The 279,178-nt window shown below is 51.2% G+C and overlaps 3 protein-coding genes, 1 long non-coding RNA gene, 1 other non-coding gene and 2 pseudogenes across 6 annotated transcripts; 6 read left to right on the plus strand and 1 right to left on the minus strand.

The window, feature by feature from the left end:
• The first annotated feature begins 373 nt into the window (after positions 1-373).
• On the plus strand, positions 374-13,452 carry LOC128827343 (IgGFc-binding protein-like). Its single transcript, XM_054011200.1, has 4 exons — positions 374-438; positions 1,661-1,714; positions 13,045-13,358; positions 13,426-13,452. Exons 2-4 carry the CDS (start codon positions 1,663-1,665, stop codon positions 13,450-13,452), a joined length of 393 nt encoding a protein of 130 aa, XP_053867175.1. The 5' UTR covers positions 374-438; positions 1,661-1,662.
• LOC128826914 (IgGFc-binding protein-like) lies at positions 13,431-46,182 on the plus strand. Its single transcript, XM_054010468.1, has 19 exons — positions 13,431-14,268; positions 14,557-14,897; positions 15,700-16,273; positions 18,201-18,799; positions 22,936-23,503; positions 24,244-24,833; positions 25,347-25,920; positions 26,190-26,389; positions 27,005-27,146; positions 27,858-28,189; positions 29,842-30,415; positions 36,120-36,718; positions 37,549-38,113; positions 38,870-39,465; positions 39,991-40,561; positions 41,053-41,252; positions 43,620-44,000; positions 45,478-45,764; positions 45,993-46,182. The coding sequence occupies exons 1-19, from the start codon at positions 13,500-13,502 to the stop codon at positions 46,000-46,002; spliced, it is 8,472 nt and encodes a 2,823-aa protein (XP_053866443.1). The 5' UTR covers positions 13,431-13,499; the 3' UTR covers positions 46,003-46,182.
• Positions 46,183-55,529: 9,347 nt separating this feature from the next.
• LOC128826913 (IgGFc-binding protein-like) lies at positions 55,530-174,819 on the plus strand. Its single transcript, XM_054010466.1, has 41 exons — positions 55,530-55,578; positions 66,946-68,172; positions 68,433-68,773; positions 74,278-74,851; positions 76,574-77,172; positions 79,160-79,727; positions 80,475-81,064; positions 81,593-82,166; positions 82,436-82,635; positions 83,041-83,182; positions 83,816-84,147; positions 85,164-85,737; positions 86,886-87,484; positions 88,321-88,885; positions 89,740-90,335; positions 90,864-91,437; positions 91,707-91,906; positions 92,312-92,453; positions 93,087-93,418; positions 94,435-95,008; positions 96,157-96,755; positions 97,592-98,156; positions 99,011-99,606; positions 100,135-100,708; positions 100,978-101,177; positions 101,583-101,724; positions 102,356-102,687; positions 103,703-104,293; positions 105,745-106,059; positions 109,610-110,184; positions 115,396-115,403; positions 145,402-145,730; positions 147,627-148,200; positions 154,851-155,449; positions 159,841-160,405; positions 162,497-163,092; positions 163,245-163,815; positions 164,327-164,526; positions 167,194-167,574; positions 170,091-170,377; positions 174,400-174,819. Exons 1-41 carry the CDS (start codon positions 55,533-55,535, stop codon positions 174,419-174,421), a joined length of 17,970 nt encoding a protein of 5,989 aa, XP_053866441.1. The 5' UTR covers positions 55,530-55,532; the 3' UTR covers positions 174,422-174,819.
• A 33,949-nt stretch (positions 174,820-208,768) lies between these two features.
• On the plus strand, positions 208,769-208,938 carry LOC128827573 (U2 spliceosomal RNA; annotated as a pseudogene).
• Positions 208,939-233,834: 24,896 nt separating this feature from the next.
• On the plus strand, positions 233,835-234,028 carry LOC128827570 (U2 spliceosomal RNA). Its single transcript, XR_008442998.1, has one exon. It is a non-coding gene; the product is annotated as a U2 spliceosomal RNA (small nuclear RNA).
• Positions 233,993-234,166, minus strand: LOC128827581 (U2 spliceosomal RNA; annotated as a pseudogene).
• A 32,296-nt stretch (positions 234,167-266,462) lies between these two features.
• On the plus strand, positions 266,463-275,850 carry LOC128826936 (uncharacterized). 2 transcript variants are annotated; one of them, XR_008442907.1, is made up of 3 exons: positions 266,463-266,534; positions 268,856-268,937; positions 275,666-275,850. It is a non-coding gene; the product is annotated as an uncharacterized LOC128826936 (long non-coding RNA). The 2 variants fall into 2 exon arrangements; XR_008442906.1 differs by lacking the exon at positions 266,463-266,534 and adding an exon at positions 266,898-267,024.
• The last annotated feature ends 3,328 nt before the right edge of the window (positions 275,851-279,178 follow it).

Consider the following 279,178-nt stretch of genomic DNA (forward strand, 5'->3'; position numbering starts at 1 on the left):
TCATCTAGTCCAACCCCCTACCCAATCCCCAGACAGATTTTTGTCCCAGATCCCTAAACGGCCCCCTCAAGGATTGAACTCACAACCCTGGGTTTAGCAGGCCAATGCTCAAACCACTGAGCTATCCCTCCCCTCTAGCTTACAACACTCCTGCTAATACATCCCCAAATGATGTTTGCTGCTTTTTTTTGTGCAACTGTGTTACACTATTGACTCATATTTAATATATAATTAAATTAAATTGAATAAGGAATATATAATCATATATAATGTGTGAACAAATTTCTTTCATTCAGCAAGCTGTGATCTAATTTGGCACTTACTGCTTGCCCCCCCCGGATGGGTGTCACCGTAGAACACTGGCTGCTTCCCAAAGGTGTTCCCTGCTATATAACACCTGTGTGTACAGGCACTGGGCTAGCCAAGGGCATGGGGCAGGTGAGTACAATCTTCTCCTTTCCCTGTTGAGGTAAAGCTGCTTAGATCACAGAGCGATAGGAGCACTACAAATACCATAGCTAGATAGCTCCGGTGGGGATGGATAGATAGGTAGATAGGGGTGTGTAGATGGGGATGGATAGTGTGTTTGGGGATAGCTAGCTAGAGGGTGTCAAGTATCAGGGGATAGCCGTGTTAGTCTGTATCTACAAAAACAACAAGGAGTCTGTTGGCCCCTTAAAGACTAACAGATTTATTTGGGCATAAGCTTTCGTGGGTAGAAACCTCACTTCTACAGATGCATCTGAAGAAGTGATGTTTTTACCCATGAAAGCTTATGCCCAAATAAATCTGTTAGTCTTTAAGGTGCCACCAGACTCCTTGTTGTTTTAGCTAGAGGGGTGTGAATAGGGATAGATAGATAGATTAGATTAGATAGAGGGGTGTGTATGGGGATAGATAGATGGATGTGTATGAAAATAGATAGATGGAGAGATGTGACTCGGGATAGATCGAGGGGTGTATTTGGGGATAGAAAGATACACATTGTTTACAGGGTTGTTGTAGGCATGTTGCTCCCAGGATATTATTGTAGACAAGGTGGGTGAGGAAATATCTTTTATTGGACCAACTTCTGTTGGTGGAAGGGACAAGCTTTGGAGCTGCGCAGGTCTGTGCAGTTTGAAAGCTTGACTCACCCACAGAAGTTGGTCAAGTAAAGGATATTACCTCACCCAACATGTTTCTCTCAGACAGATAAATAGATACCTGCCATATGTGGTCCTCTGCTTTATGTGATTTTGGACGCAATACATCTAATGCTGCTTTGTTTCAAATTCTTCTCTTGTATTTATTCAGGAAGGGTTTGGGGTTTAGAGCAGGAAGAGCTGGGAGTCAGGATGCCTGGGTTCTGTCCCTAGCTCTAGGAGGGGAGTGGGGACTAGTGGTGAGAGCAGGAGGGGGCAGGGAGTCAGGAGTCCTGGGTTCTATCCCCAGCTGTGTCACTGACTCTGCAACTTTGTTCATGTGACTTCAACTCTCTGTGCCTGACATTCCTCATGGAGAGAATCATATTTACTTACCTTCCAGGTCGGCCATTCTGTCCCCATTTCCCAGCTCAGGGAGGGGATAAATTTGGCATCTGATCCCCCTTAGTGTCCTCAGACATTGATGGCCCTGCCTTCTTTCTGCATTAATCTGACACATTTCCCCTTTTTTCCAGCAATGGCAATGAAGGGGACGCTGCTGCTCTGTGCCTGGCTGGTACTTCTGTGCGGTGAGTAAGGATCAAAATATCAGGGCAAAGTTTTCAACCGTGGGTGTTTGAAGTTATGCACGTACGGGTGGGATACTTAAGCTGGTTAAGCTGTGGGGGCTGGTGCTCCTTAATCACTTAGACACTGTTGAACATTCCGCCCTAAGTGCCTAAATATGGATCTAAGGCGAGAGCTACTCAGTAATTTCCCCATTGAACGTTTTCTGTCAAAAATTGTGGCTTTGTGGAACATTCTGCGAAATTTCAATTTAATTGTTTCAGAAAAAAAACTGAAGCAAAGCAGCGAGTTAATTAGTTTTCCGAGAGAGCAGGAGAAATGTCTGCGTGGGATTGTAGGATGGGCTGTAGGCCTAGCAGCCTGGGGCTAACTTCCGGTTTCTGACTTACGTTCCTAAGGCTCATGTTCAGGGTTTCAGCCGGCCGCCATCAGTGGTCAGGAAGGGAATCCCTCCACATCCCCACCTCCTGCTCCTATGTATTCTGGGAGGGTTTTTTAATCTTGTTCCTCTGAAGCATCCGGGACGGCCACAACTGGAGATGGGACATTGGCCGGGGTGAGCCAGGGCTCTGAGGTGGCACCAAGTATTCTCTCTCTCAGGGGGTTGATGGCTGGTTCTTGCTCATATGGCTCAAGGTCGAACTGATCACCATCGATGGGGTAGGAAGGAATTTTCTCCCAGATCAGATTGGCAGGGACGTTGGAGGGTTTCTGCCTTCCTCTGCAGTGGGTGGTGCAGGTCACTTGCTGGGATTATCTGGGTATATTTAAGTTAGGGCTAACAAATGATTACAAAAATTAATTGCAATTAATCACGTGTTTAAATAAATTAAATGCGATTAATCGCAGTTTTAATCACACTGTTAAACAATAATAGAATACCAACTGAAATCTATTATAAATATTTTGGGATATTTTTCTACATTTTCAACTATATTGATTTCAATTACAGCACAGAATACAAGTGTACAATGCTCACTTTATATTCTTATTTTTAATTACAAATATTTACAATGTAAAAAGATAAACAAAAGAAATAGTATTTTTCAATTCACCTCACACAACTACTGTAGTTCGATCGCTTTATTGTGAAAGTGCAATTTACAAATGTAGATTTTTGTTGTTGCATAACTGCACTCAAAAACAAAACAATGTAAAACTTTAAGGCCTACAGATCCACTCAGTCTTACGTCTTGCTCAGCCAATTGCTAAGACAAACAAGTTTGTTTACATTTACGGCAGATTCAACAGTATGATTAAAACTGTGATTAATTGTGATTAATTTTTTTAATTGTGATTAATTTTTTTGAGGTATTGCGTGAGTTAACTGCGATTAATTGACAAACCTAATTTAATGTAATCATTTCCCTGCCATTGCAGGGGCCTCGGGCACTGGAGGTCCTCAGTCCCTCCTCTCATCTGCCTTGGCATGTAATAGTTTATTTTCCTGTGGGTTGTAATACTTTGGTCTCATTTCAGTTGATGAGTTTAGTGTGCAGGTTCTTGGTGGTTTTTGTGGCCTCTGATGTACAGGAGGCCAGGTAGGTAATTTGGTGCTCCCTTCTGGCCCTAAATTCTATGACTCTATTTCATAGATTCTAGGATTCACAGATTCTAGGACTGGAAGGGACCTCGAGAGGTCATCGAGTCCAGTCCCCAGCATGATTTAAACGATGTCAAAATGGAACATTTGCATGTTTTCAGAATGAAATGTTTTTGATTTTTCATTTCAAAACAGCTTTTCACCTTGAAATGTATTTTCTTGTCTATTATACTTTTTCACAAAATAAAAGCATTCAAAATCAAAATAAAGCATTTCAATTTTATCAAAATGTTTCGATTGACTCAAGATAAAATATCATTTTTGGGGAAAAAAATCAATGTTTCTTTCTGATTTGGGACAAAAAGAAATCTTGAAATCTCAGAATTTCCCATGGAATGAAATTTCCAAGTTTGGACCAGTTCTATTTAAGGGTCTAACTTTAGGCATGCAGATTTTACATTTTTGTCTCAACTCCTGATAAATTATTGCTGCTATTCATTAGGTGTATTACAGTAGAACCTAGGAGCCCCAATCATGGATCAGGACCCCTCTGTGCTAGGCACTGTACATTATTATTGCTATATACTAGGTCTATTATGGCAGCATCTCAGCACCCCAGTCATAGACCAGGACCCCAATGTGCCAGGTGCTGTACATTATTTTTGCTGTTTATTAGGTATACTACAGTTGCAGTTAAAGCTTTATAACAGTTAAAACACAAATTGTCAACATCCCATGTCAAAATATAGAAAATAAATAGCCTGAAATCTAACTCTAATAAGTTCTCAAGCAGCATTTTTCTTACATTGTCTATCTGTGCATTTTAGTTACTATCATGGATTTTTTTTTGTCAGTGTTTGCATGTATGGTGACATTTATCAATAAAAATATAATCCTCCCAAGCCTAACAATCGACTGGTTTTAACACACTGGTAGCCTAACTATTCCCATGTCTCTTGAACCCTGGGGCTTCTTATTTGAACATATTCTTGTTGAACTCAAGAGCTCACTGTTAGGAGCCTCTGGGTTTGGGATAGATAGTTAAAGTATGGGCATGTAGTACTCAATCATTCGGCACATGGACAGCATTGTGAGATAGACAGCCCGATAACTGCTATATAGAGGATTGAACCACTGGTCTTTAGAAGTGAGTGGAGATACAGCTATAGCTTGCACTGAAGCTCCTTAGCTCAGAGATCCCCCTAGACCACACTCACCAGTGGGTTACACAGGCCTAAGGCCTGTGCTGTGACTGACCCTGAGGTAACTGTGCCGTGTGTGTGTGTGTGTGTGTGTGTCCTTCCCACTATTTTGGTATCATGTGTAAACAATTTGCCTAGAATGATAGGGCCAGGTATCCTGCGTAAGGTTCTGCCCCTGGGAGAAAGTGCCAAACGGCAGAAGTGTGAGGAATCGTGGTTCTGTACCAGTGTGCGGAATTGGCTGGTACATGGTGGGGAAGGGGAAATTGATTATTTTCCCCTCTCCATGGGAAAAAATGACTCCCATTAGAGTGGCTAAACATCATGGCTAATTGAGGTCTCATGAGTAAGGCTAAGGTTTTGTCATGGATATTTTTAGTAAAACTCACGGCGAGCTCATGGGCAATAATGAAAAATTCATGGAAGCCCACGGCGACTGGGAGCTGAGGGGGTCCGCCTGCCTCCACAGACGGAAGGGCACCCTGCAACTCCCTGCTGGCACTGGCGGAAGTCACGGAGGTCTTTGGAAGTCATGGATGCCGTGACTTCTGTGACCTCTGTGACTAAATCGCAACCTTACTCATGAAAGAGTGTAGACTCAGCAAGTTAACCTACAGTTATTTATATTAAAGAATAGAAGGGGAAACACAACTTCTGAGACCACTGCTTCTTCTTATCCTCTTAGCGCTGGGATGGTGGAGAGTGAAATGGGTTAAGGGGTGACTTGATCACAGTCTCCAAGAGGAGTGGCCAAACTGCGGTGCACGAGTCATATGCAGCTCTTTTACAGTTAAAGTGATTCTCCATCACTGGCAATTTTTAAATCAAGATCAGATGTTTTTTCTAAAACGTCTGCTCTAGTTCAAAGAGGAATTATTGTGGGGAAGTGCTATGGCCTCTCTTATGCAAGAGGTCAGATTAGATGATCTCAGTGGTCCCTTCTGGCCTTAGAAATAATGAATATGAAAGTTAAAACAAAATAAATCAAAAAGATAAAGTCAAAATGAAATATTTTTACCATATTGAAATGACATAGTTCCACATTATCAAATCAAAACATTTCAAAATAGTCCCAAACTGAATTGTTTTGGAATTTCCATTTCACTGGAAATTAATTGGAATTAATTCCCCCCACCTCCCCACTCCACCCAAAAGGTCAGAATTTCCTGCAGAACAGAAATCCTGTTTTCTGATCAGCTGTATTGTCTGCAGTCAGGAGGACCTGTGACATCTTCAGTAACTCCAATCCCCAAAGTTCAAAAATCACGAGTCAGACTCTGACCTCACAAATGATGATATTAGCCCCAAAATCTTAGTGGGCATAATTGGGAAGGTGAATGGAAGGCTAAGCTGTAAATAGGGGCTTCTCAAACAGTATGCTGGAGTCAGGATGTCTGTGTTAGCTAAAATAATCAGTGACACCCTGATGCTAGGAACTATGGACAAAGTAAATCTGGAATGTGAAGACCAGGATCCATGTGAACAGCACATGGACAGAGCACACTGTCAGGGATTGGTTCCTGCAAAGTAACCGAGCCAGTCCAAACATGTGTGGTGCAATGGATAGCAAATGCAATGTAATATGTAAATGTATATAAAGGAAGAGGTTTGCTGTGTAACTTTGGTTCTTCTTCAGGTAGTGACCTCTATGAGTGCTCCACTGTAGGTGCAGTGGTACCTCCTGTGCCTGGGATCGGAGAGTAGCAGTGTCCACGGGGCCACACATGCACTCCGCGCTGTGAGCAGTGTCTATGTAGCGTTGTGCGCTCCAACCACCCTCAGTTCCTTCTCAACCACCTTTGGTCTGGGACTGAGTCCTGAGCAGAAATAAAAGTAGAATCGCAATCTGTGTTCTATAAACTAGACAGGATTTAAATCAAGCAGTGTCTCACCCTGATGGTGTAGTTCCGTTATACACAAGCTGGGATTCTCCTTTCCAGTCTGGCACCACCTCCCCAGTTCAGTCTTTGTTCTCCAGATGTGTTTCCAGGGGTTGAGTTGTGATGGGAGTGAGGACAAATGATGATGTCACTTCCCCTCTTTTATAGGTTCTTCCAGCTTGCTGGAAAGATCTTTTGCTATGACATGAGTCAAGCAGTGTACTTTGTCTATGTGCTCCTTCTGAGAAGTCTTCATTGTATATAGATCCTGTGATAGTCCTTGGTAGTGTGGATTCCCCTTAATGGGCCATCAGTGGTGTCTGGCTTCTCCATTGTACCTGAAAGGCTGGCTGTGGGTGTTTCCAACTTCACAACATATTTCAGTAACACACACACACACAGCAAAACTTCGTAACTTCACATACCATGAGAACATGTACAATCCAACAGGATATTAATGTTCAATAGATCAAGACTTTTAGAATGATGCCTCACAAGGCATACTTTGTACAAAACATATCATAATCATATCACTAGCGTAAATATGGGGGTACCAGGGTATTGCTTTGGGGTACAGAATGTCACATTTTCCCAAACTAACCATGGAGCAGAGGCAGACACAAAGATGATCTCCATCTTCATCAGTCTCTAGACTGCCTGATATGGAACAAGAAATGCTAGTGGAACAGGAGGAAGAGACTGAGGAAGAGGTGACAGCACCAACCCACTTCTCCTCATCTTCCCCTGATGAGGCCATCATGCCACCAGCTCCAACATCTGCAGACATTTTCAAGAACTGTTCGATAGGATAGTGGAGGAAGTCAGAGAGCAACAACACAAGTTGCCTGATATCCTGCAAGCCTCTACATCTGCCAAAATAGCACTGTCGGTCAATGAGACCTTGTTTGACCCCATCAAGGTAATCTGGCAGACCATAGTCTCAATATCATCCACCTGCAAGCAAGCGAACAAGAAATACTATGTCCCCACTAAAGACATGGCGTTTCTGTTCTCCCATCCTACTCCAGACTCCCTGGTGGTCAATGTGGTACAAGAGAAGAGGTGGCAACACCACTCTATAATATCCCCTTATGACAGGGACTGGAAAAGGCTCGACCTCTTAGGTTGGAAAGCCTACTCGCCAGCTATACTCCAGTTCCACATTGATAATTATGAGGCACTCCTGGCAAAATACAATCATATAAACTATTTGAAATGCCAAGACTTTTGTCAACACCCCCCAGAGGACAAAAGAGAACAGTTCCAGGCACTGATCACGGAGGGAGAACTCCTAGTCCGTACAGCACTGCAAGCCTCTTTGGACTCCACAGACACGGCTGTCCACTCAAGCATGGGGGGGAGGGGGAGCGGGGGTGTGGCTCCTCTCCCCTCTGTCAGGAGGCCGTTCAACAGTGGGAGTTCTATATAGCCCATTCCATTCACCCGGTGGCATCCTTCCTCCCCGGGGTCCAGAACATGCTGGCGGACCGCCTCAGCAGGTTCTTCTGCTTGCATGAGTGGCCGCTCCGGCCGGATGTCATCCACCTCATCTTCCAAAGGTGTGGGATTCCCCAGGTCAACCTCTTCACCTCCTGCAGCAACCGGAAATGCCCGGTGTTCTGCTCCTTCCAAGGTTGCTGCCGGGGCCCCCTCTCAGATGGGTTCCTGCTCCCATAGACGGTTCACCTGTTTTACGCCTTCCCTCCATTTCCCCTTGTGCACAAGGTCCTGCTCAAGATACGCAGGGACAGGGCGAGCGTGACTCTGGAGGCTCTGGCGTGGTCCAGGCAGCATTGGTACACCACGCTGTTGGAACTGTCCATGGACCCTCCTGTCCTGTTGCCTCTTCTTCCTGACCTGCTCACTCAGGATCACAGTCGCCTCTGTCATCCCGACCTGCAGTCTCTCCACCTCATGGCATGGATGCTGCATGGCTGAACCCTTCAGAGCGTCTGTGTTTGGAATCCATACAACAAGTGCTGCTGGGCAGCAGGAAGCCCTCCACTTGAGCCACGTATCTGGTGAAGTGGAAGTGGTTTTCGTGTTGGTGTGCCCAGCGCCGCACACCCTCTCTCCGGGCACTGGTGCCTCTCATTTTGGAGTACCTCCTGGACCTGAAGCTGCAAGGTCTGGCGGCGTCCTCTGTGAAGGTTCACCTTGCGGCCATCTCGGCCTTTCACCTGGGTGTGTCTGGCTGCTCTGTCTTTGCCAATCTGATGGTTGGTCATTTCCTCAAGGGCTTAGACCAGCTCTACCCTCAGGTCCGGCAGCTGGTCCCCATGTGGGACCTTAACCTGGTCCTTTCAAGACTCATGGGGCCTGTGACAGGGCAGCCCCACCCCACACTAACCCCAGCAGTGCCAGAGAAGTAGCTCTGTCGGCAGAAGTTTCGCCCCGCTCGTACTGGGCATGCTCCAAATGCTCAGGGAGTATAAAAAGAGGGAACTCAGTTCAGTCTGGGCGGGCGGCCGCAGGAGAAGCACCTATAGGGAGAGCTCTGGTAGAGGACCAGCCCGCACTCTTGAAGCTACCGGGAACGGAGGCCTCTCCAGGCCGGTGCGAAGCCCCACTGCGGGAGGAACCAGAGGAGGCAACCCACCCTGAGACTGGTGGAGAACCAGGGGACCCGTGGGAGACCTCAACGGCTGAGCTGGTAGGAAGCGACCCGGGGGGGAGTGACGGACTGGTATCTCGGCCCCGGTAAGCCTCAGCGTGTTTCGGTAGGACCCCACTGCTGAGTCAGTAACAAGGTCCTACTGTCCTGCGACGAGGGCTAATTCCCTGGACTCTGGCCACTAGGCCGTGCTGCCCTGTGACGAGGGCTAATTCCCTGGACTCTGGCCACTAGGCCGTGCTGCCCTGTGATGAGGGCTAATTCCCTGGATTCTGACCCCTAGGCTGTGCTGCCCTGTGATGAGGGCTAACTCTGTGGGGTCTGGCCACTAGGCCGTGCTGCCCTGTGACTCGGGGGTTAAACCCTCACATGGCCCCCGTTCGAGCCACTAGCCACATGCTACCTCCTATATCTCTCTTGGAAGACGGCTTTCCTTGTCGCTATCATGTCGGCGAGGCATGTCTCCGAGCTGAGGACCCTTACCTCAGAACCGCCTTACACGGTCTTCCATAAGTATAAGGTGCAGCTTCGACCTCACCCGGCCTTTCTTCTCAAGGTGGTGTCGGCCTTCCACACCAGCCGGGACATTTTCCTGCCAGTTTTTTACCCTAAACTGCATGCCGGTCCCTGGGAACAGTGGCTGCACTTCCTCCATGTCCGCAGGTCCCTTGCCTTCTACATCGAGCGCACAAAGCTGTTCAGGAAGTAGACCCAGCTTTTCGTTGCGGTGGCAGACCAGACGAAAGGCCTCCTGGTCTCCTCTCAATGGATCTCTTCATGGATTACGTCCTGCATCCGCCCTTGCTATGAGCTGGCCGGTGTACTGACCCCAGCTCTCACCGCTCACTCCACTAGTGCTCAGGCCTCGTCAGCGGCATTTCTGGCCCAGGTGCCGATCCAGGAGATCTGCAGAGCAGCGACTTGATCCTCAGTGCATACTTTCGCCTCACACTATGCCATTGTCTGGCACGCAGCGTTTCGTAGAGTGGTACTGCAGTCCACGTTACCAGAGCCCTTTAAATCCCCGCCACGGAAGCCGGTGCAGTCCAGCAGGGCGTACTGGCTCTTGCCGGTACGCCGTACCGGACCGCACCGGCTTACTTTCACCTCTGCATCCCCTACAACTTGAGTCTGATCAACTCAGCATAGTTTTGCCAAATAAAGGAACCTGAGTAATGAAATCCAGAATCAAACTGAGTGATTTGGATCCCAGAGAACTGGATGAAGTGTTCTCCCAGAACTGGACATGGTGTTCTGGATAAGCCAAGTAGAAAAGGTCTTGGAGGGAATCCCAAGAATGAGATTTTTTAAAATGAAGATGATAGTGTGTGTTTTGGACTGTCTTTTCATTTCTGAACCCCCACCCTCCCTGTGTGTGTGAGAGACACTGACAATGCTGCTGGCTCTCACAGATGTACAATGACATACGGGGTTTTGACCCTGCTGCAGAACCTCTTGCTAAAGGACCCGATAGAAAGCAAAGTGCTCAGATCTGTATAAAGTTTTGAAATGATCAGTTCAAAATGTTTCAGTTGATTCAAACTGAGAAAAATTTCAGAGTTTTGATTTGCAAAAATTTTCAGCATTCCACATTTCATTCCAATTTGGAATGGGAAAAAAATTAGAAATATTGAAAATTCTCAATGGGAATATCATTTCCTATCCAGTCTTTATCATCAAAGTGCTTTATAAAGCGGGTCATTATCATGATTCCCATTTTACACTTGTGGAAATTAAGGCACAGAAAGGGGAAGTGCTTTGCCTACAGTCACCCAGCAAGCCAAGGTCAGATCTGTGAACAGAAACCATGTCTTATGAATCCCAGTGCCCAATTTTAGCCACAATACTACACTGCCCCTAAGCACCATTCAAAGTTGCACAGGTGTCTTCAGACAGTTAATAGTCAAGCTGGCTTACAGTTTTTTAAATTAAAAGGATTCTTATTTAAAATGGCCTTTTTAAAATAACTTTTGCAAAACTGATGGGTTTCCCCACCTTGAAATTTTTTGTTTTTTTGAAAAATGTAAATAGAAACAATAAACAAAAATGTGGCCTGTTGGTTTTTCTATTTTTTTTTTCTTTTTTAATTTTTTTTCATCTTCCTTTTTAGCCTTCTTGTGCTCAGTCATGTCTATGCAGGGCTGGCTCCAGGGTTTTTGCCGCCCCAAGCGGCAAAAAAAAAAAAAAAAAGCCGCGATCCCGATCTGCAGCGGCAATTCGGCAGGAGGTCCTTCACTCCGAGCGGGAGTGAGGGACTGTCCGCCGAATTGCCGCCGAATAGCTGGACGTGCCACCCCTCTCCAGAGTAGCCGCCCCAAGCACCTGCTTGGCACCTGGTGCCTGGAGCCGGCCCTGTGTCTATGTTTGGTCTTCTTCTTCCTCTTCTTATCTATGGTAATTCATTCCTTTTTTATTTGGTTTTCTTCTTTGATTGAAATTCTTAATACTTTTTGTTCTTCTTTCTCAATTTTCTTCAAGTTGGATTTTTTCCATGCTCATTCTTCTTCCATCTTCTTTATTCTCAATCTTTTTCTTCAAGTTTGGATTTCTTCATGTTTCTTCTTCATACTGGTCCATCTCCTTCATGCTCAATCTTCTTCTGCTGTGTTCTTTTGTTCAATATTATTATTCAAGTCTGGATTTCTTCATGCTCATTCTTCTTCTGTCTTCATGCTCAGTTTTCTTCACTTTGGGATTTCTTTGTGTTCATGTAAACCACACACCTCCTGGGTGTGGTGTTCTGTCCCATCTAGTGGCACCGAGACCACTTAGAGAGAGAGAAAATTAGTCTGCTCTACAGCGTTAGCTAACAGCCAGTTGGCTTTTAGCTCATGCTGTAGAGCAGTGGTCCCCAGCACGGTGCCCGCGGGTGCCATGGTGCCTGCCAGGGCATTTATGTGTGCCCGCCTAGTGCCCAGCAGGGGAGAGAAGCCGCAGCCCCACACCTGCCAGGGACAGAGAACTCCGGGGCTGCAGGCTGCGGGCGCCGGTGTTCTCTGTCCCCAGCAGGCACGGGGCCCGCCTAGTGCCTGGCAGGAGAGAGAAGCCGCGCCCCATGCCTGCTGGGGACAGAGTACTCTGGGGCTGCGGGCGCCGGTGTTCTCTGCCCTTGCGGCTTCTCTCTGGCTTCTCTCTTCTCTCTGGATTCAAATATTATGTAATATTAAATATGATGTTTTTTGTATAATTTAATGTACAAATACAAAATAAGCCTTGAAAAATTGTTGGCACCCGTCACACTCTTCTGAAAACATGAATGTGCTTCTGGCCACAAAAAGGTTGGGGACCACTGCTGTAGAGGCTCATGCCCTAACCTCCAAAGGTCCCCAGTTCGACCCCCGCCCACCAATGTCTGTCAGCATTGCACTCACTTTTCATCTTGTTCTAGCTTCTTCTTGCTCAACCTTTTCTCTCATTAATGCTCAGTCATTCTTCTCCATCACTTTTGAGTTTCTTCATGTTTGGTTCTCATCTTCTTGGTTTTCTGGTCTTCCTCACATTTGGTCTTCCTTGTGTTTGTTGGCACTTCTTTGTAGTCTTCTTCTTTGTGTTCATATTCAGTGGTTCTGGTTTTTCAAATTCAGGCATCTCTGCAATGGTTGATTTGCTTTCTTCGTTTTTCACATTTAACCTTCTTCATATTTTTCTTCTACCTTTATTAGATCCTTGTATTTGCTCTTCTTCATGATAGATCTTCTTTTCCATGGTTTCAGAGTAGCAGCATCTGAAGAAGTGGGCTGTAGCCCCTGAAAGCTTATGCTCTAATAAATTTGTTAGTCTCTAAGGTGCCACAAGTACTCCTGTTCTTTTTGCTTCTTTTCCATGTTCTCCCTTTTCCAGGAGGAGAGTGATAGTCTAATGGTTAAAGCAGAAGCGTCTGGGAATCAGGACTTCTCATTTCTACTTTTAAATCTAGAAGGAAAGTGGGATTTAGGGTTGAACTAAGAGGACTCCAGAGTTCTATTCCCACTGACTAGTATCTCTTGCTTAGAGCAGTGAATCTGGAAGTTGGGACACTTGGGTTCTTTTCCCAGCTGTGATTTGGTGTGGAGTTTCTGATCTTCTTTCTTAACCCACAATCTGTTACTTTCAGGTCTTTGCAGAGCAAGTTTCCATGGGAAAGAATTCCTTACGGTCTTCATGCAAAACTATGTCCAAAATGTCAGAGCAGATTGCAAGCTGTTCATCACTGGTTACCATGCCTCCACTATGGTTACTGTGACGGTGAACAAGAGTACGTTCCGGAGAGTGACACTTGTTGGAGAAGGACAGACGGTGACCGTGCAGATCCCAGCCTCGGTAGAGATGTTTGGGAGCCAAATATTTGATAGCAGCATCCTGATTCAGGCTGACAAAGACATCTCTGTCCTGTCAGTTAACTCAAAACCCAATTCCATCGATACCACTGTAGTGTATCCCATTGAGAAGTTGGGTACTGTATATTACGTTGTAACTCCCCCTGGCAAACATGCAGGCAGCTACAAAGAGTTTGCTATCGTAGCAGGGCAAGTTCCCACTACAGTTGATATTTACTTGAAAGGGGGTGTAATGTTCAACCGGTGGATGTATGCTGCTGGGAGCAAACTCACTGTTACCCTCGCTCCCTACCAAGCCTTGCAACTGCAAAGCTCTGCGAATTTATCTGGCACCAAAATTGAGTCTCGGGAACATGTGGCCGTCTTGACTGGGCACAGCTGTGCTGAACAAAACACCTTTTGTGATCACGCTTTCGAGCAGCTCCTGCCCGTCTCCAGCTGGGGCAGCACATACATCGTCCCTCCTCTGTCCTTCCAGAACAAGTATGACATTGCGTACATCATCGCCTCCCAAAACACGCGCATTGACTATCAGTCAGGGCCCACACGAGCTTCCCGCAACATATTGGCCGGCCAGGTTGTTGAATTTGAAGTCCAAGTCTCTCACCCACTTTACATCTCTGCTAGTGCCGGCATCCAGGTTCTTCTCTACTTCACTGGTTCTAAAAATGGGAAATCCACATATGACCCGTTCCTCATCAACATCCCACCCGTCACGAACTACTGCCAGGCCTACCACATTGATGGGGTGAAGGATTTTGAGAACTATGTGCTGATCATAGTCAAGAGCTCAGAGTCCAGCAGGATCATCTCTGATCAGAGAGCCATAGGAAATGTCCAGTGGAGGCAGATCCCTGGCACGGAGTATTCTTGGGGAGAGTACAACTTCGGCACAAAGATTCGTACACTTTCCATACAGCACCCCACCTCTCCCTTTGGTCTGCTGAGCTTTGGAGGGAACAATCACGTTGGATATGGCTCAGCTGGCCTTTGTGCACGCAGTAAGTAATTTTTGTGTTTCTATAATTCCCAGGCAATAAGTAATTTTTGTGCGTGTTTAATATCCAGGCAACACTCCACCCCCCAAGAACTGCATAGGATGGGAAATGACAACAAATATACACAAAGAGGCTGTACACTGCTTGAGATCCAGTTCCTTTGTTACAAGGCCCCCTCACCCTGCACAGAGATACCTAGTGGCTGAAAAATGGAGTGCAAACAAACAAATCATCCTGCCAGTCCATGGCATACGTGAGTTCTTGTATAACTGGCTGGTTGAATCTTTCTAGGTAACCCGACCCTGTCCTGCAGCTCTGTTCAGTGCAGGAAGAAAGAGACGTGTCAGATTGTAGATGGCCGCCCGGAGTGTGTGGCTGAGTCAGAATCCACCTGCTGGGCTCAGGGAGACCCACATTATCACACCTTCGATGGGCGGAATTTCGACTTCATGGGCACCTGCACCTACACCATCGCCAAGACCTGTGGCTCAGACTCAACTCTCCCGTCGTTCAGTGTCAAGGCCAAGAACGACAACAGGGGCAACACGCGTGTTTCCTATGTTGGTTATGTGACGGTTGAAGTCTATAATGTCACTGTCTCAGTGGTCAGAGATGAGACTGGATTTGTGAGGGTAAGAGAGCAATGTGAATAGATACTGATACTTTGTTTTCTGCTTATGTTTTAAGGGTAGATTTGGTGATGCGAACATAAAATCGCATTTGCTAGAGGCAGCTGCTGGAAACTTTTACTACAGAGATTCACACTTCTACTTTAGATCTGAACAACAACTCACTGCTATTCCAGCCTCCCTTCCCCTTCATCTCTACTTCTCCTTCCCCACTTCCCCTTCATCTCTGCCAGTGCCCCTCAGTCCTGACCTACAGCCCCCTGCTACTCCGGCTCTGGGCTCTCCTCACACAAAGTGGTGCCAGTGCCTCTCAATCTCAACTCACAGTTCCCCAGAAACTCCAGCCCTGGGCTCCCCAAATACACACAGATGGGCTGGTGGTCATCAATCCAGCCCCCCCAGTCTCCTCCCCGCACACTATCCCAGCCCTAGGCTACCCCCACAGCCCCACATACATACAGCTTTACTATCCCAGCTCTGGGATCCCCTCCCTTTCACAATTCTGCTCATGTAACTCTCTACCTCTGACTTCAGCAGAGCGTGACATGCTACACGCTTTATATAGAAAAATCTGTGTCTGAGATTTCCAAGGATGACTTGGGTATGTAACTACATTGCAATTAATGGGAGTTGTGTGGCTAAATCCCCTAGCTAACCTTGCAAATCTCAACCTATTATTATTTATTATTTGTACTGCAGTGCCACATAGCAGCCTCAGTGCAGGGTCAGTAAGTCCTTCACTGTGCCAGATTCCTTTGGGTAATGCACCCAAAACAATGTCTGTTTCTTGTGGTTCCTTTCCCAGCTGAATGACCAGCGCTCCCGCTTCCCCATCTCCCTGCTCGAGGGGAAGCTGAAGGTGTATCAGAGTGGAGGTTCTGTGGTCATTCAGACTGACTTTTCCCTGAGGGTCTCCTATGACTGGAAGAGCTACCTGGTGGTGAAGATCTCCAGCAGCTTCTCGGAGAGCGTGTGCGGCCTGTGTGGCAACTACAACGGGAAACCTGGGGATGACTTTGCCACCCCCACGGGGGCACTAGCTGCCAGCCCCGTTGAGTTCGGGAAGAGCTGGAAGGTGGAGGATGGGGACAGGTTCTGCTGGGACGACTGCCACGGGGAATGCAAGAGCTGCTCCCCAGAGCTGGTCAACAGGTTCAAAGCTGAGCCCTTCTGCGGCTGGATCACCAAAGAGGGGAGTGGCCCCTTCAGCCGGTGCCACTCCGTGATCGACCCCAAAATCTACCTGGACAACTGCGTCTATGACTTGTGCATGAACGATGGCCGCAAGGAGATGCTGTGCTGGGCGCTGACAACCTACGCTGATGCCTGCCGGAGAGAGGGGGTGGCCATCTCCGAGTGGAGGATATCCACAGGGTGCTGTGAGTATACCCAGGGTGACAAAGAGATGCTGGCTCATGACCTTCTGGCAAGAGGTTTTAGTAGCAGAGTTTGAAGCCAATGGCAAAATGGGAACAGGTCCCCCAAGAGGTCTAAAGTGATTTGTAAAACTGAGTGTAAATATCATGGAGACGCTGAGATATCATGGATGTGGTAGGACTGCACAGATAGATGTTTAAGGGACTTTGGAACATCACAATGAGAATTGATCTCTCTCTATCAAACCTCAGTGGTCCCCAGTTGGCTTCTTTTGAATCTCTGTCTTCTTTTAATACTTGTGCTGTTTGCTAGGTACCTATAAACTATTTCCCTGGTGGAAATTGGCATCATTTCTTTGATTTCAGCAGAGGTTCTGGCCTCACCCTTGGCTGTTGGGGGAATTTGAAAAATGGCCAATGCAAATAACGTAAAGAAGTGGGGACTGAATAAGAAGGAAACAGTCAAAGGTGTGCCTGTGCGTAGCTTGGCTAACTGATGACTCAGGCCAGGCCTATGCCTGAAACATTTGCCAGTATAATAATGGCAGTTACGACTGTGATTCTTTGTGACATTTTTATACTGGCAAAAAAACCTAGTGTAGAAGCAATTACACTGGCAAACATAGGACTGGAAGGGACCTCTTGGATCATCGCGTTCAGTCCTTCCTATTGCAGCCATCCCATCACACAATCCCGTTCATAATTTTATCAAGCTCCATCTTCAAATTAGGTAGGTCCTTTACCCAACTGCTCCTATTGCAAATCTGTTCCAGAACTTCACTCTGCTCTGATGGTAAGAAACCTTCTAATTTCAAGTGTAAACTCTCATGGCCAGTTTAGCCTCCTTTGTTCTTGTGCCAATGTTGTCCTTTCGTTAAAATACCTTTTCTCCCTCGATGTATTTATGGAGAGCAATCACATCATAGGCACCGACTTCCTGAGTTCCCTGAGGGTTCTTGACCCCCCCTCTCCACCCCAGGCCCTGCCCCCACTCCACCCCTTCCCCCAAACCTCCACCCTGCCCTGCCTCTTTCTGCCCCTGTTTCTCCCCCTCCTCCACTGCACCTCCTGCATGCCGCTGAAGAGCTGATCACCGGCGGGCGGGAGGGACTGGGTGGAGGGGGAGGAGCTGATCGATGGGGCTGCCAGTGGGTGCTGAGCACCCACTATTTTTTTCCCCTGGAGCACCCATGGAGTCAGCACCTACTCCTCTCCTTTGCTAGGTTAAATAAGCGAAGCTCTTTTAGTCTACTCTCTTAAAATAGGCCCTCCCTTCCCCATATCATCCGACTAGCCCTTCGCTACACCTACCCTAGTCTGATTTGATCTTTCTTCAACATGGGTGAGCACAGCTGGACACAGGACCCAGCAAAGACCTTTTGCCATTATAGCTTAATTCATTTGGGGAAATGGTATGAGCGATAGCAGCATAAAAACTCTTTTGCTGGTATAAGCAGTATCCCGCCTAGGGGAGTTTGCTGGTCTAGGTATACTAGCATACCCTTTCTCCTGTAGACTAGGCATAAGCACTGGAGGAGACAACCCTCTCAGAGGATCTGAAGAGTGAGGAAGTGGGTAGGGGAAATGTTCAAGGACTCCCAGTGGGTATATCTAACAGTAATGGGACAAGATGGAGCAAAGGGGAAATGATTAAGTCTATCAGCCTACAGAATTATCTTCTCCAGTGGATGGGTGGGAGCCCCATTACTTCAGTCTTTTAAAGGTAAACGGGACAAAGCCATGGACTGAAGGTGATGGGGGCTGTAACATCTCTAGGTCTATGGGTCAGAGCTCACTGCAGGTTCAGGAGTATCATTAGGGGCTGCTATGATGCAGAATTTCCAGCTGGGCTCCTCAGACCTGTGCCAAACTGTTTAATGCTACAGGGAGCAATATTCCCAGTGACCTCAGTGTCCTGTTCGTTTGACAGCTCTGCCCTGCCCAGAGAACAGCCAGTATAAGGCTTGCGGCTCTGCATGTCCTGCCACCTGCAATGACCAAGCGGCCCCTAACAACTGCTCTTCGCCCTGCGTAGAGACCTGCCAGTGCAATGAGGGCTTCGTGCTGGATGCTGGAAAATGCATCCCCAAGGCTGGATGTGGGTGCAAGTTCCAGGGGCGTCTGTATGCTCCCGGAGAGCAATTCTGGGGAGACGGTGCCTGCACCAGACGGTGCCTCTGTGACCCCCAAACCAGGCAAGTGAGCTGCCAGGCCACGGGGTGCAGGACTGGGGAGCAGTGCCGGGTGGAGAATGGCATCCAGAACTGCTACCCCATCAGCTACGGAACCTGCTCAGCTTCGGGGGATCCTCACTACATCAGCTTTGACGGGAAGAAGTTTGACTTCCAGGGCACCTGCCTGTATCAGTTCGCCGGGATGTGCATCAAAAGCCAGGACCTGGAGGATTTCCAGGTCCTAGTTCAGAACGACCATCGGGGCAGCCAAGTTGTGTCCTTCACCAAAGTTGTGCAGGTCAAAGTCTATGAGGTCGACATTGTGATCAGCAGGGAAAACCCTGGCAGAGTCATGGTGAGTTTATCAAACCCTTCTGCCCTTTCCTGGTCAGTCGTCAGACCTGTCTTCCTTTGCCATGTTTAGCCACTGAAACTTTTTCTTTCTTTCCTGTGGTCAGTCATCCTTCTTTTCTTCTTTCCTGAGTTCGCTCATTTTACCTTTTCTTTTGCCCAGGACACTGTGATTAGATGTTTAATTCAACCACATTTTTAACACACACTGAAATTGCCAATGTATGTTTTGGACTTGAGGTGGCTAACGGTTTTCATATCAAAACGTTTTTGGTAAAAAGTGCAGGTTTGGCGAAACGAAAACACTTTGTGAGCTTGTGTCAGTTTCACCAAATTGTTTCAATTGGAAAGAACCCTAAAAAAAAAAATCCAAACCAATCAAATGTTGTATTTTGACATTTTAAAACATAAATTCAGTTCAAAATGACTTTTAATTTCAAATTTTCCTTTATGATAGTTTTAGAAATAAAATTAAACACAAGACCTGTTTGAAATTCAACCAAAACATTTTGTTTTGGGTCAAATGGAAAGTTTAGTCCCATCCCATCACCCTCCCTCCCTCCCCCCATTTGCTTTTTCATTCACTGAACATTTTGGAACCTTTCATTTTGGTTCAATGTGATTTTTGTTTTGTTTTGGTTTTTTGGTTTTTTGGTTTTTGTTTTTGGAATTGCCAGCAAACTGAAAAACCCGTTATTCTCCCAGCTAGAATTTGGCGTTGTTTGGAGCTGCATCCAGCTAGGACATGCCCACATCTGCCTCTCTCTCAGTTCTAGGGTTGCCAACTTTCTTATTTCTGAAAACTGGACCCTTTTCCCCATCTCTTCCCCCGAGGCGCCGTCCCCCATTTGCTCCTCTTTCCCGCCTCCCCCGATCACTCACTGCTCTCCCCCCTCAACTCCAGGGTGAGCAGCCCCAAAGGACTTGCAAACCCCACCTCCAGTGGGCTGCCTGGTAGTGCAGGTCAGAAGAGCGCTGTAGCCACCCAGGAGCAGCTCCCCTGAACTAGGGGGCAGCCCTCCTGCACGGCAGCCTCCCACCTCCCTCTGCGCTGCCTGCCCAGCAGCCCCCTTCCTTGCCCGCTCGAGCCCTTCCAATTGGGTTACCAACTTTCTAATTGCACAAAACTGAACACCCTTGCCCTGCCCCCTGTCCTGCTCCTTCCCTGAGCTCTGCCTCGTCTCTTCTCTGAGGCCCTGCCCCCACTCACTCCAGCCCCCCCCTCCATCACTTGCTCTCCCCTACGCTCACTCACTTTCACTGGGCTGGGGCAGGGGGTAGGGGTGTGGGAGGGGCTGAGGGCTCCAGTTGGGGGTGTGGGCTGTGGGGTGGGGCTGGTGATGAGGGGTTTGGAATGCGGGAGGGGACTCAGGGCTGGGGTAGGGCATTAGAGTGTGGGAGGGGGTGCGGACTCTGGGAGGGTGTTTGGGTGTGGGAGAGGGTTCCAACTTGGGGCAGGGGGTTGGTGTGCAGGGTCTGGGAGGGAGTTAGGGTGCAGGAGAGGGTTCTGACCTGGGGCAGGGGTTCGGGATGTGCTCTCCAGCCAGGTGGCACTTACCTTGGGTGGCTCCCGGTTGGTGGCTCAGCAAGGCTAAGGCAGGCTCGCTGCCTGCCCTGGCTCCGCGCTGCTCCTGCAGGTGGCCGGCATGTCCACTTTTTGACTGGATTTTCTGGTTGAAAATGGGACATTTGGCTAGGGTTACCATATTTGAACAATCAAAAAAGAGGACGGGAGGAGCCCCGCCCTAGCCCCGCCCCCGTCCTGTCCTAGCCCCGCCCCTGCCCCTTCCACTCCCTCCCACTTCCTGCCCCCTCAGAACTCCCAACCCTCCCCCCCACTCCTTGTCCCCTGACTGCCCCCCAGGACTCCACCCCCTCCCTAAGCCTCCCTGCCTCTTGTCCCCTGACTGCCCCCTCCTGAGACCTTCCCCACATCCTAACTGGCCCCCTAGGACCCTACCCCCTACCTGTCCCCTGACTGCCCCAACCCTTATCCACACCCCCACCCCCTGACAGCCCCTCCCCCAGAACTCCTGACCCATCTAAACCCCTCTGCTCCCTGTCCCCTGACTGCCCCCTCCTGGGACCCCTGCTCCTAACTGCCCTCCAGAACCCCACCCCCTACCTAAGCCTCCCTGTTCCTTATCCCCTAACTGCCCCTTCCTAAGACCCCTCTCCCTAACTGCCCCCCAGGACCCTACCTCCTACCTGTACCCTGACTGCCCAAAACCTTATCCACCCCCCCAGAAAGCCCCCCCCAAACTCCCGACCCCCCCCCGCTCCTTGTCCCCTGACTGCCCCCTCCTGGGACCCTGCCCCTAACTGCCCTCCAGAACCCCACCCCCTACCTAAGCCTCCCTGTGCCTTGTCCCCTAACTGCCCCCTCCTGAGACCCCCCCCACCTGTACCCTGACTGCCCAAAACCTTACACCACCAACCCCAAGACAGCACCCCGCGAACTCCTGACCCATCCAACCCTCCCCCTGCTCCCTGTCTCTTGACTACCCCCCCGAGAACCTCCCTGCCGCTTCTCTGGCCCCCGGCCCTCTTACTGTGCTGCGGGGGGCGCGCTTGGCAGCGGGGGAGGGGAGCAGGGTCAGAGCTCCAGACTGCCGGAGGCCCAATGCGAAGTGCCGGCCAGGGAGCTGCGAATGCAGGGAGGGGGAGGGAGGGAGCAAGAGGAGGGGAGTGGTCTCAAGTTGCAGGGGAGAGGAGGGGGAAGCGGAGGAGGGGCTCTGGCTGCCGGAGCCCCGAGCGAGTGGCACGATCCGGCCCGGCTACCCTGTAAGCTGCGCACGCTCTGTATGGGGGGGGAAATCCGGACATTGACAAATTCCCCCCGGACGCTATTTTTAACTCAAAAAAGCCGGACATGTCCGGGGGAATCCGGACGAATGGTAACCCTACATTTGGCAATCCTGTTCAGTTTGCCCAGCTCAGATGTAATTTCATGTAGATAATCAGCCGAACCTTACTTTTGGCATTGCTGCTATACAAATAAAGCCTTCTCCGTGTATGTCTGCATGGCAAGCGGAGCTGAGTGAAATGTGGACTGTGAACCACAGAGGAAGTTTAGATCTTTCCAAATTGTGTTTTCATCCCAAAATGGGGTAAAAAGTTGAAATGTCAAAATATTACATTTTAATATGTTCAAGTGAATGAAATATTTCAAGCAACTCAAACAGAAATGTTCTGATCCAGCTTGTTGGGCCACATTTCAAGATTAAATTGTATTTCCCTATTGCCTGATAGGAGCTGTGGTTCCTAACACCATTTTCTCCTGGGGGACTATATCACCCATAATACAACTAGAGTCATGTGATACCCATGATGCTCCAAGGAGCGGAAATCTATTACAGGGAGTTGTAGTCCTCTAGGGAGTCCAGCCCATAGGAGAGAATGAGGACTAGAACTACAACTCCCATAAGGCAATGTAAAATAGGGAAAAGAAGCTAATTTCTTTTTAATTGACTCAAAATGAAACATTCCAGTTCAGGTCGAATTGACCCAAAATGAATATTTCATTTGGGTTTTCTTGTCAGGAAAATAGATTTTTTTTTCAGGAAATCAAAATTTTCTGACTGCATTTTCTGCTGCAAAAATCATTCTGATGGAAAATTCTGACCAGCTTTTGCAAGTTATTTCTCCTCAGATTCATTACCTTCTTCCTTTTCTATGGTCATTTGTCAGCCTTTCTGTGTTTCTTCTCTTTTTGTGTTTAGTTGACATCACTTTCTTTCTTTGGCATTTTGTCATTGTACCCCTAGCTCTTATTCTTCTATCGACAGTCATCGGTGATTGTGCATTGCGCTTCATTTGGGAGGACGTTTGTATTGGCAATTTTAATCAGTCACCCTGCTGATAAAACGTTCCAAAATTTAAAATGTTTGGTTTTGGAATCAATAAAATTTCATTTTCAAAAACTACTTAATCTCCAAACTGAAACATAGTTAAAAAGAGTTTTTTAAAAAAGGAAAATAAAAAATGAGGAGAATGAAAATGAAATCAAAATTCACCATTTGGGTTTTGTTTTCAACCAGCTCTACCTGTAAAGTTCTTTAGAGGGGCAGGGTTCTGCAGGTTCAAAGTTGCTTGCTCAGTGTCAGACCATTCTCTCTGATCCTTTGGCATTGATCCCAGGTGAACAGTGTGCTGATCAACCTACCATATAGCACCAACAACAGCAAGATCTCCATATACCGGAGGGGGCAGGAAGCAGTGATCCAGACTGACTTTGGTCTCACCGTCGCCTTTGACTGGCAGGGCCGGATCACTGTCACTGCTCCAAGCACCTACGCTGGAGCCGTGTGCGGTCTCTGTGGGAACTTCAACGGGGACAAGGGAGATGAGTTGACCACGAGGGGCGGCACATTGGCCCCAAACCCAACGGCCTTTGGGCAGAGCTGGAAGGTGAAGGATATCCCCGGCTGTGTGGAGGTTGCCAAGGACGAGTGCTCAGATCTAGCAGCTGTTGAGAGACGCCAAAGAGGAATGAATGGGGAGTGTGGAATGCTCCTAGACAAGAACGGCCCCTTCCGAGAGTGTCACAGCAAAGTCGACCCCGAGGGCTACTTCCAAGACTGCGTGTACGACTATTGCTCATTCAAAGGCCAACAAGCTGTGACATGCCAGCTTATCGCCAGCTATGCCTCAGCCTGCCATGCTGCTGGGGTGACTATATATGCCTGGAGGACCAACTCCTTCTGCAGTAAGTGGAAGCAGCTTGGGACCATCTTCTGGGATGAAAGTTAATGTACAAGGGAAAGAAAACAGGGTCTTTGTTCAAGGGAAAGACAAGTTGGTTGGTGTTCAAGGAAGGGGATATGAGATGTTTCTGCCCTAGGGGTTGTGGACTCTGATCCAGCCCCAGGGTAGGGGGACTGGCCAGGTCAGGGTGGGCATGGGAGATGATATGGGGCTTTTCCCCTCTAGGGGGCACCAGCTCTGATCTGACCCCAAGACAGGGGACCTGACTGGCTCAGGGGCAGGGAATTGGAATTCAGGGCCTGTTGCCTAAGGGTGCGAATTCCAATCCAGGCCCTGCCTGGGGGCGAGAAGTTGACTCAGTGTGGGTTGTCCAGGGAATGGGATATGGGACCTGTATTTCATGAGCATGTGAATCTCATGCAGGTCCTTACTGTACAAATGAGCATGTCACAGAGCTCACGGTAATAACTGGAACTAAATACCCGAGTTGCCAGTGTCAGAAGGGGTCAAGAGCTGAAGGGGCCATGGAGACCGGACTCTCCTCTGACAAGGGGTCCAACAACAACATACTGGCAAGGCACAGTATGAAGGAAGCTTGCCTGGCAGCTTCCCATACCGCACCCAACAGACTCCATTCTCCAGGGCTGTCATCAGGCTCCCTTCTCCAGCCCTTACATCATAGTTCAGACTCCATCTAGTTTTCTTTTATGGGATGCTAACGTCTTGTTGTTTCAATGGCAGGTCTCTCCTGTGCCCAAAACAGCCACTACGAGGTCTGTGCGCGGGGCTGCCAGTCGACCTGCAGCAGCCTCTACGCCCCAGTTCAGTGCTCGTCCCAGTGCTGGGAAGGCTGCGTGTGTGATGAGGGCTTTGTGCTCAGCGGTGATGAGTGCGTCCCTATATCCCAGTGTGGATGTGTCTACCTGGGATTGTATTATAAGGCTGGGGAGACCTTCCACCCAACGTGCCAGGAGCAGTGTGTGTGCCAGGCCAGCGGAGACGTGGTGTGTAAGGGGTTGACCTGCCGCCCTTATGAGGAGTGCAAGCTGGTGAATGGCATCCGTAAATGCCAGCCTGTTGGATCCGCAACATGCTCCGCAGCCGGAGACCCCCACTACCTCTCCTTCGATGGGGTCGCCTTCGATTTCCAAGGCACCTGCACCTACATCCTGGCCAAGACCTGCACCAACACCGGGAACCTGACGTCCTTTGCCGTGAAGGTGGAGAATGTGCCCTGGGGCAATGGGAAGGTGTCTGTCACCAAGCTGGTGTCCGTGGAGGTCTACGGGCTCACGCTCACCCTGCTGCAGAACAAGAAGGGGCTTGTCATGGTAAGTCCTGCTCAAGATGATCCTATGGATTTGAAACCGGCCAAGGGGCAGCCCCAGTGATGTGGCAATGCAAGAGGCACTTGTCTCACAGGTCAGTCATTAGAATTAACTCTCTAGGAGACCCAAACTGAGATCAAAGACTGAGTGTGTGATCCTGACCTCATTGACACCAGTGTAAATCCACAGGCCTCACACTGAAAAAAGTGGACTATGGATTTTGAATGGTACAAGTGACACTAGAATCCAGTCCTCACCCCATTGCAGTGAGTGGATGATTGCAGATTAACCCCAGGGAACTGAGATCAGAATCCAGACCTGACCCTGTTACACTGAAAGAAGTGACTCTGGTTTTACCTTGGGATCAGTGAGATGAGAATCTGGCCCTAACTTAATTCAGTTCAGTGGAGTCACTACAGATTTAACCAGGTGTCCCTGGGACCCTATCTTGTGCCCATAACCCACCCCTACAGCATCCACTTCCCCGGATCACAGGGAATGCTCTGTCTCTTTCAGGTGGACGGGGTGTCCCACAACCTGCCTGTGGTCGTGGCTGATGGGCAGCTTCAAGCATATCAGCACGGCGGGAACGTGCTGGTGCAAACAGACTTCGGCCTTACCGTGAGCTATGACCTGGTTTACCACGCCAAAGTCACCATCCCAGGGAACTACCAGGGACAGACGTGCGGCCTGTGTGGGAACTACAACGGGCGTCGGGATGACGAGTTCCTGCTCCCCAATGGCAGGGCGGCCCCTAACGTGGTAGCGTTTGGTTCTGCCTGGAAAGTCCCGATCCCGGGGGCTGACTGTGAGGATGGATGCGCTGGGAACAACTGCCCGGTCTGTGAGGAGAGGAAGAAGGATGTCTTCAAACAGCGCAACTACTGCGGGCTGCTCACGGCCCCCGATGGCCCCTTCGCCGCCTGCCACAGCACAGTCAGCCCCACTGTGTATTTCAACAACTGCCTGTATGATCTGTGCCTGGGCAACGGGGACTCCCAGGTCCTGTGCCAGAGCATCCACAGCTACGTGACAGCCTGCCAGGATGCCGGGGCCCCCATCCAGCCCTGGAGGAGCACCTCCTTCTGCCGTAAGTGCCGTGATGCTGGTGTAGCACAAGGGCCTGTCCCACTTGCTCCCCTCCCTCTGGGGGGTGGGCACAGCGATTCTAGGTATCTCATTCCAGGCCTCCGGGCTTCTTCAGAGACTCCTTTGGGTGGGAACCAATAACTTCATGTTCTGTTATAAAGGTGACCTGGTCCTCTCGTCCCTGTTAGATTCTCCTCTCCTTCAGGTCTGTCCCTCTAAGCTGTGGGGTGAGATCTCTCCAGCCATCAATTACTTCTCTCTCTGCTTTAGCTCTGCGCTGCCCGGCCAACAGTCACTACAACGTGTGCGCCGACCTCTGCACCACCACCTGTGCCAGGATCACTGACGCCAGGAAGTGCCCAGACACCTGCGCCGAAGGCTGCCAGTGCGACGATGGCTTCCTCTTCGATGGCCAGGGCTGCGTGGCTCTGCAGAGCTGTGGGTGCTTCAACAAGGGGATATATTACAAGGTACCGCCCCCTGCTGGGGTATTAACTCCTATCCGTTCACTTCCTCCACGCCCTGCTCTCATCAGCCATGTTGTATCAGTCCGTTGTCACTTGCCAATGGCCAATACATAAATCTCTATAGAAAGGCAAACAACACTAATGGTGCTATTCTCTTTCCATGAACCCAGGCTCTGAAAGGGGAGTTTGGTCTAATGGATTAGAGCAGGGAGGCTGGGAATGATAACTAATAGCTTCTATCCCTTGCTCTGGGAGGAGAATAGGGTCTAGTGGTTTAGAGCAAAAGGGGACAGGGACCCAGGAGTCCTGGGTTCTATAGCCAGCTCTCAAGGAGAGTGGGGTCTCTGTCAAATCAAGTCAGGGATTTTATCATTGGCTTTTGGATCAGGGACTTGACAGTCAAAAGGTAAAGAAAAGAGCAAGGGGGGTGGGAGACAGGACTCCTGGGTTCTGTTCCTGGCTCTAGGAGAAGCGTGAGATCTGGTGAGTTAGGGAGGCTGGGAGACAAGAGATGTGATTTCTGTACCCATATATGGGCTACATAGAACTGAAAACCTCCTCACTGTAAAACTATATTTGTCTGGGTTACGTTGTATTATTTCTCCTTTGTTCAAACAGCCCAACAACACGGTCCTGAAGAACAAGTGCCAGCAAAGCTGCACCTGCATTCCTGCCCAAGGATTCACCTGCCAGGCCCACAGCTGTGCCAGCGAGGAAACCTGTGAGATCAGAGATGGAGTCATGCAATGTATCAACAAAGGTAAAAGAGAGTGAGTGAAAGAGGAAGAGAGGTGATTGTAGAACTGGACATTAGAGCAGACTCAATGGAGTCACAACAGCTGAGGGTCTGGCCCAGAATAGAGTTTCTATCCTTAGATCTAGGAGAGGAGTGGGGTCAAGTGGTTAGAGCAGGGGGGCTAGGAGCCAGTTCTCCTGGGTTTTATCCCTAGTTCTAGGAGCGGAATGGGATCTAATGAGTTTTATGGGTAGGACATGGAGGGCTGGGAGGCAGGACATGTGAAATCAAGTAATTGATTTTATCCTTGGCTTTTGGATCAGGGACTTGACAGTCAAGAAGTAAATAAAAGTCTCCTCTGTTCCTGCCTTTTAGGTCAAATGTTGAGGTTCTTACTCTACCTGTTTACTTAATCCCCACTCAGGCAGAGCTTCTATCCTGCATCTTAGCAGGAGGTTAGACTACATGACCCTTTCGGTCCCTTCTAACCATCTGATTCGATGATTCTACAGAAGCCAATGAAATTTCTTCCTCATCAATCACTGAGCAGAGACATATAGTCTAGGTCTCTCATCTGTAGCAAACTGTCTCTCACTGACTCCTCTCTGGTTGGCCCCTCTTCCGAATGACTTTGGTGGGCCAGTTGTTTCTGGACAATAACTGAGCCTATGTTGAACCGAGCTTGCCTGGCATCTAGCTCTCACTCATGGACTGCTGGGATTTCTCCCCTTTCAGATCCTTGCAAAGTCCTGAAGTGCCGGACCAAGGAGACATGCAAGATCGAGAACGGTCGTGCAACGTGTGTTCCCAGCTACACTGGAACCTGCTGGGGCTGGGGGGACCCGCACTATCACACCTTTGATGGGCTGAAATTTGACTTCCAGGGCACCTGCACCTACACCATTGCCAAGTACTGTGGGACCGATCCCACTCTGGTGCCCTTCACCATCAATGAGAAGAACGATAACAGGGGGGGCAACCAGGCTGTCTCCTACGTGCGTCTGACCAACATCTATGTCTACGGGTACATCATCTCCATCTACAAGAAGGAAGTTGGGAAAATCAGAGTGAGTACAAAATGCAAAAATGATTGGAGAGGTTACATTTCGAATAAAAACTTCTCCCCATCCACCCCCCCAAATATATCTATCTTTGAATCCATCTCCCCTTCCATCCTCGTACACATCGATCTATCCTCATACCTGTGCATCCATCCTCCCTTCCATCTCCATACAAAGCTCTTTATCTATCCATCCCCATACACATCTATCCATCACTCTGTCTATCCCCCACAGACATCTCTTTTTCTCTCCATCCATCCTATCCATCCTCATGCACATCTATCTATCTATCTATCTATCTATCTATCTATCTATCTTGTTGAAGACCAAGTATTTTTTGGAGAATTGCAAAATCTTCTTTGTTCCATTCATACAAAAAGGACCAATATTTTTGTTTGCTTTTCAAGAATTTCCACTGAATCATGTCATTCATTTTGAAATGGGTAATTCAAATTATATTTAGAATTTTCAGAATTGAAAACTTTTGGATTTTCATTGAAAAAAATCCGCTTTTTGTGGTCTCAAAGTGTCCATGAAAAGAAAAAAGATCCAAAATGCTAACATCACATAGGAATCTGAACAGCCAAAAATGTGCCGATTTTAAATTATGTGCTCCAGGCCCCTGGGTCCTACCAAGTCATCACGTCAATCTTGTCTCCATGAACCACATGGGCCACCTGGTCCCCTTGGGCCTCCCAGAATTCCTGTTCCACCAGTCTCCCTAGGCCACATTGTCCCTCCAAATCACACAGGCTAACTGGTTCCTTGGATTGAGCACATTGAAGGACAGTGATGACCAAATGCAATACAGGGCCATGGTGGTTGAACACCAGGAAGAACAAAGATGATGAGGACCAAACCTGGTACAGTGCAAAGATGACCAAAACCAACACAGAACAAGGATGAGGATGACCCAACCCAACAAAGGGTGATGAGAAATGACCACAAAGAAGAACAAGAACAATAATGACCAAACAGAAAGAAAAACAAAGATGATGATGACCAAACTCAATAATGGGCTGTGATGAACGTCCATAAAAAAGAACAGAGACTACAGTGATCATACTCAGTAAATGACAGGAACAACCAAAAACAAAAACAAGGATGACCACGGCTGAACACAATAAAGAGATACAGTGACTGAACACAAAGTAGAACATGACCACGCACAAAGAAGAAGAAGGATGCTGACAGTTTGTATTCAGAGAAAACCGATAATAAAGAAGCCAAGTTTTTCATTTAAAACATTTTGATCATCTCTCTCTCTCTTTTTCTCTCTGGTTTTGTACTGCCAGCCAACACCACAGTATCCAAGCATCATCTGCATAAAATATATATTGACAATAGTAAATGCTCTGCTGAAATCCATGGAGTTTTGAGTGGGTTTCAAGCTGTGAATGTCATTGTCATTACGGTGGGAAAGCTTTATGATATGGGAGGGTTTTCCAGCATTTCCTAAAGTTGGTCAGACTCTAGATTTATCTATACTGCACTGGGAATACATTCCACAGCCAGGTCCCTTGGACAGAGAACATTTTATCCCTGAGCTCTCAAGTGTTTAATTCTGGCCTTTCCAATCTGTATTGTCCCAGAAGAGCAACTTGTAAGAGGCGAGATTGAAAGAGAAATAATGATTGGTTCTTTCCTCCTATCTCTAGATCAATGACGTGATCACCAGCTTGCCAGTGACCCTTGAAGATGGTAAAATCAAGCTCTACCAGAGCGGTCTCAATGCTATCCTGCAGACAGACTTTGGTCTGCAGGTGTCATATGACTGGAATTGGCACCTGATCATCACCCTCCCCAGCAGCTATTATGGGGCCATGTGCGGCCTTTGTGGGGACTTTAACCAAAACCGTGGAGATGACATGACATCACCCAATGGCACCAGAGTCTCCTCCATTGTGGAATGGGCCAGGAGCTGGAAAGTCAAAGACCGGGACCCCTTCTGCTGGGATGATTGCAAAGGGAAATGCCCAACGTGCGATGAGAGCAAGCAGAAGATCTACGGGGGCGACGAATACTGTGGTTTGATCAGCAAAGCACCGGGAGGGCCCTTCAGAGAATGTCACCCCAAAGTGAGCCCAGAGGACATTTTCGACAGCTGCATCTACGACGTGTGTCTGAACGGGGGAGCCAAGAACATCCTGTGCCAGGCGCTGGAGGCCTACGCAGCCATCTGCAAGAAACAGGGCATCACCGTCTATGACTGGAGGACACCGTCCGGCTGTGGTGAGCTCTGTGCTTTGGTTTCTTTATTGACAAAAGCAGCAGTAAAACAAGCCAATCTACTTACTCTACCGCTTGAGGAGATGTTGAGGGGGGTTAGCATCAGGGAGATAAGTTTAGATACTGCACCTTGGCAACTAGGCTCTATGGTGATCTGTGCATTAGAAATCCCTGGAACTGACTAGATAAATTGACAATGGATGGACACATGGGTTTGGTAGATTAGATTAGAGAAAGAGAAAGACTCAGTATATTGTTGGGAGGAATAGATGGATTGCATGGATGGGGAGATTAAATGGATTTAATGGATGGATAGATGGATTTGATACACAGGGAGATTAAATCGATAGAGGTAAAGATTGGTAGATTAGACATTAGACAGATGGATGGATAAATTAAATGGATTAGGTCATAGATGAGACAGATATAGATACTCATGGGTGCACACATCAGATGTGTTGTGTAAACATCAGGTGTACACATTAGATGGAGGCATGGGAGAGAAAGAAAATGACTGACTGATCAGTAAGGAGAATTTCCATCCCATGGGAAATTCTGATGTTTTAATATTTCCATTTCTCCCCAAATGGGCCCAAAATGTCAAAATATTCATGTTCTGAAAAAAATTAAATTCAAAAATGTCCAAATGAAATATTTAGATAGAAACAAACATTATGATATTCCCAAATTGAATGTTTCAGATTGGGGTTCTGGAAGGAAACATTTTATTTCACATCAGCATTAATCTCTGCACCTGCCTGAGCAGCCACATGGGAACTGTAGTTCCGGACCCCTCGTTCTCCCATTCTCTCCTACGGGCATTGCTCCCTGACCATCTCCCATGATGCACCCTGGTCTCTCCCTGCCCCATTATGGACCACAAGAATTCTGCCATTTCTTCTTAAATTTCCCACAGAAAGTTTAAATGTTGAGAAAGCTGCATTGTCTGATGGAAAATATTTTTTTCAAGCTTTTTTCAGCCAGCACTATTAGATAATTGCATAAAATCATACAACTGGAAGGGACCTCGAGAGGTCATCTAGTCTGGTCCTCTGCACTCCAGGCAGGAATCAGCATGGACAAGCTGGCTGGGGCATGGTTAAGGAATCATTACTGAGCAGCTAAGTTCCCTGTAAGCTGCGCAGCCGCACGGCCGTGCAGCAGTCTAGCAAGGGCCGTGCAGGTGGGGAGAGGTGCCCCTCCCCCGGCCCGGCCCAGCCCCGCCGGTGCTGCCATGGCTGGGGAGAGGCGCCTCTGACTTGGCCCTGAGCTGCTGCAGCGAGAGAGGGCTGGTGGGAGTCCTCTCTCCCCACTGCAGCCCTGGAGCAGCCTGCACCCCAAACCCCTCATCCCCGGCCCCATCCCAGAGTCCTCACCCCCCACACCCCAACCCTCTGCCCCAGCCCTGAGACCCCTCCCACACTCCAAACCCCTCATCCCCGGCCCCATCCCAGAGTCCTCACCCCCCACACCCCAACCCTCTGCCCCAGCCCTGAGGCCCCTCCCGCACTCCAAACCCCTTATCCCCGGCCCCATCCCAGAGTCCTCACCCCCCCACAACCCAACCCTCTGCCCCAGCCCTGAGGCCCTTCCCACACCCCAAACCCCTCATCCCCGGCCCTGTCTCAAAGCCCTCACCCCCCCACACCCCAACCCTCTGCCCCAGCCCTGAGGCCCCTCCCGCACTCCAAACCCCTCATCCCCGGCCCCATCCCAGAGTCCTCACCCCCCCACAACCCAACCCTCTGCCCCAGCCCTGAGGCCCCTCCCGCACTCCAAACCCCTCATCCCCGGCCCCATCCCAGAGTCCTCACCCCCCCCAGAACCCAACCCTCTGCCCCAGCCCTGCGGCCCCTCCCGCACTCCAAACCCCTCATCCCTGGCCCCATCCCAGAGTCCTCACCCCCCCACAACCCAACCCTCTGTCCCAGCCCTGAGGCCCCTCCCACACTCCAAACCCCTCACCCCCGGCCCCACCCTAGAGCCCGCACCCCCCACACCCAACCCTCTGCCCCAGCCCTGAGGCCCCTCCCACACTCCAAACCCCTCATCCCCAGCCCCACCCTAGAGCCTGCATCCCCAGCCAGAGCCCTTATCCCCCCACAACCCAACCCTCTGCCCCAACCCTGAGGCCCCTCCCACACTCCAAACCCGTCATCCCCGGCCCCATCCCAGAGTCCTCACCCCCCCACAACCCAACCCTATGCCCCAGCCATGAGGCCCCTCCCGCACTCCAAACCCCTCATCCCCGGCCCCATCCCAGAGTCCTCACCCCCCACACCCCAACGCTCTGCCCCAGCCCTGAGGCCCCTCCCGCACTCCAAACCCCTTATCCCCGGCCCCATCCCAGAGTCCTCACCCCCCCACAACCCAACCCTCTGCCCCAGCCCTGAGGCCCTTCCCACACCCCAAACCCCTCATCCCCGGCCCTGTCTCAGAGCCCTCACCCCCCCACACCCCAACCCTCTGCCCCAGCCCTGAGGCCCCTCCCGCACTCCAAACCCCTCATCCCCGGCCCCATCCCAGAGTCCTCACCCCCCCACAACCCAACCCTCTGCCCCAGCCCTGAGGCCCCTCCCGCACTCCAAACCCCTCATCCCCGGCCCCATCCCAGAGTCCTCACCCCCCCCAGAACCCAACCCTCTGCCCCAGCCCTGAGGCCCCTCCCACACTCCAAACCCCTCACCCCCGACCCCACCCTAGAGCCCGCACCCCCCACACCCAACCCTCTGCCCCAGCCCTGAGGCCCCTCCCACACTCCAAACCCCTCATCCCCAGCCCCACCCTAGAGCCCGCATCCCCAGCCAGAGCCCTTATCCCCCCACAACCCAACCCTCTGCCCCAACCCTGAGGCCCCTCCCACACTCCAAACCCCTCAACCCCAGCCCCACCCTAGAGCCCGCACCCCCAGCCAGAGCCCTTTTCCCCCAACAACCCAACCCTCTGCCCCAGCCCTGAGGCTCCTCCCACACTCCAAACCCCTCGGGCCCACCCCGGCAACATGAATTTTGGTGTGTGCACCAATATGGAGGTGATTCATTCCACACATGGTGGGAAAAATGAGAGGGAACACTGCTGAGCAGGTGTGTTTCCAGAGGGATTGCTAATTACCATTTTATCAATGACCCAGATGCAGGAGGGTGCAAAAGGGGGGGCAACCAGGGGCATGGGCCCCCCAATAATTGGCAGGTGGCACAGAACTCCTTGGACCGCCCAGGGGCCCCAGCAGGAAGGGCGCGAGCTCCTCCACCCCCAGGGCTCTGGCAGGGTTGGCACGCGAGCTCCTCCAGTGCTGGAACCCTGACGGGAGCCGACAGTTCTTCTGTCCCTGGGACCCCGGCAGAGGCACAGAACTTGCCCCTCCAAAAATGCTGGAATCTAAATTCATGTGCACGCCCCTGCCCAGAAGAAAACATCAAATCATCACTGATCAAGTTTGCAGATGACACAAAAGTTGGGGGAGTGGTAAATAAAGAAGAGAACAGGTCACCGATTCAGAGCAATCTGGATTGCTTGGTAAACTCGGTGCAAACAAATTATGTGTTTTAATACAGCTAAAGGTAAATATGTAAATCTAGGAACAAGAAGTTTAGGCCAGACTTACAGGAGGGGGACTTGATCCTGGGAAGCACTGACTGTCGAAAAAATGTGGGGGTCATAGTGGATAATCAGCTGAACATGAGCTCCCAGTGTGATGCTGTGGCCAAAAGAACTAATGCAACCCTGGGATACATAAAGAAGGGAATCATGAGTAGGAGCAGAGAAGTAATTTTACCTCTAGATTTGGCATTGGTGTGATTGCTGCTGGATTCCTGTGTCCAGTTCTGGTGCCCACAGTTCAAGAAGGATGTTGATAAATTGGAGAGGGTCAGAGAAGAGCCACGAGAATGATTAAAGGATCAGAAAACCTGCTTTATAGTGATTAATCTTAGCAGTGGTTAAGGGCTGATTTGATCACAGTCTATAAGTATCTAAATGGGGAACTAATATTTAATAATGGGCACTTCAGTCTAGGAGATGACATTATAACACCCCCCGATAGCTGGAAGGTGAAGCTAGACAAATTCAGACGGGAAATAAGGAGTAAATTTTTAACAGTGAGAGTAATTGACTATTGGAACAACTTGATAAGGCGCATGGTGGATGCTCCATCACTGACAATTTTTAAATCAAGATTGGATTTTTTTTTAACAGATTTGCTGTAGGGTTTATTTTGGGGATATTCTCTGGCCTGTGGTATACAGGGCAAGATGATCACAATAGTGCCTTCTGGTATTAGACTCTGTAAATGTAGCCTACACTTAGAAGACCACAGTTCCAATCCCTGTTCTTCCAGCTGCATCCTGTGTGACTTTTGACAGGTCACTTCTTCTGTTTCCATGTGTACAATGGGGATAATAGCACTGCTCTCTCTCACAAGGAGGAGGAAGGGTAAATATATTACATATTGTGAGATGCTCAGATAGTATAGTAATGTGTGCTATATAATTACCTAAGATAGGCAAATAGTCTTTGAGGCAGTGGATTTCATGATTTATTGGATTATATGGATGGATTAGATCAGTGGTCCCCAATGCGGTGCCTGCAGGCGTCGTGGCGCGAACCGGGACGTCTACGTGAACCCGCGTACTGGCCAGCGGACGAGCATCCGCCGAAATGCCACCGACAAGCAGCGTCATCCAGAGGCGTTGCCGCCAAAATGCCACCAATCTTCGGCAACATTTTGGCGGCGACGCCTCTGGATGATGCTGCTTGTCGGCGGCATTTCGGGATGCTCGTCCGCTGCCACGGTCCTCCGTGGCGCGTCATCTGGTGCCCGCCAGACGAAAAAGGTTGGGGACCACTGGATTAGATAAATGGATTTTTTTTTAATGGACGGATTGAATGCTTTAGAGAAGTGTTCCTCAACCAATGAGTCACGACACACCCCTACCCTTCAGCAGAAGTCACCAAAGACAATTAAGGGGTCTTGGGAGGCATTGAGCATTTTATTACAATCAAACGTAAAGAAAATCTCACTCTCTCCTCTCGCTGTGCATCCTAACGCTTCAAGGTCAAGTATTCTCGGCCAACCTTTGGAAACACATCCACATTCCAGTTATGTAGCTGTATCATTGTATACATCAATATATTTTTTGCTCTTACCAGTAAATGTAAGGAGGTTGTGAAAATGAATGACTTCAAATAAGGGGTCGTCAATATTGTGTAAGAGGGATGTAACTGAGGAGCAGAAGAGAGGGATGGATTTGGTGGGTGGATTGGATGGAAGAGAGGGATTAATCAGAAAGAGATGGAAAGGTGAAACCCATCTGAAATACTACCTGGAAATACAGGATGTACTTAACCACTCGACTTCAATGGCACAGGTGCTGAGTCCTAGGCCATCTGGCATGGGTGGGGCTTCCAGATGAGGCCTTGACAAGTGAGGTCTTATCTGTTCTGGGTGCACTTTGCAGATCTTCTTGGATTTTCTATAAGAAGAGAGCATTTCCCTGCTCTCCCAGCTAGCAAACACCCTTGCCCAGTGGGGCTGTTCCCCGTGCAGTGCTCCAGAGGTGTCCTTAATGTGGCTGCTTGTACATCGGCCTGTGATATAGAGGATGCTGATTGCACATTACAATTTGTCTCTGCTCTTGCTGCATCTAAGCAGGTGTTTTTAGTTCATTTCCTGTGTTGTTAAATCTCCCCCTCTCTGACCCCCTCCCAGTCCTGCCCTGCCCTGAGAACAGCCACTACGAGGCCTGTGGGAACGCCTGCCCAGCCAGCTGCTCTGACCGAACTGCCCCCTCCTCCTGCCGGGAGCCCTGCGTGGAGACCTGCCAGTGTGACAACGGTTACATCCTCAGTGCTGGCCAGTGTGTCCCTGTGGGGAGCTGTGGCTGTGACTACAATGGCCGCTACTACCAACCCAACGAGGCGTTCTGGGCCGATGAGAACTGCCGCTCTCGGTGCAGGTGTGACCCCAGCCTGGGCATGGTGGTTTGCCAGGAGACCAGCTGCAAGGCCAGCGAGAGATGCGCCGTGATCAACGGGGTCCGTGACTGCCACGCAATCAGCTACTCCACCTGCACGGCCTCCGGGGACCCTCACTACACCACCTTCGATGGGAAAAAGTACGATTTCATGGGCACCTGCATCTACCAGCTGGCTGGGGTCTGCTCCAAGGACCCCACGCTCACCCCGTTCAACATCAAGGTGGAGAATAACAACCGCGGCAGCAAGGCCGTGTCCTACACCAAAACGGTGACCTTGGAGGTCTACGGCAGAAACATCACTATCAGCCAGCAATATCCCCGCAAGATCAAGGTAGGGACGGAGAGCCACAGGGCTACTCGGGGATCTGTGAGCAGGAACTCTTGCTCTTGATAAGTTGCCCCTGATTTCAGTCCCCACTGTAGAACCAAGTCATGCGTCCATTGTACACTGAGCTGGTGGGTGTATGGGAAGTAACTGAGTGCCCCTTTGTGAATATATAATGAATGATTTTCTCCTCCCCATAAGTGCAGTTATGCCATTGTAACTCCTCTGCACTCAAACAACTTACTCATTTAGCTGGGGATTGGGCACAATTGACTCCGATGGAGCTATGGCCGATTCATGCCACTTTGATATCTGGTCCCATTGACTCCAGGGGAATCAACAGCCGTAAAAGCTTCCTCTGCTAAGGTACTTGACCCTGACTTGTGTTGTGCTAAGGCCCTTTACACTGCTCTGCCAGCCAAAGTTGAAATAAATTGCACTTATACTGCCCAAGAGGTGTGAAAGGGACTTACTGTAACTGAGAATTCAGACCTTGACCATCCCTGACACATCTTTTCTACACGGATAGCATCTTTATGGACTGGATGAGGGATAGCTCAGGGTTGCGAGTTCAATCCTTGAGGGGGCCATTTAGGGATCTGGGGCAAAAATCTATCTGGGGATTGGTCCTGCTTTGAGCAGGGGGTTGGACTAGATGACCTCCTGAGGTCCCTTCCAACCCTGATATTCTATGATTCTATCCTTCTACGTTCTTTCAAGACTAGACCCCACACTCCTTGCAGAGCCAGGGATAGAACCCAGGTGTTCTGGATCCCCACTCTCTGCTTGCAGTGTTCATTCAAAATTAAGCCCCGGTCCTGTCACATCTGTTCCAGGTGGATGGAGTCTTCATGGACCTGCCATTCTACCATGAGGAGAAGCTACAGGCCTATGTCAGTGGATCCCACATCGCCATCAAGACCGCCTTCGACCTGAGGATGACCTTCGACGGGAGCAGCGTGGTCCGGGTCACTGTTCCCAACACCTACAGCAATGCCCTCTGCGGCCTCTGTGGCAACAACAACCAAACTGACAGTGACGACCTGACCATGAGGGACGGGAGCCGGGCAGCTAACGCCATCCAATTTGCAGAGAGCTGGAAGGTGGGGGAGGTCCCTGGATGCTTGCCCAGTTGCACCAAGGACTGCCCAGTCTGCAGTGAGGCTCAGAGACAACCCTACAAGGGAGATCGGTACTGCGGGATCATCACAAGAGGGGATGGGCCATTCAGAGAGTGCCATGAGGTCATCGACCCAGCCCCCTTCTTTAACGACTGCGTCTTTGATACCTGCCAGTACAAGGGTCACCGTGACGCTCTCTGCAGTGCAATCAGTGCCTACGTGACAGCCTGCCAGGCCAGGGGTATCCAGATAGGGCAGTGGAGATCGGCCTCATTCTGCAGTGAGTGTTGCTAATTGACTTAGCTTTATGTGTGCATAGTGTGCATGTGCAGTGCCCTCTACAGGGTGGGCTCAGAATGGCTCAGCCATGTGTCAATGGCCCTACAGAGCTATCATCTTGCAGTCGTTTTCCTCCAGTGTCACGGACAGTAAGGGTCACCTGCTTTAACTTTATTCTGTAGTAACGTAATGCTGTCTGCTTGCTGGCACCTTTCTCCCAGGTGTCGGAAATACATTACAAACACTAGTCACCCTTCCCATAAGAGAGCAGGAAAATAGAGGCAGAGAGAAATAAAGTGATTTGCTCAAAGTCACACGAGAAGCCAATGCCAGAACCCAGGAATCCTGACTCCCAGTCCCGTATCGCTACAATACACAGCAGCCCACTGCCAGAATTCGAAACACATTGGAACAGATCCCCTTGTCTGCAGCTCTTACCACTAGACCAAACATCCCTCCAAGAGTCAGAAAGAAAATCCAGAGTCCTGATTCCCAGCCCACTCTGCTTTAACCCTCTAGACCTGGATGCCCTTTCACATCTGGTATACAACCCAGGAGACCTGACTCCCAGCCTCCCTGCTCTAACCACTAGGCCCCACTCCCCTCCCAGAGTTAGGAATAGAATAGTGGCTCCCAACCCCACCAGAACAATCCTATTGTAAGTGATATGACTTGAGAAAGATTTTTGTCAACTTACCTTTGCATTTCTTCTTTCTCTCATCCCTATCTGCACGTTCTCTCTGATCTTCTCCTTCAGGCCCCACCTGCCCCCGTAACTTCCACTACGAGCTCTGTGGGAACGGCTGCCCTGCCACCTGCCACAGCCTCTCAGAGCCGGACGGCTGTGACGCCCCCTGTGCTGAAGGGTGTTTCTGCGATGCCGGGTTCCTCCTGAGCGGAGACCGGTGCGTCCCCATCGCGCAGTGCGGCTGTGTGCACCAGGGCAGGTACTACGGGAAGGGAGAGGAGTTCTACGCCAGCGCCTCCTGCCAGAAACGGTGCCGGTGCAAAGACAACGGGATCGTTGAGTGCCAGGAGGCCTCCTGTAGAGCCAATGAGCAGTGCAGGGTGGAGAATGGAATCCTAGGCTGCCACGCCACGGGCTGCGGCAAATGTGTTGTGTCTGGTGATCGTCACTATCTGACCTTTGATGGACGGGCCTTTGATTTCCAGGGCACTTGCACTTACAGTTTAGCCAGAGTCTGTAGCAGTGACACTGGTCTGGCAAACTTCTCCGTGGTGGTAGAAAATGAGAGCTACGGTAATGGCCGAGTGTCAGTGGCACGGATGGTGGTGGTCTCCGTTCATGGTTACACCATCACCATGGAGAGGGGAAGGAAGTGGAAAGTCACGGTAAGTCCCTGTTTGAGATTATTCTCATTGTAGCCTAGAACAGTGGCTCCCAGGCTTTCCAGACGACTGTACCCCTTTCAGGAGTCTGATTTGTCTTGCGTACCCCCAAGTTTCACTCACTGAAGAACTACTTGCTTGCAAACTCAGACATAAAAATACAAAAGTGTCATAGACACACTAGTACTGAAAAATCGCTTACTCTCCCATTTTTACCATAAAATTATAAAATAAATAATTTGGAATATAAATATCTTATGTACATTTCAGTGTATAGTATTTAGAGCAATATAAACAAGTTATTGTCTGTCTGAAATTTTAGTTTGTACTGACTTCACTAGTGTTTTTTATATAGGCTGTTGTAAAACTAGGCAAATATGTAGATGAGTTAATGTACCCCGTGGAAGACCTCTGCATACCCCTGGTTGAGAACCACTGGCCTAGAGTGACTAATATTGTGTGTTGTAACCAGGATACAGCTGCTGAGTCCCCACTACTGACAGGTGAATTTCCCTCTCATTGGCACAGGTGGACGGGGAGCTCTACACTCTCCCGCTGACTATGAACGACGGGAAACTTCATATCAACCAGGAGGGGAACAACATCATTGTCCAATCTCCCTCTGGCCTCAGAGTCCTTTACGACACCTCCTATTATATCCTAGTCTCCATCCCCAGCTCCTACAAGGGACACGTGTGCGGCTTGTGCGGCAACTTCAACGGAGACAAGAACGACGACTTCCTGCTGCCCAGTGGGAAGAGCGCCCAGAACGCGGATGAGTTCGGGGCCTCCTGGAAGGTGCCCGTTGATGGTGCCACGTGCACCGATGGCTGTGGGGAAAAATGCCCGGTCTGTGATGCAGCTAAAACAGCGCCATATCAGGTCGATAGCTCCTGTGGGTTGATCAAAGCGACATCAGGACCCTTTAAATACTGTCACTCGCTGGTCAGCCCTACCGAGTATTTCAACCATTGTCTCTATGACATGTGTGCTGCCAATGGAGCAAGAGAAATCCTCTGCCAGAGTGTCCAGGCCTACGCGGCCGCATGCCAGGCAGCTGGAGGCACAGTCGGTGCCTGGAGAACAGCCTCCTTCTGCCGTAAGTCTACAGAACAATCTACAGCCTGCTCTTATCTTCAGCTGTATTTGCAGCTAGTGAAGTGGTATCACAATCTCTCTGCTTGTCAGACACCTTTGCAAGGAGAGAGTAGCTGGTTGGGAGCATGCTGCAGGGGGTGGGATGGGTGAGACAGGCCTGGTCTACACTACACCTAAAAATTAGCTTGACCTAGCCACATCGCTCAGGGCTGTGAACATTTCACACCCTGTGTGACATAGCTAGGTCGACCTGACTCCACTGTAGACACAGCTGTGTTGATGGAAGAATTCTTCCATTGACCGAGCTATCGTATCTCAAAGAGGTAGAGTAACTACACGGATGGGAGAGCTCCGTCTGTTGATGTAGGAAGCATTTACACCAGGATGCTACAGCAGAATAGCTGCAGTGCTGTAGCTATGCCGCTGTAGCTGCTGTAGTGCAGACACAGCCTCAGGTTTTCATCCCTTTCTCATTCGCTTCTGTCTCTCCAGCTTTCACCTGCCCGGCCAACAGCCACTACGAGCTCTGCACTAGATCCTGCGATTTCACATGCGCTGGCTTGTTCTCCCCTGCCCAATGCACTGCGAAATGCTTTGAAGGCTGCCAGTGCGACGCCGGCTACACATTCAATGGGGAAACGTGCACGCCCGTGGAAGGATGCGGCTGCGTACGTGACGGACGCTACATCAAGGTGGGTGCTGGGATATGAGTTGTCTGTCATCCTTGATGCTGTCATTTGGCATCGGATGCCCTTGTAGGTGTGGGATTGTCCCAGCTTCCCACGGGGAGTTACAGTGACTGTGTGTCTGTGCCCTTCAGTACAGCGACACATAAAACCTACAGCTAGGTCCTGCCTTCAGTCACCCATGTGACTTCCGCTGCAGTCAGTGGCACTTGGTTAGATGAGCATCCAAACACCTGCCCTGTGTGATCCTTGCACGTGGAAATGAAACTATGCCATGTGCTAGGGATTCATCACAGGAAAACCATGGGATTGGATGGAAAATGGGATATGGAGCCTTTCCCCACTAGAGGGCGCCGGCTCTGATCTGGCCCAGCACGGGACACTGGCTGGCTTAGGGGGTTGGGAAAGGGACATATTGCCTTTCCCCTCTAGGAGGCTGCAGGTCTAATCCTGACCCCAGTTAGGGTAAGTGGCTGGCTTGGAGGATGGGGAATGGGACAGGTCCTTTCCCGTCTAGGAAGTTCATAAACTTATCATGCTCCCTCCATCTTCAACCCAGTCAGGAAGCACTTCACACAGCACACAGTCAACCTGTGGAAGTCATTGCCAGAGGATGTTGTGAAGGCCAAAACTATACCTGGGTTCAAAAAAGAATTAGATACATTCAAGCAGGATAGGACCATCAATGGCTATTTGCCAAGATTTTCAGGGCCCCAACCCCATGCTCCGGGTTATCTCTAACCCTCTGACTGCCAGAAGCTGGGAGTGGAGGACAGGGGATGGATCACACACTAATTGCCCTGTTCTGTTCATTCTCTCTCCAGCATCTGGCCCTGGTCACTGCCAGAGACAGGATATTGGGCTAGATGGACATTGGTCTGACCCACTATGGCCATTCTGATGTTCTCACTCGAGAAGGGGTAGGGACGGTTTTATGGCCTGCAGCATGCAGGGGGTCAGACTAGATGATCATAATGGTCCCTTCTGACCTTAAAGTCTATGAGTCTATGAGTCTATGAGTTCAGTGGTTCTTTTAACCCAGGTTGGCCGGCCCATCCAGGGGGTGGGGTGGGGTGGGAGTGGAGTGGGGGTGTGGTTGGACCCTGGGTGCTGTTTACACTCAGGTAACAGGCACTTTGCCATGAAGACACAGGCTAAATTACTGATCGCCCTCCGGTGCCACAGTTCACTGGGGAAGAATTCCAGTGTCATGGATTCACAGGGACTGGTCTATGCGACAGCATATAACTAGTCCCTTAGGGCAACCTCTTTAGTGTGCCGGGCCCCAAGGACCCACCAGCTCCACAGGGGCAGGCCCATGGCCCCGTGAGTCCACAACTGGCCGTTTGGGCACCAGTGATCCCTTGTCTCTCCATGGCTCCCTACAGCGAGTCCAGCCAAGCCAGACTCCTGTGGGAGTTTTGTTGTTACCTCTTCAGGGTGCAAAGCCCTTAGTGAGAATTTGCAGCGACACCAGGCGGCCTTTTCAAGGTAACAGCTTGTTAGTGCCCTGGCTACAGCATCTGAAAGGTCTTGGGTTAGCGCAGAGAAGCAAAGGTCACGGCAGAGTTCAGACTGGCTAACGCCCGGGCTCCCTTGAGCCATGCTGCCAGAGGAACCATGTCGCTTCCTCTCTTTGGCTCTGTCCTTTTGTCTCCATCCCAGGAGAGAGCCCCTGTGAGCTAAGCTCTTCACCCAGCCACCTGGCACCTTTCCCCTTCATTCTCCAGCTCAGGCCCTTTGCTCTGCTTCCTTGCAGCTAAATTCCTGTCTTTGGTAGTTGGTCAGTGCGGGTGAATGTCCCGGCCTTTGGGGTTTCCATTGTCTCTTCCAGACCCTCTGTTCACAAGCCTAGACTTTATTCCATTTGTTAATGACTCTGGCCTCCAACCAGGTGACTACATGAGTCCAACACCTCACCCCTTCCCTTTACACTCAGTGCACAGCAGTACAAAGCGCCGAGGTAAACTGAGGCGCACATAGACCTGATAAAATATTACCAAAATTCCCACATTTATTGCAGCAGAAAGCACCACAGGATATGCCCCCAGAAGCCCCAGTGGCACACACAATGGAGCTCAGCACCAGGAGGGACAGAGTAATTTATGTAGGGTTTGTGGTGTGACCACTCACACCTAGGCTAGGCTACCCCAGAGAAAGAAAGATCTCTCGAGATAACTCTGCAGTAGACATACCTTTTGGGGCAGGGACTGTCTCTCACTATTTATATGTACAGCACCCAGCGCAATGGGACCCTGACCTCGGCAGGCTACAGTAATGTAAATAATCAAAGGGAGCTTTGAGTTGATCCCATCCTGGGAATTTTCTCCTGCTGCTTTCCTGTAACAAAGTTATTTGGGAATTTCCCTGCAGGCCGGGGAGAGCATCATCTCCAGTGCTTGCTCCGAGAAGTGCACCTGCCAGGCCTCAGGCGGACTCGTCTGCGAGCCACACAGCTGCCCCGACAAAGAGATCTGTGCGCTCCAGGATGGGGTGCGTGGCTGCATGAAGCAGGAAGGCCGGTGCACACTATTCCCCGGAGCCCAGCTCACCTCCTTCGACGGCGCCTCTGGAGGAGATCTCCACAGTGGCGCTTACGAGCTGGCCTCTCTCTGCAACGACAGCGCCCCCTCCTGGTTCAGGGTGGTGGTGGACGTCAGGGCATGCGGCAACGGGGCAGTGATGGCTGGGACGACCGCCTACATTTTCTTCCAAGATGCTTTCATAGCTGTGAAAAGGAACAAGGAGACGTGGGTAAGAGGGGGCCACGGTAGAACAGCCTGAGTCGAAGGGGCAGGAAGTTCATTCAGCTGCCACCGAAATGATGAAAAGACTAGAAATTACAGTGATGTTCATCCTATTAACTGGGGCTGATCTGGGCATCTCAAAGATCAATTCATTCAGCCTCATGAACCCTCAGTGTTGACAGGATGTGGTGTACAGGCTGTGGGGGATGACCTGAGTTATGGATGAACAATTATTCAGTAGCAAAGACTGAATTAGAATCTAGGAATTCTGACTTCCCCCTGTTCTAACCCACTAAAGCCCACTCCCCTCCCAGAGCTGGGGATGCAATCCAGGAGTCCTGACTCCCAGCCTCCCTCACCCCTGCTGTGTTCCACCTCTAAGCTTGGAGGAGAGGCAGGGAACTGCTCTAGGAAGGGTCTCTGTAACCCAGTAGGTTCCCTGGGAGATTCCTCCTTTCACTGGGGCACCTCTCCATTGGGGGAAAGAACCCCCCTTCATGGAGGGACCTGTCCATTGGGGGAGCAAGATTGCCCCCTGGGGGCTGAGGGAGGAATCAGAGGCAGTATCATGTCACATTCAGAACTCAGTAACCTGAACAGCTGTTTGCAGTGTTGTTCTAGGCGTGTCGGTCCCAGGATATTAGAGAGACAAACTGGGTGAGGTGATACCTTGTATTGGACCAACGTCTGTTGGTGGGAGGAAGGAGCTTGCAAGCTGTACACGCCTGAAGAAGAGCTCTGTGTAGCTTGAACGCTTGTGCTGCTACCAACAGAAGTTGATCCCATAAAAGATATTACCTCACCCACCTTGTCTCTTTCTTGATTGGCTGCTGTCGTTTATGCAAATAAGTACGGGTATCATTCATCAAATATGTAAATTAGGGCATTAAAACTTTTGCATAAAATCTCTAGAGTTCTTTTCCCACTAAGAAACACTGTTGCTCACAGGTCAATAACATTGAAATCAGGAGGGACTTTAGCCAATCAAGTTGCCTATGCAAATCAGTGCACCTTCATTGGATATTGACAGAATTGGAAAAATTTGCTCTCCAGAGCACTGTTTATTGGTTGGCTTCTCAGTCAGTCATAGTGTTTTCTGCACCTCTCAGTGTAAGACTATTGCCTTTTATTGTGGCCCAGACTCTCTAGTCCCCATTGCCTTATAATGGGGTCCATAGTCACTAAACCCTTTGCTTCGTAATGTGGCCCATAGACTCTAGACCCCAGGCCCCATTGCCTTCTAATATGGCCCATAGATTCTAGACCCCATTGCTTTTTATTGTGACTCATAGACTCTAGATCCCATTACCTGGTATTGGGGCCCATGGACTCTAGATCCCACAGCCTTATGATGGGGCCTATACAGTCTAGATCCTGTTGCCATGTAATGTGGCCTATGGACTCGAGTCCACTCCTGGCCTATTTCTATTTCATTCACCTCCACATTCCCCAGCTCTCCACTGACCTATGTCTGTGTGTTCCAGGTAAACGGGCGCCTGGTGCAGCTGCCAGTGAATGTCTCCGGTGCTGTGTCTGTGAGCAGGTCTCAGGGCAGCGTGGCCGTGGTCCAAGGCTCGGGGATGCAGGTTCTGTTGAGCCCCAGTGGGGAGGTGACGGTGAGAGTCAGTGAGAGCCTGGCTAGCAAGCTGTGTGCGTCCTGCGGGAACTTCAATGGCGACGTCTCCGATGACCTGCAGTTGCCCAGCGGGAAGGTTGCAGGAAACATTGCTGAGGTCATCGATGCCTGGAAGGCCAGAGACTTCTCTGGATGGTGAGTGGCTCTGCAGATGCTGCCCTTTCCATGATCTTTCTATGATGGCCTATAGGTACCTCCAGGGTGGGGGAAAGAGTGGTTGAAATTCCCTGGCCTGTGCTGACTAGATGATCTGGTTCCTTCTGGCCTTAAAATCTATGAATCAATTGCAAAGGAATCTTACTGAGACATCTTCCCAGTCCTGAAGGAGGCTGACTAACTCCTCTCCTGTTTTTTGTCTTCTAGTGACGTCTAAACAAAATCCTGGCTGCTGAAGCATCTTCCCTCCCTGGAGTGAACCCCGCTGCCATCTTAGCTAGGAATTGTTCATAGGGCCATAGCTGTAGCCCTTGTGACATTCTGTGTCCTCTAGGGTCTTTAATGAGGAAAAAGACTTTGTTCTGATTGTCAATAAAAACAAATAAACCTGCAGACATGATTGTGAAGCAATAAACTCATTTTAGCAAACTTCATCCAGTGATTTTATTATAGCAGCCTGTTTCTTTCTCTCTGAAGGTAATTTCCTGACTCAGAGGAAGAGAACAAGACAGTCTTTTTGTTCGGTGTCTGTACAGCGCTGAGCACAATGGAGTAAAATTGCCATACAAATAGTTAACAATAATAATAGCAATAATAGTGCATCCTGCTACTAAAACTTGTTAGTAAGGATGAAGCTTTATCCCACGAGTTAGAAAAGTCTGTGTTTCTCGAATGGACGGTCCTGAGTTGTATTCCCCATGATAGCTTCTGTCTTTGTGTTACATAGGCCTTGGGGGGAAAAAGATAACAGATGTGCAGGAGTTAACAAGCTGGCTACATCATTGGGGGCAGAGTTGGAGAGGCTTCAGCAAAGAGCTACAAGGATGCCTGAAGAACAGGGCCAATAGAGCAAGACTTAAGGAGCTCAATCTTCATCAAAAAGAAGGCTAAGAGATTATTTTACCTCTTTATGTGGCACTGATGGAACCACAGCTGGAATACTGTCTCCAGTTCTGGTGTCTACAGTTCAAGAAGGATGTTGATAAATTGGAGAGATGTTCAGAAGAGAGATACGAGAATGAAAGGAATAGAAAACACGCTTTTATAATGAGAGACTCCAGCAGCTTTAGTAGAACTAAGGGTACGTCTACACTTACCGGAGGGTCCGGTGGCAGGCAATCGATTTTCTGGGATCGATCCTGGAAGTGCTCGCCGTTGACAACAGTACTCCAGCTCGGCGAGAGGAGTACGTGGCATCGACGGGGGAGCCTCCCTACCGCATCTGGACCTGCGGTAAGTTCGGACTAAGGTACTTCGAATTCAGCTACGTTATTAACGTAGCTGAATTTGCGTACCTTAATCCAAAGTGGGGAGTTAGTGGGGACCAGGCCAAAGAGAAGATTAAAGAGTGATTTGATTCCAGTCTATAAGTACCTACATGGGGAACAAATGTTGAATAATGGGCTCTTCGATCTAGCAGAGAAAGGTCCAACACTATCCAATACCAGGAAGTTGAAGCTAGATAATTTTATACTGGAAATAAGGTGTAAAGTTTTAACAGTGAGCGTAATTAGCCATTGGAACAATTTATCAAGGGTCACAGTAGATTTTCTGTCACTGGCAATTTTAAAATCAAGATTGGATGTTTTTCTAACAGATCAGCTCCAGGAATTATTTTGGGGAAGATCTCTGGGCTGTGTTATAGAGGAGGTCAGACTACATTGTCACAATGGTCCTTCAGGCCTTGGAATCTATGAATCTAAGAAATGTCTTGACTAGCAGCTGTAAACTAGAGCAGTGCAATTTATTTTTCATTTTTGCTGGAAATTATGAGAAATTAAAAAAAATGAGTTTCTTAACATTTTTTATTTTTTAAAAATGTATCTACATTTCAAGGATATTTTAAAATGAAAAGTCATTTTTAACCCAAAAAAATCAAAATGTTTCATTTAGAAATGGTGAACACAAAATGTTGAGATGTTGGGAGGTTTTTCTTTTTTCCCAACATGAACAATTCAGCGAAACCACGTGAATTTGCAAAACATGGCAGTGTCTCCAAATCTGAATTTTTCACTGAAAAAAGCTTTATCTGAAAAGTTTCACCCAGCTCTGTTTCAAGTAGGGTGTGGAGAATAGATGGCTTTTGGATCTAGCAGATCTATTAGAATAGCTGGAAATTAAAAGCCACAAAGCTCAAATGAACTATTAATGGCTGCTTCTTGAAGCAGCTAGGCCTGGAACCCACAAGGGAAAAGGCAATTCTTGATTTAGTTTTCAGTGGCACACAGGATCTGGTCCAAGTGGTGAATATAGCTGAACTGCTCAGTAATAGCAACCATAATATAACTAAATTTAACATCCTTGTGGGGAAAAAAATACCAAAGAATCCCACCACAGTAGCATTTAACTTCAAAAAGGAGAACTACACAAAAATGAGGAAGCTAGATAAATGGAAATTAAAAGGAGGGGTCCCAAGAGTGAAATGCCTGCAAGCTGCATGGAAATTTTGTTTTAAACTCCATAATGGAGGCTCAAAGTAAATGTATACCTCCAATAAAAAAAAAAGAGGACCAAAAAATGCCACCATGGCTAAACAACAGAGTGTTAAAGGCAAAAATACACCCTTTAAAAATTGGAAGTAAAATCCTACTGAGGAAAAATTGAAAGGAGCATAAACTCTGGCAAGTCAAGTGTAAAAGTATAATTAGACAGTCCAAAAAAAGAATTTGAAGAACAGCTAGCACACGACTCAAAAACTAACTGCAAAAAAAATGTGAAGTACATCAGAAGCAGAAAGTCTGCCAAACAATCAGTGGGGCCATTGAATGCTTGAGATACTAAAGGAGCATTCAAGGAAGACACGGCAGAGACGCTAAATGAATTCTTTGCGTCAGTCTCACTGCAGAGGATATGGGGAGGATTCCCACACCTGAGCCATTCTTTTTAGGTGAGAAATCTGAGAAAACGTCCCAGATGAGCTGTCACTAGAGGAGGTTTTGGAACAAATTGATAAATTAAACAGTCATAAGTTACCAAGACCAGATGGTATCACCCAAGAGTTCTGAAGGACTTCATATATGAAATTGCAGAACCAGTACCTGTGGTATGTAACCTATTGCTTAAATCAACCTTTGCACCAGATGACAGGAGGTTAGCTAATGTAATGCTGATTTTTAAAAGAGGCTCAAAGGTGTCACTTGCTGGAAGATTCTCTGCACCTTGAAGTCTTTAAATCATGATTTGACGACTTCAATGGCTCAGACACAGGTTTGATACAGGAGTGGGTGGGTGAGATTCTGTGGCCTGCATTGTGCAGGAGGTCAGACTTGATGATCATAATGGTCCCTTCTGACCTTCAAGTCTATGATTCTATGATCCTGGCAATTACAGGCCAGTAAGCCTAAATTCAGTACCAGGCAAATTGGTCAAAACTATAGCAAAGTGAAGCAAAGGGGGAAAAGTTGCCACTGGGGTGGAGGGCAGAGGTGGAGTGGCTGTCTGCTGATTTTGAGCAGTCAGATACCAGGACAATAAGAAGAGCTCAACATGGAGCTATTTGGCTAAGAGAGGCTTTGAAAGACCAGTTTAAGAGTGAGCACAGTAACGTGTGTTGCTGTAGTGCAGGGGTAGGCAACCTATGGCACGTGTGCCGAAGGCGGCACGCAAGCTGATTTTCAGTGGCACTCACACTGCCCGGGTCCTAGCCACCGGTCCGGGGGGCTCTACATTTTAATTTAATTTTAATGGAAGCTTCCAGGGCTTTGGAACTGTGTTCCGGCTCCGCTCCAGCTCCAGGCAAAAACCTGCAGCTCCACTGCTCCAGAGCTGCTCCACGCTCCAGCTCCGGGCTCCGCTCCAAAGCCCTGGAAGCTTCTTAACCATTTTAAAAACTTTATTTACTTTACATACAACAATAGTTTAGTTATATATTATAGACTTATAGAAAGAGACCTTCTAAAAACGTTAACATGTATTACTGGCACACGAAACCTTAAATTAAAGTGAATAAATGAAGACTCGGCACAGCACTTCTGAAAGGTTGTCGACCCCTGCTGTAGGTGTTCTAGCTGGCTTTGCTCTTTTTCACCCCGGCATGAACCTTGTAACGAGTGCTGCGTGTATAGCAATAATATAACATTGCAAACGCACCTATTGCTATTAGCTGTGAATGATGTCAGCCCGGCCAGCATATGCTGTGAACTTATAAAGATGAATTAAGTTTCCAAAAATAGACTTTTATTCCATACCCATGTAAACAGACACATTTATAATTGAATATAACGTAATAAATACAGGGAGAGGAACTTCTGAAGGGGAAAGAGAAGTCATTTCCATTTCACAACCCATACACCAACCGTGTCTTTCAAAAGTTGGTGTATGTGCATCTGTGATTGCCTGGACCCTTCCCCAGGGAGAGTGGGAGTGGGAGTGCCGCGGCCCTGGCCGCCACGTGGAATGTGTGGGGGAGGGTACAGGGAGGTCCTAGAATGCAGTTCTCCACAGACTCCAACGGGAGGTGGGCACAGGACTGTTGAACCTGATGCCATGGTCAGTACAGCCCTGTGGGGAGGGGACGAGTTGGGGAAATAAGGCAGGAATAGCTCATGGGCGTGAATATATGAGCAGAGGGTAAATGAACTGAATACAGGCCCTGTTTTCCACAGGTGGTGGTGATTTTAGCTGATATCTCACTCCTGAGGGTAATGGCGGCTGAAAGGGAACAGCTCCTGCAGGCATCCAGCTGCAGACCCGGGCCATATGCTGCTTGCCGGCGTGCTGCAATGGTGCCTGCTGAAGTAATTGCTGAGTGGTGTGGCAAAGTGTCATAGTGCAGTGTAAGAACTAAGGCAGCCCTGCCCAGAAACCTTTGGCAGAGGATTACAGACTACCTCCAGGAAAGTTTCCTCAAGTTCTCTATGAAAGATTCACGGGCTATCTTGGTGCACATAAACAAACTGTTCCACGAGGCCACCTCTGCCTAACTCTACAGAGGACTAAGAAGCAGATAGCAACTTTACCTCCATTGGTTGTTTCACTACATCTCCTAGCACAAGTAAAAAAGAGTAAATCAACAGATGTGTCCTACTATTTTGGGGTTTCCATCCCTGCATTTTCAAAACAAACTGCATACTTACCAGAGGGGTTCCTCCCCCTACATCAGGCTCGCCTGTGCAGGACTGTAGGGACTGGCTGGACTGAATAGGAGTCAAAAACAGGTCCTGGCCTTCCTGCACTGCTGGATACCCCGCTTGCCTGTCCCCCAAACTCTTCCTTCTATTCCACTTCCTCCTTCTCCTTCCCCTCACTGTTCACAGCAGGGGCCTGTGACTCATGCTCCCCCGAAGTATCTCCGGGGGTTTTGAGGGTGATGGTAGGCCTCTGCCAAGGATGGCATGCAGCTCTTTGTAAAAGAGGCAGGTCTGAGGCTCCACACCAGAGTGATTCTTAGCCTCCCTTGCCTTCTGGTACATCGGCCACAGCTCCTTGGCTTTCACGTGGCACTGCTGCCGGTCCCTGTTGGAACCCTTCTCCTCCATGCCCTGAACAATCTGCTCATAGATTTCAAGGGTTCTACAGCTGGATCAGAGCTGTGGCTACACAGCCTCCTCTCCCCACAGACCCCGGAGATTCAACACCTCCTAAGTAGGCCAGGCAGGAGCATGTCTGCAGCATGGAGCTGGCAGGGTTAGCTGGGCACTTGCTAAGTATGCTCAAGAGTTGCTACATGTGCTCTCCAAGCTGGGCAACCAGGAAATTAATCTCAAAAATTCTCAGGGCTTTAAAGGGGAGGGGCATGTACCTGTGTACCTGGTCGCTGGGCAGCAGAGTTCAAAACTGTGACCAGAGTGGTCAAGGTGGGGCATTGAGGGACATCTCCTGGAGGCCACTAAAGTCAATATAAGTAACACAGTGTCTACACTGACACTGGATTGACCTAACTATGTCAACCTGAACTCAATGCCTCTCATGGAGTTGGAGTTACTAAGTTGGCATAGTGGGTGAGTTACATCGGCTGGAGTGAAATTTTGGTGTAGACACTTACATGGTTAGGTCGATGTAAGCTGCCGGGCCATAGTTATAGTGACCTAACCCCCTCCCCCTGTGTAGACAGTGCTATGTCGGCGAGAGAGCTTCTCCCACCAACATAGCTACCGCTTCTCGGGGAGGTGGACTAACTGCGTCAACGGGAGAGCTCTGTGCGTTCATTTTCATTCAAGTGCTACAGCGGTGCAGCTGCATCAGAGCAGTGTTTTAAGTGTGGACTTGCTCTGAGTGGTCAAGTGAGGCATGGGGACCTTGGCATGAGCGGGTACCTGGTCTGCCAGCACCACACTGGTTAGTGGATGGATCATTAACCTCCAAGAGCAATCAGCTGGGGTAAGACGTGCTGGAGTGGACACAAACTGTGATTGTCTTCTATCTGACTGATCACAGCCTGGCTTGAGGGTGCACTGAGCTGCAGGGATCATGGGAGGGATGCTCTCCTGACAGAGCAGGTGTTCACCCCATGCCCCAGCGTGGCACCAAGGGGTGCTGTGCTGTAGGAAGTGAGATGGTGGCTTAGAAGGGAGCACATTCTAATGCCCCAGTTTGGGACTAGGGGATTCTGTGCTGCGGGGAACAAGGCAGGGAGCTCCGTAGGGGTCATGTTCCCCTCGGAGCCAGTGCTGACACCTCTGCCCCAGCAGTGCACATGAGTCATTGCTAGCACAAGCTCTCAGCTGACACATTCCCCTGTTACCTTGTAAAACCAGCCCAGCTGCCTTGTTAACATTCCCCTCTTGTTTGCTCAGCTAGCAGGCAGAAAGCTACTGGAAGGGCTTTCCAGGTGAGTTGCTCCATCACCTACAGCCTTTGCATGTGAAGAGCTGGCCACACCCCACTTTGTTTATGGCCCCAGTTAGCAATCGACTGCTTGGCATATGCGGGCTTTTACTGCTGCGGGGGCTGGGTTGGCCCACAGGCTCTGTAGACACAGCATCGGTACACAGAGATACTCTGGTTCTGATTTGAAAAGAAATGCCATATAACCCTTATAAAAAGTTAGAAAATGGGTTTGGTTCTGATCAGGCCCGGGTGCAAATCAGGAGTAACTCCACTGGGGTCCCTGGGGATGAGTCCCCTCTTGCTCACCCCGGTGCAAATCAGGAGTAACTCCGTTAACAGGAAAAGAACGAGAAGAATTTGTGGCACTTTAGAGACTAACAAATTTATTTGGGCATACGCTTTCGTGGGCTAAAAAGCACTTCTAGCCCATGAAAGCTTGTGCCCAGATAAATTTGTTAGTCTCTAAGGTGCCATAAGTATTCCTCATTCTTTTTGCTGATACAGACTAACACGGCTACCACTCTGAAACCTGTCTCCATTAACAGGAAAATTGAATAATTATGCAGAATAAATGCTTTGTCAAGCACTACAGAAATTGGCACAATAAATAGGTAGATAGATAGGTAGATAGATAGATAGATTAGATAGATAGGCCACATCTGGAGTATTGCATCCAGTTTTGGGCCCCCCACTACAGAAAGGATGTGGACAAATTGGAGAGAGTCCAGCGGAGGGCAACGAAAATGATTAGGGGGCTGGAGCACATGACTTATGAGGAGAGGCTGAGGGAACTGGGATTGTTTAGTTTGAAGAAGAGAGGAGAGGTGGGATTTGATAGCTGCTTTCAACTACCTGAAGGGGGGTTCCAAAGAGGATGGAGCTCGGCTGTTCTCAGTGGTGGCAAATGACAGAACAAGAAGCAAAGGTCTCAAGTTGCAGTGGGGGAGGTCTAGGTTGAATATTAGGAAAAACTATTCACTAGGAGGGTGGTAAAGCATTGGAATGGGTTACCTAGGGAGGTGGTGGAATCTCCATCCTTAGAGGCTTTTAAGGCCTGGCTTGACAATGCCCTGGCTGGGATGATTTAGTTGGTGTTGGTCCTGCTTTGAGCAGGGGGTTGGACTAGATGACCTCCTGAGGTCTCTTCTAACCCTAATCTTCTATGATTCTATAGCTAGATAAATGAGGTAATTGGAGATAGAGCAATAGATCTAGTTCTCACTCAGCACATCTTCCTCTTGGTTTAGGTCACAGGAAATAAGAATTACAAAATAAATCACTTATTGTGATCCTGCGATGCAAAAACAGGGCAATCTCGAGTAGGAGTAGAGAGGTTATTTTACCTCTGTATTTGGCACTGGTGCGACTGCTGCTGCACGCCTGTGTCCAGGTCTGGTGCCCACAATTCCAGAAGGATGTTGATTGGTGAGAGTTCAGAGAAGAGTCATGAGAACGGTTAAAGGATTAGAAACCTTGCCTTATAGTGACGGACCCAAGGAGATCACTCTATTTAGCTTAACAAAGACAGGGTTAAGGGGTGACTTGATTACAGTCTATGAGTATCTACAAGGGAAGCAAATATTTAGTAATGGCCTCTTCAGTCTAGCAGAGAAAGGTCTAACATGATCAAATGGCTGGAATTTGTAGCACAACATCACATGCATTCAACAGGTTTGAACAACATAGCCAAGGATGCAGGTGCCTCCTTGAGGTCTTCGGAAGGCTGCACTATTTACTTCCTTTGTTCACATTCCTAATGCCTTAACTCATGTTGGAGAATCACCATTAGATGTAGCAGTGAAGAGCCTATGGCACACAGCGGGGTAGCTGTTATTCTTTCCAGTACAAAGAGATGGGTGTGTATGGGGATAGATAAGTAAATATAGATCAGCATTATAGGCTTGTATAATGTGTGAACAAGTTTCTCATTCAGGCAGCTGGGATTAAAGCTGGCATTTACTGCTTGCCCCCACCCCACCCAGGGGTGTCACGGTGGAACATTGGCTGCATCTTCAAGGCGTTCCCTGCTATATAGCACCTGTGTGCTCAGGCACTGGGCTAGCCTGAGCTAGGTGCATGGGGCAGGTGAGCACAATCTTGTCCTTTCCCTATTGAGGGAAAACTGCTTAGATCACAGAGCGATAGGAACGATAAAAATGCCATAGCTAGATAGATGGGGTGGGATAGCTAGCTAGTTAGACAGAGGGGTGCAAACAGGGATGGATAGATAGACAATTTGTATGGGGATAGATAGATAGATAGATAGATAGATAGATAGATAGATATTGTTTACAGGGTTGTTGTAGGCATTTTGGTCCCAGGATATTAGAGAGACAAGGTGGGTCTTTTATTGGACCAACCTCTGTTGGCGGAAGGGACAAGCCCTACACAGAGCCCTTCTTCAGGCCGGTGTAGCTGGGAAGCTTGACTCTTTCACCCACAGAAGTTGTTCTAATAAAAGATATTAACTCACCCAACTTGTTTCTCTCAGATAGATAAATGGATCGTTACCTGCCATATGTGGTCCTCTGCTTTGTGTGAGAGCTGGATTTTGGACGCAATACATCTAATGTTTCTTTGTTTCCAATTCTTCTCTTATATTTATTCAGAAGGGGTGTGGGGTTTAGAGCAGGAATGGCTAGGAGTGAGGACTCTTGGGTTCTATCCCCAGCTTTGGGAGGGGAGTGAGGTCTGGTAGTGAGAGCAGGAGGGGGCAGGGAGTCAGGAGTCCTCGGTTCTATCCCCAGCTGTGTCACTAACTCTGCAACTTTGTTCATGTCACTTCAACTCTGTGCCTCACTTTTCTCATAGAGAAAATATTTACCTGCCTCCCAGGTAGGCCATTCTGTCCCCATTTCTCAGGTGAAGGAGGGGGGGAAATTTGGCAGCTGATCCCCCCCTAGTGTCCTCAGAGGCTGATGGCCCTGCCTTCTTTCTGCATTAATCTGACACATTTCCCCTTGTTTTCCAGCAATGGCAATGAAGGGGACGCTGCTGCTCTGTGCCTGGCTGGTGCTTCTGTGCGGTGAGTAAGGATCAAAATATCAGGGCAAAGTTTTCAACCCTGGATGTCTGAAGTTATGCATGTAGGGGTGGGATACTTAAGCTGGGGGGACTGGTGCTCCTTAATCACTTAGACACTGTTGAACATTCCGCCCTAAGTGCCTAAATACGGATCTAAGACGAGAGCTACTAGGGAATTTCCCCATTGAACGTTTTCTGTCAGAAAATGCAGCTTGGTGAAATTTTCTGCAGGAATGTGTCAATTTCAATATAATTGTTTCAGAAAAAATTGAAATGAAGCCGTGAGTTAATTCATTTTCAGAGAGAGCTGGAGAGATTTATGAGTGGGATTGTGCAACAGGGTTGTTCGTGATGATGGGGGGTAGGGGCAGGGGGGGCAGGTTTGTAGAAATTTTGGTGGTGCCCAGAACCCGGCTCCCCAAAAAACTCCGCCCCCCCACCTGCCTAAGGCTCTGGGAGGGAGTTCAGGTGTGGGGAGGAGGTCTGGGGTGCAGGCCCTGGGCTGGGGATTAGGGTGCAGGAGGCGTGCAGGATGCAGGCTCTGGGAGGGAGTTTGGGTGGGCCCAAAACCGGCCCCAGGACCGACCCTTGGGGCACTCCGTTTGATACCGGCTGCCAACTAGACATGGAGCCGTTGATCACTATCCCTTGAGCCCGATGATCTAGATAGCTTTCTATCTATCTTATAGTCCATTCATCCAGCCCATACTTCTTTAACTTGCCGGCAAGAATACTGTGGGAGACCATATCAAAAACTTTGCTAAAGTCAAGGAATAACACGTCCACTGCTCTCCCCTCATCCACAGACCCAGTTATCTCCTCAGGCAATTAGGTTAATCAGGCATGACTTGACCTTGGTGAATCCATGCTGACTGTTCCTGATCACTTTCCTCTTCTCTAAGTGCATCAGAATTGATTCCTTGAGGACCTGCTCCATGATTTTTTCATGAAGTGAAGCTGAGGTGAGGCTGACTGGCCTGTAGTTCCCCGGATCCTCCTTCTTTCCTTTTTAAAAAATGGGCACTACATTAGCCTTTTTCCAGTCATCTGGGCCCTTCCCCGGTTGCCATGAGTTTTCAAAGATAATGGCCAATGGCTCTGCAATCACATCCGCCAACTCCTTTAGCACCCTCGGATGCAGCGCATCTGGCCCCAGGGACTTGTGCTCGTCCAGCTTTTCTAAATAGTCTGAACCACTTCTTTCTCCACCGGGGCTGGTCACCTCCTCCCCATGCTGTGCTGCCCAGTGCAGCAGTCTGGGAGCTGACCTTGTTCGTGAAGACAGAGGCAAAAAAAGCATTGAGTACATTCACTTTTTCCACATCCTCGGTCACTAGGTTGCCTCCCCTATTCAATAGAGGCCCACACTTTCCTTGACCTTCTTCTTGTTGCTAACACACCCTGAAGAAACCCTTCTTGTTACTCTTAACATCTCTTGCTAGCTGCAACTCCAAGTGTGATTTGGCCTTCCTGATTTCACTCCTGCATGCCTGAGCAATATTTTTATACTCCTTCCTGGTCATTTATCCAATCTTCCACTTCTTGTAAGCTTCTTTTTTGTGTTTAAGTTCAGCAAGGATTTCACTGTTAAGCCAAGCTGGTCGCCTGCCATATTTACTAGTCTTTCTACACATCGGGATGGTTTGTTCCTGCAACCGCAATAAGGATTCTCTAAAATACAGCCAGCTCTCCTGGACCCCTTTCCCCCTCATGTTATTCTCCCAGGGGATCCTGCCCATCAGTTCCCTGAGGGAGTCAAAGTCTGCTTTTCTGAAGTCCAGGGTCCGTATTCTGCTGCTCTCCTTTCTTCCTTGTGTCAGGATCCTGAACTTGACCATCTCATGGTCACTGCCTCCCAGGTTCCCATCCACTTTTTCTTCCCCTGCTAATTCTTCCCTGTTTGTGAGAAGCAGGTCAAGAAGAGCCTGGCCCCAGCACTTGCACCAGGAAATTGTCCCCTACACTTTCCAAAAACTTCCTGGATTGTCTGTGCACCGCTGTATTGCTCTCCCAGCAGATATTGGGGTGATTGAAGTCCCCCATGAGAACCAGGGCCTGTGATCTAGTAACTTCTGTTAGTTGCCTGAAGAAAGCCTCGTCCACCTCATCCCCCTGGTCTGGTGGTCTATAGCAGACTCCCACCACGACATCACCTTTCTAAACTTAATCCAGAGACTCTCAGGTTTTTCTGCAGTTTCATACCAGAGCTCTGAGCAGTCATACTCCTCTCTTACATACAATGCAACTTCCCCACCTTTTCTGCCCTGCCTGTCCTTCCTGAACAGTTTATATCCATCCATGACAGTACTCCAGTCATGTGAGTTATCCCACCGAGTCTCTGTTATTCCAATCGTATCATAGTTCCCTGATTGTGCCAGGACTTCTAGTTCTCCCTGCTTGTTTCCCAGGCTTCTTGCATTTGTGTATAGGCACTTAAGATAACTCGCTGATCGTCCCGCTTTCTCAGTATGAGGCAGGAGTCCTCCCCTCTTGTGCTCTCCTGCTCGTGCTTCCTCCTGGTATCCCACTTCCCCACTTACCTCAGGGCTTTGGTCTCCTTCCCCTGGTGAGCCTAGTTTAAAGCCCTCCTCACTAGGTTAGCCAGCCTGCTTGCGAAGATGTGCTTCCCTCTCTTTGTTAGGTGGAGCCCATCTCTGCCTAGCACTCCTTCTTCTTGGAACACCATCCTATGGTCAAAGAATCCAAAGACTTCTCTCCACCACCTGCATAGCCATTCGTTGACTTCCATGATTTGACGATCTCGACCTGGGCCTTTTTCTTCCACACTACACTTTGGTCTCATTTTGGTTGTTGGGTTTGGTGTGAGGCTTCTTAATGGTTTTGGTATCCTGTGATGTTCAGGAGGCCAGCTAGTTAATTTGGTGTTCCTTTCTGGCCTTAAAGTCTATGACTCTATGATTTCGATGGTGTCAAAATGGAACAGTTGCACGTTTTCAGAATGAAATGTTTCTCGTTTTTCATTTCAAAACAGCTTTTCACTGTGAAATGTATTTTATTGTCTATTATAAAAGCATTCAAAATGAAAATGAAACATTTCAGTTTTATCAAAATGTTTCAGTTGACTCAAGATAAAATTTCATTTTCAGGGGGGGAAAAATCAATGTTTCTTTCTGATTTGGGACAAAAGGAAATCTTGAAATCTCAGAATTACCCATGGAATAAAATTTCCCAAGTTTGGACCAGTTCTATTTAGGGGTCTAACTTTAGGTATGCAGATTTGAAAATTTTGTCCCAACTCCTGATAAATTATTATTGATATTTATGAGGTGTTACGGTAGCACCTTGGTGCACCAGTCATAGACCATGACTCCACTGCACCAGATGCTGTACAAATAAAAGAGGAAAGAGATGGTCCCTACCCCAATGAGCTGACAGTCTGAGTATAAGAGAACAGAGGGGAACAGACAGACAGACAGGGGAAAAAAAGGAAACAGTTGTGGTCAGCATCATAGGGAGATAATATTAATATTTATTTTTAAGCATTTTTTGACTTTTATTTTCACAGTTGCGGGAAATCATGGGGGATGTCTAACATTGGGTGGGGGCTCAGACACTAATTATTAATGAGAGTAGAGGTTCAGATTCAAAGAATGAAAGCTGTATAATGGTTAAAACTCAAATTGTCTACCTCACACGTCAACTATACAAAGTAAATAGCATGCAATCAAACTCTAATAAAGTTTTCAAACAGCATTTTAATTCGTCATGCAGGAATGATTGTTTCTGTTGGTGTTGCGTGTATGGTGACAAGGACATTTACCAATAAAAGTATAACCCTTCCCAGCCTAACAAAAGACTGTGCTTTCAGCACACCAGTAACCTAACCATCTCCTGTCTCTTGAACCACTCAACGATCTGATTTGGACACATTCCTATTGAACTCAAGGAGTCTCTGGGTTTGGGCTCCTTGTAGCTAATGCATGAGCTGAAATCAGAGGCATTGAGCACTCAGCCATTTGGCATGTTGACATCATTGGGAGAGGGGGTTAACTGATAACTGAACAGATGTAAGGGAGGGCTGTTGTAGCCTTGTTGGTCCCAGGACATTAGCGAGATAAGGTAGGGGAGGTAATATCTTTTACTGGACCAACTTCTGCTGGCGGGAGAGACAAGCTTTTGAGTCACACACAGCTCTTCTTCAGGTCTAGGAAAGGTACTCCCAGCCTCACAGCTAAACGCAAGGTGGAACAGATTGTTTAGCATGTATTCAAGAGAGCATTCAAGGTAGAGTGGCTCATTAACACCTCTGCAGACATAGGACAAAAAGAGGGGGTTAGTGCAGGTGTTCTCAAGCTGGGGGTCAGGACCCCTCAGGGGGTCGTGAGGTTATTACATGGGGGGGGTTGCGAGCTGTCAGCCTCCATCCCAAACCCCGCTTCGCCTCCAGCATTTATAATGGTGTTAAATATATTTAAAAGTGTTTTTAATTTATAAAGGGGGTCGCACTCAGAGGCTGGCTGTGTGAGAGGGGTCACCAGTACAAAAGTTTGAGAACCACTGGGTTAGTGGGTTACAGATTGTTGGAATCCAGTGTCTCTGTTCAGGCTATGATTTTTAATGTCTAGCAGAGTTATGAATTTAAGCTCGCAGGCTTGTCTTTTGAATGCGTTGTGCAGGTTTCCTTTCAGGATGAGGACTGATAGGTCACATATAGAGTGATCGCTTTGTGAAAAGGGTTCACCCACAGAGAAGGTTGTTTTTGTCTTTTACCATTTTCCAGTGCGAGTTCATTCAAGAGTGTAGTGATTGTCTGGTTTCACCCACATAGTTGTTACTGGGGCATTTAGTGCACTGGATGGGGTACCCCACATGTTGAGACAGGCATGTGTAGAATCCATGGATCTTGAAAGGTGTGTTGTGGGGGGTGTTGATCATTGTGGCAGTGGAGATATGTCTGCGGGTTTTACATCAGTAGCAAAATAATAAATATTAATAATACAAGAGGGCTGGATAGAGCCACAGCCATTGTAGGCGTGAAAGGGGGTCAATTGATGAATTCCCCAGGGTGCCAGTTAGATTTTAAAGCTGATATCAAACAAACTACGTTTGCCGATCTATAACAGGATCCAATAGGATAAACCCTTTATACTGAGTCTAGGGCAGTGGTTTTCAAACTTTTTTTCTGGGGACCCAGTTGAAGAAAATTGTTGATGCCTGCGACCCAGCGGAGCTGGGGATGAGGCGTTTGGGGCGTGGGAGGGGCTCTGGGCTGGGGCAGAGGGTTGGTGTCAGGGCTGTGTGGTGGGGCCAGGAATGAGGGGTTCAGGGTGTGGGAGGGGGCTCTGGGCTGGGGGATTGGGGTGCGGGAGGGGATCAGGGCTCTGGGCTGGGGGTGCACGTTCTGGGCTGGGGCTAGGGATGAGGAGTTTGGGATGCAGGAAGGGGTTCCGGGTTTGGGGGGGCTCAGGGCTGGGGCAGAGGGTTGGGGTGTGGGAGGGGGTCAGGACTCTGGGCTGGGACTGGGGATGAGGGGTTTGGGGTGCAGGAAGGGGCTCCGGGTTTTGGGGGGGGGGGCTCAGGGCTAGGGCAGGGGATTGGGGCGCAGGGCTGGGAGGCGAACTTACCTCTGGCGGCTCCCGGTGAGTGGCACAGCCGGGATGCACCGCGGACCCACGGTTTGAAAAACACTGGTCTAGGAAGCATTAGTTTATTAGTTTAACGCTGAGTTCTTTTCAGGTCAACTTTTAACTTGAACAGTGTTCATCAAATCAAGATTTCTCAGATCAGGACAGTATTTCCCTAATTAGTTGATTATTCTTAACCAACCAACAATTTATTAATACACCCAGAGCCACATTAAGATATAATCGTTCACTACTCCAACGTAGACACAACCAATTGTACATATTACACACACGATACAGTCTTGCAGGCAATTATCACAGACTGGAGTTGCAGCTCAGCATTTATAGCAAGGAACAATGCAAATGACCAAGATTTCTGATTACATTTACTTATGATCAACAGTTCTCAATTCTTTAGAACCTAACAGCTTTATCACACTGCCCAGGGTCACCTTGTCTCCAAGGCACTTTGAAGAGGGTGATCACATCTCTGACTACATTGGTGCAAAAGGGACAAGTTTAGAATATTAAAAGCAATTTCTTAAAGCAATTCTCTCTTAGGGCAATTTGCTTGGACTTATAAATAAATTAAAAATCTAAAATATGGTTACTGAGGGCTCATGAGAGAGTGCAGACTCAGCAAGATAGCCCAGGGCTGCCCAGAGGATTCAGGGGGCCTGGGGAAAAGCAATTTCGGGGGCCCCTTCCATAAAAAAAAAGTTGTAATACTATAAAATACTATATTCTCGTGGGGGCCCCCGCGGGGCCCAGGGCATACAATCTATGAAATGAAATCTCACCACTACTTGTTAGCCTCTTAGCCCTGGGATGGGGGAATGTCCTTTCCACATGGCTGGTCTGGGTGTAGGTCGCACTTAGAACAATAGGGAAGTGGGGACCATGATGACAAAACAATAAAGAAATGAGGATTTCACAACCACAGCTATTGATAAGTGATTTCTTGACAGACAGGATGCTATTGTGACAGATTTTTGTTACCAATTTGCCTGAGGCGTTAGGTGATCAGGCTGAGCCCACAGGATTGTTTGGGGAGGAGATGACGAAACACACCAAGTGTCTAAGTTTTAAAGCTTTATTAATAAAATAATAAAATAACAGTGGAGAATGCTGGGGGGGATTTACCCACGTCACTTAGAGGAAGGAAGAAAGCGTTAGTGCCCCAAGCCCTAACCCATTTTTATACTCACACCCGCATTACACGAGGCTGGCCAAGCCTGGGTGTAACGTAAAAAGGGGGGGGGTGGTCTTTGCAGGTCTTTTAATTACTTGAGATTTTACACTGCCCACACCGACCGGCACCGGAACTTACAATGCTCACCCCCCTGGGCCAGAGGGAGAGACGCTAAGCCTTCCTCCGTATTACTTGGTCTTCTCTACCACCGAGGTCCATACACCAAATTTAAAACCCATCCCGGGCAGAGCGAGAAACTTTAAGGTTTTTTTTTTAATACTTAGTTATACTACAACTGAGGGTGTACATGAGAATTTCTAAGTCCTCCTTCCATTGCTACGACCGGGGGTAGACCCACCTGCACCCTTCCCCCGCCGACCAGGGTGGAGAGAGGAATGCTAAACCTCCCTCTGGTTCTCAGTCATGCTACGACTGAGGGTGGGGCTCACCTTTAATTATAAATTTTTTAACATGTAAAATCAACAGTGTCAGACAGAGCCAACATGAAATACCAAGGGCAAAACAGTTGGTGCGCTTCGCAGGGCTCCCCCCCTCCGCAATTCTCCACCAAAACTGTGATAGATTTCTGTTACCAATCTGCCTGAGGCATTAGGGGATCAGGCTGAGGCCACAGGATTGTTTGGGGAGGAGATGATGAAACACACCAAGTGTCTAAGTTTTAAAGCTTTATTAATAAAATAATAAAATAACGGTGGAGAGTGCTGGGGGGAGGGGGAGTTCCCCACGTCACTCAGAGGAAGGAAGAAAGCATTAGTGCCCCAAGCCCTAACTCACTTTCATACTCACACCCGCACTACCCGAGGCTGGCCAAGCCTGGGTGTAACGTAAGAAGAAGGGTGGATGGGAGTTCTTGTCCTGGGCCCAGGTTGTCCAGGGTCCACTGTGATCTCCGACTTGCTTTGGCTCTCGAGAGGGTTTTTAAGTCCTGGGTTCTTTTGGGGGTGTTTTTGTTCAGGGCCTTCTGTTCCTGGTGCTCTTTGTACCAGTCCAAACTGGCTTTCTGTGGCCTTCTCAGCTTTCCCCAAAACACACCGGTGGCCGTGAGACGGTTATTTTTCCCTTGTTGACCTTGTTGTTTTACCTTTTTTGCGGCCCCTGCCATTTGTTCAACCACTCCCTTTCTTACGGCTGGTCGGGGGGGGGTGGATTCCCCCCCTTCCTTCTTGGCAGGTAGCAGAGTGTGTTCAATAGCCTTGGGCTGGAGTCAGCTCCTTATCTTCGGGTGTAGCTGGAACATCAAGTTAACCCGTTCTTTTCTCCCCCTCTGGCCTTTCGTCGCCTGTAAAGAAACCTTTTGTTTCATTCCTAAATTCATACCTTTAACCCTTTAACCCCTCCCAAAACTCTTGTAACCGCGTTAGCAACATACAATGCTGATCTGCCTCCCCACGGGACCCCCTGAGGGAGGGGGCCTCTGGGTTTTGACACTATCAAACTAAGTTTTCTTTAGCCATCTTAAGATCTGTTTTTTTTTTACCTAGTGCTCGGCTGCTCTTTTAATCTGGCTGCAGACAAAGGCCTTAGACTTTCACTGCAGAAGGGCTTGCTAAAGAACCTGACTGAAAGCGAAGTGCTCAGATCGGTATAAAGTGCCACCAGACTGTGCTGAGCTCACAGATTCTCCCTGACCCCTCAAAATGCCCATTAACTAATGCTGTACCCCTCCTCTGGCCCCACATCTGCCACCCCACATCCCGTTTTGACAATTTCACAACAAAAAATCTGTTTCTTTCATTTCAAAATGACTTTTTGTTTTGCAATGTAAATTCATTTATTCTATAACGATGTAAAAAAGGAGATTAAAATTGGAACGAAGTGTTTTGAAATGATCAAATCAAAACATTTCAATTTCAAAACATTTCAAACTGAAATAAAAATTTTGCAAAAATTTTCAGTATTTCCACTTTTCATCCCAATCTGGAGTGGGAAAATTTTTAGAAATATTGAAAATTCTCATCGGTCAGGAATATCATTTCCTACCCAGGCTTTATCATCGGTAGATCTCAAAGTGCTGTACAAAGCAGGTCATTATCCCCATTTTACAGTTGGAGAAATTAAGGCACAGAAAGGGGAAGTTCTTTGCCTGCAGTCACCCAGCCAACCAGGGTCAGACCTGTGAACAGAACCCATGTCTTATGAAGCCCAGTGTCGGCTTTAGCCACTATAATACACTGCCCCTGAGCAGCAGTCAAAGCAGCACAGGTGTCTTCAGAAGGTTTAACAGTCAAGCTGGTTTCAGGTTTTTTAAATGAAAAGAATTCTCATTTAAATTGGCTTTTTTAAAAGCACTTTGGCGAAACGGAGGGATTTTTCCCACCTTGAAATTTTTTGGATTTTGAAAAATTTAAACAGAAACTGTAAACAACCTGTTGGTTTTTTTATTTTTTTTTTTTCTTTGATTTTTTTCATCTTATTTTTTTTAGCTTTCTTTGTGCTCAGTTCTCTCTCTGTTTGGTCTTCTCCAGTCATTCCTTTTTAATTAGATTTTCTTCTTTGGTTGGAATTCTTAATGCTTTTTTGTTCTTTCTCAATCTTCTTCAAGTTTGGATTTTTTCATACTCATTCTTCATCTTGTTCTGTCTTCATGCTCAGTCTTTTTCTCTCATGTTGTTTGTACTGAATATTCTTCTTCAAATTTGTATTTCTTCATGCTCATTCTTCTTTCGTCTTCGTCATACTCAGCATTATTCTTCAAGTTTGGATTTCTTCATGCTCGTTCTTCTTGTTCTGGCCTCTTCATGCTCAATCTTCTTCACATTTGGATTTCTTTACACTCGCTCTTCGTCTTGCTCTGGCTTCTTTTTGTTCAATCTTTTCTCTCACTCGTGCTCAGTCATTCTTCTCCATCATTTTCAAGTTTCAGTAACTCCTCAGTTACCGTCCTCCCGCATAACGCTGTTTCGAAGTTACGTCGCTGCTCCGTTAGGGAACATACTCGTTGAAAGTTGTCTAATGCTCCCTTATAACGTTGTTTGGCTGACTTTACAAGGGAGCATTGCACAAGTTCCTCTTCTCCGCCTCCCTCCCAGCACTTCTGCCAGCTGTTTGGCGGCACTTAGGATTTTCTGGGAGGGAGGGAGCGAGTGGGGAAGCTGCCCCCCCCCCCCCCCCCCCCCCCGGCAGGCAGGGCCATCCGGAATGCAGGGGCTTTAGGGGCTGCAGGGCCCTGGGCTAAGGGGGCCCCGAGGCCTGCGAGCACAGGCCAGAGGACTCAGGAGGAGCAGGGGCATCTCTCCGATCAGCTTTGAAGGGGAAAGCGCCACTTCTCTCCGGCCGCTGGCTGCGCGGCTGCCCCTCTTCCTCCTGAGTCCTCCGGCCCGTACTTGCAGGGCCACATTCTGAAAGGGCCTGTACAGCTGCAGGCCAGGGCCCCAGGGCCCCCTTAGCCCAGGGCCCTGCAGCCCCTAAAGCACCTGGGTTCCGGGGGCCCTGTCTGCCGGGGGCGTGGGGCAGCTCCCAGAATCGTGGGTCCCAGAATTGCAGCCATGGGGATGGTGCCATGCTGCGCAGAGCCACCTGCACACCCCCTGCACCAAATAGGAGCTGCCCCAGGTAAGTGCTCTGCACCCCCTGCGTGCCCCAGCCCTGAGCCTCCTCCCGCACCCCCACCCTGAGCACCCCCCCGCACCCTAACTCCCTGCCAGACCCCACAGCCCACCCTGAGTGCCCTCCCACACCCTAATTCCCTCCCAGACCCTACACACCACCCTGAGTGCCCTCCTGCACCCTAACTCCCTCCCAGACCCCACAGCCCACCCTGAACACCCTCCCACACCCTAATTCCCTCCCAGACCCTGCACCCCCAGCCCTGATCCCCAGGAGTAAGCTAGGGGCACCTCCCCACCACAGTACAGTACAGTACAGTATATAATGGCTTTTGTCTGCCCCCCAAAAATTTCCTTGGAACCTAACCCCCCGCATTTACATTCAATCTTACGAGAAAATTGGATTCGTTTAACATCATTTCACTTAAAGTTGCATTTTTCAGGAACATAACTACAATGTTAAGTGAGGAGTTATTGTTCTTCATGTTGGTTCTCATCTTCTTTGTTTTCTGTCTTCCTCACATTTGTCCCTGTGTTTGGTGGGACTTCTTTGTGTGTCATCTTTTTCTTTGTATTCATATTCAGTTGACCTTGTTTTTCAAGTTCAGGGTTCTCTGCGATGGTTGATTTGCTTTCTTCATGTCTGGTCTTTTTCACATTTAAGCTTCTTCTTCATACTTTATTTCCTACTGTTATTAAGTCATTCTTCCTCATATTTGGTCTTCTTTTGCATGTTCTCCCTTCTCCGGGGGACAGTGCCAGTCTAATGGTTAGAGCAGAGGGGTTTGGAAGTCAGGACTTCTGGTTTCTATTTTTAAGTCTGGAAGGAATGTGGGGTTTAGGGTTGAACTAAGAGGGCCTAGGAGTCAGGACTCCAGTGTTCTATTCCCACCTCTGGTAGGTGACTAGTATCTCTTGTTTAGTGCAGTGAATCTGGAAGTTGGGACACTTGGGTTCTTTTCCCAGCTGCGATTTGGTGTGGAGTTTCTGACCCTCTTTCTTAACCCACAATCTGTTACTTTCAGGTCTTTGCAGAGCAAGTTTCCGTGGGAAAGAATTCATTACGGTCTTCATGCAAAACTATGTCCAAAGTGTCAGAGCAGATTGCAAGCTGTTCATCACTGGTTACCATGCCTCCACTACGGTTACTGTGACGGTGAACAAGGGTAAAACGTTTCGGAGAGTGACGCCTGTTGGAGAAGGACAGACGGTGACCGTGCAGATCCCAGCCTCAGTAGAGATGTTTGGGAGCAAAATCTTTGATAGCACCATCCTGATTCAGGCTGACAAAGACATCTCTGTCCTGTCTGTTAACTCAAAGCCCAATTCCATTGCTACCACTGTAGTGTACCCCACTGAGAAGTTGGGTACTGTATATTACATTGTAACTCCACCTGGTTTACATTTAGGAAGCTACAAAGAGTTTGCTGTCGTAGCAGGGCAGGCTCCCACTACAGTTGATATTTACTTGAAAGGGGCTGTAATGTTCAAACGGTGGATCTATGCTGCTGGGCGCAAACTCACTGTTGCCCTCGCTCCCTACCAAGCCTTGCAACTGCAAAGCTTAGTTGATTTATCCGGTACCAAGATCGAGTCTCGGGAACCTGTGGCCGTCTTGACTGGGCACAGCTGTGCTGAAAAATACACCGTTTGTGATCACGCTGTCGAGCAGCTCCTGTCTGTCTCCAGCTGGGGCAGCACATACATCGTCCCTCCTCTGTCCTTCCAGAACAAGTATGACATTGCATACATCATCGCCTCCCAAAACACGCGCATTGACTATCAGTCAGGGCCCAGACGAGCTTCCCGCAACATATTGGCCGGGCGGGTTGTTGAATTTGAAGTCCGAGGCTCTCACCCACTTTACATCTCTGCTAGCACCGGCATCCAGGTTCTTCTCTTCTTCACTGGTGCTAAAAATGGGAAATCCACGTATGACCCGTTCTTCATCAACATCCCACCCGTCACGAACTACTGCCAGTCCTACCACATTGACGGGGTGAAGGATTTTGAGAACCATGTGCTGATCATAGTCAAGAGCTCAGAGTCCGGCAGGATCACCTCTGATCAGAGAGCCATAGGAAATGTCCAGTGGAGGCAGATCCCCGGCACGGAGTATTCTTGGGGAGAGTACAGCTTCGGCACAGGGATTAGTGCCCATTCCATAGAGCACCCGACCTCTCCCTTCGGTCTGCTGAGCTTTGGAGGGAACAATCATGGTGGATATGGCTCATCTGGCCTTTGTGCACAGAGTAAGTCAATTTTGGGTGTAAATAAAAGCCAGCCCCCCTCTCCCAATCCTCCATAGAATGGGATATGACACCAAATATACACAAAGAGAGTGCACCCAGCTTGAAATCAAGCTTCGTCTCCTTTGTTTATCGGCCCCCTCATCCTGCACTTGGACTGCTAGTGGCTGAAAAATGCACAGCAAACAAACAGATTGTTTCAATGCCTGCCAGTCCATGGCATACGTGAGTTCTTGTATAACTGGCCGGTTGAATCTTTGTAGGTAACTCGACCCTGTCCTGCAGCACTGTTCAGTGCAGGAAGAAAGAGACGTGTCAGATTGTAGATGGCCGCCCGGAGTGTGTGGCTGAGTCAGAATCCACCTGCTGGGCTCAGGGAGACCCACATTATCACACCTTCGATGGGCGGAATTTCGACTTCATGGGCACCTGCACCTATACCATCGCCAAGACCTGTGGCTCAGACTCAACTCTCCCGTCGTTCAGTGTCAAGGCCAAGAATGACAACAGGGGCAACACGCGTGTTTCCTATGTTGGTTATGTGACGGTTGAAGTCTATAATGTCACTGTCTCAGTGGTCAGATATGAGACTGGATTTGTGAGGGTAAGAGAGCAACATGAATAAATACTGATACTTTGTTTTCTGCTTATGTTTTAAGGGTAGATTTGGTGATGCGAACATAAAGTCACATATGGCAGCTGCTGGAAAGTTTTACTACAGAGTTTTACTTCAGATTTGAAACAACAGCTCGCTTGCTATTCCAGCCCTGGTCTTCCCCCCTTTCCCCTCAGCTCTGCCAGTGCCCCTTAATCCTAACCCACAGTCCCCTGCTGTTCCAGCCCTGGTCTTCCCCCCCCCCCCCACTTCCCCTCAGCTCTGCCAGTGCCCCTTAATCCTAACCCACAGTCTGTGACGAACTGGGACTGTTCTTACTGTGGTCTGTGAATGCTGACAGGGGAGTGGGGCTAGGATAGTCTGCCCGAAGGCGAATACCTGGGCGTGTAACATGAGAGCCCAGGTGACACCGTGGCCCGGGAAACTGAACAAAGGCTGTGGGAGGGGTCGCTGAAGGCAGAGTCTTGGAAGCTGGGTGGTGAGATGGTGGGGAGGCAGAGATTGCTCTGACCCCCCAAAGGGGGGTGGGCTGGGATGCCCTGGGACCCCAAGATGGACCTAACTGAGGGGGTCCCTGTTGTCTGTGCCTGCAAGACCTGTCTTGGACTGTATTCCTGTCAACCAAATAAACCTTCTGCTTTACTGGCTGGCTGAGAGTCATGGTGAATCGCAGGAAACCGGGGGTGCAGGGCCCTGAGTTCCCCAATACTCCGTGACCACTGGTGGCAGCGGCGGGATCTACTGCACCCCGTGGACGGCGCTTCCTGCAGTAAGTGACTGGGGAGCAGTAAAACGAAGGGGGATTGACGGGGACCAGGCGTGCTGAAGAGTGAGAGAGGGACGGTTATTACCCCTGGGAGTGTGTGACCAGCGAGAAGGACTTTTGCAGTAACAGGGTCCCCCGGGGGGATCGCAGCGAGTGGTCCCAGGGGCGGAGGAGTCTGCAGCTCGACCCTGGCAGAGAAGTGGTGACCTCGAGAAGGGCTGGCACACTAGGGGGCCCCCTGGGAACTGTGGGGAGCTGTGAGCACACAGGCCGGTGAGTGGTCAGCAGGAAGATGTATGCCAAGCGGCTTAAGAGCAACCTGGTGGAGCTGTGCAAGCAGAGGGGGCTGTGCATTGGGAGGCTCACCAAAGAACAGCTCATTGCCCGGCTGGAGGCGGAAGATCGCGCGAATTAACTGATCCCTGTGCCTCAGGGAAGCAGCCTGGCAAATGCAGCGCAGGCACCAGAGTCTGTCCCAGCTGGGAGTGGTCAGCCGGCTGCTGAGGGCTTCCCGAGACCCCTCCTTCCTATGCCTAGGGGAAGGGTGGGGAGGAACCCAGCAAATACCGAAGGCGCCGTGACCCCCCGGGCCAGCAGGGAATCCTCCCGGCGAAGCTCGCCGGCCAGCAGAGGATCCTCCCGGCGACGTTCGGTATCCGTGGAGCGGAATTGGCTGGAATGGGAGAAAGAGCTAAAACTGAGAGAGCTGGAGGATCGTGAACAACAGAGACAGCATGAACGGGAGGAGAAAGAGAGACAGAGACAGCATGAAGAGAGACAGCGTCAGCATGAACGGGAGGAGAAAGAGAGACAGAGACAGCATGAACTGGAACTGGCGAGACTGAGGGGCAGCGAACCCGCAGCTGCGGTGAGTGAGGGGGGGCCCAGGACTGCACGGAGCTTTGATAAGTGCATCCTGGCCCCACGCAAGGAGGGGGAGGACATGGATGACTTCCTGGAGGCCTTTGAGACGGCCTGCGAGCTGCACCGGGTTGATCCCGCGGACAGACTCCGGGTCCTTACCCCCTTACTGGACCCCAAAGCCGTGGCATTGTACCGCCAACTGGAAGAGGCAGAGAAAGGGGACTACGAACTATTCAAAAAGGCCCTGCTACGTGAGTTTGGGCTGACTCCTGAGATGTACCGGGAAAGGTTCCGGAGTCAGGATAAAACCCCTGAGATCTCCTATCTGCAACTAGCCGTCCGCATGGAAGGATACGCCAGCAAGTGGGCTGATGGGGCCCAGACGAAGGAGGACCTGGTCAAACTGCTGGTACTGGAGCAACTGTATGAGCGGTGCCCATCCGACCTGAGGCTGTGGTTGGTGGACAGAAAGCCAGAGAACCCGCGACATGCAGGCCGGCTGGCCGATGAGTTTGTAAAGAGCCGGTCAGGAGATAACAGGGAGGAGTCCCAAAGGAACAGTCCCACCACAACGCAGAGAGAGAGTCACCATGGGACCTCCCCGTGGGAAAATACAGAAAAACCCCATCAAAGGGGAACATCCGGCGTCAGGACCATCCGACCCACTCGGGGGGACCCATGGGACGTGGGCTGCTACCACTGTGGCCAAAAAGGCCACATACGGGCCCAGTGCCCCAGGCTCGGGGACAGACTGAGCAGACTGAACCCACAGAGGGTTGACTGGGTAGAGACCCAGCCCGGCGAGAGGCAGCATTCCCAGGGAAGGGGGGCTGGCAGAGTACCACCTGCTAAGGAGGGAGGAGAGCACCGGGCCAGCTCCTCTAGGGGGCTGGATGCTCCAGACTCAGGGTTTTTGGTTTATACGGTGGGCGCGGGGCTGTCCCTCCGGAGAGAGTACCTTGTTCCCCTGGAGGTGGATGGGAGGAAGGTCAATGGATACTGGGATACGGGCGCAGAGGTGACGCTGGCCCGGCCTGAGGTGGTGGCCCCAGATCAGGTGGTGCCCAACACCTACCTGACCCTGACGGGGGTGGGCAGAACACCAGTCAAAGTGCCCGTGGCAAGGGTACACCTGAAGTGGGGGGCCAAGGAGGGCCCCAAGGATGTGGGGGTACACCCGTATTTGCCCACTGAGGTATTGATGGGGGGGGGACCTGGAGAACTGGCCAAGCAACCCCCAAAGGGCACTGGTTGTGACCCGCAGTCAGAGCCGGCGAGGGGCACTGCGCCCTGGCCTTGGGGGGGGTGCCTTGCCTGAGGCGCAGGACCCTAACCCGGTGGGGAGGGAACGCCCAGGGACACGGCTCAGGGAGGCTGCAGCTTCAGACCCAGCGGGCGAGAAAGAGCAGGTGGCCATCCCTGTCCCAGCTGCTGAGTTCCAGGCCGAGTTGCAGAGAGATCCCTCCTTGCGGAAGATAAGGGACCTGGCCGACCTCAATGCGGTACAGACCATGGGACGAGGTGGCCGGAAAAGGTTCCTGTGGGAGAAGGGGTTCCTGTACCGAGAATGGGCTCCCCCAGGGAAAATGGAGTCGGGGGATCAGGAGGCAGCTGGTGGTACCCCAGAAGTATCGCCGCCAGCTGCTGTGCCGGGCCCATGACATTCCCCTCTCAGGGCACCAGGGAACCTGGCGTACCCAGCAGAGGCTGCTACGGAGCTTTTACTGGCCTGGGGTCTTTGTTACTGTCTGACAGTACTGCGGATCCTGTGACCCCTGTCAGACGGGGAGGAAGGCCTGGGACAAGGGGAAAACAGCTTTAGGACCCTTGCCCAGCATAAAGGATCCTTTCCGGAGGGTGGCCAAGGTTAAAAGGGCGGCTCTAAACCAAGAGAGCCCAAAGCACAGACCTCCAGACTGGAGCGCTGGGAGAAGACCACAGCCCAGTTGGAACCCCAGAGGTATGGGGGTGGGAAAAGGGCACAGGCCGCATAAACCTTCCCACATGCGAACTGCGAGTGCCATCAAGCACCCCCGACCTAAGGGGGGGCGTGAAACTGGAGGGGCCTGGTGTAATTCTCACCAAGGAATGGGAGGGATGCGGGGGCATCCATGGGAACGGGGGTAGGTTCGAACTTCCCCGGGTCACTGTCTAAAGTGACCCTGTTCAGTTCGGTCTCGAAGGGGGGAGATGTGACGAACTGGGACTGTTCTTACTGTGGTCTGTGAATGCTGACAGGGGAGTGGGGCTAGGATAGTCTGCCCGAAGGCGAATACCTGGGCGTGTAACATGAGAGCCCAGGTGACACCGTGGCCCGGGAAACTGAACAAAGGCTGTGGGAGGGGTCGCTGAAGGCAGAGTCTTGGAAGCTGGGTGGTGAGATGGTGGGGAGGCAGAGATTGCTCTGACCCCCCAAAGGGGGGTGGGCTGGGATGCCCTGGGACCCCAAGATGGACCTAACTGAGGGGGTCCCTGTTGTCTGTGCCTGCAAGACCTGTCTTGGACTGTATTCCTGTCATCCAAATAAACCTTCTGCTTTACTGGCTGGCTGAGAGTCATGGTGAATCGCAGGAAACCGGGGGTGCAGGGCCCTGAGTTCCCCAATACTCCGTGACACCCAGCCCTGGTCTCCCCCCCACTTCCCCTCAGCTCTGCCAGTGCCCCTTAATCCTAACCCACAGTCCTCTGCTGTTCCAGCCCTGGTCTCCCCGCCCACTTCCCCTCAGCGCTGCTAGTGCCCCTTAATCCTAACCCACAGTCCCCTGCTGTTCCAGCCCTGGTCTCCCCCCCCCCACACTTCCCCTCAGCTCTGCCAGTGCCCCTTAATCCTAACCCACAGTCCCCTGCTGTTCCAGCCCTGGTCTCCCCCCCACTTCCCCTCAGCTCTGCCAATGCCCCTTAATCCTAACCCACAGCCCCTGCTATTCCAGCCCTGGTCTTCCCCGTTTTCCCCTCACCTCTAACAGTGCCCCTTAATCCTAACCCACAGCCCCCGCTTTCCCATCACCTCTACCCATGCCCCGTAATCCTAACCCCCAACCCTGGTCTTCCCCGCTTTCCCCTCATCTCTACCAGTGCCCCTTAATCCTAACCCACAGCCCCCTGCTATTCCAGCCCTGGGCTCCCCCCTTTCCCCTCACCTCTGCCAATGCCCTTTAATCCTGACCTGGGATCACCTCACACCCAGATCTGCCAGTGCCCCTTAATCCTAACCCACAGCCCCCTGCTATTCCAGCCTTGGTCTTCCCCCCTTTCCCCTCACCTCTGCCAATGCCCCTTAATCCTAACTCAGAGCCCCCTGCTATTCCAGCCCTGGGCTCCCCCCTTTCCCCTCACCTCTGCCAATGCCCCTTAATCCTGACCTGGTATCACCTCACACCCAGCTCTGCCAGTGCCTCTCAATCTAAACTGACAGTCCCCCTGCAACTCCCCACATACACATAGATCTGCTGGTGACCATCAATCAAGACCCACAATCTCCCCCCAACTATCCCAGCCCTAGGCTACCCCCTCCAGTCCGCACATACACATAGCTCTACTATCCCAGCTCTGGAACCCCCCTCCCACCAAGTTGCTCATGTAATTCTCTACCTCTGTCTTCAGCAGAGCATGTCAAGCTAATGGTGGCTTTGTATAGAAAAATCTGTGGCTGAGATTTCCAAGGATGACTTGGGTATGTAACTACATTGCAATTAATGGGAGTTGTGTGGCTAAATCCCCTAGCTAACCTTGCAAATCTCAACCTATTATTATTTATTATTTGTACTGCAGTGCCACATAGCAGCCTCAGTCCCTCACTGTGCCAGATTCCTTTGGATAATGCACCCAAAACAATGACAGTTTCTTGTGGTTCAATTTCCAGGTGAATGACCAGCGCTCCCGCCTCCCCATCTCTGTGCTCGAGGGGAAGCTGAGGGTGTATCAGAGTGGGGGCTCTGTGGTCATCGAGACTGACTTCTCCCTGAGGGTCTCCTACAACTGGGGCAGCTCCCTGGTGGTGAAGATCTCCAGCAGCTTCTGGGAGCATGTGTGTGGCCTCTGTGGCAACTACAACGGGGATGCCAGGGATGACTTTGCCACCCCCACGGGGGCGCTGGCTGCCAACCCCGTGGAGTTCGGGAAGAGCTGGAAGGTGGAGGACGGGGACAGGTTCTGCTGGGACGACTGCCACGGGGAATGCAAGAGCTGCTCCCCAGAGCTGGTTGACAGGTACAAAGCTGAGCCCTTCTGCGGCTGGATCACCAAAGAGGCGGGTGGCCCTTTCAGCCGATGCCACTCCGTGATCGACCCCAAAATCTACCTGGACAACTGCGTCTATGATCTGTGCATGAACAATGGCCTCAAGGAGATGCTGTGCCAGGCACTGACGAGCTACGCCGATGCCTGCCGGAGAGAGGGGGTGGATATCTCTGACTGGAGGATGCCCACGGGGTGCTGTGAGTATACCCAGGGTGACAAAGAGATCATAGAATCATAGAAGATTAGGGTTGGGAAAGACCTCAGGCGGTCATCTAGTCCAACCCACTGCTCAAAGCTGGACCAACCCCAACTAAATCATCCCAGCCAGATGCTGGCTCATGAGCTAAAGGCAGCAGGTTTTAGTATCAGAGTTTGAAGTTAAGGTGAAATGGGAATGGGAACAGGTCCCCCAAGAGGCCTAAAGAGATTTGTAGAACTGAGTGTAAATATCATGGAGGTTCTGAGATATCATGGATGTGGTAGGACTGCACAGATAGATGTTTAAGTAATTTTGGAACATCACAATGAGAATTGATCTCTCTGTATCTCACCTCAGTGGTCCCCAGTTGGCTTCTGTTGAATAGCTCTGTCTTTTTTTAACACTTGTTAGGCACCTATAACTAACAATAATGAGACAATTCCTTCTCTGGTGGAACTCGGCATGACTTCTTTGATTTCAGCAGAGGTTCCAGCCTCAACCTTGGCTGTTGGGGGAATTTGAAAAATGGCCAATGCAAATAATTAAAGAGATGGGGGGACTGAATAAGAAGGAAACCATGTGCATAGCTTGGCTAACTGATGACTCAAGCCAGCCCTATGCTAGAAACATTTGCCAGCATAAGAATGGCAGTTAGGGCTGTGATTCCTCGTGACAGTTTTACCCCAGCAAACAACCCTAGTGTAGACACAATTATACTGGCAAACATAGGAACACAGGACTGGAAGGGACCTCCTGGGTCATTGCATCCAGTCCATCCAATTGCAGCCATCCCGTCACACAATCCCGTTCAGAATTTTATCAGTCTCCATCTTCAAATCAGTGAAGTTCTTTACCCAACTGCTCCTATTGCAAATCTGTTTCATGACTCATGGCCAGTTTAGCCTCCTTTGTTCTTGTGCCAATGTTTTCCTTTCGTTTAAACATCTCTTTTCCCTCCTTGGTGTTTCCCTCAATGTATTTATGGAGAGTAATCACATCCCCTTCTTCGCTAGGTTAAATAAGCGAAACTCTTTTAGTCTACTCTCTTAAAATAGCCCTCCCTTCCCCATATCATCCTACTAGCCCTTCGCTACACCTACCCTAGTCTGATTTGATCTTTCTTCAACATGGGTGACCACAGCTGGACAGAGGACCCAGCAAAGACCTTTTGCCATTATAGCTTAATTCATTTGGGGAAATGGTATGAGCGATAGCAGCATAAAAACTCTTTTGCTGGTATAAGCAGTATCCCGCCTAGGGGAGTTTGCTGGTCTAGGTATACTAGCATACCCTTTCTCCTGTAGACTAGGCATAAGCACTGGAGGAGACAACCCTCTCAGAGGATCTGAAGAGTGAGGAAGTGGGTAGGGGAAATGTTCAAGGTACTCCCAGTGGGTATATCTAACAGTAATGGGACAAGACGGAACAAAGGGGAAATGATGAAGTCTATCAGCCTACAGAATTATCTTCTGCAGTGGATGGGTGGGAGCCCCATTACTTCAGTCTTTTAAAGGTAAACGGGACAAAGCCATGGACTGAAGGTGATGGGGGCTGTAACATCTCTAGGTCTATGGGTCAGAGCTCACTGTAGGTTCAGGAGTATCATTAGGGGCTGCTATGATGCAGAATTTCCAGCTGGGCTCCTCAGACCTGTGCCAAACTGTTTAACGCTACAGGGAGCAATATTCCCAGTGACCTCAGTGTCCTGTTCTTTTGACAGCTCTGCCCTGCCCGGAGAACAGCCAGTACCAGTTCTGTGGCTCCGTGTGTCCTGCCACCTGCAATGACCAAGCGGCCCCTAACAACTGCTCCTTGCCCTGTGTGGAGACCTGCCAGTGCAATGAGGGCTTCGTGCTGGATGCTGGAAAATGCATCCCCAAGGCCAGCTGTGGGTGCAAGTTCAACGGGCGTCTATATGCCCTTGGAGAGCAATTCTGGGGGGACAACACCTGCACAAGACGGTGCCTTTGTGAACCGCAAACCAGGCAAGTGAGCTGCCAGGCCACAGGGTGCAGGACTGGGGAGCAGTGCCGGGTGGAGAATGGCATCCAGAACTGCTACCCCATCAGCTACGGAACCTGCTCAGCTTCGGGGGATCCTCACTACATCAGCTTTGACGGGAAGAAGTTTGACTTCCAAGGCACCTGCCTGTATCAGTTCGCCGGGATGTGCATCAAAAGCCAGGACCTGGTGGATTTCCAGGTCCTAGTTCAGAACGACCATCGGGGCAGCCAAGTTGTGTCCTTCACCAAAGTTGTGCAGGTCAAAGTCTATGAGGTCGACATTGTGATCAGCAGGGAAAATCCCGGCAGAGTCATGGTAAGTTTATCAAACCTTTCTACCCTTTCCTGGTCAGTCATCAAACCTGTCTTCCTTTGCCATGTTTAGCCACCGAAACTTTCTTTCTTTCCTGTGGTCAGTCAACATTCTTTTCTTCTTTCCTGAGTTTGCTCATTTTACCTTTTCTTTTTCCTTTCCTTTCTCCAGGACTCTGGGATTCGATGTTTACTCAAACCACCTTTTCAGCACACTTAGGCAGTTCTCTTAATACACTGAAAATTCTGATGGATATCTGGACTTTAGCTGGCTGACAGTTTTCATACAAAACCTTTTTTGGTAAAAATAAAAATAAAATGCAGGTTCAGCAACACCAAAATACTTGGCAAATTTGTGTTGATTTCACCAGATTGTTTCAATTTGAATGATTCCCCCACCCCCAACCCAATCAAATGTTCCATTTTGACATTTAAAAAAAATCAGTTTGAAATGACTTTTAATTTGAAAATTTCCTTTAATTTTATTTTCAAAACTATCCAAAACACAAAAAATGCTCAAAATTCAACCAAAACATTTTGTTTTGGGTCAGATGAAAAGTTTAGTTTCACCCAATATATATGTACACACAAACACACACACACAATTGCCAGCAATCTGAAAAACCCATTATTCAGCAACCTCTAATTTGGAGCTGCCTGGAATTGCATCTACATCTGCTTGTGTCTCTTTCTCAGTTCCTCCAGCTCAGATGTAATTTCATGTACATAATCAGCCGAACCTCACTTTCCGCATTGCTACTATACAAATAAGGCCTTCTCCGTGTATGTCTGCATGGCAAGTGGAGCTGAGTGAAATGTGGACTGTGACCCTCACAGGAAGTGTAGATCTTTTCAAATTGTGTTTTCATCCCAAAATGGGGTAAAAAGTTGAAATGTCGAAATATTACATTTTAATATGTTCAAGTGAATGAAATATTTCAAGCAACTCAAACAGAAATGTTATGATCAAGCTTGTTGGGCCACATTTCAAGATTAAAACATATTTCCCTATTGCCTGATAGGAGCTGTGGTTCCTAACACCATTTTCTCCTGGGGGACTATATCTCCCATAATACAACCAGAGGCATGTGATACCCATGATGCTCCAAGCATTAGAAATTTATTATAGGGAGCTGTAGTCCTCCAGGGAGTCCAGCCCATTGGAGACAATGGGGACTAGAACTACAACTCCCATAAGGCAATGTGCCATAGGGAAAAGAAGCTTAATTTCTTTTTAACTGATTCAGAATGTTCCGGGTCAGCTAAGAAAATGAAATATTATAGTTCAGGTTGAATTGACCCAAAGTGAATATTTAATTTTCAATTTCCTGTCAGGAAAATAGAAAATTTCCAGCAAAATCAAAATTTTCTGCTAGTAAATTTCAAATTTTCAGCTACCGCATTTTCTACTGCAAAAATCAATCTGATGGACCAACCAGCTCTAATTGCAAGTTATTTCTCCTCAGATTCATTAGCTTTCTTCCTTTTCTGTGTTCATTTGTCACTCTTTGTATGTATTTTCTCTTTTTGTGTTTAGTTGCTAAAATTTTATTTCCTTCTTTGGCATTTTGTCTTTATGCCCCTATGTCTTATTCTTCTGTCTCCAGTCATCGGTCATTGTGCATTGGGTTCATTTGGGAGGTTTGTATTTGCAATTTTAATCAGTCACCATAAACAAAAAAATGGGTAGGATTTTTTTATGACTGAAAAACTTTCCCAAATTGAAAATTTTTGGTTTTGGAATCAATAAAATCTTATTTTCAAAAACTACTTAACCAGCAAATGGGAAACTGAAACATAGTTTAAAAAACGTTTTGAAAAAAGGAAAATAAAAAATGAACAGAATGAAAATGAAATCAAAATTCACCATTTGGGTTTTGTTTTCAACCAGCTCTACCTGTAAAGTTCTTTAGAGGGGCAGGGTTCTGCAGGTTCAAAGTTGCTTGCTCAGTGTCAGACCATTCTCACTGATCCTTTGGCATTGATCCCAGGTGAACAACGTGCTGATCAACCTACCATATAGCACCAACAACAGCAAGATCTCCATATACCGGAGGGGGCAGGAAGCACTGATCCAGACTGACTTCGGTCTCACCGTCGCCTTTGACTGGCAGGGCCGGATCACTGTCACTGCTCCAAGCACCTATGCTGGAGCCGTGTGCGGTCTCTGTGGGAACTTCAACGGGGACAAGGGAGATGAGTTGACCACGAGGGGCGGCACATTGGCCCCAAACCCAACGGCCTTTGGGCAGAGCTGGAAGGTGAAGGATATCCCCGGCTGTGTGGAGGTTGCCAAGGACGAGTGCTCAGATCTAGCAGCTGTTGAGAGACGCCAAAGAGGAATGAATGGGGAGTGTGGAATGCTCCTAGACAAGAACGGCCCCTTCCGAGAGTGTCACAGCAAAGTCGACCCCGAGGGCTACTTCCAAGACTGCGTGTATGATTATTGCTTCTTCAAAGGCCAACAAGCTGTGATATGCCAACTTATCACCAGCTATGCCACAGCCTGCCATGCTGCTGGGGTGACTATATATGCCTGGAGGACCAACTCCTTCTGCAGTAAGTGGAAGCAGCTTGGGACCATCTTCTGGGATGAAAGTTAATGTACGAGGGAAAGAAAACAGGGTCTTCGCTCAAGGGAAAGACAAGTTGGTTGGTGTTCAAGGACGGGGATATGAGATGTTTCTGCCCTAGGGGGTGTGGACTCTGATCCAGCCCCAGGCTGGGGGGACTGGCCAGGTCAGGGTGGGCATGGGAGATGATATGGGGCTTTTCCCCTCTAGGGGGCACCAGCTCTGATCTGACCCCAAGACAGGGGACCTGACTGGCTCAGGGGCAGGGAATTGGAATTCAGGGCCTGTTGCCTAAGGGTGCGAATTCCAATCCAGGCCCTGCCTGGAGGCGAGAAGTTGACTCAGTGTGGGTTGTTCAGGGAATGGGATATGGGGCCTGTATTTCATGAGCATGTGAATCTCATGCAGGTCCTTACTGTACAGATGAGCCTGTCACAGAGCTCACGGTAATAACTGGAACTAAATACCCCTGAGTTGCCAGTGTCAGAAGTGGTCAAGAGCGGAACGGACCATGGAGACCGGACTCTTCGCTGACAAGGGGTCCAACAACAACATACTGGCAAGGCACAGTATGAAGGAAGCTTGCCTGGCAGCTTCCCATACCGCACCCAACAGACTCCATTCTCCAGGGCTGTCATCAGGCTCCCTTCTCCAGCCCTCACATCGTTACATAGTTCAGACTCCATGTAGTTTTCTTTTATGGGATGCTAACGTCTTGTTGTTTCAATGGCAGGTCTCTCCTGTGCCCAAAACAGCCACTACGAGGTCTGTGCGCGGGGCTGCCAGTCGACCTGCAGCAGCCTCTACGCCCCAGTTCAGTGCTCGTCCCAGTGCTGGGAAGGCTGCATGTGTGATGAGGGCTTTGTGCTCAGCGGTGATGAGTGCGTCCCTATATCCCAGTGTGGATGTGTCTACCTGGGATTGTATTATAAGGCTGGGGAGACCTTCCACCCAACGTGCCAGGAGCAGTGTGTGTGCCAGGCCAGCGGAGACGTGGTGTGTAAGGGGTTGACCTGCCGCCCTTATGAGGAGTGCAAGCTGGTGAATGGCATCCGTAAATGCCAGCCTGTTGGATCCGCAACATGCTCCGCAGCCGGAGACCCCCACTACCTCTCCTTCGATGGGGTCGCCTTCGATTTCCAAGGCACCTGCACCTACATCCTGGCCAAGACCTGCACCAACACCGGGAACCTGACGTCCTTCTCCGTGAAGGTGGAGAATGTGCCCTGGGGCAATGGGAAGGTGTCTGTCACTAAGCTGGTGTCCGTGGAGGTCTATGGGCTCACGCTCACCCTGCTGCAGAACAAAAAGGGGCTTGTCATGGTAAGTCCTGCTCAAGATGATCCTGTGGGGTGAACCCTGCAATGGGGCTGCCCCAGCCATGTGGCAATACTAGGGACACAGCTATGATGTGGCAATGCAAGAGGCACTTGTCTCCTGGGTCACTCATTAGGAGCGCGCAGGCAGGAGGGGTCAAATACCCAGGATCCGATCCTGATCTTACTGGCACCAGTGCCAGTCCAGAGGCATCCGGCTGAAGAAAGCAGAATCACTCTGGATTCTCTAGGTAACAAGTGAGTTCAGAATCCTGCCCTCAGCTCAGGGCGCTCAGTGGATGATTGCAGAGTAAACCCAGGGAACTGAGATCAGAATCTGGCCCTGGTGCAATTGCACTGAAAGAGCTGACCCTGGATTTACCTTGGTGTCAGTGAGAGCAGAACTTAACTTCATTGAGCTGAGTGCAGTCACTATAGATTTGCCCAGGTGTCACTGAGACCCTGTCTTGTGCCCATAGCCAACCGCAATAGCATCCACTCCCCCGGCTCACAGGAAATGCTCCGTCTCTTCCAGGTGGACGGGGTGTCCCACAACCTCCCTGTGGTCGTGGTCGATGGGCAGCTCCAAGCATATCAGCACGGCGGGAACGTGCTGGTGCAAACGGACTTCGGCCTCACCGTGAGCTACGACCTGGTTTACCACGCCAGAGTCACCGTCCCAGGGAACTACCAGGACCAGATGTGCGGCCTGTGCGGGAACTACAACGGGCGTCGGGATGACGAGTTCCTGCTCCCCGATGGCAGGGTGGCCTCTAACGTGGCAGCGTTCGGTTCTGCCTGGAAAGTCGTGATCCCGGGGGTGGCCTGTGAGGATGGATGCGCCGGGAACAACTGCCCGGTCTGTGAGGAGAGGAAGAAGGACTTCTTCAAACAGCGCAACTACTGCGGGCTGCTCACAGCGCCCGATGGCCCCTTCGCCGCCTGCCACAGCACAGTCAGCCCCACTGTGTATTTCAACAACTGCCTGTATGATCTGTGCCTGGGCAACGGGGACTCCCAGGTCCTGTGCCAGAGCATCCACAGCTACGTGACGGCCTGCCAGGATGCCGGGGCCCCCATCCAGCCCTGGAGGAGCGCCTCCTTCTGTCGTAAGTGCCGTGATGCTGGTGTAGCACAAGGGCCTGTCCCACTCGCTCCCCTCCCTCTGGGGGGTGGGGACAGCAATTCTAGGTATCTCATTCCAGGCCTCTGGGCTTCTTCAGAGACTCCTTTGGGTGGGAACCAACAACTTCATGTTCCGTTATAAAGGTGACCTGGTCCTCTCGTCCCTGTTAGATTCTCCTCTCCTTCAGGTCTGTCCCTCTAAGCTGTGGGGTGTGATCTCTCCAGCCATCAATTACTTCTCTCTCTGCTTTAGCTCTGCGCTGCCCGGCCAACAGTCACTACGAGGTGTGCGCCGACCTCTGCACCACCACCTGTGCCAGGATCACCAATGCCAGGAAGTGCCCAGACACCTGCGCCGAAGGCTGCCAGTGCGACGATGGCTTCCTCTTCGACGGCCAGGGCTGCGTGGCTCTGCAGAGCTGTGGGTGCTTCAAGAAGGGGATATATTACAAGGTACTGCCCCCTACTGGGGTATTAACTCCCATCTGTTCGCCTCCTCCACGCCCTGCTGTCATCAGCCATGTTGGATCAGACCATTGTCACTTGCCAATGGCAATACATGAATCTCTGTAGAAAGGCGAAAGGCACTAATGGCGCAAGGCTGGTTCCATGAACCCTGTCTCTGGAATGGCAGTGGGGTCTAGGGGTTAGAGTAGGGAGCTGGAAGTCAGGACTCCTCTGTTCTCTCCCTGCTCTGGGAAGGCAGTGGTGCCTAGTGGAATAGAGCGGGTGCGGGCTGGGAGATAAGCCACTCCATTCTAGTCTCAGATATGGCCTCCACGTAACTGAACATCTCCGCACGGGAAAAACTACATTTGCCCTGGGCTACATTGTGTTATTTTCCCTTTTTTCAAACAGCCTAATGAGACAGTTCTGACCAACAAGTGCCAGCAAAACTGCACCTGCATTCCTGCCCAAGGGGTGATCTGTGAAGCCCACAGCTGCACCAGCGATGAAACCTGTCAGATCAGAGATGGAGTCATGCAATGCATCAACAAAGGTGAAAGAGAGTTCAAGAGTTAACGAAGAAGAGAGGTGATCGTAGAGACAGAGAGGCATTAGAGCAGACTCAATGGAGTCAGAACAGTTGAGGAGCGGGCGCAGAGTAGAGTTTCCATCCTTAGATCTAGGAAGAGAGCGGGGTCTGGTGGTTCGAGCAGGGGTCTGTGATCCAGGACTCCTGGGTTCTATTCACTGCTCTACCCCTGCAATTCCCAGGTTATATAGTAGGTTCTCTGGGTTGGAGCTGTTGGGTTGGGAGTCAGGATATGTCAAATCAAGTCATTGATTCTCTCCTGGGCTTTGGACCAGGCACTTCACTGTCAAGAGGTAGAGAAAAGTATCCTCTGGGCCTGCTGCTTTGGTCAAATGTCGAGGTCTTACTCTACCTATTTACTTAATCCTACTCGGGCAGAGCTTCTACGGAAGCCGAAGAAATTTCTTCTGCATCATCCAGTGAGCAGGGATATGTGGACTTGGTTTCTGGCCAGTAGGAAACCATCTCTGGTTGGCCCCTCTTCCGAATGGCTTTGATGGGCCAGCGGGTTCTGGTGGGTAACTGGGCTTGTGCTGAACCGAGATCCCCTGCCCCCTCGCCCTCATTCACGGACTCCTGGGATTTCTCTCCTTTCAGATCCCTGCAAAGTCCTGACATGTCGGGCCAAGGAGACGTGCAAGATCGAGAACGGCCATGCGAAGTGTGTTCCCGATTTCATTGGAACCTGCTGGGGCTGGGGGGACCCGCACTATCACAGCTTCGACGGGCTGAACTTCAATTTCCAGGGCACCTGCACCTACACCCTGGCCAAGTACTGCGGGACCGACCCCACCCTGGTGCCCTTCACCATCGATGAGAAGAACGACAACAGGGGGGGCAACCAGGCTGTCTCCTATGTGCGTCTGACCAACATCTTCGTCTACGGGTACAACATCTCCATCCACAAGAAGGAAGTTGGGAAAATCAGAGTGAGTACGAAGTGCCAAAATGATCAGAAAGGTTACATTTAGAATAAAAATATCTCCCTGTCTATCCATCCATCTGCATACACATCAATCCACTTATCAATCTATCACTAGACACATCTGCTTTTTCTCCATCTATCCATCCACCCATCCTCATACACATCTCTCTCTCTCTCTTTCTCTCTCACTCTCCTGGTAGAAGACTAATTTTTTTGGTGGGAAAATTTCAACATCTTTTTTCTTCCATTCATGCAAAATGGGCCAATATTTTTATTTATTTCTTTTTCAAGAATTTCTGTTGAATCAGGACCTTCATTTTGAAATAGATATATAAAAAAAATACGTAGAAATCTTTGAAGAGAAATTTTTCCGGATTATCATTAAAAAAATCCCCTTTTTTGTGATCTCAAAGTGGCCATGAAAAGAAACAAGATAAAAAATGACAACATTCCAAAAGTGAACTGAACAAGCGGCCTCCCAATCACCCAAGTGCCCGCAGTCTCCCCATGTCGCGGGGTACCTACAGGCCACACAGGCTCACTGGTTCCTGTGCTCTTTCCACAACACTTCCTTTCTCTGGTTTTGTACTGCCGCCCATCACCAGAGGATCCAACCACCCTCACCGTAACATATACTGACAAGAGTAAACTCCCTGCTCAAATCCAGGGAGCTTCTGGCTTTTCTCCTCTTTTTGTGGTAGAGAAATCTCTACTTGACATGGGATTTTGTGGTGAGTTGAGTGGGTTTCAAGCTGTGAGTATCATTGTTGTTATGGTGGAGAACTTTATTAAAGGGGAGGGTCTTCCAGCATTTCCTAAGGTTGGTCAGACTCTGGATTTATCTAATCTGCACTGGGAATTCATTCCACTGCCAGATCCCCGGACAGAGAACATTTTATCCCTGAGGACTCAAGTGCTTAATTCTGGGCTTTCTAATCTGTATTGTCCCAGAGGAGCAGTACTCTTGTATTAGCTGAGATGACAAGAGAAATAACCATTGGTTTTTCCTCCTATCTCTAGATCAATGATGTGACCACCAGCTTGCCGGTGACCCTTGAAGATGGTAAAATCAAGCTCTACCAGAGCGGTCTCAATGCTATCCTGCAGACAGACTTTGGTCTGCAGGTGTCGTATGACTGGAATTGGCACCTGATCATCACCCTGCCCAGCAGCTATTATGGGGCCATGGGCGGCCTTTGTGGGAACTTCAACCAAAACCGTGGAGATGACATGAGGTCACCCAACGGCACCAGAGTCTCCTCCATCGTGGACTGGGCCAGGAGCTGGAAAGTCAAAGACCGGGACCCCTTCTGCTGGGATGATTGCAAAGGGAAATGCCCAACGTGCGATGAGAGCAAGCAGAAGATCTACGGGGGCGACGAATACTGTGGTTTGATCAGCAAAGCACCGGGAGGGCCCTTCAGAGAGTGTCACCCCAAAGTGAGCCCAGAGGACATTTTCGACAGCTGCATCTACGACGTGTGTCTGAACGGGGGAGCCAAGAACATCCTGTGCCAGGCGCTGGAGGCCTACGCAGCCATCTGCAAGAAACAGGGCGTCACCGTCTATGACTGGAGGACACCGTCCGGCTGTGGTGAGCTCTGTGCTTTGGTTTCTTTATTGACAAAAGCAGCAGTTAGACTAGACTTACTCTGCTGCTTGAGGAGATGGCCAGTGGGCTGAGCGTCAGGGCAGACATCAGGCCTAGATACTGCACCTTGGCAACTAGACCCCATGGGGATATGGGCCTGAGAAATCCCTATAATAGACTAGCTAGATGGAGACTGGATGGACACATGGCTTACCTAGATTAGATTAGATTAGATTAGAGAAAGGGAGAGACTCAATATATTGTTAAGAGGATGGATTAGATGGATAGGGAGATGAAATAGATTTAATAGTTGGGTAGATCGATTAGATGCATTGGGAGATTAAACAGATTCAATTGAGGAAAAGTGGATAAAATGGATAGAGAGATTAAATGGATGTAATAGATGGATAGATAGGTTCGATGCTTTGGGAGATAAAGTCAATTAGAGGTAAAAATTGGTAGATTAGATGCTGAGACGGATGGATAAATTAAATGCATTAGGTTGTAGATTAGCCAGATATAGATACTTCTGGATGTTCAGATCAATTAGATGGAGGCAATGAACATTTTATTACAATCTAAAGTAAAGAAAATCTCACTTCCTCACTTCAAATAAGGGGTGGTCAACATTGTGTAAGAGGGATGTAACTGATGAACAGAAGAGAGGGATGGATTTGGTGGGTGGACTGGATGGAAGAGAGGGATGGATCAGAAAGCGATGGAAAGATGAGACCCATCTGAAATACTACCTGGACATACAGGTGCACACCCCAGTAGGATCTCCTTAGCCTCTCCACTTCCACGGTACCTATGCTGAGCCCTAGGCCCTCTGGCGTGGGTGGATCTTCCAGAGAAGGCCTTGACAAGTGAGGTCTAGTCTGTTCCGGGTGTACTTTGCAGATCTTCTTGGATTTTCTATAAGAAGAGAGCATTTCCCTGCTCTCCCAGCTAGCAAACACCCTTGCCCAGTGGGGCTGTTCCCCGTGCTGTGCTCCAGAGGTGGCCTTAGTGTGGCTGCTTGTACATCGGCCTGTGATATAGAGGATGCTGATTGCACATTAGAATTTGTCTCTGCTCTTGCTGCATCTAAGCAGGTGTTTTTAGTTCATTTCCTGTGTTGTTAAATCTCTCCCTCTCTGACCCCCTCCCAGTCCTGCCCTGCACTGAGAACAGCCACTACGAGGCCTGTGGGAACGCCTGCCCAGCCAGCTGCTCTGACCGAACTGCCCCCTCCTCCTGCCGGGAGCCCTGCGTGGAGACCTGCCAGTGTGACAATGGTTATGTCCTGAGTGCCGGCCAGTGCGTCCCCGTGGGGAGCTGTGGCTGTGACTACAATGGCCGCTACTACAAACCCAACGAGGAGTTCTGGGCCGATGAGAACTGCCACTCTTGGTGCAGCTGTGACCCCAGCCTGGGCATGGTGCTTTGCCAGGAGACCAGCTGCAAGACCAGCGAGAGATGCGCCGTGATCAACGGGGTCCGTGGCTGCTACCCAATCAGCTACTCCACATGCACGGCCTCTGGGGACCCTCACTACACCACCTTTGACGGGAAAAAGTACGATTTCATGGGCACCTGCATCTACCAGCTGGCTGGGGTCTGCTCCGAGGACCCCACACTCACCCCGTTCAACGTCAAGGTGGAGAATAACAACCGTGGCAGCAAGGCCGTGTCCTACACCAAAGCGGTGACCTTGGAGGTCTACGGCAGAAACATCACTGTCAGCCAGCAATATCCCCGCAAGATCAAGGTAGGGACGGAGAGCCACAGGGCTACTCGGGGAGCTGTGAGCAAGAACTCTTGCTCTTGATAAGTTGCCTCTGATTTCAGTCCCCACTGTAGAACCAAGTCATGTGTCCATTGTACACTCAGCTGGTGGTGGGTGTACGGGGAGTAACTAAGTGCCCCTTTGTGAATATATATGGCAGGATTTTCTCCTCCCGAGAAGTGCCGTTATGCCAGTGTAACTCCTGTGCATTCAGTTGACTCACTCATTTAGCTGGGGATCGGATCCGATTCCCTCCACAGCGAATGGGACAATTCACACCAGCTGGGAATGTGGCCCATTGACTCCAAAGGAATCAACAGCCCTAAAAGCTTCCTCCAGTAAGGTAGCGATAGTGATACTGACCTAATTTACTCATGTAGAGCAGGCCTTAGTGTAACGGGCAATTCAGACCATCCGCTCCAGATGGACACAATCTTTGTGAACCTGTCTTGCAAAGCTCCTCTCATCGCTAGATCCCACTCCCCAACCAGAGCTGGGGATAGCCCCCAGGAGTCCTGGCTCCCAGCCCCTGTGCTCCAACCACTGCCCTCCCAGAGTTGATGATAGGACCCAGAAAGCCTGATTCCCATCCTCCACTTCTCTAACCCAACAGACCCCGCTCCTCTCACAGAACTGGGGATAGAACCCAGAAGTCCTAGCTCCCAGCCTCCCCTGCTCTAAGCTGTTAGGTCCCACCCCCTTCCTTCCCTTCCTCTCCCCTCCCTGAGCCAGGGATGAAACCCAGGAGTCCTGGCTCCCCACCTTCAGCCTCTGGATTCATTCAAAATTAACCCCCGGCCCTGCCGCGTCTGTTCCAGGTGGACGGTGTCTTTGTGGCCCTGCCTTTCTACCATGAGGAGAAGCTACAGGCCTATGTCAGTGGAGCCCAAGTCCTCATCAAGACCGCCTTCGCCCTAACAGTGACCTTTGACGGGAGTGGCCTGGTCCGGGTCACTGTACCCAACACTTACGCCAATGCCCTCTGTGGTCTGTGTGGTGACAACAACCAAACTGCCAGTGACGACCTGACCATGAGAGACGGGAGCCGGGCAGCTAATGCCATCCAGTTCGCAGAGAGCTGGAAGGTGGCGGAGGTCCCGGGGTGCTCGGACAGCTGTACCAGGGAGTGCCTGGTCTGCAGTGAGGCTCAGAGACAACCCTACAAGGGAGATCGGTACTGTGGGGTCATCACCAGAGGGGACGGGCCGTTCAGAGAGTGCCACGGAGCCATCGACCCAGCCCCCTTCTTCGAAGACTGCGTCTTTGACACCTGCCAGTACAAGGGTCTCCGTGATGCTCTCTGCAGCGCGATCAGCGCCTACGTGACGGCCTGCCAGGCCAGGGGTATCCAGATAGGCCAGTGGAGATCGAGCTCATTCTGCAGTAAGTGTCACCTACTAGAATCTGCTTTAAGGACTGGCTAGTCTGCATTGGCAGCACCCTCTGCAGGTGGCTCAGAACGGCTCTGCTGTGTGTCTCTGGCCTTATACACCTATCATCTTGCAGCAGTGTTGCCAACCGTAAAGGTCACCTACTTAGCTTTGCTTTAACTTTATGCTGTAGCAATGTGATCCTGCCCCCGTGCTGGCTCCTGTCTCCCAGGGGTTGGAAATACTTTGCAAACACTAGTCATCCTTCCCATCAGGGTGCAGGAAAACGGACACAGAAAGAACTCAAGCAAGTTTCTCCGAGTCTCACGAAAAGCCAATGGCAGAACCCAGCTATCCTGACTCCCAGTCCCCCATCACTAAACAATACACAGCAGCCCACTCCAGAATTTGGGACTCAATTTGGAACACGGCCCCTTGTCTGCAGCTCTAACCACTAGACCAAACGTCCCTCCAAGAGTCAGAAAGAAAACCCCCGAGTCCTGACTCCCAGCCCTTCTGTGACTAAGCAACTAGATCCTAATCCCTTCCCAGAGCTGGCAGTACAACCCAGGAAACCTGATTGCAAGCCTGAGTTTCAGTCTCCCCTCCTTTTAACCCCTAGACGCCACTTTCCCCCCAGAGCCAGTGATAGAGCCCAGCAGTCCTGGCTCCCAGCCCTCCCCGCTCTAACCCAGTAGACCCCACGTCCCTCCCTGAACCATGACTAGAACCCAGGAGTTTTGGCTCCCAATTCCCCCGAACAACACTATTGGAAGTGATACCTGCACCTTTTCTTCTGGTGGTGCCTTAATTTAAGAAGCTTTCTCTCACCCCCATCTGCACGTTGCCTCTGATCTTCTCCTGCAGGTGCCACCTGCCCCAGTAACTCCCACTACGAGCTCTGCGGGAGCGGCTGCCCTGCCACGTGCCACGGGCTCTCGGCGCCGGACGGTTGCGACGCCCCTTGTGCCGAAGGGTGTTTCTGCGACGCCGGGTTCCTCCTGAGCGGAGACCGGTGTGTCCCCATCGAGCAGTGCGGCTGTGTGCACCAGGGCAGGTACTACGGGAAGGGAGAGGTGTTCTACCCCAGGGACTCCTGCCAGGAGAGGTGCCAGTGCAAAGACAACGGGGTGGTCCAGTGTGGGGAGGCCTCCTGTGGAGCCAACGAGCAGTGCAAGGTGGCGGATGGCGTCCGGAAATGCCACCCTGTCGGATCCGCAACATGCTCCGCAGCCGGAGACCCCCACTACCTCTCCTTCGATGGGGTCGCCTTCGATTTCCAAGGCACCTGCACCTACATCCTGGCCAAGACCTGCACCAACACCGGGAACCTGACGTCCTTCTCCGTGAAGGTGGAGAATGTGCCCTGGGGCAATGGGAAGGTGTCTGTCACTAAGCTGGTGTCCGTGGAGGTCTATGGGCTCACGCTCACCCTGCTGCAGAACAAAAAGGGGCTTGTCATGGTAAGTCCTGCTCAAGATGATCCTGTGGGGTGAACCCTGCAATGGGGCTGCCCCAGCCATGTGGCAATACTAGGGACACAGCTATGATGTGGCAATGCAAGAGGCACTTGTCTCCTGGGTCACTCATTAGGAGCGCGCAGGCAGGAGGGGTCAAATACCCAGGATCCGATCCTGATCTTACTGGCACCAGTGCCAGTCCAGAGGCATCCGGCTGAAGAAAGCAGAATCACTCTGGATTCTCTAGGTAACAAGTGAGTTCAGAATCCTGCCCTCAGCTCAGGGCGCTCAGTGGATGATTGCAGAGTAAGCCCAGGGAACTGAGATCAGAATCTGGCCCTGGTGCAATTGCACTGAAAGAGCTGACCCTGGATTTACCTTGGTGTCAGTGAGAGCAGAATTTAACTTCATTGAGCTGAGTGCAGTCACTATAGATTTGCCCAGGTGTCACTGAGACCCTGTCTTGTGCCCATAGCCAACCGCAATAGCATCCACTCCCCCGGCTCACAGGAAATGCTCCGTCTCTTCCAGGTGGACGGGGTGTCCCACAACCTCCCTGTGGTCGTGGCCGATGGGCAGCTCCAAGCATATCAGCACGGCGGGAACGTGCTGGTGCAAACGGACTTCGGCCTCACCGTGAGCTACGACCTGGTTTACCACGCCAGAGTCACCGTCCCAGGGAACTACCAGGGCCAGATGTGCGGCCTGTGCGGGAACTACAACGGGCGTCGGGATGACGAGTTCCTGCTCCCCGATGGCAGGGTGGCCTCTAACGTGGCAGCGTTCGGTTCTGCCTGGAAAGTCGTGATCCCGGGGGTGGCCTGTGAGGATGGATGCGCCGGGAACAACTGCCCGGTCTGTGAGGAGAGGAAGAAGGACTTCTTCAAACAGCGCAACTACTGCGGGCTGCTCACAGCGCCCGATGGCCCCTTCGCCGCCTGCCACAGCACAGTCAGCCCCACTGTGTATTTCAACAACTGCCTGTATGATCTGTGCCTGGGCAACGGGGACTCCCAGGTCCTGTGCCAGAGCATCCACAGCTACGTGACGGCCTGCCAGGATGCCGGGGCCCCCATCCAGCCCTGGAGGAGCACCTCCTTCTGCCGTAAGTGCCGTGATGCTGGTGTAGCACAAGGGCCTGTCCCACTCGCTCCCCTCCCTCTGGGGGGTGGGGACAGCAATTCTAGGTATCTCATTCCAGGCCTCTGGGCTTCTTCAGAGACTCCTTTGGGTGGGAACCAACAACTTCATGTTCCGTTATAAAGGTGACCTGGTCCTCTCGTCCCTGTTAGATTCTCCTCTCCTTCAGGTCTGTCCCTCTAAGCTGTGGGATGTGATCTCTCCAGCCATCAATTACTTCTCTCTCTGCTTTAGCTCTGCGCTGCCCGGCCAACAGTCACTACGAGGTGTGCGCCGACCTCTGCACCACCACCTGTGCCAGGATCACTGACGCCAGGAAGTGCCCAGACACCTGCGCCGAAGGCTGCCAGTGCGACGATGGCTTCCTCTTCGACGGCCAGGGCTGCGTGGCTCTGCAGAGCTGTGGGTGCTTCAAGAAGGGGATATATTACAAGGTACTGCCCCCTACTGGGGTATTAACTCCCATCTGTTCGCCTCCTCCACGCCCTGCTGTCATCAGCCATGTTGGATCAGACCATTGTCACTTGCCAATGGCAATACATGAATCTCTGTAGAAAGGCGAAAGGCACTAATGGCGCAAGGCTGGTTCCATGAACCCTGTCTCTGGAATGGCAGTGGGGTCTAGGGGTTAGAGTAGGGAGCTGGAAGTCAGGACTCCTCTGTTCTCTCCCTGCTCTGGGAAGGCAGTGGTGCCTAGTGGAGTAGAGCGGGTGCGGGCTGGGAGATAAGCCACTCCATTCTAGTCTCAGATATGGCCTCCACGTAACTGAACATCTCCGCACGGGAAAAACTACATTTGCCCTGGGCTACATTGTGTTATTTTCCCTTTTTTCAAACAGCCTAATGAGACAGTTCTGACCAACAAGTGCCAGCAAAACTGCACCTGCATTCCTGCCCAAGGGGTGATCTGTGAAGCCCACAGCTGCACCAGCGATGAAACCTGTCAGATCAGAGATGGAGTCATGCAATGCATCAACAAAGGTGAAAGAGAGTTCAAGAGTTAACGAAGAAGAGAGGTGATCGTAGAGACAGAGAGGCATTAGAGCAGACTCAATGGAGTCAGAACAGTTGAGGAGCGGGCGCAGAGTAGAGTTTCCATCCTTAGATCTAGGAAGAGAGCGGGGTCTGGTGGTTCGAGCAGGGGTCTGTGATCCAGGACTCCTGGGTTCTATTCACTGCTCTACCCCTGCAATTCCCAGGTTATATAGTAGGTTCTCTGGGTTGGAGCTGTTGGGTTGGGAGTCAGGATATGTCAAATCAAGTCATTGATTCTCTCCTGGGCTTTGGACCAGGCACTTCACTGTCAAGAGGTAGAGAAAAGTATCCTCTGGGCCTGCTGCTTTGGTCAAATGTCGAGGTCTTACTCTACCTATTTACTTAATCCTACTCGGGCAGAGCTTCTACGGAAGCCGAAGAAATTTCTTCTGCATCATCCAGTGAGCAGGGATATGTGGACTTGGTTTCTGGCCAGTAGGAAACCATCTCTGGTTGGCCCCTCTTCCGAATGGCTTTGATGGGCCAGCGGGTTCTGGTGGGTAACTGGGCTTGTGCTGAACCGAGATCCCCTGCCCCCTCGCCCTCATTCACGGACTCCTGGGATTTCTCTCCTTTCAGATCCCTGCAAAGTCCTGACATGTCGGGCCAAGGAGACGTGCAAGATCGAGAACGGCCATGCGAAGTGTGTTCCCGATTTCATTGGAACCTGCTGGGGCTGGGGGGACCCGCACTATCACAGCTTCGACGGGCTGAACTTCAATTTCCAGGGCACCTGCACCTACACCCTGGCCAAGTACTGCGGGACCGACCCCACCCTGGTGCCCTTCACCATCGATGAGAAGAACGACAACAGGGGGGGCAACCAGGCTGTCTCCTATGTGCGTCTGACCAACATCTTCGTCTACGGGTACAACATCTCCATCCACAAGAAGGAAGTTGGGAAAATCAGAGTGAGTACGAAGTGCCAAAATGATCAGAAAGGTTACATTTAGAATAAAAATATCTCCCTGTCTATCCATCCATCTGCATACACATCAATCCACTTATCAATCTATCACTAGACACATCTGCTTTTTCTCCATCTATCCATCCACCCATCCTCATACACATCTCTCTCTCTCTCTTTCTCTCTCACTCTCCTGGTAGAAGACTAATTTTTTTGGTGGGAAAATTTCAACATCTTTTTTCTTCCATTCATGCAAAATGGGCCAATATTTTTATTTATTTCTTTTTCAAGAATTTCTGTTGAATCAGGACCTTCATTTTGAAATAGATATATAAAAAAAATACGTAGAAATCTTTGAAGAGAAATTTTTCCGGATTATCATTAAAAAAATCCCCTTTTTTGTGATCTCAAAGTGGCCATGAAAAGAAACAAGATCAAAAATGACAACATTCCAAAAGTGAACTGAACAAGCGGCCTCCCAATCACCCAAGTGCCCGCAGTCTCCCCATGTCGCGGGGTACCTACAGGCCACACAGGCTCACTGGTTCCTGTGCTCTTTCCACAACACTTCCTTTCTCTGGTTTTGTACTGCCGCCCATCACCAGAGGATCCAACCACCCTCACCGTAACATATACTGACAAGAGTAAACTCCCTGCTCAAATCCAGGGAGCTTCTGGCTTTTCTCCTCTTTTTGTGGTAGAGAAATCTCTACTTGACATGGGATTTTGTGGTGAGTTGAGTGGGTTTCAAGCTGTGAGTATCATTGTTGTTATGGTGGAGAACTTTATTAAAGGGGAGGGTCTTCCAGCATTTCCTAAGGTTGGTCAGACTCTGGATTTATCTAATCTGCACTGGGAATTCATTCCACTGCCAGATCCCCGGACAGAGAACATTTTATCCCTGAGGACTCAAGTGCTTAATTCTGGGCTTTCTAATCTGTATTGTCCCAGAGGAGCAGTACTCTTGTATTAGCTGAGATGACAAGAGAAATAACCATTGGTTTTTCCTCCTATCTCTAGATCAATGATGTGACCACCAGCTTGCCGGTGACCCTTGAAGATGGTAAAATCAAGCTCTACCAGAGCGGTCTCAATGCTATCCTGCAGACAGACTTTGGTCTGCAGGTGTCGTATGACTGGAATTGGCACCTGATCATCACCCTGCCCAGCAGCTATTATGGGGCCATGGGCGGCCTTTGTGGGAACTTCAACCAAAACCGTGGAGATGACATGAGGTCACCCAACGGCACCAGAGTCTCCTCCATCGTGGACTGGGCCAGGAGCTGGAAAGTCAAAGACCGGGACCCCTTCTGCTGGGATGATTGCAAAGGGAAATGCCCAACGTGCGATGAGAGCAAGCAGAAGATCTACGGGGGCGACGAATACTGTGGTTTGATCAGCAAAGCACCGGGAGGGCCCTTCAGAGAGTGTCACCCCAAAGTGAGCCCAGAGGACATTTTCGACAGCTGCATCTACGACGTGTGTCTGAACGGGGGAGCCAAGAACATCCTGTGCCAGGCGCTGGAGGCCTACGCAGCCATCTGCAAGAAACAGGGCGTCACCGTCTATGACTGGAGGACACCGTCCGGCTGTGGTGAGCTCTGTGCTTTGGTTTCTTTATTGACAAAAGCAGCAGTTAGACTAGACTTACTCTGCTGCTTGAGGAGATGGCCAGTGGGCTGAGCGTCAGGGCAGACATCAGGCCTAGATACTGCACCTTGGCAACTAGACCCCATGGGGATATGGGCCTGAGAAATCCCTATAATAGACTAGCTAGATGGAGACTGGATGGACACATGGCTTACCTAGATTAGATTAGATTAGATTAGAGAAAGGGAGAGACTCAATATATTGTTAAGAGGATGGATTAGATGGATAGGGAGATGAAATAGATTTAATAGTTGGGTAGATCGATTAGATGCATTGGGAGATTAAACAGATTCAATTGAGGAAAAGTGGATAAAATGGATAGAGAGATTAAATGGATGTAATAGATGGATAGATAGGTTCGATGCTTTGGGAGATAAAGTCAATTAGAGGTAAAAATTGGTAGATTAGATGCTGAGACGGATGGATAAATTAAATGCATTAGGTTGTAGATTAGCCAGATATAGATACTTCTGGATGTTCAGATCAATTAGATGGAGGCAATGAACATTTTATTACAATCTAAAGTAAAGAAAATCTCACTTCCTCACTTCAAATAAGGGGTGGTCAACATTGTGTAAGAGGGATGTAACTGATGAACAGAAGAGAGGGATGGATTTGGTGGGTGGACTGGATGGAAGAGAGGGATGGATCAGAAAGCGATGGAAAGATGAGACCCATCTGAAATACTACCTGGACATACAGGTGCACACCCCAGTAGGATCTCCTTAGCCTTTCCACTTCCACGGTACCTATGCTGAGCCCTAGGCCCTCTGGCGTGGGTGGATCTTCCAGAGAAGGCCTTGACAAGTGAGGTCTAGTCTGTTCCGGGTGTACTTTGCAGATCTTCTTGGATTTTCTATAAGAAGAGAGCATTTCCCTGCTCTCCCAGCTAGCAAACACCCTTGCCCAGTGGGGCTGTTCCCCGTGCTGTGCTCCAGAGGTGGCCTTAGTGTGGCTGCTTGTACATCGGCCTGTGATATAGAGGATGCTGATTGCACATTAGAATTTGTCTCTGCTCTTGCTGCATCTAAGCAGGTGTTTTTAGTTCATTTCCTGTGTTGTTAAATCTCTCCCTCTCTGACCCCCTCCCAGTCCTGCCCTGCACTGAGAACAGCCACTACGAGGCCTGTGGGAACGCCTGCCCAGCCAGCTGCTCTGACCGAACTGCCCCCTCCTCCTGCCGGGAGCCCTGCGTGGAGACCTGCCAGTGTGACAATGGTTATGTCCTGAGTGCCGGCCAGTGCGTCCCCGTGGGGAGCTGTGGCTGTGACTACAATGGCCGCTACTACAAACCCAACGAGGAGTTCTGGGCCGATGAGAACTGCCACTCTTGGTGCAGCTGTGACCCCAGCCTGGGCATGGTGCTTTGCCAGGAGACCAGCTGCAAGACCAGCGAGAGATGCGCCGTGATCAACGGGGTCCGTGGCTGCTACCCAATCAGCTACTCCACATGCACGGCCTCTGGGGACCCTCACTACACCACCTTTGACGGGAAAAAGTACGATTTCATGGGCACCTGCATCTACCAGCTGGCTGGGGTCTGCTCCGAGGACCCCACACTCACCCCGTTCAACGTCAAGGTGGAGAATAACAACCGTGGCAGCAAGGCCGTGTCCTACACCAAAGCGGTGACCTTGGAGGTCTACGGCAGAAACATCACTGTCAGCCAGCAATATCCCCGCAAGATCAAGGTAGGGACGGAGAGCCACAGGGCTACTCGGGGAGCTGTGAGCAAGAACTCTTGCTCTTGATAAGTTGCCTCTGATTTCAGTCCCCACTGTAGAACCAAGTCATGTGTCCATTGTACACTCAGCTGGTGGTGGGTGTACGGGGAGTAACTAAGTGCCCCTTTGTGAATATATATGGCAGGATTTTCTCCTCCCGAGAAGTGCCGTTATGCCAGTGTAACTCCTGTGCATTCAGTTGACTCACTCATTTAGCTGGGGATCGGATCCGATTCCCTCCACAGCGAATGGGACAATTCACACCAGCTGGGAATGTGGCCCATTGACTCCAAAGGAATCAACAGCCCTAAAAGCTTCTTCCAGTAAGGTAGCGATAGTGATACTGACCTAATTTACTCATGTAGAGCAGGCCTTAGTGTAACGGGCAATTCAGACCATCCGCTCCAGATGGACACAATCTTTGTGAACCTGTCTTGCAAAGCTCCTCTCATCGCTAGATCCCACTCCCCAACCAGAGCTGGGGATAGCCCCCAGGAGTCCTGGCTCCCAGCCCCTGTGCTCCAACCACTGCCCTCCCAGAGTTGATGATAGGACCCAGAAAGCCTGATTCCCATCCTCCACTTCTCTAACCCAACAGACCCCGCTCCTCTCACAGAACTGGGGATAGAACCCAGAAGTCCTAGCTCCCAGCCTCCCCTGCTCTAAGCTGTTAGGTCCCACCCCCTTCCTTCCCTTCCTCTCCCCTCCCTGAGCCAGGGATGAAACCCAGGAGTCCTGGCTCCCCACCTTCAGCCTCTGGATTCATTCAAAATTAACCCCCGGCCCTGCCGCGTCTGTTCCAGGTGGACGGTGTCTTTGTGGCCCTGCCTTTCTACCATGAGGAGAAGCTACAGGCCTATGTCAGTGGAGCCCAAGTCCTCATCAAGACCGCCTTCGCCCTAACAGTGACCTTTGACGGGAGTGGCCTGGTCCGGGTCACTGTACCCAACACTTACGCCAATGCCCTCTGTGGTCTGTGTGGTGACAACAACCAAACTGCCAGTGACGACCTGACCATGAGAGACGGGAGCCGGGCAGCTAATGCCATCCAGTTCGCAGAGAGCTGGAAGGTGGCGGAGGTCCCGGGGTGCTCGGACAGCTGTACCAGGGAGTGCCTGGTCTGCAGTGAGGCTCAGAGACAACCCTACAAGGGAGATCGGTACTGTGGGGTCATCACCAGAGGGGACGGGCCGTTCAGAGAGTGCCACGGAGCCATCGACCCAGCCCCCTTCTTCGAAGACTGCGTCTTTGACACCTGCCAGTACAAGGGTCTCCGTGATGCTCTCTGCAGCGCGATCAGCGCCTACGTGACGGCCTGCCAGGCCAGGGGTATCCAGATAGGCCAGTGGAGATCGAGCTCATTCTGCAGTAAGTGTCACCTACTAGAATCTGCTTTAAGGACTGGCTAGTCTGCATTGGCAGCACCCTCTGCAGGTGGCTCAGAACGGCTCTGCTGTGTGTCTCTGGCCTTATACACCTATCATCTTGCAGCAGTGTTGCCAACCGTAAAGGTCACCTACTTAGCTTTGCTTTAACTTTATGCTGTAGCAATGTGATCCTGCCCCCGTGCTGGCTCCTGTCTCCCAGGGGTTGGAAATACTTTGCAAACACTAGTCATCCTTCCCATCAGGGTGCAGGAAAACGGACACAGAAAGAACTCAAGCAAGTTTCTCCGAGTCTCACGAAAAGCCAATGGCAGAACCCAGCTATCCTGACTCCCAGTCCCCCATCACTAAACAATACACAGCAGCCCACTCCAGAATTTGGGACTCAATTTGGAACACGGCCCCTTGTCTGCAGCTCTAACCACTAGACCAAACGTCCCTCCAAGAGTCAGAAAGAAAACCCCCGAGTCCTGACTCCCAGCCCTTCTGTGACTAAGCAACTAGATCCTAATCCCTTCCCAGAGCTGGCAGTACAACCCAGGAAACCTGATTGCAAGCCTGAGTTTCAGTCTCCCCTCCTTTTAACCCCTAGACGCCACTTTCCCCCCAGAGCCAGTGATAGAGCCCAGCAGTCCTGGCTCCCAGCCCTCCCCGCTCTAACCCAGTAGACCCCACGTCCCTCCCTGAACCATGACTAGAACCCAGGAGTTTTGGCTCCCAATTCCCCCGAACAACACTATTGGAAGTGATACCTGCACCTTTTCTTCTGGTGGTGCCTTAATTTAAGAAGCTTTCTCTCACCCCCATCTGCACGTTGCCTCTGATCTTCTCCTGCAGGTGCCACCTGCCCCAGTAACTCCCACTACGAGCTCTGCGGGAGCGGCTGCCCTGCCACGTGCCACGGGCTCTCGGCGCCGGACGGTTGCGACGCCCCTTGTGCCGAAGGGTGTTTCTGCGACGCCGGGTTCCTCCTGAGCGGAGACCGGTGTGTCCCCATCGAGCAGTGCGGCTGTGTGCACCAGGGCAGGTACTACGGGAAGGGAGAGGTGTTCTACCCCAGGGACTCCTGCCAGGAGAGGTGCCAGTGCAAAGACAACGGGGTGGTCCAGTGTGGGGAGGCCTCCTGTGGAGCCAACGAGCAGTGCAAGGTGGCGGATGGCGTCCGGAAATGCCACCCTGTCGGATCCGCAACATGCTCCGCAGCCGGAGACCCCCACTACCTCTCCTTCGATGGGGTCGCCTTCGATTTCCAAGGCACCTGCACCTACATCCTGGCCAAGACCTGCACCAACACCGGGAACCTGACGTCCTTCTCCGTGAAGGTGGAGAATGTGCCCTGGGGCAATGGGAAGGTGTCTGTCACTAAGCTGGTGTCCGTGGAGGTCTATGGGCTCACGCTCACCCTGCTGCAGAACAAAAAGGGGCTTGTCATGGTAAGTCCTGCTCAAGATGATCCTGTGGGGTGAACCCTGCAATGGGGCTGCCCCAGCCATGTGGCAATACTAGGGACACAGCTATGATGTGGCAATGCAAGAGGCACTTGTCTCCTGGGTCACTCATTAGGAGCGCGCAGGCAGGAGGGGTCAAATACCCAGGATCCGATCCTGATCTTACTGGCACCAGTGCCAGTCCAGAGGCATCCGGCTGAAGAAAGCAGAATCACTCTGGATTCTCTAGGTAACAAGTGAGTTCAGAATCCTGCCCTCAGCTCAGGGCGCTCAGTGGATGATTGCAGAGTAAGCCCAGGGAACTGAGATCAGAATCTGGCCCTGGTGCAATTGCACTGAAAGAGCTGACCCTGGATTTACCTTGGTGTCAGTGAGAGCAGAATTTAACTTCATTGAGCTGAGTGCAGTCACTATAGATTTGCCCAGGTGTCACTGAGACCCTGTCTTGTGCCCATAGCCAACCGCAATAGCATCCACTCCCCCGGCTCACAGGAAATGCTCCGTCTCTTCCAGGTGGACGGGGTGTCCCACAACCTCCCTGTGGTCGTGGCCGATGGGCAGCTCCAAGCATATCAGCACGGCGGGAACGTGCTGGTGCAAACGGACTTCGGCCTCACCGTGAGCTACGACCTGGTTTACCACGCCAGAGTCACCGTCCCAGGGAACTACCAGGGCCAGATGTGCGGCCTGTGCGGGAACTACAACGGGCGTCGGGATGACGAGTTCCTGCTCCCCGATGGCAGGGTGGCCTCTAACGTGGCAGCGTTCGGTTCTGCCTGGAAAGTCGTGATCCCGGGGGTGGCCTGTGAGGATGGATGCGCCGGGAACAACTGCCCGGTCTGTGAGGAGAGGAAGAAGGACTTCTTCAAACAGCGCAACTACTGCGGGCTGCTCACAGCGCCCGATGGCCCCTTCGCCGCCTGCCACAGCACAGTCAGCCCCACTGTGTATTTCAACAACTGCCTGTATGATCTGTGCCTGGGCAACGGGGACTCCCAGGTCCTGTGCCAGAGCATCCACAGCTACGTGACGGCCTGCCAGGATGCCGGGGCCCCCATCCAGCCCTGGAGGAGCACCTCCTTCTGCCGTAAGTGCCGTGATGCTGGTGTAGCACAAGGGCCTGTCCCACTCGCTCCCCTCCCTCTGGGGGGTGGGGACAGCAATTCTAGGTATCTCATTCCAGGCCTCTGGGCTTCTTCAGAGACTCCTTTGGGTGGGAACCAACAACTTCATGTTCCGTTATAAAGGTGACCTGGTCCTCTCGTCCCTGTTAGATTCTCCTCTCCTTCAGGTCTGTCCCTCTAAGCTGTGGGATGTGATCTCTCCAGCCATCAATTACTTCTCTCTCTGCTTTAGCTCTGCGCTGCCCGGCCAACAGTCACTACGAGGTGTGCGCCGACCTCTGCACCACCACCTGTGCCAGGATCACTGACGCCAGGAAGTGCCCAGACACCTGCGCCGAAGGCTGCCAGTGCGACGATGGCTTCCTCTTCGACGGCCAGGGCTGCGTGGCTCTGCAGAGCTGTGGGTGCTTCAAGAAGGGGATATATTACAAGGTACTGCCCCCTACTGGGGTATTAACTCCCATCTGTTCGCCTCCTCCACGCCCTGCTGTCATCAGCCATGTTGGATCAGACCATTGTCACTTGCCAATGGCAATACATGAATCTCTGTAGAAAGGCGAAAGGCACTAATGGCGCAAGGCTGGTTCCATGAACCCTGTCTCTGGAATGGCAGTGGGGTCTAGGGGTTAGAGTAGGGAGCTGGAAGTCAGGACTCCTCTGTTCTCTCCCTGCTCTGGGAAGGCAGTGGTGCCTAGTGGAGTAGAGCGGGTGCGGGCTGGGAGATAAGCCACTCCATTCTAGTCTCAGATATGGCCTCCACGTAACTGAACATCTCCGCACGGGAAAAACTACATTTGCCCTGGGCTACATTGTGTTATTTTCCCTTTTTTCAAACAGCCTAATGAGACAGTTCTGACCAACAAGTGCCAGCAAAACTGCACCTGCATTCCTGCCCAAGGGGTGATCTGTGAAGCTCACAGCTGCACCAGCGATGAAACCTGTCAGATCAGAGATGGAGTCATGCAATGCATCAACAAAGGTGAAAGAGAGTGCAAGAGTTAAACAAGAAGAGAGGTGATCGTAGAGACAGAGAGTCATTAGAGCAGACTCAATGGAGTCAGAACAGTTGAGGAGCAGGCGCAGAGTAGAGTTTCCATCCTTAGATCTAGGAAGGGAGGGGTCTGGTGGTTCGAGCAGGGGTCTGTGATCCTGGACTCCTGGGTTCTATTCACTGCTCTACCCCTGCAGTTCCCAGGTTATACAGTAGGTTCTCTGGGTTGGAGCTGTTGGGTTGGGAGTCAGGATATGTCAAATCGAGTCATTGATTCTCTCCTGGGCTTTGGACCAGGCACTTCACTGTCAAGAGACAGAGAAAAGTATCCTCTGGGCCTGCTGCTTTGGTCAAATGTCGAGGTCTTACTCTACCTATTTACTTAATCCTACTCGGGCAGAGCTTCTACGGAAGCCGAAGAAATTTCTTCTGCATCATCCAGTGAGCAGGGATATGTGGACTTGGTCTCTGGCCAGTAGGAAACCATCTCTGGTTGGCCCCTCTTCCGAATGGCTTTGATGGGCCAGCGGGTTCTGGTGGGTAACTGGGCCTGTGCTGAACCGAGCTCCCCTGCCCCCTCGCCCTCATTCACGGACTCCTGGGATTTCTCTCCTTTCAGATCCCTGCAAAGTCCTGACATGTCGGGCCAAGGAGACGTGCAAGATCGAGAACGGCCATGCGAAGTGTGTTCCCGATTTCATTGGAACCTGCTGGGGCTGGGGGGACCCGCACTATCACAGCTTCGACGGGCTGAACTTCAATTTCCAGGGCACCTGCACCTACACCCTGGCCAAGTACTGCGGGACCGACCCCACCCTGGTGCCCTTCACCATCGATGAGAAGAACGACAACAGGGGGGGCAACCAGGCTGTCTCCTATGTGCGTCTGACCAACATCTACGTCTACGGGTACAACATCTCCATCCACAAGAAGGAAGTTGGGAAAATCAGAGTGAGTACGAAGTGCCAAAATGATCAGAAAGGTTACATTTAGAATAAAAATATCTCCCTGTCTATCCATCCATCTGCATACACATCAATCCACTTATCAATCTATCACTAGACACATCTGCTTTTTCTCCATCTATCCATCCACCCATCCTCATACACATCTCTCTCTCTCTCTTTCTCTCTCACTCTCCTGGTAGAAGACTAATTTTTTTGGTGGGAAAATTTCAACATCTTTTTTCTTCCATTCATGCAAAATGGGCCAATATTTTTATTTATTTCTTTTTCAAGAATTTCTGTTGAATCAGGACCTTCATTTTGAAATAGATATATAAAAAAAATACGTAGAAATCTTTGAAGAGAAATTTTTCCGGATTATCATTAAAAAAATCCCCTTTTTGTGATCTCAAAGTGGCCATGAAAAGAAACAAGATCAAAAATGACAACATTCCAAAAGTGAACTGAACAAGCGGCCTCCCAATCACCCAAGTGCCCGCAGTCTCCCCATGTCGCGGGGTACCTACAGGCCACACAGGCTCACTGGTTCCTGTGCTCTTTCCACAACACTTCCTTTCTCTGGTTTTGTACTGCCGCCCATCACCATAGGATCCAACCACACTCAACGTAACATATACTGACAAGAGTAAACTCCCTGCTCAAATCCAGGGAGCTTCTGGCTTTTCTCCTCTTTTTGTGGTAGAGAAATCTCTACTTGACATGGGATTTTGTGGTGAGTTGGGTGGGTTTCAAGCTGTGAGTATCATTGTTGTTATGGTGGAGAACTTTATTAAAGGGGAGGGTCTTCCAGCATTTCCTAAGGTTGGTCAGACTCTGGATTTATCTAATCTGCACTGGGAATTCATTCCACTGCCAGATCCCCGGACAGAGAACATTTTATCCCTGAGGACTCAAGTGCTTAATTCTGGGCTTTCTAATCTGTATTGTCCCAGAGGAGCAGTACTCTTGTATTAGCTGAGATGACAAGAGAAATAACCATTGGTTTTTCCTCCTATCTCTAGATCAATGATGTGACCACCAGCTTGCCGGTGACCCTTGAAGATGGTAAAATCAAGCTCTACCAGAGCGGTCTCAATGCTATCCTGCAGACAGACTTTGGTCTGCAGGTGTCGTATGACTGGAATTGGCACCTGATCATCACCCTTCCCAGCAGCTATTATGGGGCCATGGGCGGCCTTTGTGGGAACTTCAACCAAAACCGTGGAGATGACATGAGGTCACCCAACGGCACCAGAGTCTCCTCCATCGTGGAATGGGCCAGGAGCTGGAAAGTCAAAGACCGGGACCCCTTCTGCTGGGATGATTGCAAAGGGAAATGCCCAACGTGCGATGAGAGCAAGCAGAAGATCTACGGGGGCGACGAATACTGTGGTTTGATCAGCAAAGCACCGGGAGGGCCCTTCAGAGAATGTCACTCCAAAGTGAGCCCAGAGGACATTTTCGACAGCTGCATCTACGACGTGTGTCTGAACGGGGGAGCCAAGAACATCCTGTGCCAGGCGCTGGAGGCCTACGCAGCCATCTGCAAGAAACAGGGCGTCACCGTCTATGACTGGAGGACACCGTCCGGCTGTGGTGAGCTCTGTGCTTTGGTTTCTTTATTGACAAAAGCAGCAGTTAGACTAGACTTACTCTGCTGCTTGAGGAGATGGCCAGTGGGCTGAGCGTCAGGGCAGACATCAGGCCTAGATACTGCACCTTGGCAACTAGACCCCATGGGGATATGGGCCTGAGAAATCCCTATAATAGACTAGCTAGATGGAGACTGGATGGACACATGGCTTTCCTAGATTAGATTAGAGAAAGGGAGCGACTCAATATATTGTTAAGAGGATGGATTAGATGGATAAGGAGATGAAATAGATTTAATAGTTGGGTAGATCAATTAAATGCATTGGAAGATTAAATATCTTCAACTGAGGATAAGTGAATAAAATGGATAGAGAGATTAAATGGATGTAATAGATGGATAGATAGGTTCGATGGATAGTGAGAGAAAGAGATTTAATGGATGGATAGATGGATTAGGTGCATGGGGAGATAAAGTCCATTAGAGGTGAAGATTGGTAGATTAGATGCTGAGACGGATGGATAATTAAATGGATTAGGTAATAGATTAGACAGATATAGATACTCCTGGATGTACATGTCAATTATATGGAGGCAATGAACATTTTATTACAATCTAAAGTAAAGAAAATCTCACTTCCTCATTTCAAGTAAGGGGTGGTCAACATTGTGTAAGAGGGATGTAACTGATGAACAGAAGAGAGGGATGGATTTGGTGGGTGGACTGGATGGAAGAGAGGGATGGATCAGAAAGTGATGGAAAGATGAGACCCATCTGAAATACTACCTGGACATACAGGTGCACACCCCAGTAGGATCTCCTTAGCCTTTCCACTTCCACGGTACCTGTGCTGCATCCTAGGCCCTCTGGTGTGGGTGGATCTTCCAGATGAGGCCTTGACAAGTGAGGTCTTATCTGTTCCGGGTGTACTTTGCAGATCTTCTTGGATTTTCTATAAGAAGAGAGCATTTCCCTGCTCTCCCAGCTAGCAAACACCCTTGCCCAGTGGGGCTGTTCCCCGTGCTGTGCTCCAGAGGTGGCCTTAGTGTGGCTGCTTGTACATCGGCCTGTGATATAGAGGATGCTGATTGCACATTAGAATTTGTCTCTGGCTCTTGCTGCATCTAAGCAGGTGTTTTTAGTTCATTTCCTGTGTTGTTAAATCTCCCCCTCTCTAACCCCCTCCTAGTCCTGCCCTGCCCTGAGAACAGCCACTACGAGGCCTGTGGGAACGCCTGCCCAGCCAGCTGCTCCGACCGAACTGCCCCCTCCTCCTGCCGGGAGCCCTGCGTGGAGACCTGCCAGTGTGACAATGGTTATGTCCTGAGTGCCGGCCAGTGTGTCCCTGTGGGGAGCTGCGGATGTGACTACAATGGCCGCTACTACAAACCCAACGAGGAGTTCTGGGACGATGAGAACTGCCGCTCTCGGTGCAGGTGTGACCCCAGCCTGGGCATGGTGCTTTGCCAGGAGACCAGCTGCAAGACCAGCGAGAGATGCGCCGTGATCAACGGGGTCCGTGGCTGCTACCCAATCAGCTACTCCACGTGCACGGCCTCCGGGGATCCTCACTACACCACCTTCGATGGGAAAAAGTACGATTTCATGGGCACCTGCATCTACCAGCTGGCTGGGGTCTGCTCCGAGGACCCCACACTCACCCCGTTCAGCGTCAAGGTGGAGAATAACAACCGCGGCAGCAAGGCAGTGTCCTACACCAAAACGGTGACCTTGGAGGTCTACGGCAGAAACATCACTGTCAGCCAGCAATATCCCCGCAAGATCAAGGTATGGACAGAGAGCCACAGGGCTATTCAGGGAGCTGTGAGCAGGAACTCTTGCTGTTCATAAAGAACAGGAGTACTTGTGGCACCTTAGAGATTGACAAATTTATTTGAGCATAAGCTTTCGTGGGTTACAGCCCACTTCGTCCGATGCATAGAATGGAACATATATTGTGGAGATATATATACAAACAGAGAACATGAAAAGGTGGGAGTTGCCCTACCAACTCTAAGAGGCTAATTAATTAATTTGTAGTGATAATCAAGATAGCCCATTACAGACAGTTTGACAAGAACGTATGAGGATACTTAACATGGGGAAATAGATTCAATGTGTTTAATGGCTCAGCCATTCCCAGTCTCTATTCAAGCCTAAATTGATGGTATCTAATTTGCATATCAATTGAAGTTCAGCAGTTTCTCATTGGAGTCTGTTTTTGAAGCTTTTCTGTTGCAGAATTGCCACCTTTCAGGTGCCACCAGACTCCTTGTTCTTTTTATAGATACAGACTAACACGGCTACCCCCTGATACTTGACACCTTTCAGTCTGTCACTGAGTGGTTAGAGAGGTTGAAGTGTTCTCCCACTGGTTTTTGAATGTTCTGATTCCTGATGTCAGATTTGTGTCCACTTATTCTTTTGCGTAGAGACTGTCCGGTGTGGCCAATGTTCTCCTGTTCTTTTGCGGATACAGACTAACACAGCTGCTGCTCTGAACTCTTGCTATTGCTACGTTGCCCCTGATTTCTGTCCCCCTTGTAGAAATGAGATCTGCGTCCATTGTACCCTGAGCTGGTGCTGGGTGTGTGGGAAGTAACTGAGTGCCTCTGTGTGAATATATACAGCAGGATTTTCTCCCCCCAAGAAGTGCCGTTATGCCACTGTAACTGCTGTGCATTCAGTTGACTCACTCATTTAGCTGGGGAAGTGGCCTCGTTAACTTCAATGGAGTTATGTTTGATTGACACCAGCTGGCCCTGTTAAATAACATCCCTAAAAGTTTCCTCCACTAAGATATTTGACCCTGAATTCTGTTGTGCTAATGCCCTTTACACTGCTCTGACCGTGTACAGTTGGGGTAAATTGCATTTACACTGTCAAGGGGTGTGAAAGAGTCTTAGTGTAACTGGGAATTCAGACTTTGACCAGTGCGGACACATCTGCTCCAGATGGATAGCAGCTTTGTGGACCTATCCTTCTACGCTGCTCTCAGCACTAGATTCCCCTCCCCTCCCAGAACTAGGAGTATGACCCAAGAGTCCTGACTCCCAGCCCCCTTGCTCTCACTTATTTCACTGCCCTTGAAGAACCACGAATAGAACATAGGAGTCCTGATTCCCAGCCCTCCCTCTTCTACCCCTGTAGACACCACTATTGTCTCAGAGCTGGGTATAGAATCCACAAGTCCTGCATCCCCATCCTCTGCCCCCTCCTGGCGGTGTTCATTCAAAATTAAGCACCGGCCCTGCCACATCTGTTCCAGGTGGATGGAGTCTTCATGGACCTGCCTTTCTACCATGAGGAGAAACTACAGGCCTATGTCAGCGGAGCCCAAGTCCTCATCAAGACCGCCTTCGACCTGAGGGTGACCTTTGACGGGAGCAGCGTGGTCCGGGTCACTGTTCCCAACACCTACACCAACGCCCTCTGCGGTCTGTGTGGTGACAACAACCAAAGTGCCGGTGACGACCTGACCATGAGGGACGGGAGCCAGGCGGCCAACGTCGTCCAGTTTGCAGAGAGCTGGAAGGTGGGGGAGGTCCCTGGATGCTTGCCCAGTTGTACCAAGGACTGCCCACTCTGCAGTGAGGCTCAGAAAAAACCCTACAAGGGAGATCGGTACTGCGGGGTCATCACCAGAGGGGACGGGCCATTCAGAGAGTGCCATGAGGTCATCGACCCAGCCTCCTTCTTCGACGACTGCGTCTTTGACGCATGCCAGTACAAGGGTCACCGTGACGCTCTCTGCAGTGCAATCAGTGCCTACGTGACAGCCTGCCAGGCCAAGGGCATCGAGATAGGGCAGTGGAGATCAGCCTCATTCTGCAGTGAGTGTTGCTAATTGACTTCGCTTTAGGAACTGGCGAGTGTGCATGTGCAGTGCCCTCTACAGGGTGGGCTCAGAATGGCTCAGCCATGTGTCACTGGCCCTATAGAGCTATCATCTTGCAGTAGTTTTCCTCCAATGTCACTGACAGTAAGGGTCACCTCCTCGGCTCTGCTTTAACTTTATTCTGTATTAACATAATCCTGTCCCCTTGCCAGCAGCTTTCTCCCAGGGGGTTGGAAACCCTTTGCAAACACAGTTCATCCTTCCCATCAGGGTGCAGGAAAACGGAGGCAGAGAGAACTAAAGTGATTTGCTCAAAGTCGCATGAGAAGCCAGTAGCAGAACCTAGGCATACTGACTCCCAGTCCTCCGTCACTAAACAATACACAGCAGCCCACTGCCAGAATTTGGAACGCAACTTGGAACATGTCCCTTTGTCTGCAGCTCTAACCACTAGACCAAACGCCCCTTCAAGTGTCAGAAAGAAAACCCAGGAATTCTGGCTCTCAGTCAGCACTTCTTTAACCCTCTAGACCTGACCGCCCTTCCACACCTGGGATACAACCCAGGAGTCCTGACTTCCAGCCCCCGGCCCTCCTCCCAGAACTAGGAATAGAACCCAGGAGTCTTGGCTCCGAACCCCCCAGAACAATCCTATTGTAAGTGATATAAATATAGAGAGATTTCTTTCCACTTACCTGCACCATTTCTTCTTTTTCTCACCCCCATCTGCATGTTCTCTCTGATCTTCTCCTGCAGGTCCCACCTGCCCCCGTAACTCCCACTATGAGCTCTGTGGGAGCGGCTGCCCTGCCACCTGCCACGGGCTCTCGGCGCCGGATGGCTGCGACGCCCCCTGTGCTGAAGGTTGTTTCTGCAACGCCGGGTTCCTCCTGAGCGGAGACCAGTGCGTCCCCATCGCGCAGTGCGGCTGTGTGCACCGGGGCAGGTACTACAGGAAGGGAGAGGAGTTCTACGCCAGCGCCTCCTGCCAGGAACGGTGCTGGTGCAAAGACAACGGGATCGTTGAGTGCCAGGAGGCTTCCTGCGGAGCCAACGAGCAGTGCAGGGTGGAGAACGGAGTCTTGGGTTGCCACGCCACGGGCTTTGGCAAATGTGTAGCATCTGGTGACCCTCACTATCTGACCTTTGACGGACGGGCCTTTGATTTCCAAGGCACTTGCACTTACAGCTTAGCCAGAGTCTGCAGCAGTGACGCTGGGCTGGCAAACTTCTCCGTGGTGGTAGAAAATGAGAGCTACGGTAATGGCCGAGTGTCAGTGGCACGGATGGTGGTGGTCTCCGTTCATGGTTACACCATCACCATGGAGAGGGGAAGGAAGTGGAAAGTCATGGTAAGTCCCTGTCTGAGCTTATTCTCATTGTAGCCTAGAGTGACGTGTGTGTGTGTGTGTGTGTGTGTGTGTGTGTGTAAGTAAGTAACCAGGACACAGCTGCTGAGTCCCCACTACTGACAGGTGAATTTCCCTCTCATTGGCACAGGTGGACGGGGAGCTCTACACTCTCCCGCTGACTATGAACGACGGGAAACTTCATATCAACCAGGAGGGAAACAACATCATTGTCCAGTCTGCCTCTGGCCTCAAAGTCCTTTACGACACCTCCTATTATATCCTAGTCTCCATCCCCAGCTCCTACAAGGGACACGTGTGCGGCTTGTGCGGCAACTTCAACGGAGACAAGAATGACGACTTCCTGCTGCCCAGTGGGAAGAGTGCCCAGAACGCGGATGAGTTCGGGGCCTCCTGGAAGGTGCCCGTTGATGGTGCCACGTGCACCGACGGCTGTGGGGAAAGATGCCCGGTCTGTGATGCAGCTAAAACAGCGCCGTATCAGGTCGATAGCTCCTGTGGGCTGATCAAAGCGACATCAGGTCCCTTTAAATACTGTCACTCGCTGGTCAGCCCTACCGAGTATTTCAACCATTGTCTCTATGACATGTGTGCTGCCAATGGAGCAAGAGAAATCCTCTGCCAGAGTGTCCAGGCCTACGCGGCCGCATGCCAGGCAGCTGGAGGCACAGTCGGTGCCTGGAGAACAGCCTCCTTCTGCCGTGAGTCTACAGAACAATCTACAGCCTGCTCTTATCTTCAGCTGTATTTGGAGCTAGTGAAGTGGTATCACAATCTCTCTGCTTGTCAGATCTCCAAGCTAAACCAGTTATGAGGGGTCGGTAGCTGGTTGGTTGCATGCTGCAGGGCGTGGGATGGAGTATAGCTGCAGCGCTGTAGCTATGCCGCTGTAGCTGCTCTAGTGCAGACATAGGCTCAGTACTAGACAGTCTCCTCTCGAGTCAGGGCTGACCCCAGTGCCCCAGAGCAGTGCTAGGAAGTGCTGCCGTGTGGATGATTTAACAGAAGGCACGCCTCCATGTGAGTCAATGCTTGCCCCAGTATTCCATCGCTGGGCTAGAGGGGCTGTGCCGTTGGGGGTGGGAGGGGACAGCATACCAGACAGTATATAAACCCAGCCTCCAGTGCGCAGTCAGAAAAATGAAGAACAGGAGTACTTGTGGCACCTTAGAGACTAACAAATTTATTAGAGAGACTGCTGAGCTAGAATTGATATGCAAACTAGACACAATCAACTCCGGTTTGAATAAGGACTGGGAATGGCTGAGCCATTACAAACATTGACTCTATCTCCCCTTGTAAGTATTCTCACACTTATTATCAAACTGTCTGTACTGGGCTAGCTTGATTATCACTTCAAAAGTTTTTTTTTTCTCTTAATTAATTGGCCTCTCAGAGTTGGTAAGACAACTCCCACCTGTTTATGCTCTCTGTATGTGTGTATATATATCTCCTCAATATATGTTCCATTCTATATGCATCCGAAGAAGTGGGCTGTAGTCCACGAAAGCTGATGCTCTAATAAATTTGTTAGTCTCTAAGGTGCCACAAGTACTCCTGTTCTTCTTTTTGCGGATACAGACTAACACGGCTGTTACTCTGAAACCAGTCAGAAAAATGACTCTACTAGTGGTCAAATGAGATCTAAACCAGAAAATATAAACGATCACATCACAATGACATTTTTCACAGCAATCTTTTTTTCACCAAAAATGCATATTTAGATTGACTGAAACATTTGGAGAATTTCTGTCAAATTTGCTGAATTCTTTTGGTTGAAAAAAAAAATCTGGAAAAACTGAAACAATCTGATTTTTTTAAATTTGAAACGACTTTTTGAATTTTACTCTGATTTTTGTAAAGGTTAAAAGTACCCTGAAAAAGAAAATGAAATAAAAATCCTTCTGTTTCGCTTTCAGCTCAGCCAGAGAACAAACAATCACCACAGGGCAGCAACTCACAGACTCTTTTGTTCAGAGGCTGACCTGGACAATCCCTCTCAAAAACCTGGGTTGGCTGGAACTGAAACCATTTTTTTCTAATGTTTTCTTTTAACTGGAAAACTTGAAGAAAAAGAATAATTTTGAATTGACCGAAACATTTTGGGTTGACGTGAAACAATTTTTTGGCCAAGTTTATCGTTTCAACACCACCATTTTGTATGGCTTTCGTGTGTGTGTGTGTCTGTGTCTGTGTATCTGTGTGATATTTTGTTTTTTATTGGCCAAATTTGGAGACAAAATTCTGTTTTTAAATGAAAAGTTGGAAAAAACCAAACCCCATGTTAATTATTTATAAAAAAAACCCAACATGCTTTTTCCAGCTGAAAATATTCATTAAATTTGACCCAAATGAAAAATGCATTTTTCAGCAAAACTTCTGTCTCACCCAAACATTTTGCCTAGCTCTGTTATTTACTAATAATTATGTCCATTGTGGAATTTTTCATCCCTCATTATCATTTATTTCTGTCTCTGCAGCTTTCACCTGCCCGGCCAACAGCCACTACGAGCTCTGCACTAGATCCTGCGATTTCACATGCGCTGGCTTGTCCACCCCTGCCCAATGCACTGCGAAATGCTTTGAAGGCTGCCAGTGCGACGCCGGCTATGCATTCAATGGGGAAACGTGCACGTCCATGGAAGGATGTGGCTGCGTGCGTGACGGACGCTACATCAAGGTGGGTGCTGGGATATGAGTCGTCTGTCATCCTTGATGCTGTCATTTGGCATCGGATGCCCTTGCAGGTGTGGGATTGTCCCAGCTTCCCACGGGGAGTTACAGTGACTGTGTGTCTGTGCCCTTCAGTGCAGCGACACATAAAACCTACAGCTAGGTCCTGCCTTCAGTCACCCATGTGACTTCCGCTGCAGTCAATGGCACTTGGTTAGATGAGCATCCAAACACCTGCCCTGTGTGATCTTTGCACGTGGAAATGAAACTATGCCATGCGCTAGGGATTCATCACAGGAAAACCATGGGATTGGATGGAAAATGGGATATGGAGCCTTTCCCCACTAGAGGGCGCCGGCTCTGATCTGGCCCAGTGCGGGACACTGGCTGGCTTAGGGGGTTGGGAAAGGGACATATTGCCTTTCCCCTCTAGGAGGCTGCAGGTCTAATCCTGACCCCAGTTAGGGTAAGTGGCTGGCTTGGAGGATGGGGAATGGGACAGGTCCTTTCCCGTCTAGGAAGTTCATAAACTTATCATGCTCCATCTTCAACCCAGTCAGGGTGCCTGCTCCCATTCCTCCTGGTCTCATTCTTACCCCAGAGAAAGAAAGATCTCTTGAGATAACTCTGCAGTAAAGACATACCTTTTGGGGCAGGGACTGTCTCTCACTATTTATTTGTACAGCACCCAGCGCAATGGGACCCTGACCTCAGCAGGCTACAGTAATGTAAATAATCAAAGGGAGCTTTGAGTTGATCCCATCCTGGGACTTTTCTCCTGCTGCTTTTCTGTAACAAAGTTGTTTGGGAATTTCCCTGCAGGCCGGGGAGAGCATCATCTCCAGTGCTTGCTCTGAGAAGTGCACCTGCCAGGCCTCAGGCGGGCTTGTCTGCGAGCCACACAGCTGCCCCGACAAAGAGATCTGTGCGCTCCAGGACGGGGTGCGCGGCTGCATGAGGCAGGAAGGCCGGTGCACACTATTCCCCGGAGCCCAGCTCACCTCCTTCGACGGCGCCTCTGGAGGAGATCTCCACAGTGGAGCTTACGAGCTGGCCTCTCTCTGCAACGACAGCGCCCCCTCCTGGTTCAGGGTGGTGGTGGACGTCAGGGCATGCGGCGACGGGGCAGTGATGGCTGGGACGACCGCCTACATTTTCTTCCAAGATGCTTTCATAGCTGTGAAAAGGAACAAGGAGACGTGGGTAAGAGGGGGCCACGGTAGAACAGCCTGAGTCGAAGGGGCAGGAAGTTCATTCAGCTGCCACCAAAATGATGAAAAGACTAGAAATTACAGTGATGTTAATCCTATTAACTGGGGCTGATCTGGGCATCTCAAAGATCAATTCATTCAGCCTCATGAACCCTCAGTGTTGACAGGATGTGGTGTACAGGCTGTGGGGCATGATGTGAGTTATGGATGAACAATTATTCAGTAGCAAAGACTGAATTAGAACCCAGGAGTCCTGACTTCCCCCTGTTCTAACCCACTAGAGCCCACTCCTCTCCCAGAGCTGGGGATGCAATCCAGGAGTCCTGACTCCCAGCCCCCCCTCACCCCTGCTGTGTCCCACCTCTGATGTTGGAGGAGAGGCAGGGAACTGTTTTAGGAAGGGTCTCTGTAACCCAGTAGGGTCCCTGGGAGAGATCCCTCCTTTCACTGGGGGACCTGGCTATTGGGGGAGCAAGATTGCCCCCAGGGGATTGAGGGAGGAATCAGAGGCAGTATCATGGTGTCACATTTGGAACTCGGTAACCTGAACAGCTGTTTGCAGTGTTGTTGTAGGTGTGTCAGTCCCAGGACATTAGAGAGACAAGGTGGATGAGGTGATAATTTGTATTGGACCAACATCTGTTGGTGGAAGGAACAAGCTTGCAAGCTACACCCTCGTGAAGAAGAACTCTGTGTAGTTTGAAAGCTTGTCCCTTCCACCAAGAGTAGTTGGTGCAATAAAAAATATCACCTCACCCACCTTGTCTTCCTCTTGATTGGCTGCGGTCATTTATTCAAATAAGAGAATTCACCAAATATTCAAATGAGGGAATTAAAGCATTTGCATAAAGTCTCCAGAGTTCTTGACTTTTCCCACTAAGAGGCACGATTGCTCACAGGTTAATAACACTGAAGGCAGGAGGGACGTTTCCCAATCAAGTTGCCTATGCAAATCAGTGCACCTTCATTGGGTATTGAGAGAATCGGAACAATTTGCTCTCCAGAGCACTGTTTATTGATTGGCTCCTCCGTCAGTCATAGTGTTTTCTGCACCTCTCAATCTAAGTCTATTGCCTTATAATGTGGCCCAATTGCCAGTTACTGTGGCCCCTAGACTCTAGATCTTGTTGCCACGTAATGGGGCCTATGGACTGTCGCTCAGTCCCTGCCATTCACCCCCCATTTCCTAGCTCTCCTTTGATCTAAGTCTGTGTGTTCCAGGTGAATGGGCGCTCAGTGCCGCTCCCGGCGAAGATCTCCGATGCTGTGTCTGTGCGCGAATCTCAGGGCGGTGTGGCTGTGGTCCAAGCCTTGGGGATGCAAGTTCTGTTCAGCCCCAGTGGGGAGGTGACGGTGAGGGCGGGCGAGAACCTGGCTAACAAGCTGTGTGCACCCTGCGGGAACTTCAACGGCGACGTCTCTGATGACCTGCGGCTGCCCAGCAGGGGGGTCGCAGGGAACATCGCTGAGGTCATCGATGCCTGGAAGGCCAGAGACTTCTCCGGGTGGTGAGTGGCTCTGCAGATGCTGCCCTTTCCATGATCTTTCTATGATGGTCTATAGGTACCTCCCTGGGGGGGAGATTTCTGATAGCAGAGGGCTTCTAAATCTAGCAGACAAAGGCAGAGCAGGTCCCAGTGTCTGGAAGATGAGAGAATGATTAACCATTGGAGCACCACCCCCCAGGGGTGAGGTAGATTCTCCATCACTTGCTAGTCTTTATATCTCGACAGAGTAGCCGTCTAAAAGATACACTGCAGTCCAGCCACAAGCTACTGATCGTGAAAGCATCCTGTGATCGGCGTTGGCCCACCTACCCGCTAGGGGGCGGTGGGGAGCTATGAGATCACTGGCCGGCCTGGGTCACGCCTCCGTCAGCGGGGAATTAGCAGCGGGGCGGCCGCCAGCCAGAGTCTGTAGCGCGCCCCTCAGGCAGGGGAGCGCCGGCTAAGGTCAGTAGCGCGCCCCTCAGGCAGGGGAGCGCCGGCAAAGGCCAGTAGCGCGCCCCTCAGGCAGGGGAGCGCCGGCTAAGGTCCCGGCGTGGCTCTGCCGGGTAGGGGAACGCAGGCCCACCCTACACCACTGCGCTCCAGCCCAGGGCCCTGACAGTGGCAGAACGAGGGTCCCACCACTGGGTCAGCGGGGTCGTCCCGCTACATAGACTCACCACTGTGCAGCTCTGTCCCTGGGCTACTTCCTACCCGATTGCTCGCCCGAATCCCTCTGGTCCCGTGAGTGCGTCGGGGTAGTCCGCTGCTGGCAGCTCCGGCTCCCCCTCAGGCTCAGGCTCCTCCAGCTCCTCTGGGTACTCGGCTGCTGGCAGCTCCCGCTCCCCCTCCGACTCCTCCAGTTCCTCTGGGTACTCGGCAGCGGGCAGTCCTGGCAGCCCCAGTCCGTCCTCCAGGTGAGGTTTCCATGGGTCCAGGGCCTCCCCTGGTGTGGCAGCAGGCTCTGAAGGGAGCAGCCCACGGTCTGTGTCTGCCTCCCTCCCTGGTGCTGCCCCAACTGAGCTAAGGGCCCCGCCCTTTATACTTCCTGTTCCACCCCTCCCCTTCCGGGGGGTGGAGCAAGCTTGGGCTGGCCCCGCCCACTCAGGCTGAGGGAAAGGCCCTTTACCCTCAGGTTCGGAGGGCAGCCACCCTGGCCCCCTACACATCCCCTTACATTGCAGGCTACTGTAGTTCTTTCTACATTGCAGGAAAGAGTGGTTGAAATTCCCTGGCCTGTGCTGACTAGATGATCTGGTCCCTTCTGGCCTTAAAATCTATGAATCAATTGCAAAGGAATCTTACTGAGACATCTTCCCAGTCCAGAAGGAGGCTCATTAACTCTTCTCCTGTTTTTGCCTTTTAGTGACATCTAAACAAAATCCTGGCTGCTGAAGCATCTTCCCTCCCTGGAGTGGACCCGCTGCCATCTTAGCTAGGAATTACTCATAGGGCCATAACTGTAGCCCTCATGACTTTCTGTGTCCTCTAGGGTATTTAATGAGGAAAAAGACTTTATTCTGATTGTCAATAAAAACATGATTGTGAAGCAATAAACTCATTTTTGCAAACTTCATCCTGTGATTTTATTATCACAGCCTGTTTCTTTCTATCTTAATGTAATTTCCTGACTCAGTGGAAGAGAACAAGACAGACTTTTTGTTCCGTGTGTATACAGTGCCTAGCACAATGGAGTTGCAGTCCATGACAGGGGCTCCCACATGCAACCACAACACAAAGAGGTAATAATAATAATAATAATGCATTCTGCTAGTAAAACTCATGAGTCCTGATGAAGTTTAGCCCAAGAGGTAGAAAAGTCTGTTTCTCAAATGGAATGTCTTCATTTGTATTCCCCATGGTAGCTGCTATGTCTGTGTAAATCAATAAACTTGGGTGCTACATTGGTCTTGGGAGGGAAAAAGATAACAGGTGTGCAGGAGTTAACAAGCTGGCTACATCATTGGGGGCAGAGTTGGAGAGGCTTCAGCAAAGAGCTACAAGGATGCCTGAAGAACAGGGCCAATAGAGCAAGACTTAAGGAGCTCAATCTTGATCAAAAAGAAGGCTAAGAGATTATTTTACCTCTTTATTTGGCACTGATGGAACCACAGCTGGAATACTGTCTCCAGTTCTGGTGTCTACAGTTCAGGAAAGATGTCGATAAATTCTAGAGATGTTCAGAAGAGAGGTACAAGAATGAAAGGAATAGAAAACACGCTTTTATAATGAGAGACTCCAGTAGCTATCTATTTAGTAGAACAGAGAGAAGATTAAAGGGTGATTTGATCCCAGTCTATAAGTACCTACATGGGGAACAAATGTTAAATAATGGGCTCTTCGATCTAGCAGAGCAAGGTCCAACACAATCCAATACCAGGAAGTTGAAGCTAGACAATTTTATACTGGAAATAAGGTGTAAAGTTTTAACAGTGAGAGTAATTAGCCATTGGAACAATTTATCAAGGGTTACAGTGAATTTTTCATCACTGGCAATTTTAAAATCAAGATTGGATGTTTTTCTAACAGATCAGCTCCAGGAATTATTTTGGGGAAGATCTCTGGGCTGTGTTATAGAGGAGGTCAGACTATATGATCACAATGATGTCGTCTATCCTTGAAAGCTATGAATCTAAAAGGTGTCTGGACTAGTGCCTGTAAACTAGAGCAGTGTGAATAATGAATGTTTCAGTTTGCTGGCAATTCGGAGAAATAAAAAAAATCATTTTGATTTTGAGCATTTCTTTCCATTTCTGATTTTTTTAAAATATCTGTGTTTGAAGAATGTTTTGAAACAAAAAGTCATTTTAACCTCAAAAATCAAAAATGTTTCATTTAGAAATTGTCATGGACTCCCAGGTCATGCCCACTCTTGGCCCCATGCGGTCCTTGTGGGACCCTTCAGTGTGACAGCCCTTCTCGGGGGTCCACTCCTCTCGGGGTTTAAGCCCCTCCACCTCTTGGAGCCGCACCTTTCTGAGCCATAGCACGCCTGGCTCTTGCTGTGGGCCCCCTCAGGGAGTCCACTCGCTCTGGACCCCCGGGGCCTCCACTCTCAGAGGGAATATTGCCGCCCTGCTCTCTAGACCGGAGCGACTCTCAGCCAGCGTAAAACAGGAGGGTTTATTGAGCGTCTGAACACAGCACAGGAAACTCTCAGGGCCTCAGGCCTGGCCTCCCTCAGCACAGCACATCCAAGTCTCCCCTGCATCCAGGGGAGATTTGGATGTGCTGCTCTCTCTCCCCAATCCCAAGCCCCTCTGCAGGCAAACCATTGGAAAAACCAAGGAAAAACCAAGGAAACCCCCCATTTCATCACATCTCTCCCCCCTTCAAGTCTGAACGGAGCAGGGTCACTTAGCCAGTGACCTCGGGAAGTTCAGGGTCCCCGCCCTGTGATAAAGCATCGGCTATAACATTGGCACTCCCCCTCACATGGACCACCTCCATGTCATACCCTTGAAGGAGCAAGGCCCACCTCAGCAGCTTAGCCCCTTTCATTTGATGCAGCCACATCAGGGGTGAATGGTCAGTGTACAGAGTAAAGCGCTGCCCAAATAGATACAGCTGCAGTTTTTTAAGGCCCACACCATGGCCAGGCATTCCTTCTCTATGGCCACATAGTGCTGCTCCTGGGGCAGCAGCTTCCTGATCAGGTACACAATGGGGTGTCTCTCCCCCTTAGTATCAGTTTGCATCAGCACCGCACCCAGCCCCATGTCTGAGGTGCCAGTGAACACCAGGAAGGGTTTGTTAAACTCTGGGTTTACCAGCTCCGGACTTTGGATAAGTGCCCCCTTCAGCGCACAGAGAGCCCTCTGGCACTGCTCGGTCCAGACCACCTTGTCCTGCTTTCCCTTCCTACAAAGTTCTGTGAGGGGAGCTGCCAGGGAGCTAACATGGGGCACAAACCTCCGGTAATATCCTGCCATCCGAATGAAAGCCTGGACCTGCTTCTTAGTCTGGGGAGCGGGCCTGTCCTTGATTGCCTCCACTTTGGCTGGCTCCAGCTTCAGGTGGCTGCTCCCCACCTTGTGGCCCAGATACGACACCTCTGCCATCCCCATCTTGCACTTTCCAGCTTTTATGGTCAGTCCTGCATCCTGGAGGCGGCCCAGCACCCTCTTTACCTGGGACATGTGTTCTTCCCAGGTCTGGCTAAAGACACAGATATCGTCAATATACGCTAGAGCAAAGTCCTCCATCCCCCTTAGCAACTGATCCACCAGGCGCTGGAAGGTGGCAGATGCCCCCTTGAGGCTGAAAGGCAGGACCAGGAACTCAAAGAGCCCTATTGGGGGGGTGAAGGCAGACATTGCCCTGGCCTCTGGGTCCAAATGCACCTGCCAGTAGCCGTTGGTAAGATCCATGGTAGTGAGGTACTGGGTGCCCCCCAACTTGTCTAGGATCTCATTGGTCCTAGGCATGGGGTAGGCATCGGATATGGTGATGGCCTTGAGCTTCTGATAGTCCACACAGAACTGGATCGACCCGTCCTTCTTGGGGATCAGCACCACGGGCAAGGCCCAGGGGCTGGTGGACAGCTGGATCACCCCTAAGGCCAGCATGTCTCCGACCTTTCTATCCAGATCCTGGGATGTTTTCCCAGTGACCCTGAATGGGGAACACCTGATGGGAGAGTTGGCTCCCATCTCCACCAGGTGGACAGCCAGGTTAGTGAGCCCAGGCCGGTTGGAGAACAGCTGCTGGTATGAATGCAGCACTGCTCTGATCTTTGCCTGCTGGGCCAGGGTTAGCTAGTCTGAGAGGGGAATTGATTCCAGCGAGGGGTCAGCCCCAGCCTGAGGGAGGAGTCCCACCAGGGGATCATCGCCCTGTTCCTCCCACTGCCCACACACAGCCAGCACCAACTTCTCCCTGTCCCAGTATGGTTTCATCATGTTGACATGGTACACCCGGTGTCTGTGTGCCTCATTGGACAGTTCCACTACATAGTTCACCTCGGTTACCTGTCTGATGACCTTGAAGAGGCAGTCCCAGGCAGTTTGTAACTTGTTCTTCCTCAAGGTGATGAGAAGCATCACCTGGTCCCCGGTAGCATAGGAGTGGGCACGTGCTGAGCGGTCGTACCAGGCCTTCTGCTTCCTCTGTGCCCTGGCTAGGTTCCCCTGGCCAAGCCCATGAGCTCCATGGGCTTTTCCCGGAAAGTCAGTACATACTCCCATCACTGATTCTCTGTCGGGAGAGGCCTTCCCCTCCCACTCATCCTTCATCAAGTCGAGGGGTCCCCTCACTCTCCTCCCATACAGCAACTTGAACGGGGAAAACCCTGTGGATTCCTGGGGCACTTCCCTGTATGCGAACAGCAGGTGGGGTAAATACTTGTCCCAGTCCCGTGCGTGATGGTCCATAAAGCATCATCGTTAGGGTCCTGTTGAACCTTTCCACCAGCCCGTTGGACTGAGGGTGATACACCGAGGCCCAGGTGTGTCAGACCCCACACTTCTCCCACAAGCACCGGAGCAGGGTTGTCATGAAGTTAGACCCCTGGTCTGTAAGGACCTCCTTGGGGAACCCCACTCTGCTGAAAATGGTCAGCAGCGCATCTGCCACAGAGTCTGCCTTGATAGAAGACAAGGCCACTGCACGTAGCGAAATCTACCACCACCAGGATGTATTTCTTCCCCGACCAGGTTGCCCTGCTGAGGGGCCCCACTATGTCCACGGCCACCTTCTGGAAAGGCTCCTCTATGATGGGCAAAGGTCTCAGAGGTGCTTTACATGTATCCCAGGCCTTCCGCACCCTCTGCAGGAGTCACAGGACTTGCAATACTGTTGGACAGCGTCAAAGACCCCCGGGCCAGTAAAAGTTCTGCAGCAGCCTCTGCCTGGTGCGACGGATGCTCTGATGCCCCGAAAGGGGGATATCGTGGGCCAAGCACAACAGTCTGTGGCGGTACCTCTGGGGGACCACCAACTGCCTCCTGACTTTCCAAGGTTCAGTTTGCCCCAAACCAGCCCATTCCCGGTACAGGAATCCCTTCTCCCACAGGAATCTCTCCCGACAGTCCTCCCCCTGGGATCCTGCACCACTATGGCCAGCCAAGGCTCTCAGATTCTCTAAGGAGGGATCCTCCTGCAGCTCTGTCTGGACTTCAGCTGCTGGGTTTGAGGATGTGTGTCAGCCCAATGCGGCTCTGCCTCCTTCCAAGAAGCAGTCAGACCAGCTGATGCACTGTGCTTCCCCTATCCCTCCAGGATAGGAGCAGAGAGTGCAGACGGCACAAATCAGTAGCTAGTAGAGGTTATGGGGAGGTGTGTGGTCCAGTGCCTGGGTTGCTGGTCTTGCAATCTGAAGAGCTGAGTTCTACTCATGACTGAGCTGTCTAGCAAATTGCTTCATCTATGTTTACACCTGGAAATCTATGAAAAAAGGGAGGCCACAGAGTGTACTGCTCTCTGATAGACAACGAGGGGAATGTGACATTTTATACCTTGGGGGACAATACTGTAACCCCCATATTCCTCATTTACATATAATCGTGATCTTACATATAAAGCATGCCTTGTAAGGTATCAGGAAAGGTTATGATCTGCTGAAAGTCACTTCTCTATCCATATATGTATATCATTAATGCATATGAAGTTATGAGAATTGTGTAGTATGGTGTAGAATTTGTGTAGAATTGTGTAGTAGGCAAGTCTCCCAGCTGCATAGGTAATCCACCTCCCCCAGAGGTGGTAGTGCGGTCGACGGAAGAATTCTTTTGTTGACCTACCCAGGGGCACCGGAACCTTTGTAACAGTGTGGGAGGGAAGCCAAAGTGGCGGAGGAATTAAAATACTACTTAAATATCCGGCAGAGAACAACGGTAACATAAATAACCAGAATATAAAATGTAGCCACATTATATTTCAGGTATAAATATAGTACGAACAAATGAAAAAAATAAGACAACTTTAGTTCTAAACATCGAGACTACATTTTATTTTTGAACTTCCTGTAATGTTCTTCACTTTCATTTATCGTTTTCTGCGTATACTCAGGATACAGATGCTAAAATTAAAACTCCCAGGCTCAGAGTGAAGTAAGATCAAAGCAGAAGTCTACTAGCATCAAGAGCGACACTCCTCCAGTAAGTGGCCAAGATTCATGCTCTCAGTACATTCGGATGCACCCTACAGGGCTATAATGACAGGATTCACATTAGAGAGATGAGATGGGTGATTTTGACGGGGTCCCCGGGCTGCAACCTGGACTGTGGGACTGCTGAGCCCTCCAAACCCACCAGCCTGGGCTGCCTCTCACACTGTGATGCTGTGACAAGCTACAGGCCTCTGGCAGGCACTGCACTTACAGCCATCCCCAGGCAGGACACACCCCGCTGGGTTACATGAATGATCTCCCAGCCACTCCTGAATCATCAATAGGGAGGCTCCAGCCAATTCTCCCCAGTTCCCCAGTCTTGCATCCCAGGACTGTACTGTCTTGCACTGGTCAAAAGCCTGGCCAGTGTAAGCTCATTACCCAGTTTGCCACTTCTTCATAGGAAAGTGGACATGCACCAGCCTTTGTAATCTGAGCTGAGATCCTCCAAGCACTTCCAACTAAAACACACTGTTTTCGGTAAAATATAAATAGATTTTAAGTGATTATAAGTAGCAGGTGTAGAGATCGGAGTTTCCTACTTAAGGTACTGGTTAAAAGATAGGAAACAAAGGGTAGGAATAAATGGTCAGTTTTCAGAATGGAGAGAGGTAAATAGTGGCGTTCCCTAGGGGTCTGTAATGGGATCAATACTATTCAACATGTTCATAAATTATCTGAAAAAGGGGTTAAACAGTGAGGTGGCAAAGCTTGCAGATGATACAAAACTACTCGGAATAGTTAAGTCCGAAGCAGACTGCGAAGAGTTACAAAGGAATCTCTCAAAACTGGGTGACTGGGCAACAAACTGGTAGGTGAAATTCAATGTTGATAAGAGCAAAGTAATGCACATTGGAAAACATAATCCCAACTGTATATATAAACTAATGGGGTCTAAATTAACTGTCATTACTCAAGAAAGATGATCTTGGAGTCACTGCAGATAGTTCTCTGAAAACATCCACTCAATGTGCAGCGGCAGTCAAAAAAGCTAAAAGAATGTTAGGAATCATTAGGAAAGGGAGAGATAATAAGACAGAAAATATCATATTGCCTCTATATAAATCCATGGTACACCCACATCTTGAATATTGCGTGCATTCTGGTCGCCCCATCTCAAAAAAGATATATTGGAATTGGAAAATGTTCCGAAAAGGGCGAAAAAAAAAGTGACTGGGGTATGGAACAGCTTCCATATGAAGAGAGATTAATAAGACTGGGACTGTTCAGCTTGGAAAAGAGATGAATTGGCGGGGTATGATCGAGGTGTAGAAAATCATGACAGGTGTGGAGAAAGTAAATAAAAATGTGTTATTGATTCCTTCTCATAACACAAGAACTAGGGGTACCTGATTAAATTAATAGGCAGCAGGTTTAAAACAAACAAGAGGAAATATTTCTTCACACACTGCACAGTCAACCTGTGGAAGTCGTTGCCAGGGGATGCTGTGAGGGCCAAAACTATAACTGGGTTAAAAAAAGAATTAGATAAAAACATAAGAATGGCCATACTGGGTCAGACCAAAAGTCCATCCAGCCCAGTATCCTGTCTACCGACAGTGACCAATGCCAGGTGTCCCGGAGGGAATGAACCTAACAGGTAATGGACAAGTGATCTCTCTCCTGCCATCCATCTCCACCTTCTGACAAACAGAGGCTAGGGACACCATTCCTTACCCATCCTGGCTAATAGCCATTAATGGACTTAACCTTCATGAATTTATCTAGTTCTCTTTTAAACCCTGTTATAGTCCTAGCCTTCACAACCTCCTCAGGCAAGGAGTTCCACAGGTTGACTGTGCGCTGTGTGAAGAAGAACTTCCTTTTTGTTTTAAACCTGCTGCCCATTAATTTTATTTGGTGGCCCCTAGTTCTTATATTATGGGAACAAGTAAATAACTTTTCCTTATTCACTTTCTCCACATCACTCATGATTTTATATACCTCTATCATATCCCCCCTTAGTCTCCTCTTTTCCAAGCTGAAGAGTCCTAGCCTCTTTAATCTCTCCTCATATGGGACCCGTTCCAACCCCCTAATCATTTTGCCCTTCTCTGAACCTTTTCTAATGCCAGTATATCTTTTTTGAGATGAGGAGACCACATCTGTACGCAATGTTCAAGATGTGGGTGTACCATGGATTTATATAAAGGCAATAAGATATTCTCTGTCTTATTCTCTATCCCCTTTTTAATGATTCCTAACATCCTATTTGCTTTTTTGACCGCCGCTGCGTGCTGTGTGGACGTCTTCAGAGAACTATCCACGATGACTCCAAGATCTCTTTCCTGATTAGTTGTAGCTAAATTAGCCTCCATCATATTGTATGTATAGTTGGGGTTATTTTTTCCACTGTGCATTACTTTACATTTATCCACATTAAATTTCATCTGCCATTTTGTTGCTCAGTCACTTAGTTTTGTGAGATCTTTTTGAAGTTCTTCACAGTCTGCTTTGGTCTTAACTATCTTGAGCAGTTTAGTATCATCTGCAAACTTTGCCACATCACTGTTTACCTCTTTCTCCAGATCATTTATGAATAGATTGAATAGGATTGGTCCTAGGACTTACACTTAATTTGGCAGTGTTTATGCTCCTTTCTATTTACCTCACTAGGATTTGACTTCCACTTTTAAAAAGATGCCTTTTTATCTCTCACTGCTTCTTTTACATTTGTTGTTAAGCCACGGTGGCTCTTTTTTAGTTCTTTTACTGTGTTTTTTAATTTGGGGCATACATTGAAGTTGGGCCTCTATTATGGTATTTTTGAAAAGTGTCCATGCAGCTTGCAGGGATTTCTCTCTAGTCACTGTATTTTTTAATTTCTGTTTAACTAACCCCCTCATTTTTGCATAGTTCCCCCTTTCTGAAATTAAATGCCACAGTGTTGGGCTGTTGAGATGTTCTTCCCAGCACAGGAATGTTAAATGTTATTATATTATGGTCACTATTTCCAAGTGGTCCTGTTATAGTTACCTCTTGGACCAGATCCTGCGCTCCACTCAGGACTAAATCGAGAATTGCCTCTTCCCTTGTGGGTCCCTGTACCAGCTGCTCCAAGAAGCAGTCATTTAAAGTATCGAGAAATTTTGTCTCTGCATTTCGTCCTGAGGTGACATGTACCCAGTCAATATGGGGATAATTGAAATCCCCCACTATTACTGAGTTCTTTATTTTGATAGCCTCTCTAATCTCCCTTAGCATTTCATCATCACTATCACTGTCCTGGTCAGGTGGTCGATAATAGATCCCTACTGTTATATTCTTATTAGAGCATGGAAATACTATCCATAGAAATTCTATGGAACATGTGGATTCATTTAAGATTTTTACTTCATTTGATTCTACATTTTCTTTCACATATAGTGCCACTCCCCCCCTCCTACACCGCATTATCTGTTCTGTCCTTCCGATATATTTTGTACCCCGGAATGATTGTGTCCCATTGATTGTCCCCACTCCACCAGGTTTCTGTGATGCCTATTTCAGTAGCACATGTAGCAATACCCCATAACGCCACATACAATGACAGCACATTTAATCCAACAGGATATTAATGTTCAACAGGTCAAGACTTTTAAATTGATACCTCATAAGGCAGACTTTGTACTTTGTATAAGAAAGTGGTGAATATGAATGTTCCAAACTTCTGCTGCTTTGAGGTACAGAGTGTCAAAGTGAGATAATATCTTTTATTGTACCAGCTTCTGTAGGTGAGAGAGACAAGCCTTCCAGCTAACACAGAGCTCTTCCTCAGAATCCTCTCACTTCACGGAGGCTTTGACTCACTCATGTTTGGCCATCAGGAGGCAGCTGTAATTAACCAGAGGGAGAGAAATGGGTTTGTTGACTTTCTTCTGAAATTCCAAAGAACCGGCCACTCCCACCACACAATCATGCCAATGATTTGATTGTTAATAGGCCCCTTGCAGCAGAGGATTGATTGGATTCACAGTGTTCTTGTAGCCGTGTTGGTCCCAGGATATTACAGAGACAAGGTGGGTGAGAGACTATTATTGCACCACTGTCTGTTGGTGAAAGAGACACGCTTTTGAGCTTGCACAGAGCTTTTCTTCAGGTCTGAGAAGGCTTGTCTCTTTCACCAGCAGAAGTTGGTCCAATAAAAGATATTACCTCACCCATCTCTCCTCTCTCATTTATTGGGTGCCAGAACACAGACAGAATTAACTAGTCCAGTGCTGGCTGAGTTTGTGAATTTCAGATGCACTAACAGAGCTGGCTGGTTTCTTAGATATAAAACAAGTTAGGAGTTTAGGGGCCAGGGAATCAAGCGGTGAGTTGGCTAAGGAGCCAGCCAGACATTCAGGAATCTGCGCAGGAAGAAGAGCTCTGTGTAAGCAAAGCTTGTCTCTCTCATCAACAGAAGTTGCTCCAATAAAAGATATTAGCTCACCCACCTGGTCTCTCTCATATCCTGGGACCAGCATGGCTACCACACCAGTGCCTACAAAAGTGGAGGATTCACACTGACAGCCCAGAGTTACCATCGCACCAGGGCACTATTTTCAGGATTTAGGTTCCTAGCATAACGCTGTCATCACACCACGGCGCTGACAGTACCAGCGCAATGAGATACATATAGCATGGTCCGAGTGCCAGGAATTCACAGTACAGGCACCCTGGGACGCACACAGCCGGATCAGAATGCATGCTCACAATATAGTGGGGATACAGTCAGGGACTGGGTGCAAGGGTTCAGCTGAACACAAGGGCACCTGCAAACAGCTGTACTAACAGCAGGATCTACACTATTGGCCTAGGAGGAGTTGCATGTCAGGGCACTAAATCACAATCCCAGTGCAGTGGGATCCAAGCACCAGGTCTTTAGTACCAGAATGGGCACTCCCAGAATAGTGGGGTGGAATTATAGCAGTTAGAGGAGGAAAGGCCCTCTGTGATCACCCTGTCTCGGTCTATCTCCCTCACAGCATGTTTGGTCCAGTCTCCTTTTAAAAGTTCCAAGCGTTGGGGTTTCCAGCCCTTCCCTCGGGAGACTGTTCCACATGTAAGCGGGGGAATGGTCCCGTTATTGTGGGGAACTTTCCTGGCTTATACACTACCCTGGTGAAATGGGCTAGTGAAAGGATCTAAGTCTTCGCTCCCACTCCCTTTATCCAGAGGCCTGCCTGACCTCAGGGGCTCCCCTTCCATCTCCTGCGTGGCAGAGTCCTCGTAACCCCAACAAGGCTGGGCCCAGAATTCCTGGGGGGCTTGAACCCCAACCTTGTTATGGTCACATAGGGCAGGGGCTAGGGTGTCCCCACTCCGGGGTGCTCTCTCCGCACTGGATGCTTCCCTGACCCGCTGATTGTTACATACAGTTCAAAGCAAATGCAATTTATTAAACCGCATCCAATTTAAAAAAATAAGTTAAAAACGGGAAAGGTTAAAGGAAAACCCGTCACCCCGCTCTGTGGCATGGGGACATCACAACCAGCGTCTCTGGGATGTCAGGGAAATTCAATCATCTGTTCCTCACACGTCCCAGGCCCCTGCCCAGGCTCTGGCTGCGCTGCAGGGACGCTGCGGGTCGGACACTTGCTCTGGAGGTGGCCACACGCCCTCAGGCTTTAGGTGGCAGGACCCTTCTTCCCAGCGTCACCCCTGCCCCGTCGGGGTTATGATCCCCCTCCAAGTCTGACCTGCAAGGCCTCTTGGCTGGGGGCATCTCCCTGCGCTGGGCCCACTGCCCAGGGTCCCCCTCACTCTCCCCAGCTGCTCACCGCACCCGGGTCCAGACGGCTCCAGCCTCAGCCCCAGCTCCACTCTACTTCAGCACGGCTGCAGCTACTGCTCTGCCTCCAGCTCCCTGGGCTGCTTTTCTGGCCCCTCTTGCCGGCGTAGGGCGACCAGACAGCAAATGTGAAAAATCGGAACAGGAAGTGGGGGGGTAACAGAAGCCTAGATGTAAACAGAGTCCGGATGAGCTCTACCCTGACCTCTGGTGGTGAATTATGGCGAGTGTGGAAAAGAACTCCAGGGGCTGATCTTGTTTGCATAGGCACACCCACCCGCCAGGCGTGAAACCACAGCAACTCAAAGTGGTTACTTTGGCTGATGTGGGATCCCCAGTTTCTCTGTTATTGGGGCAGGAAGAATAAAGTTTTGTTACCCTGATTCTGTGAATCAAGGCCAGTGGAACTGTTGTGTGACAGAAGGACAGAGTGAGTCATTCACCATTACCTAAGTAGCACTTGCTTGACAAGGGGCATGGGTTACAAAACTCAGTGAGTTGAAAGATGATGGGGAAAGGTATTTGCATCTAATGGATGGGCCTTTCTGAGGGCTTGATATGCCAATTGTGTCACTGTTGTCTTCTTCTCCCTTTACTGTTAAATGTTAGAGCTAACTTTAAGTCTAGTTACAGGTTGTTGAGGTGAATTCACTTTACCCCAATGGTACACAAGCATTAGAGCTCCCCTACTCTGAGCTGAAATCACAAAAGAGTTAAAGTTATTAAGTGCTGTGTTAACTAGTGGGGGAACCTCAAGCTATATTGTTAAGCAGCTGGTGGAGCAATTTTTGGGGATGACTGGAAGAGGAGCAGCAAGTAGTATGGAGCCTTGCAGGGATGGTTGGAGTGGCCCAAGGAACAGCAAGCAGAGCTGTTTGCAGGGATGGCTGGTGTGGCTTACAGGTTGGGGAGCAGAGCGGTTTGTGGGATGGCAGGAAATGGACTGACTTGTGGTGAAGGCTGTGGCAGAACCCCACAGAGAGATGGCTGGCCTACCTTGGATCATGTAAGGTGCCCCTTAACATCCTGCGTGCCCCCCTTTTACTCTGGGGCTGCACTGACCAGGGACAGAGACTTTGGGGGTGTTGGACTTTGGGGACTCTGGGTGATTTTTGGGTTGCTGGATTCAAGAACCAAAGGGAAAGAACACAGCCCAATTTGCTGGGATGGGTTTTCTGCTCATGGTTTGTGTTATGAATCCTGTTTGTGGTGTTTTTTCCAATTTAATGCTGATGTCATTTACCTCATGTTACTAAACATTTTCTGCTACACTCAGACTCCGTGCTTGCGAGAGGGGAAGTATTGTCTCTTAGAGGCACCCAGGGGGTGGTATGTAATTGTCCCAGGTCACTGGGTGGGGGCTCAAGCCGGTTTTGCATTGCGTTATTGAAACGGAACCCCTAGATACAGAACCCGGCCCTTGTTGCTGCCAACTTAGATGGGCAGAAGGGTTACATATATAAGAGAAAGACTGAAAAATCGGGACTGTCCCTATAAAATCAGGACATCTGGTCACCCTAGGCCGGCGCAGTCCTGCTCTCCAGCTCAGCCCTGCTCTCTCCTTAGCTTGGCCCCACTAGGTCTGACCAGGCAATTCCAGGTCACTAGGAGGAGGGACCCCTCTGGCCTCCTGACTCCCTCATTAGCCTGCCAGCCCTCTCAATCAGGCTGACCTGGAGCATTGGCCTCTCCCCATTGTTCCTGGGGATCGTCAGTCTCAGGGTCCTGATTTCCCATCGACCCATCCCCTTCCTTTTGCTACTGGGAGCTAGCCAACTAAACCCACCCCACTGAGTTTTAGTAAGGGGACAATAGTCCCCTTACACATAGCCTAAGACATAGATCGTACTGCCAGAAAGGTCCCCCGATAGCTTTGAGTTTCCCCCTCTTAATTTCACAGAATCACAGAATCTCAGGGTTGGAAGGGACCTCAGGAGGTCATCTAGTCCAACCCCCTGCTCAAAGCAGGACTAATTCCCAACTAAATCATCCCAGCCAGGGCTTTGTCAAGCCGGGCCTTAAAAACCTCTAAGGAAGGAGATTCCACCACCTCCCTAGGTAACCCTTTCCAGTGCTTCACCACCCTCGTAGTGAAATAGTGTTTCCTAATATCCAACCTAAACCTCCCCCACTGCAACTTGAGACTATTGCTCCTTGTTCTGTCATCTGCCACCACTGAGAACAGCCGAGAGCTCCATCCTCTCTGGAACCCTCTTCAGGTAGTTGAAAGCTGCTATCAAATCCCCTCTCACTCTTCTCTTTTGCAGACTAAACAATCCCAGTTCCCTCAGCCTCTCCTCATAAGTCATGTGCCCCAGCCCCCTGATCATTTGCATTGCCCTCCGCTGGACTCTCTCCGATTCGTGCTGTTACTCAGAGTACTGGTTTGTGCAGAGCAGGGTAACGCTCCCAGGAGTCACCGTCCCGACAGTGAGAGAGCTGCACACCGGCCCCAGCCAAGGGGGATCCTCACCTCCACGGCCTTGGAGGACTGTGTCTGTTTCACCAGAGGGTGGAGAGAGAAGGATGTTATGCCCTGGCCTCTGGAGAGGATGTGTACATGGGGAAGGGAGCAGACATGCTTGACTTCTTGCAGGCAGTTTAAATCACAACAGGGAGCTGTCCCGGGAAGGGAGGAGGCCCAGGCGAGTTGGGGGCTCTGGGTGTGTCCCTAGGATCCTGGATTGGGATCCAGCAGACAGAGAGACTGGGCTGTCGAGAATGTGTCCCCATGGGGCAGGGGGATCCCAGGCTGGGGGTTCATTGGTATCCTGGGCTGTAGAGGTTTCCCCCTCAGGCAGGGGGATCCCAGGCGCTGGCGGCGGGTGTCCAGGGGGGATACCAGGCTCTGTGCAGTGGTGCTCTGTGCGGGGCAGGTGCAGGGGGAGGCAGGGCAGAGGCTGCCAGAGCCCCCAGGACCTGCTCACTGAACTCCAGCCCTCCACTCTGCACCACAGCAGCTGCAATCAGAAGCCGAAAGTTGCAAAGTCCTGTCCCGGCCTCTGCAGGGAGAAGAACCCAGGGGGGCTGCAGCCCCAGTGCCGCCCGGGGCAGAGCAAGAGAGCAGGAGCAGCCCCTCTCCAGCGGTGTTGCTGAGCGAGCTGTCGGGTGACCCAGATACTGGGGGGGCTCCAGAGTCTACTGGGATGGGGGCGGGAGGCTTGGATGAGCCACAGATTTAAACGCTGCCTAAAGGGTAGTGAGAGTGAAGATGTGTCCCAAGGGGCAGGCGTGTCCCCTCCCCATCACGCAACACTGCAGTCCCGCCCCACACCCAACTCAGCTGAGGCCTGCGGAGCCGGGGCTGGGAGCTGCAGCCTGACACGGAGCCTGTCCATGAGATGCAGGTAGGTGGCAGCCCTGGCTGAGCAGGACCAGGGCCTGGGTTGATGACGTGGCGCTCCCCGCTCTCACCCACCCCTAAGGCTGGTTTCTTTTGTGAAAGAGTGTCTGGGCCTGGTCCTTCCCAGCCCCCAGTTCTGATGCCCCTGGACCTACCGCTGTCTACACCGGGGGTTAGGTCGGCTTAACTCTGCTGCTCAGGGGTGTGGACTTTTCACACCCTTGAGTGATGTGGCTGGGTTGACCCAATATTTAATGTGGCCTGAAGGGCTCATTAAAAAGGCCTGGCCAAGGCCGACCCACATATCAATGGAAAATCCAAATGACAATGGAGAACCCAAATACCTGAACATAGATGCCTAGTTTAAGTGGGGGAATGGTCCCGCTATTGTGGGGCACTTTCCCGGTTTATGCACTACCCCGGTGAAATGGGCTAGCAAAAGAATCTGAGTCCTCGCTCCCACTCCCTTTACCCAGAGGCCTGCCTGACCTTGAGGGCTCCCCTTCCATCTCCTGTGTGGCAGAGTCCTTGTAACCCCAACAAGGCTGGGCCCAGGATTCCTGGAGGGATCAACCTCCAACCGTGTCATGGTCACATAGGACAGGGGCTAGGGTGTGCCCACTCCGGGGTGCTCTCACTGTTCTGGACACTTCCCTGACCCACTGATCATTACATACAGTTCAAAGCAAATACAATTTATTAGACAGCAACTAACTTTCAAAAAAATAAAAAAATGGGAAGGTGAAAGGAAAACCCGTCACCCTGCTCTGTGCTCTGGGGACATCACAGCCAGCATCTCCGGAACGTCAGGGCAGTTCACGGCCTGTTCCTAACATGTCCCAGCCTCCTGCTCAGGCCCTGGCTGTGCTGCGGGTCAGAAACTTGCTCTGGCGGTGGCCACACAACTTCAGGCTGTCAGTTGCACGACCCTTTTACCCAGTGTCGCCCCCCCACACACAATGGGGGTTATGATTCCCCTCCCAGTGTGGCCTGCAAGGCCTCTTGGCTGGGGGCATCTCCCTGCGCAGGGCCCATTGCCCAGGGTCCCCCTCGCTCTCCCCAGTCACTCACTGCACCTGGCTCCAGACAGCTCCATCCCCAGCTTTGCTCCCAGCACTGACCTGCTCCCTGGGCTGATCTTCTGGCTCAGCCTGGCGCAGCTCTGCTCAGCTCCGCTGCTGCTCTGGTCAGCTAGGGTGGCCAGGTATCCAGTTTTCGACCAGAACGCCGGTCGAAAGGGACCCTGGTGGCTCTGGTTAGCACCGCTGACTGGGCCATTCAAAGTCTGGTCAGCGGTGCTGCGGGGCTAAGGCAGGCTAGTCCATACCTGTCTTGGCGCTGCGCTGCACCCTGGAAGCAGCCAGCAGGTCCGGCTCCTAGGCGGGGGAGCCACGGGGCTCCGCGTGTTGCCCCCTCCCTGAGCACTCCCATTGGCCGGGAACTGGGGCCAATGGGAGCTAAGGGGGGGCGGTGCCTGCGGGCAAGAGCAGCGTGCGGAGTCTCCTGGCCTACCCGCCTATGAGCTGGACCTGCTGGCCACTTCTGGAGCGCAGCATGGAGCCAGGACAGGCTGGGAGCTGTCCAAGATAAGCCCATGCCCTAACCCCCTACCCCAGCCCTGAACTCCCCCAAACCCAGAGCCCCCTCCTGCACTCCAAACCCCTCATTCCCAGCCCCACCCCAGAGCCCTCATCCGTTCCCACACCCCAACCCCCTGCCCCAGCCCAGTGAAAGTAAGTGAGGGTGGGGGAGAGCGAGCCACTGAGGGAGGGGGAATGTAGTGAGTGGGGACGGGGACTCGGGGAATGGGCAGGGCTAGGGTGCTCGGTTTTGTGCAATTAGAAAGTTGGCAACCCTCTGGCTGGCGCAGCTTCACTCCCCAGCTCAGCTCTGGCTCCAGCTCTCTCCTTACCTCGGCCTGCTCTGGCCCCTGGCAGCTCCAGCTCACGGGGAGGACAGGACCCTGCACTCCTGACTCACTCATTGGCCGGCCTGCCCTGTCAATCAGGCTGACATGGAGCATTGGCCTCTCCCACCTTGGCCCTGGAGACTGTCGTCTCAGGGTCCTGATTTCTCATTGACCCTTCGCCTTTCTTTTGGTCCTGGGAGAGGGCCAACCACAAACCCTCTAAGGGTCAGTGAGGGGCCAGCAGTCCCCTGACACTAGCAACCAAGGCCCCACTGGCAGGGAAGCTGAGCGCTGCGGCAGACCCCAGTGGGAGACCAAGGGGTTGGGAGGTGTGGGGAGAGAGGGTTGGGGAAGCAACTGGGGGCTCTCTCACGTGGGGGCTGACCCAGGAGATCAGCTGGAGACAGAACCAGAACGGTCCGTGCTTTAACCTTGATTCCCCGGTGCTGACCTAAGGCCATTCAGCTTCTGTAGCCAGGTGGCTAATCAAGGGTGAGCTTGTTTTGCAAAGGCTGCTGGTGCCACTGTAAATGCTCCCTGAGAGCCGTGCTCCATGAAGGGCCCATACATGGTTGCCGCGGGTGTCTGGCGTGGCTGGGTTCACTGCAGGGGCCGTGGAGAGAGACATGGGTTGCTGGTGCCAAAGGTCCAGACTCAGAGCCAGGGAGGCCATGGGCCTGTCCTTATGGAGCTGTCGGGTCCTTGGGGTGTTGCCTACTCAAGGGGTCACTCCAGGGAGATTGATTCCAGTGTGGGGCACAGACCAGACCCTGTGAGTCCATGACACGGGCGCTGCCTTTTGTGTGAATTGTCTGTCTAGTCTAGTTAAATGTAACCTTTATAGGGCAGTGACCATCTCCAACTGTGTCTGGGCAGCACCTGGTGCAACAGGGCCCTGATCTCAGCTGGGGCAGGGATTGTCTCTTGTTGTGGGTCCATGCGGTGCCCAGTGCAACAGGGCCCTGATCTCAGCTGGGGCAGGGCCTGTCTCTCCCTGTGTGTCCGTGCAGTGCCCGATAGAACAGCCAGGGCCCTAATCTCAGCTGGGGCAGGGACTGACTGTCTCTTGCTGTGTGTCTGGGTAGCGCCCGGCGCAACGGGGCCCTGATCTCAGCTGGGGCAGGGCCTGTCTCTTGTTGTGGGTCCGTGTGGCGCCCAGTGCAATGGGGCCCTAATCTCAGTCTCTCACTGTGTGTCTGGGCAGCACCCGGCGCAACAGGGCTCTGATCTCAGCTGGGGCAGGGACTGTCTCTTGTTGTGGGTCCATGCGGCGCCCAGTGCAACGGGGCCCTAATCTCAGTCTCTCGCTGTGTGTCTGTGCAGCACCCGGCGCAACAGGGCTCTGATCTCAGCTGGGGCAGGGACTGTCTCTCCCTGTGTGTCTGGGTAGCGCCCGGTGCAACGGGGCCCTGATCTCAGGTGGGGCAGGGACTGACTGTCTCTTGTTGTGTGTCTGGGCAGAGCCTGGTACTGTTAGGCGCTGCCCAATCTCAGCTAGGGTTGCCAACCTTCTAATTTCTGAAAACTGGACCCCCCCCCACCCCACGTCTTTCCCCTCCAGCCCCCCTCTGCCCCACCTCTTCCCCTGGGCCCCTGCCCCCCTCTTCCCTCAAAGCCCCGCCTCTTACCCGCTCCTCTCCCTCTGTCGCTTGCTGCTCTTCCTGCTCCGTTACGCTGCTGCTTTAATGTGTATCCCTCCGCACTTGAACTGACATCAGAGTCACAGAGAAAGGAATTCAGGCCTGGTGTGAGCAAGGGACCCGTCCGGAGGAGTTAACAGCCTCGGGCCCTCTTCTTATCATGGGTCTGAATTTGGCCTCTTTGCTTTAAGAAGAGGCCTAACAAGCAGCTTCCCGTCCCAGCGGCACCTCTCTAAACCTGGGGCAACTCCAACGTGAGCAGCCCCAAGGGACTTGCAAACCCCAGAGCCAGCAGCTGCCCGGGAGAGCAGGTCAGAAGAGCGTCGCGGCCACATGGGAGCAGCCAGGCAGCCCGGCTGACGAGCTAAGACATGGCCCCCCTGCAGGGCAGCCTCCCGCCTCCCTCTGCGCTGCCCGCGCAGCAGCCTCCTTCCCTCCCCGCCCCGGAGCTGCCTGAGAGCGTGGCCGGGGGAAGCGCTGGCTGGCGGGGCAGCTCGCGTTCCTTCCCTCCCAGGGAATGTCCCATACCCTGCTCGGCATAGGCCCCCGCACTCTGTCCTCTGTCCCAGCCCTGCAAACCGTGCTCCCCAAAGGGGCCGCCTGAGCTGGTGCATGTCTGCTGCCGCAGGCGCCGCCTCTTCAGGGCTGGGCGACAGGCTGCCGCTCCCCCAGCCCCTGCACTTGGTAACTGGACTTTTAGTGGCTTGTCAGTACATCTGACCGGACACTGCCAGGACCCCTTTTCAACCGGCCTTTTTGGCCAAAAACTGGACACCTGGCAACCCTAACTGGGTCAGGGACTCTCTCTCGCTGTGTGTCTGGTCAGTGCCCGGCCATCATCTCAGTGGGGCCTGTAGGTGCTGCCATAACAGTACAGGCTGTTTAAACCAGTACACCTCGCCTTACAGCAGAGATTAACTTCTATGGGATGGTTCAGAAAAGGGGCCATACATCCTTGTTTGTATTACAGGGGAACATTAGATCCTGCGATTTCAGGGCCATTCTGCTAAGCATTGTGCATCGCGAGAGACAGGACATGAGGATCTTAACAATCTAAACAGACTAAAGGTATGGCTACACTACGAAATTAAGTTGATTTTATAGAAGTCGATTTTTTAGAAATCGATTTTATACAGTCGATTGTGTGTGTCCCCACGAAGCGCATTTAGTCGGCGGAGTGCAGCCACAGTACCGAGGCTAGCATTGACTTTCGGAGCGTTGCATTGTGGGTAGCTATCCCACAGTCCCCGCAGTCTCTGCCACCCATTGGAATTCTGGGTTGAGCTCCCAATGCCTGATGGAGCAAAAACATCGTCGCAGGCAGTTTGGGGTACATGTCGTCAGGCCCCCCTTCCTCCCTCCGTGAAAGCAACGGCAAACAATCATTTCTTGCCTTTTTTCCTGGGTTACCCGTGCAGACGACATACCACGGCAAGCATGGAACCCGCTCAGCTCACCGTACATCTCCTGGGTGCTGCTGGCAGATACAGGACTGCATTGCTACACAGCAGCAACTCCTTGCCTTTGTGGCGGCAGACAGTGCAGTGTGACAGCTAGCTGTCGTCATCATCTCCTGGGTGCTCCTGGCTGACCTTGGTGAGGTCGGTCAGGGGCGCCTGGACATAAATGGAAGTGACTCCAGGTCATTCTCTTAAGTTTCATCTAATGGAGATTCAGTCCTGCCTGGAATAGCATGCAAGCTGGAGGCTTCTGCCTCAGGCTGCTCTCCCAGCCGATAGCACCGTGCGGTCACACCTACCCCAACCTACCCCTTGCTTCCGTGGCTCATGAAGCCTGGACAGTAGTAAGGAACAGGTCAACCTTAGGGTGAGCAAGTGCAGAATGGTGGTAGAATGTGGCTTTGGACATTTAAAAGCTCGCTGGCGCTGTTTGCTGACTAGGCTGTTTGCAATTAGAAGAGCACAGCAAGGCGCTGCGCATCACAGAGGCTTTGAAAACCAGTTTCATGACTGGCCAGGCTTTGGTGTGACAGATGTGTGTGTTTCTCCTTGATGCAAACCCGCCCCCTTTGTTGATTTTAATTCCCTGTAAGCCAACCCTGTAAGCCATGTCGTCTGTTGCCCCTCCCTTCGTGAGAGCAACAGCAGACAATCGTTTCGTGCCTTTTTTCCACACAGACGCCATGCCACGGCAGTTATGAGCACTGTAAACACTACGCGCGTTATCCTGCAGTATATGCAGCACCAGAAACTTCAAAAGCAGGCGAGGAGGCGACGGCAGCGTGGTGACAAGAGTGATGAGGACATGGACACAGACTTCTCTTAAAGCACGGGCCCTGGCAATTTGGACATCATGGTGGTAATGGGGCAGGTTCATGCCATGGAATGCCGATTCTGGCCCCGGGAAACAAGCACAGACTGGTGGGACCGCATAGTGTTGCAGGTCTGGGATGATTCCCAGTGGCTGCGAAACTTTCGCATGCGTAAGGGCACTTTCATGGAACTTTGTGACTTGCTTTCCCCTGCCCTGAAGCACAAGAATACCAAGATGAGAGCAGCCCTCACAGTTCACAAGCAAGTGGCAATAGCCCTCTGGAAGCTTGCAAGGTCAGTTGGGAATCAGTTTGGACTGGGCAAATCTACTGGGGGGGCTGCTGTGATCCAAGTAGCCAACGCGATATCTGAGCTGCTGCTACCAAAGGTAGTGACTCTGGGAAATGTGCAGGTCATAGTGGATGGCTTTGCTGCAATGGAATTCCCTAACTGTGGTGGGGTGATAGACAGAATACATATCCCTATCTTGGGACCGGAGCATCAAGGCAGCCAGTACATAAACCGAAAGGGGTAATTTTCAGTGGTGCTGCAAGCACTGGTGGATCACAAGGGATGTTTCTCCAACATCAACTTGGTACATGATACTCGCATCTTTAGGAACTCTGGTCTGTGTGAACCGCTGCAGCAAGGGACTTACTTTCCAGACCAGAAAATAACCGTTGGGGATGTTGAAATACCTATAGTTATCCTTGGGGACCCAGCCTACCCCTTAATGCCATGGCTCATGAAGCCATACACAGGCACCCTGGACAGTGGTGAGGAGCTGTTCAAATATAGGCTGAGCAAGTGCAGGTTGGTGGTAGAATGTGCATTTGGACGTTTAAAAATGCGCTGGCGCAGTTTACTGACTCGGTTAGACCTCAGCAAAACCAATATTCACATTGGTTATTACTGTTTGCTGTGTACTCTACAATATCTGTGAGAGTAAGGGGGAGACGTTTATGGCGGGGTGGGAGGTTGAGGTAAATCGCGTGGTCACTGATTACGCGCAGCCAGACACCTGGGAGGCTAGAAGAGCACAGCAGGGTGCACAAAGCCATGATTCTTCTTGACAGTCCCACAGGGCTGCAAGAAGGGGGGCATTATCTGTTATCTTTCTTGTATCATATAATTATTTCACTTTTTGCTACTTCTGTATTTTTTCTTTTCCCTTCGCTATTTTTTCTTTCTTTTCACTTTTTCCACTTTGTTGTCATTTGTTTTTCTGGTGTTTTAAAATCAATTACTATTTGTAAGCAGAGTCAGAATGTCTACCCTGACATCTGGTGGTGAACTGTGGAAAAGGACTTCAGGTGCTGATCCTGGTTGCACGGATACACCCACCTTGTCTAGCATGAAGGGACTGCTTGCCAAATGGTCACTCTGGCTGTTGTGGGATCCCCAGTCTCTTTGTTATTGGGGCAGGAGCAATGACGTGTTGTTATCCTGGTTATGTGAATCAAGGACAGTAGAACTGTACTTGGCATTTTATGATGGAGGGACTCACCCTCAACTTAGTAGCACTTGCTAGGCAAGGGACATGAGTTCCAATGCATTGAGGGAGAGGGTTAGCAAAAAAAAAAAAAAAAAATACTATGTGTATGTTTTCAATGTGCAATAAGAGAGCTAATTTTGATTGCATTAGGAGTGTTGTTACATGCTACAGAGCTGAAATTATTGGTACTTGGGTTTAAACATTAAAGCGGTTAGCAAAAAATACTATGTGCATGTTTTCAATAGGCTAGAGGTGCATCAGTACTGAAGCTCTCCTACTATTAGCTGAAGTCACTGAGAGCTGTGTTAAGGGGGTGGGGGGTGCCTGAAGACAAGTTAGTGAGTGGCTAGTGGGGCAGCTGGTGTTGGAGACTACAGCAGAACCCCATGGAGAGGTTGGCAATCGGCTGTCAAACCAGAGCAGTGACGCATGTAAGATGCACCCCCCATACCTCCTCCCACTTCCACCTGGGCTGGGAGGTAAACTCTCCAGAGGAAATTCTGAACTCTGGGGGTTGCACTGACCAAGGATAGAAATTGTGGGAGGGGTGACGGTTGGGTTGCTGGACTCAAGAAACACTCTGGGGCTGCACTGACCAAGGTCAGAAACTGTGGGTGGGGTGACTATTGGGTTGCTGGACTTAAGCCCCTGAGGGGAAAAGGACGCTGCCAAACTTACTTGGGGGTGGGTCTTTTGCTCATGGGTTGTGTTGTGAATCTGGTTTGTTGTGTTTCCCCAACATAATGCCGCATTCCTTTATTAAAAGGCTCTTGCTACACTCAGACTCCGTGCTTATGAGCAGGGAAGTATTGCCTCTTAGAGGTGCCCAGGGGGTGGTATGTAATTGTCCCAGGTCACTGGGTGGGGGCTCGAGCCGGTTTTGCATTGTGTTAGTGAAATGGAACCCCTAGATACTGAACCCGGCCCTTGTTAATGCCAGCTCTGACGGGCAGAAGGGTTACATATTGTTTCTATAACTCGGCTTTTCCCTGGGGGCAGCATCTGTTTCCACTCCCTCCTGGTAAACAACCACCACATAGTCTTGGCTCTGGGCCACGCTGATGATAAACCGCACCCAGCTTTCCCTGCAGATGCAAGGGGAATCCCGGCTTGTGGCCTGTGCAGACTCCTGAATGTATGGCTGGCTCCTTAGCAAACTTGTCACTCAGTTCCCTGGCCACTAAACTCCTAATTTGTTTTGGATCTAAGAAACTGGGCAGCTCCGTAGGTGCATCCGAAATTCACAAGTTCAGCCAGCGCTGGACTAGTTAATTCTGTCTGTGTCCTGGTACCCAATAAATGAGAGAGACAAAGTGGGAGAAGTAATATCTTTAATTGGACCAACTTCTGCTGGTGAAAGAGACAAGCTTTCCCAGACCTGAAGAAGAGCTCTGTGTAAGCTCAAAAGCGTCTCTTTCACTAACAGACGTTAGTACAATAATAGATATTCCCTTGTCCACCTTGTGTCTCTAATATCCTGGGGACCACACGGCAACAAGAACACTGCGAACCCAATCAAAAACTCATCCTCAGCTCACTGTTAACGAGGCCTGGCTTGTGTGGCCTGGCTTGTGTGGTGGGAGTGATTCTTTGGAATTTCAGAAGAAAGTCAATAAATCCACTTCTCTCCCTCTGGTTAATTACAGCTGCCTCCTGATGGCCAGACATGAGTCAGTCAAAGCCTTCATGAAGCAAGAGGCCAGGCTGCTACTCGCTTCCCATTTGGGTCCAGCAGGTGATGGCGAAACTCCAGTCCCAATGGAGCTGAGGGAACCTTTCCCAGTTAGTTCATCATCATGAGGATTTGGCAGTTGGTCCCTATATAAAGGGAAGAACAGAGCTACAGACAGAGGGAGAGGGACAAAGTGGACAACTGCCTCTTCTGCTCCACCTTTGCTGCGATAAGTCAAAGGGGCTGGAGGTAAGTGCGCCGGCGGGGTCTTATTCTGGCTCAGCCGTTGCTGCTGTTTGTTGAGAGGCTGATTGTAACTAATCCATCCAGACCAGGATCCTGCTGCTGATCTTGAGCCAGGCAGCTCCAGGAGAAGGGACCTGAACCTCCCCAAACAGACCTGCCTAGACAGAACGTTTCCCCCTAGTACCGGCTCTTGAGTGGTTGGCTTGTGTCCTAGATTGTGAGGCCCCCAATCCTACCTGGCATGACCATGGAGGGGTTTATTATCAACAGACATGTCTAAGCCTTTGGCACGTCCTGCCGAGTACTTTGCCTTGATTAGATCATGGTGCAGTGTGTTCCACAGGCTGATTGTGCTTTAAGGAAAAACTGTTTTTTTCCCCCTTGAATTGCTCTTCAGTTTGTCCCCTGGCTCGGAGAAAGGCGGTGGGCTCGACTCCTGGCCTGGGACTCTGGGCCCCTGGGTTCTCATCCTGGCTGCACTGCTAGTTGACTTTAGGGAAAGTCACTTCCTCTGTCTGTGACTCAGTTTCCCTGTGTAGAAAATAGAGATAATGCTCACAGCTGCCTTTGTAAAGTGCTTTGAGTGCCACAGGTGAAGAACTAGGTATGATGCTTCCTAAAGGGGTGCTAGTGGTTAGGGCACTAACCTATCTCTTAGGTGCAATGGCATCAAGTCCTTACTAAGCTACAGACCTCCTGGGTGTCGTTGAGCAAGTCACATAGCCTCCCTGTGTACTGGGGATACCAGCACTTCCCTGTACCCTCAGAGTAAGCACCATCATGACGGTGAGGTGCTTTGCTAATGAAAGGCCACATAAGTATCTAAGCTACATAATAACATCTAGTGCTGTTCACCAGTAGATCTCAAACTGCTTTACAAAACAGGGCAGTATCATTATCCCCCTTGTACAGATGGGCAACTGAGGCACGGGGAGGGGCATGACTCACCCCAAATCACCTGATCAGTAGCAGGAATAGAACCTAGGACTCACACCTTCTAGCCCGGCATGCTACTCATGAGCCAACATTGCCTCTGTAAGAGCAGCTAAGTCTGCGATAAAAACCAGACCATGGGTGGACATTTCTTCCCAGCCACAGGGGCTGCAGCAGGGAATCTCGGCCCTGGGTTGTTTCTGTGCAGCGCGCTGTGCGCTCTCCGTTAATTCGAGATGTATCTTCCAGCTGCTGAACAACGCGCTCGGACATGGGGCTCGGAAAGGCCAAGCTGCTCCTGTGGGCCAGGATGGTCGTGCTCTGGGGTGAGTGATCCAGGGCTCACAAAGGCGCCTCTGTCTCTTTCTTCGCAGCATGACAAGCTCATCACCTAACTGTGGGTGACGCCCAGGAGTTTGGGGCCATTTTAGATTTAACTAGGCCCCCACTCTCCCCCCAGATCCAGGTTAGACCCCAGGAGTCCTGACAGGGCTCGCCATGCTGCAGGGAACAGGATGGGAGGCTCAGTAGGGGGCGCTGTGCTGCATGGAGTGGGGCATGGAGCTCAACAGGGGGCACTGTGCTCCAGGGAGTGGGGCATGGAGCTCAACAGGGGGCGCTGTGCTCCAGGGAGTGGGGCATGGAGCTCAATAGGGGGCACTGTGCTCCAGGGAGTGCGGAGGGGCCTCAGCAGGGGGCGCTGTGCTGCAGGCAGCAGGGTGGGAGCTCCGTAGGGGGCGCTATGCTGCAGGGAGCAGGGTGGGGGCTCTGTAGGGGGCCCTGGGCTGCAGGGAGTGGAGCATGGAGCTCAGCAGGGGGTGCCGTGCTGCAGGGAGAGCAGAGGAGGCTCAGCAGGGGGCGCTGTGCTACAGGGAGCAGGGTGGGAGCTCCGTAGGGGGCGCTGGGCTGCAGGGAGCAGGGTGGGGGCTCAGCAGGGGACGCTGTGCTGCAGGCAGCAGGGTGGGAGCTCCGTAGGGGACGCTGGGCTGCAGGGAGCAGGGTGGGGGCTCCGTAGGGGGCGCTGGGCTGCAGGGAGCAGGGTGGGGGCTCCGTAGGGGGCGCTGGGCTGCAGGGAGCAGGGTGGGGGCTCTGTAGGGGGCGCTGGGCTGCAGGGAGCGGGGGGGGGCTCTGTAGGGGGCGCTGGGCTGCAGGGAGCAGGGGGGGGCTCCGTAGGGGGCGCCGTGCTGCAGGGAGTTGTGGGGGAGGCTAAGCAGTGGTTTCTGTGCTCCAGAGATTGCGAAGGGGGCACTGTGCTGCGGGGAGTTAGGGGTGCTCTGTAGAGGGCATTGTGCTGCGGGGAGCAGGGTGGAGGGACTTATTTGAGGTTGCGCTTCCCTTACAGTCAGTGCTGATCCAAGCAGAGCTGGGGACTAAACCCAGGTAGCCTGAGCCCCATCTAGGGCCTTGACCCAAGACCCTTGTTCCTTGTTTTCCCAGCTTTCCAAACACTTGGCAATAACAGACAACACGAGCCAGCAGGTCCTTGTGGATTGTTCTTAGTGCTTCAATTCATGGCAACTGCCATGACTCTCTTTATAAACCATTCAGCCTCCCCCGGCTCTATTCACTGCACGCTGAGTTGTAATGGACCTGGCACCGAATGACAATAACCCCTTTCATCACAGTGTGTGATGGGCTCCTATACCAATTTATAAACAAGCCCCTTTGTGCTTTCTCCCATGCTGCCCTGTATGGTTGGCAGGAGCGCCCCGCAAACCTTCACAAAGCCAGCACATTCTCCACCTTCAAATCCTGCCACAAGGACTACAAAAATCTCGACAATGATTACGCCGCTGGTCATCTGACAACCCACAATGCTGAGCGATTTTGTCTCATTGGCTGTTCCCTCGTGCTCCCCCGTCTGTCTGTATCCATCTGCGGTTGCTTGTCTTATGCTTAGTTCACACACTCATCTTTTTGTTCTGTGGGCCATGATCAGTAATGCAACCCCTATAACAACAGCTGTCTTCTCCTTCCACTTGTCTCTCCAGGCATGCCTAACCTTCCTCTCAGTGTGGTATCTGGGGAAATTCCGGGGTCTTCCCCTCCGGGCCTTCTCGGAAGAGAATTCATCACGGCCTTCATGCAGAACGGCTTACAACAAACATTCAACAGCGACTTCCGGCTACTCATCACCGCCTATGCCCCGGCCACATCGATCACCATCTCCATGAAGAAGCCGGCGCTCAGGGTGCCGGTCCAGGTGAATGCCGGCCAGACCGCAACGGTGATAATCCCACCCAACGCTGAGATGGTAGGGACCAAAATCTTCGACAACACAGTCGTTGTCCGGGCTGACAATGATATCTCTGTCCTCTCTCTCAACTCCAAACCCAACTCAGCCGACACCACCCCCGTCTACCCGGTGCAGAGCTTGGGAACGGAGTATTACGTTGTCACGCCGACCATGGGTACGGATCGCTATGGAGAGGTTGCCATTGTGGCCTGGGAGGGTCCAACCACAGTTGATGTGCACCTGAAAGGGGCTGTCATTTTCCAAGGAAAGACGCACCTCGGAGGGAGCAGGCTCACCATCAAGTTGGAGGCAAACCAGGCTGTCCAGCTGCAGAGCCCAATGGACATATCTGGCACCAAAATCATTTCCCAGAAGCCTGTGGCTGTCTATGTTGGACACACCTGCGTGACAAGATCCAACCGGTGTGACCACGTGTCTGAGCAGCTCCTGCCTGTCTCCAGCTGGGGGACCACCTTCATCGTGCCCCCGTTGCCCTTTGAGATGCAGGGTGATATCATCTACGTCTCCACCTCCCAAGCAACTGAGGTGGAAGTTCAAGTTGGGATGAGCAAGAGGAGCACGGGGCTGCTAGCTGGAAATGCTGTGCAGTACAAGATCCCTAGCTCCAATGCCTTGTTCTTCTCCGCTAGCGCTGGGATCCAAGTCATCTTCTTCTGCGATGGTGGGACCAAAGGAAACATCAGATACGACCCATTCTTCATGGCCATCCCAGCCGTCTCAAGCTACTGCCAGTCCTATAACATCTACGGGCACGACGAGTTTGAGAACTACGCACTGATCATTGCCAAGACATCGGAGTCCGCGGGGGTCACCGTTGATAGGAGACAACTGCACAATGTCCTGTGGAGGCCAGTTCCAGGCACAGAATACTCTTGGGCTGAATACAGCCTTGGCAAAGGGTTCCAGGTCCATAACGTGGAGCATGCCAGCTCCCCCTTCGGCCTGCTGAGCGTTGGGATTGGAAACCAGAAGGCGTACGGCTCCCCAGCCATTTGTGCCAGTGGTGAGTATGGTGTCGTGGATTCTCTCCACCTCTCCCTAGATCCCTCCTTCTCTCCCTTGATTCAGCCTCAGGATTGTTCTCTATAAATATGTCAGAGAGATAAACACCAGGGTGGGGGAGGAGTCATTTAAGGGTCAATGCTGGTACAAGAACAAATGACTATTAAGTGGCCATGAATAAGTTTAGGCTTGAAATTAAATGAAGGTTTCTAACCACCAGAGGAGTGAAGTTCTGGAACAACCTCCCAAGGGGAGCAGTGGGGATAAAAAAACCTCACTTGTTTTGAGACTGAACTTGATACGTTTATGAAGGGGATGGTATGATGAGAGTGCCCACAGTGGTGGGCTGCTAATAGTGATTGCTAATAGCAAATATCTCCAACGGCCGGTGATGGGACACTAGATGCAGAGGGCTCTACGTTATGACAGAGAATTCTTTTCTAGGTGTCTGGCTGGTGGGTCTTGGCCACACACACAGGGTCTAACTGATCCCCAGATTTGAGGTTGGGAAGGAATTTTCCCCTAGGTCAGATTGGCAGAGACTCTGGGGGTTTTTCACCTTTCCCTGCAGCATGGGGCACAGGTCACTTGCTGTTTTGAAATAGAGTAAATGGCAGATTCTCTGTCCCTTGAAGTCTTTAAATCATAATTTGAGGATGTCAGTAACTCAGACAGAGGTTAGGAGTCGGTTACACGAGTCGGTGGGTGACGTTCTGTGGCCTGTGATGTGCAGGAGGTCAGATTAGATGATCACGATGGTCCCTTATGGCCTTGAAATCTATGAGTTAGTGGGAGCTGCAGCCCCTGAGTTCTGTTGGCCATCCCATGCCTGGCACCCCAGCTGGTTCTGTTGAACGCTGGGGCCATGTCAGGCCTCACTTCCCAGCAAAATCCACTGGATCTTATGATTTTTTTCAGATCCATGCAGAACGCTGAATTGCCGGGAGAAGGAAAGATGCAGGATTAAGAATGGCCAGGCAATATGCTTCCATGAATATATGGGAACCTGCAATGTATCCCTTACCTCCCAGTACTACACCTTTGATGGTCTGACCATGGACGTCCAAGACACCTGCACCTATACCATCACCAAGTACTGTGGTCATGACCCCACCCTGGAGCACTTCACCATTGAGGAGAAGAATAGCAACATGGGGGAACAGGACAGTTCCAACCTTGGGTTGACCACCATCCACGTCTATGGCTACAACATCTCCATCTACAAGGGACAGGGTGGAGAAGTCAGGGTGAGTTGTCTGGCTTGGTTCACGTTTTCACTTAGAATTAGAACTGGGCATATTTTTTCGGATAAATGCTTTATTGAACAAAAGAGGCAGTTTCAGTCAATCCAAAACTAGTCATGAATTTGACACAGGCAGTTTTAGCCAGTCACAAAATGGCTGAAGGAGTTGCTGCATGGCCAGTTTTTAGCCCACTCTTTAGGGTTCTCAGCTGGGAAACAAAAGACCAGGGTTCAAATCCTACCTCTACAACAGGCCCCAAATGCATCTTAGCAATTCCCCAAAAATTCAGACTCAGTTCAATCCGAACCACTTCTTCTTTTTTGCAGCCGGCACCAAACTGAAAAATCAGCTACTCATCCTATTCTACATAGAATACAGTGTTGTTCTGTAAGTAGCCCTCCACCCAAACTGCAGGGGAGTGAAAAACTGCAGAAGTGGAGACAGCTGAGCAAAAATCAGCAGTTCAGTCCCTCGTGGAAAGGCTGGATGTTTTAATGTTTGCTGTCATTGCAAATCGAGATGAAGTTGAAATAGGAAAATTTTCATGCAACGAAAGTTCCCAAACATTTTGATTCAGAAATGTCACATTTCTAATGTTTCAAAGTTCTCTAGAATCCACATGCATGCTCAGATTGTCTTGAAAATTAGTATGTTTTTTCGAGGCTGGGGGGAGGGACAGTGGTGTGAATTTGGAGTAGTTTGTCCATAAGAGCAGCCATACTGTGTCAGACTAATGGTCCACCTATATTGGTATCCTGTCTCTGACAGTGACCAGTGCCAGATGCTTCTGGCAGTTTGAGGTTTAGGGACACTGGAGGATAGGGCTGCATCCCTGACCCTCATGGCTAACAGCCACTGATGGCCCTATCCTTCATGAACTTAGCAGATTCTTTTTTGAACCCAGTTATATTTTTGGACTTCATAACATCCCCTGGCAACAAGTTCCACACATTAACTGTGTTGTGTGAAGAGGTACTTCCTCTTATTTGCATTAAACCTGCTGCCTATTAATTTAATCAGGTGACCCTCAGTTTTTGTGTTATCTGAAGGGGTAAATAACACTTTACTCACTTTCTCCACCCCAGTGAGGATTTTATACACCTCTACCATATCCCTCCTTCGTCTTCTCTTTTCCAAGCTGAACAGTCCCAGTCTTTTAATCTCTCCTCCAGTAGAAGCTGTTCCACATCCCTAATCGTTTTTGTTTCCCTTCTCTGCACCTTTCCCAATTCCAATATACCTTTATTGAGATGAGGCGACCAGATCTGTGCAGAGGGATTCCAGAACCAAAGGGCAGGTCTCTTTGTTATGCCTCTCCTTGTGTCGTGTTTTCGTGCACACCCGCGGCTCAAACTATGGTACTGAATTACCTGGTTGAATCTGACCTCAGGTGGGGTCCAGCTCCCAGTTCCAGGCTGGGCAGAGCAGTGTGGCCTAGTGGCTAAAGCATTCAAAAGACCTAGTGTTATTGCCGGCATGGCGGGCTGGCTTGCTGAGTGATGGTGAGTGAGTCACTTCTCTGCTATGTGATCCAATTTTCCCTTCTGTAAAATGGGGATTATGATACAGACCCCCTTAGAAATGCACTTGAAGATCTACTAATGAAAAAGCATGATGTAAGAACTAGTGACCATTACTTGAACTTTTTATGTCCTGGTTTTGAGACGTTTAAATTTAGCCAGAGTCTAGATTCTGGTAGGGCGCAAGGCAGTGCTGGGTAATCTTAACCCTGCATTGCCAACGTTTTTTGGCAGTGAATTTCCCTTGTCTTTTTTCTTGGTTGTTTTTTGGATATTTGTGGTAGTGAATCGTTACCTAGAGAGCTCACAGTGGCAGTAAGAACGAGTGTCATGGAAAGAGCAATAATGCCTCCGTTTCTTCCCCCTTCTCTTTCGTTAGTTAAATGACAAGAGCGTCCGCCTGCCAGTCACCCTGGAGGCTGGGAAAATCAAGCTCTCCCAGAGCGAGAGACGTCCCATCCTGCAGACGGATTTTGGGCTCCAGGTGCGATATGACAGCGACTGGGCTGTGATCGTGACTCTCGCCAGCAGCTATTTTGGGAGCACTTGCGGGCTGTGTGGGAACTTCAATGGTGACACTGACGATGAAGAGATGCTCTCCAATGGCACCAAAGCCTCTTCCGTCCTGGCCTGGCTTGATAGCTGGAGAGTGGAGGACTCAGACCCCTCCTGCAGGGATTCCTGCCAGGGGAAATGTCCGGTGTGTGAGGAGAGCAAGAGGCAGCTCTACGGGGGGGACAGTCACTGCGGGGGGATCAGCAAAGCGCCAGGCGGGCCCTTCAGAAAGTGTCACCCCAGAGTGAGCCCCGACGAGTTCTTCCACAGCTGTGTCCACAACGTGTGTCTGAATGAGGGTGACAAGAGCATCCTGTGCCAGGCGCTGGAGGCCTACGCGGACGCCTGCCAGGAGCACGCGGTCACTGTCTACGACTGGAGGACGCCCTCCGGCTGTGGTGAGCGCAGCATCTTGTTTTCCTTATTGATATGGGAGGAACAGGGCTAGTCTGTCGTTTCCCCCTGTTGATGGGGGGGATGGGGAGGGATGTGAGTGTGGGGAGGGAATGTGCAGGATCCTGGGGCATTGGGGTCACGAGTGACACTGAGGGGAGAGCACCTTCTTCTGAGCTTCCACCCTGCTCCCCGCAGCACGGTGCCCACTACTGAACCCGCTTCCTCACCTCCTGCAGCACGGTGCCCCCTACTGAACCCCCTGTCCCAATCCCTGTGCTCCTGTGGGCCAGGATGCTCGTGCTCTGGGGTGAGTGATCCAGGACTCACAAAGGCGCCTCTGTCTCTTTCTTCGCAGCATGACGAGCTCATCACCTAACTGTGGGTGACGCCCAGGAGTTTGGGGCCATGTAGATTTATCTAGGCCCCCCACTCTCCTCCTAGATCTGGGATAGAACCCAGGAGTCCTGACAAGGCTCGCCATGCTGCAGGGAGCAGGATGGGAGGCTCAATAGGGGTCGCTGGGCTGCAGGGAGTGGAGCACAGAGCTCAGCAGGGGGTGCCGTGCTCCAGGGAGAGCAGAGGGGGCTCAGCACGGGGTGCTGTACTGTGTGGAGTGGGCAGGGGCTCCGTAGGAGGCACTGGGCTGCAGGGAGCAGGGTGGGAGCTCCGTAGGGGGCGCTGGGCTGCAGGGAGCAGGGTGGCGGCTCTGTAGGGGGCGCTGGGCTGCAGGGAGCAGGGTGGGAGCTCCGTAGGGGGCGCTGGGCTGCAGGGAGCAGGGTGGCGGCTCTGTAGGGGGCGCTGGGCTGCAGGGAGCAGGGTGGGAGCTCCGTAGGGGGCGCTGTGCTGCTGGAAACAGGGTGGGGGCTCAGCAGGGGGCGCTGTGCTGCAGGGAGCAGGGTGGGAACTCCGTAGGGGGCGCTATGCTGCAGGGAGCGGGGGGGGCTCCGTAGGGGGCGCTGGGCTGCAGGGAGCAGGGTGGGGGCTCCGTAGGGGGCGCTGGGCTGCAGGGAGCAGAGTGGGAGCTCCGTATGGGGCGCTGCGCTGCAGGGAGCAGGGGGGGCTCCGTAGGGGGCGCCGTGCTGCAGGGAGCAGGGTGGGGGCTCCGTAGGGGGCGCTATGCTGCAGGGAGCAGGGTGGGGGCTCCGTAGGGGGCGCCGTGCTGCAGGGAGCAGGGTGGGGGCTCCGTAGGGGGCGCTATGCTGCAGGGAGCAGGGTGGGAGCTCCGTAGGGGGCGCCGTGCTGCAGGGAGTTGTGGGGGAGGCAAAGCAGTGGTTTCTGTGCTCCAGAGATTGCGAAGGGGGCACTGTGCTACGGGGAGTGAGGGGTGCTCTGTTGAGGGCACTGTGCTGCGGGGAGCAGGGTGGGGGACTTATTTGGGGTTGCGCTTCCCTTGCAGTCAGTGCTAATCCAAGCAGAGCTGGGGACTAAACCCAGGTAGCCTGAGCCCCATCTAGGGCCTTGACCCAAGACCCTTGTTCCTCGTTTTTCCAGCTTTCCAAACACTTGGCAATAACAGACAGCATGAGGCAGCAGGTCCTTGTGGATTGGTCTTAGTGCTTCAATTCATGGCAACTGCCATGAGACAGTTTATAAACCATTCAGCCTCCCCCGGCTCTATTCACTGCATGCTGAGTTGTAATGGAACTGGCACCGAATGACAATAACCCCTTTCATCACAGTGTGTGATGGGCTCCTATACCAATTTATAAACAAGCCCCTTTGTGCTTTCTCCCATGCTGCCCTGTATGGTTGGCAGGAGCGCCCCGCAAACCTTCACAAAGCCAGCACATTTTCCACCTTCAAATCCTGCCACAAGGACTACAAAAATCTCGACAATGGTTATGCCGCTGGTCATCTGACAACCCACCATGCTGAGCGATGCTGTCTCATTGGCTGTTCCCTGGTGCTCCCCTGTCTGTCTGTATCCATCTGCGGTTGCTTGTCTTATGCTTAGTTCACACACTCATCTTTTTGTTCTGTGGGCCATGATCAGTAATGCAACCCCTATAACAACAGCTGTCTTCTCCTTCCACTTGTCTCTCCAGGCATGCCTAACCTTCCTCTCAGTGTGGTACCTGGGGAAATTCGGCGGTCTTCCCCTCTGAGCCTTCTCGGAAGAGAATTCATCACTGTCTTCATGCAGAACGGCTTACAACAAACACTCAACAGCGACTTCCGGCTACTTATCACCGCCTATGCCCCAGCCACATCGATCACCATCTCCATGAAGAAGCCGGCGCTCAGGGTGCCGGTCCTGGTGAATGCCGGCCAGACCGCAACAGTGATAATCCCACCCCACGCTGAGATGGTAGGGGCCAAAATCTTCGACAACACAGTCGTTGTCCGGGCTGACAATGATATCTCTGTCCTCTCTCTCAACTCCAAACCCAACTCGGTCGACACCACCCCCGTCTACCCGGTGCAGAGCTTGGGAACGGAGTATTACGTTGTCACACCGACCATGGGCACGGATCGCTATGGAGAGGTTGCCATTGTGGCCTGGGAGGGTCCAACCACAGTTGATGTGCACTTGAAAGGGGCTGTCATTTTCCAAGGAAAGACGCACCTCGGAGGGAGCAGGCTCACCATCAAGTTGGAGGCAAACCAGGCTGTCCAGCTGCAGAGCCCAGGAGACATATCTGGCACCAAAATCATTTCCCAGAGGCCTGTGGCTGTCTATGTTGGACACACTTGTGTGACAAGATTCAACCAGTGTGACCACGTGTCCGAGCAGCTCCTGCCTGTCTCCAGCTGGGGGACCACCTTCATCGTGCCCCCATTGCCCTTTGAGATGCAGTATGATATCGTCTACGTCTCCACCTCCCAAGCAACTGAGGTGGAAGTTCAAGTTGGGATGAGCAAGAGGAGCACGGGGCTGCTAGCTGGAAATGCTGTGCAGTACAAGATCCCTAGCTCCAATGCCTTGTTCTTCTCCGCTAGCGCTGGGATCCAAGTCATCTTCTTCTGCGATGGTGGGACCAAAGGAAACATCAGATACGACCCATTCTTCATGGCCATCCCAGCCGTCTCAAACTACTGCCAGTCCTATCACATCTACGGGCACAATGAGTTTGAGAACTACGCACTGATCATCGCCAAGACATCGGAGTCCGCGGGGGTCACCGTTGATAAGAGACCACTGCACAATGTCCTGTGGAGGCCAGTTCCAGGCACAGAATACTCTTGGGCTGAATACAGCCTTGGCAAAGAGTTCCAGGTCCATTACGTGGAGCACGCTAGCTCCCCCTTCGGCCTGCTGAGTGTTGGGATCGGAAACCAGAAGGCGTACGGCTCCCCAGCCATTTGTGCCAGCGGTGAGTATGGTGTCGTGGATTCTCTCCACCTCTCCCTTGATTCAGCCTCAGGATTGTTCTCTATAAATATGTCAGAGAGATAAACACCAGGGTTGGGGAGGAGTCATTTAAGGGTCAATGCTGGTACAAGAACAAATGACTATAAAGTGGCCATGAATAAGTTTAGGCTTGAAATTAAATGAAGGTTTCTAACCACCAGAGGAGTGAAGTTCTGGAACAGCCTCCCAAGGGGAGCAGTGGGGACAAAAAACCTCACTTGTTTTGAGACTGAACTTGATACGTTTATGAAGGGGATGGTATGATGAGAGTGCCCACAGTGGTGGGCTGCTAATAGTGACTGCTAATAGCAAGTATCAAAGGGGTAGCTGTGTTAGTCTGGATCTGTAAAAGCAGCAAAGAGTCCTGTGGCACCTTATAGACTAACAGACGTATAGGAGCATGAGCTTTCGTGGGTGAATACCCACTTTTTCGGATGCACGTAGTGGAAATGTCCAGAGGCAGGTATAAATATGCAAGCAAGAGTGAGTCAGGCTAGAGATAATGAGGATAGTTCAATCAGGGAGGATGAGGCCCTCTTCTAGCAGTTGAGGTGTGAACACCAAGGGAGGAGAAACTGCTTTTGTAGTTGGCTAGCCATTCACAGTCTTTGTTTAATCCTGATAGCAAATATCTCCAACGGCTGGTGATGGGACACTAGATGGACACTGAATCCGCTGCTGTGGCCTCTGCAGCACGGCGCCCCCTACTGAACTCCCTCCCCCAACCCCTGCAGAAGGGTGCCCACGACTGAACCGCCTGCCCCACCCGCTGCAGCACAGCGCCCCCTACTGAGCCGCCTTCCCTAAGCCTTGCAGCATGGCACCCCCTACTGAACCTCCTGCCCCATCCCCTGCTGCTCGGTGCCCCCTACTGAACCTCCTGCCCCATCCCCTGCTGCACGGTGCCCCCTACTGAATCTCCTGCCCCACCCCCTGCTGCTCGGTGCCCCCTACTGAACCTCCTGCCCCATCCCCTGCTGCTCGGTGCCCCCCACTGAACTCCTGCCCCATCCCCTGCTGCTCGGTGCCCCCTACTGAACCTCCTGCCCCATCCCCTGCTGCTCGGTGCCCCCTACTGAATCTCCTGCCCCATCCCCTGCTGCTCGGTGCCCCCTACTGAACTCCTGCCCCATCCCCTGCTGCTCGGTGCCCCCTATTGAACCTCCTGCCCCATCCCCTGCTGCTCGGTGCCCCCTACTGAACCTCCTGCCCCATCCCCTGCTGCTCGGTGCCCCCTACTGAACCTGCTGCCCCATCCCCTGCTGCACGGTGCCCCCTACTGAACCTCCTGCCCCATCCCCTGCTGCTCGGTGCCCCCTACTGAACCTCCTGCCCCATCCCCTGCTGCTCGGTGCCCCCTACTGAACCTCCTGCCCCATCCCCTGCTGCACGGTGCCCCCTACTGAACTCCTGCCCCATCCCCTGCTGCTCGGTGCCCCCTACTGAATCTCCTGCTCCATCCCCTGCTGCACGGTGCCCCCTACTGAACCTCCTGCCCCATCCCCTGCTGCACGGTGCCCCCACTGAACCTCCTGCCCCACCCCCTGCTGCTCGGTGCCCCCTACTGAACTCCTGCCCCATCCCCTGCTGCACGGTGCCCCCTACTGAACTCCCTGCCCCATCCCCTGCTGCTCGGTGCCCCCTACTGAACCTCCTGCCCCACCCCCTGCTGCTCGGTGCCCCCTACTGAACCTCCTGCCCCATCCCCTGCTGCTCGGTGCCCCCCACTGAACCTCCTGCCCCATCCCCTGCTGCTCGGTGCCCCCTACTGAACTCCTGCCCCATCCCCTGCTGCTCGGTGCCCCCTACTGAACTCCTGCCCCATCCCCTGCTGCTCGGTGCCCCCTACTGAACCTCCTGCCCCATCCCCTGCTGCTCGGTGCCCCCTACTGAATCTCCTGCCCCACCCCCTGCTGCACGGTGCCCCCTACTGAACCCCCTGCCCCAACCCCTGCTGCACGGTGCCCCCTACTGAATCTCCTGCCCCATCCCCTGCTGCTCGGTGCCCCCTACTGAACCTCCTGCCCCATCCCCTGCTGCACGGTGCCCCCTACTGAATCTCCTGCCCCATCCCCTGCTGCACGGTGCCCCCTACTGAACCTCCTGCCCCATCCCTTGCTGCTCGGTGCCCCCTACTGAACCCCATGCCCTGCCCCCTGCTGCATGGTGCCCCCTACTGAACCCCCTACCCCACCCCCTGTTGCTCGGTGCCCCCTACTGAACTCCTGCCCCATCCCCTGCTGCTCAGTGCCCCCTACTGAACCCCCTGCCCCATCCCCTGCTGCTCGGTGCCCCCTACTGAACCTCCTGCCCCATCCCCTGCTGCTCGGTGCCCCCTACTGAACCTCCTGCCCCATCCCCTGCTGCACTGTGCCCCCACTGAACCTCCTGCCCCATCCCCTGCTGCACGGTGCCCCCTACTGAACCTCCTGCCCCATCCCCTGCTGCTCGGTGCCCCCTACTGAATCTCCTGCCCCATCCCCTGCTGCTCGGTGCCCCCTACTGAATCTCGTGCCCCATCCCCTGCTGCTCGGTGCCCCCTACTGAACTCCTGCCCCATCCCCTGCTGCTCGGTGCCCCCCACTGAACCCCCTGCCCCATCCCCTGCAGCACAGCGCCCCCTACTGAACCTCCTGCCCTAACTCCTGCAACACGGCGCCCTCTACTAACCCCCTGCCCATCCCCTGCTGCACGGTGTCCCTTACTGAACCTGCTGCCCCACCCCCTGCAGCACTGTACCCTATTGAACCCCCTGCCCATCCCCTGCTGCACAGCGCCCACGACTGAGCCCTCTGCCCTGCCCCCTTCAGCATGACTCCCCCTACTGAACCCTCTGCCTCACCATCTGTAGCACGGCACCCACTACTGAGCCCCCTGAAGCACTGCGCCCCCTACTTAACCCCCACCCCGCCCCCTGTAGCACGGCGCCTGCTAGTGAGCCTATCACCACTATCTCCTGTGGCACCATGTCCCTCTACTGAGCCCCCTGCCCTGCTTCCTACAGCACTGTTATTTTTACACCCACTCTCTGCTTCGCCTTGGCTGCTGAGATCTTCCTGGCTCCTATGCCAGAAGCGTTGGCTGCAGACACGCAGAGAACAGTGAATATTGTGCATGACCTTTCCTTGTCTGCATATGGGAATTAATTCCCTGGCCCATCTCTGTTGGCTCGTACAGCATCCTGCAAGGTGGATAATGCACTGGGTGCTGCTCACATGAACGAATCCATCTGTAGCTCTCACTGTCTCTAGGCAGGTTATTTAGTTCACTGCAATCTCCCCCTCTCTGACCCCCTGACAGTCCTGCCTTGCCCTGAGAACAGCCACTATGAGGCCTGTGGGAACGCCTGCCCAGCCAGCTGCTCTGACCGAACTGCTCCCTCCTCCTGCCGGGAGCCCTGCGTGGAGACCTGCCAGTGTGACGATGGTTACATCCTGAGTTCTGGCCAGTGTGTCCCCGTGGAGAGCTGCGGATGTGACTACAATGGCCGCTACTACAAACCCAACGAGGAGTTCTGGGCCGATGAGAACTGCCGCTCTCGATGCAGGTGTGACCCCAGCCTAGGCACGGTGGTTTGCCAGGAAACCAGCTGCAAGAGCAATGAGCGATGTGTCATTGTGAACGGTACCCGCCGCTGTAAGGCGACTACCTACTCCACCTGCATAGGTACTGGAGACCCTCACTACACCACCTTCGATGGGAAGAAGTTTGATTTCATGGGCACCTGCATCTACCAGTTCGCGGCTCTCTGCTCTGAGGACCCCACGCTCACCCCGTTCAATGTCAAAGTGGAGAACAACCACCGCGGCAGTAAGGCCGTGTCCTACACCAAAACGGTGACCTTAGAGGTCTACAACGTGACCATCAGCATGAGCCAGGATCATCCACGCAAGATGCAGGTAGGGATGCAGAGGCACTATTGGAATCACTTGCAGGGCTGAAAACTTGCTGTCTAGTCTATATCCAGGAAACACAACCCAGGTGGTTTCCATCTTCCCATACCAGAGTTTGAACTAGTTGAATATTTTCACATACAAATATTTGGTTGAAAAATAACCTATTTTCGGTGGGAAGAAATTCATGAAAATGATTAAATTTGGGGTGAAATTATTTCGTTTTTGGAAAACGTTTGACGGGCACTAGAAATGCAAACTGGATCCACTTTGTTTTTCATCTTCCTTTCTTTTTTATTGTCACGTTTGGTCCCCTTTGTTTCAGGTTGCTCAGCCCCACTGCCACTGTCTGCCACTGTCATAGAGTCATTGAAATGTGGGGCTGAGTGGGACCTCGAGAGGTCCACCTGAGTCAACCTTTTGTTTCAAAGTGTCATTTTGAAATGATGTTCCAAATGTTTTGTTCAACCTGATCAAACGTGCTGGGGGTTCGTTTCGGTAAGAAAACCTGGCAGTTCAGTTGCGGTTTAAAACCAATCTAATTTGGGGGGTATTTTTTCGATTCAGCCGCCGAACACTGCTGTTAACACTCAGAGGAGAATCTACCCGAGTGTTTGATCCAGGGGCGGCTCTAGGCACCAGCAAAGCAAGCACGTGCTTGGGGCAGCCCATTTGCAGGGGCGGCAGGGATCCAGCCTGGGAGCTGAGAACCAACAGGGGGCCCTGGGCGCTGTAGTTCCTTGGTTAGCTCCCTGCCTAGAGAGCCAGCCGTGGAGCAGGGAAAGAACTACATTTCCCAGCATTCCCTTGGCCACTACCAACAGGAAAGAGGGGGAGGGAGTGAGGAAGCTGAGACCTCATGCTGCAGCCTGCTGTGAATGGAGAGCTGCACTGGGAGTAGGGGGGACCATATTTTAACATTCAAAAAATAGGACACTTCACGGGGAGGGAGGGTAGCCCCACCCTGCCCCCATCCACTCCCTCCGACTGCCCCCCACAGAAACCCCAACCCATCCAACCCCCCATCCCCTGATCACCTCCTCCCAGGACCCCTGCCCCAACTGTCCCCCAGTACCCCACCCCCTATCTAAGCCCCACTGATCCTTGTCTCCTGATTGCCCCCTCCTGGGCCCCCACCCCCTATCTAAGCCTCCCTTCTCCTTGTCCCCAACTGCCCCCTCCTCAGACCCCCCACAACTTCTCCCCTAGGACCTCGCCCCCTACCTGTCCCCTGACAAACCCCCGGGACTCCCATGCCTATCCAACTGCTGCCTGTCCTCTGACTGCCCCCCTGAACCCCTGACCCATCTAACCTCCCCCTTCTCCCTGCCCCTGACTGCCCCCCCAAACCTCCACCCCATCCAACCCCCCCCCGCTCCCTGTCCCTTGATTGCTCCCCTGGAACCTCCTACCCTTCTCCAACCCCCCCAGCCCCCTTACCGTGCCACTCATACCAGTCTGTCTGGCTTCGAGCAGCGCCAGACACGCTGGTGCATACATGCTGTCATGCTCCCCTGTGGAGCCACAGCCGCCCCCCAGCACCTGCCTTCCAGATTTGAACACCTCAAAATTCAGGGGTGCTCAAGCTCAGTTTGGGCAGCTGTTACTTCATTTCTCCCAAATCAAATATACTGATCCACTGTAACTTGCTGTAGAAAAAGTAGGATAAAATTGAGCACGAAATGCTTCCCAGTGGTTATTAGGACTGGAATTGCTATTTTCAACAGCCATTGCCTTTTGTTTGTTTGTTTGTTTGTTTGTTTGTTTGTTTGTTTGTTTGTTTGTTTAAAAGGAAGACAGTGATATCGCATTGGCAAATTCCCCATAGAAAGAAAGAGTGCAACAAAAGAATAATAAAGGCATCTCAACTTTTCCTCATTTATGTAGGACAGTCTTATAATATGCATCCAGACATCCTCCAATCACACAAGCTGAAAATTGTTCCACTTTACTGCAGTTCTGTAACCATATGGGAACCAATCCTGTCTGTGTTCTGTGCACATCTAAAATTCCTGCTGAATGACCCACCCTGGGAGCAAGTTACTAGTGACCCAGGGCTGCGGTGGAAGGAGGGTGCAGGGGAGGGGAGCCCAGGGCTGGGGCAGCAGGAGGTGTGTGTGGGGGGGCAATGGTGAGGGGGTAGGGGGGAGCCCAGAGCTGGGGTGGCAGGGGGGTGCAGGTGGGGGGGGAGCCCGGGGCTGGGGCAGCAGGGGGGTGCGGCGAGGAGCCCAGGGCTGGGACGGGGGGCAGCCAAAAATTTTTTTGCTTGGGGCGGCAAAAAACCTAGAGCCGGCTCTGGTTTGATCCAAATGTCCAAGCTCCTGAGTTCTGCAGCCCTTGTGCCATCAGCAAAATTCTTTGTCTTCGCCCTGACACCCTGGAGTAGAGGAGAGGCTAGCCACGTCGTTTCAGCAAACTCTGAGGTCCCAAATGGTGCCCTCAGTTGTTATACCCTGTTTGAGGGTTCACGAGAGGAAGACAGCCCTATTATTTCTATTAGACGTCCCAAATGAGCTCCTAGGTTTCAGCTCTCTCCATTTCTCTGTTGTTTCTATCAATATCCAGTAGCTGGTGCCAAGCTGTCCTGCAGTGGCTCCAGAACATGAGTACCAACCTCAGGCAGACTGCTAAGAACCAGGCACAGACCACAAACTGGTTGTGAGTTCTGTACTTAGATTTCACCCATCAAGTGTAAACTCCTCACACACTACAACAGCCTAACCATGGAGTCACAGCCAGTCCCTGTGGGTACTCCAGTCTGTCTGCTACCTTGTGATAGATGGTCCCTTACACCAAAAATCACAACCACATTCAGGCTACTGCCACTCCCAAAGGACCTGTCACTTATCCCAGGTAGCCAATCCTATAATAAACTATCTAAAGACTTATTATAAAGGAAACCAAGGAGTTATTGACAAGGTTAAAGCAGGTAAACATAGATACAACGAGTTACAATCTTAAATTTCAAAAGGTAATAGAAGCTGTTGTAATAAGCAAGCTCTATGTCCTCTAGGCTAAGCGAACCCAGGCTAAGCACTGGGGATCTCTTGCTTATACCTAGTAAACCTTGCCCCTCAGAGTCCAAGCAGCATAAAGATACAGGTCCTTCTTTTTAGGGGGTAACCTCCTTTACAGATTCAGCTGATGGGAAGAATCCATTTGCATGACTCACCTTCGGGGGAGTGGGGGGAGGACAGGGCGGGTGCCAAAGAGCAGAGCAACAAAGTCTTTTGTTCTCTTAATCATTACACAATAGTCCGTGTGGTGTCAGTGGGCCTTCCCTGTTGGCCAGCACCTTTTGTTGGAGACCAGCACTTCACACTAGTTAATGTCTCTCTCATGTCTGGTGATTTACACAGTAACAGAGGCTCACACTGCAAATGCTCAAATATTGCCTTACAATATGGGATATAGATGCTATAGGTGAGATTAACGCAGGCAGCAACTCACAAGAATTCAATAGAGTCTAAATACTCAACACATTCTTATAATTCTATCACCTCTTTTACCAATACCAACACTCTGGTGAACCAGACTGATTCCAGCTACATATGTGTCAGTATTCAACTGAGGCTTGGGGACTTTGGCATGATCTGCCAGCATCGCACCTCCAGTGACGGGGGCTCCATGACCTCCCTTGGAATCCTATTGTAGAGCTTAACACCCCGTATTTTTCCTAATATCTAACCTCAATCTCCCTGCTCCAGATTAAGCCCATTGCGTTTTATCCTACCTTCCATGGACATGTAGAACAATCCATCCCCGTCCTCTTTATAACAGTTCTTACCATATTTGAAGATTTCAGAGTAGCAGCCGTGTTAGTCTGTATCCGCAAAAAGAACAGGAGTACTTGTGGCACCTTAGAGACTAACAAATTTATTAGAGCATAAGCTTTCGTGGACTACACACCATATGCATCCGAAGAAGTGGGCTGTAGCCCATGAAAGCTTATGCTCTAATAAATTTGTTAGTCTCTAAGGTGCCACAAGTACTCCTGTTCTTTTTGCATATTTGAAGACTATCAGGTTCCCCCTCAGTCTTCTTTTCTCAAGACTCAACATGTCCAGTTTTTTACACAGGAGGATGGGAGCATGAAGCAGCCAAACTACAACTCCCAAGAGTCACCACCATCGCACTTTGGCATAGAAGTACTTCACATTTCGATTTTTCACAGAAAACTTGAAATTTTCCCTGTGGAGTTAAAAAAAGAAAATGTGATTGGTTCTATGCTGGCTCCTAGATAAACTTCTTGGAGCTCCCTGTGCAAAGAGTTTTATGAAACATTCAGTTCTGGAAGTAGGTGGTCCAGGCTGCTCCATCTAAGGGTATGTGGAAGTATTGCAAGCTCCATGCATGCAGGAATAGACCATTGACTGTCCACGCCATGTCTTTTCCAGGTGGATGGTGTTTTCGTGGACCTGCCCTTCTCCCACCAGCACAAGTTCAAGGCCTACATCAGTGGTGTTCATGGTTTCATCAAGACTGACTTCGACCTGAGAGTGAGCTTCGACTGGTACAGCTATGCCAGGGTCATCATACCCAATACGTACGCCAACGCTGTCTGCGGCCTCTGTGGCAATGCCAATCAGGACCCCAGCGATGATCTGACCATGAAGAATGGAACTCAGACATCTGATGAGATTCAGTTCGCCGACAGCTGGAAGGTTGGTGACGTCCCGGGGTGCTCGGACAGCTGCACCGGGGACTGCTCAGTCTGTAGTGAGTCTCAGAAACAAACCTACAAGGGAGACCAGTACTGTGGGGTCCTCATCCGACAGAACGGGCCATTCAGACAGTGCCACGGGGCCATCGACCCAGCCCCCTTCTTTGATGATTGTGTCTTTGACACCTGCCAGTACAAGGGTCATCGTGATACTTTGTGCAGCGCAATCAGTGCCTATGTGACAGCCTGCCAGGCCAGGGACATCCGGATAGGGCAGTGGAGATCGGCCTCATTCTGCAGTAAGTGTCACTTCCTGAACATGTTGCTATAAGTTTAATATAATCACAAACTGGCCAGCGAGCACATGCACCAGCACCCTCTGCTGGGTAGAATCAGAACTGCTCACCCATGTGTCATAGGCAAAGCCTTTCAAAAAACAGGGGGAGTGGGGACATGTAATAAAAAAACCCTAAATATTCAAAAAGAAGAACAGGAGTACTTGTGGCACCTTAGAGACTAACAAATTTATTAGTCTCTAAGGTGCCACAAGTACTCCTGTTCTTTTTTGCGGATACAGACTAACACGGCTGTTACTCTGAAACCTAAATATTCAAGTTTGTTTGCATTTTGCAGGGCTCATAATGTAACAATTTTCCATTTTTCCAATTTTCTTTGTGATTTTTATTAGAATTTTGGACATTTCAAAATTTCATTTTTCCTTCTGTCTTGATCTCCTTTTGTTCTCTGTTTTTAGTCACAGTGCAATTAAATGAATTATAGCCAGGTTGTTTTTCTCCACTTTTCTTGTTTTCTTTTTTCCCCCTTTTATTACTCTGAAAATTTCAAAACTGCTCACGAGTCACAGAGTTTCATTTTTACTCTTTTTTCAAAGTGGAGGAAGTTTTGAAAAGTGGAATAAGGAAAAATGAGAAAAATGGCAGGGGGGGTGGGGGTGGGAAAGACACCAAGTTAGACGTTATTCCTTGTACTGTATTCACTGGCAAAACAGGAAAGTCAAAGATCTGACTATTTGAATTGTCAACATTTTCAATTTTAATGAAAAATTGGAGAATTTTCAAAAACTGAAAGCTTTTTCTGAAAGCTTTTGGTTTCAAGAAAAACAACAACAACACTGTTTCATCCAAATCAAGTTTTGAATGGACAGTTTTAACCTATTCTAAGGAAGTCTCTTAATTCTTAGATGTGTCCAATGCTTTGATCTCTCTTGCTAATATGGCAGTTTGACCTCCTGGATAAATCAAAACCTCCAGCAGTTTTGAGCTAACACAAGTCCAAAAAAACCCAAAATCTCATGCCTGACAGTCCGTCACTCCACGACATCAACAGAAGGGGAAAAAATAAAAGTAGTCAGGAATTTTCTCCAAAAAATGTTCGTTTGTTGGAAAAGTTAGTTTGTCAAAACAAAAACTATTTGAGAAAAAGAAAAGAAGCAGAGTACTGAAATTGTCCAAACATCTTGTTTTAACATTTTTGAAATCAAAACTTTTATTTTCTTGAGTCAAAATGACTTTTTGTTCTGAAATCTTATACTAAAAAACCTAAAAATGTTTATTTTTTTAAAAAGGTCAAAATCTAAATGAAACATTTTGAAATGGTCAAACCAGCATCTTTCGAGTGACCGGATCAGAAATGGTTTCAGATTATTGCACTGTGACAATGCTAAACATTTCAGCTTTTTGCACCATTTCAAAAAGGGCCAAAATTCAGAATCTCAAACTCTTGTGGGAGGGAAAAAATTGTTTTCTGCCCAGCGTTAGAGAAAACATTGACTGTGATTTCAAAAATCAGATAAATCTAGTAGAGGACCACAGCCACATGACAATAACTGGCTAGGCATATGGTGATTTCATGGTGTCATGAAGCGGAAGAGTTAAAGCACTTTGGTTGTCCTAACTGTTCATTTCCATGCCTCCGCACCTTTGGGTTGCTTTTCAGTTTAGCTTTAACTCTCAATTTCCTGGGTTTACAATGCCTGGTGGTAGGATAATTGCAACACCCCTGTAATGCATTTTACCTTAAATTACTGATATGTATTCTCAGCCTTAGCACCATTTAACAAGTTTTGGCTAGAAACTGATATTATTGTCGCTGTTGTTGTTGACTGCACCCTGCTCTAACCATTAGACTCTGCTCCACTCCCAAAGCTGGGGAGAGACCTTAGGTGTCCTGGCTCCCAGCCCCCCTGCTCTAACCCACCAGACCCCACTTCCCTTCCAGAGCTGGGGAGAGAACTCAGGAGACTGGCTCCCAGCCCCACTGCTCTAACCCACCAGACCCCACTGCCCTCCCAGAGCAGTAGGCACCACGTCTTTTCCCAGACTTCTTCGTGTTAACAGAGATCTGCATGCTCAATCCAATGTTTCCTGCAGGTCTCACCTGTCCCCGGAACTCTCACTACGAGTTCTGTGGGAGCAGCTGTCCTGCCACCTGCCACAGACCCTCGGCTCCAGACAAATGCGAGGAGCCCTGTGTGGAAGGGTGTTTCTGCGATGCCGGATTCATCCTCAGCGGAGACCGGTGCATCCCCATCACGCAGTGTGGCTGTGTGCACGAGGGCAGGTACTACCAGAAGGGAGAGGAGTTCTACACCAGCGCCTCCTGCCAGGAGCGGTGCCGGTGCCAAGGCAACGGGGTCGTCGAGTGCCAGGCAGCCTCCTGCGGAGCCAATGAGGAGTGCAGGGTGGAGAACGGAGTCCTGGGCTGCCACTCCATGGAGTATGGAACCTGCGTAGTCTCCGGTGACCCTCACTACATCTCATTTGATGGACGGGCCTTCGACATCCAGGGCTCCTGCGCTTACACCTTAGCCAAGGTCTGCAGCAGTGACCCCCGGCTGGTGGAATTTTCCGTGGTGGTTGAGAACGAGAGCACCGGCGGTGGCCGTGTGGCTCAGACGCGGGCGGTGGTGGTCTCTGTGCATGGTTACACCATCTCTCTGGAGAGGGGAAGGAAGTGGAAGGTGGCGGTAAGTCCCTGCTTGAGATTAGTCTCCTTGAAGCCAAGTGAGTGACTCACACCATTTGTGATCCTGACATGTGTGTGTGTGTGTGTGTGTAAACAGGAAACCGCTGCTGAGTCCTCACTAGTGACGGGTGAATTTCCCTCTCATTGGCACAGGTGGGTGGAGAGCTCTACACCCTCCCACTGACAATGGACAACGGGAAACTTCGGATCAACCAGGAAGGGAACAACATCATTGTCCAGTCTGCCTCTGGCCTCCAAGTCTTTTATGACACTGCCTCCTACCTCCTAGTGTCCATCCCCAGCACCTACAAGGGACACATGTGCGGCTTGTGCGGCAATTTCAATGGTGACAAAAACGATGACTCCCTGCTGCCCAATGGAAAGAGCACCCAAAGTTTGAGCGAGTTTGTCATTTCCTGGAAGGTGCCTGTTGATGGTGCCATGTGCTCCGATGGCTGCGGTGAGAGATGTCCCATCTGTGATGGGGCCCAGACAGCACCGTACCAGTCCGAGAGCTCCTGTGGGCTGATCAGAGCCACCTCAGGTCCCTTCAGAGATTGTCACTCGCTGGTCAGCCCTGCCACGTACTTCAACCACTGTCTCCACGACATGTGTGCTACCAACGGGACGGGAGAGACCCTCTGCCAGAGCCTCCAGGCCTATGCGGCCGCGTGCCAGACCACTGGGGCCAAGATCAGAGCCTGGAGAACAGCCTCCTTCTGCCGTGAGTTTATAGAGCAACCTACAGCCCTGGTCTTTCCATTGGCTTCATTTCAAGCCCATTAGCCCCCAGAAGATTTTTTTTCCTGATGGCAACTTAGAGCTCAGGTTTATTATATCTTGGAGTGTTTGTGGCCCCTCTGTAGCCACGTCATCTGCAGCATGCCTGATTGCAATTTACGCACCTGTGTTTTTGATTGGTTTTGTCCAGCCAGACCACCCTTGGGTCAGATCTCCATGGGTCTTTGGGTCAGGACTGGAAGAACGTTGGTGACCCAATGGGGGAAACACTGTCCTCTGGCTCTGACTCCAATGTCTGGTGCTCTGGGACACTGCACTGCAGTAAATGCTACGGTTAAGCCATATCTGAAGTGATCCCACCACTGAGTCAACCCCCCGCAGCACCCAGCACTGAGCTAGGTGGCACTGTGCTAGACAATGTAACTATGTCTCCAGTGGAAATTATTTTTAAACCTTCACTCCATCCTCTTTCTCTCTTGCTTCTCTCTCTCCAGCCCTTGCTTGCCCACTCAACAGCCACTATGAGCTGTGCACCAAGTCCTGCGATTTCACCTGTGCTGGCTTGTCTGCCCCTGCTCAGTGCACCCAGAGATGCTTTGAAGGCTGCCAGTGCAACACTGGCTACATGTTCGATGGGGAGGAGTGCGTGTCCATGGACAGGTGCGGCTGCATGAACGATGGACGCTACATCAAGGTGGGTCCTGGCTGTTCTGTGCAGTTGGTGCCCTCAGAGCCTTAGAATAACAGGGCAGAACTGGTAAAAAGTGTATGAGTTTTCTAAGAGTTTCCAGTGGACTCCACCAATAGAGAACAGATTTCATTAGTATGCTTCAGTCTTCACGGCTGAGGATGTTAGGGAGATTCCCAAACCTGAGCCGTCCTTTCTAGGTAACAAATCTGAGGAATTGTCACAGATTGAAGTGTCCCTAGAGGAGGTTTTGGAATGAATTGATAAACTTAACAGTAACAAGTCACCAGGACCAGATGGCATTCACCCAAGAGTTCTGAAGGAACTCAAATGTGAAATTGCGGAACTATTAACTATGGTTTATAACCTGTCCTTTAAACCAGGTTCTGTACCCAATGACTGGAAGATAGCTAATGTAATGCCAATATTTAAAAAGGGCTCTAGAGGGGATCCCAGCATTTACAGACCGGTAAAAGGAAATTGTCTTACTAATCTATTAGAGTTCTTTGAAGGGGTCAACAAACATGTGGACAAGGGGATCCAGTGGACATAGTGTACTTAGATTTCCAGGAAGCCTTTGACAAAGTCCCTCACCAACGGCTCTTACATAAATTAAGTTGTCATGAGATAAGAGGGAAAATCCTTTCATGGATTGAGAACTGGTTAAAAGACAGGGAACAAAGGGTAGGAATAAATGGTAAATTCTCAGAATGGAGAGGGGTAACTAGTGGTGTTCCCCAAGGATCAGTCCTAGGACCAATCCTATTCAACTTATTCATAAATGATCTGGAGAAAGGTGTAAATAATGAGGTGGCAAAGTTTACAGATGATACTAAACTGATCAAGTTAGTTAAGACCAAAGCAGACTGTGAAGAACTTCAAAAAGATCTCACAAAAGTGATTGGGCAACAAAATGGCAAATGAAATGTAATGTGGATAAATGTAAAGTAATGCACATTGCAAAAAATAACCCCAACTATACATACAATATGATGGGAGCTAATTTAGCTACAACTAATCAGGAAAGAGATCTTGGAGTCATTGTGGATAGTTCTCTGAAGACGTCCACGCAGTGTGCAGCGGCGGTCAAAAAAGCAAACAGGATGTTAGGAATCATTCAAAGAGGGATAGAGAATAAGACGGAGAATATCTTATTGCCCTATATAAATCCATGGTACGCCCACATCTTGAATACTGCGTACAGATGTGGTCTCCTCATCTCAAAAAAGATATACTGGCATTAGAAAAGGTTCAGAGAAGGGCAACTAAAATGATTAGGGGTTTGGAACGGGTCCCATAAGGAGAGATTAAGGAGGATAGGACTTTTCAGACTCCTCCTTGGAAAAGAGGAGATTAAGGGGGGATATGATAGAGGTATATAAAATCATGAGTGGTGTGGAGAAAGTGAATAAGAAAAAGTTATTTACTCATTCCTATAATATAAGAACTAGGGGCCACCAACTGAAATTAATGGGCAGCAGGTTTAAAACAAATAAAAGGAAGTTCTTCTTCACACAGCACACAGTCAACCTGTGGAACTCCTTGCCTGAGGAGGTTGTGAAGGCTAGGACTATAACATGGTTTAAAAGAGAACTAGATACATTTATGGAGGTTAAGTATATTAATGACTATTAGCCAGGGTGGGTAAGGAATGGTGTCCCTAGCCTCTGTTTTTCAGAGAGTGGAGATGGATGGCAGGAGAGAGATCACTTGTCCATTACCTATTAGGTTCACTTCCTCTGGGACACCTGGCATTGGTCACTGTCGGTAGACAGGATACTGGGCTGGATGGACCTTTGGTCTGACCCAGTATGGCCATTCTTATGTTCTTATGACAGACTAGGTTTCATTTTTCCATCTTCATTTCTTGGTCTTTAATTTTGGTTTATGGTTCTCATTCTGTTCAGATGTCATTTCCGTGGCCTGTCATCATGATCTGTCATTGTTGCCCTCCTTCTTGACTGTGGTTGTTCAACACCTTCTTCTGTTATCTTTTCCTTCTTTCTTTGGTCATCATGCTTATCCTTTATATGTTTCCCTCTACTTTGCCTGCCTTGTCTATTTAAATGTTAAACTCTTTGGGGCGTGGGCTCTCTCACTGTATGTTTGTACAGTGTCTGGCACAATGAGGCCTCATTCTTGACTGGCCCCTAGGCACTACCATAATAAATACAAAATAATTGTCCTTGTTTCTTGAGTCATGTCCATTGTCTTTTGTCTTTTCCTTCTTTCTTGGGTCATTGACATTATTCCTTGTCTTTTCCTTCTTTCTTCAGTCAGCACTGACATCCTGTGTCTTCCTTATTTCTGTAAAAGTCACTATCATCCTTTAATTGCTTGTTTCCTTGATCTTCACAGTCATCCTTTGTACTTTCCTTCTTCCTTTGATTGATATCCTTTTTGATTGACACCATCATTCTTTGAAGTTTCCGTGTTTCTTTGATCCTCACCATTCTCCTTTATCTTCTCCTTGTTTCTTGGGTCATTGCCTTTGTCTTTCTGTTCTTTATTTGGTCATTCTCTTCATCCTTTGTCTTTCCCCATCTGGTCTTTCGTCTCCTCTTGGTGAGAGTTTCCCTAGGTATTCTGACACTGTTGCTGTTGATCTTGGGAGGCTAATATCTGACCTAACAGAAAGTTTTAGAAAGTTGTTTATTTTGGAATTTCCCTCAGTCCAGGGAGAATGTCATCTCCAGTGACTGCTCAGAGAAATGCACTTGCCACCCATCAGGTGGGCTCATCTGTGAGAAAAACAGCTGCACCACTGGCAAGATCTGCTTGCTCAGGGATGGGATGCATGGATGCGTGGAGCAGGAAGGCCGGTGCATGGTCTCTCCGGGCGCTTACCTCACCACCTTTGATGGTGCCAAGGGGAAACTCCTCTACAGTGGGACGTACAAAGTGGCCTTGCTCTGTGACGAGAGCTCTCCTGCCTGGTTCAAGGTGGTGGTAGACATCAGCAGTTGCACCAATGACGGAATACCAGCTTGTGCGGCCATCTTTGTTTTTTTCCGAGAAGCTCTTATCACTGTGAACAATAACATGGAGACCTGGGTAAGAGGGGGCCGGTTGGAACATGCTGAGCCAAGGGGGCAAAAGCTTCCTACATCAGTTGGAGCCCAAGTGAAAAATCCTTCACTCTGATCTAGTGTCTCCAAGGCCTTGATAACTATTAGTGAATTAATCCCCATAACCCCTACCTGGGACTAAAGTAAGGGGCAGGAGGGGGAAAATACCAGAGCTTGTTGGGAATCTTCAGACAAAATGTTTTTTTTCATCAGGAAATATCAATTTGTCAAAACCGAATCTGTTTGGGAGGGTCAATTTCAATAAATCTCCCAATTCAAAAAACTGTTGAAAAATCTGTAAAGAAATTGTTGAAACGTCCCATTTTGACCTTTTCTAAATTACAAGTTTCGGTTTTCAGTTCAAAACAACTTCTCATTTAGAAATGTTAGTTAATTTATAAAAACAAAAAAAGTTTAAACATTTTTAAAAATCAAAACGAATCATTTCAAAATTATGGAAATGAAACATTTCAGTTGATCTGATCCAAAACAATTTTCAGATTATCAGGTTTTTTTTCAACATTTTGACTTTTCTTCCCATTTGAGGATGGCAAAAAATGTCAAAATCTCAATTATTTTCATGGGATGGGAAAACAATTTCCCTCTCAACTCTAGAAAATACAGATCCCTGTGTCTGCTGAAAGAAAAGGACATGGCCCTATCTCTCTCTAGCTCTTTGAGCAGTGGTTGGACTAGATGACCTGCTGAGGTCCCTTCCAATCCTGATAGTCTATGATTCTATGAAAGTACCCTTCCCTATTGCTCTCGGAGAATGTAAGGAGATCTCCCACTATGGTTTCAATCTGCTTTGACCATTGAATGGGACAGGCCTTAGTATCCCCAGAAACAGAGGCATAAACTGATCAAATGTCTTGCCAAGGTCAAATAGAGAGTCAGCTGAGCACTTGGGAATAGAACCCAGGAGTCCTGACTACAGGCTGTTCTTGCTCTAACCACCAGACCCTTCCCAGAACCCAGAACAGAGCCCAGGAGTCCCCCTGCAGCTGCATCCACTAGATCTTATTCTAGACCCCGTTGACTTGTAACATGGTCCATGGACTCCAGCTCAGTCCCTGCTGTTCCATCTCACTCACCCCCACATCCCCCAGTTCTCCCCCAGGGGGCGGCGAGATGTATGGGCCCGTGGTGCCCGGGCTCCAGCAATATTCAGGGCCTGGGGGCCCAGCTCCAACAATGTTTGGGGCCGGGTCTCTCCCCCAGCCCCACTTGCTGCCCCCCCACACTCCCCCCCCCCCCCGCCGGGGCCCCAGAGCACCCCTGCCTCTGCCCTGCAGCTCTGCCGGCTCCCAGAATCAACTGCTGCTGCAGGGTCCTAGTGCCCCCGTCCACTAGTGGCAGGGCAGGCTGCCCTTCCCCTGCCCTTCTGCCTTGGACCCTTCCCTTTTCCGGCAGGACCCTCCACCAACACAGGGGGTCTCCCCACCCATGCTCCTGCCCCACGCTGGGCAAGGGGCAGCCCCATCCCCCACCCCCAATGAGGCTACAGTGAGGGGCAGCAGCAGGGGAGGAGGTGCACATGTGATGGACCCCCCCCCCCCCCCGGCACGCACCACAGGGGAGTCAAGAGAGCTTCTTCGACCTTAGAGGGGTCCTAGGAGCACGTGGAGTGACAGTGGTGTGGGGTCAGTGTGCTGCCAGGGGGAGAGGGGGGCCCCTCCCCCAGAGCTCACTGCTGCCGGTGCGGAGAGGGCTGGGGGAAGTTCTCCTCTGCACCTCAAACTCATCCCTAGCCCTGCCCCACCCCAGAGCCTGCATCCCCAGCCAGATTCCTCACCCCCCGCACCCCACCCTCTGCCCTAGCCCTGAGCCCCTTCCTGCAGCATGAACCCCTCATCCCCAGCCCCACCCACAGTCCTCACCCCACACCCCAGCCCTCTGCTCTAGCCATGAGCCCCCTCCCACACCTCAAACCCCTCATCCCCAACCCAACTCCACAGCCCTCACCCCTGCACCCCCTTCCATACCCAAACTCCCTCCCAGAGCCTGCACCCCCTCCTCCTTCCCACACACCTCCTCCTGCCCCCAAACTCCATCCCAGAGCCTGCACCCCTCACCCCCTCCTGCACTCCCACCCCTTGCCCCAGCCCAGAGCCTATACCCAAACTCCATCCCAGAGCCTGCACCCCCACCCCCTGCCCAAGCCCGGAGCCTGCACCCAGCACCCAAACTCCATCCCAAAGCCTGCACCCCAGATCCCCTCCCCCACCCAAACTCCCTCCCAGAGCCCAACCTCTCACCCCTTCTGCACCCAAACTCCCTCCCAGAGCCTGCACCCCTCCTGTACCCTAATCCCCAGCCCCAGCCCAGGGCCTGCACCCCAGACCTCCTCCCCCCACCCAAGCTCCCTCACAGAGCCTTAGGCAGGTGGGGGGTGGAGATTGCAGGGGCAGAGTTTTGCGGGGGTGGGTTCTGGGCACCACCAAAATTTCTACAAACCTGCCACCCTTGCTCTCCCCTGACCTCTCCATCTGTGCTTTCCAGGTGAATGGGCGCTCAGTGCAGCTCCCGGCAAAAGTCTCCGATGCTGTGTCTGTGATCAAGTCTCAGGGCGGCGTGGCTGTGGTCCAGGCCTCGGGGATGCAAGTTCTGTTCAGCCCCAGTGGGGAGGTGACGCTGAGGGTGGACAAGAGCCTGGCTAACAAGCTGTGCGCACCCTGTGGGAACTTCAACGGCGACGTCTCCGATGACCTGCGGCTGCCCAGCGGGAAAATCGTGGGGAGCATCGCTGAGGTCATTGATGCCTGGAAGGCCAGGGACTTTTTAGAATGGTGAGTGGCTCTGCAGATGCGGCTTGTTCAGTCAGTGCCTAGCAATGACTGCTTGTAGTTGGGATACAGAGTTGGGCTGTTGTATAAACCCTGGGTATTAGCAGAGTGTAGGGACAATCCTGTCCTGGGACTAGCAGGCTGTAGTAGAAGGGGGTTCAATGGGGCTTCTTTGTCTTTTTTGATTCTGTCCACAGTGACTGACACACAAAGGCAAGATGCTTCTCTAGATGGTAAGTGACCTGCTCTTTCTAATACATCACGGCGTCAGCTCTGCATACATCTGATGGTTTAACTGGGCTGGTTTCATCAACTCTAATTGCTTTACAATAAAGTTTTCTGTGATTTAATTTCCTAGGTTTTTATTAATGGGTCGGAGGCTGGGCAAAAGGTTGGAATTGATCTATGAAGGGAATAAAAGGGAGAATAGAGTCAACCCATTTAATTGTAAATGTCTTTTTGACCAAACTAGAAATTTCCATGGACAATTTTTGCTTTGGTCAAAATTGTTTGGGTAATTTAGGAAAAATGTTCGAAACTAACCTAACTGAAACATGATTAAAAAGGTTATTTTGTTTGGAGGCCATTTTTTCCCGTTTGGTTATTTTATCCCTTTCTGTTCCGCTTCTACTGGAAAAATGGGGAAAAAGGGAGGAGTAAAAAAACAAAAAGAAACAAAATATTTGCATTTGAAATGGAATTAAAAAAATTGAATTTTTTCTTTGAAAAAATTCCCAGAAATTTTTTGAAACAAAATGGGTTTCTTTTGTGATTTTTTCATTTAAATTAAAATGTAATTTTAGTAGGAGAGCCCCTGATGACAGATTATTTTATTCATCAGCAATAGGACATCAACAAACCTCTTTCCCATTGTAGGGTAAAATCAGATGGAATAGCATAGAGCCTGACAGAGAAATCTTATATGTTCACCTAGTCCCTCAAGCTTATTTGCACATAGTCTATCATATCTAGGGGGCGTAGGACTGGACAGGACCTCCTGGGTCATTGAGTCCAGTCCCTGCTATCACAGGCCAACATGTCCTATAATTCATAAATGTATTAAGCTCCATCTAACACTAGTTAGGTTGTTTGCCCTCATTCCTTCCAAAACGTCACTCCCCTAGAAATCTCCTACTAATTTCGAGCCTAAATTTGTTCATGTCCATTTTATCCCCATTTGTTCCGGTGCCAACATTGTCCTTTAGTTTCAATAGCTCCTCCCGCTCCCTGATGTTTAGTCCTTGATGCATCTACAGAGGGCAATCATATCCCCTCTCATCCTGTGTTTGAAGCTAAAGAAACCAAGCTCTTTCAGTCTCTGCTCATAAGATAGGCTCCATTCCCCCTGATCATCCTCACACCCATCTTCTGCACCTGTTCCAGTTTGAACTGATCTTTCCTGAGCAGGGGTAACCAGAATTGGACACAGTATTCCAGATGAAGTCTTCCCAATGCCTTATACAGTGGCGCTAATACTTCCCAGGTTTATGTGCATGACCCATCAGCATCAGTATTAGTAATGGAATGTCAAGTCGGAGATGGTATTATCTCAATGTATGGCATTTATGAGCTCATTCCTGGTATTGGGTCCAGTTCAGAGGTCCACACTTGAAAAAGAGATGCTGACAACTTGAAAAGGTTCAGAAAAGAGCTACAAGAGAAGAGGTGGACGGGAAATATTTCCTGTCCTGCAAAACTTCTCAAGATTTAAAAAAATTTCCCATTCCGCATTGAGACAAAACCAAGACCTTTCAAAGTGTTTCATAGAGAGAAAACTTCTCCCTAGAATACCCAGTAGCCTGGTGGTTAAGACACTTGCCTGCAAAATAGATGACCCCTGTTCAAGTCTCCGCTCTGTCGTTCTCCAGCATCCCAGGTGACTGCCCTCCCCACCAGGCTCTTGGCTATTCTGGGGCGGATCTTTTTCTGGTTTTGGCCAGAAATTCCATCCTGGACCTGAGAAAACGATCTCAACAAAAAATGTGTTGTTACTGGTTCATTCCCGTGAAAAGTTTTGGTTTTGGCTGGTCGGCATTTTCTGAAGAAAACCTGTTTTGTCATAAAGTTCCTGACCAGTTCTGCACGAGAATGATCCACAGTCAGGAAATCCCGCCCTAGAGCGAGAGACTAAAGGAGCTGCATCTATCTCACTTATCCAACAAAGGCTAAGAGGTGACTTAATCATGGTTTGTAAGGACCTCCTCTAGAAGGAGTAGATTTCTGACCAGAGAGGGCTCTTTGATCCAGTAGAAAAAGGCAGAATGAGATCCAGGGGTTGAAACCTGAAGCAAGACAAGTTTAGGCTAGAAATAAGGCACAGATTTTAACAGTGAGCAGAATTAACTGTTGGAACATCTGACCGAGGGGTGGGACAGACTGTCCTTTACTTGCAGTCTTTGGGTCAAGACTGGAAGTCTTTTTAAAAGCTATGCTATCGCTCTAACAAGAAGTTATGGGATTGATGGAAAAATTACTGGGTAAGATTCTCTGGCCGGTTCTAGCCAGATCAGACTAGATAATGGCCCTAGAATCTATGAATCATGCTTATTTGTACACATGCTTATGCACACACAGTATCTATTTTACAAGCATACACCCGTTGTGCTTTTACACACATGGCCCATCAAGCTTATGTGTACGGCACATAACTTTTAGATGCATGAGCATATGATGTATCTGTGCAGCACTTAACGTTTATCCACTGGTTCATAAAAGTTCAGTTGCGATGAAAAATGGCGAAAAATTATCAGAAATCCACCCCCCTCCCCAATTTATTTGTTACCACAAATCTATTCAAGATAAACCTCACTAGTAAATCTTGCATGGATAGACAACTTGTTTAAAAGATGTGTCAACAAAGAAAGATTCCAAGGGCAGCTTTTAGCAAGAGTACAATCTCAAAGGCTTTTGATTAGAAATACACTGTACGTAGAGAAACGAAACAAAAATGTTACAGAAAATTCAAACTACACTAAAAGAACTTTATGTTTCCACAATCAAACCCTCAAAAAGTTAGGAAATGCCAGCATTAAGGTTGCCTGTGTAATCTTAATTCAGTCCCCTTGTGCATATGCATTAGGATCTTTAATTCCATGATCACAGACAATTTGTACCTGGTCTTTCAATGCCCAGATTGGACCTGCTCAGGGATGAATCAGGGTTGTGTAGTGATAGAGGCTGTTGTCTGTAGGACCCCTGGCCTCATTGATGGCAGAAGTTGGAAGGTGTGCACTATTTGAAGGGTGTCCTTAGGCCTACCCAAAACTAAAGGCCCTCCCCCTCGACCACTATGTCCAGGCTCCAATTAATTACGGGGGATTGGAAGGTTTGTAGAGCATAAGGCAGGGGCCTGAAGGAAAAGAATAGAGCGTCTTGTGGTGTGAATGCTGCCCCAGAGAACTGGATTCTATCCCTGCCTCTGCCTATCTGATGTAAGCCACTTAACCCATAGTTCTCCTAGTAGGTCACTAACTCCGGGTTTCTCATTTTCTGGGTGTCTAATTTGAGACCTTGGGTCTGATTTGCAGAGATGCTGCACACTCCCAACTGTGATTGAGGTCAAGGGCAGCTGGGCTTTGACCGTAGACAGAGCTATGGAAATGCTAAGCACTCTGGAAAACCATCTCAAATTGGACATCCAGAATTAGTAGACACTTTAGTAGACACTGGGGGCGAGGGAGGAGGGGTGGCTGGGGAGCAAGATGGCACCAGTGCTAAGAGGGCATCTGGTCACAAGGGTTGGATGTGGTGTTACACCACGTATTCAGGGAACTGGGATCGTCTGCCTCCCAAACTGGATCTAACTGGTGCAGAGTCCTGGGGGTGGGAGGGGAAGCAATGCCAGAATCTTTGCCTCCCCTTCCTGGGGCGAGCTGGGTAGACAGAGCCAGCTCAGGGGCGTGGGGAGAAGCAGAGCGGTCTAAGCGGCCAAGAGAGTCCCAGGAGGACGTACAGAGGGACTCTGTTACAAGGAGGCAGCCAGGGCATCCGTCCCAGCTCATGCCCGGACATGTTTTCTCTTCTAGCCACGCTTCTAACATCGTGTGAGCTGACCTGGAAACTACGTTGGTCCCTGCACATTAGACGGCGCCAGCGTGGGTTTGGCCCAGGAATTCCCACTACACAGAGTGCTGGAGGCAGGTGGGACTCACCGGGCCATGTGTGTGGCTGAAACCCTGGGCTGATGTTTACAGAGCTGAGTGAGGGAATTGGGTGCACCACGTTCCCAGTGATGTAGTGGCTGTTATATATGTGTGCATCCCTGCCTGCCCTGCCCATTTGTTTGGGAGTATGTGCCCTCTCTAGAGACTAGCCCAAAAAGATAAATAAAAGCTTCAAGTTTAGGGAGAACTGGTGGTAATTCTCTTTGTGCTCAAGTGACAGAGGCCTATTTTTGGAGCTGAAGATCCCGAGTTCTGCTTCCCATGCTTGGCTAACAGCCAGCATCTCTGGTGTCTGTCTGCAGTCAGCCCTGGTTCAGTAAAAGTAGTCCATCACAGAAGGTGTAGTTCATCACATGACAGGTAGCTAGAGAGAGGAGGATAGAACAGGCGAATCAGGAGATCTGGAAAAAGAAGAACAGGAGTACTTGTGGCACCTTAGAGACTAACAAATTTATTAGAGCATAAGCTTTCGTGGACTACAGCCCACTTCTTCGGATGCATAAAAGTGGGCTGTAGTCCACGAAAGCTTATGCTCTAATAAATTTGTTAGTCTCTAAGGTGCCACAAGTACTCCTGTTCTTCTTTTTGCGGATACAGACTAACACGGCTGTTACTCTGAAACTTATCAGGAGATCTGGGTTCTTTTTATGGTTCTGCTTCGACTGACTGTGACTTGTAGAAATTGCTTAACATCTGTGCCCCAGGGACTGACTACAGAGAATATTTCAGTGATCTAGTTTGTCTTTTGAAGTAAAGTACCTGCTGAAGAAAAGCATTATATATCTTTTTCATCAAGCCATACATCGTACAAATACGTTTATAGTTATAAACTGACAACTGCTCTAAATATCAGATATTAAAGCAATACCCTAATTAACTCTTTCTGATCCTTTCATCATCGAATATTGAAGTGCCAAACATTAATTAAACAACAGAACACCCTTGTGAAGTAATTAATTATTATTCACCTCATTTTGGTGGAGTGAGTGTAAGTGGTGTCAGGGAAGTCATTGACAGAGGTGGGAACTGAATTCAAGTTTTGACTTTCACACCCCTGCTCTAACTACTAAAAAACACTGATAGGGTCTTAAGACATTTTGTGTTACTGACTACAGGTTAACGGATCTTACTTTGAAAAAGAAAACTGCTCCATGGATGTGATATCTCAAACTTTACTTAGCACAAACTACGTAGATATAGATTCATAGATTATAGGACTGGAAGGGACCTCGAGAGGTCATCGAGTCCAGTCCCCTGCCCGCATGTAATACTACTATGTACAAAAGGGCTTAGTTACCTTAAGTTCCTTTGTCATTCACTCTAATTCCCTTAGTGTGGTATGCTACATGAAATGCTGTAGCAAGAGTGTCTCTCTTTTGGCTTTTTAAAACATATAATTAAGCATCGGTCTCTGCTGCTGTGGGTCTTAATTTTTATCTGATGTGATTTCTACATTCTTGCCAGAAAGCACCACATATGAGATGGCCAAACACGATCGGTGTGATCAAAGACGAGAGCCCAGCTAAACATTAGTGCCCTGCTGTAGCTGTTCTGACAGCCAGAGGTGCATGGTTCTGCGGTGATTACAAGGAAACTGTTGAAGTAGAAATTATTGCCATGGAGCTGCTGTCACAGAGGTTTCAGGAGTGTTCCAGAACTTGGATGGGGAAGGAGATGGATTGTCGTGGCTGGATTCTTAGGAGGGGTTTTTCCTCAAAGGGTTCAGCAGTCTGGTGTGTTGGGAGCTGTTATTTCCACAAGTGCTTGGCCTAATTTGTGCCCACAGCTTCTGCAAGAGTGGCTGGTAAAGAGCCTTATCTGCCAGAACCGAGGTCATGTAATAGATGATTCTGCTTCTTTCTGTGCAGGAAAGTAAGTACAGATGTTCATTGAGTCTAGTCACAAAAACCAGTGTGGAGCAGACAGGTATTCTCTCCATTTGAAAGATGGATCAACTGCGGCACAGTGAGAATTAATACCGATAAATAGCCTATTAAATATCAAACATTAAATGTATCACCTTTTTATTTGTATGCGACACTTTTTATTTACCTCCTGTAATAGAACTGTCATATTCACCTGGACATTAATCAATGATATAATGCTTCCCTCTCTGAGGCCTGGTCTACACTAGCAGGTTATGTCGAATTTAGCAGCGCTAAATCGAATTAACTCTGCACCCGTCCACACAACAAAGCTATTTAGTTCGACATAGAGGTCTCCTAAATTCGACTTCTGTACTCCTCCCCAACGAGGGGAGTAGCGCTAAATTCAACATGGCCATGTCGAATTAGGGTAGGTGTGGATGGAAATCAACGCTAATAGCTCCTGGAGCTATCCCACAGTGCACCACTCTGTTGACGCTCTGGACAGCAGTCCGAGCTCGGATGCTCTGACCAGACACACAGGAAAAGCCCCGGGAAAATTTGAATTCCTTTTCCTGTCTGGACAGTTTGAATCTCATTTCCTGTTTGGACATCGTGGCGAGCTCAGCAGCACTGGCAACGATGCAGAGCTCTCCAGCAGAGATGGCCATGCAATCTCAGAATAGAAAGAGGGCCCCGGCATGGACTGATCGGGAAGTCTTGGATCTGATCGCTGTGTGGGGCGATGAGTCCGTGCTTTCGGAGCTGCGATCGAAAAGACGGAATGCAAAGATCTACGAGAAGATCTCCAAAGCCATGACAGAGAGAGGATACAGCCAGGATGCAATGCAGTGCCGCGTGAAAATCAAGGAGCTGAGACAAGGCTACCAGAAGACCAAAGAGGCAAACGGGCGCTCCGGATCCCAGCCGCAGACATGCCGTTTCTACGAGGCACTGCATTCCATCCTAGGTGCGGCCGCCACCACTACCCCACCACTGACCGTGGACTCTGAGGATGGGATATTGTCCACGCCCGCTTCCTCTGAGATGGTAGTGGATGGGGAAGATAAGGAAGGAGATGAGGACGAGGCAGTCGACAGCGCTTACAACGCTGATTTCCCAGACAGCCAGGATCTCTTCATCACCCTCACAGAGATCCCGTACCAACCGTCCCCAGGCGTTAACACGGACCCAGAATCAGGGGAAGGATCAGCCGGTAAGTGGTTTAAACATGTAAACATTTATTTTGAAAAGAATATTAATATTAACTGTGGGTTTTTCATGATTAGATTGTCCTAGGCACTTAAAGGTTTAGTCTGTGGCAGTGCAACTGCTGCAAAAAAAATCTAACAATGTCCGGTATATCTTGATTGGTTTGCCCTAGGCGCTCTACTGTTTAGCCCTTGCCAGTGCAGCTACAGTAAAATTCGGTCAATATGTCCGGGGATATTGAAGCAAGCCCCGCCCCCAGGAATCGGGCCCCGCTCTTGCTAAAGCCTGCCCTGACGGGACGACATGTTCTCAGAACTTATGGGATGCTCCTGAGCCGAGGCAACCCTGCAGAGTCAGTGGAGGGAGAACATGTCCCAATACCAGCGAGCACACAGGGAAGGGGAGGAGAGGTGGCGGCAGGAAGACCAGCAGGCGACTCAAACACTGCTTGGACTAATGAGGGAGCAAACGGACACGCTCCGGCGCCTTGTGGATGTCCTGCAGGACCGGAGGCAGGAGGACAGAGCCCCGCTGCAGTCTATCTGTAACCACCGTCCCCCGCCACAAAGTCCCATACCCCCCTCACCCAAAGTACCAAGAAGGAGGGGCTGCAGAGCCCGTGAAAACTGTCACTCAACCCCTGCAGACTGCTCAAGTGGCAGAAGGCTGTCATTCCCCAAAATCTGATAAGTCCTTTCCTTCCCGCCTCACCCAAGCCCCCATCCCAGTTTCATCCCCTAACTGTCCATTTGCTAATAAAAAATACGTTTCTGTTAATTGCTGTTTCCATCATGTTTTTTTAGAGGACAGTCTGTTTTAAGGGGGGGAAAGGTGGTTGGTACAGACACGGGGGCAGGTTCAGCAGCAGGTCACACACACAGTGCAGTCACTAGGCACCCTGGTCAGTCTGGGAGGTGGTTTTCATTGTCTGGGGGGGGGATGCCTATGTGACTTTGTGGCGGGGGAGGGTGGTTACAGATCTTATGCAGCGGTCCTTATCCTGGATCACAGAGCCACGCAGCAGGGAATCTGTAACCGTCTTCCCCCTGCCACAAAGTCACATAGCCCCCACACACAGAGTCCCGAACAGGAGGGGTGGCAGGCTCCGTTCAAACAATCAGTCCGCCAGTGCGGACCACTGTAGAAGCAGGAGCCTGGCATTCCTCGAGTTTAGAAGTGTCCTTTGCATCAGTACACTACATCCGCTCCCCACCACAGTCTGCGTCCCAGTTTCAACACTTTACCGCGAAAACAGTAATAAAGAAAACGTTGTTCATTAACAAATTTTCAGTGATTTTATTTTTAAACGTGGGTTGGAAGGGGGTGAACGGGGTGAACGGGGTATGAAACTGGAGAGGATAGTGAACAGTCACCGGGTAAAGAAACGGGGGCAGGTTCAGCTTCTCTGTAAACCAACAAAATTGTCACTGGTTACCCTGCTCACTCAGGAACCTAGCTTTCAAAGCCTCCCAGATGCACAGCGCGTCCCGCTGGGCTCTTCTAATCGCACGGCTGTCTGGCTGGGCGTAATCAGCAACCAGGCTATTTGCCTCAACCTCCCACCCCGCCATAAAGGTCTCCCCCTTGCTCTCACACAGATTGTGGAGCACACAGCAAGCTGCAATAACAATGGGGATATTGGTTTCGCTGAGATCGGAGCGAGTCAATAAGCTTCTCCATCTCCCCTTGAGACGTCCAAAAGCACACTCCACCACCATTCTGCACCTGCTCAGACGGTAGTTGAAGAGTTCCTTTTCACTATCCAGGGTGCCTGTATAGGGCTTCATGAGCCATGGCATTAGCGGGTAGGCTGGGTCCCCGAGGATCACTATAGGCATCTCCACATCCCCAACAGTTATTTTGTGGTCCGGGAAGTAAGTACCTTCCTGCAGCCATCTAAACAGACCAGAGTTCCTGAAAACACGAGCGTCATGAACCTTGCCCGGCCATCCGACATTGATGTTTGTAAAACGTCCCCTGTGGTCCACCAGTGCTTGCAGCACCATGGAAAAGTAGCCCTTTCGATTAATGTACTGGCTGGCCTGGTGGTCCGGTCCCAGGATAGGGATGTGAGTTCCATCTATAGCCCCACCGCAGTTTGGGAATCCCATCGCTGCGAAGCCATATATGATCACCTCCACGTTTCCCAGGGTCACTACCTTTGACAGCAGTACATCAACGATTGCCTTGGCTACTTGCATCACAACAACCCCCACGGTAGATTTGCCCACGCCAAAGTGGTTCGCGACTGACCAGTAGCTGTCTGGCTTGGCAAGTTTCCAGAGGGCTATGGCCACTCGCTTCTGGACAGTCAGGGCTGCTCGCATCCGGGTGTCCTTGCGCTTCAGGGCAGGGGACAGCAACTCACAAAGTTCAAGGAAAGTTCCCTTCCCCCTGCGAAAGTTTCTCAGCCACTGGGATTCATCCCAGACCTGCAGCACTATGTGGTCCCACCAGTCAGTGCTTGTTTCATGTGCCCAGAATCGCCGTTCCACGGCATCAACATGACCCAGTGCCACCATGATGTCCACGGCGCGGGGTCCCGTGCTTTGTGACAGGTCTGTGCCACTCTCAGACTTCATGTCCTCATCGCGCTGCCGTAGCCTCCTCGCCCGATTTCTCAGCATCTGTCTCTGGAAAAGGTGGCTGATAAGGTGCGAGGTGTTGACAACGGCCATAACTGCAGCGATGGTCGCAGCGGGCTCCATGCTCGCAGTGCTGTGGCGTCCACGCTGTCACTCAGCAGAAAAGTGCGCGAACTGATTGCCCGCCGGCGCTTTCAGGGAGGGAGGACGGGAGTGACGGTTGGATGACGACAGTTACCCAAAACCACCCTCGACACATTTTTTCCCCCAGCAGGCATTAGGGGCTCGACCCAGAATTCCAATGGGCAGCGGGGACTGCGGGAACTGTGGGATAGCTGCCCACAGTGCACCGCTTCCAATGTCGACGCTTGCCCCGTTAGTGTGGACTCACACAGTCGAATTACTGTCCTTAGTGTGGAAACACATGTTCGACTTTGTAATATCGATTCCACATATTCGATTTAAGTGACATCGAAGTACTCTCGTAGTACCCTAAGGACAGTAATTCGACTGTCACTGTTTTCAGGCTGAGCTCTTATGTAGGGAGCTTTTCCCAGCCAAGTCACACCTAACTGGGGTGTTGCCACTGGAGGGACTGGGGGGCACATCGCGGGGCAGAGCAGTTACCTGCTGTATGATTGTGGGCGTGGACAAAGCCCTGGCAGGGATGATTTAGTTGGTGTTGGTCCTGCTTTGAGCAGGGGATTGGACTAGATGACCTCCTGAGGTCCCTTCCAACCCTGATATTCCTTGATTCTATGACTCTGTGACTGGGGCTACGTGGAGGGGATCTGGTTTGGCCTGGAGTGGGAAGCTCCCACCCTTGGTCACCCCATCTTCCACATGATGCCCACTCCCTGCGCTAGATGTGTTTTCCCCCTCTGCATCTTGGTCTCCATCTGGCCGTGTCATGCAAAGAAAGAACTGAGATTAGAAACAACGGATCAGCCACCTCTGGGGTGGGAGTCGGGGAACAGCTGCACATACCACACAGGGATGGCTTGCCTGGCACTGAGATACAGCCACCTCTGGGGCAGGGCAGCCAGGGATCAGCTGCACATAATACCATACAGGGATGGCTTGCCTGGTATTCAGATGCAGCCACCTCTGGGGGGGCCATAACGCCACACAGGGATGGCTGCCAGGCACTGATATTCACCTCTCAAATCCAAGTGGGGCGGGGGGCGCTGTGCTGCGGGGAGTGGGGCGGGGGGCGCTGTGATGTGGGGAGTGGGGCAGGGGTGCCGCGCTGCGGAGAGTGGGGCAGGGAGCACCGTGCTGCGGGGAGTGGGGCGAGGGGCGCCGGGCTGCAGGGAGGGGGGCGTCGGGCTGCAATGGGCTCAGCACAGCTCCAGGGTCACAGTTACTGGCAGAGGGAGTCATTGCTAAACCATTGCTCAATATTAACCCTTCAGGGCCCGGATCCTGGTCTGCCCCACCCGAGGGCTAGTTCCTCGGCTCCCCCCATTCCCCACTCTCCTTAGTTCCTCTTCCTCCCCAGGCCGGGCTCCAGGCCAGGCATTTCCCGCCCCAGGGAGAGAACAGCTTGTTCTCAACAGTCCCCTCCAGGGGCAGCCGGACTGGGGGGGAGGGGAAGATTTTCCCTGCAATTAACTTCTATCTCCTTCCCTCCTGCTCTAACCATTCAACCCCACTCCACTCCCAGAGCTGGAAGAGAACCCAGGAGTCCTGGCTCCCTTGCTCTAACCCCTAGAGCCCCCCCCACTCACACACTTTTTCAGAACCAGCACAGAGGAGTGTCACCATAATCCGCACCCCATCCTCGGATCCCCCTAACTCCTGTCCCCTACCACCTAGCCCCCTCCCCATAACCACCTCCACTCTAATCTCCGCTCCCCCCCTTCCAGCCCCTAATGTTCACTCCCTTCTCTGCCGGCCTTTGCACGTCTGAGTTCCTTTGAGCCCTTCCCAAGTTGCCGCTGTGCCCAAATCCCCCCTGCCCGCCCTTAACACAGGTACAGTTTAGCAACAGGTTTACTCCCTCACCCCCCGATTTCAGTCCGTGCCTGTATTTGAACTGCCAGCGCCTGGGGCTGGCTCAGGTTTCATGCCCATAACATGCTCCTTTAACCTCCCCCAGCTCGGGGAGCTCGGCCCGGCTGGCAGCCCAGCTGGGTGTGCTGACTCCGCCGGCTCCGCATCATTCCCTGGGCACGTGCCCGGTAGCCACACCCCTGTCTCCAGGGGCAGGCTCTCAGGTGAACCCCGGGCTCAGCGTTGCTCCCTCGAGGGGCAGGTTGGTGCCACGTACTAGCCGGGATAAATGGTGAGTGACTGAGCTTGCTCAGGGCAGGAACCAACCGCTGGCTTGACCCCTGTCTGGGTGCAAAGAAAATGGGGAGAATCTGTTCACCTTAAGCAAAGCTGTTTTCTTGGGGGAGGGGTGCCTCTCGGGAACCCCTCGCTCAAATTGCCCAAGATTTACAGCTCTAAACCTACCCTGTAGCCCCAAGAGGAACACCAGCTCTCAAGGCAATCCAAGTTCCCACCTGGATTTTAGAGCATGTAGCGCGCTGCCTTTGCCTCAGCACTGCGGGTGTGTGCCGTGCACCGAGCTCACCTGTTCTCAGCTCGCTGCCTTTCTCTCAGTGCTACGTGTCTATGCCGTGCACCAAGCTTGCCTGTTCTCAGCTCGCTGCCTTTCTCTCTGCGCCGCGGGCCTGTGCCAGGCACCGAACTCGCCTCTTCTCAGCTCGCTGCCTTTCTCTCTGCGCCGCGGGCCTGTGCCACGCACCGAGCTCACCTGTTCTCAGCTCGCTGCCTTTCTCTCTGCGCCGCGGGCCTGTGCCACGCCCCGAGCTCACCTGTTCTCAGCTCGCTGCCTTTCTCTCTGCGCCGCGGGCCTGTGCCACGCACCGAGCTCACCTGTTCTCAGCTCGCTGCCTTTCTCTCTGCGCCGCGGGCCTGTGCCACGCCCCGAGCTCACCTGTTCTCAGCTCGCTGCCTTTCTCTCTGCGCCGCGGGCCTGTGCCACGCACCGAGCTCACCTGTTCTCAGCTCGTTGCCTTTCTCTCTGCGCCGCGGGCCTGTGCCACGCACCGAGCTCACCTGTTCTCAGGTGCCCACCCCAGGTCCAGCATTTTGGCCGTACCTCGGCTGCCCCTGTCCCTACACCAAGTCTAGGGACCCTAATGAATAAGAGAGGCAGAAACTGGGGCTGGTCGTTCGTATGAAACACGTTTATTGGGTGTGGGGAGATCAGGGGTGAATGTGCAGCAGAGAGGAATCAGATCCTGTCGGCAGCGGAGAAGAAAGAAAGAAAGAAGCTGTAATTTTCCACACTGTAGTCTTGCACTGTCTCTTTAAATCTGCAGCAGGAAGCTGTGACACCATTAGTGTAGATGGCACCATCAGGAGTGAGTCCCGGTTGTCAGCAGCCACGATGCTGACCCAGATGCTGTGCTGCCCCCTGGGGGCCACTGTAGGGCCAGCAGCAGCTCACAATGGTTGGGGTCGGCCGGCAGCTGGAGTGGGGCACGGCTCAGGGGGTCTGGGTGTCCTGGTAAGGGGGTGGGGCTTTGGGGGGGTCATTGGCGAAGACAGCTGGGGCCCCATGTTCTGATAAATCACCACAGACTGGAGGGAGAGACAGGAGGAAAGCATGAGGGACAGCCCTTGGGACAACCACTCCCCTGCCCCCCCCACATTCCCCTGTAGCCCCTACTCCTCCCTCCATCTCCCCACATTCCCATGCAGCCCTATAGGGCAGTGCACAGACACAAATTGTTCATGGAATAACTCCCCTAGGGAAGTACGGGCGGGGGGAGCGGGGGCGGTTCCTACATCTGTCAACTGACCTAAAAAGAAGATGGGTTGACAGAACAAGGAGCAATGGTCTCAAGTTGCAGTGGGGGAGGTTTAGGTTGGATATTAGGAAAAACTTTTTCACTAGAGGGGGGTGAAGCACTGGAATGGGTCCCTAGGGAGGTGGTGGAATCTCCTTCCTTAGAGGTTTTTAAGGTCAGGCTTGACAAGGCCCTGGCTGGGATGATTTAGTTGGGGTTGAGCAGGGGGTTAGACTAGATGACCTCCTGAGGTCCCTTCCAACCCTGAGATTCTATGACAAATTTTTCACATACTCAGGGATAGAACCCAGGAGTCCTCACCCCTGGCTTTAACCTCTAGACTCCACTCCCTTCTCTGAGCCTGGGATAGAACCCAGGAGTCCTGGCTCCCAGCCCCCCCAGCTCCTCGCACAGAGGCTCTCACCATGTCGCTGTAGCTGTCCCGGCAGAGTGTTTTGCACCCGAAGGCAGCACCGGAGATGGAGATGCAGAACTCCAGGATGGTGAAGACCAGGAGAATCGTGGCCACCCCAGGCATGGTATCTTGGCCAGGGGAGATCCACAAGGGACTGACTGACAATACACACAGCGCCCCCTGCTGATCCACCCACTCCCCACAGTACGGCGCCTCCTGCTATCCTCCCGCTCCCCGCAGCACGGCGCCCCCGCTGAGCCTCCCGCCCGCTCCCTTCAGCATGGCGCCCGCTAGGGACTTCTCACCCTGCTCCCTGCAGCGCTGCGCCCTTCATTGAGCCCCTGCCCCCTCTATGCAGCATGGCCTCAGGGCATCAGTCCCAACTCCTGGGCCACGGCCTGATGAGCAGGGTCACAGATAGCACCAGTGCCCCCAGTATCACGGGGCAGAGCTGGGCAGGCCCGGGGGACGGCCGGACTCACTGCAGGCACTCGGGAGATCGGCGCGCAGGACTTGGACTCCTCGATCCACTGGCAGGTTCCGTGCGGGTAGAAGAAGATAAGCGAGAGCGAATAGAGGACGATGCTCACTCCGTCCACTATGGCACTGAGGGTATTCGTAGCCAGCATGGCCTTCACCTGGGAGAGGAGGCGTCAGAGAGGTGGGGCCAGGAGGCCCAGCTATGTCATCCACGCACCCCACACCTCCCACCCCTGCATCCCCCCAGCCACCCTCCTGCCCTTGAATCCTGCACCCCTCCAGACTCCCTCGGCCTGTGCCCAGTCTCCACAGTACAGCAGGTCGGTGGAGATTTTAGTGTCTAGCGAGACAAGGCAGGTGAGATCTCCGCTGGGGAAAAGAGGCAAGCCAGCCTGATCTCCAGAGCTCTTCTTCTGTTCCTCGTTACAATCTTCAGCCCGAAACGGGTGGCTTTCAGCCATTCGCTGCAGTTTTCAGTAACAACGTTTAGGGCTTTGGGGCAATTTTGAGTCGACATTTTTCATTTTCCCTGCACTTTTTAGCACCTTCCAGCTACAAATTTGCTCTTTCTTGGGCAATTTTTGGCCGTCAATTGGCCGTTTTTAGCTGTTTGGGGTGGGCTGCTGTTTCCGTCTGAAAAAACTTGGGAGGGGGGGAGAATTTTTGGTGGCTGTTTTGGGCTGAAATTTTTCAATTTTGGGCAATTTCCCCCTGGAAATTCTTCCTTTCGTGACGGTTTTTGGGTAAAATGTTTCAATTTTCAGCCATTTGGGCAGTTTTTGAATGAGAATTTTCAATGTTGGGAAAAAAGTCAAAATTTTCCTTTGGAATTTGCAGTGAATTCCCCCCCAAATTTTTCATGTTTCATTTAACTTTCCTTGGGGGGGAAACCCCAATATATTCCAACTGGCTCAAAAAACAGGGGACAAAAGCCTCATTCCTTACCAGTGAGATCTTGGGGTTCTTGGCAGCCGCCACACAAATGAACCCCGAAAGGATGTACTGGGGGAAAAGCAGAGATGGGTGAAAGCTGCCGCCCACTCTTCACCCAACAGGTGAGACCATCCCAGTGCCCCCCACTCGCTTGGTACCTCAGTTTCCCCTCCATGCATTAGGTATAATGGCACTCCCTCCCTCACAGGCAGGGTGAGGATCAATACACCGGGGGGGGGTAGAGGGGGGAGGTCACACATTACTCAAGCTCATTACACATCCCAGAGGCTCCCTCCCCACCATGCCAAGGGCCTTATGTGTCCCCCACTTCCCCTCCCTTCCATGCCAGGGGGTTTCTGGGTTCTGCATTCTTCCTTTTCCCATGCCAGAGGCTCTGTATGTCCCATGGGGACTCAGTTGAAGATGGGGGAGGGGTCCAGGTGCTGCGGGATGGGGGCCAAAGAAGCCCCTGTGATAGGTCGGAGCTCTGCACAGACACACAGCCAGTGGCCACCCGGAGGACTCACAGAAGGGACATGCGAGCTCACCCAGCAGGTCAGCGGCAGGTCAGAGGGCTCTCCAAGCCCCACGTCCAGTGCCCCAGTCACCACTCTGCCACCCCTGGCTGTGCCAGTTGGGCTTCCAAAGACCTCTGGCCATGCTCCGGGAAGCCGGGGGTTCAGATCACGGTGCTGGCTGGCTAAACCACGCTACAGCGAGGATTTGGAGACGACGGCCTCCTTCTTTTCACACACACACCCCGAAGCCCCCACCACTAGGACTTACCAGGATCCCTGTCCAAAAGGGGGTCCCCACATGTATCGCTATTAGCTGGTGCTCATTTCGCCAGGGTGAAGATGATGCCGAAAGCTACCTGCACAATGCCCATGAGTATCTGTGTGATCTGCCGAGACACCATGGGGCATAACATGTTACTGGCCAGGAGCTGCATTCTGGGGAACTTACTACACAGTTACTCAATCCCTACTACACGTTTACTCCATCCCTACCACAAGGTGACACAGTCTCTACTACACAGAGTCTCTGTATTTTGGCTTGTCATTCACGAGAGGATAAAGCCTCTAGACAGAGCCTCAGGAGACTTGTGTTTTATTCCCAACTCTGCCTCTGGGTGACCATGGGCAAGTCCCTTACCCTCCCCGTGACTCAGTTTCCCCACAATACCTCATTTGTAAAGTACTTTGAGACTGACTGATGACAAAGGCTACTAAGAGCTAGGGATGATAATTATATGACTACACATCTACTTAGGCCAAGATTTCCAAAGGTATTTAGACACCTGAATGCAGGTAGGTGCCTCTTGGGCTTGACAAAAGTGCCAGAGCTAGGTGCCTAACTCCCATTGACCTGCCATGAGCTGCAGGCACCTAATCTGTGTAAGACTTGGTAAGTCCTACTTGGGCCTCTCTGCAACATTGGCCACCTAAATACCTTTGTAAAGCTGAACCTTAGTCCCTACTATGTGGCTGTTCAGTCCTTACTACTTGGTTACTCAGTCCTTACTACCTGGTTAATCATTCTTTACTAGATGCCTTCTCAGTCCTTCCTACTCAGTTCTTACTACATCCTTACTCAGTCCTTATTGCATAGATTCATAGATTCTAGGACTGGAAGGGACCTCGAGAGGTCATTGAGTCCAGTCCCCTGCCCTCATGGCAGAACCAAATACTGTCTAGACCATCCCTGATAGACATTTATCTAACTTACCCTTAAATATCTCCAGAGATGGAGATTCCACAACCTCCCTAGGCAATTTATTCCAGTGTTTAACCACCCTGACAGTTAGGAACTTTTTTCTAATGTCCAACCTAAACCTCCCTTGCTGCAGTTTAAGCCCATTGCTTCTTATTCTATCCTTAGAGGCTAAGGTGAACAAGTTTTCTCCTTCCTCCTTATGACACCCTTTTAGATACCTGAAAACTGCTATCATGTCCCCTCTCAGTCTTCTCTTTTCCAAACTAAACAAACCCAATTCCTTCAGCCTTCCTTCATAGGTCATGTTCTCAAGACCTTTAGTCATTCTTGTTGCTCTTCTCTGGACCCTCTCCAATTTCTCCACATCTTTCTTGAAATGCGGTGCCCAGAACTGGACACAATACTCCAGTTGAGGCCTAACCAGCGCAGAGTAGAGCGGAAGAATGACTTCTCGTGTCTTGCTCACAACACACCTGTTAATGCATCCCAGAATCATGTTTGCTTTTTTTGCAACAGCATCACACTGTTGACTCATATTTAGCTTGTGGTCCACTATGACCCCTAGATTCCTTTCTGCCGTACTCCTTCCTAGACAGTCTCTTCCCCTTCTGTATGTGTGAAACTGATTTTTCCTTCCTAAGTGGAGCACTTTGCATTTGTTTTTGTTAAACTTCATCCTGTTTACCTCAGACCATTTCTCCAATTTGTCCAGATCATTTTGAATTATGACCCTGTCCTCCAAAGCAGTTGTAATCCCTCCCAGTTTGGTATCATCCGCAAACTTAATAAGCGTACTTTCTATGCCAATATCTAAGTTGTTCATGAAGATATTAAACAGAGCAGGTCTTCCTTCAGCAGTCCTAAGCAGTCTTCCCATTCACTGCCTTGTAGTCAGGGGCGGCTGTAACTTTTTTGCCGCCCCAAGCACAGCAGGCAGGCTGCTTTCGGAGGCATGCCTGCGGGAGATCCGCCAGTCCCACAGCTTCGGTGTACCCACCACCCAATTGCCGCCAAATCTGCAGGACCGGCGGACCTCCCGCAGCATGCCGCCGAAGGCAGCCTGACTGCTGCCCCCACGGCGACCGGCAGGCACGCGCTTGGAGTGCTGGTGTCCGGAGCCGCCGCTTCTTGGAGTGCCACTCCGTCAATGGCTGGCAAGGAAACACGGGCCAGCCCGCTACACTGGTTCTGGCTCAGGGACCCTCTAGCCAGCAATCAAAGCCTGTTCCCTTCTCGGCCTTACTGCCTTTCCCTGAGCCCTGTCCTGGCTTCTCCTCTCACTGGGTTTGCCAGCCCAAACACACCTCCCTTCTCCCAGGGAGTGACTACAGACTTTCCCCTCCTTTGCTGCCAATTTCCAGCCTTTATAATCCCCTCCTCAGCTGGCTTCCTCATTCAATCAGTGGATTGCTTAGTCACCTGATTCCTCTCCGCTGTGGCCTATTGGGTTAATTAGCCCTCTTCTCAGTCTGCATTAACCCTTTCAAGGAAAGTGTGGGGTGAACACCCCATCACACTTGCATTTATTTGTCTGCTTTCTTTATTGCCCTTCTTGTCCGGATTGTTCACAATCCTCCATTGTGTTGCTGCCTTGCTAGGAATTGTCCAAATAGAATTTTTTATTGTTTCTATTTTTCTACATATCCAAGAAGGTACTAAAAGTTAACAGATGCCAAGAAATAATCTCAGATGCCATGATGCAATAACTGTTAACAAATGCTTACATATGAATGGCCATCACTTTCTAGGCGCAAAGTGTACAGGAACTCCTCCCTTAACATTGTCGATATGTTCCTGAAAAATGCGACTTTAAGCTAAACGATGTTAAGCGAATCCAATTGCCCCATAAGAATTAATGTAAATAGGGGGGGTTAGGTTCCAGGGAAATTTTTTTCACCAGACAAAAACAATATATTATATAGATATACACACAGTATACGTTTTAAACAAACAATTTAATACTGTTCACAGCTATGATGATTGTGAAGCTTGGTTGAGGTGGTGAAGTTAGAGGGAGGAAGAGGGAGGGATATTTCCCAGGGAATGCCTTGCTGCTAAATGATGAACTAGCATAGGGTTACCATATTTCAACAATCAAAAAAGAGGACACGGGGTGCCGCCTAGCCCCGCCCCCTCCCACTTCCCGCCCCCCTCGGAATTCCCCTACCCCCTACCTGTTCCCTGACTGCACTCTCCTGAGACACCCCCCCACCCTAACTTCCCCCAGGACCCCACCCCCTGTCTAAGTCTCCCTGCTCCCTGTCCCCTGACTGCCCAAACCGCTCTCTACACCTTCTCACAACAGCCCCCCCAGAACCCCCGACCAATCTACCCCCCCTGTTCTCTGTCCCCCGACTGCCACAACTGCTCTCTACACCCCCTTCTCCCGACAGCCCCCCCAGAACCTCCGACCAATCTAACCACCCTGTTCCCTGTCCCCCGCCTGCCCCAACCGCTCTCTACACCCCCTTCTCCTGACAGCCCCCCCGAACCCCCGATCAATCTAACCCCCCCGTTCCCTGTCCCCCGCCTGCCCCAACCGCTCTCTACACCCCCTTCTCCTGACAGCCCCCCCGAACCCCTGACCAATCTAACCCCCCCATTCCCTGTCCCTTGCCTGCCCCAACCGCTCTCTACACCCCCTTCTCCTGACAGCCCCCCTGAACCCCGGACCAATCTAACCCCCCATTCCCTGTCCCTTGCCTGCCCCAACCGGTCTCTACACCCCCTTCTCCTGACAGCCCCCCCGAACCCCAGACCAATCTAACCCCCCCATTCCCTGTCCCTTGCCTGTCCCAACCGCTCTCTACACCCCCTTCTCCTGACAGCCCCCCCGAACCCCGGACCAATCTAACCCCCCGTTCCCTGTCCCTTGCCTGCCCCAACCGGTCTCTACACCCCCTTCTCCTGACAGCCCCCCCGAACCCCGGACCAATCTAACCCCCCCATTCCCTGTCCCTTGCCTGTCCCAACCGGTCTCTACACCCCCTTCTCCTGACAGCCCCCCCCCAAACCCCCGACCAATCTAACCCCCCCGTTCCCTGTCCCTTGTCTGCCCCCCCCCAGGCCGAGGGAGAGCTGCGAGCTCCACGTGCAGCCAAACACTGGGGCACTGCTCTGCGGGGGAGGAGGGAGCGGGCGCGGGGCAGGGACTCTGGCTGCTAGAGGCCCCAGTGGCTGCGAGCAGCTTTCAATCAGGCCCAGCCGGCCAATCAGCCGCGCCGCACTCTGCATGAGGGGAAGGGGGAAATCCCCGACATTTCTACTTTATTAGAAATCCCCCCGGACGGCCATTTACAGCTGAAAAAGTCAGACATGTCCGAGGAAACCCGGCCGGATGGTGACCCTAAACTAGCACTCGGCTGAGCCCTCAAGGGTTAACACATTGTTGTTAATGTAGCCTCTCACACAAGGCAGCACGAACAGGAGGGAGGGGAGACAGCACAGCAGACAGAGACAGACACACACCTTGTTTGGGGGAGAGAGAGAGAGATGCACACTGCCCCGTTCAGGAAGCTGACCCACTCTTAAGTGCATTGTCTTTTGAAGTGGATCAGGAAGTTGAGACAGCAGCTGCTGCCCCAAGCACTCTGTCTCTCTCCGCCGGTGTCCCCTCCCTGCTCTATATGGAGAAGGGGTAAGCGGGGTGCAACAGCAGGGGGGAGGGGGACACCCTGACATTAGCCCCCCTTACTCCCCTCCCCGCACAGCAAGCAGGAGTCTCTGGGAGCAGCTCCAAGGCATAGGGCAGGAGCAGCACATGGCAGTGGGGGAAGGGACAGCCCCGTTCGTTCCCCTGCGGGACACCAGCGGGCGGGGGGGGTTGGGGTCTGCTGCCCCCACTCCCGGGCCGCCGTGGGATAGTAGCCTGGGTCTCCCTCCAGCGCTTGTGGAGAAAGGGTTGGGGTTTTTTTTGTTTGTTTTTGCCACACACCCCCGCCACGCCCCCGCCCGCATCACCCTCCCCCCTCCCCCCGCGTCCCGTTATTTGACTTGGGTGATCTGGTCACCCTAGATATAATCAATGGTTTCTACAGACAGTAGCTTACAAGTTTTAACAGAAGACCCAAGACATTTTTGTACTGGGTGAAACTGTTGGATTTCAAAGTGTGCAGGACAAATTATGAGGGGGTCACTGTCACTTGGGAGAATCACTGTTAGTACCATCTTTAATATCCCTACAAAATATTCTCTGGAGTCAGTCCCTGGGGCACAGATGTTAAGCAATTTCTACAAGTCACAGTCAGTCAAAGCAGAACCATAAAAAGAACCCAGATCTCCTGATTCGCCTGTTCTATCCTCCTCTCTCTAGATACCTGTCATGTGATGAACTACACCTTCTGTGATGGACTACTTTTACTGAACCAGGGCTGACTGCAGACAGACACCAGAGATGCCGGCTGTTAGCCAAGCATGGGAAGCAGAACTCAGGATCTTCAGCTCCAAAAATAGGCCTCTGTCACTTGAGCACAAAGAGAATTACCACCAGTTCTCCCTAAACTTGAAGCTTTTATTTATCTTTTTGGGCTAGTCTCTAGAGAGGGCACATAGTCATAAACAAATGGGCAGGGCAGGGGCAGGCAGGATGCACACATATATAACAGCCACTACATCACCCCCTTTTTGTGAGTTAACACCTGGTTGTCATGGCAATTGCACCACAGCCTTCATTGTGACATCCTCTAGCCCAAGCAAAGCTATTGAGGCAGTGAACAACAGTCAGTGCTCAACTTGGCCTCAGAGAGAGACAGTTGGTGCCGTGCTATACTGTAGCGATTTTGAGTTTTTGGTACATACAAGATTTGGCATTCAGACCTCAGAAGTAAGTGAGTTTTTCCATGTACCCAATATAATAGAACTGTGTGAGTTTTTTTATGAATGGAGTTGTGGGGCCACCGGGGTTTCAGCCTAGTTCTCAGTGGGCATTATATAGATTATTCCTGTAACTTTGAACCTAGAGGATTCCAAATGAAAACAAAGCTAACAAAGAAAAGCCTGAAAGAATCTTAACCTAAATAGGACTTAATCAGTCTCTTAAACAGAGGGATATTGTATGAGATATGGGAACAGTTTTAAGGCCATCTTCAACTGCAGAGATCACCTCATTGTTTAATGAATTCCTTTGCCCTATCATTAATGAGATGAGTACCAACCTGAAAAACAGTCCTATCTTCACAAGTCAATAATAATCCTTTGTCTAGCCAGTGATCCTAAATATATATATATATAGAGAGAGAGAGAGAGAGCACCAATCACCATAACATCTCTCTATCCACCTATCAAAGTAGGGAAGTACTATTTACCTCTCACATAACACAAGAAAAAGGGGTCACCCAATGAAATTAATAGGCAGTAGAGTTAAAACAAAATGAAGTACTTCTCCACACAATGCATAGTCAACCTGTGGAATTCATTGCCAAGGGATGTTGTGAAGACCAAAAGTATAACTGGGTTCAAAAAAGAATTAGATAAATTCATGGAGGACAGATCCATCAGTCGCTATTAGTCAAGTTGGTCAGAGACTCAATCCCCATGCTCCAGGTATCCTAAACCTCTCGTGCTAGAAGCTGGGACTGTACAACACTTGAAATTGCCCAGTAATGTTCATTCCTTCTGAAACACCTGGCACTGGTCACTTTCAGAAGACAAGATACTCCCATTGCCCGATCATCTCTCTTTAAATGCATGGAAGATTTCCCTAATGTCTAATATACATTTCTCTATTTTTATTCAGTTAAGATCTCAGAACCCATTCGTGGAGGATGGAGTACCTAAGGTCAAAGGTGGATTCTTGGTAAGAAGATAAAAAAAGTTTTACATTGAACACACTGTACAGAGTGACAGAGTGTGTGGAGGGGAGTGGGGGGTGGGGAGTGACAGGGAAAAGGTCTGACTTTGAGCCACATAGTGTAGCCAAAAAGCCTCAGAATACCATGTAGGCCACTGACAGCTTGACACATAATCCTGCAGGTAGCTCTGCTTAGTGTACAGTGTTGCATGTCTCCTTCTGAACCCCCTAACAGTTGAGTGGTTAAATGTCTGGGTTCCTCTCAGAGATCCCTTCCTAAAATAATAGTTTTAGGTGCCTCAAAAACTCATTAAGCCACCCTTTTAACTCAGGTTTCCTGCTCAATGCTGGAGTCAGCAATCCTTTAGCTCCTCTACTGTTCACAGCATTCCTTAAACCCACAGTTCATAAATTGCTTTGGTTATTGGTAAAATACTCTTATTAGGAACTCATTGGGATATTGTCTGTCATTTTACACAGAGGAACAGAATAATAAACAGACTGTGTATTCCAACCCTAAATCGATAGACACCTCCCAGTGCCCTACCCATTCCTAACATTTTGTTGTTTCCATTTCATTTAGGATGAAGGTTCCATCAAGTGCCAGACCAAGGATCCACACCAAATTGGCAGCTATGTTTTGGCCCCTAACCTACTTTGTCTTTCCGAATGAAGCCTCCTCACCTTTTAAAAAGACAGATCCATCCTTGATCAGGTAATTCTGGCAATGAGCATACTCCTTGCCCTAGGTTAGAGTACTTTGGGGGCTGCAGGGTTTCAGGTACATGTATGGAACAGGGCCCCCATCTTTCTGAAAATGTGGATGCAGCACTGTTCAAAAAACTCTTCCTTCGCCAGGGGTGTGTGTCCTGCCTGGACCCCGGCAAAGTCTGGGAATGCCCACATCTGGAGCTTGGGACCCATTTTTCTAGTTTATGATGCTCTCAAGAGTGAGAAAAGAAGGGAATTAGGAACAGAAAATGCAGCAGTCACATGTTTAGTGTGATCTCAACTTTGCTCTCTGTATTTCACTGGGACTATAGGGTAGGCAGGGGGTGAGGAACAGCTCTACTAAGAGGACAATGTACTTACAAAGGTATTTCTACAATGTAGTTTGGGGACGGGGCAACTGAGAGCTCCTCTAAAGATCTCAATCACTTGTAAAGAGATTCTTCCCGAAAATCCATTGCCCGTGAGTAATGGAGCACTCCATCCCTGATTCAATGGAGTTTCTTTTCTCCTTTGGTAGTGACCAAGACCAAGAAGAATGGCTGGTGAGATAAAACAGCTGATGGCCATATAGGGATTAGGGAGTCATGGGGCTCACTGCTTTTCCTCTCTCTTGCCCATTTAGCTGATATGAGAATTTAGGAGTCTGCGGGAGCCCAGTTCCCCAAATTGATTTGAAATTTCTGTTGATGAAACAATAGAGATTTTATTAGAGGATGGAAGAAAGTCACATTAACATTGATTTTACCAGGCCATGGGATCATTCCGTGTTATTAATGTAAATTATGGTATATGAGGAGGCAGGAGATACAGAAGAGAATTACTTTCCTGATACTCCTATTTCCTTTCCATTCATGTTATTTTAGTATGAATATGATCAGTGACTCTCCCTTGCCTGCCCCTGTACGCCCCGAGGCTCAGTTCTGTGGGATTTATGAAAGTTTCCTCAAACAGACCGGACCCTCTACCCCTGAGTGAGTACTGGGATTTCTTCACTTCTCTATCTGTATGTATATTGGGAACGGTTCATGTCCAAGTTTGTGCAGGGCTTTGGGTGTAGACAATATGGTTACCACATTTCTAAAAAGATAAATACATAACAATATATTCTCTGCAGTCATTGTAAGGAAGAACTACATTCTCTCTCACCCTGGGCATTTTCTGACCAACAACCAGCTCCAACCATTCCTCCTCACGTTAACATTCTCTTGCAATACAAATACACTGATTTTACCAGGTCGTGGGATCATTCCGTGTTATTAATGTAAATTATGGTATATGAGGAGGCAGGAGATACAGGAGAGAATTCCTTTCCTGATACTCCTATTTCCTTTCCATTCATGTTATTTTAGGATGAATACTCCAGCATGGCGTCACTTGACCAGTGACTCTCCCTTGCCTGACCCTGTACGCCCCAAGGCTCAGTTCTGGGCGATTTATGAAAATTTCCTCAAACAGACTGGACTCTCTAACCCTGAGTGAGTATTGGGATTTCTTCACTTCTTTATCTGTATGTATATTGGGGAGGGTGCATGTCCAAGTTTGTGCAGGGCTTTGGGTGTAGACAATATGGTTACCACATTTCTAAAAAGATAAACACATAAAAATATATTCTCTGCAGTCATTGTAAGGAAGAACTACATTCTCTCTCACCCTGGGCATTTTCTGACCAACAACCAGCTCCAACCATTCCTCCTCACGCTAACATTCTCTTGCAATGCAAATACACCTTTCCCGTAATCCTGACTTCACCCTGCTTCTATCTAGTTAGTGATTGTCCTATTCTCCCCTATCACTGCACTTCAGTGGAAGGGGAAAGTCTTAACATATTTGCCGAGTGATTCAAAGACTCAGGGTATGTTTACACTACCTGTCGGATCAGTGGGCAGTGATCGATCCAGCAGGGGTCGATTTATCACATCTAGTCTAGATGCGATAAATCGACCCCCTAGCGCTCTCCCATCGACTCCTGTACTCTGCCACCGCGACAAGAACAGGCAGAGTCAACAGTGGAGCGGCAGCAGCCGACTCACCGCAGTGAAGACATGCGGTGAGTAGGTCTAAGTACGTTGACTTCAGCTACATTAGTCACGTAGCTGAAGTTGTGTAACTTAGATCGATCCCCCCCAGTGTAGACCAAGCCTCAGTTACTGCTTTGGCAAAGGAGTTTACTACTATTTAATTTAGAGCAGACCCTCTTCCAGTCAGTGAGTACAGGAGATCTACTGTGCGGGTACATCTTTCTTTTGTGCAGGGAGGGGTCAGTAAAAGCTCAGGGTAAAGCATGGAATAGAGTTGCCATCTACCTGAAAACGTAAATACAAGATGATTACGTTGCTCCAGGCATTCTAAGGAGGCACCAAATTCCTCAGGACACTGGCCGACCGACATCTTCCCCCAACTATTGCTTCTCATCTTAGCATTTACATCAAGAAAGAATGATTCTTTACTTTCCAATTTATATCATGTCATCAGAGCTTTAAAGAGCAGCATACAATGTCTGCCCAAAAGAGCTTACAATGCAGCAGATTGATACAGATCTTACGGGGAGGTGGTAAAATGGGATTGTGCTGATGGAACTGTTTGTGCTTCTTTTTCCTTGAGACAGAGATCTTCCTCATCTCCAACTTCCCAGTCTCAGGCAGATCAACTGAAGAGTGGGCCATCTTCTGCCCAGCAAATACTGAGTCTCTCTTCAGTTCCTCCCTCCTCAAACACCACACAGGGTGATACGTCAGTGTAGGGAGCAGGGTGGAGGCGTGTAATATGGCAATCATCTTCCTGAAAGGGGAACTGTTGGATGATCACACCTTGCAGGCATTTTAAGGAAGCACCAGCTTCTGGATCACTCAGGGCACTGCCTGGTCTATGACAGAACTTGGTCACATCTTCTCATTTTAGCATCTCCTTCAAAAGTCAATATCCTTTACCCCGGGGGAATTCTGCACCCAAAAAAAAAAAATCAAAATCAAAATTCTGCATCCTTTATTTGTCAAAATAATGCAATATAATCACATCAGATTCAACTGTTTTGGTAATTTACTTAAACTACAATACAGAAACATCACAATAACTATTCAGCATTTCCTAAGCACATGAAAGTTAAGTTACAAACACTTGGTAACTAATATCCTTTCATTTAAATTACATTACAGAACACAAAACAGCACACACGCGCGCGCACACACACACACACACACACACACACACACACACACACAAAGTAGATAATAAGGCTCCTTTCCATCACTCTGGCAATGTAGGGGCCTTAAAACTTGTACAGGTTTTCTGCTCCTGGGGAAATTGACTGAGAAAGGGAAGAGTTAACTAACAATAGCAACATTAACAACATTCACTGTAACAGTCAGGCTGCTACATTTCTGCTTCAGAGAATGAGATCAATTAACCAACAACAGCAACTTTAACGATGTTACTAACTACATTGTCAGGCTACTAATGCCTCAGAGAATGAATCAATTAACTCAGGCAGGACTATTACATTTGTGCCTCTAGACTGCCTTGTGTAGAATAAAAAGCCCTACCCTTCCACACCAGTCAGCTGTTGTAGCAAGGGAGAGGGACAGAGTCTCTCTCTCTCTCTCTCTCTCTCTGGATTGTTCACGCACATACCACATACCCACCCCCTGCGATCATGCAGGCATGCATGCCCAGCACCCCGCCCCTCTCTCTGAGGTTGCTTGATGCATGCTAGAACAGACACGCTGCTAGGGAAGAGGCCGTGTCCCCTGGTAGATTTTATTTGCATTTTTCTGTGCAGGGGCACAGAAAAATGTGGGTCATATGAATTCCCCTAGCAAGTATAATATGGAGATATACCTATCTCCTAGAACTGGAAGGGACCTTGAAAAGTCATTGAGTCCAGCCCGCTGCCTTCACTAGCAGGCCCAAGTACTGATTTTGCCCCTGATCCCTAAGTGGCCCCCCTCAAGGATTAAACTCACAACCCTGGGTTTAGCAGGCCAATGCTCAAACCACTGAGCTATCCCTCCCACACATTTCAGCTTTACCCTGTATCATGCTATCTTGTTCCTTCTCTGTTGTGTGAGCGTGAGGGCTTTGTTTCCTTTATCACAGACTCAGTTATCTGCAATATTAAATGAATTTTATTCTTAAAAAGCCTGGAGTCACTAGTTCTCCTGCCCTTGCCTAGTTCCTCTCCCTTCTCAAACACAATCATTAGCAGCGACTCTAATTATTCATGCTTATGAGATTGGGAACAGGATCTAGTTTTCCACAGTTCCTTGGCATTGTCTCCTGCAACCTTCTCCAGAACAATACAGATTAGCTAGACATGCAAATCAGTGGAGTTCGCTCTACTAAACACTTTGGGATATACTGGAGTCTACTGTTCTCTACCCACAGTTCTTTGCTTGCTTCTTCTGATTCACTGTGGGGAAGGCAGCTCTGTATTTTATCCTTTTGAAGAGTCATGTAGATCCAGCTGGCTGGTGAAGTTGAGGGTATATTAACATGGACAATAAAAGCAAATGGGAGAGGTAAAATGGGGATTGTTCAGCTGTCTCTAATATTCTATTTCCATTTCTCTTATTTCAGGTGAATGCCATCTTCCTCAGGAACTTTCAGACGCCACAGCCAATAATATGCTTAAGGTTGGCGGGTTGTCTGTGGGCGAGGACTGGGCTGCCTTCCAAGGTCTCTGAAAGCGAGGGATCATTGTCCAGGATGGGTTGTAGATCACTGATGATGCATTGGAGAGGTTTAAGCAGAGGACTGTAGGTGATGGCCAGTAGAGTTCTGTTGGCTTCTTTCTTGGGCTTGTCTTGCAGCAGGAGGCGTCTGGGTACACGTCTGGCTCTGTTGATTTGTTTCCTTATTTTCTCCTGTGGGTATCGTAGTTTTGAGAATCCTTGGTGAAGATCTTGTAGGTGTTGGAGCAAATGCAGTTGTACCTCAGTGTGACGTTATTGACATAAACTGGGACCATATAGATCATTGTTGCAACCAAGGTCCTGTAGTGGCACCAAATCTTGTATAAAGTGGGTCAAATGGGGTGTCTAAGACAAGGTTATGGTTTACTGGTTATGGTTATGCTGTCTATATGTGTGCAAACTTATGCTATGCTTCTGGGTGACATCCCAGACAAGCTGGGATTAGCTCTGCCTAGCCTGCTTGATGGCCCATTAAGGACCATCAGCTATACAATGGACCCATTGAGAGTAGGCCAATATGCCTTCAGACTCAGCAAAGTATGCAGGGACTGGCCCATGTGACTCCAGGCTCCATTTTGCTGTAATTTTCCACAGGAAGAACAAAGAGGTGTTCTTACACCTGGAAAGGACTATATAAGGCTGATGCCTCATCTCCATTGGGTCTTCAATCCTGCTTCATACCTCTGGAGGAACTTTGCTACAAGCTGAAGCTTTGAACAAAGGACTGAGGACCCATCCCAGCGGGGGATGTATTCCAGAGAATTGATTTGAACCTGCAGTTTATTCTATCGCTGCTGCAAGCCTGAACCAAGAACTTTGCAATTACTGTATGTAATTGATTCCATTTAACCAATTCTAGCTCTCATCTCTATCTTTTTCCTTTTATGAATACACCTTTAGATTTTAGATTCTAAAGGATTGGCAACAGCGTGATTGTGGGTAAGATCTGATTTGTATATTGACCTGGGTCTGGGGCTTGGTCCTTTGGGATCAGGAGAACCTTTTTTCTTTTACTTGGGTATTGGTTTTCATAACCATTTGTCCCCATAACGAGTGGCACTGGTGGTAATACTGAGAAACTGGAGTGTCTAGGAGATTGCTTGTGAGACTTGCGGTCAGCCAGTGGGGTGAGATCGAAGTCCTCTTAGTCTGGCTGGTTTGGTTTGCCTTAGAGGTGGAAAAAACCCCAGTCTTGGGCTGTAACTGCCCTGTTTGAGCAATTTGTCCTGAGTTGGCACTCTCAGTTGGGTTCTGCCAGAACCGCATCGTCACACTCAGTGCTTGGCTGTAGATAGTGGATCGTGTGGTATGTCCGGGATGGAAGCTGGAGGCATGAAGGTAGGCATAGCGGTCGGTGGGTTTTCGGTACAGGGTGGTGTTAATGTGACCGTCACTTATTTGTACTGTGGTATCTAGAAAGTGGACCTCCCGTGTAGATTGGTCCAGGCTGAGGTTGATGGTAGGGTGGAAGCTCTTGAAATCGTGGTGGAATTCTTCCAGAGTCTCCTTCCCATGGGTCCAGATGATGAAGATGTCATCAATGTAGCTTAGGTAGAGAAGGGGCGTGAGTGGACGAGAGCTGAGGAAGCGTTGTTCCAGGTCAGCCATAAAAATGTTGGCATATCGTGGGGCCATGCGGGTGCCCATTGCGGTGCCACTGGTCTGGAGGTATATAGTGTCACCAAATTTGAAAGAATTGTGCGTGAGGATAAAGTCACAGAATTCAGCAATCAGTTGTGCTGTGTCATCATCAGGGATACTGTTCATGACAGCTTGTATTCCATCTGTGTGTGTGATGTTTGTGTAGAGAGCCTCCACATCCATGGTGGCTAGGATGGTGTTCTCTGGAAGATCACCAATGCACTGTAGTTTTCTCAGGAAATCAGTGGTGTCACGGAGATAGCTGGGAGTGCTGGTGGTGCAGGGTCTGAGTAGAGAGTCCATATGTCCGGATAGTTCATCAGTGAGCGTGCCAATTCCAGAGACGATGGGGCATCCAGGATTTCCAGGCTTGTGGATTTTGGTAGTAGATAGAATAAACCCGGTCGGGGCTCTAATGGTGTGTTGATTTGTTCCTGTGTTAGTTTAGGGAGTGTCCTGAGTAGATGGTGCAGTTTCTTAGTATATTCCTCAGTGGGATTTGAGGAAAGTGGCCTGTAGAGTTTGGTATTGGAGAGTTGTCTGGCAGCCTCCTTTTGGTAGTCAGACCTTTTCATGATGACAACAGCAACTCCTTTATCAGCCTCTTTGATTATAATGTCAGGGTTGTTTCTATGTATAGGTCTATTCTATGTATAGGTCCATGTGGAGTTCCTTCTTGTGTTGTTGGTGGGAGGGTATCTGTGTATCAGTGCACTGTTCAGTGTTATCTTGAAAGTATTCTTTGAGTCGGAGATGGGGAAAGTAGGCTTCCAGATCACCACAGATCTGTATCATGTTCGTGCGGGTGGTGGGGCAAAAAGAGAGTCCCCAGAATAGGACAGACTTCTGCCGGGTTGAGTGTGTCGCTGGCTAAATTGACAATATTGCTGGGTGAGTTAGGGGTACCACTATTCTATCGTGGCCCCATGTGGCAGGTAGGATTTTAGACAGCTTGCGGTCCCTTTTCCTTTGTAGAAAGGTGAAGTGTGTAATGTAGATCTCCTGTCTTATGTTAGTAAAGTCTGTTTGTGTGGAGGGTTGGTTATTTATGAAAGTCTCCAGGTTGGAGAGCTCTTTTTTGATCTTTTCCTGTTTGCTGTATAGGATGCTGATCAGGTGGTTCCTCAGTTTCTTTGATAGTGAAATTTCCAAAGGCAGGTATAAATATGTAGGCAGGAATCAGTCTAGAGATAATGAGGTTAGTTCAATCAGGGAGGGTGAGGCCCTCTTCTAGCAGTTGAGGTGTGAACACCAAGGGAGGAGAAACTGCTCTTGTAGTTGGCTAGCCATTCAGTCTTTGTTCAATCCTGAGCTGACAGTGTCAAATTTGCAAATGAACTGAAGCTCAGCAGTTTCTCTTTGAAGTGTGGTTCTGAAGTTTTTCTTTGCTGTAGGATGGCTACCTTTAAATCTGCTATTGTGTGGCCAGGGAGGTTGAAGTGTTCTGCCACAGGTTTTGTATATTGTTTCAATTATTTCAAATTTGGTGACAATAGATACCTCCAGACCAGTGGCACCACTATGGGCACCCGCATGACCCCAATATGACAACATCTTTATGGCTGACCTGGAACAATGCTTCCTCAGCTCTCGTCCACTCACGCCCCTTCTCTACCTACACTACATTGATGACATCTTCATCATCTGGACTCATGGGAAGGAGACTCCGGAAGAATTCGACCACGATTCCAACAGCTTCCACCCCACCATCAACCTCAGCCTGGACCAATCTACACGGGAGGTCCACTTCCTAGAGGCCACAGTACAAATAAGTGACGGTCACATTAACACCACCCTACACCGAGAACCCACTGACCGCTATGCCTAACTTCCTGCCTCCAGCTTCCATCCCGGACACACCACACGATCCATCGTCTACAGCCAAGCGCTGAGGTACAACCGCATTTGCTCCAACCCCTCAGACCGAGACCAACACCTACAAGATCTTCACCAAGCATTCTCAAAACTACGATACCCGCATGTAGCAGGGTGGACACCTGCTCCTGCCTGGAAGGGCCTGAGAGAGCCCAGGGAGCATGAAGGCTGAGCTGATTAGGGGAAGTGGCTGTAGCTGGGGCCACGCCCCAAACAGCCTCAGCAGGCCCTATAAAGGCTGGGAGCCCGGAGCTCAGGCCAGAGTCTCTCTCTGAGTGCAGAGAGAGAAGGGCCTGGCTGCAGGGAGCTAGACAGGGTACCTGAGTTTAGCAGGGCTGGGGAAAGGCTGAGGAGCTGGGGAGCTCCAGCCTGGATAGCCCCAGGCTGCGGCCAAGGGGTACTGGGGGTTGCAGAGGGCAGCCCAGGTCTAGGCCAAGGCAGCAGGTCTGAACCCAACCTTGCTGATGATGAGTGACCTATACTGCAGTCTGCCCCAGAGAGTGGGGGCTAGCTGGTGACTGGCAGTGGCCTTATCCTGAGGTGAGATGGGGTTAGTGGGTGGGGGTTCCCCTGGGAGGGGAGACCTAGCGTGTGGGTATTGCCAGGGGGCAGCACCCAGAGCAAGGGGCACCGGGGTCCTGGGCGGGACACAGGGGCCAGTGCAGAGGACAAGGCGGATCACCCGCCTGCAGAGGGCGCTCCAGAGGCTGGTGAGCTAATTCCCTGGACGACCAGCAGAAGGCACCGCAGGGGTGAGTCCGGACCTTCTCTTACACCGCACGAGGAAATAAGGAAACAAATCAACAGAGCCAGACGTGTACCCAGAAGCGTCCTGCTGCAAGACAAGCCCAAGAAAGAAACCAACAGAACTCCACTGGCCATCACCTACAGTCCTCAGCTTAAACCTCTCCAACGCATCATCAGTGATCTACAACCCATCCTGGACAATGATCCCTCGCTTTCACAGACCTTGGGAGGCAGCCCAGTCCTCGCCCACAGACAACCCACCAACATTAAGCATATTCTCACCAGCAACAAAGCTCGATGCCAACTCTGCCCACATATTTACACCAGCGACACCATCACAGGACCTAACCAGATCAGCTACAACATCACCAGTTCATTCACCTGCACGTCCACCGATGTTATATACGCCATCACGTGCCAGCAATGCCCCTCTGCTATGTACATCGGCCAAACTGGACAGTCGCTACATAAAAGGATAAATGGACAGAAGACAGATATTAGCAATGGCAATATACAAAAACCTGGAGGAGTACAAACAGCAAACAGGAAAACATGAAGAAAGAGCTCTCCAACCTGGAGACTTTCATACATAACCAACCCTCCACACAAACAGACTTTACTAAAAGAAGACAGGAGATCTACATTAGACACTTCACCTTTCTACAAAGGAAAAAGGACTGTAAGCTGTCTAAAATCCTACCTGCCACATGGGGCCACGATAGAATAGTGGTACCCCTAAATCACCCAGCAATATCGTCAATTTATCCAGCTCCACACTTAACTCGACAGAAGCGACTGTCCTATCTTGGGGACTCTCTTTTTGCCCCACCACCCGCACAAACATGATACAGTTCTGCGCTGATCTGGAAGCCCTCTAGTCTATAAGGTGCCACAGGACTCTTTGTTGCTTTTCATACCAGAGGTTCCCAACATGCTTTACAAACCAACTCCCCAACAGTCTGAATCACTATTGATCCCAGTTGCTATGGACCTGCATTCATTCCACAAGTGGAACTCCCTTGGATGGCAGTTGATGTTTTGCATGCAGAATCATAGAATATCAGGGTTGGACGGGACCTCAGGAGGTCATCTAGGCCAACCCCCTCCTCAACCCAGGACCAATGCTCGAACTACTGAGCTATCCCTCCCCCGTCATGCTATGGAGATCCACTGCACATCAGAGTGGGAAATATTGCTGAGTCTGTGCGGAATGAGAGACAAAGCACTGGCATAAGTAAGCCCCTGATAGTGAGATGTAAGATTTTGATAAATAGCCTTTCAAATAAAAGCTCTGGGTTTTGCATCTTTTACTCCTGAGTGGTGCAGATTCATGCAAGCAGGCTGTGATGCGGTGTTTATCGCCAAACAAGGCCTGAAGGGGTAAGTTATGCCAATTTACCTATAGGCTGCACATGGAGGAAAGCCAGGAAATGTTAAGGCCTAATTGGTCTAATCTTCATCTCCAGGCCTTGTGTGGGGTGGAAACCCCATCGCACAGGCCCACAAGCGTAAGTACAATTCAGATCTGAGTAAGGGTTGCAGCACTACATCCATAAAATATCAAGTCAACCAGCTATCTCTCATCAACATCGAAATGTGTTTGGCCCAGATCCTCAGAGGTATTTAGGTACATAGGCTAATATATACAAAAGGGACTTAGGCATAGGATGATCAGTGTCACAACACCTAACTTTTAGGCCACTAGGCAAAGCGATAGGCACCTTTGAATGCAATCCACAAAGCCAGCATGCTACGAGCCACCTAAGCCATCCAGCGGGAGAGGCAGACAACAGGGGCATATCCTAAGTCCCACGCTTCTCTCAGAGTTCAGCACCTATCTCTGCTAGAGATCCATGAACTGAGGTAAGAAAGGCATTAGGCCACCTAAGCGGTGAATGGGCCTGATTTGACAGGTGTGCTCAAATGCCACCAACTGGATCAGGACTTTTAGATGAGTTTACACAAAACAGCTGGGGTGGGGTGGAGAAAGAGGGACAGAAAGCAGCTCCCTTATAACCTTTAGCCTAGTGGTTAGAGTACTCAACAGAGATGTGGGACACAACCCCCCAACATTCAAGTCCCCTCCTCCACCCCACCTGAGAGGAAGCAGGGATTTGAACAGGGATCTGCCACATCTGAGGTGAGAACCCTAATCACTATGGTATGGAATATCCTGATCTGGGGCTCCCTCAGTCTCTTCTATTGAAGTTTTTCAACTTAAATTAAATCATTATATATTAATTGGGCTAGACAAAGTTAAATGACACTATAGCTTAGTGATTAGAGCACTCACCTGAGCGATGTAGATCCCTGTTAAAATTCCTTCTCCTCATCAGGCAGAGGAGGGACTTGAACTGGGGGTCTCCCACATCCCATAACCACTAAGCTAAAGATTATAAAGGAAGGTTCCCTCCACCACCTGCAACTGTTGTGTTAACTCACCTAATGGGCCCAATCCAGTAAGCAGCCTCTGGGCATGCCTACCTGATCAGGCCCAGCATGCAATTTAGGTGGACAAATGCCTGTCTTCCCTGGTTTGTGGATCAGTCTGGAGCACAGACAGGAGACGGCGTCTGAGCGCCTGCGGTGAGGCAGCACAGCACATGCACACAGGCAGAAATGTACACACCTAGGGCACTCCCTCTGCACATGATCGCCACTGAATTAGTTTAGGAACGTACAGGGGTAAGCAGCAGTCAAAGGGGAGTTTTGTGGATCTCAGTGGGGCTTAAAAATGGGACTTAGGCACCTAAGTACCTTTGTGGATCCCACCTCTAACTCCTGTCAAAGTTAGATTCAAGACTCACAATTTGTTAGACCACTCTGTTTATTAGCACAGCGCTCTGCTAATACATTCAGATAATGTGAGCAGCATGCAAGACCCACACTACCTTATTTTATACAGATAAAAAGGGCGAGCACTGAACCAGAGGACAAAGAAAACAGAACTGACAAGTTTACCTGAGGCTAGACATACATATTCAATTTCCTTACTAACTTTTACAGATCTCCGGCTAATGGTCCACCATTAGCTTAAGCAGACTCATTGTTTATGCCTTAATGTTCCTTTTCCTGACACCTGTATTTCAACATTCCTTATTTCAGCTTAAAGGTACATACAGCATTTCTTCAATCCATTCTATTTTTACAATATAATTCATTCTACTTTCACAATCCCTCCTTTTGGTCAAGCTACGCTATGACCAACAATTACTGGGTTCCACATATTAATCGTTCTTTATCCATTTCTTCATCAGCGATATTCAAAATCATCATATTAGCACTCTGTTTTGGGGCAGTCACCTGGGTGGCATACCTTACACAATTCTGGATACAACAGGAGATTAACTGAAAACATACGAAATCATTAGGATTCCAAACAGGATAGTCAGGGCTCCCTGAAACAATCAGTTTCCTATGCCAGAGAAATTGAACAGGTTACTTAGCCACTTCCATAAAGAACTCGGCTCTTCATGGGGAAGATATACGATTTGTTCTAAGTGGCTAACGCGATCTAGTACCTCATTGGTGTCGTCAGGTATAAACACACAACATTCTTTTCCAATCAGAGCACAGGTCCTTCCTTTGGCCACCAGCACTATGTCCAATGCTTGACGGTTTTGGAGGGCTATCTGTCGGATCACCCCTGTTTCTTTGGCCAGGGCTCTTAAACTCTCTCCGGTTTCATTTGCCATTATTTCAACTACTGCTTGTAACCTCAGGAGCCCTTTTGCATGGTGTATTACTCCCCCAAGTGGGATAAGGGAACCGCCAGTGGCCTCTTCCCAGGTTAAGGGGCTTATGTTATTTACATACCATTGGGCATCTGATAAGTCCCTTCTTCTTCGCCTGAAATTACGGAGGCGTTCTCGTGGGAAGGACCCTAGCACTCGGAATTCTGGGAAGAGTCGGGCGGGATAACAGATACCTGACCAGTTAGCTGGTAACGCAGTATAAGCTTTGGTCCCACAAACCCAATGATGGCCTATTAAGGCCGGCAGGGGCGGCTCTAGGCACCAGCAAAGCAAGCACGTGGTTGGAGCAGCCCATTTGCAGGGGCAGCAGGGATCCAGCCTGGGAGCTGTAGTTCCTTGGTTAGCTCCCTGCCTATAGAGCCCGCCCTGGAGCAGGGAAAGAACCACATTTCCCAGCATTCCCCTGGCCACTACCAACAGGAAAGAGGGGGAGGGAGTGCGGGAGCTGAGACCTCATGCTGCAGCCTGCTGTGAATGGAGAGCTGCACTGGGAGTAGGGGGGGACCATATTTTAACATTCAAAAAATAGGACACGCCACAGGGAGGGAGGGTAGCCCCACCCTGCCCCCATCCCCTCCCTCTGACTGCCCCCCACAGAAACCCCAACCCATCCAACCCCCCCTGCTCCCTGTCCCCTGATCACCCCCTCCCGGGACCCCTGCCCCAACTACCCCCCAGAACCCCACCCCCTATCTAAGCGCTGCTGCTCCTTGTCCCCTGATTGCCCCCTCCTGGGACTCCTGCCCCTAACTGCCCCTTGGGACCCCATCTAAGTCTCCCTTCTCCTTGTCCCCAACTGCCCCCTCCTGAGACCCCCCCATCTTCTGCCCTAGGACCCCACCCCCTACCTGTCCCCTGACAAACCCCCGGGACTCCCATGCCTATCCAACCACTGCCTGTCCCCTGACTGCCCCCCCAAACCCCTGACCCATCTAACCCCCCCTTCTCCCTGCCCCTGACTGCCCCCCCAAACCTCCGCCCCATCCAACCCCCCAGTCCCCTTAACATGCCAGTCAGACTAGCGTGTCTGGCTCCACGCAGCGCCAGACACACTGCTGCATACATGCTGCCGTGCTCCCCCGCAGAGCCACAGCCCCCTTCCGCCCCCCAGCACCTGCCTTCCAGATTTGAACACCTCAAAATTCAGGAGTGCTCAAACTCAGTTTGGGTGGCTGTTACTTCATTTCTCCCAAATCAAATATACTGATCCACTGTAACTTGCTGTAGAAAAAGTAGGATTAAAGTGAGCAAGAAATGCTTCCCAGTGGTTATTAGGACTGGAATTGCTATTTTCAACAGCCATTGCCTTTTCGTTTGCTTGTTTGTTTAAAAGGAAGACAGTGATATCGCATTGGCAAATTTCCCATAGAAAGAAAAAGTGGAACAAAAGAATAATAAAGGCACCTCAACTTTTCCTCATTTATGTAGGACAGTCTTATAATATGCATCCAGATATCCTCCAATCACACAAGCTGAAAATTGTTCCTCTTTACTGCAGTTCTGTAACCATATGGGAACCAATCCTGTCTGTGTTCTGTGCACATCTAAAATTCCTGCTGAATGACCTGCTGTGGGAGCGAGTTACCACTGACCCAGGGCTGCAGTGGAAGGAGGGTGCAGGTGGGGAGGGGGGAGAGCCCAGAACTGGGGCGGCAGGAGGTGGGGGGGCAATGGTGGGGAGGAATGAGGGAGCCCAGAGCTGGGGCGGCAGGGGATGTGGGTGGGGGGCGGAGAGCCCAGGGCTGAGGCAGCAGGGGGGTGCGGCGAGGAGCCCAGGGCTGGGACGGGGGGCAGCCAACATTTTTTTCACTTGGGGCGGCAAAAAACCTAGAGCTGGCCCCGGAGGCAAGGTATCGCTTCTTGGCTCTTTGAGCTAAGATCAAGTGTAGGTAGTCTCTTGGTCTATCCAAGGCCGTGATCAAGTGTCTTGATGTTTTTGGTCTTTTGGCCTCGAGATGAAAACCTTGTCTTTGCTTCTGGGACCTTGAAGTGAAAAAATTCTCTAACTTAGATCTGTTCTTATCAGTTTAGCTGATATGTTCTCGATGTGAGAACTTTATATTGAATGGATTTTTTGGAACAGGGAGATGGAATAGGAGCTTGCTCCATCCACTCCATTCATCAATCTTGTATTGCAGTACTTCCGGGTATGGTGCACTTCCCTTGGGGGAGATCGTGTTGGTTCAAAAAACAGAAAAAAAAACTTTATGCTGTATCGGTGCTCATAACGTTCAACTGTGTTTTCTATTGCTTTGTCTGTTTTTTTTTTTCTGATGGGGGTCTCCCCACTTTGGCAACTGCTTTTTTCATTTCTACTCTACTGTTGTTTTATAAAATTTTGAAGAGACTGGTTCTCACGTGTTACGCAAATGTGGGCTTTGGGTCAGTGTCTCTCAGCGGTGTCCTCACAGGAGAGAATTGTTCCATTCCTTTCCCCTTGTGAAAATATTCCTGTTGTCACGCAGGGAGCAGGATGAGATCACATGGAGGAGAGAGGACTGTTCTAGGAGCTCCAGTATGGAATCAGTCCAGATCCAAGCAAAACAAGTGGTAAAACTCCCACTGACTTCAGTAAAGATCAAGCCCTTAGAAGAGAGGACTGTGAGTCAGCGCTGCAAATGTTGCCAGCAAAGGACTTCCCAATAACGATAGTTTGCACACTAAGAAATGGGGTTCCGTGGTGACCATGTTAAAAAGATGTGCCTCTTCCATTATGGGAACCATCATTCTGAATCAGCGCATCCCAAGCAACAATCCTTTGCAATTGTATTTGTCTCTGTACTCAGGGTAAGAAATTAGTTATCTCCCTAAAACAAGCAGGCAGTTTCAAATGCAGTATTTGTGTAATTTGCATGCCTCAGTAATGTTTTCTGTATTATGCTGCTTATAAGCTGTCATGAATATTTAAGTGGACAAGGATAAATCCTATTCATACAGTGTTACTTAGAATCATAGAATTTCCGGGTTGCAAGAGACCGGAGGAGGTCATCTAGTCCAACCCCCTGCATCGTTATTGGGAAGTCCTTTGCTGGCGATATTTCTCTGCTCAACTTTTTGGGTATGGAGCCTGTAAACTCTTTGGGGCAGGGCCTGTCTCTCGCTGCATCTGGCCCAACAGGGCCCTGATCTCAGCTGGGGCAGGGCCTGGCTCTGTGTCTGTGCAGCCCACAGCACAACGGGGGGTTTGATTCTGCCCCGGTGTCTTTCGAGGCTACAGTTGTACAAATCAATAGTCCTGAATACTGAAAGGCCTGTTGGACGAAAGCTGCTGCACCCGGAGGATGCTAGATCCCCCGGACCCGGTTCTCCGGCCACTTTAAGCACCGTCCGGACAGAGGGTGTTTTAACCAGCCAGGCCACGACTGGGCTGAGGGGAATTAGCAGCCAGGCCGCGACTGGGCTGAGGGGAATTAGCAGCCAGGCCGCGACTGGGCTGAGGGCAATTAGCAGCCAGGCCGCGACTGGGCTGAGGGCAATTAGCAGCCTTGGCAATGACAGTGGGGTCCAGTCGTCTCCTTGGCCAGCGGCATCTTGGCCGCACCCACGGGAATTGTCTGATTTGCAGGGTGCTGCAGGACTTTGAAGGAGCTGTTTCCTGGGGATCAGCCTAGAGCCTGCAGATGCTGTCAGCCAGCATGGGGCAGTGGGAGCCCATATCCCCCCAGCCCCCAATCAGTGGAGGGGACTCCAGGCCCCCGTCTGCTCCCAGGGGAAGGGTAGAGCCAGTGGTCCCCAACACAGTGCCTGTGGGCATCATAGCGCCCGCCAAGGCACTTATGTGCGCCTGCCTACTGACAAAGGAGCGCCCCACAGCTGAGGAGCGCGGCCGCCGGACAAGCAGCCGCCGAGAAGTGGCAACACCAAGAAGCGTAGCTGCTGAAATGGCGCTGCGAAGCTTCTCGATGACGCTGCTTCTCGGCGGCATTTCGATGGCTGGTCGTCCGGCGCCCGCCCACACTGAAAGGCTGGGAACCACTAGGTAGAGCGCTGGCATCCTCCTTTCCCCCACAAATCACCCAGGAGGCAGGAGGCGGCTGGCCCTGGGATGCTCCCAGGGCCCCGGCTGAGGGAGCCAGAGGAACCAACCTGAGAGGGGCCCCGCCCCCCAGCGATAGAAGCTGTCTACCCCCACTTCCTAGCTGGGTTCTCCCCCAGCAAAGCTTTCCCCCCCCCCTTGATTTCCAACAGGAAGCGGTAGGGGGTGAGTCTGGGAGCCAGGACTCCTGGGTTTAGGCCATTCACCTCTCCCTGTTCCATCCCTCCGTTTCTCCATGGAAGAGGGTCAAGGACATAGCCGCCCCCCACCCCTCCAAAGGCTTCAGAGGTGGTTCTGCCAAGCAGGGGATGCCCTAGCCAGGGCGGCGAGCTCAGGGGCGGGATCCCTGCCTGCCCCAAGGGGGGCTGCGCCGGGTAGGACAGGCCAGGAAGATGCAGCAGGGGCTGTTTCTACGTCAGCCCAGAAATAAACCCCTGGGCTCAGGCGCTCGGGACAGGGCCGTCTTTACTGGCCCCTTGGGCAGGGCCCGAGGGAGGGCGGGAGGGTCCAGGCGGAACCATAGGCCCAGCTGGCCGGGAGCAGCCAGACAGAGCTGGTGCCGCCTAGCAGGGGACCATTCCCCACGCACCTGAGCCAGCCAGTCCCTGCCCTGGGGCAGATGGGAGCTGGCGCACCCCAGAGGGGAAAGGCCCCGTGTCCCAGTCCCTGCCCTGGAGCAGACGGGAGCTGGCGCACCCCAGGGGGAAAGGCCCCGTGTCCCAGTCCCTGCCCTGGAGCAGACGGGAGCTGGCGCACCCCAGAGGGGAAAGGCCCCGTGTCCCAGTCCCTGCCCTGGGGCAGACGGGAGCTGGCGCACCCCAGAGGGGAAAGGCCCCATGTCCCAGTCCCTGCCCTGGGGCAGACGGGAGCTGGCGCACCCCAGAGGGGAAAGGCCCCGTGTCCCAGTCCCTGCCCTGGGGCAGACGGGAGCTGGCGCACCCCAGAGGGGAAAGGCCCCGTGTCCCAGTCCCTGCCCTGGAGCAGACGGGAGCTGGCGCACCCCAGAGGGGAAAGGCCCCGTGTCCCAGTCCCTGCCCTGGGGCAGACGGGAGCTGGCGCACCCCAGAGGGGAAAGGCCCCGTGTCCCAGTCCCTGCCACGGACCTGAATGTGAATTTAGTCAGTTTATTCAGAACATTGTGAATTACAGAACACCACAAAACCCATCTGGGATCCCCCCTACATCTGACAGCTGCTCCCCCACCTCCACTCAGCCCCACAAACCCTCCCACCGCCAGCATCTGGTCACCCCCTTAACACTGACTCCCCACCTTGTACAAGAGGGGACAGCTGGACTGGGCTAGGCCCCCAAAAACTCCACTCCATAGAGGCGTGTCCCACCCGCACTCCTTCCCTAACATGGGTGTGGCTCCCTACAACTGCACCCCTTTGGGGGCGGGGCTCCCCTAGCCCCTCCCAGGCAGGACGGGGCCATCAGGCCCAGCTGTGCTGCTGCTGCTGGAGGACCATGGGGGCCATAGGGAAGGGGGGTTGGCAGAGAGGTCCCGGGGGGGTATGATAGGCGGGGGGGGGGTGTTCTACTTAAAGTACTGCACAGGATCTTTTCAGGGGGAATAAGGCAAAATGCCACATTTATTAGTAATACATGTATTCATTAACACTGTATTATATGCATATAATATATTACACTTACACTCACACACACACACACAAACCCATTCCGTCTTGTTGTTACCAATTAGTTGCTCCCCTTAACTTCACTGGCCAGGTGAGTTAGATGGGGGAGGGGGTGGAGCCGGGCTTCTGCCGATCCGGATCGATGCTCCCATGTTGACAAGACGAGACCCGGGGTCCTCTGCAAGACACCTCACTTTTATAGCAGCTTTCCTCTTATGCAAATCTATACTGGATTCAAACTCTGTGTCTGTGTCCATTGGTCCTTTGTGCTGCTTTCTTTTGAGTGTTGTCCCAATGCTGCAAAGAGGGTGTTTCCAAAAGAAGGTGCTTGCTTCTAACCCCCGAGGCCGTCAGTATGTCTGCTTGTCTTTAATGAGCCCACTTGACACGTTTTATTGTCCTTGGGTCTGGCTCCCAGCCCCTCTCCAACAGTTGAGGCTGTCTGGAGGTGCTGCCTTCCATGCCTTCCACATTCACACCTCATTCATTCAACAGGGCAATTGATTAAGAGTGGGGGAGTGGGGGGAGAGCTCTTGTTCTACTGCTAGCAAACAGAAATTTTTCTTCTATCTTATTCTATCCTTAGGGGCTATAATATTATACCAAGGGCAATGCAAAGTTTCTAAATGAAGCTTTGATACAAAGTCCCATGAAAACAGAGGTCACACGTGGGTAGACCCACCACAAGGTTATATGAAGAGGCACAATGTAAAGTCATATGAAAATTATCAGAGATTGATCTACATTGTCCCCCTTTTGACCTCTCAAGAACAATTCTTGAGTGGTCACCATATAAATCTTTTATATTTGTTGCAAACAAACCAAACAATTATAACCAGGTGAATATAACTAAAACCATTACAATTGACTAAACACCAGATATAACATAAACACAAATGCAAACAATTATAATTATAATAATTGGACTTAAACTAACATTCAGTTGCTAAAATGTTGTAGAATTCCCTATTTTTAACAGTTGTTCTCAGAGGTTTCTGGGGACCTGAAAGATGGGGCCATACAATTATGGGCCAAGGTCTTACAGGTTATGGGGGCCCAAGAATTACCCTTTAGGGCTTGGGGAAATAGAACCAGAGTGCATAGAGGAAAGTGTGGAATTAATAATAATACAAGCAAATGTAACTAACAATACAAATGTATCAAGAACAAAAATCAACAACAAAATGATTATTAGAGAACCTAACAAAACAAAATAACCCTGATGCACTGGGGACCCAAGTCTTTTGGACACAAGGGGTGATTGATAAGTTGGATGGAGATGGGGGAAGTAGAGAGAGGAAAAGACATTTACCCTGTCTAGTGTAGTATCCCCTCTCATTCTGGACTCAATGCTAACACAGGACACCACTAGAGACAGACACAGAACATGCAACACAGAACACTGAACACAGACTTTGTCATGACACTATAACCATGGTATTTTATAACTCTTCAGCTGGTACCAGCTCTCCTGATGTTCTGGTTCAGAGCCTGAAAGATAGAAGCTTGGAAACAAATTAGCACAGTGCTTCCACCATGGCAGAACCTGCTTAGTCCCTGCCACAGTGTGTTTGGTACTTGGGGCTGCACAAATGCTAATTGAGTGGTGCATTTCTTGTGAGTATAAATCCTCCCTTTCTCTCAGTAAAAGGGCGTTAACACTCCATCTAGAAAAAATTTTCTATTTTAAAATCTCCAGCCATTTTGCCATGGCCTGGAGATCTGAGGCAGAAGCAGGCACTATTGTTAACTGTTTCAATGGCATTTTGGCCCTGGGAGGAGGAATTTACCCAAATATCCCCCTTCCCAATCTCCAGAGGGGTCCCAAAGGTCTGCCCCCTTCTGGGGTCTCAAATGTTTCTTCTCCTGATGTTACTGCTGCTGTAAGATTTGAGAGTGCTGTTTTAACTCTCTGTACCCAACCTGTTTTTAGTTTCTTTATCTGTTGCTTGCCTGGGCCCGATCCTGCTTTTTTTAATAAACAGTTTCTTTCCATGGGCACAAGCCTTGTTCCACTACCAATTTAGCAAGGAGGGTGGGTTTTTTAACTAGCCCCCACCCTTCCTGGTTCCGTTTCTTAAACATTTTCTTCTAAATTGTGAAATTACCACAATATTACTTACAAAAAACAAAACAAAACAAACAAACATAAACCACACTACACTGCCCAAACTCCTATATCCTTCAGAGTTTGGCTTAACAGAACAAGATTTGTATCTTATGTTTTTAACCCACTCTGGGCCAGAGGGAGAGACGCTAAGCCTCCCTCTGTATTACTCGGTCTGCTACCACCAATACACCAATTATACAAATCCTTCCCCGGATCAAAGTGAGAAACACTAAGTTCTCCTCTTTAGCTCAGTCTTGCTACGGCTGAGGGTGTATGTACCTCTATTACACAATTTAAACCTAAACTCCTATATCCTTCAGAGTTTGGTTAATTAACTGAAAGTTTACGCTCTTTTTCCTCTAGTGCCAGTCTTGCTAAAGCTGGCGGTGTGCACACCAGTTTTGTAATAACTGTGGATTCTATGCTTGCTCCCCCTTTCGCATTCTCCACCAAAATGTTGTACTTAAAGTACTGCACAGGATCTTTTCAGGGGGAATAAGGCAGAACGCCACATTTATTAGTAATACATGTATTCATTTACACTGTATCATCGCATATAATATATTACACTTACACTCACACACACACACAAACACACTCCGTCTTGTTGTTACCAATTAGTTGCTCCCCTTAACTTCACTGGCCAGGTGAGTTAGATGGGGGAGGGGGTGGAGCCGGGCTTCTGCCGATCCGGATCGATGCTCCCATGTTGACAAGACGAGACCCGGGGTCCTCTGCAAGACACCTCACTTTTATAGCAGCTTTCCTCTTATGCAAATCTATACCGGATTCAAACTCTGTGTCTGTGTCCATTGGTCCTTTGTGCTGCTTTCTTTTGAGTGTTGTCCCAATGCTGCAAAGAGGGTGTTTCCAAAAGAAGGTGCTTGCTTCTAACCCCCGAGGCCGTCAGTATGTCTGCTTGTCTTTAATGAGCCCACTTGACACGTTTTATTGTCCTTGGGTCTGGCTCCCAGCCCCTCTCCAACAGTTGAGGCTGTCTGGAGGTGCTGCCTTCCATGCCTTCCTCATTCACACCTCATTCATTCAACAGGGCAATTGATTAAGAGTGGGGGAGGGGGGGGAGAGCTCTTGTTCTACTGCTAGCAAACAGAAATTTTTCTTCTATCTTATTCTATCCTTAGGGGCTATAATATTATACCAAGGGCAATGCAAAGTTTCTAAATGAAGCTTTGATACAAAGTCCCATGAAAACAGAGGTCACACGTGGATAGACCCACCACAAGGTTATATGAAGAGGCACAATGTAAAGTCATATGAAAATTATCAGAGATTTATCTACAGGGGCTGGGGCAGGGAGGGAGGGAGGTACCAAGGAGAGGGGACAAGGGGGGTCCAAGGAGGAAGGAGCGAGGCCGCCCCCCAAAGCGGGTACCCCGAGGGAGCAGGGGAAGGGGGCCGGGCGAGGGAGCCGCAGGAGCCCGGGGCGGACAAGGAGGGAACCGGGAACCCGGGGAACAGGAGCCGGGGGAAGTCCCGGGGAGCAGGGGGGGAGCCGGGGGGCTCTCACCGGCGGAAGGCCCCGTCGGGGGGCACCTTCGCGTGGGGCAGCCCCATCTCCTGGGCCGCCCAGAGCTTCAGCTCCAGCGCGGGTCCGCCCCGCTCCATGCCGGGACCCGAACAGCCGGGCGCGCCAGCCGCTGCCGCAAAGCCCGATGGGAGCCGCGGGGCCTGCCGGGAGCTGTAGTTCGGGGGAGCTTGACCCGTAGTTCTGTGGGGGCAGGGCCCGCTGGGAGCTATACTTCTGTGGGGGCGGGGCCCGTATTTCGGGGGGCGGGGCCTGCTGGGAGCTGTAGTTCACGGGGCCGGGTCTCCGGGAGCTGTAGTTCGGGGGGGCGGGACCTGCTGGGAGCTGCAATTTGCATTGTCCCCCATTCCCGTGGGTCGCACCAAATGGCCCCTACGCCATTTGTAACAGCGCCACCTGGAGGCTTCTGGCAGAACAAAGATAAGGCGCAGCTCACGTGCCCTGGAGACTGAATTCCCTCTGGGGTCTTTGCTGAGCCATTCTGTACCCCAGGGGTTCCCAAACTGGGGTCGTGAGGTGATTACATGGGGGAGGGGGTGTCGCAAGCTGTCACCTCCAGCTCCAGGCACCAGCTTAACAAGGAGGTGCTTGGGTCGGCGGAGGGAGAGGGGCGGCACATGCGGCAATTCGGGGGCGGCAGGTCCCTCACTCCCTCTAGGAGCGAAGGACCTGGCGCCGAACTGCCGCCGCCGATCGCGGCTTTTTTTTGTTTTCCCAATTGCCGCCGCTGGTCACGATTACGATCGCGGCTTTTTTTTTTTTTTGCTTGGGGCGGCAGAAATGCTGGAGCCGACCCTGATAGTATTCAATATAAAAAAGGTGATTTTAATTTCTAAGGGGGATTGCACTCAAAGGCTTGCTGTGTAAAAGGACAACAAGGAGTCTTGTGGCACCTTAAAGACTAACAGATTTATTTGGGCATAAGCTTTCGTGAGTAAAAACCTCACTTCTTCGGGTGCATAGAGTGAAAGTTACAGATGCAGGCATTATATACTGACACATGGAGAGCAGGGAGTTACTTCGCAAGTGGAGAACCAGTGTTGACAGGACCAATTCAATCAGGGTGGGTGTAGTCCACTCCCAATAATAGATGAGGAGGTGTCAATTCCAGGAGAGGAAAAACTGCTTCTGTAATGTGTAAAAGGAGTCACCAACACAAAAGTTTGAGAACCACTGCCCTGGCTTCCCTGCTAATTCCCACTTCCCCTCTAGGGGGCAGAGGAGAGCTCTGTCCTCATGGCCTGTTCAGCTAGGGTTACCATATTTAAAAATTAAAAAAAGAGGACACTCCACTGGACCCTGACCCCGCCCCTTCCCCAAAGTCCCCGCCCCAACTCCGCCCCCTCCCCTGAGCGCCCCGCATTCCCCCTCCTCCCCCCCAGCCACGCGAAACAGCTGCCCGAGCACTACCGGCTTCACGGGCAGCCCCCAGACCTCCAGACCCTGCACCCCCGGCCGTGCACTTCTCCTCCCGGGCTCCGGCTGCGCTGGGGAAGCGCCCGGCCGGGGGCGCAGGGTCTGGAGGTCTGGGGGCTGCCCAGCAAACCATGAAGCCAGTAGCGCTCGGGCAGCTCCGCTCTTCCGCTACACAAAGCTGAGGTGTCTGGGGGGAGCAGCACCAGCCGCCGCCGCGGGGGAATTCGCCTGCAGCTCGCAGCCTGCCGGAGCCACTCTAAGGTAAGCAGGGGACTAGTATTTTCCCGGACATGTTCGGCTTTTTGGCAATTGCCCCGAACGGGGATTTGAGAACCAAAAAGCCGGACATGTCCGGGGAAATCCGGACGTATGGTAACCCTATGTTCAGCCAGCCCTGGTTAATACCTCCGGGTGTTGATTTTGTGCTTCAGACACATGTTTGCTAGGAACAGAGCTGAGATGCTCACAGCTCACTCCACCCAGCTGCCTACCAGGGAAAAGCTCCTGCCCCCTCTCCCCATCTAACCATTAGATCCCACACCCCTCTCCAAGCCAAGCATAGAAACCCAGGAGTCCTGACTCCCAGTCCCCCTGCTCTAACCCATTGGACCCCCAATCTCATCCCAAAGCCAGAGATAGAATCCAAAAGGCCTCACTGCCAGTCCCCCTGCTCTAACCACGAGATCCCACTGCCCTCCCAGAGCGAGGGAGAGAACCCAGAAGTCCTGGTTTCCCGTTCCCTGCTCTAACCTGTAGACCCCGCTGTGACGTTCCCTTCTGGTGCTATCCGGGACTTTAAAAGGACCCTCGCTCCCAAATGCTGCCTGGCTGGTAACTGCGGAGGGATTGCACAAGAGAGAGTCAGAGCCAGGGAGAGAACCCAGGAGTCCTAGCTCTCCCCCCCTCCCCTCCCACTGTAATCACCAGACCCCACTCCTGTTTTAGATTTTAGGCTCGCTGTGTAGATCAATCTCTGATAATTTTCACATGACTTTACATTGTGCCTCTTCATATAACCTTGTGGTGGGTCTACCCACGTGTGACCTCTGTTTTCATGGGACTTTGTATCAAAGCCTCATTTAGAAACTTTGCATTGCCCTTGGTATAATATTATAGCCCCTAAGGATAGAATAAGATAGAAGAAAAATTTCTTTTTGCTAGCAGTAGAACAAGAGCTCTCCCCCCACCCCCCACTCTTAATCAATTGCCCTGTTGAATGAATGAGGTGTGGATGAGCAAGGCATGGAAGGCAGCACCTCCAGACAGCCTCAACTGTTGGAGAGGGGCTGGGAGCCAGACCCAAGGACAATAAAACGTGTCAAGTGGGCTCATTAAAGACAAGCAGACATACCAAGGGCCTCGGGGGTTAGAAGCAAGCAACTTCTTTTGGAAACACCCTCTTTGCAGCATTGGGACAACACTCAAAAGAAAGCAGCACAAAGGACCAATGGACACAGACACAGAGTTTGAATCTGGTACAGATTTGCATAAGAGGAAAGCTGCTATAAAAGTGAGGTGTCTTGCAGAGGACCCCGGGTCTTGTCTTGTCAACATGGGAGCATCGATCCGGATCGGCAGAAGCCCGGCTCCACCCCCTCCCCCATCTAACTCACCTGGCCAGTGAAGTTAAGGGGAGCAACTAATTGGTAACAACAAGACGGAGTGTGTTTGTGTGTGTGTGTGAGTGTAAGTGTAATATATTATATGCATATAATACAGTGTTAATAAATACATGTATTACTAATAAATGTGGCGTTTTGCCTTATTCCCCCTGAAAAGATCCTGTGCAGTACTTTAAGTACAACAGCTGCCTCTTCTATCCACCCACCCCGCCTGTCCATCCCTTTGCTGCAGGTTTTTGGGGTGTCACCCCTGCTCTGCACTCCCCCAGTGCAGCCCAAGGCCTTCCCTCCTCCCAACCACATATCCTCTCCACCCTGGTGCTGGATCATCTGCCCGGCTTCCCACGCCCTCTCGGGGTGTGCGGCGTGGCTGGGGATTGTGCAATGGCCCAGCACCAGGCAACGCAGAACGGAAACCACAGGCCGTGCCCTGCCCCACCCGAGCTGCCCTCCATGTGCATCAGAGCCCAGTGCCCTGCACCTGCACCCTCCTGTGCCACAGGGGGCGAGCTGCAGCCCCCACCACACTCCACAGACGGGTGAAGGGTCAGGCCAGCCAGCCCATGTAGGATGGGGGAATTGTCACCGGGGTCGACAGTATTTGGGTTGTGACACATGGAGAAGCGGTTGTCACTGTAGCCGACAGAGGGCAGCAGAGCATGCACACACACACACACACACACACAATTGCAAACATACACAAACACATGCATGAATCCAGCCACACACACACATTATTACTAACATACACAAACACCCGCACAAATCCAGCCACACACCAACACAACTGCTAACAGATGCAAACACATGCAGAAATCCAGCCACATGAACACACACATCTGCACAGCCACACACACACGCACCGCCCCTGTGACATTACCTATGCTATAAAAATACAGCTCTACCCCGATATAACGCTGTCCTATCGCTGCCAAAAAATCTTACCGTGTTATAGGTGAAACCGCGTTATATCGAACTTGCTTTGATCCCCTGGAGTGCGCAGCCCCCCTCCCCCCAGCACTGCTTTACCACGTTATATCAGAATTCAGGTTATATAGGGTCACGTTATATCGGCGTAGAGGTGTATGTTTATGAGTGTGAAAATGATGTAACTGGAATATGCTTTATGCAAAAGGGCTCTTGTACGGTATCATTACAAAGCTTATAATCTACTGAGTGTGCTCATCCTAATTGTATGTATGTATCATTCTTGTATCTGAAGCTAGAAATATGAAGTATTACTCTAAAGTCCTATTGTAATTATGCAAAGTGTGGGCCATTAATGGTGGCTTGGAATCTTGATGGCTCCCATTGACTAGGGCAATTGGTTGTAAATGGCTCTGTTTACTTGCAAGCTTCCTGTGTTCCTGTGAGTCAGGCTGGGAAGAATGGAGGCTTGGGGGCTCACAGGACATGTGACCATGTCACCTGATACTGGAATCCATCTTAAACCTGGTGCTTTTCCATTTAGAAGGAGGGGTGGGGACCCAGAGAGAGACAAAGGATTCCCACCTTGTGCCAAAGCTATAAAAGGAGGTGGAGCCAGGGCCGCTCCAGGGTTTTGGCCGCCCGAAGCAGCCAAAAAAAAAAAAAAAAGCCGTGATCGCAATCGTGATCTGCGGCGGCAATTTGGCGGGAGGTCCTTCGCTCCGAGACGGAGTGAAGGACCGTCCGCCAAATTGCCACCGAATAGCTGGACTTGCCACCTCTCACCAGAGTGGCCGCCCCAAGCACCTGCTTGACAAGCTGGTGCCTGTAGACGGTCCTGGGTGGAGCAGGACAAGGGGGGTCCCAGTCATGTGAAATCCCCTGCTTTTCACCTACGATGCCTGCTGGAACTAACAAGGTCTGTACCAGGGAAAAGGATGGGCCCAGACTAGGAAGCAGTCTAATCTGTGAAAGAAGCTTATTGGAACATCTCTGAGGGTGAGATATTACCTGTATCTGTTTCTTAATGTATTAGTCTGAGACTTGTGTGTTTTGTTTTATTTTACTTGGTGACTTACTTTGTTCTGTCTGTTATTACTTGAAACCACTTAAATCCTACTTTTTATACTTAATAAAATCACTTTCATTTATTAGTAAACCCAAAGTCAGTGATTAATACCTGGGGGAGCAAACAGCTGTGCATATCTCTGTCAGTGTTATAGAGGGCGAACAATTTATGAGTTTACCCTGTATAAGTTTTATACAGAGTAAAACACATTTATTTGGCATCCATTTCTTTAAGTAGCACCTTGCTTCTTTTGGGGCACTGGGGGGAGGGGCTTCTGCTTTTTTTTTTTTTTTAATTCCCCACCAGAGAGTCTGATTGGCTCCCGCTTGCACAATCTGCTAAAAAAAAGCTTTGGAAGGCTGCTTGCTGCGTCATTTTTTCCTTTAGCTTTCGAGCCTCGGAGCCCCCTGCCCTCGGCAAACCCTCCCTGTCCAGCAGCAGTCACCCAAGCTGATGGGTTTGTAAAACCGCTTTATTATCCAATAACAAGAAACAAAACAAAGGCAATTCCCTGAGGAAACTGTGTTAAAGCTGAGAAAGGGGCTGGAACTGAAAGAAAACAGCAGTGGGGTCGGTAACGACACCCTGCCCGTGTCTAGCGCTTTCCGGCCAGAGATCGCCAAGTGCTATACACAGGAGGGCACTCAGGGCAGGATCATTACCCCTCTTGCACAGATGGGGAAACTGAGGCTGTGAGTTGCCCATGGGCAGGCAGACCCCAGATCGCCTCCCTCCCAATTCTGTTCTCTATCTGCTAGGCCGACCTGCTTCCTGAAAGCCAACACAGCCTGGAAAATCAAAGCTACAATTAAACTGCCCCAGAAATGCCCAGATCCAGTGGCCCAAGTGGGGCCTGCCCCAGGGCTCTGCTGTGGGGTGAGAGGAGGGGCAGGAGTCAGGATGCCTGGGTTCTCCTGGGTTTCTCCAGCTAATGGAGGTGGGTGAATGCTGCCTGGGGCGTGAGCGGTGGACTCTTATCGAGATCCAGGATGCGGCAGTGCGGAGGGGAGTGCGGACAGCAGGGATCTCGGCCGTGCTCAGTTACAATAGTCCTTGGAGCTGTTATAATAGTCGCCGGCATCGTCCGAGGGGCAGGGAATCTCCTTGGCACATGGGATTTCCTGCCGGGGACACAGAAAGAGAAACAGATTGTGTGAAAGAGGCAGGGCCGGTGCTACCATATAGGCAAACTAGGTGGTTGTCTAGGGCACCAAGATTTGGGAGCGCCAAAAAGCGGTGCCCCCAATTTTTTTTTTACATTGTTCCTACGCCCCCTCCCTGCACTCGCAGTCGCCGCTCCACTTCTCCCGCCTCCCAGGCTTGCTGCGCCAATCAGCTGTTTGGCACTGCAAGCCTGGGAGGGAGGAGAATTAGAGCGGGGGTGGCATGCTCGGGGAGGAGGCGGAGCAGAGGTGAGCTGGGGTGGGGAGCTGCCGCATGGCTTCCCGGTGGGGGGAGCTGCCGTCGGGGGGGGGCGCCTCAGGGCGGGGGAGCTGCTGCAGAGCTGGGGTGGGGGTGTGCAAGGTGGAAGTTTTGCCTAGGGCGCAAAACTTCCTTGCACCGGCCCTGGAAAGAGGGGACACTCCCCCAGAAGGAGACCTGTGTGTGATGTCTGCCTGTACCTGCAGTAATGGGGGCAGGGCAGAGGAGTGGGATCAAGGACGCTTGGATTCTATCCCCAGCTCTGGGAGGAGAGTGGGGTCTAGTGGTTAGAGCAGGGGGTGGGTCTGGGAGCCCGGACTCCTGTGTTCCAAGCCCACCTTTACCGCCCTGCAGAGCTGTGAACTGCAGTTACCTGGTGCACTAACAACGAGCATCCCCGACTGTATTTGGGGAGAGATCTCCCAGCCTCCCGTGCCAGGGCAGGATCTGGCTATTGGATGTGAAGGAAAATCTCCCCATAGCCATTATCGGGATGGGGTCTATGACACATGCTCAGGTTGTGCTGATTCCGTCCAGCTGGGGTCAGGGGTTCACTGGGGGGGGGGGGGCGGGGCAAAGGCTGCAGCTGCCTACTCAACTCCAGCCAGTATGTGGGGGCAGTGGGGACCCAGGGGTTAACAGACCCCCCCCCCCACTGACCTCATAGAGCGAGTCTCTCTGTGGGGCGCTGGGGTCCTCTTTGCTGCCCCCTGGGGAAGGAGACACAATTATCCCCTTTCACTCTTTATTTTCCTTCTTTAAACATTTCCCCCAAAATCGATCGTTTCCCCCCTCTGGCAACGCCCTCCGCCCCCCCCCCCCCCACAAAGCAGGCCGCTTCCTCTAACCCTCCCACACACAGTGCAGGGCTCAGCCCCTCCAGCAGGGGGCGGCAGAGAGAGACACACACACACACACACACACACACACACACACAGAGCAGTGGGTTGATTTCCTTCACACTCCCACACTCCAGTTTTCCACAATGCAGCCAGAGCAGCCCCTTTTCCTGCCCCTCCCCCAATTCCCACCCCGGGGGGTCCCTTACCCTGCTGACTCCCCCCCAGTTCTTTCCGTTGGCGGAGTCTCCTGGCCAGACAATAAACCCCGAGGTTGCTCAGGAGGAAGAGCAGCAGGACCCCTGCTCCGAAGCCTGCCATGGGGCCAGGGCTCAGCTGGTACCAGTCACTGCCGTCTGTGGGGGGCAGGGATGGAAAACAGGGTCATTAGCTCCAGTGTCATGCAGGGTGCAGTGGGGCGGGCACAGGGGAGATGGGGAGGTGGGAGCTGGTTGAGGGAGCAGCATAGTCCTAGGGGGGACAATGAAGGCCAGTCTCAGTGGAGAGGGCAGGAAGGAAGCTGGGTTTTTAACCAGGAGAATTTCCCTCCCACGTGTTTATTGGACATTGGAGTTTCTTCCAGGTTCATAAAACCTCCAATCTCCTCTTATTACAATAGCACCTAGAAGCCTCCGCTGAGATCAGGGCCCCATTGTGCCGGGCGCTGCCCAGACACACAACCAGAGACAGTCCCTGTCCCTGCTGAGATCACAGACTCAGAGCGAGACACAGACCCTGCCCCAAGTGAGACCAGAGCACCCTTGTGTGGGCAGCTGCACAGGCCAATGGAAGAAAAAATGTGAATGATCACAAAAATGTGTCTTTCTGTTTTGCTGGATACAAAATGGAGCCGTTTCCCCCACTTTTGCCCCAAAAAGTTTTGGGAATTTGGTATTTGAAACTTTTGCTAAACTGTGAATCAAACATTCCCTCCAAATTTTCATCCATTGTTTTATCTGTATTTTGATCAAAGATGGTTCTGTTCAGCCATCATAATTGTCTGTTTCCCAAAAACCTAAACAATTTTGTTTGCCAATCTCCCCCCCCACACACACACACACTATTTTCTGTTTAAAAGTTTATTTAACTTTAATTGATTATAATTTTCAACAATTGCCCCATGGGTGGCGGGTATCATAGGACGTGGCTGAGAGGCTGGGGCAGGCAGACTGGGGGCCTGTGCTCGTGAGGCCTGGGGCTGGGGCCGCTGGGGGTGGGGCTATGCAATGCTGCCCGGTGCCGGAGTTGGGGGCACTCTGGGACTGGAGGTGTATGCGGGGAGCCAGCAGCCACAGGTGGCGGGCAGGGACACACACAGAAACAGAGCAGGGCTCAGCTCCTCCAGCAGGGGGCAGCAGGAACACACCCACCTGGGCTCTGGGCTCCGGGCTCCGGGCTCCAGGCTCCAGCAGGGAAGGGGAGGCAGAAGGGGAGGGGGTGTTCTCGGGCAGCGAGGGAGGGGCCGGGGGCTAGGCTCCCCCAACAGCTCATTCACCCACCGCCCCTGAATTGCTCTTTGAAAACACTGTAGGTAAAAATGGAGGTGAAAAATGTAATGAAAAGTCCGGCAAAGAGCTAATTTTGAGGGGGGCAAACCAGATATTTTTCCTGATGATTAAAAAATATTAAATTTCAACTAAGTGTACGTTATTTGAACGGGTGTTTCTCGGCCTGTGACAGGTTGATTTGCAATGTCATTCGGCTGCTAGATGCCTCTGTGGACAGAGATACTGGAGCCTGGTCAACAAAGCGGACCCAGCTGGAGCACGAGCTGGGAGCTGGTTTATTTTGGTTGGCCTTGCATAAGGACTGTGCGGGGTTCAGCCATGGTGCATGGGGGACTCTAAGCCATTCCCTGGCTATGTAATGTGTAATGTTGAGTCAAATGCACCCAGTACTTACACACAACAGTGATGGAGAGTGGCAGGGAGGTGGATTTCCCTAGGGTGTTGTGCACCTCACACTGATACTCTCCCCCATCAGCCACCTGGACGCTCGGGAAAGCCAGTTCTGCCTGTGTCCACCCCAGCCGCTCGCCATCCTTGTACCAGGAGAAGTCCAATCCGCTATAGGCGCTGGTGTCCAGCCGGCACGTCAGGGACAGGGGTTCCCCCGTGCTGCGATGAGGGCCTGGGGTGGCCACCACATGCACCACAGGGGGGGCTGCAGAGGAAGCAAATGAGATATGAGCTAATGATGCTCCCATGGGACGTCAGCTGGGGGCTTAGGCGTAGCATGGCATGGGGCGGAGGGGCTCCATGGCTCCACCCCCAGTGCTCTAGCCCCACTCCCATATCCAAGTGGTGGCGAAAGGAGGGCCCCTGCCCCCTCCCATTTGTGAACCTGGTTCCACCCCCATGGCTGTGGCCCTGCCCCCAACTGGAATGTCAGTGACAGAAAGACCCCCAATCTGTGCTCTCCTGCTCCGCCCCCATGGCTGTGGTCCCGCCCCCATTTGGAATGTAGGTGAGACAAGGACCCCTCCCATCTGTGCTCCTTGGCTCCACCCCCAGGGCTGTGGCCCCGCCCTGGCACTGGCTACTCACCAAGGATGGCCACATAGGTGGTGGGGGATATGGCCAGGTAGGCATGCCCTATGTCGGAGACCCACTTCATGCAGGTGTAATTGCCCCCGTGAGACAAGGTTGCCCCTTCAATCTGCTGAGAGGGACCCCCGTGCAGGTCCCCGTAGTTGTGAATCCAGAAGTAGACCTGGTCCAGCGACCCGCTGTCCCCCACACATCTCAGCGTGAACGAGTCGCCCTCCCTGATCGGGCCTGGGCCGTCCATGTCCACCAGGACCTTCAGGCGGGGGGGTCGGCCTGAAAAGGCCATTGGAGATGGGTCAGATCCAGCACCCCCTAGAGGGGAAAGGCCCCGTGCCCCATTCCTTGCCCCTCTGAGCCAACCAGTCTCACACCCTGGGGCCGGATGGGAGCTGGCGCCCCCTAGAGGGGAAAGGCCCCGTGCCCCATTCCCTGCCCCTCTGAGCCAGCCAGTCCCGCACCCTGGGGCCGGATGGGAACTGGCGCCCCCTGGAGGGGAAAGGTCCCGTATCCCATTCCCCACCCCCAGCACCAGCCAGACCCCTGCCCTCAGACCAGATTAGAGTCAGTGCCTGCTAGAGGGGAAAGGCCCCGTGCCCCATTCCCTGCCCCCCAGCCAGCCCCTGCCCTGGGGCCTGATGGGAGCTGGCACCCCCTAGAAAGGGAAGGCCCCGTACATAATGCAACTCACCTGTGGCTGGAGGCTGGGACCTTTTGGGGAGGCACCTATTCCAGTAGCCCTGCACCCGGCACTCCAGCGCCGCCCCCCGGTGCTGCCAGATGATGTGCATGCTCAGCTCGCTATTGCTTTTGCCAGCTTCAGTTTCCTCCAGGATCCGCGCGCCGGCTCCGTCGTACCAATGCAGGCCGGAGGAGGCGCAGCGCTCAGAGATGGAGCAGATCAAGTTGAGGTTCAGGGGTCCGGGGATCATATCAATGCTATGTTTGACCCTGCAGGGATGTTCTGTGCAGGGTGTGTGAGGGGGAGTCAGTCACTGCTGGGGGCATGGCCATGGGCACAGGCACCTCCAGTCACCAGCCACTGCTCCTTCTTTGAGAGCGGCCTCAAGACCAGGTGGGGGTGTGACCTGTACCAGGCTCCCCTCCCAGAGCTGGGAGAGAACCCAGGAGTCCTGGCTCCCAGCCCCCCCTGCTGTGACCACTAGATCCCACTCCCCTCCCAGAGCTGGGAGAGAACCCAGGAGTCCTGGCTCCCAGCCCACCCGCTGTGACCACTAGATCCCACTCCCCTCCCAGAGCTGGGAGAGGACCCAGGAGTCCTGGCTCCCAGCCCCCCCTGCTGTGACCACTAGATCCCACTCCCCTCTCAGAGCTGGGAGAGGACCCAGGAGTCCTGACTCCAGTTTAGGTTTCCTCTAACCATCAGACTCCGCTGTTTCTTCACAGCTTTGCAGAGTGGTCATTTGATTTGAGTGAAATGTTATGAGAGGTTTACAGCAACCATCCTTGTGGATGGCTCGATGGGCGCTGAGGTGCAGCCACCTCTGGGGCAGGGCATCTGGGGAGCAGCCATACATAACGCCGCGCGGGGCCAGGCTGGGTTGTTGGTCAAACGTTTCTGCAAGAGGAGCCGGGGATTACCTGACACCGTGAGGCACACGGCTCGGGGGCTTCTCCAGCTTTGGCTCTGGGTCTGGAACTCAAAGGAGTAGGTGCCCCCATCGCCGAGCGCCAGCGGGTTGAGGCGCAGGGTGCAGTCGTGGTGCAGGTCACCCAGGAACTGGGCGCGCTCGACCTTGTCATAGCCCTGCCCCGCTGCTGTCGTGAGCTGCACAATTCTCTCGTTGTCCCGGCTCCAGGTCACGGCTTTGACGAGCTGCCCCTCGGGGTAGGTGTAAGAGCAAGGGATCGTCACGCATGAGCCGCTCCATCCGGCTAGAGGGTCCGCGGGCAGGGTCACCCCCCAGTCCTGGCAGCCGGCACCTGGAGGGGAAGCAGCACCCTGCTATCTACAGCACCTTACCCCCTAGTCCTGCCCTGGGGCATCGAGGCCAGCCCTGACTGCCAGAGGAGAGCCCCCGCCCCACTCGCTGCAGCACAACGCCCCCTAGTACTGCGCTGGGGTATCGAGGCCAGCCCTGACTGCCAGAGGAGAGCCCCCACCTCGCTGTCTGCAGCACAGCGCCCCCTAGAGGTTGGAACTGAACCCCAGTCGTTCCAGATGCCCCCTGCTGGATTCCAAGCATTGGCAGGTGGAGCCATCGCCATGGCAGAGTCTCCCAAATCCTGGCTCCCTGTTCATCCCCGTTACTGCATCCCAGCCCCAGCCCCAGCGCAACCAGAACCACTCACCGGTCAGGATGGAGAGGGCCAGCAGCAACAGGGCCTCCATCTCCTCCAGGGTGAACGTTGACGTGGGGCCTACAAGAAAAGGGAACCGGATTTGGGCCCGGGAAAGGTTCCTATGAAAACGTTTTCAGCACAAAGGGTGTCCCAGAAAGGATACGAGTTCCATAGCGAGGCTGGGCTGGGGGCTAAGGCAGGATATCTTGGATCTAGTCACAGCTGGAGTCCGATGTAGGAGTCGCATATTCATTCTATTGATTACTTCAGAATTCCCGGTGAGGTTTGACAGGTTTGTGTCCCCAGGTCAGGCTCAGGATTACGGAAACTGGGGTTCAGCTGGGAGCTCCTCACCATCACCTTCGTCGTTGTCAACCCAGTCGTCACACCGGCATCTTCCAAGGGCTACATTGCGCTCTCCTCCTGCCCGCCGGCTGGGATGCGACTTGTACATGATGTTACGCTGACATCACCCTGCCTAATGCCTGTTCTGTAGGCATGTCTCCTCTCTTCCTTATGTGTATCTCCTCCCACTACCAGTGCTGGGGGCCCTTCTCCCATAGGTCATGGCTCTCTGGTGGTCAGACAGCAGCCGATGGTCCCATGCTAAACTATCCGCAAGATGGTGTTAGTTCCTGTTCCTGGTGTCGTTGTGAACAAAGCTCCCCCTTAAACACTCTGTTCCCACATCCCCAAAACTTAGGGGTCACGGTTGGGCCATTTATCTGTGCCAAAGTTCATAGGCCCCAAGCCTTATGCTAACTGCTGACGCCAGCATCTCACAGGAGACAGGCCTGTGGGTTGCTTGCACTACTGCCCCATCAAATAAATGCTAAAGCTAGTTCTATGGGCTACACAACACTGCCACAGGGCCCCATGTGATCACGAGCAAGCCACTCCTCTCCATGCCTCAGTTTCCCCACCTGTACAAGGTGGATACAAATCTTACTTTTGTTCCTTTAGCCTTCAAACGTTTTTGTGGCAAGGACTGTCTCTTGCTGTGTGTCTGGGCAGTGCCTGGCACGAAGGGGCCCTGATCTCAGCTGGGGCAGGGCCTGTCTCTTGCTGTGTGTCTGGGCAGCGCTTGGCATGAAGGGGCCCTGATCTCAGCTGGGGCAGCGCCTGTCTCTTGCAGTGTGTCTGGGCAGTGCCTGGCACGAAGGGGCCCTGATCTCAGCTGGGCCATTAGACGTGACCGTAACACGTGTGGTAAATTGTAAGAACGACCGCGCGGTGTTTAGCTTTATTCAGCATCGCAGCTTCCTGCTTCGCCGAGGAGAACTGAGACGCTCCCAGCCCAGCTGCTTACTGCTGCGTTCATTGCTCTGCGCATCTTAACGCCAGAAGGGACCGTGGTGCCCAGGCAGTCTGCCCAGCCTGGAGACCTCCCCTCAGGGATCCCGGCCTCCAGCCCAGAGCTGATGGTCGAGCTAGAGCAGTGCTTTTAGGGATGTCCGATCTCCATAGAAAGACTCCAAGGGCTGGAGACTCTGCCCTGTCCCTGGGGCAGTGATTCCCAGGGTCAGTTCCCCTCCCTGGGGAAAATCTGCCCCTTCTTCCCAGTCTCGATTTCTCTGGCTCCATCCCCCAACCGTCAGCTCTCACTCTGCCCCTGTCTGCTGGGTTAACGAGCCCTCTGCTCCCCGAAACCTTCCCCTCACCAGCAGGGAGGTGCTGACAGACCAGGATCTTGTCCCCTCTGAGCCTTCTCTGGGTTAAACTCGCTAGATCGAGCTCCTTCAGTGCTTGGCTCTCGGGCAGGTTTTCCAGCCCTCGGATTGTCCCCGTTGCTCTTTTTTGACACCTCCCTCATTTCCGGACAACCTGTTTGACATGCGGCCCCCCAGAGCTGGGCGCAGTCTCCCCAATGTCACGTCGAGCTGGGATCCCAGCTCCTACTCGCTATTCCCCTACGTCTTCAGCCCAGGGTCACGCTCACCCTCTTAGCCAGAGCATCGCCCACGGAGCTCATGGGCTATCTGGCTCCACCAGGACACCTGGGTCCTTCCCAGAGTCGCTGCTGAGCAGGGTACAGCCCCCCAGCCTGGACATGATGGGCTCACCCAGCGTCCCAGGGGGCTGGCTCCCCCGCTGCGATACACAGTTCCTCTAGCTGGGGCCTTCTTTCTCTCCCCTGCTGGGGCCAGAGATGTCTCGGAAGATCTGATGTGACACAACAATTCTAAGAACAGGATCTCTAGAGAAGGCGGAAGGGGCCAGCGATTATCTGCTGTCTGGATCTTGCTAGTGGTGAAAGCAGGCCTCCTGGGTTCTTTATCCAGCTTTGGGAGGGGAGCGGAGTCTACAGGTTAGGGCAGGGGCTGGGAGCCAGGACTCCTGGGTTCTCTCCCTGGCTCTGGGAGGGGAGTGGGGTCTCATGGTTAGAGCAGGGGGACGGGTAGTCAGGACTTTGGGTTCTATCTCTGGCTTTGGGATGAGAGTGGGGGTCCAATGGGTTAGAGCAGGGGGGACTGGAAGTCAGGACTCCTGGGTTCTATTCTTGGCTTGGAGAGAATTGTGGGATCTAATGGTTAGATCTGGGGAGGAGGGAGGGGCTTTTCCCTTGTAGGCGGCTGGGTAGAGTGAGCTGTGAGCATCTCAGACCCTGTTCCTAACAAACATGTATGAAGTACAAAATCCACACCCCAGATGGCGTTAACCTGCCCCTCACTCGCTGAACGGGCCATAGGGACTGAGCTCTCCTCTGCCCCCTAGAGGGAAGGTGAGCATTAGCGGGGGGAGGAGTATGGAGTACAGAATGGCTCAGCAAAGACCCCAGGGGGAATTCAGTCTCCATGGCACATGAGGCGCTCCTTATCTTTGTTCTGCCAGAAGCCTCCAGGTGGCGCTATTACAATTTGTCCTTAGTATGCAAGCAACTGTTCAGGCTTTGGAAGACATTTGTTTTTCATTCGCTTTTGCACTTTAGTTCTCTCTGGGGTGCTCGCTGCCTCAACCCCTCAGTCTATGGAGAGTTATTTGCTCCCTGGGAACCTGGCCTGGGTGGTTTCTGCTGAGAGTCCCCACAGAAGGAGTTCCCTGGATGCTGTTTACAACCACGTCTGTCCAGGCAGGGCCGGTGCTACCATTTAGGCAAAGTAAGCGGTTGTCTAGGGCGCCAAGATTTGGGGGCGCCAAAAAGCAGTGCCCCCCATTTTTTTTTACATTGTTCCTACGCCCCCTTCCCAAGCGCGCGGTCGCCGCTCCACTTGTCCCACCTCCCAGGCTTGCAGGGCCAATCAGCTGTTTGGCGCCGCAAGCCTGGGAGGAGAATTAGAGCGGGGGCAGCATGATCGGGAAGGAGGCGGAGCAGAGGGGAGCTGGGGTGGGGAGCTGCCGCATGGCTTCCTGGGGGTGGGAGCTGCCGCGGGTGGGGGTACCTCAGGGTAGGGGGAGGAGCTTCCGGGGGGGGCGCCTCAAGGGGGAGGAGCTGCCGCAGGACTGGGGGCGGGACGCAAGGTGGAAGTTTCGCCTAGGGCGCGAAACTTCCTTGCACTGGCCCTGTGTCCAGGACTGGTGCACATACAGCAAATAAACAAGTTGCACTGAGAATATACCCAGCGGCCACGGTGCTAATTTCTCCTCCTTCGGGTAACTGACATACAAAGCCCTGGATTCTGCTCCCACTTCCCAGAGGGACAGCGGTATTCCTGTGTTTGTGCAGCTCGTAGCACACTGGAGTGTTTACCCAGGCTTGGGGCTCAGCACTACTACAGTGCAAATAATAACTAATAATAAACCTACAAGATCTTATATTTAAAAATTCAATTACTCCTTCGTCCAAACACCATATAACCCAGTTACCAGCTGCACACAGATGCTGTGCGGGGACAGCTCCCCTGGCACTGAGATGCAGCCTCCTCTGGGGTGGAGCAGCCAGGAAACACCACACATAACACCAGGCAGGGACGGCTCACCCGGTGCTAAGATTCAGCCATCTCTGGGGTGGAGCAGCTGGGTAAGAGCCACACATAATACCACACAGGGATGATTCACCGGGTGCTGAGCTGCAGCCACCTCTGGCACAGGGCAGCCGGGGAACAGTCGCACATAATGCCCCAGGGGGATGGCTCGCCCAGCGCTAAGATGCAGCCACCTCTGGGGTGGGGCAACTGATTTAAATTTTATTAGAGAATATTTAAAAAATAAATGATACATAAAATTTGAAAAAAGAACAGGAGTACTTGTGGCACCTTAGAGACTAACAAACTTATTAGAGCATAAGCTTTCGTGGAAAGCTTATGCTCTAATAAATTTGTTAGTCTCTTCCACGAAAGCTTATGCTCTAATAAGTTTGTTAGTCTCTAAGGTGCCACAAGTACTCCTGTTCTTTTTGCGGATACAGACTAACACGGTTGCTACTCTGAAACCTGTCATAAAATTTGAAGCGTCAGTTATTGGTCATTGGGGGTAGCATACAGAGTATAGGGGTATGTTGGTGTTTTGGGGCTGGGCAGCACACATTGTATATACAGACTGCAATGTCCCCAATTAGAGGTGGGTAACCGGTGGGCGGGATCAGGAAACAGCCGACAAGCGGTGAGGGTCTATCACCCATACAGGAAGTAGAGACAGTCATGGGTATAAGTAAGTGGGCTGGGTAATGGGGATGGGGTGACCCTCACGTGGTGGGATTCAGTTAGGTTTGGTGGGTTCAGGGCTCTCTAAACTAAGAGAAACACTTTCCGTTTCAGTTTAAGATGCTTTGAGACTCTAAATACAGCCTCTGTCTCTCCCCACCACCCCCCGCACACACATACACACACAATCACACTCCAAACACAAGTTCCCGGGAGTGTGAGATTTCAGGAGCACAGCACTTACCCTGGCCCTGGGGCTGCGTTAGCCTCTGGGAGCCCCGTCCGACAATAACCAGGGAGGCAGTGGGCTACGGCAGATAGACAAACATCCCTGCTCATGGATTTGTAACCCACTAGCCCGTGTGCTGGGCTGGCAGGGGCTGGGGCTCACAGGAGGAAAAGGAACTGTGATAAAGACTTCCTGGCTCTTAATGGCACCAGGTTTGATCTTCACATGTCAAGAAAAGCCAGTGATGAGAGGTGGGGGGTAGGGGATGGGCAGACTGGGAACCAGGACTCCTGGGTTCCATTTTCAGCTCTCAGAGCAGAATGGGGTCTAGTGGTTACAGCGATGGGCTAGGATCCAGGATTCCTGGATTCTATCCCAGCTCTAGGAGGGGGAGTGGGGTCTAGTGGTTAGTGTGTGTGTGCGGGTGGGGGGGAGGGCAGGGTCTGGACTTCTGGTTTCTATCCCTTGTTCTGGGAGGGGAGTGGGGTCTACTGGCGGGGCAGGGCCAGGGTTTCAGGGAGAAGGGGAAGCACAAGGGCGGGAACTCAGGGGAAGAGGTGGTGCGGGGGCGGGGATTCGGGGAGAAAGTGAAGCACAAGGGGGGGAACTCAGGAGAAGGGGCGGTGTGAGGCCGGGGCCTTGGAGGAATGGGCATGGTTTAGGGGGAGGGGCAGCGATTGCCATTTAGCTAGGAAGGTATGAAAGCAGGTCCTGGTGACATAGAAAGTATTGGGAGCGTGAGGGGAGCACGCTGTTCAAAAGCAAAGTATCATTTCCTAGCTCTCTGAGCTCTGGTGAAAAGAATCTCTAAGTTATATCTGTTCTGATCAGTTTAATATCTGATATATTCTTGATGTGAGAACTTCATATTAAATGGATTTTTGGAACAGGGAGATGGAATAAGAGCTTGCTCCTTCCACTCCATGTATCAGCCTGGTATTGCAGTATTTCCAGGTGTGGTGCGCCTCCCTGTTTTCTATTGCTTTGTGTATATATATTGCAAGCTCCTATTCCATCTCCCTGTTCTAAAAATCCACTTAATATAAAGTTCTCACATCAAGAACATATAAGATATTAAACTGATAAGAACAGATATAAGTTAAAGAATATTTTCACTTCAAGATCCCAGAAACAAGCACAAGGTTTATATATTTCAAGACCAAAAACATCAAAGCCCTTGATCACAGTCTTGGATACAGCAAGAAACTACCTACACTTGATCTTAGCTCAGAAACCCAAACAGCCTTGCTTTGGAACAGCGCGCTCCCCTCGCGCTCCCAGTGCTTTCTATGTCACCAGGACCTGCTTTCATACCTTCCTAGCTAAGTGGCAATCGCTGCTCCGAAGTGACTCCAATACACTCACTCAAAGCACCAACTCTCCACACCGAATTCTGCTCCCACACAGAGAATTCTCTCCGCCCGCTTCCTTGGGCTCAGCCGGCTGCTCTGTGTTGCCGCCAGACATTGCTGATCTGCATAACCCCGCCCACTGACGTGTGACGCCTCCCCTCGGTGTCTGCTACTCTCCCTGCCTGCAACAGACGCTGTGCGCCACGTGCTGCCGGAGCCCCGCTCTCGGAACCAGCCCGTCGGGGCGCGTCCCTCCGCCACTGCTCCAGCCCCCGGCCCGCCCCGTCCCTGCCCTGCGCTCCCCCCGCTGCTGCGCTCAGCGCAGGGAGCCGGGCAGCGAGAGCCGGGCTGGGGATCAAGGGGAGTTTTCTGGGGGCGGGGGGTGTGCAGGGGCGAGGGAATTTCTGGTCCTTAAAAGTGGGGGGGGGGCACCAGCGCCGGAACGTGGCCGCCCCCCTTCCTCCGAGCCCCCTCCCTCACGCTTCGCCTTCACCTGCAGGCCCCGCCCCCGCTCCGCCCATTCCCCCTCATCCCTGTCCCCACATCGCCCCTTCCCCGATGCCCCGCCCTCACACCGCCCTTCCCTCCTCGTCCCCGCCCTCACGCCTTCCCCGAATCCCCGCTCCCACGTTGTCCCTCCCCCTAAACCCCGCCCATTCCTCCAAGGCCCCGCCCCTGCACCGCCCAGCGACCCAGGAGCAGGCAGGACCGGGGAGGCGGGAGGGCAGAAACTTCCTTAAGAAAAGGAATCCGGGCCCAGCCTCCCGTTCCCGGGTCCCTCGGGCACATCACTCAGTCTCTCTGGGCCTCAGTTCTCCCGGCCGGGACATGGGGCTGGCGGCGCTTCCCACTCTCGCCCGAGCCTGGGAGGGGAACTACCCTGCGGATTAGGAAGATGCTCAGATACTGGGGTGATGGGGGAGGGGCGCAGGGGGAGCGTATTAGCACCATTGGTTGGTATATGGAGTCTGTTTGGAAACAAAATATTTCCCTCAAGTCATTCCCAAAACCTGTATTCAGCGATAACCTTGGAACAGAGAGAGCAGCACGGTTTTTTTCCCACGTAGCCTGCCCCCAACCTGGCGCCAGCTCCTAGTTCTTCCCCATTTCTCCTACTGCGACCCCATCTCACCTCCTGGCCCTGGCTGGGTGGCCATGGGCCCCTCGTAGCAGGGGGCTGTGCAGGGGGGTCTCCTTGCAGCCAGGAGAGGGTGTCTGGTGGGTGCTGTCACCTCTGCCAGAGACCCACACGAAACCCACTAGTTTCCTCGTCATGTGGGGAGGGGCTCCTACTTTCTGACTTGGGGGTGTGTGTCGGGGGGGGAGTTTCTGTGATGTTAGAGCCCGGGGCAAGGCGGGGGGGATCGAATCATGACTCTGAAGTGGCAGGGCAACCTCCCCCCGACCCCACAACCCTGCTCAGATTCCTCTAGGGGGCTGGGCTGGGATCTCTAAGGAGGGAGACACAAGAAAAAACACCTGCCACTATGGAACCCAGGAGTCCTGGCTCCCAGTCCCCCTGCTCTAACCTTTAGCCCCCCTCTGCTCCCAGAGCCAGGGATAGTACCCAGCGGTCCTAGTGCCCAGCTCCCACCCCACTCTGACCACTAGATCCCACTCCCCTCATCATCATCATCCAAGCTGGCCCTAGGGAGATGTGTGTGTCCCTGTCGCCCCCTGCTGGACGGGCTGAGCCCTGCTCTGTGTGTGTGTGTGAGAGAGAGACACACTGTGTTTGTATCAGTGTCAGTGTGTTGCTGGGTGTTGCGGAGTGTGGGGGAGTCAGGGCCCTGCACCCCTCTTCCCGAGATTCACTGCGACTCTCAACCAGCCAGTAAAGCAGAAGGTTTATTTAAGGACAGGAACACAGTCTCAAGCAGAGCGTGTAGGTACGACCAGACCCCCTCAATTAGGTCCCTCTGGGAGGTTCAGGGAGCTTAGACCCCAGCTTGGGGTTCCCTGCGTTGCACCACCCAGCCCCAACCGAAACTAAACTCAAAACTCCTCCCGCTGCTCCTCTCCTTTGTTCAGTCTCCCGGGCAGAAGGTGTTAATTCTCCCCACCCCCGTTCCTGGCTCAGGTTACAGCTCAGGTAGCTTCCTTCAAGGGAAGTCCCACATCCCCACTACAACCCCCCTGCAACATTCCCAGGTCAAATCTGCCCTGCTCCCTGCTCCGTCACATCTCTCCCCCCTTCGAGACTGAACTGAGCGGGGTCACTCTGACCAGTGACCTGGGGAAGTTCAGGGCTCCCTCTCCGGCACAATGCGTCCGCTATCAGGTTGTCACGTCCCTTCACATGGACCACGTCCATGTCATAATCCTGCAGGAGCAGGCTCCACCTCAGGAGCTTGGCGTTGGCTCCTTTCATCTGGTGCAGCCAGGTCAGGGGAGAGTGGTCGGTGTGCACGGTGAAGTGACGCCCAAAGAGATATGGCTCTAGTTTCTTGAGTGCCCACACCATGGCCAGGCATTCCTTCTCGATGGCCGCGTAGTTCTGCTCCCGGGGTAGCAACTTCTTGCTCAGGTACACGATGGGGTGTCTCTCCCCCTTTTCATCCTCCTGCATTAACACCGCCCCCAGTCCTGTGTCTGAGGCGTCGGTGAACACCATAAAGGGCTTGTCAAAGTCTGGGTTTGCCAGAACTGGGCCACTGACCAGAGCCTCCTTCAGCGCCCGGAGAGCCTCCTGGCACTCCTCGGTCCAGACCACTTTGTCTGGCTTCCCCTTCTTGCACAGCTCAGTGATGGGGGCGGCTATGGCGCTAAAGTGGGGCACGAACCTCCGATAGTACCCTGCCATCTCAATAAAGGCTTGGACCTGCTTTTTGGTTTGAGGAGCGGGCCAGTCTCTGATCACCTCCACTTTGGCTGGTTCCGGCTTTAGGCAGCCGCTTCCCACCCGGTGGCCTAGGTAGGATACCTCAGCCATCCCCACCTTGCACTTCTCCGGTTTTACGGTCAGCCCAGCCTTCTGGAGTCGGTCCAGCACTTGTCTAACCTGGGACACGTGGTCCTCCCAGGTCTAGCTAAAGACACAGATGTCATCGATATACGCCACGGCAAAACTCTCCATCCCCCTCAGTAGCTGATCCACCAGGCGCTGGAAGGTGGCCGGCGCTCCCTTGAGGCCGAAGGGCAGGGTCAGGAACTCATAGAGCCCCAGAGGGGTGACAAAGGCCGATTTCAGCCTGGCATCTGCATCCAGCGGCACTTGCCAATAGCCCTTTGTAAGATCCATGGTGGTAAGGTACCGAGCACCTCCCAGCTTGTCTAGGAGCTCGTCCGGCCTGGGCATGGGGTAGGCATCGGCTACAGTGATGGCATTGAGCTTCCGATAGTCCACACAGAACCGGATCGACCCGTCCTTTTTGGGGACCAGCACCACCGGCGAGGCCCAAGGGCTGGAAGACGGCTGGATCACCCCCAAAGCCAGCATGTCATTGACCTCTCTTTCCAGGTCCTGAGCAGTTTTCCCTGTGGCTCGGAAGGGGGAGCATTTTATAGGCGGGTGCGATCCTGTCTGCACCCGGTGGACAGTCAGATTAGTGCGTCCAGGCTGGTTGGAAAACAGCTGTTGGTACAGATGCAGCACCCCTCCGATCTCAGCTCGCTGGGCAGGGGTTAGCCGATCAGAGAGGGGAATTGCTTCCAGGGGGAAGCCAACTCTTGTCCCAGGGAATAGATCTACTAAAGGGTCATCTCCCTGCCCCTCCCACTGTCCACACACGGCCAACACCATATTCCCCCTGTCATAATATGGCTTCATCATATTCACATGGTACACCCGGTGGTGGTGTGCCCGGTTCGACAGCTCCACCACATAGTTTACCTCGTTTAGTTGCTTGACAACCTTGAAGGGCCCTTCCCAGGCGGCCTGGAGTTTGTTTTTCCTCACGGGGATGAGGACCATCACCTGATCCCCAGCGGCGAGGCACGGGCCCGTGCTGTGCGGTCATACCAGACTTTCTGCTTCCTCTGGGCTCTGGCCAGATTCTCTCTGGCCAGGCCCATGAGCTCGGCAAGTCGTTCCCGGAAGGTCAGGACATACTCCACCACCGACTCTCCGTCAGGAGTGGCCTTCCCCTCCCATTCGTCTCTCATCAGGTCCAGGGGCCCCCTTACCCGCCTTCCATATAGCAGTTCGAAAGGCGAAAACCCGGTAGACTCCTGGGGTACCTCCCTGTACGCAAACAGCAGGTGAGGTAAGTACTTGTCCCAGTCCTGCGGGTGCTGATTCATAAATGTTTTCAGCATAATTTTTAGCGTCCCATTGAACCTCTCCACCAGCCCGTTGGATTGGGGGTGATATGCTGAGGCCCAGTTGTGCCGGACCCCACATCTCTCCCACAAGCACCGGAGTAGGGCCGACATGAAGTTGGACCCTTGGTCCGTCAAGACTTCCTTGGGGAACCCCACTCGGCTGAAAATGGTCAGCAGCGCATCCGCCACAGTGTCTGCTTCAATAGACGATAAGGGCACTGCCTCGGGGTAGCGGGTGGCGAAATCTACCACCACCAGGATGTATTTCTTCCCAGACCGGGTCGTCTTGCTGAGAGGTCCCACTATGTCCATGGCCACCTTCTGGAAAGGCTCCTCTATGATGGGCAAAGGTCTCAATGCTGCCTTCCCCTTGTCCCGGGCCTTCCCCACCCTCTGGCAGGGGTCACAGGATCGGCAGTACTGCCGGACGTTGGTGAAGACCCCGGGCCAGTAAAAGTTCTGTAGCAGCCTCTGCCTGGTGCGCCGGATCCCCTGGTGCCCTGCAAGAGGGATGTCATGGGCCAGGTACAGTAGCTTGTGGCGAAACTTCTGGGGAACCACCAGCTGCCTCCTGATCCCCCACGACTCCACTTCCCCCGGGGGAGCCCACTCTCGGTACAGGAACCCCTTCTCCCACAGGAACCTCTCCTTGCATCCTCTCCTCATGGTCTGTACCACACTGAGGTCAGCCAGGCCCCTTAGCTTCCGCAGGGAGGGGTCCTTCTGCAACTCGGCCTGGAACTCGGCGGCTGGGGAAGGGATGGGGACCTGCTCCCTCTCGTCGGCTGGGTCGGAAGCCCCAGCCACCCCGCGGCCTGTCCTTGGGTGTTCCCTCCCCACCCGGGAAGGGTTCGGTGCCTCCGGTGGGACATCCTTCCCAAGGTCAGGGCGTAGTGCCCCTCGCCGGCTCTGGCTACGGGTCACGACTAAGGCGGTCTGGGGGCTGCTTGGCCAGTCCTCTAGGTCCCCCCCCATCAACACCTCAGTGGGCAAATGGTGGTGCACTCCCACGTCCTTGGGGCCCTCCTTGGCCCCCCATTTCAGGTGTACCCTCGCTACGGGAACCTTGAATGGGGTCCCGCCCACCCCGGTCAGGGTCAGGAAGGTGTTGGGCACCACCCGATCTGGGGCCACCACCTCGGGCCGGGCCAGTGTCACCTCTGCGCCCGTGTCCCAGTATCCATAAACTTTCTTCCCATCCACCTCCAGGGGAACAAGGCACTCGCTCCGCAGGGACAGCCCCGCGCCAACCCTGTAAATGGAGAACTTTGAATCCGGAGCATCTGGCCCCCCAGAGAAGCTGGCCGGGGGCCCTTCTCTCTCTTGAGCAGTTGATAAGCTGCCAGCCCCTCTTGCGTGGGAAGCCTGCCCCTCGTCCGTCTGGGCCTCTACCAAGTTAACCCGGTGCGGGTTCGGTCTGCTCAGTCTGTCCTTGAGCTTGGGGCACTGGGCCCGAACGTGGCCTCTTCGGCCGCAGTAATAGCAGCTCAGGTCCCGTGGGTCCCCTCGAGCCGGTCGGTTGTCCCTGATGCTGGGCATTCCCCGTGGGAGGGGATTCCCCATATTCCCCCTTTGGGAGGTCCCAGGGTGACTCTCTCTCTGCATCGCGGCGGGCCTGTTCCTTTGGGGCTCCTCCCTGCCACCCCCTGACCGGCTCTTTACAAACTCATCAGCCAGCTGCCCGGCGTGTCGCGGGTTCTCTGGCTTTCTGTCCACCAACCACAGCCTCAGGTCGGATGGGCACCGCTCATACAGTTGCTCCAGTACCAGCAGTTTAATCAGGTCCTCCTTCGTCTGGGCCCCACCAGCCCACTTGCTGGCGTATCTTTCCATGCGGACGGCTAGTTGCAGATATGAGATCTCAGGGGTTTTATCTTGACTCCGGAACCTTTCCCGGTACATCTCAGGAGTCAGCCCAACTCACGTAGCAGGGCCTTTTTGAATAGTTCGTAGTCCCCTTTCTCTGCCTCTCCCAGTTGGCGGTACAATGCCACGGCTTTGGGGTCCAGTAAGGGGGTAAGGACCCGGAGTCTGTCCGCGGGATCAACCCGGTGCAGCTCGCAGGCCGTCTCAAAGGCCTCCAGGAAGTCATCCATGTCCTCCCCCTCCTTGTATGGGGCCATGATGCACTTATCAAAGCTCTGTGCAGTCCTGGGTCCCCCCTCACTCACCGCAGCCGGGGGTTCGCTGCCCTTCAATCTCGCCAGTTCCAGGTCATGCTGACGCTGTCTCTCTTCATGCTGTCTCTGTCTCTCATTCTCCTGTCTCTGTCTCTCTTTCTCCTCCCGTTCATGCTGTCTCTGTTGTTCACGATCCTCCAGCTCTCTCAGTTTTAGCTCTTTCTCCCATTCCAGCCAATTCCGCTCCACGGATGCCGAACGTCGCCGGGAGGATCCTCTGCTGGCCGGCGAGCTTCGCCGGGAGGGTCCCCTGCTGGCCGGGGGGGCCACGGCGCCTTCGGTATTTGCTGGGCTCCTCCCCACCCTTCCCCTAGGCATAGGAAGGAGGGGTCTCGGGAAGCCCTCAGCAGCCGGCTGACCACTCCCAGCTGGGACAGACACTGGTGCCTGCGCTGCATTTGCCAGGCTGCTTCCCTGAGACACAGGGATCAGTTCATTCGCGCGATCTTCCGCCTCCAGCTGGGCAATGAGCTGTTCTTTGGTGAGCCTCCCAATGCGCAGCCGCCTCTGCTTGCACAGCTCCACCAGGTCGCTCTTAAGCCGCTTGGCATACATCTTCCTGCTGGCCACTCACTGGCCTGTGTGCTCACAGCTCCCCACAGTTCCCAGGGGGACCCCTAGTGTGCCAGCCCTTCTCGAGGTCACCGCCTCTCTGCCAGGGTCGAGCTGCAGACTCCTCCGCCCCTGGGACCACTCGCTGCGATCCCCCCGGGGGACCCTGTTACTGCAAAAGTCCTTCTCGCTGGTCACACACTCCCAGGGGTAATAACCGTCTCTCTCCCACTCTTCAGCAGGCCTGGTCCCCGTCAATCCCCCTTCGTTTTACTGCTCCCCAGTCACTTACTGCAGGAAGCGCCGTCCACGGGGTGCAGTAGATCCCGCCGCTGCCACCAGTTGTTGCGGAGTGTGGGGGAGTTAGGGCCCTGCACCCCTCTTCCCGAGATTCACTGCGACTCTCAACCAGCCAGTAAAGCAGAAGGTTTATTTAAGGACAGGAACACAGTCTCAAGCAGAGCGTGTAGGTACGACCAGACCCCCTCAATTAGGTCCCTCTGGGAGGTTCAGGGAGCTTAGACCCCAGCTTGGGGTTCCCTGCGTTGCACCACCCAGCCCCAACCGAAACTAAACTCAAAACTCCTCCCGCTGCTCCTCTCCTTTGTTCAGTCTCCCGGGCAGAAGGTGTTAATTCTCCCCACCCCCCCCCCCACCCCCGTTCCTGGCTCAGGTTACAGCTCAGGTAGCTTCCTTCAAGGGAAGTCCCACATCCCCACTGCAACCCCCCTGCAACATTCCCAGGTCAAATCTGCCCTGCTCCCTGCTCCGTCACACTGGGCTAACTGCTAGGAAATGCTTTTGCAGGACTTTGTATCCTGCAGTAGGTCACACACACACACACACACACACACACACATCCCTCCACAACTCTACACAGCCAGACAGTCACACACGCTGATGCACAAAGGGACTCACACAATCCCAGACACTCAAACACGACACACCAGGGGCACACACTAGCCCACCCCCCACCCCCCCAAAGAGAGGGACAATCACACCCCCAGCCACACACACAATCACCCACACACACACACCGGAATAGTCACAATCGTGCTCAGAGACACAACCACACACAGTTCACTGCCACTGCTCCCAACGCAAGGCCCTCCTGCCCTGCACAGCATGTGCCCAGGCCTGTGGAACTCACTGCCACTGGACAGCTACCGATAGGAATGGACCTTTCCAAGAGACCAATAGACATAGCCGCGCCCATCATAGATTACAAGCCCATATCCCGTGGCCAAGCTAGAACACCCTTAATTCTGCCCCCTTTGTACATTTCAAGCCCGTATCTGGTAGTGGAGCTAGAGCAGAGCTTTTAGAGGGAGGCGCCCCATCTCAATGCAAAGACTCCAAGGGCTGCAGAATCTGCTCCATCCCTGGGGAAAATCTGCTCCTCGTTTCCAGTCTGGATTTGTCTGGCTTCATCCTCCGGCCATCAAGTCTCGCTCTGCCTTTGTCAGCTGGGTTAAAGAGCCCTCTGTGCCCCCAAACCTCCTTCCTAGTGGGGAGGTGGGTGGAGAATGTGGGGGGTTTTGTAATCATTTGATGACTCGGTTTCCCCACTTGCTTGGGTGTGAAGCTCCCCATTGGGCATGCAGGGCTTAACTTCTCCCAGGGGGAGTGAGACAGAGCCAGATGTCAACTAGGCCTGCCGGGGCTGGAACCTGGAATGGGAGGCCCAAGGCCCAGAGCACATTCTGCAAAGCAGCAGGCAGAACAGGGGGTCTAGGTGTGAACTGCGCCTGGCAAAGATTTACATTGGTGGCTGCTCAGGGCATGGGGGAAGCAGAGCAGCCAGCATGTGCCAGGCGCTCGTAATTCACCCAGCTAGTCCTCGCTCCTCCACTGTGGACTCCCGCCACCGCCCTGCCCAGGGGGCCGGCTTCCAGCACCTGCTTGTGACCTTTCCAAACCAGCCTCTGTAGGTTTTGTCCCAGAAATTCTGACTCCCAGTTCCACCCCCCCTGCTGTAACCACCAGACCCCACTCCCCTCCCAGAACCAGGGATAGAACCCAGAAGTCCAGACCCCGCCCTCCAGCCACCCGCACACACACACTAACCAGTAGACCCCACGCCCCTCCTAGAGCTGGGATAGAATCCAGGAATCCTGGTTCCCAGTCTGCCCATCCCGTACCCCCCACCTCTCACCATTGGCTTTTCTTGGCATGTGAAGATCAAACCTGGTGCCATTAGGCGCCAGGAAGTCTTTATCACAATTCCTTTTCCTCCTCTGAGCCCCAGCCCCTGCCAGCCCAGCACACAGGCTAGTGGGTTACAAATCCATGAGCAGGGATGTTTGTCTATCTGCCGTAGCCCACTGCCTCCCTGGTTACTGTCGGACGGGGCTCCCAGAGGCTAACGCAGCCCCAGGGCCAGGGTAAGTGCTGTGCTCCTGAAATCTCACACTCCCGGGAACTTGAGTTTGGAGTGTAGTTGTGTGTGTGTATGTGTGTGCGGGGGGTGGGGGGGAGAGACAGAGGCTGTGTTTAGAGTCTCAAAGCATCTTAAACTGAAACGGAAGGTGTTTCTCTCGCTTCTCGGCTCCCTAGAGCTAAGATCAAAGTGTAGTGCCCAACCCCAAAACACCAACATACGCCTATACTCTGTATGTTACCCCCAATGACCAATAACTGACGCTTAAAATTTTCTGTATCATTTATTTTTTAAATATTCTCTAATAAAATTTAAATCAGTTGCCCCAACAGAGGTGGCTGCTTCTTAGCGCTGGGCGAGCCATCCCCCTGGGGCATTATGTGCGACTGTTCCCCGGCTGCCCTGTGCCAGAGGTGGCTGCAGCTCAGCACCCGGTGAATCATCCCTCCCTGGTATTATGTGTGGCTCTTACCCAGCTGATCCACCCCAGAGATGGCTGAATCTTAGCACCGGGTGAGCCATCCCTGCCTGGTGTTATGTGTGGTGTTTCCTGGCTGCTCCACCCCAGAGGAGGCTGCATCTCAGTGCCAGGGGAGCTGTCCCCGCACAGCATCTGTGTGCAGCTGGTAACTGGGTTATATGGTGTTTGGATGAAGGAGTAATTGAATTTTTAAATATAAGATCTTGTAGGTTTATTATTAGTTATTATTTGCACTGTAGTAGTGCTGAGCCCCAAGCCCGGGTAAGCCCCCCAGTGTGCTAGGAGCTGCGCAAACACAGGAATACCGCTGCCCCTCTGGGAAGTGGGAGCAGAATCCAGGGCTTTGTAGGTCAGTTAGCCGAAGGAGGAGAAATTAGCACCGTGGCCGCTGGGTATATTCTCAGCGCAACTTGTTTCTTTGCTGTATGTGCACCAGTCCTGGACACAGGGCCGATGCAAGGAAGTTTCACGCCCTAGGCGAAACCTCCATCTTGCGCCCTGCCCCCAGCCCTGCGGCAGCTCCCCCCCTTTGAGGCGCCCGCCCCGGAAGTTCCTCCCCCTGCCCTGAGGTGCCCCCACCTACGGCAGCTCCCCCCCCAGGGAGCCATGCGGCAGCTCCCCACCCCAGCTCACCTCTGCTCCGCCTCCTCCCCGAGCATGCCGCCCCCGCTCTAATTCTCCTCCCAGGCTTGCGGCACCGAACAGCTGATTGGCCCTGCCAGGCTGGGAGGCGGGAGAAGTGGAGCGGATACCGTGCGCTCGGGGAGGGGGCGTAGGAACGCTGTAAAAAAAAATTGGGGGCACCGCTTTTTGGTGCCCCCAAATCTTGGCGCCCTAGACAACCCCCTACTTTGCCTAAATGGTAGCACCGGCCCTGCCTGGACAGACGTGGTTGTAAACAGCATCCAGGGAACTCCTTCTGTGGGGACTCTCAGCAGAACCACCGAGGCCAGGTTCCCAGGGAGCAAATAACTCTCCATAGACTGAGGGGTTGAGGCAGCGAGCACCCCAGAGAGAACTAAAGTGCAAAAGCGAATGAAAAACAAATGTCTTCCAAAGCCTGAACAGTTGCTTGCATACTAAGGACAAATTGTAATAGCGCCACCTGGAGGCTTCTGGCAGAACAAAGATAAGGAGCGCCTCATGTGCCATGGAGACTGAATTCCCCCTGGGGTCTTTGCTGAGCCATTCTGTACTCCATACTCCTCCCCCCGCTAATGCTCACCTTCCCTCTAGGGGGCAGAGGAGAGCTCAGTCCCTATGGCCCGTTCAGCGAGTGAGGGGCAGGTTAACGCCATCTGGGGTGTGGATTTTGTACTTCATACATGTTTGTTAGGAACAGGTCTGAGATGCTCACAGCTCACTCTACCCAGCCGCCTACAAGGGAAAAGCCCCTCCTCCCTCCCCAGATCTAACCATTAGATCCCACAATTCTCTCCAAGCCAAGAATAGAACCCAGGAGTCCTGACTTCCAGTCCGCCCTGCTCTAACCCATTGGACCCGCACTCTCATCCCAAAGCCAGAGATAGAAACTAAAGTCCTGACTACCCATTCCCCTGCTCTAACCATGAGACCCCACTCCCCTCCCAGAGCCAGGGAGAGAACCCAGGAGTCCTGGCCCCCAGCCCCTGCCCCTGCCCTAACCTGTAGACTCCGCTCCCCTCCCAAAGCTGGATAAAGAACCCAGGAGGCCTGCTTTCACCACTAGCAAGATCCAGACAGCAGATAATCGCTGGCCCCTTCCGCCTTCTCTAGAGATCCTGTTCTTAGAATTGTTGTGTCACATCAGATCTTCCGAGACATCTCTGGCCCCAGCAGGGGAGAGAGAGAAGGCCCCAGCTACAGGAACTGTGTATGGCAGCGGGGGAGCCAGCCCCCTGGGACGCTGGGTGAGCCCATCATGTCCAGGCTGGGGGGCTGTACCCTGCTCAGCAGCGACTCTGGGAAGGACCCAGGTGTCCTGGTGGAGCCAGATGGCCCATGAGCTCTGTAGCAATGGTCTGGCTAAGAGGGTGAGCGTGACCCTGGGCTGGAGATGTAGGGGAATAGCGAGTAGGAGCTGGGATCCCAGCTCGACGTGACATTGGGGAGACTGCGCCCAGCTCAGGGGGGCCGCATGTCAAACAGGGTGTCCGGAAATGGGGGAGGTGTCAAAGAAGAGTAACGGGGACGATCCGAGGGCTGGAAAACCTGCCCGAGAGCCAAGCACTGAAGGAGCTCAATCCAGTGAGTTTAACCCGGAGAAAGCTCAGAGGGGACAAGATCCTGGTCTGTCAGCACCTCCCTGCTGGTGGGGGGAAGGTTTTGGGGAGCAGAGGGCTCGTTAACCCAACAGACAGGGGCAGAGTGAGAGCTGATGGCTGGGGCATGGAGCCAGAGAAATCGAGACTGGGAAGAAGGGGCAGATTTTCCCCAGGGAGGGGAACTGACCCTGGGAATCACTGCCCCAGGGACAGGGCAGAGTCTCCAGCCCTTGGAGTCTTTCTATGGAGATCGGATGTCCCTAAAAGCACTGCTCTAGCTCGACCATCAGCTCTGGGCTGGAGGCCGGGATCCCTGAGGGGAGGTCTCCAGGCTGGGCAGACTGCCTGGGCACCACGGTCCCTTCTGGCGTTAAGATGGGCAGAGCAATGAACGCAGCCGTAAGCAGCTGGGCTGGGAGCGTCTCAGTTCTCCTCGGCGAGGCAGGAAGCTGCGATGGTGAATAAAGCTAAACACCGTGCAGTCGTTCTTACAATTTACCACATGTGTTACGGTCACGTCTAATGGCCCAGCTGAGATCAGGGCCCCTTCGTGCCAGGCACTGCCCAGACACACAGCAAGAGACAGGCCCTGTCCCAGCTGAGATCAGGGCCCCTTCGTGCCAAGCGCTGCCCAGACACACAGCAAGAGACAGGCCCTGCCCCAGCTGAGATCAGGGCCCCTTCGTGCCAGGCACTGCCCAGACACACAGCAAGAGACAGGCCCTGCCCCAGCTGAGATCAGGGCCCCTTTGTGCCAAGCGCTGCCCAGACACACAGCAAGAGACAGTCCTTGCCACAAAACGTTTGAAGGCTAAAGAAACAAAAGTAGGATTTGTATCCACCTTGTACAGGTGGGGAAACTGAGGCATGGAGAGGAGTGGCTTGCTCGTGGTCACATGGGGCCCTGTGGCAGCGTTGTGTAGCCCATAGAACTAGCTTTAGCATTTATTTGATGGGGCAGTAATGCAAGCAACCCACAGGCCTGTCTCTTGTGAGACGCTGGCGTCAGCAGTTAGCATAAGGCTTGGGGCCTATGAACTTTGGCACAGATAAATGGCCCAACCGTGACCCCTAAGTTTTGGGGATGTGGGAACAGGGCATTTAAGGGGGAGCTTTGTCCACAACGACACCAGGAACATGAGCTAACACCATCTTGCTGATAGTTTAGCATGGGACCATCGGCTGTCTGACCACCAGAGAGCCATGACCTATGGGAGAAGAGCCCCCAGCACTGGTAGTGGGAGGAGATACACATAAGGAAGAGGGGAGACACCCCTACAGAACAGGCATTAGGCAGGGTGATGTCAACGTAACATCATGTACAAGTCGCATCCCAGCCTGCGGGCAGGAGGAGAGCGCAATGTAGCCCTTGGAAGGTGCCGGGGTGACGACTGGGGTGACGACGAGGAAGGTGATGGTGAGAGGGAAGATACTGGCTGACAGTCTGGGTTGTTCTGCACGGGACGGTTCGGAGGGACACGCTGCCGTCTCTCTATCTACCTCGCTGGGCTGGAGCCTTTGTGACTTTGCTAAATGTGCGAATAATTCCTCAAGTGCGAGTGTCACAGCTGTGCCCATCTGGGCTCCCAGCGGAACCCCAGTTTCCATAATCCTGAGCCTGACCTGGGGACACGAACCTGTCAAACCTCACCGGGAATTCTGAAGTAATCAATAGAATGAATATGCGACTCCTACATCGGGCTCCAGCTGTGACTAGACCCAAGATCTCCTGCCTTAGCCCCCAGCCCAGCGTCACTATGGAACTCGTAGCATTTCTGGGACACCCTTTGCGCTGAAAACGTTTTTATAGGAACCTTTCCCGGGCCCAAATCCGGTTCCCTTTTCTTGTAGGCCCCACGTCAGTGTTCACCCTGGAGGAGATGGAGGCCCTGCTGCTGCTGGCCCTCTCCATCCTGACCGGTGAGTGGTTCTGGTTGCGCTGGGGCTGGGATGCAGTAACGGGGATGAACAGGAAGCCGGGAACTTGGGAGACTCTGCCATGGCGATGGCTCCACCTGCCAATGCTTGGAATCCAGCAGGGGACATCTGGAATGACTGGGGTTCAGTTGCAACCTCTAGGGGGCGCTGTGCTGCAGACAGCGAGGTGGGGGCTCTCCTCTGGCAGTCAGGGCTGGCCCCGATACCCCAGGGCATGACTAGGGAGCATGGTGTTGCAGATAGCAGGGTGCTGCTTCCCCTCCAGGTGCCGGCTGCCAGGACTGGGGGGTGACCCTGCCCGTGGGCCCCCTGACCGGATGGAGCGGCTCATGTGTGACGATCCCTTGCTCTTACACCTACCCCAAGGGGCAGCTCGTCAGAGCCATGACCTAGAGCCGGGACAACGAGAGAATTGTGCAGCTCACGACAGCAGCGGGGCAGGGCTATGACAAGGTCGAGCGCGCCCAGTTCCTGGGTGACCTGCACCACGACTGCACCCTGCGCCTCAACCCGCTGGCGCTCGGCGATGGGGGCACCTACTCCTTTGAGTTCCAGACCCAGAGCCAAAGCTGGAGAAGCCCCCGAGCCGTGTGCCTCACGGTGTCAGGTAATCCCCGGCTCCTCTTGCAGAAACGGTTCACCAACAACCCAGCCTGGCCCCACACGGCGTTATGTGTGGCTGCTCCCCAGATGCCCTGCCCCAGAGGTGGCTGCACCTCAGCGCCCATCGAGCCATCCCCAAGGATGGTTGCTGTACACCTCTCATAACATTTCACTCAAATCAGATGACCACATTCTGCAAAGCTGTGAAGAAACAGTGGAGTCTGGTGCTTAGAGGAAGCCTAAACTGGAGTCAGGACTCCTGGGTCCTCTCCCAGCTCTGGGAGGGGAGTGGGATCTAGTGGTCACAGCAGGGGGGGCTGGGAGCCAGGACTCCTGGGTTCTCTCCCAGCTCTGGGAGGGGAGTGGGATCTAGTGGTCACAGCAGCGGGGGCTGGGAGGCAGGACTCCTGGGTTCTCTCCCAGCTCTGGGAGGGGAGCCTGGTACAGGTCACACCCCCACCTGGTCTTGAGGCAGCTCTCAAAGAAGGGGCAGTGGCTTGTGACTGGAGGTGGCTGTGCCCATGGCCGTGCCCCCAGCAGTGACTGACTCCCCCCTCACACACCCTGCACAGAACATCCCTGCAGGGTCAAATATAGCATTACTAGGACCGCCGGAGCCCTGAACGGCAACTTGATCTGCTCCATCTCCGAGCGCTGCGCCTCCACCGGCCTGCATTGGTACGACGGAGCCGGCGCGCGGATCCTGGAGGAAACTGAAGCTGGCAAAAGCAATAGGCTGAGGATGCGCATCATCTGGCAGCACCGGGGGGCGGCGCTGGAGTGCCGGGTGCAGGGCTACCGGAATAGGTGCCTCCCCAAAGGGTCCCAGCCTCCAGCCACAGGTGAGTTGCATTATGTACGGGGCCTTCCCTTTCTAGGGGGCGCCAGCTCCCATCAGGCCCCAGGGCAGGGGCTGGCTGGGGGGCAGGGAATGGGGCACGGGGCCTTTCCCCTCTAGCAGGCACTGACTCTAATCCGGTCTGAGGGCAGGGGTCTGGCTGGTGCTGGGGGTGGGGAATGGGATACGGGACCTTTCCCCTCTAGGGGGCGCCAGCTCCCATCCGGCCCCAGGGTGTGAGACTGGTTGGCTCAGAGGGGCAAGGAATGGGGCACGGGGCCTTTCCCCTCTAGGGGGTGCTGGGTCTGACCCATCTCCAATGGCCTTTTCAGGCCGGCCCCCCCGCCTGAAGGTCCTGGTGGACATGGACGGCCCAGGCCCGATCAGGGAGGGCGACTCGTTCACGCTGAGATGTGTGGAGGACAGCGGGTCGCTGGACCAGGTCTACTTCTGGATTCACAACTACGGGGACCTGCACGGGGGCCCCTCTCAGCAGATTGAAGGGGCAACCTTGTCTCACGGGGGCAATTACACCTGCATGAAGTGGGTCTCCGACATAGGGCATGCCTACCTGGCCATATCCCCCACCACCTATGTGGCCATCCTTGGTGAGTAGCCAGTGCCAGGGCGGGGCCACAGCCCTGGGGGTGGAGCCAAGGAGCACAGATGGGAGGGGTCCTTGTCTCACCTACATTCCAAATGGGGGCGGGACCACAGCCATGGGGGCGGAGCAGGAGAGCACAGATTGGGGGGCCTTTCTGTCACTGACATTCCAGTTGGGGGCAGAGCCACAGTCATGGGGGTGGAACCAGGTTCACAAATGGGAGGGGACAGGGGCCTTCCTTTCGCCACCACTTGGATATGGGAGTGGGGCTAGAGCACTGGGGGCGGAGCCATGGAGCCCCTCCGCCCCATGCCATGCTGCGCCTAAGCCCCCAGCTGCCATCCCACGGGAGCGTCATTAGGTCATATCTCATTCCGCTTCCTCTGCAGCCCCCCCTGTGGTGCATGTGGTGGCCACCCCAGGCCCTCATCGCAGCACGGGGGAACCCCTGTCCCTGACGTGCCGGCTGGACACCAGCGCTTTTGGCGGATTGGGCTTCTCCTGGTACAAGAATGGCGAGCGGCTGGGGTGGGCACAGGCAGAACTGGCTTTCCCGGGCGTCCAGGTGGCTGATGGGGGAAAGTATCAGTGTGAGGTGCACAACATCCTAGGGAAATCCACCTCCCTGCCACTCACCATCACTGTTGTGTGTAAGTACTGGGTGCATTTGACTCCACATTACACATTACATAGCCAGGGAATGGCTCAGAGTCCCCCATGCACCATGGCTGAACCCCACACAGTCCTTCTGCAAGGCCAACCAAAATAAACGAGCTCCCAGCTCGTGCTCCAGCTGGGTCCGCTTTGTTGACCAGGCTCCAGTATCCACAGAGCCATCTAGCAGCCGAATGACATTGCAAATCAACCTGTCACAGGCCGAGAAACACCCGTTCAAATAACGTACACTTAGTTGAAATTTAATATTTTTTAATCATCAGGAAAAATATCTGGTTTGCCCCCCTCAAAATTAGCTCTTTGCCGGACTTTTCATTACATTTTTCACCTCCATTTTTACCTACAGTGTTTTCAAAGAGCAATTCAGGGGCGGTGGGTGAATGAGCTGTTGGGGGAGCCTAGCCCCCGGCCCCTCCCTCGCTGCCCGAGAACGCCCCCTCCCCTTCTGCCTCCCCTTCCCTGCTGGAGCCCGGAGCCCGGAGCCCAGAGCCCGGGTGGGTGTGTTCCTGCTGCCCCCTGCTGGAGGAGCTGAGCCCTGCTCTGTGTCTGTGTGTGTCCCTGCCCGCCACCTGTGGCCGCCGGCTCCCCCCATACACCTCCAGTCCCAGAGTGCCCCCAACCCTGGCACCGGGCAGCATTGCATGGCCCCACCCCCAGCGGCCCCAGCCCCAGGCCGCACGAGCACAGGCCCCAGCCTGCCTGCCCCAGCCTCTCAGCCACGTCCTATGATACCCGCCACCCATGGGGCAATTGTTGAAAATTATAATCAATTAAAGTTAAATAAACTTTTAAACAGAAAATAGTGTGTGGGGGGGGGGGAGATTGGCAAACAAAATTGTTTAGGTTTTTGGGAAACAGACAATTATGATGGCTGAACAGAACCATCTTTGATCAAAATACAGATAAAACAATGGATGAAAATTTGGAGGCAGTGTTTGATTCACAGTTTAGCAAAAGTTTCAAATACCAAATTCCCAAAACTTTTTGGGGCAAAAGTGGGGGAAACGGCTCCATTTTGTACCCAGCAAAACAGAAACACACATTTTTGTGATCATTCACATTTTTTCTTCCATTGGCCTGTGCAGCTGCCCGCACCAGGGGGCTCTGGTCTCACTTGGGGCAGGGTCTGTGTCTCGCTCTGAGTCTGTGATCTCAGCAGGGACAGGGACTGTCTCTGGTTGTGTGTCTGGGCAGTGCCCGGCACAATGGGGCCCTGATCTCAGCGGAGGCTTCTAGGTGCTATTGTAATAAGAGGAGATTGGAGGTTTTATGAACCTGGAAGAAACTCCAATGACCAATAAACACTTGGGAGGGAAATTCTCCTGGTTAAAAACCCAGCTCCCTTCCTGCCCCCTCCACTGAGACTGGCCTTCATTGTCCCCCCTAGGACTATGCTGCCCCCTCAACCAGCTCCCACCTCCCCATCTCCCCTGTGCCCGCCCCACTGCACCCTGCATGACACTGGAGCTAATGACCCTGTTCTCCATCCCTGCCCCCCACAGACGGCAGTGACTGGTACCAGCTGAGCCCTGGCCCCATGGGAGGCTTCGGAGCAGGGGTCCTGCTGCTCTTCCTCCTGAGCAACATCGGGGTTTATTATCTGGCCAGGAGACTCCGCCAACGGAAAGAACTGGGGGGGAGTCAGCAGGGTAAGGGACCCCCCCGGGGTGGGAATTCGGGGAGGGGCAGGAAAAGGGGCTGCTCTGGCTGCATTGTGGAAAACTGGAGCGTGGGCGTGTGAAGGAAATCAACCCACTGCTCTCTGTGTGTGTGTGTGTGTGTGTGTGTGTGTGTGTGTGTGTGTGTGTCTCTGCCGCCCCCTGCTGGAGGGGCTGAGCCCTGCACTGTGTGTGGGAGGGTTGGAGGAAGCGGCCTGCTTTGTGGGGGGGGGGGGCGGAGGGCGTTGCCAGAGGGGGGAAACGATTGATTTTGGGGGAAATGTTTAAAGAAGGAAAATAAAGAGTGAAACGGGATAATTGTGTCTCCTTCCCCAGGGGGCAGCAGAGAAGACCCCAGCGCTCCACAGAGAGACTCGCTCTATGAGGTCAGTGGGGGGGTCTGTTAACCCCTGGATCCCCACTGCCCCCACATACTGCCTGGAGTTGAGTAGGCAGCTGCAGCCTTTGCCCCCCCCCCCCCCCGAGTGAACCCCTGACCCCAGCTGGACGGAATCAGCACAGCCTGAGCATGTGTCATAGACCCAATCCCGATAATGGCTCAGGGGAGATTCTCCTTCACATCCAATAGCCAGATCCTGCCCTGGCACAGGAGGCTGGGAGATCTCTCCCCAAATACAGTCGGGGATGCTCGTTGTTAGTGCACCAGGTAACTGCAGTTCACAGCTCTGCAGGACAGTAAAGGTGGGCTTGGAACACAGGAGTCCGGACTCCCAGACCCACCCCCTGCTCTAACCACTAGACCCCACTCTCCTCCCAGAGCTGGGGATAGAATCCAAGAGTCCTGGCTCCCACTCCTCTGCCCTGCCCCCATTATTGCAGGTACAGGCAGACATCACACACAGGTCTCCTGCTGGGGGAGTGTCCCCTCTTTCCAGGGCTGGTGCAAGGAAGTTTTGCGCCCTAGACGAAACTTCCACCTTGCACACCCCCACTCCAGCTCTGCAGCAGCTCCCCCGCCCTGAGGCGCCCCCCCCCGATGGCAGCTCCCCTCGGGGAGCCATGCGGCAGCTCCCCACCCCAGCTCACCTCTGCTCCGCCTCCTCCCCGAGCATGCCGCCCCCGTTCTAATTCTCCTCCCTCCCAGGCTTGCAGTGCCAAACAGCTGATTGGCGCAGCAAGCCTGGGAGGCGGGAGAAGTGGAGCGGCGACCACGCGCTCGGGGAGGGGGCGTAGGAACAATGTAAAAAAAAATTGGGGGCACCGCTTTTTGGCGCCCCCAAATCTTGGTGCCCTAGGCAACCGCCTAGTTTGCCTAAATGGTAGCACCGGCCCTGCCTCTTTCACACAATCTGTTTCTCTTTCTGTGTCCCCGGCAGGAAATCCCATGTGCCGAGGAGATTCCCTGCCCCTCAGACGATGTCGGCGACTATTATAACAGCCCCAAGGACTATTGTAACTGAGCACAGCCGAGATCCCTGCCGTCCGCACTCCCCTCCACGCCGCCGCAACTTGGATCTCAATAAGAGTCCACCGCTCACGCCCCAGGCAGTGTTCACCCACCTCCATTAGCTGGGGAAACCCAGGAGAACCCAGGCATCCTGACTCCTACCCCTCCTCCCACCCCGCAGCAGAGCCCTGGGGCAGGCCCCACTTGGGCCACTGGATCTGGGCATTTCTGGGGCAGTTTAATTGTAGCTTCGATTTTCCAGGCTGTGTTGGCTTTCAGGAGGGAGGTCGGCCTAGCAGATAGAGAACAGAATTGGGAGGGAGGCGATCTGGGGTCTGCCTGCCCATGGGCAACTCACAGCCTTAGTTTCCCCATCTGTGCAAGAGGGGTAATGATCCTGCCCTCCTGTGTATAGCACTTGGCGATCTCTGGCCGGAAAGCGCTAGACACGGGCAGGGTGTCGTTACCGTCCCCACTGCTGTTTTCTTTCAGTTCTAGCCCCTTTCTCAGCTTTAGCACAGTTTTCCTCAGGGAATTGCCTTTGTTTTGTTTCTTGTTATTGGATAATAAAGCGGTTTTACAAACCCATCAGCTTGGGTGACTGCTGCTGGACAGGGAGGGTTTGCCGAGGGCAGGGGGCTCTGAGGCTCGAAAGCTAAAGGAAAAAATGACGCAGCAAGCAGCCTTCCAAAGCTTTTTTTTCAGCAGATTGCGCAAGCGGGAGCCAATCACACTCTCCGGTGGGGAATTAAAAAAAAAAAAGCAGAAGCCCCTCCCCCCAATGCCCCAAAAGAAGCAAGGCGTTACTTAAAGAAATGGATCCCAAATAAATTTGTTTTACTCTGTATAAAACTTATACAGGGTAAACTCATAAATTGTTCGCCCTCTATAACACTGACAGAGATATGCACAGCTGTTTGCTCCCCCAGGTATTAATCACTGACTTTGGGTTTACTAATAAATGAAAGTGATTTTATTAAGTATAAAAAGTAGGATTTAAGTGGTTTCAAGTAATAACAGACAGAACAAAGTAAGTCACCAAGTAAAATAAAACAGAACACACAAGTCTCAGACTAATACATTAAGAAACAGATACAGGTAATATCTCACCCTCAGAGATGTTCCAATAAGCTTCTTTCACAGACTAGATGCCTTCCTAGTCTGGGCCCATCCTTTCCCCTGGTACAGACCTTGTTAGTTCCAGCAGGCATCGTAGGTGAAAAGCAGGGGATTTCACATGACTGGGACCCCCCTTGTCCTGCTCCACCCCCTTTTATAGCTTTGGTACAAGATGGGAATCCTTTGTCTCTCTCTGGGTCCCCACCCCTCCTTCTAAATGGAAAAGCACCGGGTTTAAGATGGATTCCAGTATCAGGTGACATGGTCACATGTCCTGTGAGACCCCAAGCCTCCATTCTTCCCAGCCTGACTCACAGGAACACAGGAAGCTTGCAAGTAACCAGAGCCATTTACAACCAATTGTCCTAGTCAATGGAAGCCATCAAGATTCCAAGCCACCATTAATGGCCCACACTTTGCATAATTATGTAAGCAGAGTCCAGATGAGCTCTACCCTGACATCTGGTGGTGAATTATGGCGAGTGTGGGAAAGAACTCCAGGGGCTGATCTTGTTTGCATAGGCACACCCACCCGCCTGGCATGAAACAACAGCAACTCAAAGTGGTTACTTTGGCTGGTGTGGGATCCCCAGTTTCTCTGTTATTGGAGCAGGAAGAATAAAGTTTTGTTACCCTGATTCTGTGAATCAAGGGCAGTGAAACTGTTGTATGACAGAAGGACTGAGTGAGTCCTTCACCATTACCTAAGTAGCATTTGCTTGTCAAGGGGGGTGGGTTACAAAACCCAGTGACTTGAGAGAGGTTGGGGGTAGGTATTGATACCTGGTGTTGTGGGTCCCTTTTGTGGACCTGTGTCTGAAACACCAATTGCACCATCTCCTCCTTCTTCTCCTCTCTCCACTGTGGAATGTCAGAGCTAACTTTGATTCCTTGAGCTGAGTTCACTTTGGGCCAATGGTGCACTATCACTGGGGTTCCCCTACTAGTAGCTGAAATCATGAAAGAGCTAAAGCTATTTAAGAGCTGAGATCACTGAGGCTGTGTTAACTAGTGGGGGAGCCTGAAGCTATATTGCTAAGTGGCTGGTGGAGCAGCTAGCAGAGCGGAGTGGAGCGGCTGGAGGTGCAGAGCGGAGCCTTGTGGGAGCGGTCCAAGGGACAGCTGGAGCAGAGTGGCTGCCAGAGCAGTTCATGGGATGACAGGAGTGGGACTGTGGGTGGAGTGGAGTAGCTCATGGTGAAGGCTGCGGTGGAACCCCACGGAGAAGCAGCCGGTCAGCCTCGGATCATGTAAGGTGCTCCTTAACACCCTGCTCACCCCCCCCCCCTTGAACTCTGGGGCTGCACTGATCAGGGACAGAGACTTTGGGGGGTTGTCGGACTTTTGGGACTTTGGTGATTCTTGGGTTGCTGGACCCAAGAGACTTTGGGATTGGTGGACTTTTGGGACTTTGGTGATTCTTGGGTCGTTGGTTTCAACGGCCCAAATTGCTGGGGTGGGTCTTCGCTCATGGTTTGGTCTATGAACTCTAGTTGTGGTGTTTTCCCAATTTAATGCTATGTCGTTTACCTCATGTTATTAAACATTTTCTGCTACACCGAGGCTCTGTGCTTGCAAGAGGGGAAGTATTGCCTCTTCGAGGCGCCTAGGGGTGTGTGTAAGATTTTCCCAGGTCACTGGGTGGGGGCTCGAGCTGGTTCTGTGTCACGCTGTTGGGAAGGGACCCCTATGTACTGAACCCGGCCCTTGCTGCTATCAACTTGGCCTGGCAGAAGGGTTACAATTACAATAGGACTTTAGAGTAATACTTCATATTTCTAGCTTCAGATACAAGACTGATACATACATACAACTAGGATGAGCACACTCAGTAGATTATAAGCTTTGTAATGATACCGTACAAGAGACCTTTTGCATAAAGCATATTCCAGTTACATCATTTTCACACTTATAAACATACACCTCTACCCCGATATAACGCGACCCGATATAACACGAATTCGGATATAATGCAGTAAAGCAGCGCGGCGGGGGGGGGGGGGAGGCTGTGCACTCCGGTGGTGTTAGGGGGCTTATTCCTTCACCCTCTCACTGCCCTGGTCCTTCTCGCATGAACAGAGAGCAACAATACCCGAAGTCCAAAGGCGCAAACAATTCAATGTTTATTGGGGTGAACTTCCAGCAAGCATGATTCCAGTTTCCTTCCTCAGTGTCCCCCTTCCCAGCTCTGACACCACAGAGCCATCCCTGTTCCCATTCCCCCCTTAGCAGAACATGATTCCATTTTCCCCACCCCCATTCCCTGTTCCCATTCCCTCCTCCCTTCCTGATTGACTGCAGACTATATAGTAAAACTTGAGTTCTGCTTAGCTATACCTTAACCAATCATTTTACTGAAATGTAACTAACCAATCCTAACATACTGTAACGTGGTTATTTAACCAATTATATTCCACCACCTTAATTAGTTTACACCCAACAAAATTAATATACAGCAGACAGAAGCAATCACAGAACCAGACAGAGACCATGCAAATAAACATACAAAACAATACAGAAGTGAAGATTTCACAACTACATCTATACAGACAGAAGGGTTTTCCAGCTGTGTCTATTGATAAGTGAGTTCTTACCAGACAGAAAACTATCAAACTAAATTTTCTTTTACATGTTCTAGGCTTTTCCCTTTATCTGAAGGTGATAGATCGGATCCCCTTCCTAACAGCCCCAGATTGCCTTATTTCCATGAGACTAGTTTGGAATGGGAGGATGTGACCGTTCACTTCCCAGTTTATGGCTGCCTCTGCTGCTTAGCCGAAGGCCTTACCCTAAGATCAGAGCCTCAGACTGTCCCTTACACAGACAGACAGTGATTTTGATTCTTTCTTTTATACCCTATAACTAGCTAAGTGATAAGAACACACCTAAATTCTTAAAGTATAGGCCTTTGCAGACAGGCCTGAATATCTATATCCTAACAGGTGGATCAAAGCAAGTTCGATATAACGCAGGTTCACCTATAACGCGGTAAGATTTTTTGGCTCCCAAGGACGGTGTTATATCGGGGTAGAGGTGTATTTTTATAAAGCATAGGTAATGTCACAGGGGCGGTGCGTGTGTGTGTGGCTGTGCAGATGTGTGTGTTCGTGTGGCTGGATTTCTGCATGTGTTTTTCTCTGGAGCAGCAGGGCAGCGATTGGCATCCTGGTCCTGGGTCATCGGGGGTGGGGCTCCTCTAGTAGAAGCCGTCTCAGGAGTAGCAGAGAGATGAGTAGCATCTGGGTCCTGGGCAGTAGGAGAGGTACTCCAAGGGTCCTCCTCCTCCTGAAGAGCTGGTGAGATGTTGTTGCTTCTCACTGTGAAGTCCCAAACAGCCGTCTTTGTGGTGCAAAATCTCTCTGCAGAGGTATCCCCGGGGGTTTTCTTCAGCCAGGTGCTGATTTTTTCATCCTTGCTGGTTGTCCGCGTCTTCCTAGAGGCACCGAGCGTGGTCCTTGAGGTCAATTGGTTCCCGCTGAGTTTTCCAGGAGGCAGTAGATGCAGGAGCAGCGGCAGCTGAAGATTTCTGCAGAACCGCAAGGGAGAGATCCTCATCTTGGTCTGTCCTGGAGCGAAGTGGTCTTCCTTCCTAGTCCCCCGCAATGCCCCTTCCCGAGTTCTCGAGCTAGTGCTTCCCCTTCTCCTCAAGGCCCTAGCCCTGCACCACCCAACTCAAGGCAACACCCCCACTCTGCCCCTTTTCCCCGATGCCCTGCCCTGCATTGCCCCTCCCCCGAGACTCCGCCCCTGCACCGCCTCTTCCCCCAAGGCAGGGCCGGATTAACTTTTTGTGGGCCCAGCGCCAAACATATTTGCAGGCCCCCATTGGGGAAGTAGGGCATGTGATGGGGTCGATCCGCAGAGCAAGGGGCCGGTTGGGGGGCAATGAGGCGCAGCGGAGTGGCCCCACTCAGCCAGCACAAGGGCACTGTTTACAAACCCTAAACTGCTAGACGCACACTGGCCTGCCAGCCCTGCGCTGCCAGCGTTCCCCTTCTACACTGCCCCCAGCCCAGTGCCCTGCCCTTATGCCACTGCCCCCTCACCCAGAGACTTCCTCCACAGATCCCTATGCCCAGCACCCCCTGCCTAGAGACCCCTCCGGCTACAACTGCACAGCACCCTGCACACCATACCCCCTGCCCAGCTCCCCCACCCACAGATCCCCTCCTGTCCAGCACCCCCTTCACAGTCCCACCATCACAGCTGTACGTGCCCCATATTCCGGAGGGAATTCTGCATCACATTCTGTGCATCATATTTTAAAATTCTGATTTGTTTTTAATAATAAATAAATGTGGAAGCTCCACCATGGCAGTGGGGAGCACAGGCCACTGGCTGCCTGGAGGTGGGAGATCACCCTGCAGCCTCCCCCACCCCCCTGGGACAGGGACTTGGCAGTGAGACTGAACCTGACCCTGACACAGCACAAGGGCCAGGCCTGCCACAGAAACACCCTGGGGTCCTGCCCCTTTTGGGCCAGGCTCCCCAGATGTGGGCAGGGAGGCGCAGCCCGGCAGCAGGATCCAAGTGCAGAGGGACTTAGTGTGGGGGATCCAGATGGGGGTAGGAGGGTTCTGTGGGGGGGGGTAAGAGGGTTCTATGGGGGGGGGGTCTGGGTGCAGGCACCTCAGTGGGGGATCTGGATGCACAGGGAGGTGCCAGGTGCAGGGGCAATGGGAGTCTGCAGGGGGGACCAAGTGAAAGTGGTTGGCACTCGGGGGGGGGGGGGGAGTCTGGGTGCAGGGGAGGTGGGGCTGTTGTACTTGAAGTACTGCACAGGATCTTTTCAGGGGGAATAAGGCAAATGCCACATTCATTGGTAATACATGAATCAATCAATACTGTATCATATGTGTAAGCAGAGTCCAGATGAGCTCTACCCTGACATCTGGTGGGGAATTATGGCGAGTGTGGAAAAAAACTCCAGGGGCTGATCTTGTTTGCATAGGCACACCCACCCGCCTGGCATGAAACAACAGCAACTCAAAGTGGTTACTTTGGCTGGTGTGGGATACCCAGTTTTCTCTGTTATTGGGGCAGGAAGAATAAAGTTTTGTTACCCTGATTCTGTGAATCAAGGCCAGTGGAACTGTTGTATGACAGAAGGACTGAGTGAAGATGGGGTGTGGTATTTGTACCTGATGGTATGGTTTTCTCCCTGGTTTGAGAAACTAATTGCACCACCTTCTCTCTCTACTGTTGAATGTCAAAGCTAACTTTGATTTCATTAGGAGTCTAGTTACAGGCTACTCAGTTGAATTCACTTTGGGCCAATGGTGCAGTAGCACTGGGGGTCTACTACTATGAACTGAAATTGCTAAGAGTTGAAATCACAGAAAAGCTAAAGTTATTAAGAGTTGAGTGCTGTGTTAACTGGGGAGCCTAAAGCTATATTGCTAAGCAGCTGGTGGAGCAATTTGTGGGGATGACTGGAGGGGCAGTGAGCGGCGCGGAGCCTTGTGGGGCAGAAGGGCGAGTGGAGCTGGTGTGGGGATGGCTGGAGCGGCTCACAGGTAAGGGAGCGGAGCAGAGCAGGTTGTGGAACAGCAGGAAGTGGACTGGCTCATGGTGAAGGCTGCGGTGGAACCCCATGGAGAGATGGCCGGCCTCGGATCACGTAAGGTGCCCCTTAACACCCTGCGTGCCCCCCCCTTTTACTCTGGGGCTGCACTGACCAGGGACACCAGGGTGTTGGACTTTGGGGACTCTGGGTGATTTTTGGGACACAGCCCAATTTGCTGGGGTGGGTTTTTTGCTCATGGTTTGTGTTATGAATCCTGTTTGTGGTGTTTTTCCAATTTAATGCTGATGTCGTTTACCTCATGTTATTAAACATTTTCTGCTACACTCAGACTCCGTGCTTGCGAGAGGGGAAGTATTGCCTCTTAGAGGCACCCAGGGGGTGGTATGTAATTGTCCCAGGTCACGGGGTGGGGGCTCGAGCCGCTTTTGCATTGCGTTACTGAAATGGAACCCCTAGATACAGAACCGGCCCTTGTTGCTGCCAACTTAGATGGGCAGAAGGGTTACATATGCATATGATCTAGATTACACTCATGCACTCACATACACACACACACACAAACACACTCCATCTTGTTGTTGTTACCAACTAGTTGCTCCCCTTAACTTCACTGGCCAGGTGAGTGAGTTAGGGGAGGGGTGGAGCCCTGCTTCTGCAGATCTGGATCAATGCTCCAATGTTGACAAGACCCAGGGTCCTCTGCAAGACACCTCACATTTATAGCAGCTTCCCTCTCATGCAAATCTAGACCAGATTCAAAATCTCTGTCCCTTGGTCCTTTGTGCTGCTTCCTTCTGGATGTTGTCCCAATACTGTTCAAAGAGGTTGTTTCCAAAAGAAGGTGCTTGATTCTAACACCCCTCCCCCCTCCCCAGGCCGTCAATATATCTGCTCTACTTTAGTGAGCCCACTTGACAAGTTTGATTGTCCTTGGGTCTGACTTCCATCCCCTCTCCAACTAGCTGTCTGGAGGTGCTGCCTTCCACGCCTTGCTTATTCACACCTCATTCATTCAACTTGGCAGTTGATTAAGGGAGTGTGTGTGTGTGTGTGTGGGCATCTTATTCTACTAGCAAAAAGACATTTTTCTTCTACTTTAAATACCCGTAGGGGCTATAACATTATACCAAACCTTAACACAAAGTTTTCTATAAGTTTTTCTACATAGGGATCTGATTCAAAGTTCCTATATCAAAGGACTTGATACAAAGTTGTATGAAAATAGCTTAATACAGGGTTATATGAAGAGGCATAATACAAAGTCATATGAAAGTCATGTGAAGATGCTTAACACAGAGATTTATCTACAGGGTTCATTTGGATGGGGGTCCAGGTGCAGGTGGTTGGGGCTCAGTAGGGAGGGTATCTGGGGGGGGTCATCGGCATGGTACAGATGCAGGGGAGGTGGGGCTTGTCAGGGTGAGGGTTTGATGGGCCTGCTTAACAGGGGAGCCCCAGCTGCTGCTGGGCCCCCATTTTCCCTATCCCAGGGATCGGTAACCTTCAGCATGCGGCCCACCCAGAGCACACGGACTAAACACATACTACAGCAGCCGATTGTTCCAGCTTTCCCTTGGGAGACAATTCCATCCACACCCCAAGGCAGAGATTGCACTGCTAGGACACTTTCCCCTGATAGCCTCAGTTTCCCTTTCCTACCCATCCCCCTATCCCTCTTCCCCACTGCCTCTTTCCTTCCAGCTCCCTAAGAGGCAGTCACCCAGATGCCAGGGAGGGGAGCCAAGCGCACTACACATGTGGCTACACTGTCTCTGAGAGGCAGGCGTCTCTGCCTGGGGAGGGAGGGCAAGCAGGAGAGACCAGGAGATACCCCCCCCCCACATGCCTGTCCTGGTCCAGCTGCCCAGCAGGGCCTGGTACTCTCAGTCTCTCTGTGCTGCGGGGGTGCAGGGGATGTTTTCGGAGATGCCTCTGGCTGAGCCCCCTGCCAAATGCAGAGAGCTGGGTGGCAGCTAGTGCCCCCCAGGTCCCCAGCATGCAGACACCCACCCCGCCAGCAGCCAGCTCTCAGCACAGCCACCCTGGAAGGGGTTTCAGTCTCCCCCTCGCCCCAAGACCCCCTTTGAAATACATTGACCAGCCCAGCTGCTGCTCCTGGCTGCCTTGCGTTGGGTGAGAGGTTGAAGCGAGGCTGGGAGCTGCACTAGAGCCGCAGGAAGCAGCAGGCAGGAGAAGGAGGTGGGGCTGCACCTGTGGGGTCGCTCAGTCCCTGCTCCAGGAGCAGAGTTCCCATCACTGATTGGCTGGGGGCCAAAAAACACCTAAACAGCCCTGCCCACTACACCAGTGACCAGCCATGTGATCAGCGACTCAGAGCCAGAAAAACTTCCTTGATTGGTGGCTCTGCAATGATTCCTCCGCCCCCCCACCGCCAAACAGCTGATAGCTCGTGGGCCCCCCCCCCGGCCCCATTGCCCCCTTCCCCAAGGCCTGGCCCTGCCTCCCTTCCTCCCAGGAGCAGCTAGCTAGCCGGATCTCAGCCCTTCCCCCTCCCTCCTGCTGCTGGGAGACAGGCTACAGCTAATCGGCAACAGGGAGGGCGGGGCACACACCCAGCGCTGGGGGCGGAGCTTCGCTGCTGCTGCAGCACCTGCCTTGCCACACAGCAGGAGCCCAGCGCCGGCAGCACTAAAGAGCGGGCAAGAGCGGCTTCCCTGGGCCCCTTCGGCCCGTGGGCCCGGCGCCATGGCAAATCCGCTCCTGTTTCCACGGCTCATGCATTCCTTCTCTCGGATTCCACTCCGGTCAACCTTTTGGGTCGGGATCTGTTCTGTAAACTTGGCTGGACCATCTATTCTTCCCCAGATGGGGTCTACTTACAAATTCCCCAGTCCTCTCTGACCAATTCTCTGGCCTCCCTGCTGTCTCCTTACCTCCGCCAGTACCCCTATCAAAAATGGCCCCTACATCGCTGCTCTCCTGTATGCAGTTTTACTTCCGTCTGCCCTAGCTATTGTTAAGTGCCCTGGCCACTCCATGGTGGATACTGATGTTGCTAAGGGTAACGCATTTGCTGACGCCTCTGCTAAACATGCTGCTGCCATAGAACCATCTCCAGATGCATTTCTAGGTTCCCTTTCTGTTTCTATACCACCGCCGTCCCTCACTAACCTCACCCTGCTCCAAGACCCTGACCCAGAAGCCAAAAAGGACTCCTGGGTTGCCCAGCGTTGCTCTCTACATCCTGATTCCCTTTGGCGTTCGCCTGCTGGCGCCTTTGTGGCCCCCTTTTCACTCTACCCGTCGCTGGCCACCCTGCTACACGGTGTTTCACATGTCGGAAAGGAGGGGATGGTCTCTGCTGTAACTAAGGCAGGATGGTGGGCCCCCCATTTCAGCTCTTTTGCAACCCGCCACTGTGCCGCCTGTACCACTTGCCAAAGCCACAATATTGGTAAACCTGTAAAAGTGGCTCAGGGGTTCTGGAGCCTGCCCCAAACACCATTCTTGCATTGGCAACTTGATTTTGTACAAATGCCTAAGTGACAACAATATGAATTTATTTTGGTTACGGTATGTTTAGTTTCTGGTTCTCGAAAGGCTGACGCACTGTCTGTTGCCAAATGTTTATTAAATCATATTCTGCCTGCCAAGGGAATTCCTGCCACTCTGTCTGGTGGAAGGGTCCTCATCAGGTACTGCTTACTACCCAGACGGCTGTTAAACTATCTGGCATCGCAGCGTGGATACATGCTTCACAGTGTAAGAAGGCACCATCCCCAGCGAACCAATCATCACCTCAGAACCACACAGAGTTAATTTTGACTCCAGAAGAAGAGGTAGAGGAACAGCCTGCAATACCTTACAATCTACGCTCTTGTAAGGGTTGCCAGAAGCAGACGACGACCTAAAGCAAGGAGCAAGAAGAAGCAGTAGTGAGCCTAGCGCCTGCTCCCTGGTGGATGTAAAACTGTGACTGCAGTTCCCTCAGTTGAGGTTGTCAGAACCAGCAGGGCCTTGCCTCCGACATGCGCCTCTGGTGGCGCCTGTTCCTCGGCTGCTGGTGTCTTAAGGTCTGGGGAGCCCACAATGACAATTCTTTTATCCAGCAGCAAGTGTGGATAGCTCAGACCCTTAATATTTCTAATTGCTGGGTCTGCAGCCACATCCCAGCCCACTCTCAAGCTGGTGTTCCTGTCCTGGCAATCCCACTCAATTCCCCAGACCTCACGGGAGGACCTCGTCCGTTTAACAAAACATGGAACAGCAATGACACTTGGGAAGCAGTGGGAATAAATGTATCTAAATGGATAAGTGTGGTAGAGGGAAAAGGTCATTGGTGTTGGGTATGTAATGAGACAGGGTTGGATCTGGGAAAAAGCCGTTGCCTTCGGCATATTGTGGCCAATCGTGCATGGGATTATTCGAACAAAACTAAAGAGTGGTGGGCCAGGTATGGGGTTATGAATTTTTTCTCGACCTGGGATCAGACAGAAAAGTCAATCTCATGTTCCCCCTACAGTAACCTTAGTGAAAACAATACAATCTTTCAATGCCATGCAAATAACACCACTCCTCGTAAGGAGAATTACCCTGTGCCCCTTTGGAGGATATTACTCCTTTGCAGGCACCTATGTGACAAATGGGTGCAACCGACCCTTCCCGGCCTTAATAGGCCATCATTGGGTTTGTGGGACCAAAGCTTATACTGCGTTACCAGCTAACTGGTCAGGTATCTGTTATCCCGCCCGACTCTTCCCAGAATTCCGAGTGCTAGGGTCCTTCCCACGAGAACGCCTCCGTAATTTCAGGCGAAGAAGAAGGGACTTACCAGATGCCCAATGGTATGTAAATAACATAAGCCCCTTAACCTGGGAAGAGGCCACTGGCGGTTCCCTTATCCCACTTGGGGGAGTAATACACCATGCAAAAGGGCTCCTGAGGTTACAAGCAGTACTTGAAATAATGGCAAATGAAACCGGAGAGAGTTTAAGAGCCCTGGCCAAAGAAACAGAGGCGATCCGACAGATAGCCCTCCAAAACCGTCAAGCCTTGGACATAGTGCTGGTGGCCAAAGGAAGGACCTGTGCTCTCACTGGAAAAGAATGTTGTGTGTTTATACCTGACGACACCAATGAGGTACTAGATCGCGTTAGCCACTTAGAACAAATCGTATATCTTCCCCATGAAGAGCCGAGTTCTTAATGGAAGTGGCTAAGTAACCTGTTCAATTTCTCTGGCATAGGAAACTGATTGTTTCAGGGAGCCCTGACTATCCTGTTTGGAATCCTAATGATTTTTGTATGTTTTCAGTTAATCTCCTGTTGTATACAGAATTGTGTAAGGTATGCCACCCAGGTGACTGCCCCAAAACAGAGTGCTAATACGATGATTTTGAATATCGCTGATGAAGAAATGGATAAAGAACGATTAATATGTGGAACCCAGTAATTGTTGGTCATAGCGTAGCTTGACCAAAAGGAGGGATTATGAAAGTAGAATGAATTATATTGTAAAAATAGAATGGATTGAAGAAATGCTGTATGTACCTTTAAGCTGAAATAAGGAATGTTGAAATACAGCTGTCAGAAAAAGGAACATTAAGGCATAAACAATGAGTCTGCTTAAGCAAATGGTGGACCATTAGCCGGAGATCTGTTAGTAAGGAAATTGAATATGTATGTCTAGCCTCAGGTAAACTTGTCAGTTCTGCTTTCTTTGTCCTCTTGTTAAATTCTCGCCCTTTTTATCTGTACTGAGAGCCACAAAACTCCCCTTTGACTGCTGCTTACCCCTGTACGTTCCTAAACTAATTCAGTGGCGATCATGTGCAGAGGGAGTGCCCTAGGTGCCTACATTTCTGCCTGTGTGCATGTGCTGTGCTGCCTCACCGCAGGCGCTCAGACGCCGTCTCCTGTCTGTGCTCCAGACTGATCCACAAACCAGGGAAGACAGGCATTTGTCCACCTCAATTGCATGCTGGGCCTGATCAGGTAGGCATGCCCAGAGGCTGCTTACTGGATTGGGCCCATTAGGCGAGTTAACACAACAGTTGCAGGTGGTGGAGGGAACCTTCCTTTATAATCTTTAGCTTAGTGGTTATGGGATGTGGGAGACCCCCAGTTCAAGTCCCTCCTCTGCCTGATGAGGAGAAGGAATTTTAACAGGGATCTACATCGCTCAGGTGAGTGCTCTAATCACTAAGCTATAGTGTCATTTAACTTTGTCTAGCCCAATTAATAAATAATGATTTAATTTAAGTTGAAAAACTTCAATAGAAGAGACTGAGGGAGCACCAGATCAGGATATTCCATACCATAGTGATTAGGGTTCTCACCTCCGATGTGGCAGATCCCTGTTCAAATCCCTGCTTCCTCTCAGGTAGGGTGGAGGGGGGGACTTGAATGTCGGGGGGTTGTCTTCCACATCTCTGTTGAGTACTCTAACCACTAGGCTAAAGGTTATAAGAGAGCTGCTCTCTGTCCCTCTTTCTCCCCCCCACCCCAGCTGTTTTGTGTAAACTCATCTAAAAGTCTTGATCCAGTTGGTGGCATCTGAGCACACCTGTCAAATCAGGCCTATTCACCGCTTAGGTGGCCTAATGCCTTTCTTACCTCAGTTCATGGATCTCTAGCAAAGATAGGTGCTGAACTCTGAGAGAAGCGTGGGACTTAGGATATGCCCCTGTTGTCTGCCTCTCCTGCTGGATGGCTTAGGTGGCTCCTAGCATGCTGGCTTTGTGGATTGCATTCAAAGGTGCCTATCGCTTTGCCTAGTGGCCTAAAAGTTAGGTGTTGTGACACTGATCATCCTATGCCTAAGTCCCTTTTGTATATATTAGCCTATGTACCTAAATACCTCTGAGGATCTGGGCCAAACACATTTCGATGTTGATGAGAGATAGCTGTCTGACTTGATATTTTATGGATCTAGTGCTGCAACCCTTACTCAGATCTGAATTGTACTTACGCTTGTGGGCCTGTGCGATGGGGTTTCCACCCCACACAAGGCCTGGAGATGAAGATTAGACCAATTAGGCCTTAACATTTCCTGGCTTTCCTCCACGTGCAGCCTATAGGTAAATTGGCATAACTTACCCCTTCAGGCCTTGTTTGGAGATGAACACCGCATCACAGCTTGCTTGCATGAATCTGCACCACTCAGGAGTAAAAGATGCAAAACCCAGAGCTTTTATTTGAAAGGCGATTTATCAAAATCTTACATCTCACTATCAGGGGCTTACTTATGCCAGTGCTTTGTCTCTCATTCCGCACAGACTCAGCAATATTTCCCACTCTGATGTGCAGTGGATCTCCATAGCATGACAGGGGAGGGATAGTTCAGTAGTTCGAGCATTGGTCCTGCTTTGAGGAGGAGCTTGGACTAGATGACCTCCTGAGGTCCTGTCCAACGCTGATATTCTATGATTCTGCATGCAAAACATCAACTGCCATCCAAGGGAGTTCCACTTGTGGAATGAATGCAGGTCCATAGCAATTGGGATCAATAGTGATTCAGACTGTTGGGGAGTTGGTTTGTAAAGCATGTTGGGAACCTCTGGTATGAAAAGCAACAAAGAGTCCTGTGGCACCTTATAGACTAGAGGGCTTCCAGATCAACGCAGAACTGTATCATGTTCGTGCGGGTGGTGGGGCAAAAAGAGAGTCCCCGAGGTAGGACAGTCGCTTCTGCCGAGTTAAGTGTGGAGCTGGATAAATTGACGATATTGCTGGGTGATTTTGGGGTACCACTATTCTATCGTGGCCCCATGTGGCAGGTAGGATTTTAGACAGCTTACAGTCCTTTTTCCTTTGTAGAAAGGTGAAGTGTGTAATTGTAGATCTCCTGTCTTCTTTTAGTAAAGTCTGTTTGTGTGGAGGGTTGGTTATGTATGAAAGTCTCCAGGTTGGAGAGCTCTTTCTTCATGTTTTCCTGTTTGCTGTTTGTACTCCTCCAGGTTTTTGTATATTGCCATTGCTAATATCTGTCTTCTGTCCATTTATCCTTTTATGTAGCGACTGTCCAGTTTGGCCGATGTACATAGCAGAGAGGCATTGCTGGCACGTGATGGCGTATATAACATCGGTGGATGTGCAGGTGAATGAACTGGTGATGTTGTAGCTGATCTGGTTAGGTCCTGTGATGGTGTCGCTGGTGTAAATATGTGGGCAGAGTTGGCATCGAGCTTTGTTGCAGGTGAGAATATGCTTAATGTTGGTGGGTTGTCTGTGGGCGAGGACTGGGCTGCCTCCCAAGGTCTGTGAAAGCGAGGGATCATTGTCCAGGATGGGTTGTAGATCACTGATGATACGTTGGAGAGGTTTAAGCTGAGGACTGTAGGTGATGGCCAGTGGAGTTCTGTTGGTTTCTTTCTTGGGCTTGTCTTGCAGCAGGACGCTTCTGGGTACACGTCTGGCTCTGTTGATTTGTTTCCTTATTTCCTCGTGCGGTGTAAGAGAAGGTCCGGACTCACCCCTGCGGCGCCTCCTGCTGGTCGTCCAGGGAATTAGCTCACCAGCCTCTGGAGTGCCCTCTGCAGGCGGGTGATCCGCCTTGTCCTCTGCACTGGCCCCTGTGTCCCGCCCAGGACCCTGGTGCCCCTTGCTCTGGGTGCTGCCCCCTGGCAATACCCACACGCTAGGTCTCCCCTCCCAGGGGAACCCCCACCCACTAACCCCACCTCACCTCAGGATAAGGCCACTGCCAGTCACCAGTTAGCCCCCACTCTCTGGGGCAGACTGCAGTATAGGTCACTCATCATCAGCAAGGTTGGTTTCGGACCTGCTGCCTTGGCCTAGACCTGGGCTGCCCTCTGCAACCCCCAGTACCCCTTGGCCTATTACCAGGCCGCAGCCTGGGGCTATCCAGGCTGGAGCTCCCCAGCTCCTCAGCCTTTCCCCAGCCCTGCTCCACTCAGGTACTCTGTCTAGCTCCCTGCAGCCAGGCCCTTCTCTCTCTGCACTCAGAGAGAGACTCTGGCCTGAGCTCCTGGCTCCCAGCCTTTATAGGGCCTGCTGAGGCTGTTTGGGGCGTGGCCCCAGCTACAGCCACTTCCCCTAATCAGCTCAGCCTTCATGCTCCCTGGGCTCTCTCAGGCCCTTCCAGGCAGGAGCAGGTGTCCACCCTGCTACATGCGGGTATCGTAGTTTTGAGAATGCTTGGTGAAGATCTTGTAGGTGTTGGTCTCGGTCTGAGGGATTGGAGCAAATGCAGTTGTACCTCAGTGCTTGGCTGTAGACGATGGATCGTGTGGTGTGTCCGGGATGGAAGCTGGAGGCATGAAGGTAGGGATAGCGGTCGGTGGGTTCTCGGTATAGGGTGGTGTTAATGTGACCGTCACTTATTTGTACTGTGGTATCTAGGAAGTGGACCTCCCGTGTAGATTGGTCCAGGCTGAGGTTGATGGTGGGGTGGAAGCTGTTGGAATCATGGTCGAATTCTTCCAGAGTCTCCTTCCCATGAGTCCAGATGATGAAGATGTCATCAATGTAGCGTAGGTAGAGAAGGGGAGTGAGTGGACGAGAGCTGAGGAAGCGTTGTTCCAGGTCAGCCATAAAGATGTTGTCATATTGGGGTCATGCGGGTGCCCATAGTGGTGCCACTGGTCTGGAGGTATCTATTGTCACCAAATTTGAAATAATTGAAACAATATACAAAACCTGTGGCAGAACACTTCAACCTCCCTGGCCACACAATAGCAGATTTAAAGGTAGCCATCCTACAGCAAAGAAAAAATTCAGAACCACACTTCAAAGAGAAACTGCTGAGCTTCAGTTCATTTGCAAATTTGACACCGTCAGCTCAGGATTGAACAAAGACTGAATGGCTAGCCAACTACAAGAGCAGTTTCTCCTCCCTTGGTGTTCACACCTCAACTGCTAGAAGAGGGCCTCACCCTCCCTGATTGAACTAACCTCGTTATCTCTAGACTGATTCCTGCCTACATATTTATACCTGCCTTTGGAAATTTCACTATCAAAGAAACTGAGGAACCACCTGATCAGCATCCTATACAGGAAACAGGAAAAGATCAAAAAAGAGCTCTCCAACCTGGAGACGTTCATAAATAACCAACCCTCCACACAAACAGACTTTACTAACATAAGACAGGAGATCTACATTACACACTTCACCTTTCTACAAAGGAAAAAGGACCGCAAGCTGTCTAAAATCCTACCTGCCACATGGGGCCACGATAGAATAGTGGTACCCCTATCTCACCCAGCAATATTGTCAATTTAGCCAGCGACACACTCAACCCGGCAGAAGTCTGTCCTATTCTGGGGACTCTCTTTTTGCCCCACCACCCGCACGAACATGATACAGATCTGTGGTGATCTGGAAGCCTACTTTCCCCATCTCCGACTCAAAGAATACTTTCAAGATAACACTGAACAGTGCACTGATACACAGATACCCTCCCACCAACAACACAAGAAGGAACTCCACATGGACCTATACATAGAATAGACCTATACATAGAAACAACCCTGACATTATAATCAAAGAGGCTGATAAAGGAGTTGCTGTTGTCATCATGAACAGGTCTGACTACCAAAAGGAGGCTGCCAGACAACTCTCCAATACCAAACTCTACAGGCCACTTTCCTCAAATCCCACTGAGGAATATACTAAGAAACTGCACCATCTACTCAGGACACTCCCTAAACTAACACAGGAACAAATCAACACACCATTAGAGCCCCGACCGGGTTTATTCTATCTACTACCAAAATCCACAAGCCTGGAAATCCTGGATGCCCCATCGTCTCTGGAATTGGCACGCTCACTGATGAACTATCCGGACATGTGGACTCTCTACTCAGACCCTGCACCACCAGCACTCCCAGCTATCTCCGTGATACCACTGATTTCCTGAGAAAACTACAGTGAATTGGTGATCTTCCAGAAAACACCATCCTAGCCACCATGGATGTGGAGGCTCTCTACACAAACATCCCACACACAAATGGAATACAAGCTGTCAGGAACAGTATCCCTGATGATGACACAGCACAACTGGTTGCTGAACTCTGTGACTTTATCCTCATGCACAATTCTTTCAAATTTGGTGACACTATATACCTCCAGACCAGTGGCACCGCTATGGGCACCCGCATGGCCCCACGATATGCCAACATTTTTATGGCTGACCTGGAACAATGCTTCCTCAGCTCTCGTCCACTCACGCCCCTTCTCTACCTAAGCTACATTGATGACATCTTCATCATCTGGACCCATGGGAAGGAGACTCTGGAAGAATTCCACCACGATTTCAACAGCTTCCACCCTACCATCAACCTCAGCCTGGACCAATCTACACGGGAGGTCCACTTCCTAGATACCACAGTACAAATAAGTGACGGTCACATTAACACCACCCTGTACCGAAAACCCACCGACCGCTATGCCTACCTTCATGCCTCCAGCTTCCATCCCGGACATACCACACGATCCACTATCTACAGCCAAGCACTGAGTGTGACGATGTGGTTCTGGCAGAACCCAACTGAGAGTGCCAACTCAGGACAAATTGCTCAAACAGGGCAGTTACAGCCCAAGACTGGGGTTTTTTCCACCTTTAAGGCAAACCAAACCAGCCAGACTAAGAGGACTTCGATCTCACCCCACTGGCTAACCGCAAGTCTCACAAGCAATCTCCTAGACACTCCAGTTTCTCAGTATTACCACCAGTGCCACTCGTTATGGGGACAAATGGTTATGAAAACCAATACCCAAGTAAAAGAAAAAGGGTTCTCCTGATCCCAAAGGACCAAGCCCCAGACCCAGGTCAATATACAAATCAGATCTTACCCACAATCACGCTGTTGCCAATCCTTTAGAATCTAAAATCTAAAGGTTTATTCATAAAAGGAAAAAGATAGAGATGAGAGCTAGAATTGGTTAAATGGAATCAATTACATACAGTAATTGCAAAGTTCTTGGTTCAGGCTTGCAGCAGCGATAGAATAAACTGCAGGTTCAAATCAATTCTCTGGAATACATCCCCCGCTGGGATGGGTCCTCAGTCCTTTGTTCAAAGCTTCAGCTTGTAGCAAAGTTCCTCCAGAGGTATGAAGCAGGATTGAAGACCCAATGGAGATGAGGCATCAGCCTTATATAGTCCTTTCCAGGTGTAAGAACACCTCTTTGTTCTTACTGTGGAAAATTACAGCAAAATGGAGCCTGGAGTCACATGGGCCAGTCCCTGCATACTTTGCTGAGTCTGAAGGCCTTCTCTCAATGGGTCCATTGTATAGCTGATGGTCCTTAATGGGCCATCAAGCAGGCTAGGCAGAGCTAATCCCAGCTTCTCTGGGATGTCACCCAGAAGCATAGCATAAGTTTGCCATACAGACGGTATAGAGCCAATATTCATAACTTCAACTACAAAACTGATACTCACATATAGACAGCATAATCATAACCAGTAAACCATAACCTTGTCTTAGACACCCCATTTGACCCACTTTATACAAGATTTGGTGCCACTACAGGACCTTGGTTGCAACAATGATCTATATGGTCCCAGTTTATGTCAATAACGTCACACTGAGGTACAACTGCATTTGCTCCAACACCTACAAGATCTTCACCAAGGATTCTCAAAACTACGATACCCACAGGAGAAAATAAGGAAACAAATCAACAGAACCAGACGTGTACCCAGACGCCTCCTGCTGCAAGACAAGCCCAAGAAAGAAGCCAACAGAACTCTACTGGCCATCACCTACAGTCCTCTGCTTAAACCTCTCCAATGCATCATCAGTGATCTACAACCCATCCTGGACAATGATCCCTCGCTTTCAGAGACCTTGGAAGGCAGCCCAGTCCTCGCCCACAGACAACCCGCCAACCTTAAGCATATTATTGGCTGTGGCGTCTGAAAGTTCCTGAGGAAGATGGCATTCACCTGAAATAAGAGAAATGGAAATAGAATATTAGAGACAGCTGAACAATCCCCATTTTACCTCTCCCATTTGCTTTTATTGTCCATGTTAATATACCCTCAACTTCACCAGCCAGCTGGATCTACATGACTCTTCAAAAGGATAAAATACAGAGCTGCCTTCCCCACAGTGAATCAGAAGAAGCAAGCAAAGAACTGTGGGTAGAGAACAGTAGACTCCAGTATATCCCAAAGTGTTTAGTATAGCGAACTCCACTGATTTGCATGTCTAGCTAATCTGTATTGTTCTGGAGAAGGTTGCAGGAGACAATGCCAAGGAACTGTGGAAAACTAGATCCTGTTCCCAATCTCATAAGCATGAATAATTAGAGTCGCTGCTAATGATTGTGTTTGATAAGGGAGAGGAACTAGGCAAGGGCAGGAGAACTAGTGACTCCAGGCTTTTTAAGAGTAAAATTCATTTAATATTGCAGATAACTGAGTCTGTGATAAAGGAAACAAAGCCCTCACGCTCACACAACAGAGAGGAACAAGATACAGGGTAAAGATGAAATGTGGGGGAGGGATAGCTCAGTGGTTTGAGCATTGGCCTGCTAAACCCAGGGTTGTGAGTTTAATCCTTGAGGGGGGCCACTTAGGGATCAGGGGCAAAATCCGTACTTGGGCCTGCTAGTGAAGGCAGCGGGCTGGACTCAATGACTTTTCAAGGTCCCTTCCAGTTCTAGGAGATAGGTATATCTCCATATTATACTTGCTAGGGGAATTCATATGACCCACATTTTTCTGTGCCCCTGCACAGAAAAATGCAAATAAAATCTACCAGGGGACACGGCCTCTTCCCTAGCAGCGTGTCTGTTCTAGCATGCATCAAGCAACCTCAGAGAGAGGGGCGGGGTGCTGGGCATGCATGCCTGCATGATCGCAGGGGGTGGGTATGTGGTATGTGCGTGAACAATCCAGAGAGAGAGAGAGAGAGAGAGAGACTCTGTCCCTCTCCCTTGCTACAACAGCTGACTGGTGTGGAAGGGTAGGGCTTTTTATTCTACACAAGGCAGTCTAGAGGCACAAATGTAATAGTCCTGCCTGAGTTAATTGATTCATTCTCTGAGGCATTAGTAGCCTGACAATGTAGTTAGTAACATCGTTAAAGTTGCTGTTGTTGGTTAATTGATCTCATTCTCTGAAGCAGAAATGTAGCAGCCTGACTGTTACAGTGAATGTTGTTAATGTTGCTATTGTTAGTTAACTCTTCCCTTTCTCAGTCAATTTCCCCAGGAGCAGAAAACCTGTACAAGTTTTAAGGCCCCTACATTGCCAGAGTGATGGAAAGGAGCCTTATTATAAATGACAGTAAGGGAATCCTCAGCTAGGAAGATCTATGTGCTTTCTCACTTTATTTCTGTGCCAAAGTGGCACAATGGGGTTAGAATACAGCTCAGGATTTATTTTACTTACCCATTAAAAAAAAAAGACCTTTGAGGGCAAATAAAACATTTACCAAAGAGTCAATAAAATGTCAGGACAATCAGAACCAAGAACTTCCCAAAGTACCCAGCCAGGTCCAGGACAATGATTACCAAAACTGTATGACTTTCATGTGTGAAAGTCTCAACAATTTAAAATGACAGTCTACTTTGTGTGTGTGTGTGTGTGTGTGTGTGTCTGTGTGTGTGTGTGTGTGCTGTTTTGTGTTCTGTAATGTAATTTAAATGAAAGGATATTAGTTACCAAGTGTTTGTAACTTAACTTTCATGTGCTTAGGAAATGCTGAATAGTTATTGTGATGTTTCTGTATTGTAGTTTAAGTAAATTACCAAAACAGTTGAATCTGATGTGATTATATTGCATTATTTTGATAAATAAAGGATGCAGAATTTTGATTTTGATTTTTTTTTTTTTTTTTTTTTTGGTGCAGAATTCCCCCGGGGTAAAGGATATTGACTTTTGAAGGAGATGCTAAAATGAGAAGCTGTGACCAAGTTCTGTCATAGACCAGGCAGTGCCCTGAGTGATCCAGAAGCTGGTGCTTCCTTAAAATGCCTGCAAGGTGTGATCATCCAACAGTTCCCCTTTCAGGAAGATGATTGCCATATTACACGCCTCCAGCCTATTCCCTACACTGAGGTATCACCCTGTGTGGTGTTTGAGGAGGGAGGAACTGAAGAGAGACTCAGTATTTGCTGGGCAGAAGATGGCCCACTCTTCAGTTGATCTGCCTGAGACTGGGAAGTTGGAGATGAAGAAGATCTCTGTCTCAAGGAAAAAGAAGCACAAACAGTTCCATCAGCACAATCCCATTTAACCACCTCTCCGTAAGATCTGTATCAATCTGCTGCATTGTAAGCTCTTTTGGGCAGACATTGTATGCTGCTCTTTAAAGCTCTGATGACATGATATAAATTGGAAAGTAAAGAATCATTCTTTCTTGATGTAAATGCTAAGATGAGAAGCAATAGTTGGGGGAAGATGTCGGTCGGCCAGTGTCCTGAGGAATTTGGTGCCTCCTTAGAATGCCTGGAGCAATGTAATCATCTTGTATTTACGTTTTCAGGTAGATGGCAACTCTATTCCATGCTTTACCCTGAGCTTTTACTGACCCCTCCCTGCACAAAAGAAAGATGTACCCGCACAGTAGATCTCCTGTACTCACTGAATGGAAGAGGGTCTGCTCTAAATTAAATAGTAGTAAACTCCTTTGCCAAAGCAGTAACTGAGGCTTGGTCTACACTGGGGGGGATCGATCTAAGTTACACAACTTCAGCTACGTGACTAATGTAGCTGAAGTCAACGTACTTAGACCTACTCACCGCATGTCTTCACTGCGGTCAGTCGGCTGCTGCCGCTCCACTGTTGACTCTGCCTGCGCTTGTCGCGGTGGCAGAGTACAGGAGTCGATGGGAGAGCGCTAGGGGGTCGATTTATCGCATCTAGAGTAGATATGATAAATCGACCCCTGCTGGATCGATCACTGCCCACTGATCCGACAGGTAGTGTAAACATACCCTGAGTCTTTGAATCACTCTGCAAATATGTTAAGACTTTCCCCTTCCACTGAAGTGCAGTGATAGGGGAGAATAGGACAATCACTAACTAGATAGAAGCAGGATGAAGTCAGGATTACGGGAAAGGTGTATTTGCATTGCAAGAGAATGTTAACGTGAGGAGGAATGGTTGGAACTGGTTGTTGGTCAGAAAATGCCCAGGGTGAGAGAGAATGTAGTTCTTCCTTACAATGACTGCCGAGAATATATTGTTATGTGTTTATCTTTTTAGAAATGTGGTAACCATATTGTCTACACCCAAAGCCCTGCACAAACTTGGACATGCACCCTCCCCAATATATATACATATAAAGAAGTGAAGAAATCCCAATACTCACTCAGGGTTAGAGAGTCCAGTCTGTTTGAGGAAATTTTCATAAATCGCCCAGAACTGAGCCTCGGGGCGTACGGGGGCAGGCAAGGGAGAGTCACTGATCAAGTGACGCCATGCTGGAGTATTCATCCTAAAATAACATGAATGGAAAGGAAATAGGAGTATCAGGAAAGGAATTCTCTCCTGTATCTCCTGCCTCCTCATATACCATAATTTACATTAATAACACTGAATGATCCCACGGCCTGGTAAAATCAGTGTATTTGTATTGCAAGAGAATGTTAGCGTGAGGAGGAATGGTTGGAGCTGGTTGTTGGTCAGAAAATGCCCAGGGTGAGAGAGAATGTAGTTCTTCCTTACAATGACTGCAGAGAATATATTGTTATGTATTTATCTTTTTAGAAATGTGGTAACCATATTGTCTACACCCAAAGCCCTGCACAAACTTGGACATGCACCCTCCCCAATATACATACAGATAAAGAAGTGAAGAAATCCCAATACTCACTCAGGGGTAGAGGGTCCGGTCTGTTTGAGGAAATTTTCATAAATCCCACAGAACTGAGCCTCGGGGCGTACAGGGGCAGGCAAGGGAGAGTCACTGATCATATTCATACTAAAATAACATGAATGGAAAGGAAATAGGAGTATCAGGAAAGTAATTCTCTTCTGTATCTCCTGCCTCCTCATATACCATAATTTACATTAATAACACTGAATGATCCCATGGCCTGGTAAAATCAATGTTAATGTGACTTTCTTCCATCCTCTAATAAAATCTCTATTGTTTCATCAACAGAAATTTCAAATCAATTTGGGGAACTGGGCTCCCGCAGACTCCTAAATTCTCATATCAGCTAAATGGGCAAGAGAGAGGAAAAGCAGTGAGCCCCATGACTCCCTAATCCCTATATGGCCATCAGCTGTTTTATCTCACCAGCCATTCTTCTTGGTCTTGGTCACTACCAAAGGAGAAAATAAACTCCATTGAATCAGGGATGGAGTGCTCCATTACTCACGGGCAATGGATTTTCGGGAAGAATCTCTTTACCAGTGATTGAGATCTTTGGAGGAGCTCTCAGTTGCCCCGTCCCCAAACTACATTGTAGAAATACCTTTGTAAGTACATTGTCCTCTTAGTAGAGCTGTTCCTCACCCCCTGCCTACCCTATAGTCCCAGTGAAATACAGAGAGCAAAGTTGAGATCACACTAAACATGTGACTGCTGCATTTTCTGTTCCTAATTCCCTTCTTTTCTCACTCTTGAGAGCATCATAAACTAGCAAAATGGGTCCCAAGCTCCAGATGTGGGCATTCCCAGACTTTGCCGGGGTCCAGGCAGGACACACACCCCTGGCGAAGGAAGAGTTTTTTGAACAGTGCTGCATCCACATTTTCAGAAAGATGGGGGCCCTGTTTCATACATGTACCTGAAACCCTGCAGCCCCCAAAGTACTCTAACCTAGGGCAAGGAGTATGCTCATTGCCAGAATTACCTGATCAAGGATGGATCTGTCTTTTTAAAAGGTGAGGAGGCTTCATTCGGAAAGACAAAGTAGGTTAGGGGCCAAAACATAGCTGCCAATTTGGTGTGGATCCTTGGTCTGGCACTTGATGGAACCTTCATCCTAAATGAAATGGAAACAACAAAATGTTAGGAATGGGTAGGGCACTGGGAGGTGTCTATCGATTTAGGGTTGGAATACACAGTCTGTTTATTATTCTGTTCCTCTGTGTAAAATGACAGACAATATCCCAATGAGTTCCTAATAAGAGTATTTTACCAATAACCAAAGCAATTTATGAACTGTGGGTTTAAGGAATGCTGTGAACAGTAGAGGAGCTAAAGGATTGCTGACTCCAGCATTGAGCAGGAAACCTGAGTTAAAAGGGTGGCTTAATGAGTTTTTGAGGCACCTAAAACTATTATTTTAGGAAGGGATCTCTGAGAGGAACCCAGACATTTAACCACTCAACTGTTAGGGGGTTCAGAAGGAGACATGCAACACTATACACTAAGCAGAGCTGCCTGCAGGATTATGTGTGAAGCTGT

This window comes from Malaclemys terrapin, chromosome 21, assembly GCF_027887155.1.
Source record: "Malaclemys terrapin pileata isolate rMalTer1 chromosome 21, rMalTer1.hap1, whole genome shotgun sequence".
Lineage (NCBI taxonomy): Eukaryota > Metazoa > Chordata > Testudines > Emydidae > Malaclemys > Malaclemys terrapin.

Excerpts from the sequence above, each read along its gene's own strand:
- LOC128826913 (XM_054010466.1), top strand. The coding sequence starts at position 55,533 with ATGAAGGGGACGCTGCTGCTCTGTGCCTGGCTGGTGCTTCTGTGCG. Across the intron at positions 84,148-85,163 it reads AGGAAGTTGGGAAAATCAGA|ATCAATGATGTGACCACCAG; the intron begins GTGAGTACGAAG and ends TCCTATCTCTAG. Across the intron at positions 90,336-90,863 it reads ACAAAAAGGGGCTTGTCATG|GTGGACGGGGTGTCCCACAA; the intron begins GTAAGTCCTGCT and ends CGTCTCTTCCAG.
- LOC128827343 (XM_054011200.1), top strand. The coding sequence starts at position 1,663 with ATGGCAATGAAGGGGACGCTGCTGCTCTGTGCCTGGCTGGTACTTCTG. Across the intron at positions 1,715-13,044 it reads CTGGCTGGTACTTCTGTGCG|GTCTTTGCAGAGCAAGTTTC; the intron begins GTGAGTAAGGAT and ends TGTTACTTTCAG. Across the intron at positions 13,359-13,425 it reads CCAATTCCATCGATACCACT|GCAGCTACAAAGAGTTTGCT; the intron begins GTAGTGTATCCC and ends GCAAACATGCAG.
- LOC128826914 (XM_054010468.1), top strand. The coding sequence starts at position 13,500 with ATGTTCAACCGGTGGATGTATGCTGCTGGGAGCAAACTCACTGTTACC. Across the intron at positions 39,466-39,990 it reads GAAGGAAGTGGAAAGTCACG|GTGGACGGGGAGCTCTACAC; the intron begins GTAAGTCCCTGT and ends TCATTGGCACAG. Across the intron at positions 40,562-41,052 it reads GAGAACAGCCTCCTTCTGCC|CTTTCACCTGCCCGGCCAAC; the intron begins GTAAGTCTACAG and ends CTGTCTCTCCAG.